This window comes from Scyliorhinus torazame, chromosome 4, assembly GCF_047496885.1.
Source record: "Scyliorhinus torazame isolate Kashiwa2021f chromosome 4, sScyTor2.1, whole genome shotgun sequence".
NCBI classification, from domain to species: Eukaryota; Metazoa; Chordata; class Chondrichthyes; order Carcharhiniformes; family Scyliorhinidae; genus Scyliorhinus; species Scyliorhinus torazame.
This window is the reverse complement of record NC_092710.1, coordinates 234,022,995-234,311,352: the sequence shown is the minus strand read 5'-3', so window position 1 is coordinate 234,311,352 and position 288,358 is coordinate 234,022,995. Positions and strand designations below refer to the sequence as shown.

General features: G+C 49.8%; 2 protein-coding genes across 4 annotated transcripts; one reads left to right on the top strand and one right to left on the bottom strand.

The window, feature by feature from the left end:
* Positions 1–138,359: 138,359 nt before the first annotated feature.
* ccdc25 (coiled-coil domain containing 25) lies at positions 138,360–163,208 on the bottom strand. The gene is made up of 9 exons (XM_072499475.1): positions 162,683–163,208; positions 155,606–155,653; positions 154,000–154,039; positions 153,733–153,784; positions 149,883–149,958; positions 146,877–146,980; positions 146,317–146,519; positions 142,188–142,233; positions 138,360–139,360 (listed from the first exon to the last, which is right to left on the bottom strand). The coding sequence occupies exons 1-9, from the start codon at positions 162,705–162,707 to the stop codon at positions 139,328–139,330; spliced, it is 627 nt and encodes a 208-aa protein (XP_072355576.1). The 5' UTR covers positions 162,708–163,208; the 3' UTR covers positions 138,360–139,327.
* A 122-nt stretch (positions 163,209–163,330) lies between these two features.
* On the top strand, positions 163,331–275,165 carry esco2 (establishment of sister chromatid cohesion N-acetyltransferase 2). 3 transcript variants are annotated; one of them, XM_072499474.1, is made up of 11 exons: positions 163,331–163,487; positions 167,850–167,907; positions 169,339–170,362; positions 191,537–191,612; positions 193,223–193,283; positions 218,324–218,465; positions 228,771–228,902; positions 236,946–237,035; positions 239,511–239,654; positions 259,219–259,403; positions 274,409–275,165. In XM_072499474.1, exons 2-11 carry the CDS (start codon positions 167,855–167,857, stop codon positions 274,539–274,541), a joined length of 2,040 nt encoding a protein of 679 aa, XP_072355575.1. In that variant the 5' UTR covers positions 163,331–163,487; positions 167,850–167,854; the 3' UTR covers positions 274,542–275,165. The 3 variants fall into 3 exon arrangements, with proteins under 3 accessions (XP_072355575.1, XP_072355572.1, XP_072355573.1); XM_072499471.1 differs by having other exon boundaries at positions 163,342–163,537; XM_072499472.1 differs by having other exon boundaries at positions 163,342–163,553.
* The last annotated feature ends 13,193 nt before the right edge of the window (positions 275,166–288,358 follow it).

The following is a 288,358-nucleotide window of genomic DNA, read 5'->3' as shown; positions in this document are numbered from 1 at the left end:
TCTGCCACTCCACTCTCCCCATCACTCTGCTCTCCCCATCATTCTGCCATTCCACTCTCCCCGTCACTCTGCCACTCCACTCTCCCCATCATTCTGCAACTCCACTCTCCCTGTCACTCTGCCACTCCACTCTCCCCATCATTCTGCCACTCCACTCTTCCCATCACTCTGCCACTCCACTCTCCCCATCACTCTGCTCTCCCCATCACTCTGCCATTCCACTCTCCCCATCACTCTGCCACTCCACTCTCCCCATCACTCTGCGCTCCCATCACTCTGCCACTCCGCGCTCCCCATCACTCTGCTCTCCCCATCACTCTGCCACTCCACTCTCCCCATCACTCTGCCACTCCACTCTCCCCATCACTCTGCTCTCCCCATCACTCTGCCACTCCGCTCTCCCCATCACTCTGCTCTCCCCATCACTCTGCCACTCCACTCTCCCCATAACTCTGCTCTCCACATCAGTCTGCCACTCCACTCTCCCCGTGACTCGGCTCTCCCCATCACTCTGCCACTACACTCTCCCCATCACTCTGCTCTCCCCATCACTCTGCCACTCCACTCTCCCCATCACTCTGTCACTCCACTCTCCCCATCACTCTGCTCTCCCCATCGCTCTGCCACTCCCCTCTCCCCATAACTCTGCTCTCCCCATCACTCTGTCACTCCACTCTCCCCGTCAGTCTGCTCTCCCCATCACTCTGCCACTCCACTCTCCCCATCACTCTGTCACTCCACTCTCCCCATCACTCTGCTCTCCCCATCGCTCTGCCACTCCCCTCTCCCCATCACTCTGCTCTCCCCATCACTCTGTCACTCCACTCTCCCCGTCAGTCCGCTCTCCCCATCACTCTGCCACTCCGCTCTCCCCAGCACTCTGCTCTCCCCATCACTCTGCCACTCCACTCTCCCCATCACTCTGCTCTACCCATCACTCTGCCACTCCACTCCCCCCATCACTCTGTCACTCCGCTCTCCCCATCACTCTGCTCTCCCCATCACTCTGCCACTCCACTCCCCCCATCACTCTGCTCTCCCCATCACTCTGCCACTCCACTCTCCCCATCACTCTGCTCTCCCCATCACTCTGTCACTCCACTCTCCCCGTCACTCCGCTCTCCCCATCACTCTACCACTCCACTCTCCCCATCACTCTGCTCTCCCAATCACTCTGCCACTCCACTCCCCCCATCACTCTGTCACTCCGCTCTCCCCATCACTCTGCTCTCCCCATCACTCTGCCACTCCCCTCTCCCCATCACTCTGCTCTCCCCATCACTCTGTCACTCCACTCTCCCCTTCACTCCGCTCTCCCCATCACTCTACCACTCCACTCTCCCCATTACTCTGCTCAGCCCATCACTCTGCTACTCCACTCTCCCCATCACTCTGCTCTCCCCATCACTCTGACACTCCACTCCCCCATCACTCTGCTCTCCCCATCACTCTGCCACTCCACTCTCCCCATCACTCTGCCACTCCACTCTCCCCATCACTCTGCTCTCCCCATCACTTTGCCACTCCACTCCCCCCATCACTCTGCTCTCCCCATCACTCTGCCACTCCACTCTCCCCATCACTCTGCTCTCCCCATCATTCTGCCACTCCACTATCCCCGTCACTCTGCCACTCCACTCTCCCCATCATTCTGCCACTCCACTCTTCCCATCACTCTGCCAGTCCACTCTCCCCATCACTCTGCTCTCCCCATCAATCACTCTGCCACTCCACTCTCCCCATCACTCTGCTCTCCCAATCACTCTGCCACTCCGCTCTCCCCATCACTCTGCTCTCCCCATCACTCTGCCACTCCACTCTCCCCATAACTCTGCTCTCCACATCAGTCTGCCACTCCACTCTCCCCGTGACTCGGCTCTCCCCATCACTCTGCCACTACACTCTCCCCATCACTCTGCTCTCCCCATCACTCTGCCACTCCACTCTCCCCATCACTCTGTCACTCCACTCTCCCCATCACTCTGCTCTCCCCATCGCTCTGCCACTCCCCTCTCCCCATAACTCTGCTCTCCCCATCACTCTGTCACTCCACTCTCCCCGTCAGTCCGCTCTCCCCATCACTCTGCCCCTCCGCTCTCCCCATCACTCTGCTCTCCCCATCACTCTGCCACTCCACTCTCCCCATCACTCTGCTCTCCCCATCACTCTGCCACTCCACTCCCCCCATCACTCTGCCACTCCACTCCCCCCATCACTCTGCTCTTCCCATCACTCTGCCACTCCACTCTCCCCATCACTCTGCTCTCCCCATCATTCTGCCATTCCACTCTCCCCGTCACTCTGCCACTCCACTCTCCCCATCATTCTGCAACTCCACTCTCCCCATCACTCTGCCACTCCACTCTCCCCATCACTCTGCTCTCCCCATCACTCTGCCACTCCACTCTCCCCATCACGCTGCCACTCCACTCTCCCCATCACTCTGCTCTCCCCATCACTCTGCCACTCCGCTCTCCCCATCACTCTGCTCTACCCATCACTCTGCCACTCCACTCTCCCCATCACTCTGCTCTCCCCATCACTCTGCCACTCCACTCTCCCCATCGCTCCGCTCTCCCCATCACTCTGCCACTTCACTGTCCCCATCACTCTGCCACTCCGCTCTCCCCATCAATCTGCTCTCCCCATCACTCTGCCACTCCAATCTCTCCATCACTCTGCTCTCCCCATCACTCTGCCACTCCACTCTCCCCATCACTCTGCTCTCCCCATCACTCTGCCACTCCACTCCCCCCATCACTCTGCTCTCCCCATCACTCTGCCACTCCACTCTCCCCATCACTCTGCCACTCCGCTCTCCCCATCAATCTGCTCTCCCCATCACTCTGCCACTCCACTCCCCCCATCACTCTGCTCTTCCCATCACTCTGCCACTCCACTCTCCCCATCACTCTGCTCTCCCATCATTCTGCCATTCCACTTTCCCCGTCACTCTGCCACGCCACTCTCCCCATCATTCTGCCACTCCACTCTCCCGATCACTCGGCCAATCCACTCTCCCCATCACTCTGCTCTCCCCATCACTCTGCCACTCCGCTCTCCCCATCACTCTGCTCTCCCCATCACTCTGCCACTCCACTCTCACCATCACTCTGCTCTCCCAATCACTCTGCCACTCCATTCTCCCCTTCGCTCCGCTCTCCCATCATTCTGCCACTCCACTCTCCCCATCACTCTGCTCTCCCCATCACTCTGCCACTCCGCTCTCCCCATCACTCTGCTCTCCCCATCACTCTGCCACTCCACTCTCACCATCACTCTGCTCTCCCAATCACTCTGCCACTCCACTCTCCCCATCGCTCCGCTCTCCCCATCATTCTGCCACTCCACTCTCCCCATCACTCTGCCACTCCGCTCTCCCCATCACTCTGCTCTCCCCATCACTCTGCCACTCCACTCTCCCCATCACTCTGCTCTCCCCATCACTCTGCCACTCCACTCTCCCCGTCACTCCGCTCTCCCGATCACTCTGCCACTCCACTCTCCCCGTCACTCTGCTCTCCCCATCATTCTGCCACTCCACTCTCCCCATCACTCTGCTCTCCCCATCACTCTGCCACTCCACTCTCCCCATCACTCTGCTCTCCCCATCACTCTGCCACTCCACTCTCCCCGTCACTCCGCTCTCCCGATCACTCTGCCACTCCACTCTCCCCGTCACTCTGCTCTCCCCATCATTCTGCCACTCCACTCTCCCCGTCACTCTGCCACTCCACTCTCCCCATCATTCTGCCACTCCACTCTCTCCATCACTCTGCCACACCACTCTCCCCATCACTCTGCTCTCCCCATCACTCTGCCACTCCACTCTCCCCATCACTCTGCCACTCCACTCTCCCCATCACTCTGCTCTCCCCATCACTCTGCCACTCCGCTCTCCCCATCACTCTGCTCTCCCCATCACTCTGCCACTCCACTCTCCCCGTCACTCTGCTCTCACCATCACTCTACAACTCCACTCTCCACATTACTCTGCTCAACCCATCACTCTGCCACTCCACTCTCCCCATCACTCTGCTCTCCCCATCACTCTGCCACTCCACTCTCCCCATAACTCTGCTCTCCCCATCACTCTGCCACTCCACTCTCCCGATCGCTCTGCCACTCCGCTCTCCCCATCACTCCCTGCCACTCCACTCTCCCCATCACTCTGTCACTCCACTCTCCCCATCACTCTGCTCTCCCCATCACTCTGTCACTCCACTCTCCCCGTCACTCTGCTGTCCCCATCGCTCTGCCACTCCCCTCTCCCCATCGCTCTGCTCTCCCCATCACTCTGTCACTCCACTCTCCCCGTCACTCCGCTCTCCCCATCACTCTGCCACTCCGCTCTCCCCATCACTCTGCTCTCCCCATCACTCTGCCACTCCACTCCCCCCATCACTTTGCTCTCCCAATCACTCTGCTCTCCCCATCACTCTGCCACTCCGCTCTCCCCATCACTCTGCTCTCTCCATCACTCTGTCACTCCACTCTCCCCATCACTCTGCTCTCCCCATCGCTCTGCCACTCCCCTCTCCCCATCACTCTGCTCTCCCCATCACTCTGTCACTCCAGTCTCCTCGTCACTCCGCTCTCCCCATCACTCTACCACTCCACTCTCCCCATTACTCTGCTCACCCCATCACTCTGCCACTCCACTCTCCCCATCACTCTGCTCTCCCCATCACTCTGCCACTCCACTCCCCCATCACTCTGCTCTCCCCATCACTCTGCCACTCCACTCTCCCCATCACTCTGCCACTCCACTCTCCCCATCACTCTGCTCTCCCCATCACTTTGCCACTCCACTCCCCCCATCACTCTGCTCTCCCCATCACTCTGCCACTCCACTCTGCCCATCACTCTGCTCTCCCCATCATTCTGCCACTCCACTCTCCCCGTCACTCTGCCACTCCACTCTCCCCATCATTCTGCCACTCCACTCTTCCCATCACTCTGCCACTCCACTCTCCCCATCACTCTGCTCTCCCCATCACTCTGCCATTCCACTCTCCCCATCACTCTGCCACTCCACTCTCCCCATCACTCTGCGCTCCCCATCACTCTGCCACTCCGCGCTCCCCATCACTCTGCTCTCCCCATCACTCTGCCACTCCACTCTCCCCATAACTCTGCTCTCCCCATCACTCTGCCACTCCACTCTCCCCATCACTCTGTCACTCCACTCTCCCCATCACTCTGCTCTCCCCATCGCTCTGCCACTCCCCTCTCCCCATCACTCTGCTCTCCCCATCACTCTGTCACTCCACTCTCCCCGTCAGTCCGCTCTCCCCATCACTCTGCCACTCCGCTCTCCCCATCACTCTGCTCTCCCCATCACTCTGCCACTCCACTCTCCCCATCACTCTGCTCTACCCATCACTCTGCCACTCCACTCCCCCCATCACTCTGTCACTCCGCTCTCCCCATCACTCTGCTCTCCCCATCACTCTGCCACTCCACTCCCCCCATCACTCTGCTCTCCCCATCACTCTGCCACTCCACTCTCCCCATCACTCTGCTCTCCCCATCACTCTGTCACTCCACTCTCCCCGTCACTCCGCTCTCCCCATCACTCTACCACTCCACTCTCCCCATCACTCTGCTCTCCCAATCACTCTGCCACTCCACTCCCCCCATCACTCTGTCACTCCGCTCTCCCCATCACTCTGCTCTCCCCATCACTCTGCCACTCCCCTCTCCCCATCACTCTGCTCTCCCCATCACTCTGTCACTCCACTCTCCCCTTCACTCCGCTCTCCCCATCACTCTACCACTCCACTCTCCCCATTACTCTGCTCACCCCATCACTCTGCTACTCCACTCTCCCCATCACTCTGCTCTCCCCATCACTCTGACACTCCACTCCCCCATCACTCTGCTCTCCCCATCACTCTGCCACTCCACTCTCCCCATCACTCTGCCACTCCACTCTCCCCATCACTCTGCTCTCCCCATCACTTTGCCACTTCACTCCCCCATCACTCTGCTCTCCCCATCACTCTGCCACTCCACTCTCCCCATCACTCTGCTCTCCCCATCATTCTGCCACTCCACTCTCCCCGTCACTCTGCCACTCCACTCTCCCCATCATTCTGCCACTCCACTCTTCCCATCACTCTGCCAGTCCACTCTCCCCATCACTCTGCTCTCCCCATCACTCTGCCACTCCACTCTCCCCATAACTCTGCTCTCCCCATCACTCTGCCACTCCACTCTCCCCGTGACTCGGCTCTCCCCATCACTCTGCCACTACACTCTCCCCATCACTCTGCTCTCCCCATCACTCTGCCACTCCACTCTCCCCATCACTCTGTCACTCCACTCTCCCCATCACTCTGCTCTCCCCATCGCTCTGCCACTCCCCTCTCCCCATAACTCTGCTCTCCCCATCACTCTGTCACTCCACTCTCCCCGTCAGTCCGCTCTCCCCATCACTCTGCCACTCCGCTCTCCCCATCACTCTGCTCTCCCCATCACTCTGCCAGTCCACTCTCCCGATCACTCTGCTCTCCCCATCACTCTGCCACTCCACTCCCCCCATCACTCTGCCACTCCACTCCCCCCATCACTCTGCTCTTCCCATCACTCTGCCACTCCACTCTCCCCATCACTCTGCTCTCCCCATCATTCTGCCATTCCACTCTCCCCGTCACTCTGCCACTCCACTCTCCCCATCATTCTGCAACTCCACTCTCCCTGTCACTCTGCCACTCCACTCTCCCCATCATTCTGCCACTCCACTCTTCCCATCACTCTGCCACTCCACTCTCCCCATCACTCTGCTCTCCCCATCACTCTGCCATTCCACTCTCCCCATCACTCTGCCACTCCACTCTCCCCATCACTCTGCGCTCCCATCACTCTGCCACTCCGCGCTCCCCATCACTCTGCTCTCCCCATCACTCTGCCACTCCACTCTCCCCATCACTCTGCCACTCCACTCTCCCCATCACTCTGCTCTCCCCATCACTCTGCCACTCCGCTCTCCCCATCACTCTGCTCTCCCCATCACTCTGCCACTCCACTCTCCCCATAACTCTGCTCTCCACATCAGTCTGCCACTCCACTCTCCCCGTGACTCGGCTCTCCCCATCACTCTGCCACTACACTCTCCCCATCACTCTGCTCTCCCCATCACTCTGCCACTCCACTCTCCCCATCACTCTGTCACTCCACTCTCCCCATCACTCTGCTCTCCCCATCGCTCTGCCACTCCCCTCTCCCCATAACTCTGCTCTCCCCATCACTCTGTCACTCCACTCTCCCCGTCAGTCTGCTCTCCCCATCACTCTGCCACTCCACTCTCCCCATCACTCTGTCACTCCACTCTCCCCATCACTCTGCTCTCCCCATCGCTCTGCCACTCCCCTCTCCCCATCACTCTGCTCTCCCCATCACTCTGTCACTCCACTCTCCCCGTCAGTCCGCTCTCCCCATCACTCTGCCACTCCGCTCTCCCCAGCACTCTGCTCTCCCCATCACTCTGCCACTCCACTCTCCCCATCACTCTGCTCTACCCATCACTCTGCCACTCCACTCCCCCCATCACTCTGTCACTCCGCTCTCCCCATCACTCTGCTCTCCCCATCACTCTGCCACTCCACTCCCCCCATCACTCTGCTCTCCCCATCACTCTGCCACTCCACTCTCCCCATCACTCTGCTCTCCCCATCACTCTGTCACTCCACTCTCCCCGTCACTCCGCTCTCCCCATCACTCTACCACTCCACTCTCCCCATCACTCTGCTCGCCCAATCACTCTGCCACTCCACTCCCCCCATCACTCTGTCACTCCGCTCTCCCCATCACTCTGCTCTCCCCATCACTCTGCCACTCCCCTCTCCCCATCACTCTGCTCTCCCCATCACTCTGTCACTCCACTCTCCCCTTCACTCCGCTCTCCCCATCACTCTACCACTCCACTCTCCCCATTACTCTGCTCACCCCATCACTCTGCTACTCCACTCTCCCCATCACTCTGCTCTCCCCATCACTCTGACACTCCACTCCCCCATCACTCTGCTCTCCCCATCACTCTGCCACTCCACTCTCCCCATCACTCTGCCACTCCACTCTCCCCATCACTCTGCTCTCCCCATCACTTTGCCACTCCACTCCCCCCAACACTCTGCTCTCCCCATCACTCTGCCACTCCACTCTCCCCATCACTCTGCTCTCCCCATCATTCTGCCACTCCACTATCCCCGTCACTCTGCCACTCCACTCTCCCCATCATTCTGCCACTCCACTCTTCCCATCACTCTGCCAGTCCACTCTCCCCATCACTCTGCTCTCCCCATCAATCACTCTGCCACTCCACTCTCCCCATCACTCTGCTCTCCCAATCACTCTGCCACTCCGCTCTCCCCATCACTCTGCTCTCCCCATCACTCTGCCACTCCACTCTCCCCATAACTCTGCTCTCCACATCAGTCTGCCACTCCACTCTCCCCGTGACTCGGCTCTCCCCATCACTCTGCCACTACACTCTCCCCATCACTCTGCTCTCCCCATCACTCTGCCACTCCACTCTCCCCATCACTCTGTCACTCCACTCTCCCCATCACTCTGCTCTCCCCATCGCTCTGCCACTCCCCTCTCCCCATAACTCTGCTCTCCCCATCACTCTGTCACTCCACTCTCCCCGTCAGTCCGCTCTCCCCATCACTCTGCCACTCCGCTCTCCCCATCACTCTGCTCTCCCCATCACTCTGCCACTCCACTCTCCCCATCACTCTGCTCTCCCCATCACTCTGCCACTCCACTCCCCCCATCACTCTGCCACTCCACTCCCCCCATCACTCTGCTCTTCCCATCACTCTGCCACTCCACTCTCCCCATCACTCTGCTCTCCCCATCATTCTGCCATTCCACTCTCCCCGTCACTCTGCCACTCCACTCTCCCCATCATTCTGCAACTCCACTCTCCCCATCACTCTGCCACTCCACTCTCCCCATCACTCTGCTCTCCCCATCACTCTGCCACTCCACTCTCCCCATCACGCTGCCACTCCACTCTCCCCATCACTCTGCTCTCCCCATCACTCTGCCACTCCGCTCTCCCCATCACTCTGCTCTACCCATCACTCTGCCACTCCACTCTCCCCATCACTCTGCTCTCCCCATCACTCTGCCACTCCACTCTCCCCATCGCTCCGCTCTCCCCATCACTCTGCCACTTCACTGTCCCCATCACTCTGCCACTCCGCTCTCCCCATCAATCTGCTCTCCGCATCACTCTGCCACTCCAATCTCTCCATCACTCTGCTCTCCCCATCACTCTGCCACTCCACTCTCCCCATCACTCTGCTCTCCCCATCACTCTGCCACTCCACTCCCCCCATCACTCTGCTCTCCCCATCACTCTGCCACTCCACTCTCCCCATCACTCTGCCACTCCGCTCTCCCCATCAATCTGCTCTCCCCATCACTCTGCCACTCCACTCCCCCCATCACTCTGCTCTTCCCATCACTCTGCCACTCCACTCTCCCCATCACTCTGCTCTCCCATCATTCTGCCATTCCACTTTCCCCGTCACTCTGCCACGCCACTCTCCCCATCATTCTGCCACTCCACTCTCCCGATCACTCGGCCAATCCACTCTCCCCATCACTCTGCTCTCCCCATCACTCTGCCACTCCGCTCTCCCCATCACTCTGCTCTCCCCATCACTCTGCCACTCCACTCTCACCATCACTCTGCTCTCCCAATCACTCTGCCACTCCATTCTCCCCTTCGCTCCGCTCTCCCATCATTCTGCCACTCCTCTCACCCCATCACGCTGCCACTCCACTCTCCCCATCACTCTGCTCTCCCCATCACTCTGCCACTCCGCTCTCCCCATCACTCTGCTCTCCCCATCACTCTGCCACTCCACTCTCACCATCACTCTGCTCTCCCAATCACTCTGCCACTCCACTCTCCCCATCGCTCCGCTCTCCCCATCATTCTTCCACTCCACTCTCCCCATCACTCTGCCACTCCGCTCTCCCCATCACTCTGCTCTCCCCATCACTCTGCCACTCCACTCTCCCCATCACTCTGCTCTCCCCATCACTCTGCCACTCCACTTTCCCCGTCACTCCGCTCTCCCGATCACTCTGCCACTCCACTCTCCCCGTCACTCTGCTCTCCCCATCATTCTGCCACTCCACTCTCCCCATCACTCTGCTCTCCCCATCACTCTGCCACTCCACTCTCCCCATCACTCTGCTCTCCCCATCACTCTGCCACTCCACTCTCCCCGTCACTCCGCTCTCCCGATCACTCTGCCACTCCACTCTCCCCGTCACTCTGCTCTCCCCATCATTCTGCCACTCCACTCTCCCCGTCACTCTGCCACTCCACTCTCCCCATCATTCTGCCACTCCACTCTCTCCATCACTCTGCCACACCACTCTCCCCATCACTCTGCTCTCCCCATCACTCTGCCACTCCACTCTCCCCATCACTCTGCCACTCCACTCTCCCCATCACTCTGCTCTCCCCATCACTCTGCCACTCCGCTCTCCCCATCACTCTGCTCTCCCCATCACTCTGCCACTCCACTCTCCCCGTCACTCTGCTCTCACCATCACTCTGTCACTCCACTCTCCCCATCACTCTGCTCTCCCCATCGCTCTGCCACTCCCCTCTCCCCATCACTCTGCTCTCCCCATCACTCTGTCACTCCACTCTCCCCGTCACTCCGCTCTCCCCATCACTCTACCACTCCACTCTCCACATTACTCTGCTCAACCCATCACTCTGCCACTCCACTCTCCCCATCACTCTGCTCTCCCCATCACTCTGCCACTCCATTCCCCCCATCACTCTGTTCTCCCCATCATTCTGCCACTCCACTCTCCCCATCACTCTGCCACTCCACTCTCCCCATCACTCTGCTCTCCCGATCCCTCTGCCACTCCACTCTCCCCATCACTCTGCTCTCCCCATCACTCTGCCACTCCACTCTCCCCATCACTCTGCTCTCCCCATCACTTTGCCACTCCACTCCCCCATCACTCTGCTCTCCCCATCACTCTGCCACTCCACTCTCCCCATCACTCTGTTCTCCCCATCATTCTGCCACTCCACTCTCCCCGTCACTCTGCCACTCCACTCTCCCCATCATTCTGCCACTCCACTCTTCCAATCACTCTGCCACTCCACTCTCCCCATCACTCTGCTCTCTCCATCACTCTGCCACTCCGCGCTCCCCATCACTCTGCTCTCCCCATCACTCTGCCACTCCACTCTCCCCATAACTCTGCTCTCCCCATCACTCTGCCACTCCACTCTCCCCATCACTCTGTCACTCCACTCTCCCCATCACTCTGCTCTCCCCATCGCTCTGCCACTCCCCTCTCCCCATCACTCTGCTCTCCCCATCACTCTGTCACTCCACTCTCCCCGTCAGTCCGCTCTCCCAATCACTCTGCCACTCCGCTCTCCCCATCACTCTGCTCTCCCCATCACTCTGCCACTCCACTCTCCCCATCACTCTGCTCTACCCATCACTCTGCTACTCCACTCCCACCATCACTCTGTCACTCCGCTCTCCCCATCACTCTGCTCTCCCCATCACTCTGCCACTCCACTCCCCCCATCACTCTGCTCTCCCCATCACTCTGCCACTCCACTCTCCCCATCACTCTGCTCTCCCCATCACTCTGTCACTCCACTCTCCCCGTCACTCCGCTCTCCCCATCACTCTGCCACTACACTCTCCCCATCACTCTGCTCTCCCCATCACTCTGCCACTCCACTCTCCCCATCACTCTGTCACTCCACTCTCCCCATCACTCTGCTCTCCCCATCGCTCTGCCACTCCCCTCTCCCCATAACTCTGCTCTCCCCATCACTCTGTCACTCCACTCTCCCCGTCAGTCCGCTCTCCCCATCACTCTGCCACTCCGCTCTCCCCATCACTCTGCTCTCCCCATCACTCTGCCACTCCACTCTCCCCATCACTCTGCTCTCCCCATCACTCTGCCACTCCACTCCCCCCATCACTCTGCCACTCCACTCCCCCCATCACTCTGCTCTTCCCATCACTCTGCCACTCCACTCTCCCCATCACTCTGCTCTCCCCATCATTCTGCCATTCCACTCTCCCCGTCACTCTGCCACTCCACTCTCCCCATCATTCTGCAACTCCACTCTCCCCATCACTCTGCCACTCCACTCTCCCCATCACTCTGCTCTCCCCATCACTCTGCCACTCCACTCTCCCCATCACGCTGCCACTCCACTCTCCCCATCAGTCTGCTCTCCCCATCACTCTGCCACTCCGCTCTCCCCATCACTCTGCTCTACCCATCACTCTGCCACTCCACTCTCCCCATCACTCTGCTCTCCCCATCACTCTGCCACTCCACTCTCCCCATCGCTCCGCTCTCCCCATCACTCTGCCACTTCACTGTCCCCATCACTCTGCCACTCCGCTCTCCCCATCAATCTGCTCTCCCCATCACTCTGCCACTCCAATCTCTCCATCACTCTGCTCTCCCCATCACTCTGCCACTCCACTCTCCCCATCACTCTGCTCTCCCCATCACTCTGCCACTCCACTCCCCCCATCACTCTGCTCTCCCCATCACTCTGCCACTCCACTCTCCCCATCACTCTGCCACTCCGCTCTCCCCATCAATCTGCTCTCCCCATCACTCTGCCACTCCACTCCCCCCATCACTCTGCTCTTCCCATCACTCTGCCACTCCACTCTCCCCATCACTCTGCTCTCCCATCATTCTGCCATTCCACTTTCCCCGTCACTCTGCCACGCCACTCTCCCCATCATTCTGCCACTCCACTCTCCCGATCACTCGGCCAATCCTCTCTCCCCATCACTCTGCTCTCCCCATCACTCTGCCACTCCGCTCTCCCCATCACTCTGCTCTCCCCATCACTCTGCCACTCCACTCTCACCATCACTCTGCTCTCCCAATCACTCTGCCACTCCATTCTCCCCTTCGCTCCGCTCTCCCATCATTCTGCCACTCCTCTCACCCCAGCACGCTGCCACTCCACTCTCCCCATCACTCTGCTCTCCCCACACTCTGCCACTCCGCTCTCCCCATCACTCTGCTCTCCCCATCACTCTGCCACTCCACTCTCACCATCACTCTGCTCTCCCAATCACTCTGCCACTCCACTCTCCCCATCGCTCCGCTCTCCCCATCATTCTGCCACTCCACTCTCCCCATCACTCTGCCACTCCGCTCTCCCCATCACTCTGCTCTCCCCATCACTCTGCCACTCCACTCTCCCCATCACTCTGCTCTCCCCATCACTCTGCCACTCCACTCTCCCCGTCACTCCGCTCTCCCGATCACTCTGCCACTCCACTCTCCCCGTCACTCTGCTCTCCCCATCATTCTGCCACTCCACTCTCCCCATCACTCTGCTCTCCCCATCACTCTGCCACTCCACTCTCCCCATCACTCTGCTCTCCCCATCACTCTGCCACTCCACTCTCCCCGTCACTCCGCTCTCCCGATCACTCTGCCACTCCACTCTCCCCGTCACTCTGCTCTCCCCATCATTCTGCCACTCCACTCTTCCCGTCACTCTGCCACTCCACTCTCCCCATCATTCTGCCACTCCACTCTCTCCATCACTCTGCCACACCACTCTCCCCATCACTCTGCTCTCCCCATCACTCTGCCACTCCACTCTCCCCATCACTCTGCCACTCCACTCTCCCCATCACTCTGCTCTCCCCATCACTCTGCCACTCCGCTCTCCCCATCACTCTGCTCTCCCCATCACTCTGCCACTCCACTCTCCCCGTCACTCTGCTCTCACCATCACTCTGTCACTCCACTCTCCCCATCACTCTGCTCTCCCCATCGCTCTGCCACTCCCCTCTCCCCATCACTCTGCTCTCCCCATCACTCTGTCACTCCACTCTCCCCGTCACTCCGCTCTCCCCATCACTCTACCACTCCACTCTCCACATTACTCTGCTCAACCCATCACTCTGCCACTCCACTCTCCCCATCACTCTGCTCTCCCCATCACTCTGCCACTCCATTCCCCCCATCACTCTGTTCTCCCCATCATTCTGCCACTCCACTCTCCCCATCACTCTGCCACTCCACTCTCCCCATCACTCTGCTCTCCCGATCCCTCTGCCACTCCACTCTCCCCATCACTCTGCTCTCCCCATCACTCTGCCACTCCACTCTCCCCATCACTCTGCTCTCCCCATCACTTTGCCACTCCACTCCCCCATCACTCTGCTCTCCCCATCACTCTGCCACTCCACTCTCCCCATCACTCTGTTCTCCCCATCATTCTGCCACTCCACTCTCCCCGTCACTCTGCCACTCCACTCTCCCCATCATTCTGCCACTCTGCTCTTCCCATCACTCTGCCACTCCACTCTCCCCATCACTCTGCTCTCCCCATCATTCTGCCATTCCACTCTCCCCGTCACTCTGCCACTCCACTCTCCCCATCATTCTGCAACTCCACTCTCCCCATCACTCTGCCACTCCACTCTCCCCATCACTCTGCTCTCCCCATCACTCTGCCACTCCACTCTCCCCATCACGCTGCCACTCCACTCTCCCCATCACTCTGCTCTCCCCATCACTCTGCCACTCCGCTCTCCCCATCACTCTGCTCTACCCATCACTCTGCCACTCCACTCTCCCCATCACTCTGCTCTCCCCATCACTCTGCCACTCCACTCTCCCCATCGCTCCGCTCTCCCCATCACTCTGCCACTTCACTGTCCCCATCACTCTGCCACTCCGCTCTCCCCATCAATCTGCTCTCCCCATCACTCTGCCACTCCAATCTCTCCATCACTCTGCTCTCCCCATCACTCTGCCACTCCACTCTCCCCATCACTCTGCTCTCCCCATCACTCTGCCACTCCACTCCCCCCATCACTCTGCTCTCCCCATCACTCTGCCACTCCACTCTCCCCATCACTCTGCCACTCCGCTCTCCCCATCAATCTGCTCTCCCCATCACTCTGCCACTCCACTCCCCCCATCACTCTGCTCTTCCCATCACTCTGCCACTCCACTCTCCCCATCACTCTGCTCTCCCATCATTCTGCCATTCCACTTTCCCCGTCACTCTGCCACGCCACTCTCCCCATCATTCTGCCACTCCACTCTCCCGATCACTCGGCCAATCCACTCTCCCCATCACTCTGCTCTCCCCATCACTCTGCCACTCCGCTCTCCCCATCACTCTGCTCTCCCCATCACTCTGCCACTCCACTCTCACCATCACTCTGCTCTCCCAATCACTCTGCCACTCCATTCTCCCCTTCGCTCCGCTCTCCCATCATTCTGCCACTCCTCTCACCCCAGCACGCTGCCACTCCACTCTCCCCATCACTCTGCTCTCCCCATCACTCTGCCACTCCGCTCTCCCCATCACTCTGCTCTCCCCATCACTCTGCCACTCCACTCTCACCATCACTCTGCTCTCCCAATCACTCTGCCACTCCACTCTCCCCATCGCTCCGCTCTCCCCATCATTCTGCCACTCCACTCTCCCCATCACTCTGCCACTCCGCTCTCCCCATCACTCTGCTCTCCCCATCACTCTGCCACTCCACTCTCCCCATCACTCTGCTCTCCCCATCACTCTGCCACTCCACTCTCCCCGTCACTCCGCTCTCCCGATCACTCTGCCACTCCACTCTCCCCGTCACTCTGCTCTCCCCATCATTCTGCCACTCCACTCTCCCCATCACTCTGCTCTCCCCATCACTCTGCCACTCCACTCTCCCCGTCACTCTGCTCTCACCATCACTCTGTCACTCCACTCTCCCCATCACTCTGCTCTCCCCATCGCTCTGCCACTCCCCTCTCCCCATCACTCTGCTCTCCCCATCACTCTGTCACTCCACTCTCCCCGTCACTCCGCTCTCCCCATCACTCTACCACTCCACTCTCCACATTACTCTGCTCAACCCATCACTCTGCCACTCCACTCTCCCCATCACTCTGCTCTCCCCATCACTCTGCCACTCCATTCCCCCCATCACTCTGTTCTCCCCATCATTCTGCCACTCCACTCTCCCCATCACTCTGCCACTCCACTCTCCCCATCACTCTGCTCTCCCGATCCCTCTGCCACTCCACTCTCCCCATCACTCTGCTCTCCCCATCACTCTGCCACTCCACTCTCCCCATCACTCTGCTCTCCCCATCACTTTGCCACTCCACTCCCCCATCACTCTGCTCTCCCCATCACTCTGCCACTCCACTCTCCCCATCACTCTGTTCTCCCCATCATTCTGCCACTCCACTCTCCCCGTCACTCTGCCACTCCACTCTCCCCATCATTCTGCCACTCTGCTCTTCCCATCACTCTGCCACTCCACTCTCCCCATCACTCTGCTCTCCCCATCATTCTGCCATTCCACTCTCCCCGTCACTCTGCCACTCCACTCTCCCCATCATTCTGCAACTCCACTCTCCCCATCACTCTGCCACTCCACTCTCCCCATCACTCTGCTCTCCCCATCACTCTGCCACTCCACTCTCCCCATCACGCTGCCACTCCACTCTCCCCATCACTCTGCTCTCCCCATCACTCTGCCACTCCGCTCTCCCCATCACTCTGCTCTACCCATCACTCTGCCACTCCACTCTCCCCATCACTCTGCTCTCCCCATCACTCTGCCACTCCACTCTCCCCATCGCTCCGCTCTCCCCATCACTCTGCCACTTCACTGTCCCCATCACTCTGCCACTCCGCTCTCCCCATCAATCTGCTCTCCCCATCACTCTGCCACTCCAATCTCTCCATCACTCTGCTCTCCCCATCACTCTGCCACTCCACTCTCCCCATCACTCTGCTCTCCCCATCACTCTGCCACTCCACTCCCCCCATCACTCTGCTCTCCCCATCACTCTGCCACTCCACTCTCCCCATCACTCTGCCACTCCGCTCTCCCCATCAATCTGCTCTCCCCATCACTCTGCCACTCCACTCCCCCCATCACTCTGCTCTTCCCATCACTCTGCCACTCCACTCTCCCCATCACTCTGCTCTCCCATCATTCTGCCATTCCACTTTCCCCGTCACTCTGCCACGCCACTCTCCCCATCATTCTGCCACTCCACTCTCCCGATCACTCGGCCAATCCACTCTCCCCATCACTCTGCTCTCCCCATCACTCTGCCACTCCGCTCTCCCCATCACTCTGCTCTCCCCATCACTCTGCCACTCCACTCTCACCATCACTCTGCTCTCCCAATCACTCTGCCACTCCATTCTCCCCTTCGCTCCGCTCTCCCATCATTCTGCCACTCCTCTCACCCCAGCACGCTGCCACTCCACTCTCCCCATCACTCTGCTCTCCCCATCACTCTGCCACTCCGCTCTCCCCATCACTCTGCTCTCCCCATCACTCTGCCACTCCACTCTCACCATCACTCTGCTCTCCCAATCACTCTGCCACTCCACTCTCCCCATCGCTCCGCTCTCCCCATCATTCTGCCACTCCACTCTCCCCATCACTCTGCCACTCCGCTCTCCCCATCACTCTGCTCTCCCCATCACTCTGCCACTCCACTCTCCCCATCACTCTGCTCTCCCCATCACTCTGCCACTCCACTCTCCCCGTCACTCCGCTCTCCCGATCACTCTGCCACTCCACTCTCCCCGTCACTCTGCTCTCCCCATCATTCTGCCACTCCACTCTCCCCATCACTCTGCTCTCCCCATCACTCTGCCACTCCACTCTCCCCATCACTCTGCTCTCCCCATCACTCTGCCACTCCACTCTCCCCGTCACTCCGCTCTCCCGATCACTCTGCCACTCCACTCTCCCCGTCACTCTGCTCTCCCCATCATTCTGCCACTCCACTCTCCCCGTCACTCTGCCACTCCACTCTCCCCATCATTCTGCCACTCCACTCTCTCCATCACTCTGCCACACCACTCTCCCCATCACTCTGCTCTCCCCATCACTCTGCCACTCCACTCTCCCCATCACTCTGCCACTCCACTCTCCCCATCACTCTGCTCTCCCCATCACTCTGCCACTCCGCTCTCCCCATCACTCTGCTCTCCCCATCACTCTGCCACTCCACTCTCCCCGTCACTCTGCTCTCACCATCACTCTGTCACTCCACTCTCCCCATCACTCTGCTCTCCCCATCGCTCTGCCACTCCCCTCTCCCCATCACTCTGCTCTCCCCATCACTCTGTCACTCCACTCTCCCCGTCACTCCGCTCTCCCCATCACTCTACCACTCCACTCTCCACATTACTCTGCTCAACCCATCACTCTGCCACTCCACTCTCCCCATCACTCTGCTCTCCCCATCACTCTGCCACTCCATTCCCCCCATCACTCTGTTCTCCCCATCATTCTGCCACTCCACTCTCCCCATCACTCTGCCACTCCACTCTCCCCATCACTCTGCTCTCCGGATCCCTCTGCCACTCCACTCTCCCCATCACTCTGCTCTCCCCATCACTCTGCCACTCCACTCTCCCCATCACTCTGCTCTCCCCATCACTTTGCCACTCCACTCCCCCATCACTCTGCTCTCCCCATCACTCTGCCACTCCACTCTCCCCATCACTCTGTTCTCCCCATCATTCTGCCACTCCACTCTCCCCGTCACTCTGCCACTCCACTCTCCCCATCATTCTGCCACTCCACTCTTCCAATCACTCTGCCACTCCAATCTCCCCATCACTCTGCTCTCTCCATCACTCTGCCACTCCGCGCTCCCCATCACTCTGCTCTCCCCATCACTCTGCCACTCCACTCTCCCCATAACTCTGCTCTCCCCATCACTCTGCCACTCCACTCTCCCCATCACTCTGTCACTCCACTCTCCCCATCACTCTGCTCTCCCCATCGCTCTGCCACTCCCCTCTCCCCATCACTCTGCTCTCCCCATCACTCTGTCACTCCACTCTCCCCGTCAGTCCGCTCTCCCCATCACTCTGCCACTCCGCTCTCCCCATCACTCTGCTCTCCCCATCACTCTGCCACTCCACTCTCCCCATCACTCTGCTCTACCCATCACTCTGCCACTCCACTCCCACCATCACTCTGTCACTCCGCTCTCCCCATCACTCTGCTCTCCCCATCACTCTGCCACTCCACTCCCCCCATCACTCTGCTCTCCCCATCACTCTGCCACTCCACTCTCCCCATCACTCTGCTCTCCCCATCACTCTGTCACTCCACTCTCCCCGTCACTCCGCTCTCCCCATCACTCTACCACTCCACTCTCCCCATCACTCTGCTCTCCCAATCACTCTGCCACTCCACTCCCCCCATCACTCTGTCACTCCGCTCTCCCCATCACTCTGCTCTCCCCATCACTCTGCCACTCCCCTCTCCTCTCCCCATCACTCTGTCACTCCACTCTCCCCTTCACTCCGCTCTCCCCATCACTCTACCACTCCACACTCCCCATTACTCTGCTCACCCCATCACTCTGCTACTCCACTCTCCCCATCACTCTGCTCTCCCCATCACTCTGACACTCCACTCCCCCATCACTCTGCTCTCCCCATCACTCTGCCACTCCACTCTCCACCACTCTGCCACTCCACTCTCCCCATCACTCTGCTCTCCCCATCACTTTGCCACTCCACTCCCCCCATCACTCTGCTCTCCCCATCACTCTGCCACTCCACTCTCCCCATCACTCTGCTCTCCCCATCATTCTGCCACTCCACTCTCCCCGTCACTCTGCCACTCCACTCTCCCCATCATTCTGCCACTCCACTCTTCCCATCACTCTGCCACTCCACTCTCCCCATCACTCTGCTCTCCCCATCACTCTGCCACTCCACTCTCCCCATCACTCTGCTCTCCCAATCACTCTGCCACTCCGCTCTCCCCATCACTCTGCTCTCCCCATCACTCTGCCACTCCACTCTCCCCGTAACTCTGCTCTCCCCATCACTCTGCCACACCACTCTCCCCATCACTCTGCTCTCCCCATCACTCTGCCACTCCACTCTCCCCATCACTCTGCCACTCCACTCTCCCCATCACTCTGCTCTCCCCATCACTCTGCCACTCCGCTCTCCCCATCACTCTGCTCTCCCCATCACTCTGCCACTCCACTCTCCCCGTCACTCTGCTCTCACCATCACTCTGTCACTCCACTCTCCCCATCACTCTGCTCTCCCCATCGCTCTGCCACTCCCCTCTCCCCATCACTCTGCTCTCCCCATCACTCTGTCACTCCACTCTCCCCGTCACTCCGCTCTCCCCATCACTCTACCACTCCACTCTCCACATTACTCTGCTCAACCCATCACTCTGCCACTCCACTCTCCCCATCACTCTGCTCTCCCCATCACTCTGCCACTCCATTCCCCCCATCACTCTGTTCTCCCCATCATTCTGCCACTCCACTCTCCCCATCACTCTGCCACTCCACTCTCCCCATCACTCTGCTCTCCCGATCCCTCTGCCACTCCACTCTCCCCATCACTCTGCTCTCCCCATCACTCTGCCACTCCACTCTCCCCATCACTCTGCTCTCCCCATCACTTTGCCACTCCACTCCCCCATCACTCTGCTCTCCCCATCACTCTGCCACTCCACTCTCCCCATCACTCTGTTCTCCCCATCATTCTGCCACTCCACTCTCCCCGTCACTCTGCCACTCCACTCTCCCCATCATTCTGCCACTCCACTCTTCCAATCACCCTGCCACTCCACTCTCCCCATCACTCTGCTCTCTCCATCACTCTGCCACTCCGCGCTCCCCATCACTCTGCTCTCCCCATCACTCTGCCACTCCACTCTCCCCATAACTCTGCTCTCCCCATCACTCTGCCACTCCACTCTCCCCATCACTCTGTCACTCCACTCTCCCCATCACTCTGCTCTCCCCATCGCTCTGCCACTCCCCTCTCCCCATCACTCTGCTCTCCCCATCACTCTGTCACTCCACTCTCCCCGTCAGTCCGCTCTCCCAATCACTCTGCCACTCCGCTCTCCCCATCACTCTGCTCTCCCCATCACTCTGCCACTCCACTCTCCCCATCACTCTGCTCTACCCATCACTCTGCTACTCCACTCCCACCATCACTCTGTCACTCCGCTCTCCCCATCACTCTGCTCTCCCCATCACTCTGCCACTCCACTCCCCCCATCACTCTGCTCTCCCCATCACTCTGCCACTCCACTCTCCCCATCACTCTGCTCTCCCCATCACTCTGTCACTCCACTCTCCCCGTCACTCCGCTCTCCCCATCACTCTGCCACTACACTCTCCCCATCACTCTGCTCTCCCCATCACTCTGCCACTCCACTCTCCCCATCACTCTGTCACTCCACTCTCCCCATCACTCTGCTCTCCCCATCGCTCTGCCACTCCCCTCTCCCCATAACTCTGCTCTCCCCATCACTCTGTCACTCCACTCTCCCCGTCAGTCCGCTCTCCCCATCACTCTGCCACTCCGCTCTCCCCATCACTCTGCTCTCCCCATCACTCTGCCACTCCACTCTCCCCATCACTCTGCTCTCCCCATCACTCTGCCACTCCACTCCCCCCATCACTCTGCCACTCCACTCCCCCCATCACTCTGCTCTTCCCATCACTCTGCCACTCCACTCTCCCCATCACTCTGCTCTCCCCATCATTCTGCCATTCCACTCTCCCCGTCACTCTGCCATTCCACTCTCCCCATCATTCTGCAACTCCACTCTCCCCATCAACTGCCACTCCACTCTCCCCATCACTCTGCTCTCCCCATCACTCTGCCACTCCACTCTCCCCATCACGCTGCCACTCCACTCTCCCCATCAGTCTGCTCTCCCCATCACTCTGCCACTCCGCTCTCCCCATCACTCTGCTCTACCCATCACTCTGCCACTCCACTCTCCCCATCACTCTGCTCTCCCCATCACTCTGCCACTCCACTCTCCCCATCGCTCCGCTCTCCCCATCACTCTGCCACTTCACTGTCCCCATCACTCTGCCACTCCGCTCTCCCCATCAATCTGCTCTCCCCATCACTCTGCCACTCCAATCTCTCCATCACTCTGCTCTCCCCATCACTCTGCCACTCCACTCTCCCCATCACTCTGCTCTCCCCATCACTCTGCCACTCCACTCCCCCCATCACTCTGCTCTCCCCATCACTCTGCCACTCCACTCTCCCCATCACTCTGCCACTCCGCTCTCCCCATCAATCTGCTCTCCCCATCACTCTGCCACTCCACTCCCCCCATCACTCTGCTCTTCCCATCACTCTGCCACTCCACTCTCCCCATCACTCTGCTCTCCCATCATTCTGCCATTCCACTTTCCCCGTCACTCTGCCACGCCACTCTCCCCATCATTCTGCCACTCCACTCTCCCGATCACTCGGCCAATCCTCTCTCCCCATCACTCTGCTCTCCCCATCACTCTGCCACTCCGCTCTCCCCATCACTCTGCTCTCCCCATCACTCTGCCACTCCACTCTCACCATCACTCTGCTCTCCCAATCACTCTGCCACTCCATTCTCCCCTTCGCTCCGCTCTCCCATCATTCTGCCACTCCTCTCACCCCAGCACGCTGCCACTCCACTCTCCCCATCACTCTGCTCTCCCCATCACTCTGCCACTCCGCTCTCCCCATCACTCTGCTCTCCCCATCACTCTGCCACTCCACTCTCACCATCACTCTGCTCTCCCAATCACTCTGCCACTCCACTCTCCCCATCGCTCCGCTCTCCCCATCATTCTGCCACTCCACTCTCCCCATCACTCTGCCACTCCGCTCTCCCCATCACTCTGCTCTCCCCATCACTCTGCCACTCCACTCTCCCCATCACTCTGCTCTCCCCATCACTCTGCCACTCCACTCTCCCCGTCACTCCGCTCTCCCGATCACTCTGCCACTCCACTCTCCCCGTCACTCTGCTCTCCCCATCATTCTGCCACTCCACTCTCCCCATCACTCTGCTCTCCCCATCACTCTGCCACTCCACTCTCCCCATCACTCTGCTCTCCCCATCACTCTGCCACTCCACTCTCCCCGTCACTCCGCTCTCCCGATCACTCTGCCACTCCACTCTCCCCGTCACTCTGCTCTCCCCATCATTCTGCCACTCCACTCTTCCCGTCACTCTGCCACTCCACTCTCCCCATCATTCTGCCACTCCACTCTCTCCATCACTCTGCCACACCACTCTCCCCATCACTCTGCTCTCCCCATCACTCTGCCACTCCACTCTCCCCATCACTCTGCCACTCCACTCTCCCCATCACTCTGCTCTCCCCATCACTCTGCCACTCCGCTCTCCCCATCACTCTGCTCTCCCCATCACTCTGCCACTCCACTCTCCCCGTCACTCTGCTCTCACCATCACTCTGTCACTCCACTCTCCCCATCACTCTGCTCTCCCCATCGCTCTGCCACTCCCCTCTCCCCATCACTCTGCTCTCCCCATCACTCTGTCACTCCACTCTCCCCGTCACTCCGCTCTCCCCATCACTCTACCACTCCACTCTCCACATTACTCTGCTCAACCCATCACTCTGCCACTCCACTCTCCCCATCACTCTGCTCTCCCCATCACTCTGCCACTCCATTCCCCCCATCACTCTGTTCTCCCCATCATTCTGCCACTCCACTCTCCCCATCACTCTGCCACTCCACTCTCCCCATCACTCTGCTCTCCCGATCCCTCTGCCACTCCACTCTCCCCATCACTCTGCTCTCCCCATCACTCTGCCACTCCACTCTCCCCATCACTCTGCTCTCCCCATCACTTTGCCACTCCACTCCCCCATCACTCTGCTCTCCCCATCACTCTGCCACTCCACTCTCCCCATCACTCTGTTCTCCCCATCATTCTGCCACTCCACTCTCCCCGTCACTCTGCCACTCCACTCTCCCCATCATTCTGCCACTCTGCTCTTCCCATCACTCTGCCACTCCACTCTCCCCATCACTCTGCTCTCCCCATCATTCTGCCATTCCACTCTCCCCGTCACTCTGCCACTCCACTCTCCCCATCATTCTGCAACTCCACTCTCCCCATCACTCTGCCACTCCACTCTCCCCATCACTCTGCTCTCCCCATCACTCTGCCACTCCACTCTCCCCATCACGCTGCCACTCCACTCTCCCCATCACTCTGCTCTCCCCATCACTCTGCCACTCCGCTCTCCCCATCACTCTGCTCTACCCATCACTCTGCCACTCCACTCTCCCCATCACTCTGCTCTCCCCATCACTCTGCCACTCCACTCTCCCCATCGCTCCGCTCTCCCCATCACTCTGCCACTTCACTGTCCCCATCACTCTGCCACTCCGCTCTCCCCATCAATCTGCTCTCCCCATCACTCTGCCACTCCAATCTCTCCATCACTCTGCTCTCCCCATCACTCTGCCACTCCACTCTCCCCATCACTCTGCTCTCCCCATCACTCTGCCACTCCACTCCCCCCATCACTCTGCTCTCCCCATCACTCTGCCACTCCACTCTCCCCATCACTCTGCCACTCCGCTCTCCCCATCAATCTGCTCTCCCCATCACTCTGCCACTCCACTCCCCCCATCACTCTGCTCTTCCCATCACTCTGCCACTCCACTCTCCCCATCACTCTGCTCTCCCATCATTCTGCCATTCCACTTTCCCCGTCACTCTGCCACGCCACTCTCCCCATCATTCTGCCACTCCACTCTCCCGATCACTCGGCCAATCCACTCTCCCCATCACTCTGCTCTCCCCATCACTCTGCCACTCCGCTCTCCCCATCACTCTGCTCTCCCCATCACTCTGCCACTCCACTCTCACCATCACTCTGCTCTCCCAATCACTCTGCCACTCCATTCTCCCCTTCGCTCCGCTCTCCCATCATTCTGCCACTCCTCTCACCCCAGCACGCTGCCACTCCACTCTCCCCATCACTCTGCTCTCCCCATCATTCTGCCATTCCACTCTCCCCGTCACTCTGCCACTCCACTCTCCCCATCATTCTGCAACTCCACTCTCCCCATCACTCTGCCACTCCACTCTCCCCATCACTCTGCTCTCCCCATCACTCTGCCACTCCACTCTCCCCATCACGCTGCCACTCCACTCTCCCCATCACTCTGCTCTCCCCATCACTCTGCCACTCCGCTCTCCCCATCACTCTGCTCTACCCATCACTCTGCCACTCCACTCTCCCCATCACTCTGCTCTCCCCATCACTCTGCCACTCCACTCTCCCCATCGCTCCGCTCTCCCCATCACTCTGCCACTTCACTGTCCCCATCACTCTGCCACTCCGCTCTCCCCATCAATCTGCTCTCCCCATCACTCTGCCACTCCAATCTCTCCATCACTCTGCTCTCCCCATCACTCTGCCACTCCACTCTCCCCATCACTCTGCTCTCCCCATCACTCTGCCACTCCACTCCCCCCATCACTCTGCTCTCCCCATCACTCTGCCACTCCACTCTCCCCATCACTCTGCCACTCCGCTCTCCCCATCAATCTGCTCTCCCCATCACTCTGCCACTCCACTCCCCCCATCACTCTGCTCTTCCCATCACTCTGCCACTCCACTCTCCCCATCACTCTGCTCTCCCATCATTCTGCCATTCCACTTTCCCCGTCACTCTGCCACGCCACTCTCCCCATCATTCTGCCACTCCACTCTCCCGATCACTCGGCCAATCCACTCTCCCCATCACTCTGCTCTCCCCATCACTCTGCCACTCCGCTCTCCCCATCACTCTGCTCTCCCCATCACTCTGCCACTCCACTCTCACCATCACTCTGCTCTCCCAATCACTCTGCCACTCCATTCTCCCCTTCGCTCCGCTCTCCCATCATTCTGCCACTCCTCTCACCCCAGCACGCTGCCACTCCACTCTCCCCATCACTCTGCTCTCCCCATCACTCTGCCACTCCGCTCTCCCCATCACTCTGCTCTCCCCATCACTCTGCCACTCCACTCTCACCATCACTCTGCTCTCCCAATCACTCTGCCACTCCACTCTCCCCATCGCTCCGCTCTCCCCATCATTCTGCCACTCCACTCTCCCCATCACTCTGCCACTCCGCTCTCCCCATCACTCTGCTCTCCCCATCACTCTGCCACTCCACTCTCCCCATCACTCTGCTCTCCCCATCACTCTGCCACTCCACTCTCCCCGTCACTCCGCTCTCCCGATCACTCTGCCACTCCACTCTCCCCGTCACTCTGCTCTCCCCATCATTCTGCCACTCCACTCTCCCCATCACTCTGCTCTCCCCATCACTCTGCCACTCCACTCTCCCCATCACTCTGCTCTCCCCATCACTCTGCCACTCCACTCTCCCCGTCACTCCGCTCTCCCGATCACTCTGCCACTCCACTCTCCCCGTCACTCTGCTCTCCCCATCATTCTGCCACTCCACTCTCCCCGTCACTCTGCCACTCCACTCTCCCCATCATTCTGCCACTCCACTCTCTCCATCACTCTGCCACACCACTCTCCCCATCACTCTGCTCTCCCCATCACTCTGCCACTCCACTCTCCCCATCACTCTGCCACTCCACTCTCCCCATCACTCTGCTCTCCCCATCACTCTGCCACTCCGCTCTCCCCATCACTCTGCTCTCCCCATCACTCTGCCACTCCACTCTCCCCGTCACTCTGCTCTCACCATCACTCTGTCACTCCACTCTCCCCATCACTCTGCTCTCCCCATCGCTCTGCCACTCCCCTCTCCCCATCACTCTGCTCTCCCCATCACTCTGTCACTCCACTCTCCCCGTCACTCCGCTCTCCCCATCACTCTACCACTCCACTCTCCACATTACTCTGCTCAACCCATCACTCTGCCACTCCACTCTCCCCATCACTCTGCTCTCCCCATCACTCTGCCACTCCATTCCCCCCATCACTCTGTTCTCCCCATCATTCTGCCACTCCACTCTCCCCATCACTCTGCCACTCCACTCTCCCCATCACTCTGCTCTCCGGATCCCTCTGCCACTCCACTCTCCCCATCACTCTGCTCTCCCCATCACTCTGCCACTCCACTCTCCCCATCACTCTGCTCTCCCCATCACTTTGCCACTCCACTCCCCCATCACTCTGCTCTCCCCATCACTCTGCCACTCCACTCTCCCCATCACTCTGTTCTCCCCATCATTCTGCCACTCCACTCTCCCCGTCACTCTGCCACTCCACTCTCCCCATCATTCTGCCACTCCACTCTTCCAATCACTCTGCCACTCCACTCTCCCCATCACTCTGCTCTCTCCATCACTCTGCCACTCCGCGCTCCCCATCACTCTGCTCTCCCCATCACTCTGCCACTCCACTCTCCCCATAACTCTGCTCTCCCCATCACTCTGCCACTCCACTCTCCCCATCACTCTGTCACTCCACTCTCCCCATCACTCTGCTCTCCCCATCGCTCTGCCACTCCCCTCTCCCCATCACTCTGCTCTCCCCATCACTCTGTCACTCCACTCTCCCCGTCAGTCCGCTCTCCCCATCACTCTGCCACTCCGCTCTCCCCATCACTCTGCTCTCCCCATCACTCTGCCACTCCACTCTCCCCATCACTCTGCTCTACCCATCACTCTGCCACTCCACTCCCACCATCACTCTGTCACTCCGCTCTCCCCATCACTCTGCTCTCCCCATCACTCTGCCACTCCACTCCCCCCATCACTCTGCTCTCCCCATCACTCTGCCACTCCACTCTCCCCATCACTCTGCTCTCCCCATCACTCTGTCACTCCACTCTCCCCGTCACTCCGCTCTCCCCATCACTCTACCACTCCACTCTCCCCATCACTCTGCTCTCCCAATCACTCTGCCACTCCACTCCCCCCATCACTCTGTCACTCCGCTCTCCCCATCACTCTGCTCTCCCCATCACTCTGCCACTCCCCTCTCCTCTCCCCATCACTCTGTCACTCCACTCTCCCCTTCACTCCGCTCTCCCCATCACTCTACCACTCCACACTCCCCATTACTCTGCTCACCCCATCACTCTGCTACTCCACTCTCCCCATCACTCTGCTCTCCCCATCACTCTGACACTCCACTCCCCCATCACTCTGCTCTCCCCATCACTCTGCCACTCCACTCTCCACCACTCTGCCACTCCACTCTCCCCATCACTCTGCTCTCCCCATCACTTTGCCACTCCACTCCCCCCATCACTCTGCTCTCCCCATCACTCTGCCACTCCACTCTCCCCATCACTCTGCTCTCCCCATCATTCTGCCACTCCACTCTCCCCGTCACTCTGCCACTCCACTCTCCCCATCATTCTGCCACTCCACTCTTCCCATCACTCTGCCACTCCACTCTCCCCATCACTCTGCTCTCCCCATCACTCTGCCACTCCACTCTCCCCATCACTCTGCTCTCCCAATCACTCTGCCACTCCGCTCTCCCCATCACTCTGCTCTCCCCATCACTCTGCCACTCCACTCTCCCCATAACTCTGCTCTCCCCATCACTCTGCCACTCCACTCTCCCCGTGACTCGGCTCTCCCCATCACTCTGCCACTACACTCTCCCCATCACTCTGCTCTCCCCATCACTCTGCCACTCCACTCTCCCCATCACTCTGTCACTCCACTCTCCCCATCACTCTGCTCTCCCCATCGCTCTGCCACTCCCCTCTCCCCATAACTCTGCTCTCCCCATCACTCTGTCACTCCACTCTCCCCGTCAGTCCGCTCTCCCCATCACTCTGCCACTCCGCTCTCCCCATCACTCTGCTCTCCCCATCACTCTGCTCTCCCCATCACTCTGCCACTCCACTCCCCCCATCACTCTGCCACTCCACTCCCCCCATCACTCTGCTCTTCCCATCACTCTGCCACTCCACTCTCCCCATCACTCTGCTCTCCCCATCATTCTGCCATTCCACTCTCCCCGTCACTCTGCCACTCCACTCTCCCCATCATTCTGCAACTCCACTCTCCCCATTACTCTGCCACTCCACTCTCCCCATCACTCTGCTCTCCCCATCACTCTGCCACTCCACTCTCCCCATCACGCTGCCACTCCACTCTCCCCATCACTCTGCTCTCCCCATCACTCTGCCACTCCGCTCTCCCCATCACTCTGCTCTACCCATCACTCTGCCACTCCGCTCTCCCCATCACTCTGCTCTCCCCATCACTCTGCCACTCCACTCTCCCCATCGCTCCGCTCTCCCCATCACTCTGCCACTTCACTGTCCCCATCACTCTGCCACTCCGCTCTCCCCATCACTCTGCTCTCCCCATCACTCTGCCACTCCACTCTCCCCATCACTTTGCTCTCCCATCATTCTGCCATTCCACTTTCCCCGTCACTCTGCCACGCCACTCTCCCCATCATTCTGCCACTCCACTCTCCCGATCACTCTGCCAATCCACTCTCCCCATCACTCTGCTCTCCCCATCACTCTGCCACTCCTCTCACCCCATCACGCTGCCACTCCACTCTCCCCATCACTCTGCTCTCCCCATCACTCTGCCACTCCGCTCTCCCCATCACTCTGCTCTCCCCATCACTCTGCCACTCCACTCTCACCATCACTCTGCTCTCCCAATCACTCTGCCACTCCACTCTCCCCATCGCTCCGCTCTCCCCATCATTCTGCCACTCCACTCTCGCCATCACTCTGCCACTCCGCTCTCCCCATCACTCTGCTCTCCCCATCACTCTGCCACTCCACTCTCCCCATCACTCTGCTCTCCCCATCACTCTGCCACTCCACTCTCCCCATCACTCTGCTCTCCCAATCACTCTGCCACTCCGCTCTCCCCATCACTCTGCTCTCCCCATCACTCTGCCACTCCACTCTCCCCATAACTCTGCTCTCCCCATCACTCTGCCACTCCACTCTCCCCGTGACTCGGCTCTCCCCATCACTCTGCCACTACACTCTCCCTATCACTCTGCTCTCCCCATCACTCTGCCACTCCACTCTCCCCATCACTCTGTCACTCCACTCTCCCCATCACTCTGCTCTCCCCATCGCTCTGCCACTCCCCTCTCCCCATAACTCTGCTCTCCCCATCACTCTGTCACTCCACTCTCCCCGTCAGTCCGCTCTCCCCATCACTCTGCCACTCCGCTCTCCCCATCACTCTGCTCTCCCCATCACTCTGCTCTCCCCATCACTCTGCCACTCCACTCCCCCCATCACTCTGCCACTCCACTCCCCCCATCACTCTGCTCTTCCCATCACTCTGCCACTCCACTCTCCCCATCACTCTGCTATCCCCATCATTCTGCCATTCCACTCTCCCCGTCACTCTGCCACTCCACTCTCCCCATCATTCTGCAACTCCACTCTCCCCATCACTTTGCCACTCCACTCTCCCCATCACTCTGCTCTCCCCATCACTCTGCCACTCCACTCTCCCCATCACGCTGCCACTCCACTCTCCCCATCACTCTGCTCTCCCCATCACTCTGCCACTCCGCTCTCCCCATCACTCTGCTCTACCCATCACTCTGCCACTCCGCTCTCCCCATCACTCTGCTCTCCCCATCACTCTGCCACTCCACTCTCCCCATCGCTCCGCTCTCCCCATCACTCTGCCACTTCACTGTCCCCATCACTCTGCCACTCCGCTCTCCCCATCACTCTGTTCTCCCCATCACTCTGCCACTCCTCTCTCCCCATCACTTTGCTCTCCCATCATTCTGCCATTCCACTTTCCCCGTCACTCTGCCACGCCACTCTCCCCATCATTCTGCCACTCCACTCTCCCGATCACTCTGCCAATCCACTCTCCCCATCACTCTGCTCTCCCCATCACTCTGCCACTCCTCTCACCCCATCACGCTGCCACTCCACTCTCCCCATCACTCTGCTCTCCCCATCACTCTGCCACTCCGCTCTCCCCATCACTCTGCTCTCCCCATCACTCTGCCACTCCACTCTCACCATCACTCTGCTCTCCCAATCACTCTGCCACTCCACTCTCCCCATCGCTCCGCTCTCCCCATCATTCTGCCACTCCACTCTCGCCATCACTCTGCCACTCCGCTCTCCCCATCACTCTGCTCTCCCCATCACTCTGCCACTCCACTCTCCCCATCACTCTGCTCTCCCCATCATTCTGCCACTCCACTCTCCCCATCACTCTGCTCTCCCCATCACTCTGCCACTCCACTCTCCCCGTCACTCCGCTCTCCCGATCACTCTGCCACTCCACTCTCTCCGTCACTCTGCTCTCCCCATCATTCTGCCACTCCACTCTCCCCGTCACTCTGCCACTCCACTCTCCCCATCATTCTGCCACTCCACTCTCTCCATCACTCTGCCACACCACTCTCCCCATCACTCTGCTCTCCCCATCACTCTGCCACTCCACTCTCCCCATCACTCTGCCACTCCACTCTCCCCATCACTCTGCTCTCCCCATCACTCTGCCACTCCGCTCTCCCCATCACTCTGCTCTCCCCATCACTCTGCCACTCCACTCTCCCCGTCACTCTGCTCTCCCCATCACTCTGTCACTGCACTCTCCCCATCACTCTGCTCTCCCCATCGCTCTGCCACTCCCCTCTCCCCATCACTCTGCTCTCCCCATCACTCTGTCACTCCACTCTCCCCGTCACTCCGCTCTCCCCATCACTCTACCACTCCACTCTCCACATTACTCTGCTCAACCCATCACTCTGCCACTCCACTCTCCCCATCACTCTGCTCTCCCCATCACTCTGCCACTCCATTCCCCCCATCACTCTGTTCTCCCCATCACTCTGCCACTCCACTCTCCCCATCACTCTGCCACTCCACTCTCCCCATCACTCTGCTCTCCAGATCCCTCTGCCACTCCACTCTCCCCATCACTCTGCTCTCCCCATCACTCGGCCACTCCACTCTCCCCATCACTCTGCTCTCCCCATCACTTTGCCACTCCACTCCCCCCATCACTCTGCTCTCCCCATCACTCTGCCACTCCACTCTCCCCATCACTCTGTTCTCCCCATCATTCTGCCACTCCACTCTCCCCGTCACTCTGCCACTCCACTCTCCCCATCATTCTGCCACTCCACTCTTCCAATCACTCTGCCACTCCACTCTCCCCATCACTCTGCTCTCTCCATCACTCTGCCACTCCACTCTCCCCATCACTCTGCCACTCCACTCTCCCCATCACTCTGCTCTCTCCATCACTCTGCCACTCCGCTCTCCCCATCACTCTGCTCTCCCCATCACTCTGCCACTCCACTCTCCCCATAACTCTGCTCTCCCCATCACTCTGCCACTCCACTCTCCCCGTCACTCCGCTCTCCCCATCACTCTGCCAATCCACTCTCCCCATCACTCTGCTCTCCCCATCACTCTGCCACTCCTCTCACCCCATCACGCTGCCACTCCACTCTCCCCATCACTCTGCTCTCCCCATCACTCTGCCACTCCGCTCTCCCCATCACTCTGCTCTCCCCATCACTCTGCCACTCCACTCTCACCATCACTCTGCTCTCCCAATCACTCTGCCACTCCACTCTCCCCATCGCTCCGCTCTCCCCATCATTCTGCCACTCCACTCTCGCCATCACTCTGCCACTCCGCTCTCCCCATCACTCTGCTCTCCCCATCACTCTGCCACTCCACTCTCCCCATCACTCTGCTCTCCCCATCATTCTGCCACTCCACTCTCCCCATCACTCTGCTCTCCCCATCACTCTGCCACTCCACTCTCCCCGTCACTCCGCTCTCCCGATCACTCTGCCACTCCACTCTCTCCGTCACTCTGCTCTCCCCATCATTCTGCCACTCCACTCTCCCCGTCACTCTGCCACTCCACTCTCCCCATCATTCTGCCACTCCACTCTCTCCATCACTCTGCCACACCACTCTCCCCATCACTCTGCTCTCCCCATCACTCTGCCACTCCACTCTCCCCATCACTCTGCCACTCCACTCTCCCCATCACTCTGCTCTCCCCATCACTCTGCCACTCCGCTCTCCCCATCACTCTGCTCTCCCCATCACTCTGCCACTCCACTCTCCCCGTCACTCTGCTCTCCCCATCACTCTGTCACTGCACTCTCCCCATCACTCTGCTCTCCCCATCGCTCTGCCACTCCCCTCTCCCCATCACTCTGCTCTCCCCATCACTCTGTCACTCCACTCTCCCCGTCACTCCGCTCTCCCCATCACTCTACCACTCCACTCTCCACATTACTCTGCTCAACCCATCACTCTGCCACTCCACTCTCCCCATCACTCTGCTCTCCCCATCACTCTGCCACTCCATTCCCCCCATCACTCTGTTCTCCCCATCACTCTGCCACTCCACTCTCCCCATCACTCTGCCACTCCACTCTCCCCATCACTCTGCTCTCCAGATCCCTCTGCCACTCCACTCTCCCCATCACTCTGCTCTCCCCATCACTCGGCCACTCCACTCTCCCCATCACTCTGCTCTCCCCATCACTTTGCCACTCCACTCCCCCCATCACTCTGCTCTCCCCATCACTCTGCCACTCCACTCTCCCCATCACTCTGTTCTCCCCATCATTCTGCCACTCCACTCTCCCCGTCACTCTGCCACTCCACTCTCCCCATCATTCTGCCACTCCACTCTTCCAATCACTCTGCCACTCCACTCTCCCCATCACTCTGCTCTCTCCATCACTCTGCCACTCCACTCTCCCCATCACTCTGCCACTCCACTCTCCCCATCACTCTGCTCTCTCCATCACTCTGCCACTCCGCTCTCCCCATCACTCTGCTCTCCCCATCACTCTGCCACTCCACTCTCCCCATCACTCTGCTCTCCCAATCACTCTGCCACTCCACTCTCCCCGTCACTCCGCTCTCCCCATCACTCTGCCACTCCACTCTCCCCATAACTCTGCTCTCCCCATCACTCTGCCACTCCACTCTCCCCGTGACTCGGCTCTCCCCATCACTCTGCCACTACACTCTCCCTATCACTCTGCTCTCCCCATCACTCTGCCACTCCACTCTCCCCATCACTCTGTCACTCCACTCTCCCCATCACTCTGCTCTCCCCATCGCTCTGCCACTCCCCTCTCCCCATAACTCTGCTCTCCCCATCACTCTGTCACTCCACTCTCCCCGTCAGTCCGCTCTCCCCATCACTCTGCCACTCCGCTCTCCCCATCACTCTGCTCTCCCCATCACTCTGCTCTCCCCATCACTCTGCCACTCCACTCCCCCCATCACTCTGCCACTCCACTCCCCCCATCACTCTGCTCTTCCAATCACTCTGCCACTCCACTCTCCCCATCACTCTGCTATCCCCATCATTCTGCCATTCCACTCTCCCCGTCACTCTGCCACTCCACTCTCCCCATCATTCTGCAACTCCACTCTCCCCATCACTCTGCCACTCCACTCTCCCCATCACTCTGCTCTCCCCATCACTCTGCCACTCCACTCTCCCCATCACGCTGCCACTCCACTCTCCCCATCACTCTGCTCTCCCCATCACTCTGCCACTCCGCTCTCCCCATCACTCTGCTCTACCCATCACTCTGCCACTCCGCTCTCCCCATCACTCTGCTCTCCCCATCACTCTGCCACTCCACTCTCCCCATCGCTCCGCTCTCCCCATCACTCTGCCACTTCACTGTCCCCATCACTCTGCCACTCCGCTCTCCCCATCACTCTGTTCTCCCCATCACTCTGCCACTCCTCTCTCCCCATCACTTTGCTCTCCCATCATTCTGCCATTCCACTTTCCCCGTCACTCTGCCACGCCACTCTCCCCATCATTCTGCCACTCCACTCTCCCGATCACTCTGCCAATCCACTCTCCCCATCACTCTGCTCTCCCCATCACTCTGCCACTCCTCTCACCCCATCACGCTGCCACTCCACTCTCCCCATCACTCTGCTCTCCCCATCACTCTGCCACTCCGCTCTCCCCATCACTCTGCTCTCCCCATCACTCTGCCACTCCACTCTCACCATCACTCTGCTCTCCCAATCACTCTGCCACTCCACTCTCCCCATCGCTCCGCTCTCCCCATCATTCTGCCACTCCACTCTCGCCATCACTCTGCCACTCCGCTCTCCCCATCACTCTGCTCTCCCCATCACTCTGCCACTCCACTCTCCCCATCACTCTGCTCTCCCCATCATTCTGCCACTCCACTCTCCCCATCACTCTGCTCTCCCCATCACTCTGCCACTCCACTCTCCCCGTCACTCCGCTCTCCCGATCACTCTGCCACTCCACTCTCTCCGTCACTCTGCTCTCCCCATCATTCTGCCACTCCACTCTCCCCGTCACTCTGCCACTCCACTCTCCCCATCATTCTGCCACTCCACTCTCTCCATCACTCTGCCACACCACTCTCCCCATCACTCTGCTCTCCCCATCACTCTGCCACTCCACTCTCCCCATCACTCTGCCACTCCACTCTCCCCATCACTCTGCTCTCCCCATCACTCTGCCACTCCGCTCTCCCCATCACTCTGCTCTCCCCATCACTCTGCCACTCCACTCTCCCCGTCACTCTGCTCTCCCCATCACTCTGTCACTGCACTCTCCCCATCACTCTGCTCTCCCCATCGCTCTGCCACTCCCCTCTCCCCATCACTCTGCTCTCCCCATCACTCTGTCACTCCACTCTCCCCGTCACTCCGCTCTCCCCATCACTCTACCACTCCACTCTCCACATTACTCTGCTCAACCCATCACTCTGCCACTCCACTCTCCCCATCACTCTGCTCTCCCCATCACTCTGCCACTCCATTCCCCCCATCACTCTGTTCTCCCCATCACTCTGCCACTCCACTCTCCCCATCACTCTGCCACTCCACTCTCCCCATCACTCTGCTCTCCAGATCCCTCTGCCACTCCACTCTCCCCATCACTCTGCTCTCCCCATCACTCGGCCACTCCACTCTCCCCATCACTCTGCTCTCCCCATCACTTTGCCACTCCACTCCCCCCATCACTCTGCTCTCCCCATCACTCTGCCACTCCACTCTCCCCATCACTCTGTTCTCCCCATCATTCTGCCACTCCACTCTCCCCGTCACTCTGCCACTCCACTCTCCCCATCATTCTGCCACTCCACTCTTCCAATCACTCTGCCACTCCACTCTCCCCATCACTCTGCTCTCTCCATCACTCTGCCACTCCACTCTCCCCATCACTCTGCCACTCCACTCTCCCCATCACTCTGCTCTCTCCATCACTCTGCCACTCCGCTCTCCCCATCACTCTGCTCTCCCCATCACTCTGCCACTCCACTCTCCCCATAACTCTGCTCTCCCCATCACTCTGCCACTCCACTCTCCCCGTCACTCCGCTCTCCCCATCACTCTGCCACTCCACTCTCCCCATCACTCTGCTCTCCCCATCACTCTGCCACTCCACTCTCCCCATCACTCTGTCACTCCACTCTCCCCATCACTCTGCTCTCCCCATCGCTCTGCCACTCCCCTCTCCCCATCACTCTGCTCTCCCCATCACTCTGTCATTCCACTCTCCCCGTCAGTCCGCTCTCCCCATCACTCTGCCACTCCGCTCTCCCCATCACTCTGCTCTCCCCATCACTCTGCCACTCCACTCTCCCCATCACTCAGCTCTCCCCATCAGTCTGCCACTCCACTCCCCCCATCAATCTGTCACTCCACTCTCCCCATCATTCTGCCACTCCACTCTCCCCATCACTCTGCCACTCCACTCTCCCCATCACTCTGCTCTCCCCATCACTCTGCCACTCCACTCTCCCCATCACTCTGTCACTCCACTCTCCCCATCACTCTGCTCTCCCCATCGCTCTGCCACTCCCCTCTCCCCATCACTCTGCTCTCCCCATCACTCTGCCACTCCACTCTCACCATCACTCTGCTCTCCCAATCACTCTGCCACTCCACTCTCCCCATCAATCCGCTCTCCCAATTATTCTGCCACTCCACTCTCCCCATCACTCTGCCACTCCGCTCTCCCCATCACACTGCTCTCCCCATCACTCTGCCACTCCACTCTCCCCATCACTCTGCTCTCCCCATCACTCTGCCACTCCACTCTCCCCGTCACTCCGCTCTCCCGATCACTCTGCCACTCCACTCTCCCCGTCACTCTGCTCTCCCCATCATTCTGCCACTCCACTCTCCCCGTCACTCTGCCACTCCACTCTCCCCATCATTCTGCCACTCCACTCTCTCCATCACTCTGCCACACCACTCTCCCCATCACTCTGCTCTCCCCATCACTCTGCCACTCCACTCTCCCCATCACTCTGCCACTCCACTCTCCCCATCACTCTGCACTCCCCATCACTCTGCCACTCCGCTCTCCCCATCACTCTGCTCTCCCCATCACTCTGCCACTCCACTCTCCCCGTCACTCTGCTCTCCCCATCACTCTGTCACTCCACTCTCCCCATCACTCTGCTCTCCCCATCGCTCTGCCACTCCCCTCTCCCCATCACTCTGCTCTCCCCATCACTCTGTCACTCCACTCTCCCCGTCACTCCGCTCTCCCCATCACTCTACCACTCCACTCTCCACATTACTCTGCTCAACCCATCACTCTGCCACTCCACTCTCCCCATCACTCTGCTCTCCCCATCACTCTGCCACTCCATTCCCCCCATCACTCTGTTCTCCCCATCACTCTGCCACTCCACTCTCCCCATCACTCTGCCTCTCCACTCTCCCCATCACTCTGCTCTCCCGATCCCTCTGCCACTCCACTCTCCCCATCACTCTGCTCTCCCCATCACTCGGCCACTCCACTCTCCCCATCGCTCCGCTCTCCCCATCACTCTGCCACTTCACTGTCCCCATCACTCTGCCACTCCGCTCTCCCCATCACTCTGTTCTCCCCATCACTCTGCCACTCCTCTCTCCCCATCACTTTGCTCTCCCATCATTCTGCCATTCCACTTTCCCCGTCACTCTGCCACGCCACTCTCCCCATCATTCTGCCACTCCACTCTCCCGATCACTCTGCCAATCCACTCTCCCCATCACTCTGCTCTCCCCATCACTCTGCCACTCCTCTCACCCCATCACGCTGCCACTCCACTCTCCCCATCACTCTGCTCTCCCCATCACTCTGCCACTCCGCTCTCCCCATCACTCTGCTCTCCCCATCACTCTGCCACTCCACTCTCACCATCACCCTGCTCTCCCAATCACTCTGCCACTCCACTCTCCCCATCGCTCCGCTCTCCCCATCATTCTGCCACTCCACTCTCGCCATCACTCTGCCACTCCGCTCTCCCCATCACTCTGCTCTCCCCATCACTCTGCCACTCCACTCTCCCCATCACTCTGCTCTCCCCATCATTCTGCCACTCCACTCTCCCCATCACTCTGCTCTCCCCATCACTCTGCCACTCCACTCTCCCCGTCACTCCGCTCTCCCGATCACTCTGCCACTCCACTCTCTCCGTCACTCTGCTCTCCCCATCATTCTGCCACTCCACTCTCCCCGTCACTCTGCCACTCCACTCTCCCCATCATTCTGCCACTCCACTCTCTCCATCACTCTGCCACACCACTCTCCCCATCACTCTGCTCTCCCCATCACTCTGCCACTCCACTCTCCCCATCACTCTGCCACTCCACTCTCCCCATCACTCTGCTCTCCCCATCACTCTGCCACTCCGCTCTCCCCATCACTCTGCTCTCCCCATCACTCTGCCACTCCACTCTCCCCGTCACTCTGCTCTCCCCATCACTCTGTCACTGCACTCTCCCCATCACTCTGCTCTCCCCATCGCTCTGCCACTCCCCTCTCCCCATCACTCTGCTCTCCCCATCACTCTGTCACTCCACTCTCCCCGTCACTCCGCTCTCCCCATCACTCTACCACTCCACTCTCCACATTACTCTGCTCAACCCATCACTCTGCCACTCCACTCTCCCCATCACTCTGCTCTCCCCATCACTCTGCCACTCCATTCCCCCCATCACTCTGTTCTCCCCATCACTCTGCCACTCCACTCTCCCCATCACTCTGCCACTCCACTCTCCCCATCACTCTGCTCTCCAGATCCCTCTGCCACTCCACTCTCCCCATCACTCTGCTCTCCCCATCACTCGGCCACTCCACTCTCCCCATCACTCTGCTCTCCCCATCACTTTGCCACTCCACTCCCCCCATCACTCTGCTCTCCCCATCACTCTGCCACTCCACTCTCCCCATCACTCTGTTCTCCCCATCATTCTGCCACTCCACTCTCCCCGTCACTCTGCCACTCCACTCTCCCCATCATTCTGCCACTCCACTCTTCCAATCACTCTGCCACTCCACTCTCCCCATCACTCTGCTCTCTCCATCACTCTGCCACTCCACTCTCCCCATCACTCTGCCACTCCACTCTCCCCATCACTCTGCTCTCTCCATCACTCTGCCACTCCGCTCTCCCCATCACTCTGCTCTCCCCATCACTCTGCCACTCCACTCTCCCCATAACTCTGCTCTCCCCATCACTCTGCCACTCCACTCTCCCCGTCACTCCGCTCTCCCCATCACTCTGCCACTCCACTCTCCCCATCACTCTGCTCTCCCCATCACTCTGCCACTCCACTCTCCCCATCACTCTGTCACTCCACTCTCCCCATCACTCTGCTCTCCCCATCGCTCTGCCACTCCCCTCTCCCCATCACTCTGCTCTCCCCATCACTCTGTCATTCCACTCTCCCCGTCAGTCCGCTCTCCCCATCACTCTGCCACTCCGCTCTCCCCATCACTCTGCTCTCCCCATCACTCTGCCACTCCACTCTCCCCATCACTCAGCTCTCCCCATCAGTCTGCCACTCCACTCCCCCCATCAATCTGTCACTCCACTCTCCCCATCATTCTGCCACTCCACTCTCCCCATCACTCTGCCACTCCACTCTCCCCATCACTCTGCTCTCCCCATCACTCTGCCACTCCACTCTCCCCATCACTCTGTCACTCCACTCTCCCCATCACTCTGCTCTCCCCATCGCTCTGCCACTCCCCTCTCCCCATCACTCTGCTCTCCCCATCACTCTGCCACTCCACTCTCACCATCACTCTGCTCTCCCAATCACTCTGCCACTCCACTCTCCCCATCAATCCGCTCTCCCAATTATTCTGCCACTCCACTCTCCCCATCACTCTGCCACTCCGCTCTCCCCATCACACTGCTCTCCCCATCACTCTGCCACTCCACTCTCCCCATCACTCTGCTCTCCCCATCACTCTGCCACTCCACTCTCCCCGTCACTCCGCTCTCCCGATCACTCTGCCACTCCACTCTCCCCGTCACTCTGCTCTCCCCATCATTCTGCCACTCCACTCTCCCCGTCACTCTGCCACTCCACTCTCCCCATCATTCTGCCACTCCACTCTCTCCATCACTCTGCCACACCACTCTCCCCATCACTCTGCTCTCCCCATCACTCTGCCACTCCACTCTCCCCATCACTCTGCCACTCCACTCTCCCCATCACTCTGCACTCCCCATCACTCTGCCACTCCGCTCTCCCCATCACTCTGCTCTCCCCATCACTCTGCCACTCCACTCTCCCCGTCACTCTGCTCTCCCCATCACTCTGTCACTCCACTCTCCCCATCACTCTGCTCTCCCCATCGCTCTGCCACTCCCCTCTCCCCATCACTCTGCTCTCCCCATCACTCTGTCACTCCACTCTCCCCGTCACTCCGCTCTCCCCATCACTCTACCACTCCACTCTCCACATTACTCTGCTCAACCCATCACTCTGCCACTCCACTCTCCCCATCACTCTGCTCTCCCCATCACTCTGCCACTCCATTCCCCCCATCACTCTGTTCTCCCCATCACTCTGCCACTCCACTCTCCCCATCACTCTGCCTCTCCACTCTCCCCATCACTCTGCTCTCCCGATCCCTCTGCCACTCCACTCTCCCCATCACTCTGCTCTCCCCATCACTCGGCCACTCCACTCTCCCCATCACTCTGCTCTCCCCATCACTTTGCCACTCCACTCCCTCCATCACTCTGCTCTCCCCATCACTCTGCCACTCCACTCTCCCCATCACTCTGTTCTCCCCATCATTCTGCCACTCCACTCTCCCCGTCACTCTGCCACTCCACTCTCCCCATCATTCTGCCACTCCACTCTTCCAATCACTCTGCCACTCCACTCTCCCCATCACTCTGCTCTCTCCATCACTCTGCCACTCCACTCTCCCCATCACTCTGCCACTCCACTCTCCCCATCACTCTGCTCTCCCCATCACTCTGCCACTCCGCTCTCCCCATCACTCTGCTCTCCCCATCACTCTGCCACTCCACTCTCCCCATAACTCTGCTCTCCCCATCACTCTGCCACTCCACTCTCCCCGTCACTCCGCTCTCCCCATCACTCTGCCACTCCACTCTCCCCATCACTCTGCTCTCCCCATCACTCTGCCACTCCACTCTCCCCATCACTCTGTCACTCCACTCTCCCCATCACTCTGCTCTCCCCATCGCTCTGCCACTCCCCTCTCCCCATCACTCTGCTCTCCCCATCACTCTGTCACTCCACTCTCCCCGTCAGTCCGCTCTCCCCATCACTCTGCCACTCCGCTCTCCCCATCACTCTGCTCTCCCCATCACTCTGCCACTCCACTCCCCCCATCACTCTGCTTTTCCCATCACTCTGCCACTCCACTCTCCCCATCACTCTGCTCTCCCCATCATTCTGCCATTCAACTCTCCCCGTCACACTGCCACTCCACTCTCCCCATCATTCTGCAACTCCACTCTCCCCATCACTCTGCCACTACACTCTCCCCATCACTCTGCTCTCCCCATCACTCTGCCACTCCACTCTCCCCATCACACTGCCACTCCACTCTCCCCATCACTCTGGTCTCCCCATCACTCTGCCACTCGGCTCTCCCCATCACTCTGCTCTACCCATCACTCTGCCACTCCACTCTCCCCATCACTCTGCTCTCCCCATCACGCTGCCACTCCACTCTCCTCATCGCTCCGCTCTCCCCATCACTCTGCCACTTCACTCTCCCCATCACTCTGCCACTCCGCTCTCCCCATCACTACGCTCTCCCCATCACTCTGCCACTCCACTCTCCCCATCACTCTGCTCTCCCCATCACTCTGCCACACCACTCTCCCCATCACTCTGCTCTCCCCATCACTCTGCCACTCCACTCCCCCCATCACTCTGCCACTCCGCTCTCCCCATCACTCTGCTCTCCCCATCACTCTGCCACTCCACTCCCCCATCACTCTGCTCTTCCCATCACTCTGCCACTCCACTCTCCCCATCACTTTGCTCTCCCCATCATTCTGCCATTCCACTCTCCCCATCACTCTGCCACTCCACTCTCCCCGTCACTCCGCTCTCCCCATCACTCTACCACTCCACTCTCCCCGTCACTCCGCTCTCCCCATCACTCTACCACTCCACTCTCCCCGTCACTCCGCTCTCCCCATCACTCTACCACTCCACTCTCCCCATTACTCTGCTCACCCCATCACTCTGCCACTCCACTCTCCCCATCACTCTGCTCTCCCCATCACTCTGCCACTCCACTCCCCCCATCACTCTGGTCTCCCCATCACTCTGCCACTCCACTCTCCCCATCACTCTGCTCTCCCCATCATTCTGCCACTCCACTCTCCCCGTCACTCTGCCACTCCGCTCTCCCCATCACTCTGCTCTCTCCATCACTCTGCCACTCCACTCTCCCCATCACTCTGCCACTCCACTCTCCCCATCACTCTGCTCTCCCCATCACTCTGCCACTCCGCTCTCCCCATCACTCTGCTCTCCCCTTCACTCTGCCACTCCACTCTCCCCATAACTCTGCTCTCCCCATCACTCTGCCACTCCACTCTCCCCGTCACTCCGCTCTCCCCATCACTCTGCCACTCCACTCTCCCCATCGCTCTGCTCTCCCCATCACGCTGCCACTCCACTCTCCCCATCACTCTGTCACTCCACTCTCCCCATCACTCTGCTCTCCCCATCGCTCTGCCACTCCCCTCTCCCCAGCACTCTGCTCTCCCCATCACTCTGTCACTCCACTCTCCCCGTCAGTCCGCTCTCCCCATCACTCTGCCACTCCGCTCTCCCCATCACTCTGCTCTCCCCATCACTCTGCCACTCCACTCTCCCCATCACTCTGCTCTCCCCATCACTCTTCCACTCCACTCCCCCATCACTCTGTCACTCCGCTCTACCCATCACTCTGCTCTCCCCATCACTCTGCCACTCCACTCCCCCCATCACTCTGCTCTTCCCATCACTCTGCCACTCCACTCTCCCCATCACTCTGCTCTCCCCATCACTCTGCCATTCCACTCTCCCCGTCACTCTGCCACTCCACTCTCCCCATCATTCTGCAACTCCACTCTCCCCATCACTCTGCCACTCCACTCTCCCCATCACTCTGCTCTCCCCATCACTCTGCCACTCCACTCTCCCCATCACACTGCCACTCCACTCTCCCCATCACTCTGCTCTCCCCATCACTCTGCCACTCCACTCTCCCCATCACTCTGCTCTACCCATCACTCTGCCACTCCGCTCTCCCCATCACTCTGCTCTCCCCATCACTCTGCCACTCCACTCTCCCCATCGCTCCGCTCTCCCTCTCACTCTGCCACTTCACTCTCCCCATCACTCTGCCACTCCGCTCTCCCCATCACTCTGCTCTCCCTATCACTCTGCCACTCCACTCTCCCCATCACTCTGCTCTCCCCATCACTCTGCCACTCCACTCTCCCCATCACTCTGCTCTCCCCATCACTCTGCCACTCCACTCTCCCCATCACTTGGCTCTCCCCATCATTCTGCCATTCCACTCTCCCCGTCACTCTGCCACTCCACTCTCCCCATCATTCTGCCACTCCACTCTCCCCATCACTCTGCCACTCCACTCTCCCCATCACTCTGCTCTCCCCATGACTCTGCCATCCACTCTCCCCATCACGCTGCCACTCCACTCTCCCCATCACTCTGCTCTCCCCATCACTCTGCCACTCCGCTCTCCCCATCACTCTGCTCTCCCCATCACTCTGCCACTCCACTCTCCCCATCACTCTGCTCTCCCCATCACTCTGCCACTCCACTCTCCCCATCGCCCCGCTCTCCCCATCATTCTGCCACTCCACTCTCCCCATCACTCTGCCACTCCGCTCTCCCCATCACTCTGCTCTCCCCATCACTCTGCCACTCCACTCTCCCCATCACTCTGCTCTCCCCATCACTCTGCCACTCCACTCTCCCCGTCACTCCGCTCTCCCCATCACTCTGCCACTCCACTCTCCCCGTCACTCTGCTCTTCCCATCATTCTGCCACTCCACTCTCCCCGTCACTCTGCCACTCCACTCTCCCCATTATTCTGCCACTCCACTCTCTCCATCACTCTGCCACTCCACTCTCCCCATCATTCTGCTCTCCCCATCACTCTGCCACTCCACTCTCCCCATCACTCTGCCACTCCACTCTCCCCATCACTCTGCTCTCCCCATCACTCTGCCACTCCGCTCTCCCCATCACTCTGCTCTCCCCATCACTCTGCCACTCCACTCTCCCCGTCACTCTGCTCTCCCCATCACTCTGCCACTCTGCTCTCCCCATCACTCTGCCACTCCACTCTCCCCATCACTCCGCTCTCCCCATCACTCTGCCACTCCACTCTCCCCGTCACTCTGCTCTCCCCATCACTCAGCCACTCCACTCTCCCCATCACTCTGTCACTCCACTCTCCCCATCACTCTGCTCTCCCCATCGCTCTGCCACTCCCCTCTCCCCATCATTCTGCTCTCCCCATCACTCTGTCACTATACTCTCCCCGTCAGTCCGCCCATCAGTCTGCCACTCCGCTCTCCCCATCACTTTGCTCTCACCATCATTCTGACATTCCACTCTCCCCGTCACTCTGCCACTCCACTCTCCCCATCATTCTGCCACTCCACTCTCCCCATCACTCTGCCACTCCACTCTCCCCATCACTCTGCTCTCCCCATCACTCTGCCACTCCACTCTCCCCATCACGCTGCCACTCCACTCTCCCCATCACTCTGCTCTCCCCATCACTCTGCCACTCCGCTCTCCCCATCACTCTGCTCTCCCCATCACTCTGCCACTCCACTCTCCCCATCACTCTGCTCTCCCCATCACTCTGCCACTCCACTCTCCCCATCGCCCCGCTCTCCCCATCATTCTGCCACTCTACTCTCCCCATCACTCTGCCACTCCGCTCTCCCCATCACTCTGCTCTCCCCATCACTCTGCCACTTCACTCTCCCCATCACTCTGCTCTCCCCATCACTCTGCCACTCCACTCTCCCCGTCACTCCGCTCTCCCCATAACTCTGCCACTCCACTCTCCCCGTCACGCTGCTCTCCCCATCATTCTGCCACTCCACTCTCCCCGTCACTCTGCCACTCCACTCTCCCCATCATTCTGCCACTCCACTCTCTCCATCACTCTGCCACTCCACTCTCCCCATCACTCTGCTCTCCCCATCACTCTGCCACTCCACTCTCCCCATCACTCTGCTCTCCCCATCACTCTGCCACTCCACTCTCCCCATCACTCTGTCACTCCACTCTCCCCATCACTCTGCTCTCCCCATCGCTCTGCCACTCCCCTCTCCCCAGCACTCTGCTCTCCCCATCACTCTGTCACTCCACTCTCCCCGTCAGTCCGCTCTCCCCATCACTCTGCCACTCCGCTCTCCCCATCACTCTGCTCTCCCCATCACTCTGCCACTCCACTCTCCCCATCACTCTGCTCTCCCCATCACTCTGCCACTCCACTCCCCCATCACTCTGTCACTCCGCTCTACCCATCACTCTGCTCTCCCCATCACTCTGCCACTCCACTCCCCCCATCACTCTGCTCTTCCCATCACTCTGCCACTCCACTCTCCCCATCACTCTGCTCTCCCCATCACTCTGCCATTCCACTCTCCCCGTCACTCTGCCACTCCACTCTCCCCATCATTCTGCAACTCCACTCTCCCCATCACTCTGCCACTCCACTCTCCCCATCACTCTGCTCTCCCCATCACTCTGCCACTCCACTCTCCCCATCACACTGCCACTCCACTCTCCCCATCACTCTGCTCTCCCCATCACTCTGCCACTCCACTCTCCCCATCACTCTGCTCTACCCATCACTCTGCCACTCCGCTCTCCCCATCACTCTGCTCTCCCCATCACTCTGCCACTCCACTCTCCCCATCGCTCCGCTCTCCCTCTCACTCTGCCACTTCACTCTCCCCATCACTCTGCCACTCCGCTCTCCCCATCACTCTGCTCTCCCCATCACTCTGCCACTCCACTCTCCCCATCACTCTGCTCTCCCCATCACTCTGCCACTCCACTCTCCCCATCACTCTGCTCTCCCCATCACTCTGCCACTCCACTCTCCCCATCACTTGGCTCTCCCCATCATTCTGCCATTCCACTCTCCCCGTCACTCTGCCACTCCACTCTCCCCATCATTCTGCCACTCCACTCTCCCCATCACTCTGCCACTCCACTCTCCCCATCACTCTGCTCTCCCCATCACTCTGCCATCCACTCTCCCCATCACGCTGCCACTCCACTCTCCCCATCACTCTGCTCTCCCCATCACTCTGCCACTCCGCTCTCCCCATCACTCTGCTCTCCCCATCACTCTGCCACTCCACTCTCCCCATCACTCTGCTCTCCCCATCACTCTGCCACTCCACTCTCCCCATCGCCCCGCTCTCCCCATCATTCTGCCACTCCACTCTCCCCATCACTCTGCCACTCCGCTCTCCCCATCACTCTGCTCTCCCCATCACTCTGCCACTCCACTCTCCCCATCACTCTGCTCTCCCCATCACTCTGCCACTCCACTCTCCCCGTCACTCCGCTCTCCCCATCACTCTGCCACTCCACTCTCCCCGTCACTCTGCTCTTCCCATCATTCTGCCACTCCACTCTCCCCGTCACTCTGCCACTCCACTCTCCCCATTATTCTGCCACTCCACTCTCTCCATCACTCTGCCACTCCACTCTCCCCATCATTCTGCTCTCCCCATCACTCTGCCACTCCACTCTCCCCATCACTCTGCCACTCCACTCTCCCCTTCACTCTGCTCTCCCCATCACTCTGCCACTCCGCTCTCCCCATCACTCTGCTCTCCCCATCACTCTGCCACTCCACTCTCCCCGTCACTCTGCTCTCCCCATCACTCTGCCACTCTGCTCTCCCCATCACTCTGCCACTCCACTCTCCCCATCACTCCGCTCTCCCCATCACTCTGCCACTCCACTCTCCCCGTCACTCTGCTCTCCCCATCACTCAGCCACTCCACTCTCCCCATCACTCTGTCACTCCACTCTCCCCATCACTCTGCTCTCCCCATCGCTCTGCCACTCCCCTCTCCCCATCATTCTGCTCTCCCCATCACTCTGTCACTATACTCTCCCCGTCAGTCCGCCCATCAGTCTGCCACTCCGCTCTCCCCATCACTTTGCTCTCACCATCATTCTGACATTCCACTCTCCCCGTCACTCTGCCACTCCACTCTCCCCATCATTCTGCCACTCCACTCTCCCCATCACTCTGCCACTCCACTCTCCCCATCACTCTGCTCTCCCCATCACTCTGCCACTCCACTCTCCCCATCACGCTGCCACTCCACTCTCCCCATCACTCTGCTCTCCCCATCACTCTGCCACTCCGCTCTCCCCATCACTCTGCTCTCCCCATCACTCTGCCACTCCACTCTCCCCATCACTCTGCTCTCCCCATCACTCTGCCACTCCACTCTCCCCATCGCCCCGCTCTCCCCATCATTCTGCCACTCTACTCTCCCCATCACTCTGCCACTCCGCTCTCCCCATCACTCTGCTCTCCCCATCACTCTGCCACTTCACTCTCCCCATCACTCTGCTCTCCCCATCACTCTGCCACTCCACTCTCCCCGTCACTCCGCTCTCCCCATAACTCTGCCACTCCACTCTCCCCGTCACGCTGCTCTCCCCATCATTCTGCCACTCCACTCTCCCCGTCACTCTGCCACTCCACTCTCCCCATCATTCTGCCACTCCACTCTCTCCATCACTCTGCCACTCCACTCTCCCCATCACTCTGCTCTCCCCATCACTCTGCCACTCCACTCTCCCCATCACTCTGCCACTCCACTCTCCCCATCACTCTGCTCTCCCCATCACTCTGCCACTCCGCTCTCCCCATCACTCTGCTCTCCCCATCACTCTGCCACTCCACTCTCCCCGTCACTATGCTCTCCCCATCACTCTGCCACTCTACTCTCCCTGTCACTCTGCTCTACCCATCACTCTACCACTCCACTCTCCCCGTCACTCCGCTCTCCCCATCACTCTACCACTCCACTCTCCCCGTCACTCCGCTCTCCCCATCACTCTACCACTCCACTCTCCCCATTACTCTGCTCACCCCATCACTCTGCCACTCCACTCTCCCCATCACTCTGCTCTCCCCATCACTCTGCCACTCCACTCCCCCATCACTCTGCTCTCCCCATCACTCTGCCACTCCACTCTCCCCATCACTCTGCCACTCCACTCTCCCCATCACTCTGCTCTCCCCATCACTTTTCCACTCCACTCCCCCCATCACTCTGCTCTCCCCATCACTCTGCCACTCCACTCTCCCCATCACTCTGCTCTCCCCATCATTCTGCCACTCCACTCTCCCCGTCACTCTGCCACTCCACTCTCCCCATCATTCTGCCACTCCACTCTTCCCATCACTCTGCCACTCACTCTCCCCATCACTCTGCTCTCTCCATTACTCTGCCACTCCACTCTCCCCATCACTCTGCCACTCCACTCTCCCCATCACTCTGCTCTCCCCATCACTCTGCCACTCCGTTCTCCCCATCACACTGCTCTCCCCATCACTCTGCCACTCCACTCTCCCCATAACTCTGCTCTCCCCATCACTCTGCCACTCCACTCTCCCCGTCACTCCGCTCTCCCCATCACTCTGCCACTCCACTCTCCCCATCACTCTGCTCTCCCCATCACTCTGCCACTCCACTCTCCCCATCACTCTGTCACTCCACTTTCCCCATCACTCTGCTCTCCCCATCGCTCTGCCACTCCCCTCTCCCCATCACTCTGCTCTCCCCATCACTCTGTCACTCCACTCTCCCCGTCAGGCCCCTCTCCCCATCACTCTGCCACTCCGCTCTCCCCATCACTCTGCTCTCCACATCACTCTGCCACTCCACTCTCCCCATCACTCTGCTCTCCCCATCACCCTGCCACTCCACTCCCCCCATCACTCTGTCACTCCGCTCTCCCCATCACTCTGCTCTCCCCATCACTCTGCCACTCCACTCCCCCCATCACTCTGCTCTTCCCATCACTCTGCCACTCCACTCTCCCCATCACTCTGCTCTCCCCATCATTCTGCCATTCCACTCTCCCCGTCACTCTGCCACTCCACTCTCCCCATCATTCTGCAACTCCACTCTCCCCATCATTCTGCCACTCCACTCTCCCCATCACTCTGCTCTCCCCATCACTCTGCCACTCCACTCTCCCCATCACACTGCCACTCCACTCTCCCCATCACTCTGCTCTCCCCATCACTCTGCCACTCCGCTCTCCCCATCACTCTGCTCTACCCATCACTCTGCCACTCCACTCTCCCCATCACTCTGCTCTCCCCATCACTCTGCCACTCCACTCTCCCCATCGCTCCGCTCTCCCCATCACTCTGCCACTTCACTCTCCCCATCACTCTGGCACTCCGCTCTCCCCATCACTCTGCTCTCCCCATCACTCTGCCACTCCACTCTCCCCATCACTCTGCTCTCCCCATCACTCTGCCACTCCACTCTCCCCATCACTCTGCTCTCCCCATCACTCTGCCACTCCACTCCCCTCATCACTCTGCCACTCCGCTCTGCCCATCACTCTGCTCTCCCCATCACTCTGCCACTCCACTCCCCCCATCACTCTGCTCTTCCCATCACTCTGCCACTCCACTCTCCCCATCACTTTGCTCTCCCCATCATTCTGCCATTCCACTCTCCCCGTCACTCTGCCACTCCACTCTCCCCATCATTCTGCCACTCCACTCTCCCCATCACTCTGCCACTCCACTCTCCCCATCACTCTGCTCTCCCCATCACTCTGCCACTCCACTCTCCCCATCACGCTGCCACTCCACTCTCCCCATCACTCTGCTCTCCCCATCACTCTGCCACTCCGCTCTCCCCATCACTCTGCTCTCCCCATCACTCTGCCACTCCACTCTCCCCATCACTCTGCTCTCCCCATCACTCTGCCACTCCACTCTCCCCATCGCCCCGCTCTCCCCATCATTCTGCCACTCCACTCTCCCCATCACTCTGCCACTCCGCTCTCCCCATCACTCTGCTCTCCCCATCACTCTGCCACTCCACTCTCCCCATCACTCTGCTCTCCCCATCACTCTGCCACTCCACTCTCCCCGTCACTCCGCTCTCCCCATCACTCTGCCACTCCACTCTCCCCGTCACTCTGCTCTCCCCATCATTCTGCCACTCCACTCTCCCCGTCACTCTGCCACTCCACTCTCCCCATCATTCTGCCACTCCACTCTCTCCATAACTCTGCCACTCCACTCTCCCCATCACTCTGCTCTCCCCATCACTCTGCCACTCCACTCTCCCCATCACTCTGCCACTCCACTCTCCCCGTCACTCCGCTCTCCCCATCACTCTGCCACTCCACTCTCCCCGTCACTCTGCTCTCCCCATCATTCTGCCACTCCACTCTCCCCGTCACTCTGCCACTCCACTCTCCCCATCATTCTGCCACTCCACTCTCTCCATAACTCTGCCACTCCACTCTCCCCATCACTCTGCTCTCCCCATCACTCTGCCACTCCACTCTCCCCATCACTCTGCCACTCCACTCTCCCCATCACTCTGCTCTCCCCATCACTCTGCCACTCCACTCTCCCCGTCACTCTGCTCTCCCCATCACTCTGCCACTCCACTCTCCCCATCACTCCGCTCTCCCCATCACTCTGCCACTCCACTCTCCCCGTCACTCTGCTCTCCCCATCACTCTGCCACTCCACTCTCCCCATCACTCTGTCACTCCACTCTCCCCATCACTCTGCTCTCCCCATCGCTCTGCCACTCCCCTCTCCCCATCATTCTGCTCTCCCCATCACTCTGTCACTCCACTCTCCCCGTCAGTCCGCCCATCACTCTGCCACTCCACTCTCCCCATCACTCTGCTCTCCCCATCACTCTGCCACTCCGCTCTCCCCATCACTCTGCTCTCCCCATCACTCTGCCACTCCACTCTCCCCGTCACTCTGCTCTCCCCATCACTCTGCCACTCCACTCTCCCATCACTCCGCTCTCCCCATCACTCTGCCACTCCACTCTCCCCGTCACTCTGCTCTCCATATCACTCTGCCACTCCACTCTCCCCATCACTCTGTCACTCCACTCTCCCCATCACTCTGCTCTCCCCATCGCTCTGCCACTCCCCTCTCCCCGTCAGTCCGCCCATCACTCTGCCACTCCGCTCTCCCCATCACTCTGCTCTCCCCATCACTCTGCCACTCCACTCTCCCCATCACTCTGCTCTCCCCATTACCCTGCCACTCCACTCCCCCATCACTCTGCTCTCCCCATCACTCAGCCACTCCACTCTCCCCATCACTCTGTCACTCCACTCTCCCCATCACTCTGCTCTCCCCATCGCTCTGCCACTCCCCTCTCCCCATCATTCTGCTCTCCCCATCACTCTGTCACTATACTCTCCCCGTCAGTCCGCCCATCAGTCTGCCACTCCGCTCTCCCCATCACTTTGCTCTCACCATGATTCTGACATTCCACTCTCCCCGTCACTCTGCCACTCCACTCTCCCCATCATTCTGCCACTCCACTCTCCCCATCACTCTGCCACTCCACTCTCCCCATCACTCTGCTCTCCCCATCACTCTGCCACTCCACTCTCCCCATCACGCTGCCACTCCACTCTCCCCATCACTCTGCTCTCCCCATCACTCTGCCACTCCGCTCTCCCCATCACTCTGCTCTCCCCATCACTCTGCCACTCCACTCTCCCCATCACTCTGCTCTCCCCATCACTCTGCCACTCCACTCTCCCCATCGCCCCGCTCTCCCCATCATTCTGCCACTCTACTCTCCCCATCACTCTGCCACTCCGCTCTCCCCATCACTCTGCTCTCCCCATCACTCTGCCACTTCACTCTCCCCATCACTCTGCTCTCCCCATCACTCTGCCACTCCACTCTCCCCGTCACTCCGCTCTCCCCATAACTCTGCCACTCCACTCTCCCCGTCACGCTGCTCTCCCCATCATTCTGCCACTCCACTCTCCCCGTCACTCTGCCACTCCACTCTCCCCATCATTCTGCCACTCCACTCTCTCCATCACTCTGCCACTCCACTCTCCCCATCACTCTGCTCTCCCCATCACTCTGCCACTCCACTCTCCCCATCACTCTGCCACTCCACTCTCCCCATCACTCTGCTCTCCCCATCACTCTGCCACTCCGCTCTCCCCATCACTCTGCTCTCCCCATCACTCTGCCACTCCACTCTCCCCGTCACTATGCTCTCCCCATCACTCTGCCACTCTACTCTCCCCGTCACTCTGCTCTACCCATCACTCTACCACTCCACTCTCCCCGTCACTCCGCTCTCCCCATCACTCTACCACTCCACTCTCCCCGTCACTCCGCTCTCCCCATCACTCTACCACTCCACTCTCCCCATTACTCTGCTCACCCCATCACTCTGCCACTCCACTCTCCCCATCACTCTGCTCTCCCCATCACTCTGCCACTCCACTCCCCCATCACTCTGCTCTCCCCATCACTCTGCCACTCCACTCTCCCCATCACTCTGCCACTCCACTCTCCCCATCACTCTGCTCTCCCCATCACTTTTCCACTCCACTCCCCCCATCACTCTGCTCTCCCCATCACTCTGCCACTCCACTCTCCCCAACACTCTGCTCTCCCCATCATTCTGCCACTCCACTCTCCCCGTCACTCTGCCACTCCACTCTCCCCATCATTCTGCCACTCCACTCTTCCCATCACTCTGCCACTCACTCTCCCCATCACTCTGCTCTCTCCATTACTCTGCCACTCCACTCTCCCCATCACTCTGCCACTCCACTCTCCCCATCACTCTGCTCTCCCCATCACTCTGCCACTCCGTTCTCCCCATCACACTGCTCTCCCCATCACTCTGCCACTCCACTCTCCCCATAACTCTGCTCTCCCCATCACTCTGCCACTCCACTCTCCCCGTCACTCCGCTCTCCCCATCACTCTGCCACTCCACTCTCCCCATCACTCTGCTCTCCCCATCACTCTGGCACTCCACTCTCCCCATCACTCTGTCACTCCCCTCTCCCCATCACTCTGCTCTCCCCATCACTCTGTCACTCCACTCTCCCCGTCAGGCCCCTCTCCCCATCACTCTGCCACTCCGCTCTCCCCATCACTCTGCTCTCCACATCACTCTGCCACTCCACTCTCCCCATCACTCTGCTCTCCCCATCACTCTGCCACTCCACTCCCCCCATCACTCTGTCACTCCGCTCTCCCCATCACTCTGCTCTCCCCATCACTCTGCCACTCCACTCCCCCCATCACTCTGCTCTTCCCATCACTCTGCCACTCCAATCTCCCCATCACTCTGCTCTCCCCATCATTCTGCCATTCCACTCTCCCCGTCACTCTGCCACTCCACTGTCTCCATCATTCTGCAACTCCACTCTCCCCATCATTCTGCCACTCCACTCTCCCCATCACTCTGCTCTCCCCATCACTCTGCCACTCCACTCTCCCCATCACACTGCCACTCCACTCTCCCCATCACTCTGCTCTCCCCATCACTCTGCCACTCCGCTCTCCCCATCACTCTGCTCTACCCATCACTCTGCCACTCCACTCTCCCCATCACTCTGCTCTCCCCATCACTCTGCCACTCCACTCTCCCCATCGCTCCGCTCTCCCCATCACTCTGCCACTTCACTCTCCCCATCACTCTGGCACTCCGCTCTCCCCATCACTCTGCTCTCCCCATCACTCTGCCACTCCACTCTCCCCATCACTCTGCTCTCCCCATCACTCTGCCACTCCACTCTCCCCATCACTCTGCTCTCCCCATCACTCTGCCACTCCACTCCCCTCATCACTCTGCCACTCCGCTCTGCCCATCACTCTGCTCTCCCCATCACTCTGCCACTCCACTCCCCCCATCACTCTGCTCTTCCCATCACTCTGCCACTCCACTCTCCCCATCACTTTGCTCTCCCCATCATTCTGCCATTCCACTCTCCCCGTCACTCTGCCACTCCACTCTCCCCATCATTCTGCCACTCCACTCTCCCCATCACTCTGCCACTCCACTCTCCCCATCACTCTGCTCTCCCCATCACTCTGCCACTCCACTCTCCCCATCACGCTGCCACTCCACTCTCCCCATCACTCTGCTCTCCCCATCACTCTGCCACTCCGCTCTCCCCATCACTCTGCTCTCCCCATCACTCTGCCACTCCACTCTCCCCATCACTCTGCTCTCCCCATCACTCTGCCACTCCACTCTCCCCATCGCCCCGCTCTCCCCATCATTCTGCCACTCCACTCTCCCCATCACTCTGCCACTCCGCTCTCCCCATCACTCTGCTCTCCCCATCACTCTGCCACTCCACTCTCCCCATCACTCTGCTCTCCCCATCACTCTGCCACTCCACTCTCCCCGTCACTCCGCTCTCCCCATCACTCTGCCACTCCACTCTCCCCGTCACTCTGCTCTCCCCATCATTCTGCCACTCCACTCTCCCCGTCACTCTGCCACTCCACTCTCCCCATCATTCTGCCACTCCACTCTCTCCATAACTCTGCCACTCCACTCTCCCCATCACTCTGCTCTCCCCATCACTCTGCCACTCCACTCTCCCCATCACTCTGCCACTCCACTCTCCCCGTCACTCCGCTCTCCCCATCACTCTGCCACTCCACTCTCCCCGTCACTCTGCTCTCCCCATCATTCTGCCACTCCACTCTCCCCGTCACTCTGCCACTCCACTCTCCCCATCATTCTGCCACTCCACTCTCTCCATAACTCTGCCACTCCACTCTCCCCATCACTCTGCTCTCCCCATCACTCTGCCACTCCACTCTCCCCATCACTCTGCCACTCCACTCTCCCCATCACTCTGCTCTCCCCATCACTCAGCCACTCCACTCTCCCCGTCACTCTGCTCTCCCCATCACTCTGCCACTCCACTCTCCCCATCACTCCGCTCTCCCCATCACTCTGCCACTCCACTCTCCCCGTCACTCTGCTCTCCCCATCACTCTGCCACTCCACTCTCCCCATCACTCTGTCACTCCACCCTCCCCATCACTCTGCTCTCCCCATCGCTCTGCCACTCCCCTCTCCCCATCATTCTGCTCTCCCCATCACTCTGTCACTCCACTCTCCCCGTCAGTCCGCCCATCACTCTGCCACTCCACTCTCCCCATCACTCTGCTCTCCCCATCACTCTGCCACTCCGCTCACCCCATCACTCTGCTCTCCCCATCACTCTGCCACTCCACTCTCCCCGTCACTCTGCTCTCCCCATCACTCTGCCACTCCACTCTCCCCATCACTCCGCTCTCCCCATCACTCTGCCACTCCACTCTCCCCGTCACTCTGCTCTCCCTATCACTCTGCCACTCCACTCTCCCCATCACTCTGTCACTCCACTCTCCCCATCACTCTGCTCTCCCCATCGCTCTGCCACTCCCCTCTCCCCGTCAGTCCGCCCATCACTCTGCCACTCCGCTCTCCCCATCACTCTGCTCTCCCCATCACTCTGCCACTCCACTCTCCCCATCACTCTGCTCTCCCCATTACCCTGCCACTCCACTCCCCCATCACTCTGCTCTTCCCATCACTCTGCCACTCCACTCTCCCCATCACTCTGCTCTCCCCATCATTCTGCCATTCCACTCTCCCCGTCACTCTGCCACTCCACTCTCCCCATCATTCTGCCACTCCACTCTCCCCATCAATCTGCCACTCCACTCTCCCCATCACTCTGCTCTCCACATCACTCTGCCACTCCACTCTCCCCATCACGCTGCCACTCCACTCTCCCCATCACTCTGCTCTCCCCATCACTCTGCCACTCCGCTCTCCCCATCACTCTGCTCTCCCCATCACTCTGCCACTCCACTCTCCCCATCACTCTGCTCTCCCCATCACTCTGCCACTCCACTCTCCCCATCGCTCCGCTCTCCCCATCACTCTGCCACTCCACTCTCCCCATCACTCTGCCACTCCGCTCCCCCCATCACTCTGCCACTCCGCTCTCCCCATCACTCTGCTCTCCCCATCACTCTGCCACTCCACTCTCCCCATCACTCTGCTCTCCCCATCACTCTGCCACTCCACTCTCCCCATCACTCTGCTCTCCCCATCACTCTGCCACTCCACTCCCCTCATCACTCTGCCACTCCGCTCTCCCCATCACTCTGCTCTCCCCATCACTCTGCCACTCCACTACCCCCATCACTCTGCTCTTCCCATCACTCTGCCACTCCACTCTCCCCATCACTTTGCTCTCCCCATCATTCTGCCATTCCACTCTCCCCGTCACTCTGCCACTCCACTCTCCCCATCATTCTGCCACTCCACTCTCCCCATCACTCTGCCACTCCACTCTCCCCATCACTCTGCTCTCCCCATCACTCTGTCACTCCACTCTCCCCATCACTCTGCTCTCCCCATCGCTCTGCCACTCCCCTCTCCCCGTCAGTCCGCCCATCACTCTGCCACTCCGCTCTCCCCATCACTCTGCTCTCCCCATCACTCTGCCACTCCACTCTCCCCATCACTCTGCTCTCCCCATTACCCTGCCACTCCACTCCCCCATCACTCTGCTCTTCCCATCACTCTGCCACTCCACTCTCCCCATCACTCTGCTCTCCCCATCATTCTGCCATTCCACTCTCCCCGTCACTCTGCCACTCCACTCTCCCCATCATTCTGCCACTCCACTCTCCCCATCAATCTGCCACTCCACTCTCCCCATCACTCTGCTCTCCACATCACTCTGCCACTCCACTCTCCCCATCACGCTGCCACTCCACTCTCCCCATCACTCTGCTCTCCCCATCACTCTGCCACTCCGCTCTCCCCATCACTCTGCTCTCCCCATCACTCTGCCACTCCACTCTCCCCATCACTCTGCTCTCCCCATCACTCTGCCACTCCACTCTCCCCATCGCTCCGCTCTCCCCATCACTCTGCCACTCCACTCCCCCATCACTCTGCTCTTCCCATCACTCTGCCACTCCACTCTCCCCATCACTCTGCTCTCCCCATCATTCTGCCATTCCACTCTCCCCGTCACTCTGCCACTCCACTCTCCCCATCATTCTGCCACTCCACTCTCCCCATCAATCTGCCACTCCACTCTCCCCATCACTCTGCTCTCCACATCACTCTGCCACTCCACTCTCCCCATCACGCTGCCACTCCACTCTCCCCATCACTCTGCTCTCCCCATCACTCTGCCACTCCGCTCTCCCCATCACTCTGCTCTCCCCATCACTCTGCCACTCCACTCTCCCCATCACTCTGCTCTCCCCATCACTCTGCCACTCCACTCTCCCCATCGCTCCGCTCTCCCCATCACTCTGCCACTCCACTCTCCCCATCACTCTGCCACTCCGCTCCCCCCATCACTCTGCCACTCCGCTCTCCCCATCACTCTGCTCTCCCCATCACTCTGCCACTCCACTCTCCCCATCACTCTGCTCTCCCCATCACTCTGCCACTCCACTCTCCCCATCACTCTGCTCTCCCCATCACTCTGCCACTCCACTCCCCTCATCACTCTGCCACTCCGCTCTCCCCATCACTCTGCTCTCCCCATCACTCTGCCACTCCACTACCCCCATCACTCTGCTCTTCCCATCACTCTGCCACTCCACTCTCCCCATCACTTTGCTCTCCCCATCATTCTGCCATTCCACTCTCCCCGTCACTCTGCCACTCCACTCTCCCCATCATTCTGCCACTCCACTCTCCCCATCACTCTGCCACTCCACTCTCCCCATCACTCTGCTCTCCCCATCACTCTGTCACTCCACTCTCCCCATCACTCTGCTCTCCCCATCGCTCTGCCACTCCCCTCTCCCCGTCAGTCCGCCCATCACTCTGCCACTCCGCTCTCCCCATCACTCTGCTCTCCCCATCACTCTGCCACTCCACTCTCCCCATCACTCTGCTCTCCCCATTACCCTGCCACTCCACTCCCCCATCACTCTGCTCTTCCCATCACTCTGCCACTCCACTCTCCCCATCACTCTGCTCTCCCCATCATTCTGCCATTCCACTCTCCCCGTCACTCTGCCACTCCACTCTCCCCATCATTCTGCCACTCCACTCTCCCCATCAATCTGCCACTCCACTCTCCCCATCACTCTGCTCTCCACATCACTCTGCCACTCCACTCTCCCCATCACGCTGCCACTCCACTCTCCCCATCACTCTGCTCTCCCCATCACTCTGCCACTCCGCTCTCCCCATCACTCTGCTCTCCCCATCACTCTGCCACTCCACTCTCCCCATCACTCTGCTCTCCCCATCACTCTGCCACTCCACTCTCCCCATCGCTCCGCTCTCCCCATCACTCTGCCACTCCACTCTCCCCATCACTCTGCCACTCCGCTCTCCCCATCACTCTGCCACTCCGCTCTCCCCATCACTCTGCTCTCCCCATCACTCTGCCACTCCACTCTCCCCATCACTCTGCTCTCCCCATCACTCTGCCACTCCACTCTCCCCATCACTCTGCTCTCCCCATCACTCTGCCACTCCACTCCCCTCATCACTCTGCCACTCCGCTCTCCCCATCACTCTGCTCTCCCCATCACTCTGCCACTCCACTACCCCCATCACTCTGCTCTTCCCATCACTCTGCCACTCCGCTCTCCCCATCACTCTGCTCTCCCCATCACTCTGCCACTCCACTCTCCCCATCACTCTGCTCTCCCCATCACTCTGCCACTCCACTCTCCCCATCACTCTGCTCTCCCCATCACTCTGCCACTCCACTCCCCTCATCACTCTGCCACTCCGCTCTCCCCATCACTCTGCTCTCCCCATCACTCTGCCACTCCACTACCCCCATCACTCTGCTCTTCCCATCACTCTGCCACTCCACTCTCCCCATCACTTTGCTCTCCCCATCATTCTGCCATTCCACTCTCCCCGTCACTCTGCCACTCCACTCTCCCCATCATTCTGCCACTCCACTCTCCCCATCACTCTGCCACTCCACTCTCCCCATCACTCTGCTCTCCCCATCACTCTGTCACTCCACTCTCCCCATCACTCTGCTCTCCCCATCGCTCTGCCACTCCCCTCTCCCCGTCAGTCCGCCCATCACTCTGCCACTCCGCTCTCCCCATCACTCTGCTCTCCCCATCACTCTGCCACTCCACTCTCCCCATCACTCTGCTCTCCCCATTACCCTGCCACTCCACTCCCCCATCACTCTGCTCTTCCCATCACTCTGCCACTCCACTCTCCCCATCACTCTGCTCTCCCCATCATTCTGCCATTCCACTCTCCCCGTCACTCTGCCACTCCACTCTCCCCATCATTCTGCCACTCCACTCTCCCCATCAATCTGCCACTCCACTCTCCCCATCACTCTGCTCTCCACATCACTCTGCCACTCCACTCTCCCCATCACGCTGCCACTCCACTCTCCCCATCACTCTGCTCTCCCCATCACTCTGCCACTCCGCTCTCCCCATCACTCTGCTCTCCCCATCACTCTGCCACTCCACTCTCCCCATCACTCTGCTCTCCCCATCACTCTGCCACTCCACTCTCCCCATCGCTCCGCTCTCCCCATCACTCTGCCACTCCACTCTCCCCATCACTCTGCCACTCCGCTCTCCCCATCACTCTGCCACTCCGCTCTCCCCATCACTCTGCTCTCCCCATCACTCTGCCACTCCACTCTCCCCATCACTCTGCTCTCCCCATCACTCTGCCACTCCACTCTCCCCATCACTCTGCTCTCCCCATCACTCTGCCACTCCACTCCCCTCATCACTCTGCCACTCCGCTCTCCCCATCACTCTGCTCTCCCCATCACTCTGCCACTCCACTACCCCCATCACTCTGCTCTTCCCATCACTCTGCCACTCCACTCTCCCCATCACTTTGCTCTCCCCATCATTCTGCCATTCCACTCTCCCCGTCACTCTGCCACTCCACTCTCCCCATCATTCTGCCACTCCACTCTCCCCATCACTCTGCCACTCCACTCTCCCCATCACTCTGCTCTCCCCATCACTCTGTCACTCCACTCTCCCCATCACTCTGCTCTCCCCATCGCTCTGCCACTCCCCTCTCCCCGTCAGTCCGCCCATCACTCTGCCACTCCGCTCTCCCCATCACTCTGCTCTCCCCATCACTCTGCCACTCCACTCTCCCCATCACTCTGCTCTCCCCATTACCCTGCCACTCCACTCCCCCATCACTCTGCTCTTCCCATCACTCTGCCACTCCACTCTCCCCATCACTCTGCTCTCCCCATCATTCTGCCATTCCACTCTCCCCGTCACTCTGCCACTCCACTCTCCCCATCATTCTGCCACTCCACTCTCCCCATCAATCTGCCACTCCACTCTCCCCATCACTCTGCTCTCCACATCACTCTGCCACTCCACTCTCCCCATCACGCTGCCACTCCACTCTCCCCATCACTCTGCTCTCCCCATCACTCTGCCACTCCGCTCTCCCCATCACTCTGCTCTCCCCATCACTCTGCCACTCCACTCTCCCCATCACTCTGCTCTCCCCATCACTCTGCCACTCCACTCTCCCCATCGCTCCGCTCTCCCCATCACTCTGCCACTCCACTCTCCCCATCACTCTGCCACTCCGCTCTCCCCATCACTCTGCCACTCCGCTCTCCCCATCACTCTGCTCTCCCCATCACTCTGCCACTCCACTCTCCCCATCACTCTGCTCTCCCCATCACTCTGCCACTCCACTCTCCCCATCACTCTGCTCTCCCCATCACTCTGCCACTCCACTCCCCTCATCACTCTGCCACTCCGCTCTCCCCATCACTCTGCTCTCCCCATCACTCTGCCACTCCACTACCCCCATCACTCTGCTCTTCCCATCACTCTGCCACTCCACTCTCCCCATCACTTTGCTCTCCCCATCATTCTGCCATTCCACTCTCCCCGTCACTCTGCCACTCCACTCTCCCCATCATTCTGCCACTCCACTCTCCCCATCACTCTGCCACTCCACTCTCCCCATCACTCTGCTCTCCCCATCACTCTGCCACTCCACTCTCCCCATCACGCTGCCACTCCACTCTCCCCATCACTCTGCTCTCCCCATCACTCTGCCACTCCGCTCTCCCCATCACTCTCCTCTCCCCATCACTCTGCCACTCCACTCTCCCCATCACTCTGCTCTCCCCATCACTCTGCCACTCCACTCTCCCCATCACCCCGCTCTCCCCATCATTCTGCCACTCCACTCTCCCCATCACTCTGCCACTCCGCTCTCCCCATCACTCTGCTCTCCCCATCACTCTGCCACTCCACTCTCCCCATCACTCTGCTCTCCCCATCACTCTGCCACTCCACTCTCCCCGTCACTCCGCTCTCCCCATCACTCTGCCACTCCACTCTCCCCGTCACTCTGCTCTCCCCATCATTCTGCCACTCCACTCTCCCCGTCACTCTGCCACTCCACTCTCCCCATCATTTTGCCACTCCACTCTCTCCATCACTCTGCCACTCCACTCTCCCCATCACTCTGCTCTCCCCATCACTCCGCCACTCCACTCTCCCCATCACTCTGCCACTCCACTCTCCCCATCACTCTGCTCTCCCCATCACTCTGCCACTCCGCTCTCCCCATCACTCTGCTCTCCCCATCACTCTGCCACTCCACTCTCCCCATCACTCTGCTCTCCCCATTACTCTGCCACTCCACTCCCCCATCACTCTGCTCTTCCCATCACTCTGCCACTCCACTCTCCCCATCACTCCGCTCTCCCCATCATTCTGCCATTCCACTCTCCCCGTCACTCTGCCACTCCACTCTCCCCATCACTCTGCTCTCCCCATCACTCTGCCACTCCGCTCTCCCCATCACTCTGCTCTCCCCATCACTCTGCCACTCCACTCTCCCCGTCACTCTGCTCTCCCCATCACTCTGCCACTCCACTCTCCCCATCACTCCGCTCTCCCCATCACTCTGCCACTCCACTCTCCCCGTCACTCTGCTCTCCCCATCACTCTGCCACTCCACTCTCCCCATCACTCTGTCACTCCACTCTCCCCATCACTCTGCTCTCCCCATCGCTCTGCCACTCCCCTCTCCCCATCACTCTGCTCTCCCCATCACTCTGTCACTCCACTCTCCCCGTCAGTCCGCCCATCACTCTGCCACTCCGCTCTCCCCATCACTCTGCTCTCCCCATCACTCTGCCACTCCACTCTCCCCATCACTCTGCTCTCCCCATTACCCTGCCACTCCACTCCCCCATCACTCTGCTCTTCCCATCACTCTGCCACTCCACTCTCCCCATCACTCAGCTCTCCCCATCATTCTGCCATTCCACTCTCCCCGTCACTCTGCCACTCCACTCTCCCCATCATTCTGCCACTCCACTCTCCCCATCACTCTGCCACTCCACTCTCCCCATCACTCTGCTCTCCACATCACTCTGCCACTCCACTCTCCCCATCACGCTGCCACTCCACTCTCCCCATCACTCTGCTCTCCCCATCACTCTGCCACTCCGCTCTCCCCATCACTCTGCTCTCCCCATCACTCTGGCACTCCACTCTCCTCATCACTCTGCTCTCCCCATCACTCTGCCACTCCACTCTCCCCATCGCTCCGCTCTCCCCATCACTCTGCCACTCCACTCTCCCCATCACTCTGCCACTCCGCTCTCCCCACCACTCCCTGCCACTCCGCTCTCCCCATCACTCTGCCACTCCACTCTCCCCATCGCTCCGCTCTCCCCATCACTCTGCCACTCCACTCTCCCCATCGCTCCACTCTCCCCATCATTCTGCCACTCCACTCTCCCCATCACTCTGCCACTCCACTCTCCCCATCACTCTGCTCTCCCCATCACTCTGCCACTCCGCTCTCCCCATCACTCTGCTCTCCCCATCACTCTGCCACTCCACCCTCCCCATCACTCTGCTCTCCCCATCACTCTGCCACTCCACTCTCCCCATCGCTCCGCTCTCCCCATCACTCTGCCACTCCACTCTCCCCATCACTCTGCCACTCCGCTCTCCCCATCACTCCCTGCCACTCCGCTCTCCCCATCACTCTGCCACTCCACTCTCCCCATCACTCTACCACTCCACTCTCCCCATTGCTCCGCTCTCCCCATGACTCTGCCACTCCACTCTCCCCATCGCTCCGCTCTCCCCATCATTCTGCCACTCCACTCTCCCCATCGCTCCACTCTCCCCATCATTCTGCCACTCCGCTCTCCCCATCACTCTGCTCTCCCCATCACTCTGCCACTCCACTCTCCCCGTCACTCTGCTCTCCCCATCACTCTGCCACTCCACTCTCCCCATCACTCCGCTCTCCCCATCACTCTGCCACTCCACTCTCCCCGTCACTCTGCTCTCCCCATCACTCTGCCACTCCACTCTCCCCATCACTCTGTCACTCCACTCTCCCCATCACTCTGCTCTCCCCATCGCTCTGCCACTCCCCTCTCCCCATCACTCTGCTCTCCCCATCACTCTGTCACTCCACTCTCCCCGTCAGTCCGCCCATCACTCTGCCACTCCGCTCTCCCCATCACTCTGCTCTCCCCATCACTCTGCCACTCCACTCTCCCCATCACTCTGCTCTCCCCATTACCCTGCCACTCCACTCCCCCATCACTCTGCTCTTCCCATCACTCTGCCACTCCACTCTCCCCATCACTCTGCTCTCCCCATCATTCTGCCATTCCACTCTCCCCGTCACTCTGCCACTCCACTCTCCCCATCATTCTGCCACTCCACTCTCCCCATCACTCTGCCACTCCACTCTCCCCATCACTCTGCTCTCCACATCACTCTGCCACTCCACTCTCCCCAACACGCTGCCACTCCACTCTCCCCATCACTCTGCTCTCCCCATCACTCTGCCACTCCGCTCTCCCCATCACTCTGCTCTCCCCATCACTCTGCCACTCCACTCTCCCCATCACTCTGCTCTCCCCATCACTCTGCCACTCCACTCTCCCCATCGCTCCGCTCTCCCCATCACTCTGCCACTCCACTCTCCCCATCACTCTGCCACTCCGCTCTCCCCACCACTCCCTGCCACTCCGCTCTCCCCATCACTCTGCCACTCCACTCTCCCCATCGCGCCGCTCTCCCCATCACTCTACCACTCCACTCTCCCCATCGCTCCGCTCTCCCCATCACTCTGCCACTCCACTCTCCCCATCGCTCCACTCTCCCCATCATTCTGCCACTCCACTCTCCCCATTGCTTCACTCTCCCCATCATTCTGCCACTCCACTCTCCCCATCACTCTGCCACTCCACTCTCCCCATCACTCTGCTCTCCCCATCACTCTGCCACTCCGCTCTCCCCATCACTCTGCTCTCCCCATCACTCTGCCACTCCACCCTCCCCATCACTCTGCTCTCCCCATCACTCTGCCACTCCACTCTCCCCATCGCTCCGCTCTCCCCATCACTCTGCCACTCCACTCTCCCCATCACTCTGCCACTTCGCTCTCCCCATCACTCCCTGCCACTCCGCTCTCCCCATCACTCTGCCACTCCACTCTCCCCATCGCTCCGCTCTCCCCATCACTCTGCCACTCCACTCTCCCCATCACTCTACCACTCCACTCTCCCCATTGCTCCGCTCTCCCCATGACTCTGCCACTCCACTCTCCCCATCGCTCCGCTCTCCCCATCATTCTGCCACTCCACTCTCCCCATCGCTCCACTCTCCCCATCATTCTGCCACTCCACTCTCCCCATCACTCTGCCACTCCACTCTCCCCATAGCTCCGCTCTTCCCATCACTCTGCCACTCCACTCTCCCCATCGCTCCGCTCTCCCCATCATTCTGCCACTCCACTCTCCCCATCACTCTGCCACTCCACTCTCCCCATCGCTCTGCTCTCCCCATCACTTTGCCACTCCACTCTCCCCACCACTCTCCCACTCCGCTCTCCCCATCACTCTGCCACTCCGCTCTCCCCATCACTCCCTGCCACTCCACACTCCCCATCACTCTGCCACTCCACTCTCCCCATCACTCTGCCACTCCGCTCTCCCCATCACTCTGCCACTCCACTCCCCCCGCCATTCTGCTCTGCCTGTCACTTCGCTCTCACTCTGATCTGGAATTCTGATGACTTTGATTTGTCTAATCAGAGGCTGAATTCTGGAGAAACCCGTCTCTGATTGGACAAATAGCTTTGTTGTCCCTTTCAAATGTTTCTAGCCAGTCACGGAATCCAGTCTGGGAAGCCCTGTGTTAATCTATTTCTTTTAATCCCTCACCCTGTCATTTCAGACTTTCATTTTTAAGAAACTGGCTTCAGCAATCACTTTACTTTTAAAATTTAAATATATGGAATAGAACAAATCTATTTTGAGACACATTCTTCCTTGTAACAGAGATTAGAAATGGTGCTGTTATATTGATTTGTTTTAATTCAAAATATAATTTAAATATTATATTAATTTTAATTATCATGTTGCTCCAATTATGCATCGATATTTCTTGGCAGACTTGTAATTTTGAGAGGAGGCCTTAATTCTTGTAATGATTTCCTGCTAATATGTTAATAGCCAAGATTTAATACTCTGCTAATGTGTTTTTGTAGGAAACTTAATGAAGCAATTCTGAATTTGGCATATTCAATAACAAAAAATCAGAGAAGGGATGGAACTGCGACAGTCAATTCAGACTTTAGTTTGTTTGCAGAAGAAGATAAAAGACAGAAAAATGGAGAAACTACTACAGATTCTGGTACATTATAAAACAATCGTGTATTAAATGGGAATACACTCTAGTTGCAGTCATGCTTAAGCAATGTCTTCACTTTTAGAATTAATTTATGCTTGGGTAGGTAGGACACAGTCTCCAGGTATGGTTGAGGACTAGGAATACTTGTACAGTGCTGATATAGAAGTGGCTTTAAAATACTTTTATACCTCATCACAATTTGCACACAGATAAGTGAAACACCGCAAATGTTGGAAATCTGAAATTAAAACAGAAAACTCTGGAAATACTCAGAACATCTGGCAGCATCTGTGGAGAGAGAAACAGGTTTAACTTTTCAGTTTGATGACCTTTCTTCTGAGACTTTTTTAAATTTCAATTTGTTCTTGCTTGCCATACTTTTGGCATATTATACTTCAGTTTATATATAAATGGCCACTTTTTCTATTCCAACCTTTAATGTATAGCACAAGCACTTTTATGCAGATTGATGCAGTAACGTTTTTGGCCTCAGGCTGGACTTTGTACATTTTAAACAGGCTCCTCCACTTCTTGGGTAACAATACCTTTCATTTTATTTCAATTATGAGGTTTATCAGGTTGTTATGTTATGAGATATGTAAGATAAAATGAAGGGAGTCATACAACCTGTCCTGAAGCCTGCTTGACTTGACAATGGTCCTGCAGCAGTTAAAGATCAAAGGGAGGAGTTGGTGTAAAGTGGTCAACCAGTTGGTTTCGAATCACTAGCTTTCGGAGCACTGCTCCTTCCTCAGGTGAATGAAGAGGTAGGTTCCAGAAACATATATAGACAAAGTCAAAGATGCAAGACAATACTTTGAATCCGAGCCTATGAGGATGGTGGGGTTAACTGGGGAATGGCTCTGCAGGAAAACCTTCCCGCTCGTGCAAACTTGGGACCGGTAATTTCTTGTTTCAGCTTTGAGGCCGCCACTGGGTGTTTCTGAGGCCTCCCCTCCCACCCCCTGCCCCTAGAACATAGAACATAGGACATTACAGCGCAGTACAGGCCCTTCGGCCCTCGATGTTGTGCTGACCTGTGAAACCACTCTAAAGCCCATCTACACTATTCGCTTATCATCCATATGTCTATCCAATGACCATTTGAATGCCCTTAGTGTTGGCGAGTCCACTACTGTTGCAGGCAGGGCATTTCACACCCTTACTACTCTCTGAGTAAAGAACCTACCTCTGACATCTGTCTTATATCTATCTCCCCTCAATTTAAAGCTATGTCCCCTCATGCTAGATATCACCATCCGAGGAAAATGGCTCTCACTGTCCACCCTATCCAATCCTCTGATCATCTTGTAGGCTTCAATTAAGTCACCTCTTAACCTTCTTCTCTCTAACGAAAACAGCCTCAAGTCCCTCAGCCATTCCTCATAAGATCTTCCCTCCTTACCAGGCAACATTCTGGTAAATCTCCTCTGCACCCTTTCCAATGCTTCCACATCCTTCATATAATGCGGCAAACAGAATTGCACGCAATACTCCAAATGCGGCCGCACCAGAGTTTTGTACAGCTGCAACATGACCTCATGGCTCCAAAACTCAATCCCTCTACCAATAAAAGCTAATGATAACACACCGTACGCCTTCTTAACAACCCTCTCAACCTGCTTGTCAACTTTCAGGGATCTATGTACATGGACACCGAGATCTCTCTGCTCAGCCACACTGCCAAGAATCTTACCATTAGCCCAGTACTCTGTCTTCCTGTTATTCCTTCCAAAATGAATCACCTCACACTTTTCTGCATTAAACTCCATTTGTCACCTCTCAGCCCAGCCCTGCAGCTTATCTATGTCCCTCTGTAACTTGTAACATCCTTCCGCATTGTCCACAACTCCACCGACTTTAGTGTCATCTGCAAATTTACTCAACCATCCTTCTACGCCTTCCTCCAGGTCATTTATAAAAATGACAAACAGCAGTGGCCCCAAAACAGATTCTTGTGGACTCCAGTCTGAACATTTCCCACCAACCACCACCCTTTGTCTTCTTCCAGCTAGCCAATTTCTGATCCAAACTGCTAAATCACCCTGAATCCATGCCTCCATATTTTCTGCAGTAGCCTACCGTGGGGAACCTTATCAAACGCTTTACTGAAATCCCTATACACCACATCAACTGCTTTACCCTCATCCACCTGTTTGGTCACCTTCTCAAAGAACTTCATAAGGTTTGTGAGGCACGACCTACCCTTCACAAAACCGTGTTGACTATCTCTAATCAAATTATTCCTTTCCAGATGATTATACATCCTATCTTTTATAAACCTTTCCAAGATTTTGCCCACAACAGAAGTAAGGCTCAATGGTCTATAGCTACCGGGGTTGTCTCTACTCCCCTTCTTGAACAAGGGGACAACATTTGCTATCCTCCAGTCTTCTGGCACTATTCCTGTAGACAAAGATGACTTTAAGATCAAAGCCAAAGTCTCAGCAATCTCCTCCCTAGCTTCCCAGAGAATCCTAGGATAAATCCCATCCGGCCCAGGGGCTTATCTATTTTCACACTTTCCAGAATTTCTAACACCTCCTCCTTATGAACCTCAAGCCCTTCTAGTCGTGTAGCCTGAATCTCAGAATTCTCCTCGACAACATTGTCTTTTTCCTGTGTGAATACTGATGAAAAATATTCATTTAGCACCTCTTGTATCTCCTCGGACTCCAAGCACAACTTCCCACTACTGTCCTTGACTGGCCCTACTCTTACCAGAGTCATTTGTTTATTCCTGACATATCTACAGTAAGCTTTAGGGTTATCCTAGATCCTACCTGCCAAAGACTTCTCATGTCCCCTCCTGGCTCTTCTCAGCTCTCTCTTTAGGTCCTTCCTAGCTAACTTGTAACTCTCGAGCGCCCTAACTGAACCTTCATGTCTCATCTTTACATAAGCCTCCTTCTTCCTCTTGACAAGTATTTTGACTGCTTTAGTAAATCACGGTTCCCTTGCTCGACCACTTCCTCCCTGCCTGACAGGTACATACTTATCAAGGACATGCAGTAGCTGTTCCTTGAACAAGCTCCACATTTCTATTGTGCCCATCCCCTGCAGTTTTCCTCTCCATCCGATGCATCCTAAGTCTTGCCTCAACGCATCATAATTGCCTTTCCCCCATATATAACTCTTGCCCTGCGGTATATACCTATCTCTTTCCATCACTAAAGTAAACGTAATCGAATTGTGGTCACTATCACCAAAGTGCTCACCTACCTCCAAATCTAACACCTGTCCTGGTTCATTACCCAGTACCAAATCCAATATGGCCTCGCCTCTCGTTGGCCTATCTACATTCTGTGTCAGGAAACCCTCCTGCACACATTGGACAAAAACGGACCCATCTAAAGTACTCGAACTATAGCCTTTCCAGTCAATATTTGGAAAGTTAAAGTCCCCCATAACAACTACCCTGTTGCTTTCGCTCCTATCCAGAATCATCTTTGCAATCCTCTCCTCTACATCTCTGGAACTTTTCGGAGGCCTATAGAAAATCCCTCACAGGGTGACCTCTACTTTCCTGTTTCTAACCTCAGCCCATACTACCTCAGCAGACAAGTCCTCATCAAACGTCCTTTCTGCCACCGTAATACTGTCCTTGACTAGCAATGCCACCCCTCCCCCTCTTTTACCACCTTCCCTGAGCTTACTGAAATATCTAAATCCTGGCACCTGCAACAACCATTCCTGTCCCTGCTCTATCCATGTCTCCGAAATGGCCACAACATCGAAGTCCCAGGTACCAACCCATGCCGCAAGTTCACCCACCTTATTCCGGATGCTCCTGGCATTGAAGAAGACACACTTTAAACCACCTTCCTGCCTGCCGGTACACTCCTGCAACTTTGAAACCTTATTCATGACCTCACTACTCTCAACCTCCTGCATACTGGAGCTACAATTCAGGTTTCCAAGCCCCTGCTGAACTAGTTTAAACCCTCCCGAAGAGCATTAGCAAATTTCCCCCCCAGGATATTGGTACCCCTCTGGTCTAGGTATAGACCATCCCGTTTGTAGAGGTCCCACCGACCCCAGAATGAGCCCCAATTATCCAGAAATCTGAAACCCTCCTTCCTGCACAATCCCTGTAGCCACGTGTTCAACTCCTCTCTCTCCCTATTCTTCATCTCGCTAGCACGTGGCAGGGGTAACAACCCAGAGATAATAACTCTGTTTGTCCGAGATCTAAGTTTCCACCCTAGCTCCCTGAATTCCTGCCTTACATCCTTATCCCTTTTCCTACCTATGTCATTGGTACCTATGTGGACCACGACTTGGGGCTGCTCCCCCTCCCCCTTAAGGATCCCGAAAACATGATCCAAGACATCACGCACCCTGGCATCTGGGAGGCAACACACCAACCGCGAGTCTCTCTCATTCCCACAGAATCCCCTATCTATCCCCCTAACTATGGAGTCTCAAATGACTAATGCTAGGAATAGTAAGGCGAAAAAGTCACTGATAGGAGTAGTCTATAGGCCACCAAATAGTAACATTATGATGGGGCAGGCAATAAACAAAGAAATAACGGATGCATGTATAAATGGTACAGCAGTTATCATGGGGGATTTTAATCTATATGTCGATTAGTTTAACCAGGTCAGTCAAGGCAGCCTTGAGGAGGAGTTTATAGAATGTATCCGCAATAGTTTCCTAGAACAGTATGTAATGGAACCTACGAGGGAACAAGCGGTCCTAGATCTGGTCCTGTGTAATGAGACAGGATTGATTCAGGATCTCATAGTCAGGGATCCTCTCGGAAGGAGCGATCACAATATGGTGGAATTTAAAATACAGATGGAGGGTGAGAAGGTAAAATCAAGCACTAGTGTTTTGTGCTTAAACAAAGGAGATTACAATGGGATGAGAGAAGAACTAGCAAAGGTAGACTGGGAGCAAAGACTTTATGGTGAAACAGTTGAGGAACAGTGGAGAACCTTCCAAGTGATTTTTCACAGTGCACAGCAAAGGTTTATCACAACAAAAAGGAAGGACGGTAGAAAGAGTGAAAATCGACCATGGATATCTAAGGAAATAAGGGAGAGTATCAAATTGAAGGAAAAAGCATACAAAGTGGCAAAGATCAGTGGGAGACTAGAGGACTGGGAAACCAAGTCCTCATCAAACGTCCTTTCTGCCACCGTAATACTATCCTTGACTAACAATGCCACCCCTCCCCCTCTTTTACCACCTTCCCTGAGCTTACTGAAATATCTAAACCCCGGCACCTGCAACAACTATTCCTAACGCTGCCTCCGCTTATCCGCCTCCTTCCTGCCTGAAGATGAGACAAACAAGCGTCTGTCCCTGGACATGAGCCACAACTCCACATTAAAGTGTTCAAATTTGGAGACAAAGGTAACAGTTTCTGAGTTCCCTGAGGGCTGAATTCTCCCATCAGGGACCTGGGGCTGGATTCTCTGTTATTGTGACTATGTCCCCACGCCGTCGTAAAACCTGTGGACTTTCACGCCAGAAAAACTGCCGTGAAAGGGACACATATTCCTAGCCCTGCAGGAGGCTTGCAGGGACCCGGCATGAAACTAGCAGCTTTTACTGCAGATAAGGGCCTCCGCATATCCGGGTCGGAGGCCGCCCATGCGCACGGCGATGGCCTCCAGCAGCCGTGCTGTGCTCCATGGCAGACTCAGGCCCCAGAGCTGGACCCTAAACATAGTGCCCCTGATTGGACGCGCACCTGACTGACCACCCGCCCAAAAATTGCCCGGCCGCATATAAGGCCCCCACCCTGCCCTCCAATCGGCCCGCCACCAACCACGGCAGCCACGGACTGAGTCCGCAGCAGCCACCATGCTAGTATCCCAACCGGCAGGACCATGTTAGATCCACGCCGTCGGGACTTCGGCCGGTCAGGGGCAGAGAATGGCGGGGCGGACCTCTGGCAGTGACCGCAAGTAGGTGCTATGTGGGCCCGGAGCATCGGGGAAGCGGCGGCGGTCCCGATTCCGTGCGGGGAAATGGATTCTCCGCCCCGGCGCTGGCTACAATTTTGCCGTCGGGGTGCGGAAAATTCAGCCCCAGGCCCGGGGGAAGGGGCTGGCCAGAAACCACCCAATTTCTTCCACCCCTGATATAATTAATTATGCATCCCGGGATCTTTAGCTCTTCCATGGCAGGGCAAGCATGATGGTACGAATTGTGCCATCATACCCGGGTGGCATATTGGTCCACCATTGAAGAGAGAAAATGGCGATCCAGAAACACTCTGAGGCTGGGAGATGAACCTTCTTGCAGACACTGAAGCTGCAAGATTCACCTGAAAGATGCTCCCACCACCCACTGCTGTGGTGTTCCAGGGACCAGACTCTTGGCGGCCTTGATCCTGAACTCCAAGGATAGCCCCAGGCCTTCTTCTGGTTGGTCCAGACATCACAAAATCTGCGCTGTAAATTCACATTGGCGTAAAATCAATTCTTGGACCTCCCGTTCAATTCTCCTGTCCGTTCCCACCCCCCCCCACCCCCGCCCACAATAAATCCTTGAGAGGGACATGGAAGAATTCCGCTCTTAGTCTTTCAATGTTCCAGAAAGGTGCTGAAAGTATCGGGTATTAAATGGTAGGGCAGAAACTGTCCATTTACTTCTAAGATAGAAGAGAGTTGGAGCTAAGAATAGCTAATGAGCATTTCTTGCTGGATGTAAGCTAATTCACATTGCTATGGTGAAGCGTGCAGATGAAGTCATTTTTGAGAGCAGGTTACAGGCTTCCCTATTAATCAATGACTATCACAGACAGTGGTGGCACAGTGGTTAGCATTGCTGCCTCACAGCACCAGGGACCCGGGTTCAAACCCGGCCTTGGGTGACTGTCTGTGTGAAGTTTACACGTTCTCCCCGTGACTGGTTTCCTCCCGTTGTCCAAAGATGTGTGGGTTAGGTGCATTGGCCATGCTAAATTACCCCTTAGAGTCCACGGATATGTAGGTTAGGTTACCATGATATGGCAGGGTGAAAAGGGGAGCGGACCTAGATAGGGTGCTCTTTCGGAGGGTTGGTGCAGACTTGATGGGCCAAATGGCCTCCTGTAGGTACTCTATGATAACTGTTTTGTGTGGTCAGCAGAGAGAAGAGATTTAAGGGACATCTTGACAAATATATGAATAGGATGGGAATAGAGGGATACGGACCCAGGAAGTGTAGAAGATTTTAGTTTAGTCGGGCAGCATGGTCGGCACGGGCTTGGAGGGCCGAAGGGCCTGTTCCTGTGCTGTATTTTTCTTTGGTTCTTTGTTCTTTATTCTTTGTACGTGGCTTTGAAAACTACCACAGTTAGATGTGGGAGGGAAATGACCTCTAGTCTTCACACCTGGTAGCAAATTTATGAAACTTTCCAAAACTAAGGGAAGCCCCTGGAGATGGTCACTCAAAGGTACCATCCAGCAAAATGGGAAAATACAACCTCATTGGAAGCTGATAGCAACTGTCGATTGTTAAAAGGGCTGTAATTCCATGGAGAGTATGATGGGTGATAAGTATTAAAATTAAAATTATTTTCTTTCGTTTAAATATAGGTTGCCCACAAAGAGAAGTTATTATTTGGACGATAGTGCTTTTTGGTCAGTTATTGCAGTAAAAATCACAAAGCATGAAATCTTGTGTCATCTTTTCCAGATATTAACTGGAAGTTCAAATTACTTTTTAAACATTATCAGTCTCTGTGGGATTTATTACAACTTTAAAATATTAAATATTATGATTTGTTCCGCTCTATTTCTAGGAGTTGTTCACCATGAATCTTTTCTATACTTTTTGAATAACAAAGCAACAAACACAATGGCTGGGATTCTCCAATCCCGCGGCTAAGTTCTGACACCGGCGTGAAAAGCGCCGCCAACCACTCCGGCGTCAATGGTCCCCGATAATGAGGAATGCTCCCCTTCCTAGACGGTTAGGTCGGCGCCGGAGTGGTCCCCGCAGCTCCAGCCGGCCGCTACAGCCGGCTTGATTCCACGCATGCGCATGGGTTCCCACCTCCGCGCCGACCCCCGGATAATATGGCGGAGCCGTACAGGGACCTGGCGCGGCGGAACATAGGCCCCCACGAAACCAGCCCACCCGCACATCGGTAGGCCCCGATCGTGGGCCAGGCACTGTGGAGGCCCCCCCGGGGTCGGATCTCCCCGCCCCCACCTCCAAGACGGCCCCCGCAGACACACCTTCCAGGTCCCGCCGTGTGGGACCTGAGTAACACACGCCAGCGGGACTTGGCCAAACACACGGCCTCTCGGCCCATCGGGGCCCGGAGAATCGCCGGGGATGCCACTTTCAACGGCCCCCGACCAGCGCGGCGACTATCCCGCGGGCGACCGAGAAGGGAAGGGGGTGAAGTGGACACACCAAGACAGACAATATCGCTATGGATATAAGAACCACACGTGCTGTAAATATTAAACGTAAAGTGTTATTGTGTAGAAATTGAAAATACCAATAAAAATATTTTTTTAAAAAGAAGGTTCTGACCACCAAAACTGACACTTTCATCAATGGTTTGTGACAGAGAAAACCATATGTTGTTGAGGGAAACGGCCAGAAGAACCAAGTTCCATTTTTATCAGAATGATATCGCCCTCTAGAGTACAATGCTGCACTTTGATGCAGTTTTCGTAATTAGAATCTGTGCCTACAAACAACCAAAAAAATGTTATCATAAGTTTTGTTCCACACTGACAGTGTCCCTTTAAATGAGTGTAATTGTTTTTGGCAGTTTCTGAAAGCTCTAGGCTTATTCTATGACCTGCAAATGACAACCTAAATTACATTCTGTTTGTTCATTTCAGAATCTTAAAGTGAACAGTGAGAGCTCAGAGAAAGATGAAAGCTGCAGGGTGCTGGATGACTGATTCAGGCTAATTTTGAACTATATTTAGCTACTGCCATTTCTAAACTTTGAATATTGATGAGCAAAGTGATATCAAACAGCAAGCTCCTTCCCACATATGTGCATTTTGGCATGAATTATTTCATGGGTGGGCCGTCATTATTTTTCAGCAGGGATAGGGGGCGAAATTCTCCGGAAACGGCGCGATGTCCGCCGACTGGCGCCCAAAACGGCGCAAATCAGACGGGCATCGCGCCGCCCCAAAGGTGCGGAATGCTCCGCATCTTTGGGGGCCGAGCCCCAACATTGAGGGGCAAGGCCGGCGCCGGACGAATTTCCGCCCCGCCAGCTGGCGGAAAAGGCCTTTGGTGCCCCACCAGCTGGCGCGGAAATGACATCTCCGGGCGGCGCATGCGCGGGAGCGTCAGCGGCCGCTGACAGTTTCCCACGCATGCGCAGTGGAGGGAGTCTCTTCCGCCTCCGCCATGGTGGAGACCGTGGCGGAGGCGGAAGGGAAAGAGTGCCCCCACGGCACAGGCCCGCCCGCGGATCGGTGGGCCCCGATTGTGGGCCAGGCCACCGTGGGGGCACCCCCCAGGGCCAGATCGCCCCGCGACCCCCCCAGGATCCCGGAGCCCGCCCGCGCTGCCTTGTCCCGCCGGTAAGGTAGGTGATTTAATTTACGCCGGCGGGACAGGCATTTTAGCGGCGGGACTTCGGCCCATCCGGGCCGGAGAATCGAGCGGGGGGGCCCGCCAACCGGCGCGGCGCAATTCCCGCCCCCGCCGAATATCCGCTGCCGGAGACTTCGGCAACCGGCGGGGGCGGGATTCACGCCAGCCCCCGGCGATTCTCCGACCCGGCGGGGGGTCGGAGAATTTCGCCCCTGATGTCCATTTGAAAATTCAGAACTTTGTGATTGTTCTACATTTAAACAGGTATATACCCGAATTAGAATTCTCCGAGGCTTCAGCCTTGGCTTAGTTGGTTGCATTCTCACCTCTTGAGTCACAAGGTTCTGGGTTAAGTCCTACTCCAGGACCTGAGTGTAAAAGTCAAGGTTTACACCCCACTGCTGTGCCAATGAGGAATGCTGCACAGTTGGATGTGCTGTCTTTTGGAATAGATGTTAAAACCAGGCCCCATCTACCTGCTTGGATGAATGTATGGCACCATGTTGAAGAAGTCTTGGGCTGTTGTCCCCAGCCCTGTCCTGGCCAATATTTACCGTTCAATCAACATTACAAAAATGAATTATCTGGTTATTACCACATTGCAGTTTGTGGGAGTTTAGGTTGTGCAAATTGGCTGCCATGTTTCTTACGTTGCAAAAGGAACTGTACTTAATACTTCACTGCCTGTAAAGTGTTTTGAGAAGCCTGGTGGTCATGAGAGCATTATATAATACAAGTCTTTCCTTTTCCTCTTTCCATGATAAGCCCCAGAACCTGATTGCATACTGGCTGACCAACTAACAGGCAGCCAGCCTGAAACATGTGCTGAGAATCTCTGAGTGCTGCCTGAGGGCAGGAAGGAGGCAAATGCTGAGAAAAGGGAGGGTATGGGCTCCCTGCAAAGCTGTGTCAAGGAGCTGCAGACCTGTTCAAAGTAAATTGTGATGGAATAACTATGCAAACACAAACCTTAGTTCCCAGACACCTTTTCAAATGTTATTTCAGCCCAGATATTTCGTCCCGCACTAGATCAAAGTTGCACCTAAATGCAAGTGCCGCCTGACCCGCCAACCGTAAAAGCAAATGGGCCACGTAAAATAGTGTTCAATGGATCCTTTAATGGGTTAAATTACCTGCTTGATTGTCAGCAGGCTCGCTTCTGATCAAAATTTTCCCGAGTGCATGATGCCGTCGCGATGCGCACCCGATTTCTTCTCACGCCCGCCTGCCTGGGAAATGTAAAACTCTGACCACTGTGTCTTTCTTTGTTCCACTGGTAAATTGTACCATAATTAATGGATCTTTCTCAGTCTGTTGTTTTCTCCATCCCACCCCCCTTTTAAATCCCTCACTTTTATTATTAGCCAGACATGCAACATTCCGCAGCTAAGAGTAACTGATCTGCTCTTGGTCCTCTGCTCGTCACACTTTAAATGAAGATCCATAGAATTGCGACAGTGCAGAAGAAGGCCATTTTGCCCAGCGAGTCTGCCCACCGAGAGGACCACACAGGCCCACTCCCCCACCCTATCCCCGTAATTCCACAATCCCACCTAACCTACACAGTGTTGGACACTAAGGGACAATTTAGCACAGTGAATCCACCTAACCTGCACATCTTTAGATTGTAAGAAGAAACCGGAGCAGATGGAGGAAACCCACGCAGACATAGGGATCATGTGCAAACTCCACTCAGTCACCCAAGGCTGGAATTGAACCCAGGACCCTGGTGCTGTGAGGCAATAGTGCTAACCACCGTGCCACCACACTTTAAGAAAGGATTCAGGGAGGGTCCCCACTTGTGTTTCTGTTCTTTGCAGAGTAGATTGCCTATTCAGCATATCATACCTGAGATTCGGAGATTGGAGATGCACATCATACGGATGAATTGCCGGCCATAGGTGTGGTCCTCCCAACATGGTGTTTTTCTACTAAATGAGGATGAAACACTTTCTGGGTTGACATACTACTGATGATAAGAGCTAGTCACAGTTGTTGCTCTGTCTTGAGCATCTACACCTTCCTTGGGGAGGGATTCTCTGATCCTGAGGCTAAGTGTTGATACCATTGTAAACGCCATCGCGTTTCTCGACGGCGTCAACATGGCCTCAGTAGCAGCGATTCTGACCCCTACAGGGGGCCAGCACAGCACTGGAACAACCCACGCCGCTCAAGCTGCTGATCCCAGCATCAGATGGGCACCGCGGGTCTGCGCATGCGCAGTTGGGACCGGCGCCAATGCGCACATGTGCAGTGGGACAGGCGTCAATGCGCGCATGTGCAGTGGGACTGGCGCCAATGCGCACATGTGCAGTGGGACCGGCACCAATGCACACATGTGCAGTGGGACCGGGGCCAATGCGCGCATGTGCAGTGGGAACAGCGCCAATGCGCACATGTGCAGTGGCTCCCTTCTCCGCGCTGGCCCCGACACAACATGGCGTAGGGCTACAGGGGCCGGCTCGGAACAAAAGAGGCCCCAAGCGCAAGGGGCCAGCCCGACAATCATTAGGCCCTGATCGCGGGCCAGGCCGCAGCGTTGGCCCCCCCCCCCCTGGGTTTGACCCTCCTCCCCCCACACCAGGCAGCCCCTGGATGCATGCATGCCGGGTAAGACCAGGTGTGAACGGCGCCAGCGGGACTCGGATTTTTTGCGTGGCCGCTCGGCCCAACCCTAGGCCGAGAATCACAGGGGGGGCGCTTGGCGACGCGCCGATTCTCCGATCTCCGGAGAATCGGCGTACCGGCACTGGGGCGGCGTCGCGCGATTTGTGCCCGTCCCGTCGATTCTCCGGCCCAGCCTGGGCTGAGAGAATCCCGCCCTTGTTTCCTCGATTCAGAGCTCAAACACGTGTGCAAGCACCCTGTTGTTGCCCCATCACATTCTATACACCATGTGTCACATTTTCTACCTTAGGTCTAACATCTTTAACATTCTAACAAGTCAAATATTCAGGAGTGGCACTGTGGCACAATGGTTAGCACTGACCCCTCACAGTGACAAGGACCCGGGTTCAATTCTGACCTTGGGTGACTGTCTTTGTGGTGTTTTTACATTCTCCCCGTGTCTGCGTGGGTTTCCTCCTGATGTGTTAAGTAAGTTGGTTCAGCGTTGACTGCAACTGGATGCAGCGAAACTAGAAACAGGCTTCTGACACAGGAGATGGTCCAACACTGTTTTATTGAACTTCCTGATTGTTGTACATAGTCTGCTGTGAGTTGACACTCTATCAATCTAACTGATAACCTCCTACTGGCTTGACCAGACTAACTCTCTACCTCATGGTGATAGTGCTCACTGGCTTGTGCACTCTTACTATCTCAGTAGCTGTGTCCTGTAGAGAGAGGGAGAGTCTTAATGCCCTGTGTGCTTTATAGTGGTGGTGTCCTGTCTGGTGATTGGTTGTTATGTGTTGTGTGTGTTCATTGGTTATCCTGTATGTCAATCACTGCCTGTCACCATCTCATTATAAACATGAGTGGATATTATGACACCTCCCACAGTCCAAAGATGTGCAGGTTAGGTGGATTGTCCATGCTAAATTGCCCCTTAGTGTCTAGGGATGTGCAACTTAGTTAGGATTAGTTAGGGTTAGGATTAGGGAATGGGCCTAGGTAGAATGCTCTTTCAGAGTGTTGGTGCAGACTCAATGGACCAAAGAACATCTTTTCTCGTGATTCTATTAAATCTTCATCTCCCCTTCCTCAGGATGAAATACCTCAAGACATTGCTGAGGAATAGGGGTGTGGGTAAGAAACTCTAGCATCGCCTGCTGAATGTGATAATGATCCCCTCCGGGGAGAGAACACCAGAGGTGATCGTCTCCCTAGATGCAGAAAAGGCCTTCGACAGAGTCGAATGGAAATACCTCATAGAGGTACTGGAGCGGTTCGGGCTTGGAAAAGGGTTCACCTCCTGGGTAAAACTCCTACACAACGCTCCCATGGCGAGCGTACGGACCAACAACACCAACTCCCGATACTTCCAGCTGCACAGGGGCACCAGACAAGGATGCCCACTGTCCCTGCTGCTGTTGCTCTAGCGATCAAACCATGAGCAATTGCTCTCAGAGCAGCAAAAAGCTGGAGGGGGATCCGAAGTGGTGGCAGAGAGCACAGAGTCTCACTCTATGCAGATGACCTGCTCCTCTACATTTCGGATCCACAGAGCAGCATGGACGGAATCATCGCGCTCCTGAAAGAGTTTGGTGCCTTCTCGGGCTACAAACTCAACATGAGCAAAAGTGAGATCTTCCCACAAGTAGGTGGGGCAGCCCTAACGGGACTGCCGTTTAAACAAGCCCGACACAAATTCCGCTACCTGGGGATCCAAGTAGTCCATGACTGGAAAGGGATCCACAAATGGAACCTCACCAGTCTGACAGAGGAAGTAAAAAAGGACCTGCAAAGATGGAACACACTCCCACTCTCCCACGCGGGGAGAGTCCAGACGATCAAAATGAACGTACTGCCCAGGTACCTCTTCCTATTCAGATCCATCCCGATCCACATCCCCAAGGACTTTTTCAAAGCACTGAACTAGTCATGGCGTTCGTATGGGGGGGGAGGGGTGGGGGGGGGGGGGTGGAATGCTAGGATCCCAAAGAAGGTCCTACAAAAACAAAATCCAGGGGGGGGGCTAGCCCTCCCAAACCTACAATTCTACCACTGGGCGGCGACGGCCAAGCGAATAAGGGGATGGATCAAGGATCCAGAAGCCGAGTGGGTGCGCGCGGAAGAGACCTCCTGCATGGGGACCTCCCTCCGGGCCCTCGCCATGGCAGCACTCCCATCCTCACCCAAAAAATACTCCAGCAGCCCGGTGGTAATAGCCACACTCCAATCCTGGAACCAATTACGGCAGCAATTTGGCCTGACCAAAATGTCAGACAAAGTTCCCATCTGCAATAACCATAGGTTCACGCCAGCGCTGACTGACGCCACCTTCAAAAGGTGGGGACAGGACAGAAGGACACTGACAGTCAGGGACCTATACACGGACGGCAGGATCGCAATACTGGGCGAACTGACAGCGAAATTCCAGCTCACCAGGGGGAACGAGCTAAGGTATCTACAACTCAAAAACTTCCTACGAAAGGTGACAGGGACATACCCACAACCGCCACGACAGCCATTACTGGAAGAGTTACTGGACGCAAGCACCCTAGATAAAGGAAACTTTAGCGACATGTATGACCGACTGGTAGAAAGGGCTGACACCGTACTGGACGCAACAAGAAAGAAATGGGAGGAGGACCTGGAGATTGAAATAGGGTGGGGACTCTGGAGCGAATCACTGCACAGGGTCAACACCACCTCCACGTGCGCAAAGCTCAGCCTGACGCAGCTATAAGTGGTACATAGAGTCCACTTAACAAGAACCCATATGAGTAGGCTCTTCTCGGAGGTGGAGGATAGATGTGAACGGTGCCAAGGAGGTCTTGCCCCAGACTTGCGGGGTACTGGACAGCCTTCTTCGAGGCAATGTCCAAAGTGGTGGGGATGAGGGTGGAGCCATGCCCGAAAGTGGCGGTCTTCGGCGTTTCAGACCAGCCAGATCTATTCCTGGGGAGGAGGGCGGACGCCCTTGCCTTTGCCTCCCTGATCGCCCGCCGTAGAATCCTGTTCGGGTGGCGGTCAGCAGCACCACCCAAAGCTGCAGACTGGCTGTCCGACCTCTCGGAATCTCTCCAAATGGAGAAAAACAAATTCGCCATCCGAGGGTCAGAGGACGGCTTCCACAGAACGTGGGAGCCATTCACCCAATTGGTCCGGGACCTGTTTGTGGCCAACAAACAAGCAGAAGAATAGCCAGGTAGCCAAGAATCAGGGGCGAGTAGCCAAAGCATGAGAGGGAGAGATAGACCGGGAGGAGGGAGGGGGGGAGAACAGCTAAATCTAAGAGGAAAGAAAGGCGACCACAGGAGGGGGGGAGGGGGCAGAAGGGGGGGAGGGGGGGAGAGGGAAGGGACATGGAACAAGATAGGAGAACTAGGGAGGTGGGGAGAGGCAGGGAAATGACAGAAGGAAGGAGGGCACGGGATACGATAACAAACTTGGCATCTCAGGAACAGAGAACAAGGAGAATACAGGTGAAAGACGGGAAGAACGGCTGTAGCGGAGGTGAGTGCGAGATGACAACAGCAGCGAGATTCGTCCGGGAGAAGCAAGTGACAACACCAACACCAAACCCATTCGAGTATTGCCCTCTGTAGTTGTTTCTCCAGCACCCAAATGTATATTTACCTCCCAGTCTCCCCCCCCCCCCGCCCCCCTCCCCCCAAAAAAAAACAGTTGCCGACTTATGTGTTGTAAATAATTTTGCCAGTTGTGCAGAGTTGCTGCTGTTGAGCTGGTGCACAATACCCTACCAGTTATTCTATTTTATTTTTTATTCTTACTTTTTATTGGTATGTTTGGGTGTGCCCTTCTCTTCTATATATATATATTTCTTATTCTGTGTAGCATGTTTCTGGAGCATACCTCTTCATTCACCTGAGGAAGGAGCAGCGCTCCGAAAGCTAGTGACATCGAAACAAACCTGTTGGACTTTAACCTGGTGTTGTAAGACTTCTTTCTTATTCTGTGTATACGTAGGGGCTGTTTAGCACAGGGCTAAATCGCTGGCTTTGAAAGCAGACCAAGGCAGGCCAGCAGCACGGTTCAATTCCCGTACCAGCCTCCCCAAATAGACACGTACCAGCCTCCCCGAACAGGCGCCAGAATGTGGCGACTAGGGGCTTTTCACAGTAACTTCATTTGAAGCCTGCTTGTGACAATAAGCGATTTTAATTTCACAACGGTAAATATACTTTGTTCAATAACCCAATAAAAAAACATTTATAAAAAACAAGAAACTCTAGCATCTGTAAACCTCGCCACATTAGCACCTATATTCCATTCACCATTCATCAGCCGATGCAATGAAATGGGAAGACAATAACCACTAGCCTCAGACCTTGCGGAACCATATCCTGAGATCAGCGATTGGGAGGGTGGAGGCCAATCTGGAATGTCTTTGGACATCAAGATGCATTTTGTACTCTGGACGGCAACATGTGTGACCACTGGTCCCATGACTCTTCTGCTAGGCTGGGGAACACCTAGTCTAGGAGTCTACTTACCTGGCCATCCTCTCCCCACTTTCCCTTATGTCATTGACTACGGAGCCTACTGAACACTGCTTTATCTGGCTGGAAGACAGCTGAGATATTTAACAGACCTTTTCTTAGAACTGTGAGTAAATTTTAGTTGACTTGAAGTATTCTATCCCATTGGTTACATGCCCACTTGGATATCTAAAGAAGAACATATTTTGGAACTGCATAAGCTAAACAAGGGTTGATTACCTGTTGGTTATTGTCATCTGGACCTCAGCAAAGCCAGCAGCATTAACAAAAATAATACCTTCTAGTTATTGGGAGGATACACAAAAATCGATGAATTATGCTTCATTGTTAGTCAGAAAGTGAGTCTGTCGGCTAACATGCAGCAATGGAGAGCAAATTGATTAATACTGTTAAAATCCTTAGTATTGCCAGCATTTTCTGTTTTCATTTCAGATTCAGAATTTAATTTGATTCAATTGGATGCAGTAGAAGGAAAAGTAAAACTGAACAGCGATAATGAAGAGGTGAGACATGTTAACAAAATTGCGCTGTTACATCAAACTAAACAGATGTACTAGGATGTTGCAAGGATCACTGCAGATGCAAATCCTGCTTCCTGTAAATGTTTACCAGATTTTAATGACACAATATCCTATTAATTGATGCTGCTAAATTTGTTACATTACTACTTTGTCACCTAGAGCTGAAAAGTTAATAATTTAACATTTATGATATTTATAAATAAAACAATGTTATTGTAAGATTAATTCTGAATAGAATTCTGTGTTGTTCCTGGTGGCTGAAAGCTTAGGCCTTCGATTTGCTCAAGGACACCTATGGCCAATTTATTCAATGGTTTTATGCAACATCTGTACTGAGGAAATATAGATGTGCATTCAGTGCACCTCTTCAAATTTCATTCATTTTTGGCCAAATACAATATCCTAAGAAAGTATGGTTGGAAATATTACTTAAACGGCTGCATCGCATATTCCAAAAACTTTAGATAACCAAAGTTCACTGGTACACTGCATACCAGAATCTGACATTGCTACAGAATTGTTTCTGAAGTAGCATTACTGCTATGAGCATTGTCACCAGCATATGATTGGGGCAGCACGGTAGCATTGTGGATAGCACAATTGCTTCACAGCTCCAGGGTCCCAAGTTCGATTCCGGCTTGGGTCACTGTCTGTGCGGAGTCTGCACATCCTCCCCGTGTGTGCGTGGGTTTCCTCCGGGTGCTCCGGTTTCCTCCCACAGTCCAAAGATGTGCAGGTTAGGTGGATTGGCCATGATAAATTGCCCTTATTGTCCAAAATTGCCCTTAGTGTTGGGTGGGGTTACTGGGTTATGGGGATAGGGTGGAGGTGTTGACCTTTGGTTGGGTGCTCTTTCCAAGAGCTGGTGCAGTCTCGATGGGCCGAAAGGCCTCCTTCTGCGCTGTAAATTCCATGTTATAATCTCACAAGATAGATCTTGGAATTAAAGTTAGAATACGTACCTGTAGATCTTTGTTGTAAAGTTTCAATTACGTGCTATATCAGAACATCTATGTGGTAGTCACCACTGTTGTATATAGTGCATGTATAAGATGTAATACACTAAGGCTCCTGTACTACAGGTACGGGGGTAGACCCCTGCCTGCTGGCTCCGCCCAGTAGGCGGAGTATAAATGTGTGTGCTCACCGAGCTGCAGCCATTTCAGCAGCAGCTGTAGGAAGCCACACATCTCTGCGTAATAAAGCCTCGATTACTCTCTACTCTCGTCTCGTCGTAATTGACAGTGCATCAATCTACAGCAGGCTTGTCAAAGACATGTGGCCCATGAGGCACTTTTAAGTGGCCTGCCACGTCCTCCAAGTGGAGGTAACAGTTCAACTTCACAAAATGTACGGAGCCTGCTCAACAAATCACAGGCTGGTTTCTCCCTTCATTGGCTGCTGTCAGGCTTGCCAATGACTGCCTATTAGGAGCCAAAGTAAAGTGAAATCAGCCTGTGATTGGACAAATAGAAGATCATCAGCTGCCAATCAGAAACAGAAAATATCTGTTTCTGATTGGAGTACAAAGGTAAGTTCAATGGGAGCAAGCGGATTGGAAGGTGACGCAGACCAGGGCTTGTGGGCTAGGCAAACTGGGGGTGGATGTGCGAGGGTGGTGTCCTGCTTGGCCCCGGACAGTGGCCTCAACCTCTACCTCAGGCTACCTCAGTGAGGCTACCTCATTGGTTGGTGGAGTAGGGGAGGGAAGCAAGTACCGGAGGGGGAGGAGGGGAAATGAGTGAGTACCTGGACTACGGTAGAAACCGGCTGCTAAAAGGTTGGCCGGGGGTTAGTTTTGGGAGAAAGGAAATGGCTGCTGGTGTGTGTCACTGCTGTGAGAGAGAGGGCGCATGTATGCGAGTATGTGTGTGAGAGAATATGCATGCATGTGTGTGCAGGAGAGAGTGCATAAGTACGAGAGATCCAAGTGCGTGTCCAAGAGTGCGTGTTCGAGAGAGGGTGTGTGTGCAAAAGAGAGAGGGTGTGTGCAAGATAGAGAGTGGAGTGAATTCTCCGTTTGGGAGACTATGGGTTGGATTCTCCGTTTCAGCGGCTGAGTGCCGGTGCCAGCGGAGCATGTGTGAAATCCTCACCGATTCCGGGATCGGTGAGGGTCCAGCACCGATGCTGGGTGAAACCCCCGCCTCCTGCGCCGAAAATGGCCGGAGAATGGCCGGGTCCCTGGCCACGCATGCGCACGGCTGATGAATGCAGCAGTCACACCCTACAACATGGTGAGGCTGGGCGCGGAACCGACCCGCCATCCGCGACCCCACAGCATACCCCTTGGCCATCCCCAACAGTCCTCCCAGCCCTCGCAGAAGCCCCCCCCCCTCTCCCCCCCCCCCTCCACCCCCACCCCTCCCCCCCCCCCAGCCAGCAGAACGAAACCCGGCCGAATGTGGTGGTGCTGGACACAGTCCGCAGTCGCCATGGCAGGTTCCGGCTGAGATCACATGTGTCCCGCGCTGTCGGGAACTTGGCATCGGGTGCGGAGCATCATGGGTGGGCTGGCCAGTGACACGGCAACGCCGGTGCAATGGCGCGCGTTGCGATGATGCCATTTTGGAGGGAGTGGAGCATGGCTGACCGCTGTCAAACCGGCGCCGGCCCTGATTTTGGCATCAGAGCCCATTCTGCGCCCAATCGCCGAATACGATTTCAGTGTCAGGGAACAGAGAATCCCGACGTCTGTTTTCCTGCCAGAGGAGAATTGCAACCAATTGACGTTTCCCCTGGGAGTGCAAATTGGGAAGCAATTCCATAGCCCTTGCCATGAAAATTCACGTTTGGCGATGAATACGGAGGATAGCTGAGGGAATCCCACTATCGGACTGCCATTTTGAGCTGGTGGCCCGATAGCAAAGTCCCACAGCTGGCCACACCGCAAATCAACCTTGAACCACCCCCCCCCCCCCCCCCCCCCCCCGTCCCGCAAATCTGCCCCCCCAGATTGCCTGGGTGCCCCCCATCCTGCAAGTACAGGAGTGATCCGACCCGCCCCAGGGAACACCTAACGAGGGAGACCCCCTCCTGGGACATCTGTAATAAAGAGACGAACCCCAGGGACCACTGTAATTGGGAAACCCTCCAGGGACACCTGCAATAGGGAGACCTCACACGGAGACACCCGGACTAAAGGTACCCCTTGACTAATGGGACCCCTCATAGCGACCTCCTGACTAAAGGGATCCAGCCCCCACATATCCCCACCCTCCATCAGAAAAGAGACTCTGCCTAGAAACACCAGACTTGGGCAGTGAAACAAATTACAGCTGGAAAACGTATCTGGTGTTCATTTCTCAAAGGAGAACAGCTGTTACCAGCATCTAGACCCCTCAGATCCATTAGCTGCAAACCATTCATAGCTTTCTAGTAGTAGGCTGTGATTGACAGCTTCAACGAATCAGCCTTGATTAATTTATCTCCCTTCATGGATCAATGACTCTAAGTGGTGAAAACCCAATGTTTACAAACATTGACCACATCAAAGAGAGGTAAGTACATTCCAATCACAAGATTGATTGGAATGCACTTAGTGCTTGGAGTGCACGTGTACAGGAGGGGTGAGCAGGTAGTGCATTGCTGGGGGGTGGGGGGTGGCCCTCAGATGGACTTTGGGTGCAACTCCCCGAAAGTGTTATCCCTTACCCCACCACGGGGCCAACCATGTCAGGACCACACTGGTGAATACCTGAAGTAATCCGTGCCCATGTGATTTCCAGCCCAGGGAACCGGACAATTACGGAGGGCCGGCGAATAGGGTGCCAGGCTCGCTAAATGAGTGCAAATGGGCCATTAATTTACATCCTCCTGCTGTAGTTTGGTCGTGAATGTAAAAGCTAAGGTTGGGCATAAGGCAGATTCACACTCCTCTCCACACACTCAGTGTCTTGCACTCACCCCACACACTCGCTCAGTGTCTCATACTCACCCTGCACACTCAGCAGGGGTGTCAGACCATCGCACGTGACGCTCGATTCTCCGTCCCATCTATATATACGCTTCAGGCATCACGGGACGTAGAATCCAGCCCAGTGTGTGCGAGAGATTGTGTACACTCATGAGAGTGTGTGTGCGAGAGAGTGTGTGGGCAAAAAAGAATGTGTGAGAGAGTGAAAGTGAGTTTTGAGTGTGCGCGAGAGAGTGAGTATGTGTGAGTGTGTGGGTGCGCGGGAGAGTGTATGTGTGCGAGAGAGAGAGAGTGAGTGTGTGTGAGAGAGAGTAATTGCAGGGGAGAGATAGAATGGGTGCGAGAGAGAGTTAGTGTGTGCGAGGGATTGTGTGACAAAGAGAATGTGTACAAGAGAGACAGTGTGCACGAGAAAGTGCATGTGTGCGCGCGTGACACAGTGTGTGCATGCGGGCAAGCTTGTGTGTGCAAGGGAGAGAGTGTGTATACATGTGCAAGAGAGAGAGAGAGAGATAATGTGCATTGAGGCACGATCAATTGAACAAAGACTAGAGTTGGATACAAATGAGGCTTTATTGCTCTAGGATGTGTGGCCTCCCATAGCAGCTGGCGAAATGGCTGCTGAATGGAGGACATGCATATTTATACTCTGCCTACTGGGCGGAGCCAGCAGGGACTACCGGCGAACCTGCAGTACAGGTCCTACATTACATCACCGAATACAGGTGCAATTGTGGTTTACCACATTCACCCCCTGTTAAAATTGAGTCCGGCGGGAGCGCCGGGGGAGGGGAGGGTGGCGCCGGGCCGGAGAGGTGTGTGTGTGTGGAACCTGCTGGTGCCAGTTCCCTGAGGGAGACAGTATCTTGGCGGCCGTCGGGGTACGCCACGTAGGCATACTGGGGTTTGGCATGGAGCAATTGCACCCTTTCCACCAACGGGTCCACCTTGTGGAGTCGGACGTGCCTACGGAGCAGGACTGGTCCTGGAGCTGCGAGCCAAGTCGGGAGCGACACCCCGGATGTGGACTTCCTGGGGAAGGCGAAAAGACGTTCATGGGGTGTGTTGTTAGTAGCGGTGCACAGCAGTGACCGAATGGAGTGGAGTGCATCAGGGACCTCCTGCCAGCGAGAGGCTGGGAGGTTCCTGGACCGTAGGGCCAGTTGGACGGCTCTCCATACCGTCCCGTTCCCCCTCTCTACCTGCCCGTTTCCCCGGGGGTTATAGCTGGTCGTCCTGCTGGAGGCGATACCCCTGCTGAGCAGGAACTGACGCAGCTCATCGCTCATGAGGAATGAGGATCCCATGTCACTGTGGGTATAGGCGGGGAAACCGAACAGAGCTAAGATAGTGTTTAGGGCTTTGATGACAGACGTCATGTTGGGGCATGCGATGGCGAAGGGGAACCTGGAGTACTCATCGACCACACTGAGAATATACGTGTCTCGGTCGGCGGAGGGGAGGTGCCCTTTGAGATCCAGGCTGAGGCGTTCAAAGGGGCGCACGGTCCGGCCGGTAGAAGTGCGGCTTGCACTCCGCACAGACCTGGCAGTCCCTGGTGATTGTCCGTACTTCCTCGACGGAGTAGGGCAGATTGCGGGCCTTTATGAAATGGTACAACCGTGTGACTCCCGGGTGACAAAGTCTGTCGTGCAGGGTCCGGAGTCGGTCTACTTGTGCGCTGGCACATGTACCTCAGGATAGGGCGTCTGGGGGCTCGTTGAGTTTGCCGGGGCGATACAAAATCTCGTAATTATAGGTGGAGAGCTCAATCCTCCAGCACAAGATTTTATCGTTTTTGATCTTGCCCCGCTGTGTGTCATTGAACATGAAGGCTACCGACCGTTGGTCAGTGAGGAGCCAGGTAATGCCTCCAATGCCGCACAGCTTCAATGATAGCTTGGGCCTCTTTTTCGACGGATGAGTGCCGAATTTCTGAGGCATGAAGGGTACGGGAAAAGAATGCCACAGGTCTGCCTGCCTGATTGAGGGTGGCGGCTAGGGCGACGTCCGATGCGTCGCTCTCTACTTGAAAGGGCAGTGTCTTGTCTACTGCGAGCATCCCGGCCTTGGCGATATCGGCTCTGATACGGGCGAAGGCCTGTTGTGCCTCGGCCATCAGGGGAAAATGGGTGGACTGAATGAGTGGGCGGGCCTTGTCCACATAGTTTGGGACCCACTGGGCGTAGTACGAGGCAGCGTTTGAGGGCCTTGGGGCAGCGGGGGAGGGGAAGCTCCATGAGGGGGCGCATGCGGTCGGGATCGGGCCCCCGAACTCCGTTCTGGACCACAGAGCCGAGTATGGTTAAGCGGGTCGTGCTAAACACGCACTTCTCCTTGTTGTAGGTGAGGTTGAGGAGAGTGGCAGTGTGGAGAAATTTGGCAAGGTAGGCATCATTGTCCTACTGGTCATGGCCGCAGATGGTGACATTGTCTCGGTATGGGAAGGTAGCCCGCAAACCGTACCGGACAACCATTCGGTCCATCTCGCTTTGGAAGACCGAGACCCCGTTAGTGACGCCGAGGGGAACCCTGAGGAAGTGATAGAGGCGACCGTCCGCCTCGAAAGCAGTGTATGGATAGTCTGATTTACGATGGGGAGCTGGTGGTAGGCGGATTTGAGATCTACAATTGAGAAGACCCGGTACTGTGCAATCTGATTGACCATATCAGATATGCGTGGGAGGTGATACGCGTTGAGCTGCGTGTACCGATTGATGGTCTGGCTGTAGTCCACGACCATTCTGTATTTCTCCCCAGTTTTAACGACTACTACTTGGGCTCTCCAGGGGCTGTTGCTGGCCTCGATAATGCCCTCCCGAAGCAGCCGCTGGACCTCGGACCTGATGAAGGTCCTGTCCTGGGTGCTGAACCGTCTGCTCCTGGTGGCAACGGGTTTGCAATCCGGGGTTAGATTGGCGAAGAGGGACGGCGGATTGACCTTTAGGGTCGCGAGGCCGCACACAGTGAGGAGTGGTTGGGGCCCGCCGAATTTGAGGGTTAGCCTCTGGAGGTTACACTGGAAGTCCAGGCCGAGTAGTAGGGCAGCGCTGAGGTTAGGGAGGATGTAGAGGCGGAAGCCGCTGAATTCTACGCCCTGGACCACGAGTGAGACCGTGCAGATCCCCCGGATCACGATGGAATGAGATGCGGAGGCCAGAGAAATTCTTTGGTTGGCGGGGTGTACCGCGAGGGAGCAGCGCCTTACCGTATCCAGGTGTATGAACCTTTTGGTGCTCCCGGAGTCCAGCAGGCAAGAGGTCACGTGGCCGTTGATTTTCACGTTGGTCGATGCGGTGGCCAGGTTGTGCGGACGAGACTGGTCGATCGTCACTGAGGCGAGTCGTGGTCAGTCGTCGCTGACGTTGGATAATGGGGAGCCTGGGGGCCCCAGGTCCTGGAATGCTGTCGGTGTCCATGTCCCGTGGGGGAGACAAGATGGCGGCGCCTGAAGATCCTGCGGGGGACAAAATGGCAGTGCCCATGGGCCGCACGTTGCTGGGGTTGGTCAAGATGGCGGCGCCCATGGGCCGCACGTGGACTGAGGGAGAGAAGATGGCGGCGCCCACTGGCCGCGCTTGGCCCCGGGAGGTGAAGATGGTGGCGCCCACTGGCCGCATGTGGCCCCGGGAGGTGAAGATGGCAGCGCCCACTGGCTGCACGTGGTCCGGGGAGGTGAAGATGGCGGCGCCCACTGACCGCGCGTGGCCCCGGGAGGTGAAGATGGTGGCGCCCACTGGCCGCATGTGGCCCCGGGAGGTGAAGATGGCAGCGCCCACTGGCTGCACGTGGTCCGGGGAGGTGAAGATGGCGGCGCCCACTGACCGCGCGTGGCCCCGGGAGGTGAAGATGGTGGCGCCCACTGGCCGCATGTGGCCCCGGGAGGTGAAGATATCGGCGCCCACTGGTTGCGCGTGGTCCGGGGAGGTGACGATGGCCGCGCCCACTGGCCGCGCGTGGTCTAGGGAGATGAAGATGGCGGCGCCCATTGTGTGCAGGCTAGGGAGGTGGGGGCGATAGCGACGACTGCGCGGGCCTGGCACACTGCGGCAAAGTGCCCCTTTTAGCCGCAAACCTTGCAAAGGGCAGCGCAGGCCGGGCAGCGTTGGTGAGGGTGCCTCTGCTGGCCGCAGAAGTAACATCGGGGACCCCGGGGTGCGTGGGCTGGCGTGTGGCGCAGGCGTACTGGCTGGGTAAGGCCCCCGCTGGGGCGGCCGTCTATAGGGTCCACGAGGGCTAGGAGGGGTTGGCCGCGTGGCTAGTGGGGTAGGCCTGAATGTTACGTGAGGCACCGTCATGGAGAGCGCTAGCTTCTTTGTTTCAGCTAGGCCGCGCGTGGCCCCTTCTAACAGTCTTTGGCGTAGGAGGTCCGACCCAATCCCCGTTACGAATGAGCCCCGCATAAGAAGGCTGGAATGTTCGGTGGCCGTAACAGCCTGACAGTCACAGTCCCGGACGAGTGGGATTAGGGCCCGCCAGAAGTCTTCTATGGACTCACCAGGGAGTTGAGAGTGAGTAGCGAGTACGTGCCTGGCGAAGAGCGTGTTTGTTTTCTGTGCATAGTTTTCTTTGAGAAGCGCCAGGGCGTCGGCGTAGTTCGGGGCGTCCTGGATCAGCGGAAACACGTTGGAGCTCAACCTTGATTACAGGATCTGTATCTTCTGAGCCTCCGGAACAGGGGTGGTCGCTGAGTTGATGTATGCCTCGAAGCAAGCTAGCCAGTGTAATGTCCTTTTTGGCATCGCTTGATTGCGGATCCAGATGCAGGCGATCTGGCTTGATACGGAGGTCCATCTTTTAGAAAATCTTAGAGCAATGAATTGAGGCACGATCAATTGAACAAAGACTAGAGTTGGATACAACTGAGGCTTTATTGCTCTAAGATGTGTGGCCTCCCACAGCAGCTGGCGAAATGGCTGCTGAATGGAGGACATGCATATTCATACACCGCCTACTGGGCGGAGCCAGCAGGCGGGGACTACTGGCGAACCTGTAGTACAGGTCCTACCTTACATCACCTAATACAGGTGCAACAGTGGTTTACCACATGCACGAATAAGAGAAAGAGAGAAGGTGCACGCGTGTGAGAGAGAACACGTCTGTGTATGAGAGAAGCAAAAGAATCTGATGGGTGCTTGGATCTGGTGGGCTAGGGTAGGTGTCTGAGATGAGAGAGGGCGGGGTGTTGTTTGGTGCTCAGAACTGTGGGCTGCCAAGACTTTTGTTGGTCTTAGATTTCTTCAACAAGAGATAGGTGAAGGCCATGTTAGGCTTTGGGTGGATAAGGTCACATCTGACCAGGAGAGATGTGCTTAGGAGTGGGTGTGCAGGGTGAGTATGCAACACTGAGTGAGTGTGTGGGGTGAGTGTAAGACACTGAGTGTGTGGAGAGGAGTGTGAATCTGCCTTATGCCCAACCTTATTTTTTACATTCACTCTTATCACACACTAGCACACACATATGCACCAACTCACACCATTGACCCTCTCTTACTCTGTGCATTTTTATTACTTCTTTTTTAATTTACCAATTTATTGCTACAACATTGCTGTAGTCTTGCAAAGCAATCATTTCTTTCCTCAATGACTCAACTTTTTTTTTGAAATTCAGTTTATTTTTGTGCCAAACCTTAACATTCTGAAATTTGCTCATCGACCCCTTGAGTGATAAAAATATACAAGTGTGCCTCCTATCCAGATCGAGCAAAAAAGTTTGGACCAGTCGGATCTACAGTGTTTAGGTGCAATCCTTTCCTCACTATCTTTTTATTAATTTGTGGGATGTGTGTTTTGCAGACTAGGCCAGCATTTGTTGCCTATCCGTGATTGCCCTTGAGAAGGTGGTGGGCAGCTGCCTTCTTTAATCGCTGTATGTGATGTACGTACACCCATAGTTCTATTAGGGAATGAGTTCCAAGATTGTGAAGGAATGGCGATATAATTCCAAGTCAAGATAGTGAGTGACTTGGAGGGCAACTGCCAAGTGGTGGTGTTCCTGTATCTGCTACCCTTGTCCTTTTAGATGGTAACAGACGGCGCGGCGGCACAATGGTTAGCAGTGCTGCCTCGTAGAACCCAGGGATACGGGTTCAATTCCGGCCTTGGGTGACTCTCTGTGTGGAGTTTGCACTTTCTCCTCGTGTCTGCGTGGGTTTCCTCCGGGTATTCCAGTTTCCTCCCACAGTCAAAAAGATGTGCAGGTTAGGTGGATTGGCCATGCTAAATTGTCCCTTAGTCATAGAATCATAGAATTTACAGTGCAGAAGGAGGCCATTCAGCCCATCGAGTCTGCACCGGCCCTTGGAAAGAGTACCCTACCCAAGCCCACACCTCCACCCTATCCCCGTAACCCAGTAACAGCACCCAACCTTTTTGAACACTCAGGGCAAGTTAGCATGGCCAATCTACCTAACCTGCTCATCTTTGGACTGTGGGAGGAAACCGGAGCACCCGGAGGAAATCAAGTGTCCAGGTCACTAGGTTAGGTGATAGGGCGGGGAAGTGGGTTTGGGTGGACTACTATCAGAGGATTGGTGCAGACTCAATGGGCCTCCTTCTGCACTGTAGAGATTCTATGTAATGGTTGTGGGTTTGGAAGGTGCTGCCTCAGGAGGCTTGGTGAGTTACTGCAGTGTATCTTGTAGCTGGTTCACACTGCTGCTACTGTACATGGCTGGTGGCGGGATTGAATGTTCATGAAAGGGTTCCAATCAAACGGGTTGCTTTGTCCTGAATGGTGTCAAGCTTCTTGAGTACAGTTGGAACTGCTCTCATCCATGCAAAAGTTTCTTCTGAATTACCTGAAGACAGAGAGCAACGGGAACCTTTTCCTTCCTGTTTGTTGCTCTATCATATTTTTTTGTCTGTAAGCAACGCAACTAAAATCTAATGGATAGATTTCAATAGAACGTGGTACACTGGTAGGGCGTGCCTCAAGGAAGAACTGATTAGTTCGAGATGAGGATCTAGAATTTTTTTAAGGGTTGACTACACAAGAAGCAGGACAAATCCAACCCAGCCAATTAACAAAGAACAAAGAACAAAGAAAAGTACAGCACGGGAACAGGCCCTTCGGCCCTCGAAGCCCGTGCCGACCATGCTGCCCGTCTAAACTAAAATCTTCTACACTTCCAGGATCCGGATCCCTCTATTCCCATCCTATTCATGTATTTGGCAAGATGCCCTTTAAACGTCACTATCGTCGCTGCTTCCACCACCCCCTCAGGCAACGAGTTCCAGGCACCCACTACCCTCTGTGTAAAAAACTTGCCTCGTACATCTCCTCTAAACCTTGCCCCTCGCACCTTAAACCTATGCCCACTAGTAATTGACCCCTCTACCCTGGGAAAAAGCCTCCGTCGTTCCAGTAAGAACAAACCAAGTTTATTCAACCACTCCTCATAGCTAATGCCCACCATACCAGGCAACATCCTGGTAAATCTCTTCTGCACCCTCTCTAAAGCCTCCACATCCTCTGGTAGTGTGGCGACCAGAATTGAACATTATACTCCAAGTGTGACCTAACTAAGGTTCTATACAGCTTCAACATGGCTTGCCAATTTTTATACTCAATGCCCCAGCCAATGAAGGCTGTATGCCTTCTTGACTACCTTCTCCACCTGTGTTGCCACTTTCAGTGACCTGTGGACCTGTACACCTAGATCTCTCTGACTGTCAATACTCTTGAGGGTTCTACCATTCACTGTATATTCCCTACCTGTATTAGACCTTCCAAAATGCATTACCTCACATTTGTCCAGATTAAACTCCATCTGCCATCTCTCCGCCCAAGTCTCCAAACGATCTAAATCCTGCTGTATCCACTGACAGTCCTCATTGCTATCCGCAATTCCACCAACCTTTGTGTCGTTCGCAAACTTACTAATCAGACCAGTTACATTTTCCTACAAATCATTTATATATACTACGTACAGCAAAGGTCCCAACACTGATCTCTGTGGAACACCACTAGTCACAGCCCTCCAATCAGAAAAGCACCCCTCCATTGCTACTCTCTGCCTTCTATGACCTAGCCAGTTCTGTATCCATCTTGCCAGCTCACCTCTGATACCATGTGACTTCACCTTTTGTACCAATCTGCCATGAGGGACCTTGTCAAAGGCCTTACTGAAGTCCATATAGACACCATCCACTGCCCTACCTGCATTAATCATCTTTGTGACCTCCTCAAAAAATTCTAGCAAGTTAGTGAGACACGACCTCCCCTTCACAAAACCGTGCTGCCTCTCGCTAATACATCCACTTGCTTCCAAGTGATAGACCCTATCAGTCTACTCTCTATCATCAGTAAAGTGATGGAAAGGGTCATCATAGTGCTATCAAGCAGCACTTGATAATAATAATCTTTATTGTCACAAGTAGGCTTACATTAACACTGCAATGAAGTTACTGTGAAAATCCCCTAGTCGCCACATTCTGGCGCCTGTTCAGGTACACTGAGGGAGAATTTAGAATGTCCAATTCACCTAACAGCACGTCTTTCAGGACTTGTGGGAGGAAATGGAATTGAACCTGGGACCTTGGCGTTGTAAAGCAACAATGCTAACCACTGTGCCGCCCAACCTGCTCACTGGTACTCAGTTTGGGTTCTGCCAGGGTCACTCAGCTCCTGACCTCATTACAGCCTTGGTTCAAACTTAGACAAAAGAGCTGAACTCCAGAGGTGAGATGAGAGTGACTGCCTTGACATCAAGGCAGCATTTGAAAGAGTAAGGCATCAAGGAGCCCGAGCTAAATTGGAGTCAATGGGAATCAGGGGGAAAACTCTTCACTGGTTGGAGTCATACCGGGCACAAAGGAAGATGGTTGCGGTTGTTGCAGGTCAGTCCCAGGACATCACTGCAGGAGTTCCTCAGGATAATGTACTAGGTCCAACCATCTTCAGCCAGTTCATCAATGACCTTCCTTCCATCATCAGGTCGGATGTGGGGATGTTTACTGATGATTGTACAATGTTTAGCATCATTCATGACTCCTCAGACACTGAAGCGTCCACATTAAAATGCAGCAGGACCTGGGGCAGGCAGTACGGTGGCACAGTGGTTAGTGCTGCTGCCTCACAGCACCAGAGACCCGGGTCCCATTCTGGCCTTGTGTGATTGTCTATGTGGAGTTTGCACGTTCTACCCGTGTCTGCGTGGGTTTCTTCCGGTTCCCCGGTTTCCTCTCACGGTCCAAAGATGTGCAGGTTAGGTGGATTGGCCAAGCTAAATTGCCCTTTAGTCTCCAGGGATATGCTTTACAGGGATAGGCCAGGGGTGCTCTTTCAGAGGGTCAGTGCAGACCCGATGGATGAACAGCCTCCTTCTGCACGGTAGGGATTCTATGATTCTGTGGACAATATCCAGGCTTGGGCTGGCAAGTGGCAAGTAACATTAGCGTCACACGAGTGCCAGGCAATAACCATCTCCAATAAGAGAGAATTAAACCATCGCCCCTTGACATTCAATGGCATCGCCATCACTGAATCCCCTACTATCAACATCCTGAGGGTTACCATTGATCATAAACTGAACTGTGGCTACAAGAACAGGTCAGAGGCTAGGACTCCTGCAGCGAGTAACTCGCCTCCTGACTCCCTAAAGCTTGTCACCACATACAAGTCACAAGTCAGGAGTGTAATGGAATACTCTTCACTTGCCTGGATGAGTGCACCTCCAACTGCACACAAGAAGCTCGACACCATCCAGGACAAAGCAGCCCATTTGATTGGCATCCCTTCCACAAACATTCACTTCCTCCACCACCAACGCACAGCAGCAGCCATGTGTACCATCTACAAGATGCACTGCAGGAACTCACCAAGGCTCCTTAGGCAGCACCTTCCAAACCCACGATCACTACGTTCTAGAAGGACAAGGGCAGCAGACACATGGGAACACCACCACCTGGAAGTTCCCCTCCAAGTCACTCAACACCCTGACTTGGAAATATATGGCCATTCCTTCACTGTCACTGGGTCAAAATCCTGGTACTCCCTCCCTAACAGCACATTGGATATATTTACACCACATGGGCTACAGCAGTTCAACAAGGCAGCTCACCACCACCTTCTCGAGCAATTAGGAATGGGCAACAAATGCTAGCCAGGCCCACATCCCATAAAAATTAATTTAAAAACTAATTGGGAGTCAGGATGATTTGACTTTTTTTTAGAATGTTGTGGATTATCTCATCTGCTGTGGTGCATTTTGTCACAGCTGTCAAAATGTGAGCATAGTTTCCAGAAATGTGAATTGACCTGAAGCCTCCTCAGTGAGATGAATACTGTGACGAATGTAGGAAAAGGTTATATATATTTATTGTATATTGTGTCTGTTGAAGTAATGTTATTAAAATAACTTGGGTTAAGGTATTGTAATAACCCACAGGCCGACAGGGATACCCTAATCGATCTCCCTGTGGAACCTGTGTAATACGAGCTTCCCCGCCAGTAGACGGCGGCCCACCCAGCTGGGGTTCGTTACCGGACTATGTAAAAGCTGGCTCGGGTAGGGACAGACAATCTGGTAGTCTCAACGGGGACTCGTTGTGTGTGCATGACGTGGTAGCAGCCACTTTCTATGTCTACAATAAACTCACATTTTATTCACCTACAAGGGCCTCCATCGTCGTCATACTGGCAACGAGGTAAAAACAGCAATTGCGATTCTGGACATCCCAGCCGCACCTGAATATTGCCACGCAGGAACGAGATTGGGGTAGTTTTGAAAATGCCGCTCTTTAGGAAATTAGAGGCCATTCATGCAGGCCTGGAGGATTGGGCCTAATATGCTGAACAAATTTGGTATTTTTTCTGAGCAAGTGGCATCACTCACTGGGGAGCATTGGCGGAAGGTAATCCTCCTGACCGCCTGCGGGTCCACAACCTTCGGCATAATCAAGAGCCCCACTTATCTAGTAGTCCCGGACTCAAAATCCTTTGATGAACTAGTCGGGTTAGTAGCAAATCATTACAATCCAAAAGCACCCACAATAATGCAACGGTATCTGTTTAGCATCGCTATGCAGACTCCAGAGGAGTTGGTAAACAGACTTTCCGACACACAACTCCAAAGGCTGGCAGAACGTTGTGAGTTCGGTCCATTCCTCTCTGAGATATTAAGGGGCCATTTAGTGTGCTGGATTAACAACGTGGCAACTCGGAGGGTGTTGATTGCAGAACCAACATTGGACCTGAAAAGAGCAATTAAGTTAGCCCTGTCACGTGAGAATGTGGAGAAGGGGTTTCAGGAGCGCCAGAGTTCTGCTGACTCCAGCGTCCATAGAGTTGGACAACCCCTATATAGGACTGCAGTGCCCTCTCAGTGCAGTGCTTGCATTTAAAAAAAAAATTTAGAATACCCAATTCATATTTTTCCAATTAAGGGGCAATTTAGTGTGGCCAATCCACCTAACTTGCACATCCTTTGGGTTGTGGGGCCGAAACCCACGCAAACACGGGGAGAATGTGCAAATTCCACACGGACAGTGACCCAGAGCCGGGATCGAACCTGGAACCTCGGCGCCGTGAGCCGGAGTGCTAACTCATTGCGCCACCGTGCTGCCCCCGGGCAGTGCTTGCATAACCAGATCGCCAACAAAGCAGCAACCAATTACACAAAGTCGTGTCCGGACTCAATGGTCAAGGGCCACCATAGACCAGCGTCACTGCTCCCCAGAGGATGACAGGGAGTAAACCAGCAGCATTACCATGCTTGCGGTTGCCGAATGTGCGGCAACCAAGGCCGCCAGAATTGACAAAAACACGCTTCCCTGAGCAGACGACAAGGTCGCCCGAGTCAGGGCCTTGCACGTTGCCCAGTCCGAGGAGGATGACCTGATGCAGCATCATGATCCCGATTCAGATTAGACTTCAAGTCACCAGTCACCCTCTAGTAATGGAGATTGACATGGGGGCTGCCGTCATCGGTCAACAAACCTTTTACCAACTTTGCACACTCATCCTGCCATTGGGATTGCCCGGCTGGTGACATATCCCGGTGCCGTTGAATATCAAAAGGACCACTGTGGCCCTGGTCACCCATGGGCAACAGGCAGTTAAGCTTCCACTAATAGTGGTACAAGGGCCGGGACCCAACCTGTCAGGCCGTGATTGGCTGTGAACACTTCGCCTGAACTGGTAACAAATATTCCAGATGGGTACCGGCAGACTGTATGAGGTCCTCAGGAAATATTGAGATTTTCCAAGAGGCCCTCAGAAAAATATACGAGGCCAAGGCAAGAATTTACATTGACCCAGAGGCCCAGCCAAATAAGTCAGAGCACAACTGGCCCCCTACGCCTTGCTCACAAAGGTGGAAACTAAATTACCACACTTGGAAAGTTTGGTCATCATATGCCTGGTTCAATTTGCAAAGTGGGCGGCACGAGTGGTGCTGAAAGCGGATAGGTCAGCTTGTCTCTGCGGCGATTATAAATTGACAGTGAGCAGGACTGATATCCCATGTCGCATGTAGAGGATCTGTACGCAAAGTCATTCATTCACAAAACGGAACATGAGCCATGCATATTTCCAATCAGAGCTAGACGCAACAACATGGAAGTATATGACCAACGATACCCAGAGAGTCCATACGATAATACTCGGCTCGCCTTCGGGGTCTCATCCAAATGTGTGATATTCCAAAGGGTAATGGAAGGTACCTTTCAGAGACTGCCCAAAGTAGTGGTATACCTGGACGATGTGCTCATTTTGGGGGGCACCGAGAAGGATCACTTGTACAACTTGGAAGAGATACTCAGGCGGTTCTCCCAAGCAGGCGTCCACCTGAAGAGAGGCAAGTGTGTGTTTCAGGCGAAGGTAGTCACGTACCTGGGATACTATGTGAACAAGGATGGATTGCACCCTGTAGAAGAAAGGTTCAGGCCATAAAGGAAGCCCCAAAACCAAAACAATATGACCAAACTGAGGTCATCTTTGGGGCTCGTGATCTATTACAGGAAATTTATCCTGAATCTAGCCACTCTGTTGGCACCCCTACACACGCTGCTGAAGAAGAACTAAAGATGGGCATGGGGAGTGCCACAAGAGTAAGCATTTGCAAGGGTACAGAAGCAGTTACTATCTTCCCAGCTATTGACACATGACAATCCTTCAAGGTCATTCATCCTCACATGCAATGCCTGACTATATGGCATTGGAACAGTATTGTCCCATCGGTGGGACGATGGCACGGAACACCAATGGCATATGCATCTGGCCAACACTAAGGGCATTCAAATGGTCATTGGATAGACATATGGACGATAAGGGAATAGTGTAGATGGGCTTTAGAGTGGTTTCACAGGTCGGCGCAACATTGAGGGCCGCTGTAATGTTCTATGTTCTATGTTCTATTTGGAACATCGCTATGACCTGATAGAGAAAGAAAGGTTGGCTGTGATAAACACGGTGAAAGATTTGCGGGCACCACTTCAATATCATCACTGACCATAAGCCCCTGCAAGGCCTCTTAAACAAGGGCAGGAGGATTCCTTCCATAGCCTCAGCCCAGAACCAGAATATGAGTTCCCCTGATACAAAGCTGGCAAGGTTCCTGTTCCATTATCGGACCGTGCCTCACATCACAACAGGGTTAGCACCGGCAGAGCTATTAATGGCCGAAGCCTCTGAACCTGCTTGAGCCTGGCATTTCTAAGTCTAGGCGGGAAAGTAGAGACAAAGCTGACCTCCAAAGTACCACAACCACCGGATGCCTGAGTGAGGCTTTAAACCATGAGATGCTGTGCATGTCCATAATTTTGGCGATGGTGCCCACTGGGTCCCTGGGTTGTGTTGGAGAGAATGGGGCCCATTTCATACAAGGTAAAAACCTGAGAAAATCATGTAAGGAAACATGTAGACCACCTCAAGGGCAGGGAACCCGCTGTGGAGAAAACCACGCCAGACACAACAGTGCCCACACCGCCCCTCGTACGGCCATGCAGTCAAGAAGCACAACCCACCGTGGGCCAGCATCCAGACCGAAAGGACGACGATGACCCAGCCTCGGACATGGACACAGAGGCACCAGCACTTATGGATGACGCCGCAACCGAAGCCAAGCCCCCAGCAGTGAACCTCTTTGATTCATCACAAAAAAGGCGACCGACGACTCGGTACACACCCCGACATCTACCGCTGGTCGAGGCACAGCCACGCGCAAAGTGGCAAAAAAGGCTCCTTCAGACGGCTACTGGAAGAGAACCTTCAGACTTGGGGGGGGGAGCGGGATGTAATAACCCTCATGAGGCCCACGGGGTACCCTAATCGATCTCCCCATGGGACTCATGGAATATGTGCTTCCCCACTAGTGGGTGAGGCCCGCACAGCTGGGGTCATTACCAGACTATGTAAAAGCCAGACAAGGATGGCATTCTGGTAGTTCTGATGGGGACTGATTGCGTGGATGCCACTGTAGCGACCATTTTCTATGCCGACAATAAACACGCGTTTATTCACCTACAAGGGCCTCCTGGGTCTTCAGACCCAGATTATATGCCTGCTAAAGCTATGATTAAGGGATTAACAGCTAGGCAGGCTGGGATGTCACTCATGGGAGGCTGGGTCTGTTTTTAGTTTCCTTTTTAGCCCTGCCCTGTGTATATTATTTTTAGTTTCATTTTTAGAGTTCTACTCTGTTTTCTGAGGAAAGGATGTATGTTTCTCAGACTGACTTCTGAAAGTTTCTCTTGTGAATAAATCTGTAAGCCACTGAGTGTTAACAGTATTAATAAGTGGCATTTGACCTGTGTGTGTGGATTTTGCTTAATTGAAAGTTTAAAAGTAGATTGGAAAATAAGCTCAAAGACCTTTCTTTATTTTTTTGTAAGAACTGTTTCACTGTTAATTGAAAAGCTGTTTTTTCCTTGGGTGTGGGTGGAGTTAATCCCATTATGTTAATAATAAGGTTTGTTTTATTATGAAAGATCTATAGTTGTTAGTGGAATCCCTCCTGGAGTGAAGTACCCTTTCCTCACATTTTACAAATCAAATAATTGTTGGGTCTCATCTGGTGTCCCAATATAAATTGGGGTCTGGTCCAGGTACTATAACAATGCTCTTAATAGAAATAATTATTTTAAACTTTGTAGTTATCAACCAGGCAAGCAAAGGCCTTAAGGAAGTGCTACATAATTGTAGTAATATTGAGTTAACACACTGATGGAGAAATGCACTCTACCCAGTTACCTCTTAACTCATTCTTTACTGATTCTGAAGTACATTTAGATTTATTTGTAAAATGGCAGATGTTAGCTTAATTTAGATAGTAATAATCAATCATACTACACATGCCAAGTTGTTTTATAATTTTTTTTGTATAAAATCAGGGCCTAATTAAATGACTTGGGTTGGGTGATTTTAGTTTAGTTTTGTTCAATTCAATCAGTGCAGGAGATTTTGTGGCACAGTGCTAGCATCTGGACCTTTTTTTTATTCGTTCTTGGGAAGTGCGCGTCACAGGCTGGGAGCATTTGTTGCCTACCGTAATTGCCCTTGAAGTGAGCGGCTTGCTAGGCCACTTCAGTGGGGGGTAGTTAAAAGCCAACCGCATCGCTGTGGGTCTGGAGTCACGTGTACGTCAGGCCGGGTAATGATGGCAGATTTCCTTCCCTAAAGCACATTAGTGAACCAAATGGGTTTTTACGACAATTGGCAATGCTTTCATGGTCTTCATTAGAATTAATTCCAGATTTTCGTTTTTTTAATTGAATTCAAATTTCACTATCTGCCATGGGGGGATTCAAATGTGCGACCCTAGAGCGTTACCCTGGGTCTCTGGATTACTAATCCAGTGACAATACCACTACGCCATCGCCTACCCCTCTGGGCCAGAAGTATCAAATGCAATGCCAGGACTTGTTTTTTTAAAAAATAATTTTTATTCAAGGTTTTCATAAAATATCAATAACAAAATGAGAAAGAAAAAAGAACCCAACAGGGTTAAGTACAAAACACAATCTAAAAAAGCAACCCCCCAAACCCCTCCCCCCCGTACCTAAATAATAAATTAACATCAACACCCCGACTTAAGACAACAGGTGTATACACCCCAGTGTAAATAACATAAACAAAAATAAAGTAAACCCCCCCCTCCCCACCCCCCGAGCTGCTGCTGCTATTGACCAATGTCTAGCGTTCTGCCAGAAAGTCTAAGAACGGTTGCCACCGCCTAAAGAACCCTTGTACCGACCCTCTCAAGGCGAATTTCACCCTTTCCAATTTAATGAACCCTGCCATATCGCTGATCCAGGATTCCACGCTTGGGGGCCTTGTATCTTTCCACTGAAGGAGAATCCTTCGCCGGGCTACCAGGGACGCAAAGGGCAGAATTCCGGCCTCTTTCGCCTCCTGCACTCCCGGCTCCTCTGCCACCCCAAATATTGCGAGCCCCCAGCCCGGTTTGACCCTGGATCCTACCACCCACGACACCGTCCTCGCTACGCCTTTCCAAAATTCCTACAGCGCTGGACATGCCCAGAACATATGGGTGATTTGCTGGGCTCCCTGAGCACCTAACACACCTGTCCTCACCCCCAAAGAACCTGCTCATCCTTGTCCCGGTCATGTGTGCCCTGTGCAGCACCTTAAACTGTATGAGGCTAAGCCTCGCGCATGAAGAGGAAGAGTTCACCCTCCCTAGGGCATCTGCCCACGTCCCCTCTTCGATATGCCAGGACTTGTTGACCACAGAAGGAGTGTTCATAACACAGTTCAACGGGCTGATAATCAGCTTGGGAATACCTCCCCAGTTTGGTGTGTGTGTGTGAAGATACGCTTCAAATTCAATCAGTTTCTATCATGGTTAAGGGCTTTCAATCCCAATTCAATTTCTTAATTGTCCGAGATAATTTTTGATCTAAGATATCTAAGATCTCACTTAATTTGCAAACTTGTTCAGAATTTACAAACTCATTTAGATCACAAACTGCTGGAATTTCCCATAAGTCAGATATTCAAACCTACGACCAATAATGTCAAGTTAATAACTTAACAACTTCATATGCCTATTGTCATAATTCTATCACATTTTTCATAGAATGACTTGACAAACGAGCTAAAACATCAACAAGCAAAGAATTTTCTTCGCTTAGAAGACAAGATGTCACTGGAGTCAATACAGCAATGCTACGTGCTGCTAAACCAGATGAACTTGCCTGAGCCTGTGATCGAGTCAGAGTATGTTTTCAGTTCTCTGTAAGAATTCAATACACATTAAAACTGCATAAAATGTGAAAAAGACTTTAAGATTTATAATTTTGTGTTTTTATAATAATAATCATTAATGTCACAAGTAGGCTTACATTAACACTGCAATGAAGTTACTATGAAAATCCCCTAGTCGCCACACTCCGGCGTCTGTTCGGGTACACAGACGGAGAATTCAGAATGTCCAAATTACCTAACAAGCACGTCTTTCGGGACTTGTGGGAGGAAACCGGAGAACCCGGAGGAATCCCACGCAGACACAGGAGAACGTGCAGGCTCCTCACAGCCAGTGACCCAAGGCGGGAATCGAACCTGGGACACTGGAACTGTGAAGCAACAGTGCTAACCACCGTGCTGCCGTGCCACCCACGGCTGGATTCGGCTGTCCCCAGCTGCGTGTTTCTCTGCGGCGCTCCATTCGCTAGTGACGGGATTCTCTGTTCCCACCACTTGTCAATGGGATTTCCCATTGCAGCCACTCCACGCCATCGGCTAACCCACAGGAGTGGTTGCGCTGCCAGTGGGAGTAGAGAATTCCAATGATCGGAATTCTCCGACCATTGTGTGTGCATCTGTGTATAGAATGCAGCCCTTTCAGTAAATTCCCAGAGTAAGTATGGCAGGAATAAGTTGTGCAGCAGAAGGGCTGTGCATTAAGTCAAGACCCATATATGCCTGCCAGGAACTCTTGAATCATATCACAACTCACCAAAGTTCCTCCCACATCACCTCCCAAATACATGATGTCTACCACGCGGAACAGCAAGAATAATCGGCCCTTGGGAACATCACCACTTCCTAGTTCCTCTCCAAGTCACACACCATCATAATTTGGAACTCTATCACCCCGTTCTTTCACTGTCGCTGGAACTCCCTCCCTAACTCCCTTAAGGCAACATGGTGGCAGTGGTTAGCACTGCTGCCTCACAGCTCCAGGGACCTGGGTTCAATTCCGGCCTCGGGTCACTGTCAGTGTGGAGTTGCACTTTCTCCTTGTGTCTGTTTGTGCTTCCTCCGGGTGCTCCAGTTTCCTCCCACAGTACAAAGATGTGCAGGTTATGTTGATTGGCCATGTTAAATTGCCCCTTAGTGTCCAAAAGGTTAGGTGAGGCTGTGGGGTTACAGGGATAGGGTGAATGCGTGGGCTAATGTAGGGTGCTCTGTCCAAGGGCCAGTGCAGACTCGATGGGCCGAATGGCCTCCTTCTGCACTGTAGCGATTCTATGATTCAGGGATTCTAAAGCATTGTGGGTATACCTACTTAGATTGCAGCAGTTCAAGAAGGTGGCTCATCACCACGTTTCAAGGGCAGTTAGGGAGGGGCAATACACGATGCCCACATCCCATGAGTGGACAAAAAGAATTCACGGGCAGATCATTCCAGGTCTAGATTTTTTTTTCCAATCACGGTCTGGGCCTCCAAAGATCAAGATAATTTCGTAATTATATTTTGGCATCCCCGACTGCTTTTTGGAAGTTAGGAAGTCAGCTTTCTCCTGGGCCTGCCCTCCTGTGCCATATTTTGCAATTTTCGGGCTGGTAGCTGCCTTAGAAAAGCTCCAGGGGTGCACAACCTCGCTATTGTCATGGTAATGGCATGCAGTCTTTGGTAACCCCATTGGGATTTTAGACCCATGATTATTAGTTTGTTCCTTCAGCTTTATCACAATAACATTTTGTATGTTGTGTATATGATATTTAATCATCACTTTGTCACCCGTATCACCTCAAACCAGTCAGAAACATTGAATTAAATTTGCAACTTAATTACAAATAACCAACAGAACCCGAAACAGCCTTTGGTGTTGTTTGAGGTAAACAAAAATGTTATCAATGGGCCTGATTTCAAATAGCTCCTATTGCACTACCAGTGTTTTGTCACGAGATGACACAATTTAGGCGGCACGCCACTCATCTGAAGTAGAAGAAGAATTTTTTTTATTTCTCCTCGTTAATGGAGCTATTGATGCCATCATAACAGAAATTTCTGAATAAAAGGATTAACATCTGAATGGAAATGCACCTAATTTCTTTCAGGACAAGTGAAGACAGCAACAGTGAGATTGAATCCGAGGTAATGTTTTATTCCAAGGCAAGGAAGAAAAAAATACAAAGACCCTCAAAAGCCGGGTCTGCTCTTCCTGCCCTCTCCATCCGTCAGATGGGCAAGCACAGGACTAAACAGGTAAGTGGTGTCATCTTTTATCGAGTTTGTCACCAAACGTTGCAGGAGATTCGGCTGTAATTAGAAAGGTAATTATCCAGGTTCATGGCACCGTGGCTGGCTCTGCTGCGCAGCTGGGCAGGAAGAACAATGGCAGGGCCATAGTAATAGGGGACTCAATCGTAAGGGGAATAGACAGGCTGTTCTGCGGACACAATCGAGACTCCAGGATGGTATGTTGCCTCCCTGGTGCAAGGTTCAAGGATGTCTCGGAGCAGCTGCAGGACATTCTGGGGGCGGAGGGTGAACAGCCAGCTGTCGTGGTGCACATAGGCACCAACGATATAGGTAAAAAACGGGACAAGGTCCTACAAGCTGAATTCAGGGAGTTAGAAGTTAAACTAAAAAGTAGGACCTCAAAGGTAGTAATCTCAGGATTGCTACCAGTGCCACGAGCTAGTCAGAGTAGGAATGGCAGGATAGATAGGATGAATGCGTGGCTCGAGAGATGGTGCAAGAGGGAGGGATTCAAATTCCTGGGGCATTGGAGGTGGGACCAGTACAAACCGGACGATCTGCACCTGGGCAGGACTGGAACTGATGTCGTAGGGGGGTGTTTGCTAGAGCTGTTGGGGAGGGTTTAAACTAATGTGGCAGGGGGATGGAAACCGATGCAAGAAGTTGTAAGGTAGCAAAACAGGGACAGAACCAAAAGGCAGTAAGGGGGAAAGTGCAAGGCAGAAAAGCCATAGTCAAAAATCAAAAAGGGCGACAGTACAAGGTACAGTGACTGAGGGGAGCTCAGGGAATAGGCCCAGTAATACTAAAAGGAATAAAACAGGAAGTAAAACATTAATGATAAGCGACGCGGCAGGTTGTTACATGAAGATATGAGTTCAATGACAAGGAAAATTAGGAAAAAAGTTAAGAGGAAATATAACTTAGGAGAGGTTACTGATCGAGGTGTTAAGATTCGAAACAGAGGTAAAAAAGCCAACATAAGTGTACTTTACCTGAATGCTCGTAGTATTCGGAATAAGGTAAATGAGTTGATGGCACAAATCATCGTGAATGACTATGATTTAGTGGCTATTACCGAAACATGGTTAAAGGATGGTCACTGGGAGTTAAATATCTCAAACTATTCGGAAGGACAGAGGGAGGGAGGTAAGGGAGGTGGTGCAGCTCTGTTTTTTAAGGATGACATCCGGGCAATAGTAAGGGATGAGATCGGTGCTATGGAGGATAAGGTTGAATCCATTTGGGTGGAAAACATAGAACATAGAACATTACAGCGCAGTACAGGCCCTTCAGCCCTCGATGTTGCGCCGACCTGTGAAACCACTCTAAAGCCCATCTACACTATTCCCTTATCGTCCATATGTCTATCCAATGACCATTTGAATGCCTTAAGTGTTGGCGAGTCCACTACTGTTGCAGGCAGGGCATTCCACGCCCTTACTACTCTCTGAGTAAAGAACCTACCTCTGCCAGCTTATCTATGTCCCTCTGTAACTTGTAACATCCTTCCGCACTGTCCACAACTCCACCGACTTTAGTGTCATCTGCAAATTTACTCACCCATCCTTCTACTCCCTCCTCCAGGTCATTTATAAAAATGACAAACAGCAGTGGCCCCAAAACTGATCCTTGTGGTACACCACTAGTAACTGGACTCCGGTCTGAACATTTACCATCAACCACCACCCTTTGGCTTCTTCCAGCTAGCCAATTTCTGATCAAAACTGCTAAATCACCCTGAATCCCATGCCTCCGTATTTTCTGCACTAGCCTACCGTGGGGAACCTTATCAGACACTTTACTGAAATCCAGACACACCACATCAACTGCTTTAACCTCATCCACCTGTTTGGTCACCTTCTCAAAGAACTCAATAAGGTTTGTAAGGCACGATCTACCCTTCACAAAACCGTGTTGACTATCTCTAATCAAATTATTCCTTTCCAGATGATTATACATCCTATCTCTTATAAACCTTTCCAAGATTTTGCCCACAACAGAAGTAAGGCTCACTGGTCTATAGTTACCGGGGTTGTCTCTACTCCCCTTCTTGAACAAGGGGACAACATTTGCTATCCTCCAGTCTTCTGGCACCATTCCTGTAGACAACGATGATTTAAAGATCGAAGCCAAAGGCTCAGTAATCTCCTCCCTAGCTTTCCAGAGAATCCTAGGATAAATTCCATCCGGCCCAGGGGACTTACCTACTTTCAGACTTTCCAGAATTGCTAACACCTCCTCCTTATGAACCTCAAGCCCTTCTAGTCTACTATCCCGAATCTCAGTATTCTCCTCGATAACATTGTCTTTTTCCTATCCTATCTCCTCGGACTCCAAGCACAACTTCCCACTACTGTCCTTGACTGGCCCTACTCTTACCCTAGTCATTCTTTTATTCCTGACATATCTATAGAAAGCTTGAGGGTTATCCTTGATCCTACTTGCCAAAAACTTCTCATGTCCCCTCCTGGCTCTTCTTAGCTCTCTCTTTAGGTCCTTCCTAGCTAACTTGTAACTCTCGAGCGCCCTAACTGAACCTTCATATCTCATCTTTACATAAGCCTCCTTCTTCCTCTTGACAAGTGTTTCGACTGCTTTAGTAAACCACGGTTCCCTTGCTCGACCACTTCCTCCCTGCCTGACAGGTACATACTTATCAAGGACACGCAGTAGCTGTTCCTTGAACAAGCTCCACATTTCCATTGTGCCCATCCCCTGCAGTTTTCCTCTGCATCGGATGCATCCTAAGTCTTGCCTCATCGCATCATAATTGCTTTTCCCCCAGATATAACTCTTGCGCTGTGGTATATACCTATCCCTTTCCATCACGAAAGTAAACTTAATCGAATTGTGGTCACTATCACCAAAGTGCTCACCTACCTCCAAATCTAACACCTGTCCTGGTTCATTACCCAGTACCAAATCCAATATGGCCTCGCCTCTCGTTGGCCTATCTACATACTGTGTCAGGAAACCCTCCTGCACACATTGGACAAAAACGGACCCATCTAAAGTACTCGAACTATAGCCTTTCCAGTCAATATTTGGAAAGTTAAAGTCCCCCATAACAACTACCCTGTTGCTTTCGCTCCTATCCAGAATCATCTTTGCAATCCTCTCCTCTACATCTCTGGAACTTTTCGGAGGCCTATAGAAAATCCCTCACAGGGTGACCTCTACTTTCCTGTTTCTAACCGCAGCCCATACTACCTCAGCAGACAAGTCCTCATCAAACGTCCTTTCTGCCACCGTAATACTGTCCTTGACTAGCAATGCCACCCCTCCCCCTCTTTTACCACCTTCCCTGAGCTTACTGAAATATCTAAATCCTGGCACCTGCAACAACCATTCCTGTCCCTGCTCTCTCCATGTCTCCGAAATGGCCACAACATCGAAGTCCCAGGGACCAACACATGCCGCAAGTTCACCCACCTTATTCCGGATGCTCCTGGCATTGAAGAAGACACACTTTAAACCACCTTCCTGCCTGCCGGTACACTCCTGCAACTTTGAAACCTTATTCATGACCTCACTACTCTCAACCTCCTGTATACTGGAGCTACAATTCAGGTTTCCAAGCCCCTGCTGAACTAGTTTAAACCCTCCCGAAGAGCATTAGCAAATTTTCCCCCCAGGATATTGGTACCCCTCTGGTCCAGGTATAGACCATCCCGTTTGTAGAGGTCCCACCGACCCCAGAATGAGCCCCAATTATCCAGAAATCTGAAACCCTCCTTCCTGCACAATCCCTGTAGCCACGTGTTCAACTCCTCTCTCTCCCTATTCTTCATCTCGCTAGCACGTGGCAGGGGTAACAACCCAGAGATAATAACTCTGTTTGTCCGAGATCTAGGTTTCCACCCTAGCTCCCTGAATTCCTGCCTTACATCCTTATCCCTTTTCCTACCTATGTCGTTGGTACCTATGTGGACCACGACTTCGGGCTGCTCCCCCTCCCCCTTAAGGATCCCGAAAACATGATCCGAGACATCACGCACCCTGGCATCTGGGAGGCAACACACCAACCGCGAGTCTCTCTGATTCCCACAGAATCCCCTATCTATCCCCCTAACTATGGAGTCTCAAATGACTAATGCTAGGAATAGTAAGGTGAAAAAGTCACTGATAGGAGTAGTCTATAGGCCACCAAATAGTAACATTATGATGGGGCAGGCAAAAATCAAAGAAATAACGGATGCATGTAGAAATGGTACAGCAGTAATCATGGGGGATTTTAATCTATATGTCGATTAGTTTAACCAGGTCAGTCAAGGCAGCCTTGAGGAGGAGTTTATAGTATGTATCCGCAATAGTTTCATGGAACAGTATGTAATGGAACCTACGAGGGAACAAGCAGTCCTAGATCTGGTCCTGTGTAATGAGACAGGATTGATTCATGATCTCATAGTTAGGGATCCTCTTGGAAGGAGCGATCACAATATGGTGGAATTTAAAATACAGATGGAGGGTGAGAAGGTAAAATCAAACACTAGTGTTTTGTGCTTAAACAAAGGAGATTACAATGGGATGAGAGAAGAACTAGCAAAGGTAGACTGGGAGCAAAGACTTTATGTTGAAACAGTTGAGGAACAATGGAGGACCTTCCAAGTGATTTTTCACAGTGCACAGCAAAGGTTTATACCAACAAAAAGGAAGGACGGTAGAAAGAGCGAAAATCGAGCATGGATATCTAAGGAAATAAGGGAGAGTATCAAATTGAAGGAAAAAGCATACAAAGTGGCAAAGATCAGTGGGAGACTAGAGGACTGGGAAATCTTTAGGGGACAACAGAAAGCTACTAAAAAAGCTATAAAGAAGAGTAAGATAGATTATGAGAGTAAACGTGCTCAGAATATAAAAACAGATAGTAAAAGTTTCTACAAATATATAAAACAAAAAAGAGTGGCTAAGGTAAATATTGGTCCTTTAGAGGATGAGAAGGGAGATTTAATAATGGGAGATGAGGAAATGGCTGAGGAACTGAACAGATTCTTTGCAGTGGAAAACACAAATAACATGCCAGTGACTGATAGAAATGAGGCTATGACAGGTGAGGACCTTGAGAGGATTGTTATCAGTAAGGAGGTAGTGATGGGCAAGCTAATGGGGCTAAAGGTAGACAAGTCTCCTGGCCCTGATGGAATGCATCCCAGAGTGCTAAAAGAGATGGCTAGGGAAATTGCAAATGCACTAGTGATAATTTACCAAAATTCACTAGACTCTGGGGTGGTCCCGGCGGATTGGAAATTAGCAAATGTGACACCACTGTTTAAAAAAGGAGGTAGGCAGAAAGCGGGTAATTATAGGCCAGTGAGCTTAACTTCGGTAGTAGGGAAGATGCTGGAATCTATCATCAAGGAAGAAATAGCGAGGCATCTGGATGGAAATTGTCCCATTGGGCAGACGCAGCATGGGTTCATAAAGGGCAGGTCGTGCCTAACTAATTTGGTGGCATTTTTTGAGGACATTACCAATGCGGTAGATAACGGGGAGCCAATGGATGTGGTATATCTGGATTTCCAGAAAGCCTTTGACAGCCACACAAAAGGTTGCTGCATAAGATAAAGATGCATGGCATTAAGGGTGAAGTAATAGCATGGATAGAGGATTAGTTAATTAATAGAAAGCAAAGAGTGGGGATTAATGGGTGTTTCTCTGGTTGGCAATCAGTAGCTAGTGGTGTCCCTCAGGGATCAGTGTTGGGCCCACAATTGTTCGCAATTTACATAGGTGATTTGGAGTTGGGGACCAAGGGCAATGTGTCCAAGTTTGCAGACGACACTAAGATGAGTGGTAAAGCAAAAAGTGCAGAGGATACTGGAAGTCTGCAGAGGGATTTGGATAGGTTAAGTGAATGGGCTAGGGTCTGGCAGATGGAATACAATGTTGACAAATGTGAGGTTATCCATTTTGGTAGGAATAACAGCAAAAGGGATTATTATTTAAATGATAAAATATTAAAGCATGCTTCTGTGCAGAGAGACCTGGGTGTGCTAGTGCATGAGTCACAAAAAGTTGGTTTACAGGTGCAACAGGTGATTAAGAAGGCAAATGGAATTTTGTCCTTCATTGCTAGAGGGATGGAATTTAAGACTAGGGAGGTTATGCTGCAATTGTATAAGGTGTTAGTGAGGCCACACCTGGAGTATTGTGTTCAGTTTTGGTATCCTTACTTGAGAAAGGACGTACTGGCACTGGAGGGTGTGCAGAGGAGATTCACTAGGTTAATCCCAGAGCTGAATGGGTTGGATTACGAGGAGAGGTTGAATAGGCTGGGACTGTACTCGTTGGAATTTAGAAGGATGAGGGGGGATCTTATAGAAACATATAAAATTATGAAGGGAATAGATAGGATAGATGTGGGCAGATTATTTCCACTGGCAGGTGAAAGCAGAACTAGGGGGCATAGCCTCAACATAAGGGGAAGCAGACTTAGGACTGGGTTTAAGAGGAACTTCTTCACCCAAAGGGTTGTGAATCTATGGAATTCCTTGCCCAATGAAGCAGTAGAGGCTCCTTCATTAAATGTTTTTAAGATAAAGATCGATAGTTTTTTGAAGAATTAAGGGTATGGTGTTCGGGCCGGAAAGTGGAGCTGAGTCCACAAAAGATCAGCCATGAACTCATTGAATGGTGGAGCAGGCTCGAGGGGCCAGATGGCCTACTCCTGCTCCTTGTTCTTATGTTCTTATGCAATTAGAATATCTGGTGAGATTCAAGGCAGTGAGTGGCAGTGTTGGCAAGTGGTGAGGTCTAAATGGGTTTTTCTCAAAAACTAATTTTGTCAAAGTGTGTTGAACAACTTCTGTGGTGTCTTTGTTGAGAGTATTTTCTGACAGTGGGGTTAGGACCCTCAATACCTCCTCTGGACATGGCAAGCATTGCTGCAATATGTTACATCCTCTGGGCAGGTGCCATAAATGCATCCCTGGTGGCATGGGCACTGCCATTTACAAGTAAATAAACAGACTTCCTGACCACACAAGCTTTATTGAGATCAGTGTTGGCAGGCACATTGTAGAACTCAGTCCAAGATGTGGCTGCCACAGGCTGTCAGGCCAATTTTTGCGATCCAATAAAATGAACTTTCAGACACCCTTGCCAAGTGAAATAAATGTGGAAAACTAAATGAAGATTTTACTGTAAAATAAACAATCCATTTGACAAGTTACAGGTGAATCAGGTGGTCCTGAAAAGCTATACACCATTTGTGAACCAATATGCAAATCGCAGCAATGGAGGGATCCCAATGTTTGCTCAGGAACGTTTGGTGGAAAGAACGGCAAAGGTAAGCTCAGAGCTGTCATTTGAATGAATGTCTCTCTGTACTGTTTCTACTAACATATGCTGCCTGTTTCGTAATGGCAATGTGATGCTGTAACTTTGTATTTCTGGTGGAAATGTGTGTTTTAATATAATCCAGGACAGTAGAGAGGGCCATTTGGTAGGAGCATATAAAATATGCCAATGAATTGCATTGTTTTCTCCTGATCCTGCGTCATAACTTTGTTCTAAAAAACAGTAGAATCCCTACAGCACAGAAAGATGCCATTTGGCCCATTGAGTCTGCACCAACACTTTTAAAGACCACCCTACCTAGGTCCTATCACCTGCCCTTTAACCTCACCCTAAGGGGCAATTTAGCATGTCCAATCCACCTAACCTACACATCTTTGGACTATGGGAGGAAAGGAAGCACCCGGAGGAAACCCACGCAGAAGGGAGAAAGTGCAAACTCCATACAGACATTCACCCAGGGTGGGAAACAAACCAGCGTCCTTGGTGCTGTGAAGCAACAGGGCTAACCACTGTGCCACCATGCTGCCCACCATTTTATGTGGCTTCAATAAACAAGGGTAAGTTAACTTACAAATTGGCTTCCGCTAACTATCCCTAGAAAATCCGGAGAAGCCAAGAGTTTCTTTGTACTGTCTGGTGGCTAATGCATGTTCAGATACACTTAAGAAGTCTTACAACACCAGGTTAATGTCCAACAGGTTTGTTTCGAATCACTAGCTTTCGGAGCGCAGCTCCTTCCTCAGGTAAAGATACACTTAGGCCTCATCATGGTATTCAATTGGAAATATCTCACCTAACAGTATCAGCTGAGTTTAAAGGTTGTGGTTTCCTCTTGATGATCTATCTCCAAATTTAATCTCCTCCTGTATCATGCGTCAGCCAATTTAATGAAGCAGGATGTGAACATTCCCAAGATGCGACTGGTTTGTTTGCTGTGATAGATGCCTGCTCACATTTTGATAGGGTAAATGTTTCAAAGGAACTCCTTTTACATTAAAGAAGGTATATTTATACAATGTAGGGATGCTGGAAATGGACGTTTATCTTATATTTACCATTGTCATTTACGACCTGCTCTGGTGTTACAAATCTTGTGAATAATTTGTCTAACTTCTCAATGGTTTGTTCTGTCGTTGTGGATTTGATAATCATGACCTCTGGCCACTTAGAGTGTGCATCCACAATCACTAGGAGAATGTGTCCCTCAACTTGTCCATCGTGTATATTCTCTGCCATGGCCGTGTCGGTCATTCCCACCAAAGTAATGGTTACAGTGGTGGAGTGTTTCTTAGTTTTGCATCACTTTCTCTTCGATGTGAGCATCTAATCCTGGCCACCAGAGTAACTGTGTGCCAATTCCTTCATCCTCACCACATCAGGATGTCCCTTATGCAATTGGTCAAGGTATTTGTTACATAAGCATGGAGGAATAATAACACAGATTCCCCATAATAGAACTCCATTCTGTACTGTCAACTCAAATCTTTGTGTCATGTAGGGCTCAAGGTCTGGATTTTTCCAATAAACACCTGACCGTTCCTTTTTGGACCATGCTCATCACCCTCTCTATCATTGGATCGGCTCTTGTATATCTCTGTACTTGAGATGAAGTCACAGGTACATTATCCACAAGTGAGAAATATAGGGGGCTGGATTCTCTGCCGTCAGGATGCTCCATTTTGCCGGCAGCCCGGGGGTTTCCTGACGGCGTGGAGCTGCCCCACAATGGGAAACCCCATTAACCAGCCGGCGTAACGGAGCATCCCGCCGGCCTGCTGAACCAGAAATGTGGCACGGCAGGGCGGAGAATCCAGCCCAGGGTGTTGATGAAATGTTCTTCAGGTTCTGTCAGGTTCAGGTTCTGTCGTACGAACAGGATATGGCACTCGACTCATCGAGCGACAGTTCCAACGCGCCACAGCGAAAAACCGCACCGACCTCCTCAGAAGACAAACATGGGACACAACCGACAGAATACCCTTCGTCGTCCAGTACTTCCCCGGAGCGGAGAAACTACGTCATCTTCTTCACAGCCTTCAACACGTCATTGATGACGATGAACATCTTGCCAAGGTCATCCCCACACCCCCACTACTTGCCTTCAAACAACCGCGCAACCTCAAACGAACCATTGTTTGCAGCAAACTACCCAGTCTTCAGAACAGTGACCACGACACCACACAACCCTGTCATGGCAATCTCTGCAACACGTGCCAGATCATCGACATGGATACCACTATTACACGTGAGAACACCACCCACCAGGTACGCGGTACATACTCGTGCGACTCGGCCAACGTTGTCTACCTCATACGCTGCAGGAAAGGATGTCCCGAAGCGTGGTACATTGGCGAGACCATGCAGACGCTGCGACAACGAATGAACGGACATCGCGCAACAATCACCAGGCAGGAATGTTCCCTTCCAGTCAGGGAACACTTCAGCAGTCAAGGGCATTCAGCCTCTGATCTCCGGGTAAGCGTTCTCCAAGGCGGCCTTCAGGACCCGCGACAACGCAGAATCGCCGAGCAGAAACTTATAGCCAAGTTCCGCATACATGAGTGCGGCCTCAACCGGGACCTGGGATTCATGTCGCATTACATTCATCCCCCACCATCTGGCCTGTGAAATCCTACCAACTGTCCTGGCTTGATACAATTCACACCTCTTTAACCTGGGGTTACCCCATCTCTGGATCTGTAAGGATTTAATCACCTGCTAATGGTCGCATTCCTAGCATTGTTTGGCATCTTTGAATTTGTCTATATATGTGTTTCTGGAGCAGACCTCTTCATTCACCTGAGGAAGGAGCAGCGCTCCGAAAGCTAGTGACATCGAAACAAACCTGTTGGACTTTAACCTGGTGTTGTAAGACTTCGTACTGTGCTCACCCCAGTCCAACGCCAGCATCTCCACTTCAGGTTCTTGCCTGATTTGTAACAGCAATCGTGATGAAGCATCAGCTTGTTGCTCTGACTTGCGATTTTGGATATCATACATGTGTGCTAATAGTATCTAGTTGCTAGCTGCTAAAGAAGAAATACCTTTATATAGCCCAAAGATTATCATCATGGGTTGATGATACGTTAAAAGAGTAAAATTACGACCATAAATGTAGTGGTAACCCGAAAATGATGCTCAACGCCTCTTTTTCTAGCAGAGCATAATTTGTTTGTGCAGTAGTAAATGTTAGTGAAGCAAATGCTATCGGTAACTCCTCTCCTGAAGGCATAATTTGCAAGTAAACTGCACCAATTCCATAGGGTGACACATCGCTAGCAAGTTGAAACTTCAGCTTGGGGTTGTAGTAAACCAACTTCTGTACGCATTCTGTAAGGCATCTTTTACCTCATTGTACGCACTTTCGCATTCTTCTGACCAGTGCCATAGCTGGGGTTTGGGACATAACAAGATGTGTAGAGGCTTCAATCGTGTTGCTAAGTTCTGCACGAATTTACCATAATAACTGATCAATTCTAAAAAGGATCTAAGTTGTATCACAGTTGTGATGTGGTGCTTCTAAGGTTGTTGTCATCTTCTTTGGCTCCTTGTGCAAGCCATCTTTATCAGTGACGTGACCCAGGTAATTTATGGATGACTTGAAAAAGTCACACTTTTCCTTTTTATCTCTGAGATCATGGTTCTGTAAATGCTTCAGAGTAGCTTCCAAATTTTTCAAGTGCTCCTGTTCACTTGAAGCGGTGATGAGAGTGTCATCTAAATAACGCACCACATTTAGCCCACTCAGAATTTGATCCATGGATCTCTGAGAAAGAGCAGGAGCAGATGTTATTCCAAAAGGAGGTCTTCTGGAATGAGGTAAGAAATGCCCTTCTTTAGGACTCATCTCCTGGTGTTGCTGGGTGAAACATGTTTTGTAGCAGCTTAAATGTTTTATGCCCTACCAAACTGAGAAACTTTGCGACCTTTAGGTCCTCCGGAGTTTGATTTGCTATGAGATATATTGGAGTCTTTCCTCATGTGTGTTCCAAGTCTCACAGTTTCCCACCATTCTGGATCCTGGCTCCTGGGGTCTATATTTCAACCTACTTTCTCCATTCAATTCATTTGGATGTGTGGTACAAGCAATTCCCTTATTCATGTGGATTAGAAACGTTTTTCTTTGCCTGACTGTGGTTCCTGACTTTTTCCCGAATAGTGGTCTGTAGTGTCAGAAGACTTCTGAATCCCTGTTCCCGCAGCCTGTTTAGCTTTACCAAGTGCGCTGTCCCTGTAGCCCAGACTCTACCCACTTCTATGGCAAGCAAGTTCTCAAACTGTAGTTCTTCTTGCTCATGGCTGCATTCCATTATTTTTCTAAAAGCTTTCGCATCAGCAGCTTGCTTCGCCCTATGCATGTGTGACTCAGGTCCTGTGATTCTGTCTTTGCCCTTGACGCCATCTCCACGGTTTTTGTCGATTATTTTTTCTTTCGGCAATTTTGTTTTCTTGCCTCAATCCTCGGTCGCCTGTTTTCTCTTTTGTTCCATCTCTGAGTTTGCCGCAAAGGGAAAGGTTATGGAGGTGCCCACACTCTGGGTTCTTTCAAACATGATGAGAGGATTTATTAAGAGGTGTTACTCATACAATCTAAGATGAAGAACTGCTGAAGCCTGAAAAGCACTCTGCTGATGTCAGTGCAGATTACATGACTCTTCACCAGTGTATGATTCAATGGTTAAATAAATCATCTAGACGTAAGTACAAGATGATACTCATAATACCTGGGCAAATTTACATTTGCTACCCTTTCTTTGCATTTATTTAGCATGGTCTTAAATAGTTGAAAAAGTTCCCCTCTCTTCAACAAGGCTGAACTCCCCTGGTGTCCACCACCAGCCTTATAAGTGGGGACTATCTGATAATCTCTTGGCTGTTCTAAGTATTTCTCCATGTATGCGTCACCAACCCCCCCCCCCCCCCCCCCCCCGCCCCACCCCCGGTCAGCCAGCAAGCCCAATTTGGACCGCATATATGTGTCGGCTGAAATAGGTAAATAATTGGGAGTTTTGTCTGAATTACCCAAAGACAGAAACTGGAACCTTTCCTTGAGATATTAATAAGATCAGATGGTCAGATCCATGGAGATCCATGCTCCGCAAAAGGAAAAGTCTCAATGAGCCAAATAGCCTTTACTTATTTTGTGCTTCCTTACATTCTTACTTAATGACTGAACAACTGATATTTTACAGCGAGTAAAAGAAATTGAAAATGCTGAGAAATTACAAGAAAAATCGATTTCTCATGTAAGTATCTCCTACATCTTTGTTGTTAAGTAATATATTTTCCATATCTTAGTATTTTACACTGGGTCAGGCTGTGCCCTTCAGTGATAATGGCAGTGGCTCATCATGTGCCAGGCTCAGTTTACTTCAGTTTAAGGTGGTGCATCGGGCGCATATAACGGCGGCAAGAATGAGTAAGTTTTTTGGGGTGGAGGACAGGTGCCCGAATGTGCAGGGAGTCCGGCGAACCATGCCCATATGTTTTGGGCATGCCCGGCGCTTAAAGAATTCTGGCAGGGGTTGGCGAGGGTGATGTCTAGGATTTTGGACACTCGGGTGAAGGCGAGTCCAACAATAGCGATATTTGGGGTGTCGGAGGATCCGGGAGTGCAGGAAGCGAAAGAGGACGAGGTACTGGCCTTTGCCTCCCTGGTAGCCCAGAGACGGATCTTGCTAATGCGGAGGGACTCAAAACCCCTGGGTGTGGAGACCTGGGTTAGCGATATGGCGGGGTTCCTCAGCCTGGAGCGAATAAAGTTCGCCTTGAGAGGGTCCTTGATGGGGTTCTCCTGGCGGTGGCAACCTTTCCTTGACTTTCTAGGGGAGCAGTAAGTGTCAGCAGCAGTAGCATCCTGGGGGGGAGGGGAGGGGGGGTTCAGGTGGGGGTACTGTTGATATAATGTCAGTTGGGCATGGAGACAAAACCCACCTTGTTCTGTTTAAAAAAAAAGGGGAAAACTTTTCTGTTGTATAAGTAGTTTCACTGTAAGCTTTGGGATATGTTGATTGTTATTTTCTATTATCTGTATTTCTGTTTTTGTTATGTAAAAACGCTCTTTGGAAAAACTTTAATAACTTTTGTACTAGTCAAAAAGAGTGAACTTTATGACACCTATATTCCCAAAGCAATTTTTAAACTCCAGTTTTATCTACGTTCTGGTTCGCAAATGCCAGCCAACAATTCCCATCCATGAGGGAGGATGTGGGACATGTTCACAGGACCATGTCAATGTCACGCTGCAAGATATGTGAGCATGTTCTGGATTCAACCTCAGATTGGCAATTTTATTCATAGGATCTCCATCTTTGTTCTGTAGATCTTGCATGGATAAGATAAGGAAAATTTCTGGATATACTGTGATCAAACGTAAATTAGGAGGAGCTAGATTAAATTCAATTGAGTTATCATCCTAGGTGGCCCAGCAATCTTTTGTGTTTGCTGTGTTAGATCCCTCACTATTCAACTGACACTGTTAACTAATAGTGAGGTTAGTCTGTTACTTACTGTGTAAAGTAAAATATTTGAAGGCAAACAACTCGCATGGAATAAAACCAAAAATATCAAAAGCTAACCAGATTATTTTCATGAGATTTTTCTTTTAAAGAACAATCTAAGGACAATCAACAGAGAACAAATTGTATGTTTTTTCTTTCAGTTACCGAGAAAAGAGGAAGATGTTAGGAATCACAATCTTTTGTTTTGTACTGATGACCAGAGTAATAAAGGATTGAATAGATGTGCAACAGGAATTAAGAGGGAAGCAGTATTTTCACAATGCAAGAGCAACTACACAAACGTTGGTAAGGAAAGTAGAAAATGTACTTTGAATCCTTCTAGATAGTCAAAATGCACTGTAGCTGTGGTATAAAGTAGTGTTTTTCAAACTTGTTTTCCCGGGATCCCCTTTTGACAACTAGCTGACCTGCGGGACCATCGCCGGCCAACCTTCACGACACATGCCACATTCGCTTACCTTTAGTGCGAAAGGGGAGCTCGCTTGGTCCTCATGATTTCACTCCAATCAGATTGACAGGAGAGGGCAATGTGCATATCAGGTGCAGACTTCAACCAGTTCCTTTGTGCCATCTTCATCTTTGTGAGAAGGGAAAATCCAACCTCGCACATGAAGGTCGTTGTGAAGGGAAATAGCAACAAAATGCTTGTTTTACTGAGCACTGGATACTCCTGGGAGATGCTACTCCAGAATGCTGACAACCTCATGGGCTTTTGTTTTTAATGTGCTGTCACAGGTCAGATACAGCAATATAGTCTTTTCATTTGGAGTCAGCGCTAAGTTAATGACTGACTCTAGGGTCTCAACCTCAAAAGGAATTTTTTCACCCACTACTTCTCTTTCAAAGTCTGAAACTTCCCTGCATTCAAAAACATTGGCTTTGCATCCTTATTTGCATTAATACAATTGACAAAACAATCACTCAAGAAATTATCTTTATATTGCTTTATTCCTGAATTACGTTTCTTCTTTGTAGGCTGTTAGCCAGAGGCCCCAGAGCTCTGTACAGAGCTAACACTAGCACTGCTCTGTCCTGCCCTGGATTCTCCTCTCTCCAACAGATCTCTCCAGCAGGTTCAGTTGTGAGATCCTGTTCTGTATGTACACTGCTTAATTGTGTCTCTGGCCATCTCTTTCCTGTAACAAAATGCTCCATCTTCACAGTCCTCTTGCTTTGCTTGCCAGCAGCTAGAAAATGGAAGAAGCCCTCCTCTGCGGTTTGGCACCAAAGCATGTACATATAGGGTGCTTGATGTAAAGTATATGTGACGGGCACGTGACCTCCTCACTGCTGCCTTTTGTGGCAGGAAGACTGCCCACAGCCTCATTTTCTTCTCATTTAAAAGGTGGTTGTGGCTGCCATTCTCAATAAAAATGCCAGGAGTGGCCGTTGGGTACTTCTCCCCCAATTGAGACCACCATGGGAACACGACCCTCCCAACACCTGCCTGCAACCCACCCACAGGAAAAGATTTGCACTTTGAAAAACCCTCGTAAAGAGCATACCAGAGTGGTCCCATGAGGGATAGGTAGTAGCAACACAGTCCATCTGAATGGAGCATTTCATGGAAATGTGGGCAGACTCATCCTTCTCAACACTGGGACAGTTAGAACCTCAGCATATAGTAACAGTTGGTGTTTGATAACTGAGGGTTACAAACAGCTAACTGCAAACAGTGGCACACAAAAGGTGGCTATTGAGATGAGAGTGGTGCTGGATATATTTTTCCACCTTTTATCTAGAGGGTTATGTCCCTGCAGACACGGTCCGTTTTTGATTTCCAGATAAAGTGAAAGGTTACTCGGATGACCACTATGAAACTGGGCTATTGGGGAAGAGACCATTGTCCAACTCCATCTGGATTTTGCCATTGCAATAAAGATCTGGAAAGAGATGCAGTGGTTTTTAATCAAGGTTCACCCGAGCAGGACTCTGTGTTCTATGGACTGTTCCCAGGGATGTACATGAACATAGACATCAAATGCAGCTGGAAGACCATCAACTTCATAAAAGATGCTCTTTGGGCTGCTCGAAGCTTGCTGGTCTTTCAGTGAAAAGGGGCCTTGTGCTGGTGTTGCAGACTGGATATTCCAAGGTCGAGGGCTACATACTGAGGGACACAGTAAAGTTTTGGGCAACGTCGCAAAGGCAAAATGGAGAAATGCCATTGTCTAAAGCCTTTCTGCCATAGTACATAGGGGATGGAAATTGGGTAAAACCCCTTGGACTGCATGTTTGACATTTGTTTGGCCTAATATGTATGTCCGTACATAATGAATATTGTAAAGTTTAACCTCAGTCGTAAATGTTGTGAGTACTGGAAGAACCTTACGTAATGTCAATTTTGAATTGTCATGCAATGACTTGAATACATTTTATGAATAAAGTATATTTTGGGGGGAAAAAGCAGTTCAGAGAAGTACGACTGGGTTGCCTTATGAAGAAAGATTGAGCAGGTTGGGCCTATAGTCACTGGAGTTTAGAAGAATGAGAGGTTAGATAATGAAAACCAATAAAGATTCGGAGAGGGCTGACCAGGTAGATGCTCAGAGGATGTTTTCTATCATGGTATAATCTAGAACTAGGCTGCACGGTTTAAAAATAAATAGTCTCCCACTAAAGACTGAGGTGAGGGGAAATTAATTATTCTCTGAGAGTCATTAGTCTTTGGAATTCTATTCCCCTGGGAGTAGTGGAGGCTGGGTCATTTAATATATTCAATGCTGAATTATACATATTTTTGATTGACAAGGGAGTCAAGAATTTTGGGGGCCAGGCAAGTGTAATGAAGGTTGTAATCAGATCAGCCCTGCCAAAAGGCAGTGCAGGTTCGAGGAGCCAAATGGCCTATTCCTGCTCCTATTTCTTATGCTCTTATACACCACCTTATGCGTAGATTTTCCCCAAAATTACGATGGAATTGATCAAAACCATTCTGATATCACAGTGAATTTCTTAGGCCATTTGCAATGCCCTGTCTCTACCCGAGCTAAAATAGTACTTTAAAAAACAACTCTCACCCCCTGTACTTATTAAAATCACTTTTGAATTTCCTGATTAGAAGACATCTGTCTTCTCAAAGATGCCACTGGGAAGTAAAGGAGTAGATGACCAAACAGTGATTTGATTTCTCCAAGATTGGCATTGAAAATAGGGAGCCATTTACTTAGTCATGTAAAAAGAAGCACTTTTCTCTAGCAATTTTCAATTGTTATGATCATTTTATGGTTCTCGTTTAGTTTACCTCAAGCCTGTTGAAAAGTTCCTTGCATTTAGTCATACAAAGAATTAAAACTCTACAATCTCCACAAGGTCTCCAGAAAGTCAGAATTTGATTTGAACTGGAATCCAAACTGTGCATCAGCAAAAAACAATAACAGTAAAAAAAACAATAGACTATTTGCTTTCCATGTTATGTTGAAGGAAGTTAACTCATCCATTGCTCGAAGCAACAAAACAAATTATAGCAAAGCTGCGGAAACTGGAGTAATGCTAGCTCAATAAATAAATAACCATGATCATATGTTTATGTAATTTATTACTTTGAAATTAGTCTGAAAGATATGTACAGCTTATTGTTCCATCAGGTTTCAGGAGTTATTTTGATACAAACTTGCCAGACTAATTGCAATTATTTCAAAAAGTGTATTTTCCAAATAGGAATTTCACAATAAGATTCAAATAGAAATACCAAATAAAACAAATGATAGGAAAAACAGTTTTGTTAGATGAAATCTCTGAAGCACAAGTCCAAGCTGGTTCTGTGTCACTCAAATATCAATGACTTCCACTTTTCACTGCAATATTCCAGTGGACATTTAGAAACGTACGCCCAGTTATCATTAGTCAAATTGTAGACCTGCCTAGCTCTGGAAAAAATATTGTTATTTCTGTGTTCTACAAATGGTCTAAAGTACTTTGTTTTGAAAGGACTGGTCCAATAAAAATAATTTTTTGAAATTGCAGTAAGTGTTCGAACACCACCACCAGCTCCACTCTCTCATGCCCCCCTCCCCCCCACTGATGGCTCAAGTCAGGATTCCACCTTTGAAGCAGGTTAAGGTTGCACCACACCAAAATTGCACACCAATTGTACAATAGTAGAAAATCTAAGACATTAGCTATAACATATTTATAGATTACTAGGTGTCTACCAAAGTTAAAGACAGTGTAATATAAAAAGTTCTCTGTTAAGTATGTGGGACAAATGTTAAGTATTTCCATCCATAACAATTTACCCTGCCTTCATTATCTTTGGCCACAATATACATTGTGAACTTTGGCTTATGTTTCTGCAAGGTACAGCACTATATGTTGTGGCTAATCAATGAATATAGCAATTGTTTCAATGGCCAAACTTTCCATTTGAGGTTTCTGAGCCACAGATGGTTCCAGGCTCGTCTCTCAAGGAAACGTTTGGAGATGGAGCTGATTCCATGTTTCTTTCCATAGATGACTCAGCCTGGCCGAGGTTCTGGTGCTGTCAATGAGCTCTGTCCAAGCCATATTACAATGAAATATTATGCCCAGGAACTTCTCTCTGTTGGCCCTGATTAGTTTTGACAACAGCTCAATTCTCACATCCCGTTTCTTGTACTTGCTTCTTTTGGAGAATGGCTGAAATGTAACTTTCAGGGGGCTAATTAGAGCCTAGTACGGGGAAATTGGTTCCTCTGGCTCTTTCCAATGGCTCTTTTCTGAGGCTTTTCCAGAACTCATGGGGATATCAATGGTGATGCCCTCAGAAAACTCTGATTAAACCCCTGCCCTTTTTTCAAGTATTCATATTTCATTGGCATAAATGACGAAGAGAGGGCTGAGTACCAAGCCATGGACAAACCCTGGCAGAAATTGCTGTTCACCACTCTGGCACCACTCTTGTGCACTGCTAGGAGATTCCACTCACTGAGAATGTCAGGGTGGATTATGGCAATCCAAACTTCATAATTTCAGGCAATGATGTATTTGTTTATGGTACCAGTTAAAAATTAAAGAATGTATATTGTTTCACAGGTGCCTTTGCAGAGGGCTTAATTCATGATAACAAAAGTTCAAAATGTGATTCATCGCTGGCAAGCAATGAAAGGTAAGAAAAGAGAACACAATGATTGAAAGTGCAGGGTTCAGATTAAAATGCAGCAAACTCTAGTTATGAGGATAGTGTCATTTTATTTTAACATTTCCCTTCACCTGTGATCAATAACTGATCAGTTCCTTCTTTGAGCTGCTTTTTAATTGTCTGATAATGAATACAGTATAAACTCCCTGAATGGAATCCTGTGAAATATTTCAGTGGGCTATTACAGCACAGGGCAACCTATGAAAATAAGAAAATTAATGTTTGATTTGAAAAAGTCCAGTGTTACACCCTTTGAAACGTGATGGGGAATAATAATCTTGAGACTGCAGATTGTGAATTCAGACTTGCAGCAATTGTTTAGATTTTTAGAATTTCAAATAGGACGATGTATTATTTAATATGTTTGTTTACATTTTAATATTGATGGTACATTATGTCGTGTGAATACACTGACATAACGCGCTTCCCAATCATGATTCCCAACACAGCGTTTTTCCAATCAAATTATTGGAATCGAGCTGGGATTAGCTCAGTTGTTTTTTTCTTTTGGTTGGGCTTCGTACTTACTGCAGATAGACATGAGATGAAAGAAAATTTAACATAAATAACTGTTTTTAATTAATATATTATATATATATTTTATATCTCGGCAGTAATGCTTTGGCATATATTGAGGCACTATGAAAGCAGTGTAGAGATAAATAGAAACGGGTGATGGTGAAGGAGTGGAATGTCACTGGACTAGTAATCCAGAAACCATTGTCCTGGGAAAACAGGTTCAGATTCTTACGGCTGGTGAAAATTAAATTAAATTACTTAATTGAAATCTAATCTTAGTAAAGGTGCCATGAAAACTATTGGTCATCATAAAGCCCTGTCTGTTCACTAATGCCCATTAGGGAAGGAAATCTGACCGACATGTGACTACTGACCCACAGCAATGTGGTTGAATCTTAATTGTCCTCTGAAATAGCCTAGCAAGTCCATGGACAATTAGAGATGGCCAACAACAATTGTTGGTCGTGCCAGCAACACCCACGTCTGAAAAATAATTTTAAAAACTGTCAATACTGGAAGTCTGAAATAAAACCAGAAATTAATGGAAATAGAGCAGATCCATTAATATTGACAGGCCTGCTGGGTATTTTCAACACTACTTTATTTTGGAGTAGGATCAGCATTTAATCAGGCTCTCATTCACTACATGATGAATTCATGATTTAGCTATTTATTTAGAGTGGAAGCCAAGTAATAGAACATAGAACATTACAGCGCAGTACAGGCCCTTCGGCCCTCGATGTTGCGCCGACCTGTGAAAACACTCTAAAGCCCATCTACACTATTCCCTTATCGTCCATATGTCTATCCAATGACCATTTGAATGTCCTTAGTGTTGGCGAGTCCACTACTGTTGCAGGCAGGGCATTCCACGCCCTTACTACTCTCTGAGTAAAGAACCTACCCCTGACATCTGTCTTATATCTATCTCCCCTCAATTTAAAGGTATGTCCCCTTGTGCTAGACATCACCATCCGAGGAAAAAGGCTCTCACTGTCCACCCTATCCTATCCTCTGATCATCTTGTATGCCACAATTAAGTCACCTCTTAACCTTCTTCTCTCTAACGAAAACTGCCTCAAGTCCCTCAGCCTTTCCTCATAAGATCTTCCCTCCATACCAGGCAACAGTCTGGTAAATCTCCTCTGCACCCTTTCCAATGCTTCCACATCCTTCCTATAATGCGGCGACCAGAATTGCACGCATTACTCCAAATGCGTCCGCACCAGAGTTTTGTACAGCTGCAACATGACCTCATGGCTCCGAAACTCAATCCCTCTACCAATAAAAGCTAACACACCGTACGCCTTCTTAACAACCCTCTCAACCTGGGTGGCAACTTTCAGAGATCTATGTACATGGACACCGAGATCTCTCTGCTCATCCACACTGCCAAGAATCTTACCATTCGCCCAGTACTCCGTCTTCCTGTTATTCCTTCCAAAATGAATCACCTCACACTTTTCTGCATTAAACTCCATTTGTCACCTCTCAGCCCAGCGCTGCAGCTTATCTATGTCCCTCTGTAACTTGTAACATCCTTCCGCATTGTCCACAACTCCACCGACTTTAGTGTCATCTGCAAATTTACTCACCCATCCTTCTACGCCCTCCTCCAAGTCATTTATAAAAATGACAAACAGCAGTGGCCCCAAAACAGATCCTTTTAGTACACCACTAGTAACTGGACTCCAGTCTGAACATTTCCCATCAACCACCACCCTTTGTCTTCTTCCAGCTAGCCAATTTCTGATCCAAACTGCTAAATCACCCTGAATCCCATGCCTCCGTATTTTCTGCAGTAGCCTACCATGGTGAACCTTATCAAACGCTTTACTGAAATCCATATACACCACATCAACTACTTTATCCTCATCCACCTGTTTGGTCACCTTCTGAAAGAACTCTATAAGGTTTGTGAGGCACGACCTACCCTTCACAAAACCGTGTTGACTATCTCTAATCAAATTATTCCTTTCCAGATGATTATACATCCTATCTCTTATGAACTTATCCAAGATTTTTCCCACAACAGGAGTAAGGCTCACTGGTCTATAGTTACCAGGGTGATCTCTACTCCCCTTCTTGAACAAGGGGACATTTGCTATCCTCCAGTCTTCTGGCACTATTCCTGTAGACAAAGATGACTTAAAGACCAAGGCCAAAGGCTCAGCAATCTCCTCCCTAGCTTCCCAGAGAATCTTAGGATAAATCCAATCCGGCCCAGGTGACTTATCTATTTTCACACTTTCCAGAATTGTTAACACCTCCTCCTTATGAACCTCAAGCCCTTCTAGTCTAGTAGCCTGAATCTCAGTATTCTCGACAGCATTGTCTTTTTCCTGTGTGAATACTGATGAAAAATATTCATTTAGCACCTCTCCTATCTTCTCGGACTCCAAGCACAACTTCCCACTACTGTCCTTGACTGGCCCCACTCTTACCTGAGTCAATCTTTTATTCCTGACATATCTATAGAAAGCTTGAGGGTTATCCTTGATCCTACCTGCCAAAGACTTCTCATGTCGCCTCCTGGCTCTTCTTAGCTCTCTCTTTAGGTCCTTCCTAGCAAACTTGTAACTCTTGAATGCCCTAACTGAACCTTCATGTCTCATTTTTACATAAGTCTCCTTCATCCTCTTGACAAGTGTTTCGACTGCTTTAGTAAACCACGGTTCCCTCACTCGACCACTTCCTCCCTGCCCGACAGGTACATACTTATCAAGGACACGCAGTAGCTGTTCCTTGAACAAGCTCCACATTTCCATTGTGCCCATCCCCTGCAGTTTTCCTCTCCATCCGATGTATCCTAAGTCTTGCCTCATCGCATCATAATTGCCTTTCCCCCAGATATAACCCTTGCCCTGCTGTATATACCTATCCCTTTCCATCACTAAAGTAAACGTAATCGAATTGTGGTCACTATCACCAAAGTGCTCACCTACCACCAAATCTAACACCTGTCCTGGTTCATTACCCAGTACCAAATCCAATATGGTCTCGCCTCTCGTTGGCCTATCTACATACTATGTCAGGAAACCCTCCTGCACACATTGGACAAAAACGGACCCATCTAATGTACTCGAAGTATAGCGTTTCCAGTCAATATTTGGAAAGTTAAAATCCCCCATAACAACTACCCTGTTGCTTTCGCTCCTATCCAGAATCATCTTTGCAATCATCTCCTCTACATCTCTGGAACTTTTCAGAGGCCTATAGAAAACCCCTCACAGGGTGACCTCTCCTTGCCGGTTGCTAACCTCAGCCCATACTACCTCAGTAGACGAGTCCTCATCAAACGTCCTTTCTGCCACCGTAATACTGTCCTTGACTAACAATGCCACCCCTCCCCCTCTTTTACCACCTTCCCTGAGCTTACTGAAATATCTAAATCCCGGCACCTGCAACAACCATTCCTGTCCCTGCTCTATCCATGTCTCCAAAATGGCCACAACATCGAAGTCCCAGGTACCAACCCATGCTGCAGGTTGACCCACCGTTTTCCGGATGCTCCTGGCATTGAAGTAGACACACTTTAAACCACCTTCCTGCCTGTCGGTACACTCCTGCAACTTTGAAACCCTACTCATGACCTCACTACTCTCAACCTCCTGTATACTGAAGCTACGCTTCAGGTTCCCAAGCCCCTGCTGAACTAGTTTAAACCCTCCCGAAGAACATTAGCAAATATCCCCCCCAGAATATTGGTACCCCTCTGGTCCAGGTGTAGACCATCCCGTTTGTAGAGGTCCCACCGACCCCAGAATCAGCCCCAATTATCCAGAAATCTGAAACCCTCCCTCCTGCCCCATCCCTGTAACCACATGTTCAACTCCTCTCTCTCCCTATTCCTCGTCTCGCTATCACGTGGCACGGGTAACAACCCAGAGATAATAACTCTTTGTCCTAGATCTAAGTTTCCACCCTAGCTCCCTGAATTCCTGCCTTACATCCCCATCCCTTTTCCTATCTATGTCGTTGGTACCTATGTGGACCACGACTTGGGGCTGTTCCCCCTCCCCCTTAAGGATCCCGAAAACACGATCCGAGACATCACGCACCCTGGCACCTGGGAGGCAACACACCAACCGTGAGTCTCTCTCGTTCCCACAGAATCTCCTATCTATCCCTCTAACTATGGAGTCTCCAATGACTAATGCTCTACTCCTCTCCCCCCTTCCCTTCTGAGCAACAGGGACAGACTCTGTGCCAGAGACCTATACCCCATGGCTTAACCGTGGTAAGTCCCCCCCCCCCCCCCCCCAACAGTATCCAAAGCGGTATACTTGTTACTAAGGGGAACGGCCACAGGGGATCCCTGTACTGACTGCTTCCTCCCAGCCCCTTTCACCATCACCCATCTATCTTTATTCTTCGGAGTAACTACATCCCTGAAGCTTCTATCTATGACCAACTCTGCCTCCCGAATGATCTGAAGTTCATCCAACTCCAGCTCCAGTTCCCTAACGCGGTTTCGGAGGAGCTGGAGATGGGTGCACTTCCCACAGATTAAATCAGCAGGGACACTGACGGCGCCCCTCACCTCAAACATTCTGCAGGAGGAACATTGTACTACCTTACCTGTCATCCCCTCTAGATTAAAAAAAAAAGGAAAAAGAGCTTACCTGTTATTCACTCCCCTTCTCAGCAAGCACTCACTCAGCAACCTCTGCGCCCCGCACGATAACACCCGAGGGAAAATAAAATGAAAACTACTTACCAGTCACCAGCCAATCCCTTACCTGCAGGCTGTGACATCACGGTTCAACTTTCCACTTCTACCTGCCGTCGAGCCTTCCTCTTGATCCTTACAGCGGTTGTTTTTTTTGGTTAGAGGAGGGGGGTAGGGAGGGAAACACTGAAGAAGTGTTTCGGGTTTAAGTGTCACTTGACAACAGCTCCTCCACAAACCGCCTCCAAGTTAGGGTGAGCACACGGACGTATGCAAATTTCCCCTGCAACGGGCAATCAGCTGCTCCGCTCTACTGCCCTCTGCTGGATGGCCCAATATTTCCCACAGAAAAGAGCAATTTATCATCCAGATAGAGAGCTTTGTGCGGCAGGAAATACCAATTATTTATCCATACAAACAGGACTATGCTTCTTTGTTTTAAATAGGTGCTGATTTCCGAGTTGTTTGTGGCATAATAAATCATGTTTTATTTCTAAAGAGGGCACAAAATTAATATATCAAAACTCTAAAACCACCAGCTGCAAAACAGGGTGTATAACTGGAAAGAAGGTCATGTTTTCTTAGTCACTTGTCATGTGAGGTTACCTTTAAGACATGGATGTTTAAGCAATGTATGTTTAAGAAAACAGTGATATCATAGAGTGGGTGGAGCTCAGCTCAGGTCAGCCATTTTGCAGTTTAGTTTTTGGCTTTGCAGTTTGGAAAGTGGCTGGCTGGTTTTGTGGAGAGCAGCTAAAAAGTACCTGGCTGGTTTTGCTGAGAGCAGTTTAAAAGTAGAAAGCCACTTTGAGACACCAGCTTGAGAAGTTCTGGTTTGCTATGATCTGCTTGAAGGGAGAAAGCCAGGTTTGAGAAAGCAGCGTGGGTGTGTCTGTGGGTTTCCAGAGAGCTGCATGAAGAAAGCAAGGTGCTGGAGCTGAAGTCACCCAAGCTAATATATCTCTGCCATTCTACAGAAAATATATATATATATATATCCTTTAACCTGATGTGATACTGTTTAAAGGTGTTAAGTCTCTTGGAAGTTTGAAGGAACATTTTAAGGAGTTATTTACTGTTGCAATATTTTTGGAGTTATCTTAAAAAATCCTTGTTTCAATTATCTTCCATTAATAAAATAAATTGATTTTGATTACTCCTATTTTGTAAAGACAGCAATTTTTAAAAAAGTGCCATGCACATTGAATTTCATCCAAGCTGCTGCAGTGGTCATTTTATAAAGAGTGAAGGATCTACACAGATCCAGAGGGCTGGGGAAAAAGGAGGAGTGAAAGACCTGGATGGTGTTCAGTATTACATTTGTATGCATAGAAAAATAGAACTTTAGATAAGTCCCCCCACCCAAAAAAATCCATGCTGCCTTTATTGTTGCAGTGCTCAGAAACTAGGTCTTTGGTGCCAGGCATCACCATCTCGACAAAGACCCAAGATTCAAGAATCTTCCTTGGTAGACATCCACAAAGAAGAACAATCCCACAAGTCTCTATTGTAGACTAATATAGTCAAAGAGGTAAATATATTATTGTGCAGCCAATTACATGTTACAGTCATGCAATGAGTTTAGATGTCCTTGATAGAATGTTTTTTTTTTTTTAAATTTAAAGTACCCAATTATTTCCCCCCCCCCCCCAATTAAGGGGCAATTTAGCATGGCCAATTCGCCTGCCCTGCACATCTTTGGGTTGTGGGGCGAGGCCCAAGCAGACACAGGGAGAATGTGCAGACTCCACACAGACAGTGACCTGGGGCCAGGATCGAACCCAGGTCCTCAGCACCATGAGGCAGCAGTGTGCCACCGTGCCGCCCATAGATAGAAGATTTTAAGTCTTTGTAATGCATTTGATTTACTTCTCCATTTGCAATTAATTTTATTATAACTTTCCAGATGGTTGATGTAAAGTGCTCTGAAAACATCAGGGGCACTCAGGAAAAGATCCTCTGCACACACCTCAACATGTCTACCTTCAATAGCAACAAAGCTTCGTGATCTCTGCAAATGCGTTTGACGAATGCCAGCAAATATCACATTTGTCGTAATTAATTATGATGGACTTTAAAAAATCTAAAGTACCAGTGATGGCTTTGTTAAATACGTAGAACATTATAATGCTGAGTTAATTAATTTGCACTCATTATCATATTCACAAGATAGGATCAGATAATGAAGATCCTTTAACCTATTTGATCTCATTTCAGAATACCAATCATGCCGTTTTCCAATTACACCATCTAGTTACTTGCTAAATGAATCCGGTGTCCTGTCTTTAATTGCATTTCCTGGCAACGTGGTCCAGCTATTTATCACCCTAGAAAAAGAAACACCTTTTGACATCGGGGCGTCATTCTCCGACACCCCCCGCCGGGTTGGAGAATCGCCGGGGGCTGCCGTGAATCCCGCCACCCGCCGGTTGCCAAAGTCTCCGGCACCGGATATTCGGCGGGGGCGGGAATCGGGCCGCGCCGGTTGGCGAGCCCCCCCCGCTCGATTCTCCGGCCCGGATGGGCCGAAGTCCCGCCGATAAATTGCCTGTCCCACCGGCGTGGATTAAACCACCTTTTGAACGGCGGGACAAGGAGCTGTGGGCGGGCTCCGGGGGGGGGGGGGGGGGCCATCTGGCCCCGGGGGGTGCCCCCACGGTGGCCTGGCCCGCGATCGGGGCCCACCGATCCGCGGGCGGGCCTTTGCCGTGGGGGCACTCTTTCCCTTCCGCCTCCGCCACGGTCTCCACCATGGCGGAGGAGACTCCCTCCACTGCGCATGCGTGGGAAACTGTCAGCGGCCGCTGACGCTCCCGCGCATGCGCCGCCCGGGGATGTCATTTCCGCGCTAGCTGGCGGGGCAACAAAGGCCGTTTCCGCCAGCTGGCGGGGCGGAAATTCCTCTGGCGTCGGCCTAGCCCCTTAATGTTGGGGCTCGGCCCCCAAAGATGCGGAGCATTCCGCACCTTTGGGGCGGCGCGATGCCCGTCTGATTGGCGCCGTTTTGGGCGCCAGTCGGCGGACATCGCGCCGTTTCGGGAGAATTTCGCCCCTGCTCTACATTTTTGGTCTCTGGCTTGGTGCCTAAAGCATTGTTTCAGATTCTCATTCTCCAATTGATTAGGTGGCCTATATAACTGTACAAGATCATCTTTAAGACGTGTTGTGAAAAGCCAGTTGGTTTAAGTTGTTCTTCATAGGTCATGTTGCTGACAGTCGAGGGTGTTCTTACGGACACTGGAGACAAGTTCCTGGATCTGCTGTGTCCTTGGACGCCAGTTTCTATTATAGATTATTACAAATTTAACATGGAGCGAATGGGCAAACCACAAAAAAATTTAAACTACAACTTATACAGCACCATTAATGTAATCATCTTACGACACTTCACAATGAGATTGCCATCTTCATGGTCAGAGAAAGAAAACTTAAAATTTTGCAACTTAGAATGTTAGAACACCCAAGATAACCTCAGGAGTGACTGTTTGGAAAGAAGAACTGCAATTGCACTATGTGGTGAACTATCAAGACTCCAAATTGATATTGGCAACTTGTTCAATCACCTAGCACCAAGCCATTGCAAGACTCAAAGTCCAACGGTAAGGAGATCAAGCCTTAAAGCAGCCTGACTGAAGAGAGGAATTGCAAGTGAAATTCACACAAACCTGGACAATGACAAATCCAACTTCATTCCATAACAGTGGGATCAAATAAAATCGGATGAACGAAGAGTCCTGTATCCAGGCCATTGGGTTTGAGCATCATCGTCACCAGGACCGATTTGGTGGAAACGATGCAGAAAGATTCTTTTTCCAATTAAGGGGCAATTTAGCATGGCCAATCCACCTACCCTGCACATCTTTGGGTTGTGGGGGTGAACCCATGCAGACACGGAGAGAATGTGCAAACTCCACATGGATAGTGACCCAGAGCCGGGATCGAACCTGGGACCTCAGCGTCGAGAAGCAAGGTATTTATTTAGTCTTATCTACAGCAAGGAAACTCCTGACACATTCTCCTGAAGTGTCTACTTCCTGTGAGTGACAGAACCTGGGTATTCCTTGTACCCTGTACAAGGGTTCCCTGTACAAGGAACGCCCAGCTTCTGTCGCGACACAACGGACTTCCTACAGAAACTCAGCACCTGTGGACCAGTAACATTCCTCGTCGCAATGGACGACTCGGCACTCTACACCAGCGCCCCCCATGACGACGGCCTTGCTGCAACAGCCTCAGTACTCAACACCAGACTCACGGAACAGCCATGGGGACCAAATTCACACCTCAATATGCCAACATCTTCATGCACAAGTTTGAACAAGACCTCCTCACCGCACAGGACCTTCAACCAACGTTACACACCAGATACATCGATGACATTTTTTTCCTTTGGACCCACGGCGAAGAATCACTGAAACAACAACAACACGATGACATCAATCAATTCCATTCCACCATCAGACTCACCATGGACTACTCTCCAAAATAGGTTGTATTCTTGGACACTCGTCTCTATCAAGGACTGTCACCTCAGCACTTCGCTTTACTGCAAGCCCATGGATAACCTCACAATGCTCCACTTCTCCAGCTTCCACCCTAAACACATTAAAAGTAGCCATCCCCACTGGACTAGCCCTCCGTATACACAGGATCTGCTCAGACAAGGAGCGTAACAGACATCTATACGCTGAAAGATGCCCTCGTAGGAACGGGATATGGCGCTCAACTCATCAATCGACAGCTCCATTCGCCGTCCAGTACTTCCCCGGAGCGGAGAAACTACGACATCTTCTTCGCAGCCTTCAACAAGTCATCGAAGAAGATGAACATCTTGCCAAGGTCAGCCCCACACCCCCACTACTTGCCTTCAAACAACCGCGCAACCTCAAACAAACCATTGTTTGCAGCAAACTACCCAGCCTTCAGAACAGTGACCACGACACCACACAGCCCTGCCATGGCAATCTCTGCGCAACGTGCCAGATCATCGACATGGGTACCACCATTACATGTGAGAACACCACCCACCAGGTACACGGTACATACTCGTGCGACTCAGCCAACATGGTCTACCTCATACACTGCAGGAAAGGATGTCCCAAAGCGTGGTACATTGGCAAGACCATGCAGACGCTGCAACAATGGATGAACGGACATAGTGCGACAATCGCCAGGCAGGAATGTTCCCTTCCAGTCGGGGAACATTTCAGCAGTCAAGGGCATTCAACCTCGGATCTCCGGGTAAGCGTTCTCCAAGGCGGCCTTCAGGACACGCGACATCGCAAAATCGACGAGCAGAAACGTATAGCCAAGTTCCTCACACGAGTACAGCCTCAACCGGGATCTTGGATGCATGTCGCATTACATTCATCCCCCATCATCTGGCCTGGGCTTGCAAAATCCTACCAACTGGCTATAGACAACCTCTTTAACCTGGGGTTACCCCTATCTCTGGATCTGTAAAGACTTAATTACCTGCAAATGCTCGCATTCAAAGCATTGTCTTTGATCTTTGACTTTGTCTATATAATATATATATATATATATATATATGTATGTTTCTGGAACATACCTCTTCATTCACCTGAGTTAGGAGCAGTGCTCTGAAAGCTAGTGATTTGAAACAAACCTGTTGAACTTTAACCTGGTGTTGTAAGACTTCTTACTGTGCTCACCCCAGTCCAATGCCAGCATCTCCACATCACCATTAATAAACCCACACCTCAAGAAATCATCTTTATACTGCTTTGTTCCTGATTTCAGCTTCTTCTTAATTCACCAGAGGCCCTGGAGCTCACACCAGCACTGCTAACAGCTACAAAATGGACCAATGGACCATGCCCAGAGCATGTGGCGTTAGTGTATGGGGCATGTGACTTGCTCTCTGCCACACTTCTGGAGAGAAGACGGCATCAATTTTAAAAAAAATTTTATAAAAAGAATCTGCTCCCGGGTTAGCACGGACATCAGGAGGTGGCGGTCTGCCTCGCTGGGCTCCAGCCCTATGCAGTGCAGAGGGGACACACATGCATGAGACAGCCGGCATTCTGAAAGCCGGTCGCGGCCACCATTATTAAAAGCAGATTGCGGCCATTGGGCACTATAATAATAATCTTTATTGTCACAAGTAGGCTTAAATTAACACTGCAATGAAGTTACCGTGAAAAGCCCCTAGTCATCACATTCCGAAGCCTGTTCGGGTAGATGGAAGGAGAATTTAGAATGTCCAAATTACCTAACAGCCAGTCTTTCGGGATGTGGGAGGAAACCCACGCAGACATGGAGAGAACATAAAGACTCTGCACAGTGACCTAAGCCGGGAATCGAACCTGGGACCCTGGCGCTGAAGCAACAATGCTAACCACTGTGCTACCATGCAGCCCACCCGTGACCAGGGACACTGCAACCCTCCCCACACCACCCGTGACCCCGAGTTTGAAAATGACTGATCTAGACAGATCTGGTAATGGATGGCTAACCTACTTGGGTGTCAGAATTGTGCAAGCGTTTGAACTAATCAGGGCCATACGCTGGAAAGAATCAGAATGCAAGTCAAGAATTTATTGGGACAAGAGCATCAAAAGGTGAAGAATGGCCGAGCAGCTAAACAGCTGAATAAGTATTGTGGCTAAACAGCATTTAGAAATTTCAGTTTCAAAGAACATGAAGAGAGGAGTGGGGTTGGAAGGAGGGATCAAAGGTGGTGAGGAATATGAGGAAGTGATTGAAAATGGCAATCTGCCATCAGGATCAAAAAAATGCAAGCTTGAGGAGTGCCCAGAAATATGGGCAGGAGAAGGGTTATAGGGAGGGACAGGTTTAGGGAGACAGAAATCGTGAAAAATCAGATCAGAGTGGGCAAGGTTAATTGCGATAGAGAGAGAATTCACTCAGTGACATTTAAAAATATAACTGCAAATACTGATGTAAAGCTTTACTGGTGAAGAAAATCCTGGTTTTGAATCAGTCCACAAGTGGAAATATCTTTCTTCAGGTCTTTAAGAAACAGGCTGATTGTACAAATATATAATAGTTTAATAGACCGCTTTTGCCATTAGCCAATGCCTACCACATGGTTTTGATTTCTGATAGATATTTTAAAATCTTGCACATTGACCATCCATAGGCCGGTACCCCATTAGTTCCCCCAAAGCACTGCAATCATTTCATAGGTGTTTAAAACACAGGAGACAGCCATTCGACCCATCGTATCCTCCATGCACTAATCCCATTTTCCAGCACTTGGCCCATTGCCCTAGAGGTTATGGCAGCACAAGTGAATATCGAAGTACTTCTTAAATGTTACAAGTTTCTGACTCAACCACTCTTTCAGGCAGTGAATTTCATACCCCCACCACCCTCTGGGTGAAAAGAAGTTTCTCAATTTCTCTCTTAGCCCCCTGGTTTCAATGTTCAGCTATAGATATATGAAATGAAAGCCGCCATAGTCTCCAGAGGACTATATGCTGGTCTCACCTTTGAGAGAGAGAGGCCATACCTCAGGTGAGGGACAAGGTTGAGAATGGTAACCTCAACTCGTACAGGAATTGAGCCCACTGTTGCCGTCACTCTGCATCACAAACCAGCGCCCAGCTAATAGTTAACCGACCTCCCCATGAATCACCAAATCAAGGCTCACTGAATAATTGAAAATGAATTCAAACAATCTTACTGATGCTCAAAATCCAGAACTTTTTCCCCCAGACTGGAGTCGGGCTTCCTAATAATTTACTCAACCAGTCCATGAAAAATGGTGGGTTTTTAAAATCAGCATTTGGGAATGCAAATTGTGGAGGAAAGCCCAAAAAAACCACACCCAATTAAAATCAGAAAATAATTCATACATGGCCAAATGTATTGTTTATTCTTCTCATCATTCTGGATAAGTTTCAACAGCTCAAAAACAAAATTTACAGTATGTCTTAGCATGTGGTTACACCAGAATGTACATCAGAACACCTCTTACTGTCTGTGTAGGCCTTCTTTCCAAGATCCAAGTCACATATCTAGTTTGGAGGGGTTGGGGATGAGAAGAAACACAGCAAATGTATTTCATAAAACCGGAAATCCTAGCTCAATAACACACGTTTAGGGGTAGCACCCACATAAAATCAGAGTCATAACCACAATCCAAAGAAAAGGAATTAGCAAATGACAATTTTGTATGAAAACATGTGGATCAGGTCAATCAGCATCTCTAAAGCAAATATGGGTCAACATTTCACCTACAGGACTAATCCATACTTTAGATTCAAGTATTCTTATTTCATTATTTTCTAATTATATACATTAGGGTGCATTCATACTGTAGTTTTACACAAATGCCACGTGGTTTCAATACAAAGTGTAACAGTATAATTCAGAGTTGCCAATTTGACTTTTAAACACAAAGTAAGAGATGAGAGACTTCACACGCAAGTAATCTCACTGCTTAAACTTTGCCTGTTGCAACATAAATTAAACCAACTCTTGTGAACAATATACAAGTATTCTACATATTTTTGGATGAGATTTTATTTTAATTGACTCCCTTAATGTTTTAAGTATTTTTAAAATTCCAGTGATAATGGTCATTCTCTCAAACAAGCACTCATGGGAAGCTAAAGTCAAAATTGCATTTTCAAGTTCAAAAAAAGCAAATAGGAGAAAAATTTACAAATGTCATTTTCCACTTGGTTGATCGCAGGGGAAGGCAGAAATCTTGTAACTCAAAAGGTACTGATCCAACTGATCCAGCACTCAGCAGAAGTAATTTTGGCAGGCTTGCACCCCCATTTCAAAATGTCAATGGCTTAATATCCAGTGGACTTTACATGAAATCATCAGAGTCATAACCACAATCCTAAACAAAGACAAAAAAAAAGGAATTAGACAAATGATAACTTTCTTCAAACATCAAAAAAAAAGCCTGCTGGATGGCAGTTCCACAGTCAAATGGTAGAAATGGAGGAGAAGGTACGGAGGAATCATACAGGAAAGAGATCAAGAAACACGACTCACATTTTGTTTTGGGTTGCATAGTGGAACACAATGGCAATTGGCCCTTCCAAACTAGTGTACAAGAGAACACAGCGAAAAAAATCTACGGTCTGGAATTAAGAAATGCAGTACCACATCAACATTGCACAAGTTTTAGGACTGCAGCATTGTAATGGGGGGTTGAGAGAGGCTTATAGGAGGCAGCCTGCATAATTTTCATTCCTCAATAAGTACTCATCCCACTAGATATAACTTTTGGTCACCAGTCATGGTTTAATGGTAGACCCACTTCTCTAAGTTAGAAGGTTATAGGGAGTTGGTTAGCTTATTTGGACAGCCGTTAGGATGTGGATTCAGGGTAAACCATTTCGGACAGAGATGAGGAGACATTTCTTCACCCAAAAAGAGTGGTGAGCCTGTGGAATTCATTACCACAGGAAGTAGTTGATGCTAAAACTGAATATATTCAAGAGGCAGGAAATAGCACTTGGGGAGAATGGGATCAAAGGCTATGGTGAGAAAGCAGGATTAGGCTATTGAATTGAATGATCAGCCATGATCGCGATGAATGGCGGAGTAGGCTCGAAGGACCAAAAGGCCTCCTTCCTGCTCCTATCTTCTATGCATCTATGTATGTATCTCAAAGAGGAGAGCAGCCAGCCTATGGTCTTCAGGGACTATGGCGACTTTCATTTCATACGTTTGAGTCATAAGCACAAAATCTAGGCTGACACTAGTGTCCAATGTTAAAAGTGCTATCTTTTGGATGAAACGCTAAACTGATTCTGCCCCCTCAGACTGATGCAAAGGTCACACGATACTATTTTAAAGAACAGCAGGAGAGTTTGCTCTGGTGCCGTGGTCTATATTTATCCAACATCACTCAAATAAATTACCCGACCATTGTCATAGAATCCCTACAGTGCAGGAGGCAAGTCAGCCCATTGAGTCTGCACTGACCCTCCGAAACATTACTCTCAGCCCACTCTCACCCTATCCCCCTTACCTCCACCTAACCCTTGGACACACTAAGGGCAATTTAGCATGGCCAATCCACCTAACCTGCATATCTTTGGACTGTGGGGGGAAACCCACATGAACACAGGGAGAATGTTTGTACAGTCATCAGAGATCAGAATGAAACCCAGGTCCCTGGCACTGAGGGGCACAGTGCTAACCACTGTGCCACCTCCATTTTGCTTTTTGTGGGATGTTGCTGTATACAAACTTCTGTCACATTACTTACATTTAAATGGGACAACACTTTCAAATATTTAAGTGGCTGTAAATCATTTTGGATTTCAAAATAGATAGGAAATAGATCAAAGTAATAGATCAAAGCCATCTTCAGAATAAAAAACACCATTTGGACCTTGTGGTTAATTCTGTAAATTGGTGATGCAGGCAGTGCCAATTTATTTACTCTAAATAAACATGTCCTAATGGTTCAGTGAGCAAATATATCACTTGGCTGGCTACTTAATGTTTCAGACTTCATCTCTTCTCACTGCTGAGATAGCAGATCTCAGTCAATATACAATAGAGTTGCTACAAATGGCCTCAAGTGACCAATAAGAAATATGGGTTTGTATATATTTTTAATTGCACTATGAATTTTAGGGACTGCACTTTTTAAATGTTTGCATGGGATTTTGGAAAGCAAAGTGTTTTCCCTATTCATTGCATGATATCCTTTATTTAAGTCTAACTTAAATCAATGCAAACAGCTCTTCAAATATCCAGCTTCGTGCAACAAGTTGAGAGAAAGGGCAAGTTACAACATTTCAGCATGATTAAATTTAAATGAGAAAGGTTTAGAAATGATGGAGCCTCTTTGGAATGTACAACTAAAAATTTTTAAAAATGATTTTTGATTGCATTGCTAAATTCTTGTTGCAACAGTTATTAAAGGTGTGAAAGAACGACAATTTAGACTCAATTATCTGCATGCCTTGCAGTTGAGGATATCGCTATTGAATAACAATGGTCTATTAACGTGACTGCGAAAGGTGTATTTACTATACGGATTGTGTCATAAAGTGTGCAAAGTAACCTCTGTCTTGGATGCTTGGTGACATGTGACTCAAATTATTGCCCAACTGTCAAGTATTGCTTTATTAATTAATAAAGCCTCTTAATTTGTTATACCAAAATTACTGTCTGCCAATTTTTTAAAATCTTGTCAAGAGCCTGAATAAAGGTTCAAGTAAAGAAGCTTAAACCATGAATGGGCATAGGAAGTCAGTTTTACTCCGGTACTATTCAGTAATCCTGCTGGATAATATATATGGGTTATGCGTCGGATGAGGGCAAGACATTGTGTAATAGTTCACCAATACTAACAATCTGGGTTTAAATGAAAAATAAACCATTTGGGAAGAGGTATCAGATGTTTAGGACTACAAAACTGTAACAGTATTACAGGAGACTACAGAATGTAGAATGAAGTTTTAGAAGCATAGAATGAGAGTAAAAGATAGAATTAGAGGGTATGCTGGGCACAGCTTGCAAGAAGTCGCCTCGCTCCGGCGCCATCTTGGGGTTGACAAATATTCCTTCAAAAAAGGACAGGAAAAGATTGGAGAAACATATATGAAACCATGTATTCTGACCAAATTAAACAGCAAGCAATAGAGGTAGAGGATTTTTGGACCATGGCACTGCAGTCAATTGCAATTATATTTCCTTACCTGATTGCTGCTCATGTTTTCAGACTTCATAAGTGTAGAATAACACCTAAGAAGTTAATACAAACAGGTTAAACATAACTAACTTTGTTGTAGTGCTTAGGGTGTCTTCTAGCATTACAAAAGTTTGCCTTTTTCCCAGTCCAACACCCTTAACCTTTGGGGATGTGGTTAGTTTCACAACTTTTTTGTAACTCAGTTATTTGTTCCATTTCATGTTCCAGAATTTAATCAAAAAAAAAAATCATTATCTTGTTGGACCATGGATATAATGACCTAGAAATTATTTCCAACTGTGACCACATACAGAGACTTTTATTCCAGCTACCCATTATTATTGCCCTGGCATTTTTGAGTGATCTATAAAATCGATCCTCTCAACCAACCATTTATTATGAATTAATTTGTATTGCAGACCAACTATTTAATTTCTTGTTCCTTATTATATACACGTGGAGATTTTTTTTTCCCCCAAAAAAATATACTTTATTCATAAAATCTATCAAACATTACAAAACATTTCGAATTGTCTTGACTGTATATTTCCATCAGAGTTACACATTCCCTTGACTTTCTTCCATTCAATTTTGATAACATTACACACATATCACTCTTTACGTTACAATTCCTTCTTAAATATTTACATTGTCATGTTTCTTTTATACATTGGAGTGTTAATGGCCCAGACAGAGGTGGGTTTACACTGTTACCCGCCCATCGGTGTACATTTGCTGGTAAGACCTTACAAAGTGGTCTTTCCCCATTGCGCCTTGGTGGCAGCTGCCCCAAGCTCGAGTGCGTCCCTCAGCACGTAGTCCTGGACCTTGGAATGTGCCAGTCTGCAACACTCTGTCGAGGACAATTCTTTGCACTGGAAGATCAGCAAGTTTCGGGCAGACCAACGAGCGTCTTTCACCGAGTTGATGACCTTCCAGCAGCAGTTGATGTTTGTCTCGGTGTGTGTCCCTGGAAACAGTCTGTAGAGCACAGAGTCCTGTGTCACAGAGCTGCTCGGGATGAACCTTGACAAGTACCACTGCATCTCTCTCCAGACCTTCTTTGCAAAGGCACATTCCACAAGGAGGAGGGTGACAAGTCTCATTTCCCCCACAGCCACTCCGAGGGCAGCGTGCAACGGTGCTGAGCCTTCGGGTGTACATGAAGAATATGACAGAGAAGACCCTTCTCACCACCAGCCAAGCTAGGTCTTGGTGCTTGTTTGAAAGTTCTGGTGATGAGGCATTCTGCCAGATGACTCGGAGTCTGCTCAGGGAACCATCCAAGGTCCTCTACAGTCTCCTTTTCCCCCCGGAGGACATTACGTGCTGACCACTGCTTCATTGCCTTGTGGTCAAAGGTGTTTTCCTTCAAAAATGTTTCCACGAGGGACAGGTGGTACGGCCCAACTACTTGGAGCGTTCCGCGGCAATGAGGCCAGGCCCATCTTTCGTAACACCGGGGACAGGTAGAACCTCAGTATGTAGTGACACTTGGTGTTTGCAAACCGGGGGTCCACGCACAGCTTGATGCAGCTGCACACAAAGGTGGCCAACAGGATGAGGGAGGCGTTGGGTACGTTTCTCCCTCCCTTTTCCAGAGGTTTGTACGTAGTGTCCCTTCGGACACGGTCCATTTTGGATCTCCAGATAAATTTGAAGATGGCCAGGGTGACTGCTGTGGCGTAGGGTCGGGTAATGGGCCAGACCTGCGCTACGTACAGTAACACCGAGAGTACCTCGCACCTGATGACCAGGGTTTTGCCCGCAATGGAGAAGGAGTGTTGCTCCCACCAGCCCAGTTTCTGTCTTACCTTGGCTATGCGCTCCTCCCATTTTTGGTGCATGCCCCAGCCACTCCGAATCATAGCCCCAGCACCTTCAGGTAATCTGACCTGACAGTGAAGGGGACAAACGACCGGTCGGCCCAGTTCCTAAAGAACATGGCCTCGCTCTTGCTGCGGTTTACCTTGGCTCCCGAGGCCAGTTCAAACTGGTCGCAGGCATTCAAGAGCCTGCGTACTGATGCAGGATCCGAGCAGGAGACGGCGACATCGTCCATGTACAGGGAGGCCTTGACTTGCACGCCTCCACTGCGTGGGATCGTCATTCCTCTTATACCAGGATCCTTCCTGATGGACTTGGCAAAAGGTTCTATGCGGCACACAAACAGGGCAAAGGAGAGAGGGCAGCCATGCCTGACTCCAGATTTGATCTGGAACTTTTCTGATTCCTACCCATTGATCGAGACTGCGCTACAGATGTTTGTGTAGAGCAGTTTGATCCAATTGTGAATTCCCTCTCCAAACCCCATTTTGGAGAGCACATCCATCATGTAGGTGTGCGATGTTCTGTCAAAAGCCTTCTCCTGGTCAAGGCTGAGGAGGCAGGTGTCCACCCTCCTGTCCTGCACGTAGGCGATCTATACATGATGTGGAGATGCCGTATACACTTAATTACCTGCAAATGCTTGCATTCAAAGTATTGTCTTGCATCTTTGACTATATACATGTTTCTGGAACCCACCTCTTCATTCACCTGAGGAAGGAGCAGTGCTCCAAAAGCTAGTGATTTGAAACAAACCCGTTGGACTTTAACCTGGTGTTAGAAGACTTCTTACTTATTATATACATTATACATATATATATATATATATATATAAAATTATACATTGTATCCTTCCACAGTCATTACTGCAATTTTTGTTCTCAATGATGGATGCATTCATTTACATAATCAGAATGTCCTGCACTTAACTCCAATGCCTCTATCTGATATTTTATTCCTGTGTCCGAAGCCTTCCTCATTCTTTTCCTTTCTCCATCTTATTTCCCTCTACATTATAGCAGCAACAGCATTGGTTACTCTCTCAGTAAGGAAATGTTCGGAATTATTTTCCCGGGAGAAACCATAATACCATCTTGCATCTTGATTCCAGACAAAATGCACAGTACAAGTTGCTCCATACTTGAATGTGATAGATTGACTCTTAGCAATCACAACAACTTACATTTATATAGGGCCTTTATTGTAGCAAACATCCCAAGGCGTTTCACAGAATTATAAAGCATAATTTGACACCAAGCCATGCAATGAGATTAGGGTAGATGGCCAATATCTTGGCTAAAGGAGGTTTAAGGAGCATCTTGAAGAGGAGAAAAGTGGAAACGCAAGGAGGTCTAGCGAGGAAATTAGAGAGCTTAGAGGCAGCTGAAAGCGAGGCTACAAGTGGAGAAGATATCTCGAAGGGCTGTGGATGGAGGAGATTACGAAGGTAGGAAGTGGTGAGACCATGGAGTGATTTGAAAGGAAGATTTTAAAAAGGTGTTGCTTAGCTGGGAGCCAATGTAGGCCAGTGAAAGTGATTATAGATTAACAAGAATGGATGTCAATAAGAACACAGGCAAAGTTTATAGACACCCCTCAAGTTAAGAGGGTAGAAAATTAGAGGCTCACTAGGGCTTTGGAAAGTGTTTCAGCAGATGAGCGGAGTTTGGGGCAAAATCAGACCTTATGAAAGTGGAAATAAACTATCTTAACAATAGGTTGTCAGATGTTCATCTTGGTGTCAAATATAATGCCAAGGTTGCAACAGCTCAGTTCAGCCACAGCCAGTTATCAGGGAGTTTGTTAGGGAACCAAAGACAATATGCTTCCCGATATTTAACTCATCCAGTACTGAATGTCAGATAATTTGGAGACAGTGGAAGAGTTGAAAGAGGCGATGAGGAGGGAGATCTGGATGTCAGTGTTCATGAAAAAGCTAATGCTGTGTTTGAAGAAAGTCGCTAAGGGATGCATGCAGATAGGAAATGTTGTGGGGCAGGTGCCAAGGATTGAGAGAAGATCAGAGGTAGAGGAAACAGTGCAGAAGCAGGAAGAGAAGCCACTGTAGGTGAATTTCCAGCTACAATTAGATAGATAAAAATGGAACCAGACAAGAGCACAGTTCCACCCAGCTGGACAATAGCTCTAATGGCAGAGAGGCATTGGAGGAAGAAAGTGTTCACAGGGAAATAAACTTTTGTTTCTTCCAAGAGACTTTGAGCAGGAAAGGCATTGAGCAAACATTTAAAAAATATAATTAGGAGAAATTAGAGAAACCATGTGCTCTCTCCTATCATGCCCATACAAACCTAAGATCTTCAGTTTCTTTTCTCTTCTTCATCTCCTCCTTTTCCTTTCGCTTCATCTCTTGAATCTGCACTTTTCTCTCATTCTGTTCTTCTCTGTTCCTGGATTCCTTTTCTGCTGCTAAATCTGGGAATCGCTCGTCTTTGGTTTTCTCCAACCGGTTTAAAATTTCATTTATTTTCTTTTCTACTGTAATTATCTTCACCTAATGATAACAAATAAATTGTGCAAATGAGGAATAAAACTCCGCTGTAAGATAGCACAAAGTTGTTGTATATAATTACCATTCATGGGCCATGCAGTTATTCGGTAAGTGAACCTTCAGCAAAGTGACAAAATGCTCTTTTTAACTATTTTATTTCATACTCATTTTACTTTAACTATTCAATGCAGCAACTTCTTTGATAATTCTTAGTTTCCAAGATCTGAGTTTGTAACAGAACCTTTAAAAGGAAAAGCCACATTTTTTTGTTTAACGGTTGTCTGAACACCCTCCACTCACAGTTCAGTAGTAAACCAAACCATGTTAGCTCCCATTGGTTCAGCAGTGTGTTGTACTTACCTCTTTTTGTCGGTGGAATCCTATTTGTCCCACATCCATGTCACCAGTCTTCTTCAGATTAGACCACGAAGTATACACAACATTTATGTTGTTCATTTTACATCCTAATAAAAACAGAAAATATGATCACTACAGATATATGTACTTGGGATACTTAAAGAGTACCCAATTCGTTTTTTCCAATTAAGGGGCAATTTTTAGCATGACCAATCCACCTACTCAGCACATCTTGGGTTGTGGAGGGGAGACCCACGCCAACACAGAGAGAATGCGCAAACTTCACACGAACCCGGATCCTCAGCGCCATAAGGCAGCAGTGCTAACCACTGCACTGCCCCCCGCACTTAGGATATATAACAGTACTCTATCATTAATATTTTGAACAAGAGATCATCCATGGTTCGATGAGTTCAGGAGTTCATAACAACCAAAAACTAATCTCAAGCCAATGAGAGAGGAAATAAACCAATAAGGGAGGAAATAAACAATCAAGAAGTGTTAAGGAAAGTGGAAAATGATCCTTAATAGATTTTATTGCAGAAGATGTTCTGACAAGTATGTAGTCTTAATCACAGGTAAATTATGCGACAGGTTGTTCAGTCCAGTCTGTTTTGATGTTTATCCTTCACACATGCAACAATTCTATACCAAAGTGCATGCACTATTTCTATGTCCCTTCGTCTACTTTGACATGTCGATCGGTATTTCTTTCAACTGAAGATTCCCGGTTTACAACGGTAATGCAACTGGTGTATATGGACGTCTAAAAAGGCATTTGATAGAAGTTCCACATTATACATTGGTTAATGAGATTTAAGGCATTGATGATCAGGGCAGCACGGTAGCATAGTGGTTAGCACTATGTCCTCACAGCACCAGGGTTCCAGGTTCGATTCCCGGCTTGGGTCACTGTGCGAGTCTTCGCGTTCTCCCAGTGTCTGTGTGGGTTTCCTCCGGGTGCTCAGGTTTCCTCCCGCAAGTCCCGAAAGACATGCTGTTAGGTAATTTGGACATTCTGAATTCTCCCTCGGTGTACCCGAACAGGCGCCAGAATGTGGCGACTAGGGGCATTTCACAGTAACTTCATTGCAGTCGTAATGTAAACCTACTTGTGACAGTATAGATTATGTGGATACAAAAGGGCACAATTTCATAGCTTGCAGATGATGACAGAAAACTTTGAAATGCAATGTACAGTAAGACTTCAGGAGGAAACAAGATTGGCCAAATGGACAGTGTTATGCATTTAGTTCATAGTGTCCCTGGCTGTTAAGCTAGCGGTTGGTGGATTGTAACATTTTAAAGTACAGGATCTCCTAATGCTCGTCACATGTTTCTGCTTAGTAACAAGAATCAGTGAACAACTCTTCCTGAGGCAGTCAGTTTCTGAAGTCAGTCTTCAAGTGTCATAGATGGGGATAGGACCAGGTCCTAGTTAAGTGACAAACTAGAGAAAGGGGTGCAGCCACAGACTTTCAGGAAAGAGGGCCATTGGGGGAAGGTACCCCTTTGGATCAGTGTTCTGCTTGACATGGCCATAGATCTGGAAGTGCGCATTTGAACTAGTGTTTGAGCGTACTTGGGTATGCAGGGAGAAGGAATCTCGGAAGTTTAGTTGGAAACTATGCAAGGTGGGTTGTTGTTAAATCAATTTGAGTGGGAGCGACATTTGGAGGGAATTCCAAGGAGATGTGTTTGAATGTGAAGCTGGGAATCCCTTGATGAGACAGAGTTTCGACAAGATTGTTTGATTTGTGTTTACTGACATCTGGGTGAGTTCTGAGAAATCCACAAACACTTGGCTGTCTGTATTTCACATTTACTCTGCAGTGTGGTGTGTCCGACCAGTTTGTCTGTTAATTCACACAAACCTCATTAGAGTACAAGGTGCATATCATGCAACATGCAAATTGTTTTCATCTTTTCTGAACTTGTAAAGTTTATTTTTGTTTGTTCAAAACCAGGGTTTTATTCCAAAAGCAGGCGTCTTGAAACTCAATCTTTATCTACATTAAATAAAGCAATATTGGTTCCCCCCCCCCATATCCCAGGGTCTGGCCAAGAAACGTAATAGCAAAGACATGGCAAATGACATCTAATGCAGAGCATAATGAACTGATGCATTTTGGAAGGAAGAACAAGTAGAGTCAATGGCGATGAAATAGAGCAGCGAGACCTGGGAGTTCACACACACAAATCATTGAAGATGGCAGGGCAGTATAAAAAGGTTGTTCAACAAAGCTTATGGAGTCTTGGGCTTTATAAGTAGCCACATGCACATAAAAGCAAGGAAGTTATGCTAATCCTTCTTAAATTACAAAGTCAATTCTGGGAACCACACTTTAGAAGTCAAGGCCTTGTTGACCGCACAAAGGAGACGCATTAGAATGAAGGATGTCCTTTCTGTAGAAAGACTAGAGCTAGAGTGGCTCCCATCAAAACTGAGAATGTTAAGGGGAGATGTAATAGAGGTATTGATACGGTCAATAAGAGAAATTGCTCACCCGGGCAAGTGGAGCAAATATTGCTCACCTTGGCAAGTGGAGCAAGACAGAAGAGGCAGAAGATAGTTAGCAAAAGAACAGGATGGCCAAATTAGAGCCCTTCCAATCTCGAATGCACTATCTGGACTGAAATATGGTGCTGATTCAATAGTAACTTTCAAAAGGGAACTGGATGTATACTGTATTTGAAGAGGAACAAAAATATAGGGCTATGGAGAGTAGAATTCATTGGAAGCTCCTTAAAATGGCCACCTTCTGTGGTGCATGCCGCATTTTACCAATGCTGCTAACGGATTCCAGAGCCTCATAACCCGCTACGTAAAAATGTGCCTAAAATCTGACATCATTGCTTTTTTGTTCTCGAGCCCACAATCATTGGCATCAGTCAATTTCTATCTATGTATTCCGTCCTATCCTTCATAAATTTTAAATATTTCAAGCAGATCCCCCTATAACCAACCCCCCCCACCCACCCCCCCCCCTCCCGAAAACAATGCATTACCTTGAATGCTGTTAGCTTTTACTAGCTGAGCACAGTCTACAAGTACTTCCTTGGGAATGTCATCAATTGCCTCCCCCTAGGATCCAAAAATGAAATAGATCAACATGCTTTGTTTTATATACCTCAACATGTTTTCTGTGTCAAGTAAAACACAAATTTGAAGCATCTCTTTTATACATTGTTAATGAGAAAGTGCAAGAGATCATTTAATCTCAGCAATGGATTCAATCTTTTGAAGAAAATTAGAAATACATGTTGATTGAAAGCACAATGCATTTACTTATTTACAGCATTTGTTTTACCAATGCATAGATCTTTATAACATACAATCAATATCCCAATCTTATTCTCCCAATTCTGGCCCATATATGGTTCCATTTATTTGCTGCTCTTCAATATCTTATACGAACATACAAATTAGGAGGGGTAGGCCCTCGAGTCTGCTCCGCCATTCAATGGGATGGCTCGTCTAATTTTACCCTGAACTTCACATTCTGGTCTATCCCGATAACCTTTCGTCCCTTGCTTATCAGGCGTCTATATACTTCTGCCTTAAAATATATCCAAGAGCCTGTCTCAACCACCTTTTGAGGAAGAGAATTCCAAAGTTTCACAGAAAAATAAAATTTCTCACTGTTTTTAATGAATGACCCCAAAACAATAGTTGCCCTAGCTCTAGATTCTCCAACAAAAGTAAAATCCTTTCCACATTCACCCTGCCAAATCTCCTCAGGATCTTATGTTTCAATCATATACTCTCTTTGCTGCAGTGAATGCAAGCCTAGTCAGTCCAGCCTTTTTGAATAAGACAACCTGCAGATTTGATATTAATCTAGGTGAACCTACCCTGAACTGATTCCAATTTATTTACATATTTCTTCAAATTAGGAAACCAATACTGTATGTACATGTTTCAGATGTGGTCTCACCAGTGCCCAGTGTAACTGAAGCACAATCTCCCTACTTTTGTATTCAATTCTCCTTGCAATAAACAAAATTCCGTTAGCTTTGCCAATTACTTTCTGCACCTGGATACTAGGTTCATGGACTAGACATTCAGATCACTTTACATCTCTATTTAGATAATTGTGTTTTTTTAAAAATCGTCCTGCTAAAATGGACAACCTCACATTTTCCCACATTATACTCCATTTGGCAGACCTTTGAATACTTACTTAACCCATGTCCGTTTGAAGCCTCCTTATGTCATCTTTACAACTTTCCTACCTATCTTTGTCTCTTTAGCACATTTAGCCACCATATTATTGGTCCCTTCATCCAAATAATTTATATGAATTGTAAAGAGTTCAAGCACCAACACAGATTCCCGTGGCACAGCCTGCAACCCAGAAAAAGATCCATTTTGCCTACAGCATTTCCTGTTAGCTAGCCAACTTTCTCTCCGCGTCAATAAGTTACTCCCGACAGCATATTTTCTTTTTTTCACATTAACCTATGATGCAGCAGCTTATCAAATGCCTGATGAAAATCTGAGTACAGTACGTCCACTGGTTATCCACAGCACAATTCCTTCAAGAAATGCCAATAAATTAGTTCGACATGATTTCCCCTTCACAAAACTACGTTCACTCTGCCCGATTATCTTGAATTTAAATTTAATCGAAGTGCCCAGTCATGTCTTTAATAATAGCTTCTAATGTTTCCCCTGTAACAGATGTTAAGCTAACTAACCTAGTTTCCAGCTTTGTCTCCCCACCTTGTTACATGAGCTATTTTCCAACCTGATGAAAATTTAATAGAATTCATAGAATCTGGTGAATTTTGGAAAATTTAAATCAACCCCATCAACCATCTCACTAGCCACTTAAGACACAACGATGAAATCCATCAGGTAGTTTCCCTGGTGAGAGTTCCTCCCTCCATTCCAATACCTGACTTAAATGACCATTTGGATAAAATGGCTGAGAGTGTAGAAAGTGTGTAAACGGATATTAATAAATGACCATTTGGATAAAATGGCTGAGCGAGTAGAAAGTGTGTAAACTGATATTAATATGTAGAACAGTCCGTGCAATGGAGTCTGATTTTACCTTCCCACAAAGGCCACAAATATGCCCTTGCTAATCAGGAGCAGGAATTCCAGTTGACTTTTCTTTCACAATACCAAATATTGCTCTCCCAACACCCAAAGCTGTGGTTCGGGTGAACAACTTCAGTACGGAGCAGAAATCAAGCTTCCTGGTTGTGCCTCTCAGTAACCCCCCCAACCCCCAAGATTAAGTTTTAAAATACATAGAACAGAATACACAATTTAGGCCCAAAGAATCATGGCATCAAATAACAAAGAACAGTACAAAAACAGGCCCTTTATTCCTCCAAGCCGGACTGATCATGATGCCTGTCTAAACTAAATCTTCTGCACTTCCAGGGTCCGTATCTCTCTGCTCCCATCCTATTCACGAAGTCGTCAAATGCCTCTCACTGCTATCTTACCTCCTTCCGCCACCTCCCCCGGCCCCGCATTCCAGACATTCACCACACTCTGTATCAACTATTAGTTACCCACACATGACAAACATGCAAGTGATTACACCATCTTATTTGTGGGACGTGCATGGATTACCATAAATCTAGCCAGGAAATTTGAAAAATATCACCACGTTAAACATGCACTAGCTGTTCATTTAAAAATGATTCAAATGAGTGGGTGGAGGCGGCTTTGTGCAGGGGCACCAGTTTGGCAGCCCTAGTAACGGCTCCCCTACCGCTTGCGCCGGCCAGGTACTCCACCAGCCCGGTAGTGGGGGCGGCCCTGCTGATTTGGGACCAGTGGAGAAAGCATGCAGGGGAGGTGGGTGCATCGGTCTGGGCTCCAATTTGTGATAACCATCGATTTGCCCCCCGGGAATATGGATGGAGGGTTTCGAACATGGCAGCGGGCGGGGGTTAGGAGGGTGTGCGATATGTTCCTGGAGGGGAACTTTGCGAGTTTGAGGGAGTTGGAGGAGAAAGCTGGGCTGGAAAGGGGAAATGACTTTAGGTACTTACAGGTGCGGGACTTTGTACACAGACAGGTCTCATCCTTCCCACGCCTCCCGCCAACAGGGATCCAGGACAGAATAGTCTCTGGAGGAGGAGGAGAGGGTAGAGTCTTGGATATTTACAAGGTGCTCATGAAGGAGGGGAACAGTCCCAGATCGAGGAACTGAAACTCAAATGGGAGGAGAAGCTCAGCAGGGAGATGGAGGACGGGGTATGGGCGGAAGCCCTGAGTAGGGTAAACTCAACCGCAACATGTGCCAGGCTCAGCCTGATTCAGTTTAAGGTCGTTCATCAGGCCCACGGTGGCTCAGACGAGCAAATTCTTTGGGGTGCTAGATGTGCGCTAGACAAGTGCACTAGATGCGCGCGAGGACCAGCGAACCACGTTCACATGTTTTGGGCATGCCCTAAGCTTAGGGGATACTGGGAGGGATTTGCGGGGGTCATGTCCAGTGTGCTGAAAACAAGGGTGGTGATGAGTCCAGGGGTGGCAATTTTCGGGGTTTCGGAAGACCCGGGAGTCCAGGAGGAGAAGGAGGCCTTTGTTCTGGCCTTTGCTTCCCTGATAGCCCAGCGGCGAATACGGCTGGCATGGAGGGACTCAAAACCCCCGAAGACCAAACGATGGCTTTCTGACATGTCAAGCTTTCTGGGTATGGAAAAAAAATCAAGTTCGCCTTGAGGGGATCTGTATTGGGGTTCGCCCAAAGGTGGCAACCATTCATCGACTTCGCAGGAGAGTGAACGTCAGCAAGGGGGGGGGGGGGGGGGGCAAAAAATACCTCAATAAAATTGTTTGTTAAAAAACAATGATTCAAATGGAAAAGGAATCCAGTTCTGATCATACCTTGTATAGTCGGAGATACACATGAGCTGAAGACAATTTATCCACGTGAAACCTAATAATAACAATTCCAAATATACAAATGGTAAACAAAACAAATAAATGTATTATGCAGATTCAGAACTGCTTTTTTATCTGCACATTATTAATTGCAACACAAAGGATCATTAGCAGTACCAAAATATTGTATTGAAAAGAATATTTAAATGTGTGTAATTTGGATAAAAATGCAGAGGAATAACAGAACTATATTTATTAACTGTGACATACCAAACATCTTCTGGCCACCCGTACTTTATTAGGTCTTCATCTATGTTTTTAAAAAAAGAATAATAAGCTGCACAAAAGCTGAAACATTTAAAAACTCTGCCAGTTTGTTAGCCATCTAAATGATTTTATTTGAACTATTTGATTATGTTTAAAGATTGCACGGAGTTGCTAATAGCCATTAAAATGTGAAGGGTGCCAAGGAGGTCCAGCCAACCATACCCACAAGTTCTGGTCTTGCTCAGACTCGTCGGTTACTGGACAACCTTTTCCCAGGCAATGTCCAAGGTTGTGGGGGTGAGGGTGGAGCCATGTCCACTAGTGGTGGTCTTTGGGAAATTGGAGCAGCCAGAGCTCTTTTCGGGGGGGAGGGGCGAACGCATTGGCCTTTGCCTCCCTCGAACCCGAAGACTCCTGCTCGGCTGGCGATCAGCAGCACCACCCAATGCTGGAGACTGGCTGTCTAACTTGGCAGAGTTTCTCAAATTGGAAAAAATAAAATACACCATTTGGGAATCAGAGTATGGCTTCCACAACACGTTGGGGGGGGGGGGGGGGGGGGGGGGCACGTACGCGCAGAGAAGACACCTAGGAAAACACAAGGCAAGCAGAGCAGGGGAGTCAGAAGGGAGAAAGGGCGAGGGCACACATGGGCGACCACAGCAGCAACACCGAAGCATGCCTGGCCGACGCCAAACGTGCCCCCTGATATGTTCTAGTACGAAGAGGAAGCAGGGACACAAGTAAAACAGAGCTTAGGGGGAGGTGGGCTCAAGGACAGGGATCCTCCTAAACCTGTACTCAGGTTCTTTTTCTTGAATGTATAAATGTTTGTTTGTCCTTCATTATTTCCTTTCTGAATACCCATTTTGTAGATTCCTCGTTCTTTTTTTAGTACGATATGTACCCGTGGCAAATATTACTGTAAATAATTAAAACCCAACAAAAATATTAAAATTCATCTATCCAAGTCATCCATCGCCCGCCCCGTTGGTCATGAAGCAATGAAGAAATCCCTGTTTATAATGCTAGGTAAAAGAAAAATAGAAAAGTGACTTCTGCAAACAGCAGTTGAAATTGTAATGGAAATAATCTGTCCCTGAAGAATTCCCATGTCCCCAGTTTTGGCTGGTACAGTGCAACTGATCACTATTTTATCAAAGTCAAAAATAACACACTGGCCAAATGTCAAATTAACTCCATCAACCAAGCACATTTGTTCTTTACGTCAATTATACAGATTTTATTGACTCAAGATACAATATCATTGGAGCAAGTGGAACAGTTTGCTGATATCAAAGGAAGGCATGGCAAATGATGAGGAATAATACAGGTGATTGTAAGCAGACGTAGGCAGGCCAGCGGAGGGCAAATCTCAAAAACAAAAATTACATAAAATCCCAAGTCAGTTATTGTAGGTCTTTCTGACTTAGCAGTTATAACCAATGTGCTTCTCAAAGATACATGCCTAACCAAGCTACTCGTCCCCAATTGCCTTCTCTGGCAAGCTATTCAAAAACTTGATCAGCCCCTCAGGTGATGAAATATTCTTACATTCTGACTGTAATTCCGTTATTGTTATCTTGTACCAAAGAAAGTAAGCACTTACTTTCATATTTATCCTTTCCCATGTATATTGTATACGGTGAAGAAACCACTGCAATAAAATAGAAATCAAAAAAAAAAAAAATCAAAAAGTATCAAAGCAATCTACACAAAAATATCAGATTCAAACATATAATCAAGAGTTCAAAGTTCTAATGATCTCTTATCACATTAATTATACATATTTATATCTGGAGATTACTTAATCCAGTTTTGTTTTCCTTTACACCCTGAGTATTTGTCTGATAGATGGGTGGGGGGGGGGGGGGGGGGGGGGGGGGGGGGTGGGGGAGGGTGGGGGGGGGGGGGGGCATAGACATAGAATTTACAGTGCAGGAGGCCACTCGGCCCATTGAGTCCACAACGACCATTGGAAAGAGCACCCACACCTCCACCCTATCCTCGTAATCCCACCCAACCTTTTTGGACAATAAGGGCAGTTTAGCATGGCCAATCCACCCAAGCCGCACATCTTTGGAATGTGGGAGGAAACCGGAGCACCCGGAGGAAACCTACGCAGACACGGGGAGATCGTGCAGACTCCGCACAGACAATGACCCAAGCCAAGAATCGAACCTGGGACTCGGTGAAATTGGCTCAGGGCACAGGAGAAAACTCCCCTTCTAGTGCCATGATACCTTTTACACTCTCCGAAGGGGCAGACATAGTTTAGCACTTCATCCGAATTGCAGAACTCCATTAATATTGCACTGGAGTATCAACCTAGTTTTTGGATGTGCGCGCAAGTTAGGACATGGGTAGCATAGTTTTGGATGACCGAGTTTATGGAGGGTAGAATGCAGGGGGCTGACCAAGAGCAAGGTTAACAGAAGTATGGATGGGAGTTTCAGCAGAGGAGCTGACACAGGAATGGAGTTGGGTAATGTTGAAGGAGGTGAAAATAGGTACTTTTAGTGACAGCATGATGTGTAGATGAAGCTCATCTTGGGCTTAGATAAAAACAAAAAGACACGAACAGTTGTTGCTTGCACTTGTTGGGAGAGGCGGCAGGAGGAAGGGACATAGGAGTGGGGATTAAGAAAAGATCTACAGCTCAGAAAAGACGAGATGGGGCATTGTTGCATTCCCCGGAAATAGTCAGCAGTTTTGAAAAAGCGTTTAGAACCTGGTAGAGTTTTAAGTCATTCAGCCACATCTGGCAGTGGATGGCTAAACCAGCTGTATACCATATTCGTTCAAATCTGCATCCCTTGAATGTAAATGAGCAGAGGGGACCAGGGTCAGAGAGCATCGGTTTTAGTGGGGACAAGGATATTAAGGGTAAAGGCACTGGTACAGTTGAGTAAATCAATAGCCGTAGAAATGTTTTGCCGAACTGGCAATTGTTGGAATTTTTAATCTGTAGTTCTAAATTCATTTGCAAGAACAGATACAGGAGGTGGTAGGGTAGGAACATAGAAGGGGGAATGTGGGTGGTGTGTAATGAAAGAAAGTGATCTGATATGCCTTACCTGCAATCAAAACTATGGGAGTACCGAGATCATGTGAGATGGATAGGGAGTTTACATGGAAAGGGAGATTTGAGCACGAGGGCAGTGAACTCAGGAGAGAGAACACGATGAGTTGAGCCAAAGGCTGAAATCACAAGAGGATAAGACTTTGGTACAACGCACTAAGAAATATCTTCATTTCTACTTGGCTGATTAAACATTACCAGGCTACTCAAGGTGTGATTCCAACATTGGATTGAGGCCCCAATGATCTAGATGCCCCAATGATCTACACACATCAATTCTTTGTCTGCCTCTATCAAACCAGATAGAGAGCATATACCTAGCTGTGCAGAATTCCCCTCAGAATTATAACCAGAATTATTTGATCACCAAATGTTGAGACTTCACACTCAATTTATTCTGATGAGTCCTAAAACTGAAGCCGAATTAAAATTCATCACAGCAATAGTCTTATATATCAGAGTTAATTTGTACCCCTTTGCTTAGAAGCAGCACAAAAATGCTGGTTTTACCACCCATCAGAAAACAAAACAACTTTGACTTCAAGGGAAGTAGGCCTCAGAGAAGAGCATAATCCCAACGTGTGGAAGGCAGCTGTGCTGACTCTGGCAACAGTGAGAAGTTGTTCACTAGTAAATCATACCATGCAACACTGCATATTTTTAGGTTGCAGTCTTAACCTTATTGCATCAAACACTATTTGCAGTTTACTGCCACTTTAACTTGCAACATCCCACTCCCCACCCCCAAACCAATCACCACCCCTCCTCCATCTCAGACACGTGCTCTTTTATTCCAACTGGACATGTAGTAGAAGACTCACACAAGTATTTCATTCCCAACACCAGATCTTATTCCTCCAAACAGCTTCCGAATGCTTTCTGAAACCTAACTTTATCTTTCATATAATGGCATACAAGTTGCATTAACAGTCAGCTGCCTTAAAAGGGAAACTGATCCAAGAACCAAGAAGAACCATTTTAATTCATCAAGGATCATGATGCAAATCATCAGCCTTAGACCGACTGCCATCGTAAAAATCATAGGGTTGAATTGAAATAAAACAACCAGAAAAAGGGAATAGATGGGCATCAAGCTTGCTCTATTTAATAAGATTATGGTCAATCATCTGTATCAGCTTCACTCACCATCTCCATATCTCTCAATAACCTCAGTATCCAAAAAGCTTTGCTATGACTTAAACTTATTACTTTGTCAAGGAAATACTGAACAAAGCTGTGCTACAATTGTACAGTGCTTTGGCGAGAACACATTTGGAATAGTGTAAGCATTTTGATCTCCATGTTTAAGGAAGGATATACCTGCATTGGAGATGGTATTGTGACGGTTCACCAAAATGGTCCCTGGAATAAGAGGGTTGCCCTATAATGAGAAGCTGAGTAAATTGGGCCTATTTCTCTAGGGTTTAGAAGAATGAGAGGCGTTCCCTTTGAAGCAAAATATTCAGAAGGGGTTTCATAGGGCAGCCAGGCTGGGGAATCGGAAGATACAGGGCCATAGTCTCCAAATAATGAGCCGGGGGATGATCATTTAGGACTAAGATGAGGAGAAATTACTTCACTCCAAGGGTGTGAATCTTTGGAATTCTCTCTATGGGTGCTCCATTGTTGAACACATTTAAGGCTGGGATAGACAGACTTTTAATGCAGAATGAGGCCATCGAGTCCGCCCCGTCCCTGACAGCACCCCGACTCGGCCCAATCCTCCAACCTATCCCTAGTTTAGCAATTTAGCATAGCCAATTCACCTAACCCACTCCCCCGCCATATCTCCGTAACCCCAGCTAACCTGCAAATCTTTGAACACCAGAACACCCGGAGGAAACCCATGTCGACAAGGGGAGGAAGTGCAAACTCCACACAGTTACCAAAAGCTGGAATTGAACCAGAGTCCCTGGCACTGTGAGGCAGCAGTGCTTAACCACTGTGTCACCAGTCAGCCAGTGAGAAAGTGGAGCACAAGATCAGACAACATTATACGGAATGGTGAAACAGGCTCGACAGGCCATGTGGTCTACTCCTGCTCCTATTATTTGTATTCTTGGGACAGGAATGCACTCGGGTATAGAACAAGAACTTCATCCTCTCGGTCTTAAATCTCTGGATGTACTTTAGACTCTTCAGCCAGGCAAAATACCCATCTGTCAAGCCTCCTAAGAATGAATTAAAGAAATGGCACATAAATATATTTATAAAGGGGTGGTATGGTGGCCTCAAGTAAGAGGTCGGTTAGATTTTCCTTCATTGAGATACTTTTTTGATGGGATATGATTAAAATCAAAGTACATGAATGCTTGAGCAAGAGCACTAGAATAATCTTGGAACGGATAGTTCCAGAATTCAGGTTGTTACTATGGGGCGAAAGAGAAAATGCTGGAAAATCTCAGCAGGTCTGGCAGCATCTGTAATGACCCAAAGGGGTCATTTCATTTCATTCATTCAAGAGCCATTGGACTCGAAACGTTAGCTCTTTTCTCTCCCTACAGATGCTGCCAGACCTGCTGAGATTTTCCAGCATTTGCTCTTTTGTTTCAGATTCCAGCATGGGCAGTAATTTGCTTTTATCCAGTGTTACTATAGGGGACTATGATGACAGAGCTTAGTTGGTAGTAGACTCAGACAGCTGAAAGCACTTATCAGCTGTGACTACAGCCGGTTTGCAGTTGTCCCACATGCATTACAGGAGATACGGCCATCTGAAGCATTACTGACATATAGTTATCTTTGATCAGCTGACATTAGTTTCAGCATGCAGGTACTGGAGGCCCATGGGGTGATGGCTCAGCATACCATCTGACAGTGATCCTTTTATCATTTTAGCAGAGGGATCTGGGCTACAAGATCACACTTTGTTAGTGCAACTTGCGAACATTTCACTAAAACATAAATAAGTAATTAAAAAAATTACAAAGATTAAGAATTCATCAAATCTTTACCAGTTTACTCTCGATTCTATGGCCACAAGTCACCTGCGATGCTCATTTTGCACGAACATTGTTATTCCAACAGCACACACATGTTCTTCATGTATCTTTAGTAATTACGATCAATCTATGTTTATCTGCATCCATTGTTGAGCTAATCCTGAGAATACTATAAATACCCTTACTTTTGAGAAAATAAGTAGTGCTGGAAAAACTCGTAGGATTGGCAGCAAAGGGTGGCACGGTAGCACAATGGTTAGCACTATTGCTTCACAGCGCCAGGGTCCCAGGTTCGATTCCCAGCTTGGCTCACTGTCTGTGCGGAGTCTGCATGTTCTCCCTATGTCTGCGTGGGTTTCCTCTAGGTACTCTGGTTTCCTCCCACAAGTCCCGAAAGACGTGCTCTTAGCTAATTTGGTCATTCTGAATTCTCCGTGTACCCTAACAGGTGCCGGAATTGTGGCGACGAGAGGCTTTTCACAGTAACTTCATTGCAATGTTAATGTTAGCCAATTTGTGACAATAACAAAGATTAACTTTTAAAATCTGTAGAGTCATCGTCGTATAGGACTCAAAACAGTAACTGTTTCAGATCTTCAGTATCCACAGTATTTTGCTTTTTTTTTCTGTTAAATGTGTATCTAATATTTAAGTTGAAGCAGTGTGATTCAACCAGTGTGTTGATGTTAGCACCACAAAAGCACAAGTGCTCACACTTTCCCTAAACCCGTTTCAACTCCCTGACTTAATCATATATTAGTTTGCTCTACTTTTCTTGATGAATTTGCACATATAAAGTAACATAAACAATAGGAAAAATGATATGAAAGTGCACAGCAAAAGCTTGATCACTATATGCAAGAGCTTGCAGTTGTGTTTATCATTTTGAAATCTGTTGCAAATAGCTCAGTAATCCGGGTATAGCTGGTTATTCAGAGGTTGAATAGAGATAGAAATTACAAGGCACAACCCCTGAGAGCAAACTGAGTTTAGTTTACCACTTTTGGATATTTCCAAATGGCACGGTGGCACAGTGCTTCACAATGCCAGAGACCAGGGCTCAATTCCCACTGTCTGCGTGGGTTTCCTCCCACAGTCCAAAAATGTCCAGAGTAAGAAGTCTTACAACACCAGGTTAAAGTCCAACAGGTTTGTTTCGAATCACTACTAGCTTTTGGAGCACAGCTCCTTCCCCAGGAGCTCCGAAAGCTCGTGATTCAAAATAAACCCATTGGACTTTAACCTGGTGTTGCAAGACTTCTTACTGCGCTCACCCCAGTCGAATGCCAACATTTCCACATCATGGCAACATTTCGGGTTGGGTGCAGGGTCAAGGAAATGCCGATTCGGGGGAACCACAGATTTGAGCCAGGGAAGTGGGATGGAAATTTTCGGTAATGGGAATAGAAGGGGATTAAGACGCTAAAAGATTTGTTTCTTAGGGGTCGGTTTGCAGGGCTGAAGGAGCTGGAAGCAAAGTATGGGCTGCAGCAGGGAGAAATTTTTAGATATATGCATGTTCGAGATTTTGCCAGAAAGGAGATAGAGCTTCCCGGTGGAGCCGGCCTCCACATTGCTGGAGGAGGTGCTGACGACAGGGGGATTGGAGAAGGGGGTAGTGTCAGCAGTTTACAGAGCTATTTTGGAAGAGGAGAAGGCACCACTGGAAGAGATCAAAGCAAAGTGGGAGGAAGAGTTGGGAGCGGATATGAAGGAGGGGTTCTGGTGTGAGGTGCAGAGAGTGAATACCTCCACCTCATGCGCGAGGTTGGGGCTGATACAGCTGAAGGTGGTATACAGAGCACACCTCACGAGGGCGAGGATGAGCCGATTCTTTGAATGAGTAGATGATGTGTGGGAACGTGGGGGGGGGGGGGGGGGGGCGCTAATCACGTTCATATGTTTTGGTCCTGTCCAAAGCCAGAGGATTACTGGAAGGAGGTTTTTTAGGGTAATTTCTAAAGTGGTACACGTGAAACTGGACCCGGGTGACCATATTTGGGGTGTTGGACCAGCCAGGGTTGGAAATGGGTGCAGAGGCAGATGTTGTAGCCTTCGCCTCGTTGATCGCCCGAAGGCAGATCCTGATGGGATGGAGAGCAACCTCTCCACCCTGTGCCCTGGCATGGCAGGGGACTTGTTGGAATTCTTGACTCTTGAGAAGATTAAGTTTGAACTGAGGGGTAGGGTGGAGCAATTGTACAATTCATGGGCATTATTCATTATGGACTTTCAAGAACTGGTTAACATCAAACATTAGTTGGGGAGGGGGGTGGAGGACGGTGTGTGTTGATGGTGACTATGGGTGATTCCTGATTTTGTCATTTGTTTATGTGAACATGCGGCTAATGTTTGGGGTTTGGTGGGAGAATGGGATCGTTGTTATTGATTATGGGGATTGACATATTTGTTACTGACTATTGTTTGTTGTTGGTGGGTGTAAATTTGGGAGAAAATGCGAAAAAGGAGAATAAAAAATATACTTTTAAAAAAGGTCCAATTCCAATTATAACGAGAGAAGCTGTTGAAAGGCAGGTTAGGCCGTGCTCGATGCCGAGTCCTCCCCCGCCGGATTGGGGAGAATATAAATGTTCTGAACCGCTTCCAAAACACTTGACACAACAAGATGATGATTTCAGTGGGTACAGGCCGCTATACTTACCATTGCTGGTGAAGTAGTAAACCATCGTGGAGCAGCAGCTGGAGGAGGCTCAGGCTCCGGGTGACCGGGAAGTCAATGGCGGAGCCGGCGCGGCTGCGGCCACGTGATCACTGCAGGCGGCTTTGGGAGTCCGGCTACGATTTATTTTACACGCAATCCAAGAGGAAGGAAATAAAACAATGCAGCAAAGCCCAACCCCGATCAGTCCGGTGTCTTGCAATTATCAATATGCATCGATGCCGTGGTGCTTATAATTTTTTTTTTTGGGGGGGGCGGTTAACAACGAAGCGAGTTGAAGAAATGCACAGCAGATCGACAGTTAACCTTTCATCTGCGTACTTCCAGGAGTTTAACTTCCTCAATACCTCACCCTCCGCCCAATATTAATTCAAACCTTTCCAGCTGCAATTAAAAACTAACGATGTGAGGAGTCCGGTCATATAGTGCCCTGAGAATTGATTCCGTTCCAATACTGCCATTGGAGATTTCTAATGTGACCCTCCCTCCCGGTTCCCTTTCAGCGTCGGTTTGGTTTGGACTTGGCAAGAGGGCGGGGACTTCACGATAGTCCAATCCGAATGGGAGACTTCGCCAGATTGACAGGCTGCATATCCAATGGTGAAGGATCACGTGGGGGGGAACTGCGTTCGGGGTCAATCAGCGCGGCTGGGGGAAGGGCCCAGGCGGAGCGCGCGCGGGTTTTGGAAGCCGCAAGCGCGGGACGGCAGCGGTTTGAATCTGATTTTTAGTCAGTGGCGGCCGATAACCGACTGAGGGTCGCAGCCGCCTCTCCTGAGTGGAGAAGGTGAGGATCGAGCTGAACAACCCTGGGATGATACCGTCTGTGCCGGACAAGTGAGTGGGTGGGCAGGTTAGTTCGTTGGTCGGTAAGAGCCCGCTCGACGGAGAAGAGCCTCCTCTCTGTAACAACAACAACAAGCTGCATTCATATATTTGGGAGGGATGTTTCAAACGAAAATTCGGCCTTGACTTTATGTTGCTTCCCAAATCCTCGTTGATCATTCGCATAACTCATTGGAATCTCCGATCAGGATTCCAACCATGCCACATCATTGACTAAAGTCAAAGATTATATTTAGGGGCAAGGTTTATTCATAGAATTTACAGTGCAGAAGGAGGCCACTCGGCCCATCGAGCCTGCAACGGCCCTTGGAAAGAGCACCCGACCCAAGCCCACACCTCCACCATAACCCAGTAACCCCATCTAACATTTTTGGACACTTAAGGGCAATTTAGCATAGCCAATCCACCTAACCTGCACATCTTTGGACTGTGGGAGGAAACTGGAATACCTGGAGGAAACCCACGCACACTGGGAGGATGTGCACATACGGTGACCCAAGCTGGGACCCCAGAGCTGTGAAGCAACTGTGCTACCATGCAGCCCATGATAGCTGAATGTTTCCTGATTTTTTTTAAAACCCCAAATTATATAATGAACATAGAACATACAGTGCAGAAGGAGGCCATTCGGCCCATTGAGTCTGCACCGACCCACTTAAGCCCTCACTTCCACCCTATCCCCGTAACCCAATAATCCCTCCTAACCTTTTTGGTCACTAAGGGCAATTTATCATGGCCAATCCACCTAACCTGCACGTCTTTGGACTGTGGGAGGAAACCGGAGCACCCGGAGGAAACCCATGCTGACACGGGGAGAACTGTGACCCAGGGGGAAATCGAACCTGGGACCCTGGTGCTGTGAAGCCACGGTGCTATTCACTTGTGCTACCGTGCTGCCCCTTTGGGAGTGTTGGCCTTTGTGATGGCTTTGCTAATTTATAAGGTGGTTGGTCACACCATCCTTCTACAGGGTCCTTCTTTTGTTCAGCTCTGTCCAATTAACCTTGCTTGGTTACATTATTATCGTCAAAACCTCCAACAATGGCTTCTCTTCTCCCCCTACAGGGCTTCTCTTCTCACCTTACAGCCAGGTTCAGTCGGCAGTTAGGAAGGCGAATGCAATGTTAGCATTCATGTCAAGAGGGCTAGAATACAAGGCCAGGCTGTACAAGGCTCTGGTCAGACTCCATTTGGAGTATTGTAACAGTTTTGCGCCCCGTATCTAAGGAAAGATGTGCTGGCCTTGGAAAGGGTCTAGAGCAGTGTTTTTCAAACTTTTTCTGGGGACTCATTGTTACCAACCGGCCAACCTTCGGGAACCAACCCAGCCAACCTGCGTGACCCACCATTTACTCTTACCTTGTTTGTTGCTGACAAAAATGGAGGAAATGGTTTTGGGACCCTTTGGCCCCCCGAACTTGAGGAAAAAAAATACTGCGACCATATAAAAACATATGCGGCCGCACTGCGCATACTTGCCCGATCATCGGTGCGCATGTGCACCGATGATCGAGCATGCATGCGCAGTGCGGCCGACTTTGTTTTATCTAGTCCTGGCCATTTTGAAGGCCGCCCGCAGCCGGCATTATTAAAAGCTGGCTGTTGCGTGCAGATTTGCGCAATCAGGAGCGCAGCAACGGACGGCTCCGCCATCCTCCCGATACCCGCCCACGATCCACCCGTAGGTCGCTCCCCCGAGTTTGACAATGCCTGGTCTAGAGATGATGCACATAAATGACCCCTGGAATGAACAGCTTGTCATATGAGGAACGATTGAGGTCTCTGGGTCTGTACTCGTTGGAATTTAGAAGGATGAGGAGAGATCTTCTTGAAACTTACAGGATACTGCGAGGTCTTGATAGAGTGGACGTGGAGAGGATGTGCCACTTGTAGGAAAAACTAGAACCAGAGGATACAATCTCCGACTAAAGGGACCATCCTTTAAAGCAGAGATGAGAAGGAATTTCTTCAGCCAGGGGGGATGAATCTGGTATTCTTTGCCACAGAAGGCTGTGGAGGCCAAATCACTGAGTGTCTTTAAGACCGAGATAGATAGGTTCTTGATTAATCAGGGGTTATGGGGAGAAGGCAGGAGAATGGGAATGAGAAAAATATCAGCCATGATCGAATGGCGGAGCAGACTCGATGGGCCGAGTGGCCTAATTCTGCTCCTATGTCTTATCGTCTTATGGTCTTAGCTCTGCACCCAGGTCCTGATATATTCAAAGTTCACTGCCCTCCCAGGTGCAGCGCCTAGTCTGCCTGGCCACCTCGTGATCCGCTCCTTGTCCTGGAAATGGTGCAAACACACCACCATCGCCCTCGGCGACTCGTTCCCCTGGGGCTTCCCCATTCGCGCCCTATCCGCTCGATCTACCTCCAGAGGGCTAGTTTAGCACAGGGCTAAATCACTGGCTTTGAAAACAGACCAAGGCAGGCCAGGAGAACAGTTCAATTCCCGTACCAGCCTCCCCGAACAGGCGCTGGAATGTGGCGACTAGGGGCTTTTCACAGTAACTTCTTTGAAGCCTACTTGTGACAATAAGCGATTTTCATTTCATTTCAGAGGCCGTGCGAATACTCCCTCTGCCAGCAGCTTCTCCAGCATCCTTGCCACACGCGTGCCAGTAACGGCTGCCTCACTTCCCTCCGGCAGGCCCACAATCCTAATATTCTGCCTGCGTGACAGGTTCTCCAAGTCTTTGACTTTGTCCTGGAGCCGCCTCTGCTGATCCCGCATTAGCCCCATCTCCGCTGCCATTGAGGAGAATGCTCCTCATGTTACTCCTCCATCCTCTGGATCGCCTGACCCTGGGCTTCCAGCCTCGTCTCCTCGCGGTCGATCACCGCCTTAATCAAATCCGCCCCCCGGGCCTGGTCCTCCAGACCCTCCTTGCTTTGGTAGGTGAACGCCCCCTTCAGGAAGCCCACCAGCTGCTTTGTTGACCACTGAGCCGGCATGGCTCCCTGACCGTCTGCCTTCTCCACATGCGTCTTAGACACCACACCAAATTTTGCAGTCTGTTCCCCTCTTTTGTGACCGCTTCTGGCCCTCGGCTCCATACACCAGTGGGTCACTCTCTTCCACTAACTCTCCTGCACCTTTTTGCCTCCTCACATCCACCTGTTGACCGGGGAAAGTGTCCGAAAAAAACTCCACCGGCGGGTGCAACCAAATGTGCAACCACTTACGCCATGGGCGCCCCCAGAAGTACCAAATTGATTTTTAATTCAGGATTGTGTGGCTTGGCGAGGAACTTGCTTAGGTGGATTGGCCCTTAGTATCCAAAAGGTTAGGCGGGGTACTGGGTAACGGGGATGGGGTGGCTTAAGTAGGGTGCACATTCCAAGGGCTGATGCAGACTCGATGGTCCGAATACCCTCCTACACTGTAAATTCTATGATTCTAAGTCTTGTTAAGTTGCGGCAGTGCCTCTTGCGAATGGTACACACAGCTGCCATTGTGGGGTGGTGGTGGATGAGGTGCCAATCATGCGGGCTGCTTTGTTCTGGGTGGTGTCAAGCTTCTTGAGTGTTGCTGGACTTGCACTCATCCAGGCAAGTGGAGAGTATTCCATCATACTTGTGTCTTGTAGATGATGGACAGGCCTTGAAGAGTCTGGGTGTGTTACTTTCACTTCAAAGAATTCCCAGCTTCTGGCCTGCTCTTGCAGCCGCAGTCTTTATATGGCTGGTCCAGTTCAGTATCTGGACAATGGTAATCCTCCAGGATGTTGATGGTGGGGGAGTCAGCGATGGCAATACCATTGAATAGCAAGGGAAACGTTAGCACCATGCTGCTGTTCCCAGTAGCCAAATTGATCCTGCTGTAACACATGCCTTGGAATGGAAAGATAATTTTAAGATCGTTAACTTAACCTCAGCATTTTCTTTCATATGGACCATAGATGTCCCAAGTAGCCAGTCAAGATTGATTAATTTATGCAACAAAAAAAACCTGGTGAAAACCTTTAATAAATCTGCCAAATATTAGGTAGGATGTAGTACACAATGAATTTAAGGTGTTTAGTGGCAGTAAATCATGTTGGAATAAGTGATGTGTACTCCCTTTTGTTTAATAATAATAATCGCTTATTGTCACAAGTAGGCTTCAATGAAGTTACTGAGAAAAGCCCCTAGTCGCCACATTCCGGCGCCTGTTCGAGAAGGCCGGTACGGGAATTGAACCTGCGCTGTTCTGCATTACAAGTCAGCTATTTAGCCCACTGTGCTAAACCAGCCCCTATGTAGCATATTTATGTAGCATATTTAGTTTCTGTTCAATTTCTTTTCTGTCTTGGAGGAAAAATGTCGGCGATTACTCGAAGGAAGAGGAAGCATAGCTCTCCAAAAGATGATTGGTAAGTTGTGACATTTTATTGTTTATATAATTGAATATAGGTTAACTCATTCCTAAAACTATGTTCGTTGGATTCTCCTTTCCTGAATCGAAGTGTTGACACCGGGGCAGAATTCGTGGACTTTCATGACCGCAACACTGGTGGCCAAACCCAGACTGGAGGGGCTAGCACCATGTGGGCACAGTCGATTCCAATGAAAAACTGCCGAATTCACTGGGTTGGTGATTGACACTTGGGAGGCTAAGCTGCAACCACATAGACATATTATAATGCCCACACACACTCACCCCAGCCAACAAGATGGCACTGGTTGTGCTGGAGCACATCCATACAGCTGATGGGTTGGCTGGGCAGAGGGCACCTGGGGGTGAACACCTATACGACCCGTGACCCTAAGTTCTCAGTGGGCTGTCATCGACATGCGCAGCTACTTGGCTGCATTTCCGGCTGTGGCAATGGTGTTCCATGCCCGTCCACCCTGACCACACAGCCCACCTCCTGACCATCCCTCGCTACTACCCCAGCCCTGGCAGACCCCCCCCCCCCCCCCCCACCCGGCCAGCGGCACAACTGTCAGCAAACTATGGTGATATTGGACACCTTCCTTGCTCTCTCAGCAGCCACAACACCGGTTTCATGATTTCTAAAAATGCAAGTGAACGCCGCTGTCGGGAACTCGGCCCATCGGAGACGGAGAATTGCAGAGGCCCCGGAGAATACCGGCCAAGCCCGCTAATAATATGCAAACGGTGTTTACTGTGCGTGCGTTCTGGACCGCATTGACGCTGCTGTCGAGGTGACGGAGAATTGCGATTTTCCATCAAATCGGCACCTGCCACGCATTTGCCGTCAAGAACCTATTCTCCACCCAATTGCGTGTCCCAACTTCAGCGTCAGTATCCCGTCCCTTGTTTTAGAGGTATCTCTGCTCCATTCTGAATGAAAATATTTATTACCTTTCCCAGGTAGCCATAGTCTATTAATACAAGGCATTCAAAACCGAGACTATCAAATTCCTTAAACTGTTATTCTAATTTAATGGGAACCTGGTGTTTTAATTCTGTGAAGTGTTCCAAATACATTTTCTGAGAGACTAGAGATTCATGGGTTGAGTTTTTAAAAAGACAAGGTTGTTAGAAAAAGAAGCTAGTTGCTTTTATCCATATGTTAAGTGGACTAAAACATTTCAATTATACACAGTTTATAATGCTGAATTGTAATTGGTCCAGGATATATGCGATGGAAATGTGAAGGTCTTTTCAATTGATTCTTGTTCCATTGTCACAGCTCTGATTTATTACTGTGCCAAGTTGGTGCTAGGAATTATGTATGTGCATAAATCACTGAATTCGCACTGAAGTAAAGTTCAAGTGTAAAATATTGATTTTTCTATGATTTAACTGTCACTAAGTAATGTTTTATTTTCAACAGTCCGGATTTTACCCCTATCAACGTAGCAATATCTGAAACATTAACAAAGAAAACAATCTTTGATTTTGTTAATTTTTCCGGTTCAAGAATATCATCCCCTGAATTAACAACTTCAACAATGTTAAGGCAGTCGCAACGTATTTTTAATTTTGATAAAGAAAATCTTGACAACTGTGCTTCACCACAAAAGTTGTTGGTTAATCAATGTCGAGATGATTCACAGGAGAAAGTCTCTGGGCTGTCTCTCGACAGAAAGGGCAATCTGCACAGGGCTGCAAGTTCTTTCTATGGGAAGCGGGAACAGCTGTATCTCACCCCTCTTGAGAGAAAATTGTTTTTTGAAAACAAGCTTTCCAAATGCGCCAATGTGGATGAACAACATGATGTGAAAAGTGCAAAGTCTCAAATGAAGAAACAAACTGAAGCAAAAGTAAAGCTACTGGTCAGTTCCAGTTCTAAAGCTCCATTAAAGTCAAAAGAAACCCGAATGAAACAAAAAGTCAGAAATAATGGCACTACAGGAATGACCCATCAGAACAAAAGTGCATATTATGGATCTGTAACCAAGACACTTCTTTTCACTTCAAAGGTGAATGGCCTAAAGGTGCAGCAAAAACCTCGAATCCAATTAGGTGCAGCTTTCTTTTCCACAGGCAGAAAATCCCAGTTGTTGCTGAACCAGAAATTGCCAGACCCCAGTGCCAAATCATTTCCATCAAATCGCAGCTTCCAACATTATCACAGTAAAAGCAACATGAACGATGTCAAGAAAGCTATTAAAGAAGCTCTTCAGGTAGTTAATGACAGTGAAATGACTAATGAGATTAGAGAGAGCACTTATAATATGAGAGCGGAACCAAAAGTGGAAAGAAAAGTTGCAAAATATGCACACCTGCCTGCAAAACTGGTTGAACGTTTGCTTACGAGAGAGATGAAAATAGTACTTCAGCGAATTGAAGTGGCACAACATCCAGTATCGATAACCAAGGAGAAGGCACTGCAAAAGGAAGAACTGACAACAAAAGTAAGATAAAGGATTTTATTAACTTTTTACCTACTCTCCTCCCATCAATATTTAATTAAATGCACTGTTTGGGTTATTTAATGAATGCCCCAGCATAATTAGTGACGACTTAATTTTTTTGTAACGCTCTTATTTGAAGATGTAAATCCAAATGTGTTGAAACTTGTTTTCATGGGCTGTGCTGTGCAGCGTCGAAGCCTGGGAAGTCGAATCACAGAATGGTTGCAACACACATTCGCCCATTGTATCCATGCTGGCTCTGCAAGAGTATTTCAGCTCGTCTCATTGTCCTCCCCTTTCCCTGTAGCCCTGCAATTTCTTTTCTCTTCAGTTATTTATCCAATTTCTTTTGAAACCCACATTGGTAGCACTGCTGCCTCCGCGCCAGAGATCCAGATTCAATTCCGACTTTGGGTGACTGGAGTTTGCACTTTCTCCCCATGTCTCTGTGGGTTTCCTCCGGGTGCTCCGATTTTCCCCCCACAGTCCAAAGATGTGCAGGTTAGATGGGGTTATGGGATAGGGCAGGGGAGTGGGTCGAGGTAGGGTGCTCTTTCGGAGGGTTGGTGCAGACTCAATTTGCCGAATGGCCTCCTTCTGCACTGTTAAAATTCTAAATCTGCCTCCACCACAGTTGTTTCTTCCAGATGCTAACCACTCACAGTATAAAAATATTTTTTCTCGTGTCTCCTTTGGTTCTTTTGCCAATCGTCTTAAATCTGTCCTCTGGTTCTCGATTATTCTGCCAGTGAAAATTATTTCCACCTTCCTTTTGTCAGTATCCTTGGATACCCTGGTGATTTATCAACTTTAACTGGCCGCCTTTCCGATACCTATTTTTAATCAATTTTAGCCCTTCTAGTATCTCAGCCGCCTACTTTTTCCACTGACGTTGGAGGCATCTTCATCCTTGGTAGCACCGTACTGTTTATGTCTCTAGTGCAATCTGTCTCTCCCAATTATTTGTGAAACTATTTTATCCTTTCTAATGTTCCATCCAGTTTCTATTCCCTCTGTCCAACCCATCCGACCTGTATAGCTCCCACGTCTCCCAGAACCAGCCCCAATTTCCTGGGAATCTAAAACCCTCCCTCTTCTGCCATCTCTCCTGCCATGCAATCATCCGCGCATTCCTATTTCTGTGCTCACCACTGGGAGTCATTCCTCTTTCTACCAGTATCATTGGCACTGATGTTGATCCCCAAATTTCTTTCTCTGTCAGTCTGGCCTCAATAAAAGTTGAGATGGATTTGCACGTAAAAAGAAGTTATTTATTTAGCTTGCAAGCTTGATTCATTTCATAGAAATATAAGAGACATCCAGTTTCCTATATCCCAGAAAGCGAATGAACAAAGAAACAAAGGGATCTCTGCAAATCAATTCAAATGGTATCAAGTTTCACATACTCGACGGACATAGGTCAGCCTATGTCCCTCCTGACCTGTTCGATCTATTCTGATTGGCTCACTTCCAATCCTTTTCTCTGGCCCCTATCAATGCAGCATCACTCTGATAGACACACCTCTTCCTGCTTTTTCCATGCGGTCTCAAACCCCTTTGTCCCTAACTGCCAGAATCAAAGTGGCTTATTTCTACATTACATTAACTAGTATCTCTAAAGTAACTATTTTATATCACATTCGTCATTCCCTCCTTTTATCATTCCATGATAACCGAACTATCCAATCCATAGCTACGGTTCCTCATCTAAAAAGATCTGTCGCTGCATTTCCAATTCCTGTCTTACCCTCATGGATTTTAACAGTTAAATTTTTTTTTCCGGTGATTGGGGCGGTGATCTGATCTAGTGCACCCCCCATTCTACCCATCACACATTTAAGGATGGCCAGGCCCACAAAGATGCAGCCGATAGCTACCACTAGATACATGGCCATATTTATCAACCAGTCCTTCCATCCTCCAAATCCCCAGTTACCCCAAGAGTCAGGATCCTGCATCCCGTCCAAGTGATCCCGTATGCGATCCATAAATTTAGTAATGTTAGCGGTCAAGTCCTGAACACCCATGATACACTTGCCCTGTACTATGGCGCATACCCCACCCTCACGGGCCAGAGCATACCGGTTCTGCATTGCAAACAACCGTAGCTGAGACAACTCCTTGGTTATTGCCCCGAGGGCTCCCAAGGTTTACTACCCGGGTTTTCCTCAGTTTGGCCTTTAACTAACTTAAGTGAATCTCCCGGTAACCTACGTTCTAGCTGTACTTCCCTTCTCATACGCCCCGTCCTCTCTCTAGTCCCTTTCACTTCCTCATAGCCTCTTCCTACGCTCTTCTGACAGCCTGATTTTACCTTTATTGTACCACTCTTAACACATCCAAAATCAAATTTACATGTATTCCAAAAACAAGGCAATGTCCATATAATGTTCCCTTCCCATCGCCGGGACCGGTGCAGCTGCTTCATGACTCCTGCATTCTCCTTAACTTTGATGACCTTCCATGAGTCGATACCATGTCCTCGTATATGGGGGCAGCGAAGAACTTCACCTTTGCATAGGTGATGTATCCTTGTAGATTGGTTGGGGCTACACAGATACATAATATTCCCCTTTTCCATGTCCATCGCCAATAACACGCCAAGCGAAGTGAGGCCAAATATCAGACAGACGATGCGTAGCCACTCCATCATGCTCCACACCTGTAAAATAGCACTGGAGAAGGGAGGCAGGTTAGTATCCGACCTTTTACAGTAGTGGAGATGGACTCAATTTACAGTGATGTAGGTGGAACCAAGCACTTCGCCCCTCCACTTTAACTGCTGTGGGGGTGGTAAGGAGAACTTGGAAGGGCCCGTCCCATCGCGGCTCCGACCCCTTCCTAGTCCAATTTTTGACCATGACATAACTACCGGGCTGGACTGAAAGTGAGCTAGGTACTGGGGCAATGGCTGGTGAGCCGCGCGGACTTGGCCATGGAGTTCCTTGAGCACTTGCGTAAGGGCTAGAACATAGGCGGTCATTTCTTCTGTCATCTGATGAAACTGAACCCGTCTGGGAACCTGCAGGCTCCAAGGAGTTCTAAGAGGCCTGCCATAAAGAATCTCGGCGGGAGAGAGCCGGGCTGGTCCCGCAGGTGTAACCCGCAGCTGGAAGAGGGCAACGGGGAGCAACTTAAGCCATGTCAGTCCCGTGTCTGCTCTTAATTTAGCCAATTTAGTTTTGAGGGTCTGATTGTGTCTCTCAACCAACCCGGCCGCCTGCGGTCTGTAATCACTGTGACTGCTGGCGTATGCCCAACTGGGAGCAAAACTCCTTGTTAATTTGTCCAATAAAATGAGGCCCATTATCAGAACTTAACTGAGCTGGTATACCGTACCGGGGAATGATTTCCCTCATCAAGACTTTAACCACAGTAGCAGCTTTACTATAGATAGTCGGATACGCCTCGACCCATCTGCTGAACACATCCACAATGACCAAAACATATTTGTAACATTGACACCTTTCCAACTCAATGTAATCCATTTGGAGCGTCTCAAAGGGACCACTGGGCAACGGGGTTTGCCCCTTCCCACAAGGGATACCTTTTCCGGTGTTATATTGCTGACAAATCAAACACCGATTACTGATACTTTGGGCCAACCCCTGCATTTTAGGGTGCCACCAAGTGTCCAGCAACAAATCACTAGTCCCTCGAGCCCCACAATGAGTTGCAAAGTGTACACATTCAATGACCCATAAAGCCAGCACATCAGACATACAAGTCTGATGTGCAGGCGTGGTCCATAAAGAGGAAACAGAATCATATGTACAACCTAACCGTTTCCACATTTGTTTATCACTCTCAGGAGCGTCCTCCTGTAACCTTATGACGTCTTGGATGGTTGGCATTGACTTGTCAGAAGCAGACATATTCATAGTAGATCGTTTAGTCTGACTTAACATTTTAGGCACCATCACTTGCTGAATTTGTGCGGCTGTGCGCGCTGCACGATCTGCTCGTTCATTACCAACGTCAACTGGGGTTGTACCATTCGTGTGGGCAGCGCATTTAATAACGGAAATCTGCGCGGGCATAAGGAGGGCCTGCAGTAGGTCATTAACTAAACCCCGGTGGGATATTTGACCACACATAATCATGTCAGGTTGTTCTGACGAAATGTCACTCAAATCGTCCCTTATTGTGGTAGTTTCCTGAATCAAGGCTAAACAGTCGTGGCCAGGTGCGTCTTCATGGACAGGGGGACCACTAAGAAAACAGGCTGGATTGATAGTGGTACAGTATTTAAATGTCAGACGTGGATTGTTCAAAAGGTATATCTCATACCTATTCTGACGAGCTGCGGTAAGGTGCTGACCATTCGCCCCATATCCCTGGCATGGTACTGGTCATTGACCTGACGTGTAATATGAGGGCTTACCGAAGCTGACTGTGGCCATAAATGTGGTGATATTGTAACAAAATCGGCTGTACCTTCTTTTCCCGTGACTGTGGCTGTAACCTTGACTGGCCATTCGGTCTCAAGTAATGGCCGGTATTTGTCCTCCAACTCCCTGTTTCGTCCAGTTCTGTCATAGGCCAGGGTAACGTGATGCAGTGACTGTTCAACGTCTAACGTCCACCACTGGGGGGTGATAGAAATATAGCACTGTTGTCTCATCCTCCTCTTCGCTGATCCACCCACCCAAAGTCACTATATTGGGGCTCCTGCTGGTAAACTACCATTTCTGCCGCTTGTTGGGGTCTCAGATCATCCTTTTTCATTACATACTCAGTCTTAACCTTTGTAACTGAGCCTCCTTCTTGGCCTACACCCTCCTTCCAGTAAAATCTGACTGCCCTTGCCATCTGGGAAGGGTCGTTCTCTGTCCAATTCATGTTATTACATTTCACAGCAGTAACCACAGAAGGTGGTAGGCAATGCATTAACATAGCACAGTATTGAGGGGAATTCTGACCATTTTGATACAGCAAATCGCCTGACTGCCCCCGGTGGATTTCATTAAAATGCTCCAGAAATTCCTCTGGCTCTTCAATCTTCCTAGGTTTTAGGTCTAAGATAACAGAAAGATTTATGGGCCTTTGAAATGTGCTATTCAACGCATTCAAGATCTGTGTCCTTCTTTTCTCTATTTGCTCTCTTTTTTTTAAAACTTAAAAATGTTTGAAAATTCAAATTGAATTACTGCAACTTGCAAGCTTAGCTCTGATCTCAACTCAGAACTAAATTTACAATTTGCTTAACACAAACTTGTATAACATTTACAACTTAATTATTTCTTTATCTTAACAATTTTTCTTTTAACAAGTTTTTTTTTTTTCTTTTACATACACATAAGTATTAGCAAAATCAACTATCATCTCCAGATTGACACTTTTTAAAATGGTGTCCATGATCTTCTTTAAGTTTCTATTAATCTCCAGATAAAATGAGATAAACCTTATTTCAAGTAAGTAAAACTTAAGATTCTGGCAATTTCAATCAATTGCTTTCGAAAATAATAACTTTTATCAAAGAGGTGGAGAAACCCACTGGTTTCCTTTAATTAATTCAAAACGTAACTTTGCTGGTGTTCACTGACTCAAAGGAAAGGTATCCGATTACACTACGGCTGCTGCTGTTATCTCAAAGCCTGAGTGAGAAGCACTGTCTGTTTTCAACTCCGCCTGCTGCTGTTAACCCTTTGAGAGACTTCTGCTTCAACCAATATGCAGCATTCCTCACAATCTCAACTAGACCTCGGAACTTTACAGTCCAAGGAGACAATTTTAGCTTAATCAACTATATATTTAAAACACTCACACATAGAGTTGAACCATCTTCAGATTTAAAAACAGTTATACTGGACTGAACCTTCATCTATTGAAGTCCCATCAGCCCCTGAACCCATATAATAGACTGAACCTTCATTAATGAAGTCACATCAGCCTCTGAACCCATATAATAGACTGAACCTTCATTAATGAAGTCACAGCAGCCTCTGAACCCTTATAATAGACTGAACCTTCATTACTAAAGTCCCATCAGCCCAAAACCCTAACCCAAGCCGAAACAACAATATGAAATCCCATCAATTAAAGTGCTAATCCCCAGACTGACCTGTGATTTCGTCGAGGCGGTCTTTCTGTGCCAACCGCGAGTGACCAGACTAATCAGACGATAAGAAGAGGGGAACAATCAATGCGCGGTTGTTTTCCAGTTCTACATTGAGGGCCCTTTGTTCCCCATCCTCCTGTTCATAATCAGTCTAATTCTGATTTCGCAGTTGGATCAGGATCGCCCTGAGAAATCCCGGGTTTCGGCACCAAATGTTGATCCCCAAATTTCTTTCTCTGTCAGTCTGGCCTCAATAAAAGTTGAGATGGATTCGCACGTAAAAAGAAGTTATTTATTTAGCTTGCAAGCTTGATTCATTTCATAGAAATATAAGAGACATCCAGTTTCCTATATCCCAGAAAGCGAATGAACAAAGAAACAAAGGGATCTCTGCAAATCAATTCAAATGGTATCAAGTTTCACATACTTGACGGACATAGGTCAGCCTATGTCCCTCCTGACCTGTTCGATCTATTCTGATTGGCTCACTTCCAATCCCTTTCTCTGGCCCCTATCAATGCAGCATCCCTCTCATAGACACACCTCTTCCTGCTTTTTCCATGCGGTCTCAAACCCCTTTGTCCCTAACTGCCAGAATCAAAGTGGCTTATTTCTACATTACATTAACTAGTATCTCTAAAGTAACTATTTTATATCACATTCGTCACTGACACAGACCATGACCTCTGGTTGTCATCCCCTCCTTCAGCATGTTCAGTAGCAACACTGTGTCCTGGAATTACGCCTGCAGCTGTAGAATCACCTGTCTGTTAGACTGACTATAGAATCCTCTAACACTACTGCTTTCCTAATCTGAGTGTTGCTGATGATAAAGATGTGCTGTTGAATCTTTTGATCTTGCACTCATCAGGACAGGCAAGAATGCCAAATGTTCCTATTAATTTTCATTTAACTCTGGTTTTGGATCAGAATTTGGGCTTCTAATGTCAGATTCACGTCAGTGGCAACAAGTGGTAAGAATGGGCCCTTTCAAATATCCAGACTTGGAACACTTGAAATGAAATGAAAATTGCTTATTGTCACAAGTAGGCTTCAAATGAAGTTACTGTGAAAAGCCCTTAGTCACCACATTCCGGCGCCTGTTCGGGGAGTTCGAACAAGTTTGTGAATTAAATGTAATGAACCCATATAAGAGGGTTTCCTTGGTTTTGGGATAGGAAACAAGTGTTATAGTAGGGATATTATAACACTCGAAAGGCTGAAGAGGAGATTTACCAGGATGATTTGCCTGGGTTGGAGAGTTTTAGTTATAAAGAGAGATTGGATGGATTTAAGATTGTTTTCCTTGGAGCAGAGGGAACTGATAGGGGACATGATTGAGCTGTATAAAATTATGGGGTATAGATAGAGAAGACAGGAAAACAATTTTCCCCTTCGTGGAGTGATCAATGACCAGGGAGCATAGATTTAAGGTAAGGGGCAAGAGGTTCAGAGGGGATGTGAGGAAAAACATTTTTACCCAGAGGGTCATGAGAGTTTGGAACTCACTGCCTGAAAGGTTGGTGGAGACAGATCCTGATAACATTTAAGAAGTATTTAGATGTGCTCTTGTGATCCCAGGGCATACAAGGCTCTTGGCCAAGTGCTAGAAAATGAGTTTAGAATAGTTAGGTGGTTATTTCTGACCCGCGCAAAAGTGATGTGCCAAAGGGCCTTTCCTGTGCTGTATGACTGTATGTGAGCTGCAGTTTGAACACACCACATGCAACTGAACTAATTTTTCAGAACTATACTATGTTTCGCCTGTATAAATTGGATTTCATTGTGTAAGTGATGATTCAGCTGAAGCTTTACTATTCATTAGATAATGTTTATAGAAATTCAACTTGATGTACAGCTTCAAGGGATTTTTTTGTGAGAGATAAGAGTGAGCACATGTGTGTGAGGGGTGAGTGCGTGTGTGAGAGGGGGGTGAGCACACATGCGTGCAGGAGAGGGGGGTAAGCATGCAGGCGTGCAGGAGAGGGGGGGTGAGCACGCAGGCGAGGGGGTTAGCGTGCATGCGTGCAGAAGAGGGGGGGGTTAGTGCATGTGCAAGGGGGTGGGGTGGAGTGTGCAAGGCGTGACGGAGGGAGGAAAAGCTTGTATGCCCAAAGGGGGAATGTGGCAGGAGAGGGATGTGTCGGAAATGGTGCACGGGAGGTCCCTGAGTGTGTGAGCATGTATTAGTGGGGGGGGGTTGCACGCCTGAGAAGGGGACTCGACTGCCGTATATGGGGGAGAATAAATTAGGGGATGTAATTTATCGAACTCGTGCTATTCCAGGCATTTGCTTTGCTATTTGGTTGGGAGTGTATGAAGGCTTACCATATGCGGTAAGTTCTGCACACTCTATAGGCTTCAATCTCATGCAAATAATTTATTTCTGCCTTCATTGGACAATTCTGCTGTTTAAGTCTGGCACACGAGAGGAGACAAAACCTTACCTAATTGGTATATTGATGATATTTTTGTTCCCTTCGACATTCTCGGAAATATGATCTGTCCCGCACTTCGTTCACTATATACAAATCAGAGATATTGCATGCAAAAAAAAATCACTGTTTCCTTTATTAACCTCCTAAATCACTGATACTATATTAAAACAAAATCCTTTTGTTCATTTCAAAATTATATATTCTAATCTTTTCCTGACAATGCCCTTCATTTTCTACCTTGAAAACACTTTGGGAGCAAGATTTTGATTCAGATTTATCAGAAGATAACTGGAAGTCTATTCTATCTCATGTACACTCATCTATATGTGTAAGACATGGGTTGCAACAATATAATATCTGACATCATACCCATCTATCCAAAGTTAATGATCCAACCTGTGATAAAGGCCACACTGCCCCAATCTCTTTAATTCATATGTACTGTTTGTGTCCTAAATTGGCTTGGTTTTGGACAAAATCTTTTACATCACTCATATTTTTAATAATAACAAATTAATAATATTGAACCATCCTCTATTACAGCGCTGTTTGGAATGGAGCCAAATGACATCCCTCTTACAAAATTTCAGGCTGATGTGCTCACTTTTTCAATATAATTGGCCAGACGCATTACTATATTAAATTGAAAAGGTTACCCTGCCCTCTTACTATTTGGATATATGATCGTGTGCAGAATCTCAAACTTGAGAAAATAAAATATGCTATATGAGGCTCCACTGTTGGATTTTATGTAGTTTGGCAACCTTCCTAGATTTTTTTGAAGAACTATAGCTTTCAACTTTCATATAACTGACCCTAAAATCGGTGCCGATCCCTCACCGATTCTGTGACCAGTGAGGGGCTAGCAGCCACGCCAAGTAAAACTGGCTCCCACAATTAAAAATGGCTGGGCCCGTGGCCTTTATCTGCAGCGGTCGCGCCGTAAAACATGGTGCCGGCTGCGCGCGGACCTGACCTGCCAGATAGTGCCCCATTGGCCACCCCCCACCAGTCCCCCCAGCCCTCGCGGAGGCCCCTCCCCCCCCCCCCCTTCCTGGCCAGCAGCACGGCTCCCGCCCGACTGGCGGTGCTGGACACAGTCCACAGTCGCCACTCCGGTTTCTCGACCGCTGAGAACACTGGTCAACTGCGCGGTCGGGAACTCGGCACATCGGGGGGTGGCCTCCAGGTGACGTGCTAACGCCGTCCCAACGGAGGGGGCGGAGGATACGAAACCTGCGGTAAACGGGCGCTGCCCCCAATTTCGGTGTCAGCAGAGATTTTCTGCCCATTCGCCAATTATGAAATCGCCGTTGAAACGGTGAATCCCACCCCATATCTGTCCATTGATTGTTTATTTTCTTCCTTTTTGACCCATCTTTTCTTTTCTCCTCCAAATGTAAATTTATCAAACTGTTGCTGTACTGTAAGGTATTTTCTGTACTAAAATTCATTATCATTGTTAACACTTAATAAGCAGAAAAGGATTTTTGAAAAAGAGAAGACTGCCTCCGATTGCACACATGCTAAACTAGCTGGGTCCGAATGAAGCCTTTTTAAAACTGAGATGAGGACAATATTTTTGTTCTGTGTGAAATTTTCTTCTCCAGAAAGTAGTGGAAGTTGGATCAATGAATTTATTCAGTGCAGTTAGTCACGGTCTGGTTAGGCAAGGGAGTTGAAGGTTATGGGAGAAAACAGGAAAGTGAAATTGAGACCACAGTCACAGGACCATAAGTAATAGGAACAGGCCCCTCTAGCTCCGCAATTCAATAGGATCATGGCTGATCTGACATTCCTCACGTCCACTTTCCTGCCCTTTCCCTGTAACCCTTGATTCCCTTACAGACCAATAATCTATCTCTTTCGGGCATAAATATAAGGACTCTGCCCCCACAGCTCTCTGTGGCAAGGAATTCCAAAGACTCACAACCCTTTGAGAAAATAAATTCCTACATATTAGTCCTAAATTGGTGCTTAGTCCTAATTGAGACTAAGCCTCTCCCATGGGTTCTCTCCAATGAGGATAAACATCCTCTCAGCATTTACCCCGTCAAGCCCCTTAAGAATCCTATATGGTTCAATGAGATCACCTCTCATTATTCTAAATTCATAAGACAATCCCTCCATACTGGGAATCATACTAGTGAACCTTCTCTGAACCACTCCAATAAAATATCTTTCCTTAAGTGAGGGGACAAAAACTGTTCAAATGCACTCCAGATGAGGTCTCACCAGTACGTTATACATTGGCAGCAAGATTTCCCTACTCTTGTGCTCCAACCCCCTTGAAATAAGGGGCCAACATTCCATTAGCCTTCCTGATTACTTGCTGCACCTGTGTGCTAGCTTTGTGTTTTGTGCACAAGTACCCCCAAGTTCCTTTGTGTTGCAGCTTTCTGCTTTCTCCAGATCAACCATTATCTTATTGAATAGTGGAGCAGGGCCCACTCCTGCTTGTATGTTCCTATGACCTGTGGTTCATAAACCCCTCTGAGTAGTCGTGAACCGTAGTATGGATTCAGGAAAGTGTAGAAAAGTAAGGTCAAACGGTCTTATCTAAGCCCCCAACTACAGCCCATTTTCCGTTACACGCTGCATTTCTATGCCCAAGCACCCAATATACACTCTGTGCAGGACCAATGAACCCAATAGTAATAATAGGCTACCAGGGCAGGTCAAAGGCTAGGACTCCTATGGCGAGTAGCTCACCTCCTGGCCCCCCAAAAGCCTGTCCACTATCTACCAGGTACAAGTCAGGTGTGTATTGGAATACTCTTCACTTGCCTAGATGAGTGCAGCTCCAACAACACTCGAGAAGCTTGACACCATCCAGGACAAAGCCCATTTGATTGCTCCTCCTTCCACAAACATTCAAAACCCTCCTCCACCAACGAACAGTGGCAGCCATGTGTACCATCTACAAGATTCACTGCAGTAACTCACAAAGCTTCCTTCGACAGCACCTACCAAACCCACAACCACTACCATCTAGAAGGACAAGAGCAGCAGATACCTGGGAACCTCACCACTGAAGGCACCCCGTCAAGTCCTTCACCACCCTGACTTGGAAATATATCGCCTTTCCTTCACTGTCGCTGGGCCAAAATCCTGGAACTCCCTCTCTAACAGCACAGTGGGTGTACCTACACCTGAAGAACTGCAACGGTTCAAGAAGACAACTCATCACCACCCTCTGAAGGGCAACTAGGGGTGGGCAATATATGCTGGCCTAACCAGTGACCCCCACATCCCATAAATTAATTTAAAGAAAGCATCTGTGAAACTGCTTAAAAGAACACCCATTCATAATTTTCTGGGAAACCTGCTAGAAAAATGTTAATGAACCAGACCTTTAATTATCAATAACAAAAACTATAAGCACTTAACACCTCATTATCTTGTACTAATAGATATTGAGCCATTGACAAAAGAGATCACAGAAACATAACTTTTTATACCATCATACAACTGTCAGTCGAGCAAAATGTTCCCTTCCCTGCATTTTTGCCAATAAAGTAAATCCTTCCATGAGAGTCTTGTTATGGGCCAGGGTTTAGAAAATTCCAAAGTATATCATGGAGTTCACCTGACCCACGACTTTTAATAGATTTTGGTTATGGGGAGCACAAGGGTCCACTGTCCAGGTGTTATGCAGCAGGGACCTTATTTTTAAAACAAAACAATGTTTATTCTATGAACCCAGTTAATATTTTATAAACACAGTAAACATCTTATCAATTACCAACCCATGTAATCTCACAGATACAAAACTATAGGTAACCCTTAATACCTTTCCTAGCAACATCCATAAGTTAAACCCTTTTTTAACAAAGACATTCTTTAGCTTGTAGAGAGAGAGATCATTACACATCTACTTGGTTTGAATACAGCTCTTCAACTCTGAAAACGAAACCAAAAACAGAGCCACAAAGCAGCTTTTCCTTTCAAAACGAAAGTAAAAGACAGCCCAGCTCCACCCACACGCTGACATCATTGCAGCTATTTGATAAACACCCATTTCTTAAAGGTACATCCACCTGACAGTCTGGACCCGTGCAGTTACCACTAATCTGTTTTCGAGCTTTACTGCCCCTGCTTTTCCAAATCAAAAATTGTTTCTGACTGGGCGCTTCCTATTGAGTCAGGAAATTTCCCAACTTCAACTACCCCGCCTCGATAGTGAAAATCTGGCCCTAAACAGTTTGGTGCTGATATAAAGGGGTTTGCCCTGTTGTATTTGGTTTGTGTATTAGACCCCACCACCCCCACCCCAGAAATTTTAGGGCCTACAAGAAGTAATTTTACTTCCTTGAGATGTATTTCCTCTAGAACATTAGCAAACAGTAACCTGCTTAAAACAAATATTTCAAACATTTATAATTTAGGCACCATTTGTGTGGATTTTTTAAAACTTTACCTTCAAAGGTGCAATGAAAATGTTGTTTAAACACCGAGGCTGCCACCAAAAAGACAATTTGTTTCAACTGCTGGACCTTCAGCTGCTGTTACGGGCAGATTATGGCAGATTGGTAGCATCACTGGGCTAATAATCCAGAGGCCATGATTAATGCTCTGGAGACATTAGTTCAGATCCCACCAAGACAGCTGGTGGAACAAGTTCAATGAATAAATCTGGAATTGAAAGCTAGCCTCAGTAACAGTGACGATGAAACTCCGTAATTGTTCTACAACTATCTGCTTCACTAGGGAAAGAAACCTAGCCTGGTCTGTGTGGGTGACCAATGGGGATGGGCAACAAATGTTGGCCTAGCCAGCATAACCCATTTCCCAGAAAAGAATATGACCAGGCAGCACAGTGGCTAGCACTGCTGCATCACCACGCCAGGGACCCCGTTTCAATTCCGACCTAGGGTGACAGTCTGTGTGGAGTTTGCACTTTCTCCTGTGTCTGTTGGTTTCCTCTGGGTGCTCAGGTTTCCTCCCACAGTCCAAAGATGTGCAGGTTAGTGGATTGGCATTGCTAAATTGCACCTTGCTGTCCAAAAGGCTAGGTGGGGTGATGGGTATAGGACGGGGGTGTGGGCCTAGGTAGGATGCTCTTTTGGCGGGTCGGTGCAGACTTGATGGAGTGAATGGCCTCCTGCACTGCAGTGATTCTATGATTAGAGCATTTGCTATATGCTTCAGAAGTAGTGGACACACCGATATCCAATGATTCATCTTTAAAGGCTCCAGATTTGAGTAATGAGACTATCTTTGCCAATTTTCATGTGATAGAAACAATTTTAGTTGAGTGTCCCATCCCTAGAATAGAATGTGGGATTCAGACACTTGACAGGAAAGGCTGCAAACCTAAATAGAATGCATGGGAAGAAAGAGGAAACCGAAAAAGTTATTCAAACTTATTTCAACTAAGTGTTTTAGTTTCACAGGATTTGTTAGGAATGAATATTCTGATATCAGAGTCCCTTGCTGATAATTAGTGTTTGCATTAATAGTAAATAATCCAGTCGAGAGAGCCCAGTAAAGCTGATTGATTAAAGGTATGCCTTTGGGTTTGGATGCCAGGTTGTTTTTGTCTTTCCCAGTAATGCACTGTAGGATGTCGTTCTGTGTTTTAAAAAGTGCTATATAAATTCAGTTATTATCAAAACAATGCATTTAAATAACATAAAAGCAAATTACTGTGGATGCTGGAATTTGAAACAAAAACAGAAAATACTGGACAATCTCAGCAGGCCTGATTGCACCTATGGAGAGAGAGGAGAGCTAATGTTTCGAATCTGACTGACTTTGACAAAGTCATCCAGACTCAAAATTGTAGCTCCCTTCTCTCTCCACAGATGCTGTCAGACCTGCTGAGTTTGTCCAGTATTTTCTGCTTTGTTGCATTTAAATAACACTTGCAAGAGATGTGAACAATAGTGAATGAACTGCACAAACTGAAATGTAAATTTTACTGGTTGATTTTTATATTTATTTGCTTTGGCGGTGTTGATAGTAATGGGGCAAGCAATGTTGTTGATCCAAATTAATCTGACTTTAGAAGGTGTTCTCTCAAAAGAAAACTGTTACAGTTACACCACATTCTAGTTGTATATTGTCTTGCCATGTTGTTTTCTACCTTTGTTGTCAGCACCAAAGCTAAAAAAAGAACTGATTATCAGGAGCTTATACTAATTTATGAAAATGTGATGCTGCTTATTTTTGGATACAAAATATCATATTTGAAAAGAAATGGTACTTCATTCTGATATAATATGCTATGACTGCCGTCATGCGTGGATAACAAAAGATCTAATTGTACTGTTTCGAAGAGCTTTGGACGATTAATTTCTCAACCAGCATCATTGAAACAGATTGTCTTTTCATTATCGCTCCAATTGGGGAACCATACGGTGCGCATACTGACTCCTTGTTAAGTCCTTGTATTGCCACCAGACGTTCCTAAGAGTAACATTAGACTGTCTCTGTCATAGCTTAACATCCCTTCATCTGTACCGAGTTGTCCTAGTCAGAGTGTAATAGCCAAACAAGCTGCTTGTTTAATTTTTGAACGGCTGATATGTTCTGAATTCCTGTCAAGATAGTGGCATGAATAATGAAGTTATGATGTTGAATAATTTTTCTTGACCTTGGAATATGACCGATGAATAATGAAAAATACAGCAGGTAAGGTAAAAACTAAAGTCAATATAAGACATAGGAGCAGAATTAGGCCATTCGGCCCATCAAGTCTTCTCCGCCTCAAACCTGGCTGACATGTTTCTCATCCCCATTCTCCTGCCATCTCCCCATAACTCCTGATCCCCTTATTAATCAAGAACCTATCCATCACTATCTTCCTCAGGCATTCACCTGAGGAAGGAGCAGTGCTCCAAAAGCTAGTGTTTGAAACAAACCTGTTGGACTTTAACCTGGTGTTGTCCTTGGCTCCTTATATAATAGCTTTCCCCAGTCCACAAATCTGGCTCCAATTCCAAAGCACTATAGAACTGCCATCAAGTACCCCCATTCTACCCGGTCAAACGCTTTTTTGGCGTCCAATGCCTCAACCACCTCTGTTTCCTTCCCCTCCGCCTGTTGGACTTTAACCTGGTGTTGTAAGACTTCTTACTATCTTAAAGACACTCCGTGATTTGGCCTCCACAGCCTTCTGCGGCAAAGAGGTCCACAGATTCACCACCCTCTGACTGAAGAAATTCCTCCTCATCTCGATTTTGAAGGATTGTCCCTTCAATCTGAGGCTGTGCCCTCGGGTTCTAGTTTTTCCTCCTAGTGGAAACATCCTCTCCACGTCCACTCTATCCATCTCGGCATCTCCGTATTCTGTGATATTCAATAAGATCCCCCCTCATTCTTCTAAACTCCCAACAAGTACAGACCCAGAGTCCTCGAGCGTTCCTCATACGACAAGCTCTTCATTCCAGGGATCATTCTTGTGAACCTCCTCTGGACCCTTTCCAAGGACAGCACATCCTTCCTTCGATACATACTCCAAAACTACTCTCAATACTCCAAATGGGGTCTGACCAGAGCCTTATACAGCCTCAGAGGTACATCCCTGGTCTTGTATTTTAGCCCTCTCGACGTAAATGCTAACATTGCATTTGCCTTCCTAACTGCTGACTGAACCTGCATGTTAACCGTCAGAGAATCTTTAACTAGGACTCCCAAGTCCCTTTGTGCTTCTGATGAGCTTTTTCCCATTCAGAAAATAGTCAATGCCTCCATTCTTCCTCCCAAAGTACATAACCTCTAACCTTTCCACATTGTACTCCATCTGTCACTTCTTTGCCCATTCTCCTAACCTGTCCATGTCCTTCTACAGCCCCCCTGTGTTCTCTATACTACCTGTTCCTCTGCATATCTTTGTATCATCTGCAAACTTAGTAACAGTGCCCTCAGTTCTTTCTTCCAGATCATTAATGTATATTGTGGAATGTTATGGTCCGAGCACCGACCCCTGAGGCACACACTAATCACCGGTGGCCATCCTGAAAAGGACCCCTTTATCTCCACTTTCTGCCTTCTGCCAGTCAGCCAATCGTCTATCCATGCCGTGGGCTCTTAACTTATTTAATAGTCTCCTATACTGCACCTTGTCAAAGCCTTCTGGAAATCTAAATAGGTCATGTCCATTGGTTCATCATTGTCCAACTTCCTTGTTACATCTTCAAAGAACACTTCTCAGATTTGTCTTGACATGACCTTGACAAAGCTGTGCTGGCTCAGTTCTATTTTATCATGCACTTTCAAGTACTCCGCAATCTCATCTTTAATAATGGATTCTAAAATCATACCAATGACTGAAGTCAGACTAACTGGCCTATAATTCCCTGTCTTCTGCTCTCTCCCTTCTTAAACAGCGGTGTTACATTAGCCACTTTCCAGTCCTCTGGGACCCTTCCTGCCTCCAGTGATTCCTAAAAGATCACCACCAATGCCTGCATAATCTCCTCAGCTATCTCTTTTAGAACCCTGGGGTGTAGTCCATCCGATCCAGGTGATTTATCCACATTCAGACCTTTCAGTTTTCCCAGAACCTTCTCCTTAGTGATGGCCACTACATTTAGCTCTGCCCCATGACTCTCCTGAAGTTCTGGTATCCCATTAGAGTCTTCCACTGAGAAGACTGATGCAAAGTAACTATTCAATTCCTCTTCCGTTTTTTTTGTTTCCTATTACTACTTCTCCAGCCTCATTTTCCACTGGTCCAGTGTCTATTCTTGCCCTCTCTTACCTTTTATATATTGAAAAAAACTCTTCCTATCTTCTTTTATATTACTAGCTAACATACTCCTATTTCATCTTCCCTCCCCTTATTGCTTTTTTAGTTGTCCTCTGCTCGTTTTAAAGGCTTCCCAATCCTCTGGCTTCCCACTAATCCTCGCCACATTTTATGCTTTTTATTTTGCTTAATGCTGTCCTTGACTTCCCTCCTCAGCCATGGATGCCTCGTCCCTCCCTTAGCATGTTTCCTCCTCCTTGGGATGAATTTCTGTTGTACATCCTGAATAATCCCCCAAACCCCTGACATTGCTGTTCCATCATCTTCCCTCCTAGGCTCCCCTTCCGATCAACTCTGGCCAGCTCCTCCCTCAAGTCTTTGTAGCTATCTTTATTTAATTGTAAAATCATTACACTGATTCCAGCTTCTTCCTCAAACTGCAGGGTAAAATTCTATCATATTGAAATGAAATGAAAATCGCTTATTGTCACAAGTAGGCTTCAAATGAAGTTACTGTGAAAAGCCCCTAGTCGCCATATTCCGGCGCCTGTTCGGGGAGGCTGTTGCGGGAATTGAACCGTGCTGCTGGCCTGCCTTGGTCTGCTTTCAAAGCCAGTGGTTGTGGTCACTGCTCCCTAAGGGCTCCTTCACCTTAAGTTTCCTAATCAGGTCTGCCTCAATTACACATCACCAAATCCAAAATTGCTTGTTCCTAGAGGGCTCTACCACAAGCTGCTCCAAAAAAACATCTCTTAGACATTCCACAAATTTGTTTTCTTGGGCTCCGCTACCAACCTCATTTTCCTAGTCTACCTGCATATTGAAGTCCCCCATGATTGTAATATTGCCTTTTTTACATGCCTTTTCTATCTCTTGATTTATTTTCTGCCCCAGATCCTGACGACTGCTAGGGGGCCTGTACATAACACACATAAGTGACATTTTTCTTTTGCAATTCCTCAACTCTACCCACACAGATTCTGACCCGATATCACTTCTTGCTATTGATTTAATTTCTTACTGACAATGCAACCCCACCCCCTCTGGTCATAGATTGCTTTCTCCTTTGACGGCAAGAGCTGACTGGTGGTGGTCTAACCTGAGAATCACCACACCTCGGGTGAGGGGATAGGTTGGGAAGGTGGGGCCTTCATGAATAACCTCAGCCGGTACAGGAATGAAACATACAACAGAAATTCTATGCATTCCATAGATCATTACTTGCTTTGAAGTTTTATCTATAATTGACAATTGAGTATTGACTGTTCATTGTTACAGTGGTTTGACCACTTTCATGATTCAGAGTCTGAAAAGGAAAAACAAGAAATTTTGAATGTTGAGGTAAACTGTAGTATAATGTTGAAATTAAACTGAGATTGCTGAGAAATCTGTCTCTTTGAAAGGATTGTGTGAAATTAATGCATACCACAGACTACTTTGTACTAAATTCACAAATTCGAATTGCAATCTGGAAAGGTTGGGGAATACTGAGTCTTGGCAGCACCTGTGTCATAGAGGTTTACAGCATGAAAACAGGCCTTTCGGCCCAACTTGTCCATGCCGTCCAGTTTTTAAGCACTAAAATAATCCCAATTAACTGCATTTGGCCCATATCCCTCTATACACCGCTTTCCCATATAACTGTCGAAATGCTTTTTAAAAGACAAATTTGTACCCGCCTCTACTATTGCCTCTGGCAGCTCGTTCCAGACACTATCCACCATCTGCGTGAAAAAACTACCGTCTGGGTGTTTTGTATCACTTCCCTCTTAATGTAAACCTATGCCCTCTAGTTTTAGACTCCCCTACCTTTGGGAAAAGATGTTGACTATCTACCTTATGTATGCCCTTCGTTATTTTATAGACCTCTATAAGATCATCCTTAAACCTCCTACGCTCCAGGGAAAAAAGTTCCAGTCTATCCAACCTCTCCCATGGGGGCAGAAACAGTTAACGTTTCAGGTTTATGACTTTTCATCAGAGCTGAAAAAAGGATTTCAAGAATTTTCTGTTTTTAATTTCAGATTTCCAGCATTTGCAATAGTTTGCTTTGGTCTCTCTCAGTTGAATCAGTTGAATGGCTGTTTTGCTGCTTGCGCGTTCTCCCCATGTCTGCGTGAGTTTACTCCAGGTGCTCCGGTTTCCTCCCACAAGTCCCGGAAGACGCGCTGTTAGGTAATTTGGATGTTCTGAATTCTCACTCCGCATACCCGAACAGGCGCCGGGGTGTGGCGACTGGGGGATTTTCACAGTAGCCATTGCAGTGTTAATGTAAGCCTACTTGTGACACTAATAAAGATTATTATTCATAGAATCATAGGCTTTACAGTGCAGAAGAAGGCCATTTGGCCCATCGAGTCTTCACCGGCCCTTGGAAAGAGTGCCCTACTTAAGCCCACGACTCCACCCTATCCCAGTAACCCCACCTAACCTTTTTGGACATTATGGGCAATTTATCATGGCCAATCCATGCAATAACCTGCACATCTTTGGACTGTGGGAGGAAACCGGAGTACCCGGAGGAAACCCACGCAGACACTGGGAGAACGTGCAGCCTCCGCACAGACAGTGACCCAAGCCGGGAATCAAACCTGGGACCCTGGAGCTGTGAGCCAACTGTGCTAACCACTGTGCCACCATGCTGCCCATTGTGCTACCATGCTGCCCACGTTATTAAATAGTAATTCTGCTTGTCTGATATCCAGTACTAGGTGAGCAGAAATATCCTTCGGTAAAATATTGGGTCTGTGAAAGACATTGTCTTTAGTCCTTGTTACAAGCTCTTGCTTAACCATGGGCTTCGTACCTTCTTGGCAATTATCTGAGGCTGAAGCAGACTGCATCCTTGGCATCATGCTTGAGCCCTACGACGAACTTATGGTCTTACATCCATGCCACCATTAACACTGTCGGTTCGTTCTCTCTCTCTCTCTCTCTACTACCCCCCCGGCTTATCTGCTGCAGAAGCGCTCATCCACACTTTAATTATCTTTAGACTTGACAATTTAAACGCCGTTGCACATCTTGAGTGTTGCCTCAGAGAGACATAATAGTCATAAAGCACAGAAAAGGCCCATCGGCAAGTCCTTCCAACATGCCTACGGCAAGCAGTAATAATAATAATCTTTATTATTGTCACAAGTAGGCTTCCATTAATATTGTCATGAAGTTACTGTGAAAAGCTCCTAGTCGCCACACTCCAGTGCCTGTTTGGGTACAACAAGGGAAAATTCAGAATGTCCAATTCACCTAGCAGCATGTCTTTCATGACTTGTGGGAGGAAACCAGAGCACCCGGAGGAAACCCATGCAGACACGGGAAGAACGTGCAGACTCCACACAGACAGTGACCAAACCGGGAATCGAACCTGGGACCTTGGCGTTGTGAAGCAACAGTGCTTGCTAACCACTGTGTTACCGTGCCGCCCTAGAGCTGATGGGTCTCCTGGTCAGTCAGAACCTGTAGAGGGCAATTGCAAAACTACTGCAGTTTCTTGCCAAATATAACTATGGACTAACAGATGGACGTTTACGGTTGCCACCGCCCTCTTGTGCATGGTATCTGAAGAGAGAGGGAAATGCCTTTGGACATTTTTATTATGTTAAAGATACTCTTATAAATAAAAGTGAAGGAGAAGGTGCAGTGATTTTGTTTGATAGATGTAAAAAAAATATTGTTGGAGCAGCAGATGAATATTTATTGTGCACCTGGCCTATGTTTATATCTGACTTTAGAATGCTTGATACCATCACTGGTATCATTATTGATATTAAATCCCTTTTAGTATTCCTCAGTAATACTTGAGTGAAGAAAATTGTTTTTTATATTCTCTAGATATCCTGATTTCTTTCATAGATACTGCACTTGATGATGCTCAAATAACATCTATTTTGAAACTTCTAAACATGAGAGTTTAAGTTAATTTACTTTAAAAAGAAAATTATTGCTTTATCATATTTCATTTTGCCTTTCATCTTAAGAGCTTTAATACTCGAGAAACTGGTTTGGCATTTGAAGATGGAAGCACCCCTGAAGGAAATAATGACAAAAATGAAGGTAACCGAGTCAGTCATGACTAGGGCTCAATACGGAATGAGAACTTGTCGTGGTCCATTTTATACTAATTTTGGATTGGAGCATACTGATGCCCACTTTTTAAAAAGTCTTATCTATTCCTCATTTAGATCTATTGATATCTTCCTGTAAAATAGACATGTATGGTTACTTGAGTGAAAATGTGTCTGTACTCCGCTGTGATGCCCGGAACTGCCCAATTTCTTAAATAATGTCCATTTAAGAAAGATGACAAAGAATAACATATGAATCAGTGCCTTTAAGGGAGGTGATAATAAAATAGATCGGTGGAACAGATCAGATTGTATCTCAAATTGCCAGTTGGTATTCAAGGTACAGCTGTAAATGGTAGACAAAGAGTCATCAGACTCGAAATGTTAGCTCTTTTATCTCCCTACAGATGCTGCCAGTCCTGCTGAGATTTTCCATCATTTTCTCTTTCGTTTCAGATTCCAGCATCTGCAGTAATTTGCTTTTATTTTAGATTTTCAATCAAAATTGGCATAGTAAGATGGTATGCTTTCATTAGCCTGTTGAAAACTGACAGCAACTTCAGGATTTAGTGTAGGGAAAGATTAAGATGGAAATCCAGAATGTTCCAGTCTGTCTCTCACTGTTTTACCACAGGCTGAGCTGCAGACTCCCATTCCCCATCATCTCCCTCACAAAAACCTTGAGCCAGCAGTCAAGGTGATGACAACTTCCCCTGTTCCACTATCGTAGGAACACCATAAAATGTTGCATCTTGTTCAGTCGGGTGTAACTGGATTAATAGCGGCTTACTTCCGGGTGCTCCAGTTTCCTCCACCTGAAAGGCGCGCTGTTAGATAATTTGGATATTCTGAATTCTCCCTCTGTGCCCCGAACAGGCGCCGGAATGTGACGGCTAGGGGCTTTTCACAGTAACTTCATTGCAGTGTTAATGTAAGCCTACTTGTGACAATAAAGATTATTATTATTATTATTAAATGAGTAGTAACTTTGTAGAGCAACAGACCTGGCCCCAAAAAATAATTTTATATTTTTGCAGTGTATTTAAATATCTCCATTGTGATTTTTTTTCATGATATTTTAACTTCAGTATATATGACCATAATTAGGAGCTGACCCTTTAACCGCACTGTCATTCAATCAGATTTAACCCAACTGCTACCTTACGCTATTTATTCTCCAATATATGTCCTAATCTTTCTTTCACTCTGTTAAATATTAAAAAAAGTGATTTAGTACTTTCCATTCCTGGCTAGCGATCTGTGAGAATTAATTAACGTGATTAGCTGATTGATCGACATGATGATGCAATGGCACTCTGTGCTGGGAGTATTCATTAAGGAATGTTACAATGCTCTTCTTGGCAAGAGAGATAAAGTTCTCACCACAGAGATCATGAGATCACTCATTGCCACTTTGAACTCAACAGCGAGTACCCTTGTTTTGTTGCTGATTGTAAAGTCCAGGTTGTAAATATACAGACAAATGTTTAGTATTTGTAGTAATTATAATTAAAATAAAGTGTTGAGATTTGTGATAGGGCCACTTTCCTTAGTTAAGAATTCTTTTATAAATGTAATGAGCATGTTTGTCTCTTTCAGGCTCATCTGCAGCCGGTGCTATCTATCCCATCTTTAATACTCCTTGCACAAGCAGTAAAAGGTACAAACTTATGAATGTGTGTCTGGTATTAAGTTTTCATCGTATGCATAAGGTTTATGGTATGAAATACATAATTCCTGTCTACTGTTTTTGGAAAGCATTCGTTTTCAGCAGGTTACTAAAGTTTCAGGAACTGGAGACAAATATATGAGTGACTAAAACCTAGTATCCTATTGTGCAATTAGGCAATGTTCTTTCTAGGTTAAATCAATGTAAATAGTGTGAGGTAATGACTATCTATTTGCCTTAGAGAAGCAAAGGCACCTGGGGGTATCCACAACCTGCATCACTACTTTTAGTGACCTGTGTTACAAGGCCTAAAAAGCAAACATTAACTATCTTAAAATTCAAAGTACTAGGAAGTCTGAAGCTTTCTTCTTAAAATGGACTGATGTGCAGACTACTAACGCAATACCGAATATAAAATGGTCATTATACAGTTTGCATGGAATTTTTTCATTCCTTAAACATTGTCTGATGTAGCAGGTGTTGAATTCATTTTCAGGATAGAAGCCTTTTTTCTTTGTGGTGTCTATTCAAAGGCAGTATCAAGATTTGTCTAAATACTTCCGGTGGCGGACATGGAGAAGTAGGTCACATTTGATCGCTCCCGTTTGTGACTGAATTTTTGGACCTTTTCTCCCATTTGTCCCCCAATTTTATTGGATAAATCGGTGGAGAGTAAGACGGTGAGGAGAAATCCCCCACTACTGTATTTAGAATTAGACTGGAAGTGGCCGTGTAAGAAGACAAAGTTCAACAAGAAAGACGCGGGTAGAGCCGGCCACGCGGGAAAACATGGCAGAGAGGCGGCATAGTGGTCGACGGAACAGCTGGTGAGGTTTTTTGACGAATGTTTTGCCAAGCTTAAGAAAGACATGTTGGACCTGATTAAGGCATCGATTGATCAGGTGGTGCAGGGTCAAGAAACCTATGGGCGTACGATTCAGGAGGTGGGGAAAAAGGTGTCCGAGCATGAGGAATATATAACCGTGCTGGAGGCCAAGGTGGAGATGATGAATGACCGCCAGCAAAGAATACAGGAGAAGCTGGAGGACTTGGAGAAAAGGTCCAGGAGGTCCTGAGGGCAGTGAAGGATTGGACGTAAGGGCTTATGTGGCAAGCATATTGGAAAAGGTGATGGGGGCTGGGGCGTTTCCACAGCCCCTGGAAGTGGATAGAGCGCAGAGAGCCCTTGCGAAGAAGCCCCGAGCGAATGAGCCGCCGAGGGTGATGGTGGTACGAATGCACTGGTTCCTGGACCAGAAACATATTCTACGATGGGCCAAGAAAGAACGGAGCAGCAGGTGGAAGAATTGTGAGTTGTGCATATATCAAGACCTGGGCGTGGATTTGGCCAAGAGGCGAGCCGGATTTAATCGGGCAAAATCGGCCGCCTTTAAGAAGGGGGTGAAGTTCGGGGTGCTGTCTTTGGGTCACGTTTGAGGACCGGGAATTTTACTTTGAAACACCAGACGATGCATTGGCTTTCATCAAGGACAAAAGACTAGATGTGAACTAAAGACACTGAAACTTGGGGGAGAGCATTGCAGTGGCGATTTGGTGAAAATCATCTTTACGCTGTTTTGAATAAGTAGTGTTATGTATAATTAGGGGCTGTTTCTGTTTCTAAAGTTAACTTTGTTTTATTGGGAGCTAGGTGGAAGGGATTTTTTCCACTGTTTGTTTACTGGGAAATGTGATGTTTTGAATACGTGTCCCCAAGCGGGGGAGAGGAGGGAGAACAATGGGGAGATAGTATGTTTGGCGCCATGGGCAGGAGCTATCAGGTCAGCTAGGTCAGCTGACTCACGAAAGCACAGTGGGAGGCGAGCAGGTGATAAGCTTGATATGGGGGGTTGGGTTTCTGCTGCTGTTACTAGACGGGAGGGGGGAGAGCTGCTTTGCTGACTGGGGAGGAACTGTTACTAGGGGACAAATGGGAGGTCGAGGACGGCAGATGCCTGAGGGTGGGCTCGAGGAGGCGGGGGACGCAAGCTGGAGGCTGGCCTAAAAAGAGTGACAGCTAGTCGGCGGGAAGTCCCCCAACCAGGCTGATTACTTCGAACGTTAGAGGGCTAAATGGGACAGTCAAGAGGGCTCGTGTGTTCACGCATCTGAGGGGACTGAAGGCGTACATGGCAATGTTACAAGAGACACACCTAAAGGTTACAGATCAGACTAGATTGAGGAAGGGGTGGGTTGGTCAGGTATTCCACTCCGGGACGGATTCTAAGACCAGGGGGGTGGCGATCCTGATTAACGAACGGATGACATTTGAGGCAGGGAGAATTGTGTCAGACATGGGGGGCAGGTACACAATGGTGAATGGGAAGCTGGAGGGGATGCGGGTGGTATTCCTGAATGTATAGGGCGGGGTTCTCCAATCCCGCGGCAGTGTCCACTCCATTGTAAGCGCCGTCGCATTTTACAACGGTGTGAACGGGCAGCTCCCACGACTAATTCTGGCCCCTCCAGGGCGCCAGTATGGCGCTGGAGCAGTTCCCGCCGCCCCAGCTGCAGATCCCGGCGCGAACTCTGCACCGCGAGATCCGCGCATGCACAGTTGCGCCGGCGCCAACGAGGTCATGCGCAGTGGCCTCCTTCAACACGCCGGCCCCGACGCAACATGGCGCAGAAGTACAGGGGCCGGCGCGTAGGAAAGGAGGCCCCCAGCCACCGAGGCCGGTCCGCCGATTGGTGGGCTCCAATCACGGGCCAGGCCACATCGGAGGCCTCTCCTCCTTTTCTCTCCTCCCCCCCCCCCCCCCCCCTCAGGCTGTTACCCAACCCTTACACGCCGAGGTCCCGCCGGCCCAGAGCAGGTTAGAACGGTGCCGGCGGGACTCTGCTCTTTTCTTACGGCCGCCGGGCCGGAGAATCGGTGGGCCGTCGCGTAAAGCGGCCCGCGACCGGCGCCACGCCGTTGCCAATGGTGCCGATTCTCTGCTCTGCGGAGAATCGCGTGGCACGATTCCCACAGCCCGCCGGTGATCCCGCCCATATGCTGCAAACTGGCATGGTGTGGAATTTATGAGGCGGGTGTTAGGTAAGATCCCAGACCTAGGGTCACATAACTTGATCATGGGAGGAGATTTCAACACAGTCATTGATCCAGAATTGGACCAGTCAAAATCCAGGACAGGAAGGGTGTCAGCCGTGGCAATGAGCTGAGAGGGATAGGTTTGTTGGGGAGATACTTCAGGTGGACAGGAGATATTTGGAAGCCCTGGACGTGGAGCTACTGAGGGAGCGGCGGAGGTTAGAGGTGGAGTTGGGGCTGTTGTCTGCAGGGAAAGCAGTGGAACAACTGAGGAAGGCAAGGGGAACGGTCTATGAGTATGGGGAAAAGGCAAGCAGAATGTTAGCGCACCAGCTCAGAAAAAGGGAGGCGGCCAGGGAAATAGGGTGAGTTTAAAAAAAAAAAATAAGAGGTGGGACCACGGTCCTGGACCCAGTGGGAGTGAATGAGGCGTTTACAGTAAATTATACGACTGAACCCCTGGCTGGTTTGGAGGGGATGAGGCAGTTCTTGGGTCATTTGAGGTTCCCGAGGGTGGAAGAGGAACTGGTGGAAGGGCTGGGAGCCCCAATTGCATTTAAGGAAATAATGGAGGGGTTGGAGGGCATGCAGTCAGGCAAGGCCCCGGGACCGGATGGCTTCCCAGCAGAATTCTATAAGAAGTTTTCGGAGATATTGAGCCCACTGCTGGTGAGGGAATTTAATGAAGCGAGAGAAGGGTGTCCTCCCCCCAACAATGTCGCAGGCCTTGATCTCAGTGATTCTGAAACGGGAGAAGGATCCAGAGCAATGCGGTTCATACAGGCCAATCTCCCTCCTGAATGTGGACGCCAAATTGTTGGCTAAGATATTGATCACAAGGATAGAAGATTGTGCTCCGGGGTGATAGGGGGAGACCAGATGGGATTTGTGAAAGGCAGGCAACTCACGGTCAATGTTAGAAGGCTCTTAAATGTTATTATGATGCCCTCAGAGGGAAGGGAGATGGAGGTGGTGGTCGAGATGGATGCAGAGAAGGCTTTTGATCGAGTGGAGTGGAATTACCTGTGGGAGGTGCTGGGAAGGTTTGGGTTCGGTGAGGGCTTCATTGACTGGGTACAGTTGCTCTATCAGGCACCAGTAGCAAGTGTGCGCATGACCCGGTTGAGGTTGGGTTATTTTAAACTACACCGAGGGACAAGACAAAGGTGCCCCCTCCCCGCTACTGTTTGCTCTGGCCATAGAGCCACTGGCCATGGCGTTAAGAGCTTCTAGGAACTGGAAAGGGCTGGTTCGGTGGGGGGGGGGGGGGGGGGGGGGGGGGGGGGAGGACGGACACCGGGTCTCGCTTTACGTGGATGACTTGCTCCTGTTTATCTCACATCCGTTAGCGGGATGGGGGAAATTATGCGGATCTTGGAGGAATTTGTCAAGTTTGTCAAGTTTTCGTGCTGTAAATTGAACATGGGGCAAAGTGATATGTTCGCGATCCAGGCGAGAGGGCAGGAGAAGAGACCGGAAGAGCTGCTGTTTAAAATGGTAGGAAGGAGCTTTTGATATCTGGGATGGCTCGGGAATGGAAGACGCTGCACAAGTTATACCTGTCTTGCTCGTAGAACAAATGAAAGAGGACTTTAAGAGTTGGGACATGCTCCTGCTATCACTGGCGGGGAGGGTACAGACCGTGAAAATTACGGTCCTCCCCAGACTCCTGTTTGTCTTTCAGTGCCTCCCCATCTTCATCCCGAGGGACTTTTTTAAACGAGTGAATAAGGTGATTTTGGGCTTTGAGTAGGTTTGCAAAACCCCGCGAGTGAAGAACATATTGTTGGAGCGTAGTCGAGGGGGGGTGGGGGTTTGGTGCTGCCGAACTTTTGTAAGTAATACTGGGCGGCCAATATAGCCATGATTAGGAAGGGGGGGGTGTCGGTGCGGGAGCAAGTGGAGGCGGCATCCTGTAAAAACACAAGTTTGGGGGCACTGATAACGGCACCTCTTCTGCTCTCTCCTGCCCGATACTCCGGTCATAGTGGCAGCCCTGAGAATTTGGGGGCAGTGGAGGAAATATAAGAGAGTGGAGGGAGCATTGGTTTGGACCCCGATCTTCAATAACCATCGGTTTGTACCAGGCAGACTGGATGGTGGGTGCTGGAGATGGCAGAGAGCAGGAATTGGGAGGGTGGAAGATCTATTTATAGACAGGAGCTTCCCCAGCTTGAAAGCTTTTCGAGGATAAATTTGAATTGCCAGCAAGGAATGGGTTTAGATATCTGCAGGTATGAGATTTTTTGAGAAGGCAGGTTCCGACCTTCCCGCTCCTGCCACCACGGGGGATACAGGACAGGGTAGTTTCCAGAACATGGGTGGGAGAGGGCAAGGTATCAGATATCTACCAAGAACTTATGGAGTCTGAGGAAACTCCGATAAAGGACCTGAAGGGCAAATGGGGGGGACGAGCTGGGGGGAGAGCTAGAGGCGGTCTGTGGGCGGATGCCTTGAGCAGGGTTAACACATCCTCATCATGTGCCAGGGTTAGCCTGATACAGTTTAAGGTAGTCCACCGGGCGCACTTGACGGTGGCCTGGATGAGCAAGTTTTTTGGGGTAGAGGACAAGTGTGTGAGGTGCGCGGGAAGTCCGGCAAATCATGTCCACATGTTTTGGGCATGCCTTGAGCTTAGAGGGTTTTGGCAGGGGTTCGTTAAGGCTATGTCCACGGTACTTAAAACACAGGTGGTGCCGAGTCCAGGGGTGGCAATTTTTGGAGTGTTGGAAGAGCCGGAAGTTCAGGGGGCAAAAGAGGCTGACGTCTTGGCCTTTGCCTCCCTGGTAGCCCGGAGACGGATCCTACTAATGTGGAGGGACTCGAAGCCCCTGAAATTGGAGACCTGGATTAGTGACGGTCTCAGTCTCGAGAAAATAAAGTTCGCCCTAAGAGGGTCAATGTTAGGGTTCGCCCGGAGATAATTAAAATGGCAGAAGAAGCAGAAATCCAGGGGGGGTGGGGGAGGGCTAGACTATTGCTTTATTGGTGAGGGTGTGAAGGATGTGATGAGGATGGAAATGTTTATTGTACCATGTTTATGTTACTGTTATTGCTATTATTAAAAACTACAAATACCCTAATAAAAATATTTTTAAAAAAAAAAAGATTTGTCTAAATTACTGCTGCAGTATTACCAAGCTTAAGTTTCAATTGTATATATATTTATGGGGCGGCATATGGCGCAGTGGTTAGCACTGGGACGACGGTGCTGAGGACCCAGGTTCGAATCCCGGCCCTGGGTCACTATCCATGTGGAGTTTGCACATTCTCCCTGTGTCTGTGCGGGTTTCATCCCCACAACCCAAAGATGTGCTGGTTAAGTGGATTGGCCACGCTAAATTGCACCTTAATTGGGAAAAAAAAATAATTGGGTACTCTAAATTTATTTTTTAAAAGTATATATATTTATTCCCATGCACTAAAATTATGAATTGTTTATGTTCTATTTCTCAATGTTGATTAATAACTATTATCAATTAAGCTGATAATGATGAACCATAATTGTCAAGACTGAAATCCAGCCAAAGGAAGTATTGCTGATAAAATTGTATCTACAGCTTAACAGCTAATTTACTGGATGACCGCTTTGCAGAACACCTCCGGTCCGTCCGCAAGCAGGACCCAGACCTTCCTGGTGCTTGCCAGTTCAATTCACCATCTTGCTCTCACGTCCACATGTCTGTCCTTGACCTACTGAAATGTTCCAGTGAAGCCCAGCGCAAACTGGAGGAACAGCATCTCATCTTTCGGTTAAGCACGTTAGAATCATAGAATTTACAGTGCAGAAGGAAGCCATTCAGCCCATCGAGTCTGCACCGGCCCTTGGAAAGAACACCCTACTTAAGCGTACGCTTCCATCCTATCCCTGTGACCCAGTAACCCCACCTAACCTTTTGGGCAATAAGGGGCAGTTTAGCATGGCCAATCCACCTAACCTGCACATCTTTGGACTGTGGATGAAAACCGGAGCACTGGAGGAAAACCATGCAGGTACTGGGAGAAAGTGCCAACTCCACACAGTCACCCGAGGCTGCAATTGAACCTGGAACCCTGGGGCTGTGAGGCAGTATTGTTAACGTTAGAGCCTTCCGGACTTAACATTGAGCTCAACAACTTCAGACTGTGAACTCTCTCCTCCACCTTCTCCCTGTTTTTAGTTCTAACAATTTATTTTTATTTTCATTTTTCCATTGACCTGTTTTTTACTCATGATGTGGAGATGCCGGCATTGGACTGGGGTGAGCACAGTAAGAAGTCTTACAACACCAGGTTAAAGTACAACAGGTGTGTTTCAAATCACAATGTGATTGTAAGACTTCTTACTGGTTTTTGCTCACCATTGTTTCTTTCTCTTCTCTTTCCCCCCCACTCCACTTAGGCCAACTGTTCCTAGTTCCCCTTTAGCATACTGCTCAACTTTGTTCTACCATTCACATTTTAATCTCTAAGTGCCACTATCAGCACCCTTCTTAGCTTTAATCACCTCCATTTACATTCTTTTTGTCTTCTGTCCTTGACACCTTTGTCAATCTCCGCCTATCGCTAGCCCCTATCCAGCCCCCCCCCCCACTACAGTATAAATCTTGCCCCCTTCTCCCTCCTCAGATGCTGCCAGACCTGCTGAGATTGTCCAGTATTTTCTGTTTTTGTTTCAGATTCCAGCATCTACGATAATTTGCTTTTATCAGCTAATTTACTGTTTTTCCACATTATTGTATGTATTTCTATACTTCTTGTGTGCTTGCCTCTTATATTTGTTTACTTCATTTTATGTAATGGGTAATATTTCAGAACCAAAGTTAGTTATTCTTGCCCTCCGTGCAACTGAAGTTTACAAGTGTAGGAACCATTAGCTTAATTTTTGAATGAAAATAGTAGTCCGTGATTTGCAGCAAAGAAATCTGATTGGAGAATCTTCTAACTAAAACTGGTAGAAGGGAACTGTGCAGCAGGAGGAGGACGGTCAGCCCTTCAAAGCCTGTTTTACCATTTAGTAAGATCATGGCTGATCTGGATCTCCGCTCCACTGTCCTGTCTGCTTCCCAGAACCCTAGACTCCCTGGTTTATCAAAAATCTATTTAACTCAGCCGTGAATAAATTAAATGATCCGGCCTCCACTGTTTTCCGGAGGAGAGAGTTCCACACCAATGACCCTCTGAGAGGGGAGCTCTTATTCTTAACTGTGCCCGTTCTAGTCTCCCGCACAGGAGGAAGCATTCTGCAGTTTTCACCCTGTCAAGTCCCCTCAGGATCTTGTATGTTTCATTAAGCTCTCATTCTCATTCTTGGCCCAGTTTGTTCAACCTTCACAGGATAAGCCCTTCAACCCAGGAATGATTGGAGCAAACCTTCTCTGAACTGCTATCATAATTATATATTTTTTTTCAAATAAGGAGACTAAAAATTGTTACAGTATTTCAGTTGTGGTCTCCCCAGGACTCTGCACAGCTACAGTAAAACGCCCTTGCTTTCATATTCCGTTCCACTTGCAATAGATACCAACATTCTATTTGCCTTCCTAATCACTTGCTGTATCTGCATACTATTTGTGATTTATATACCAAGACCTGCCTATGAGTAGATGACGCTGTTTTGGCCAGACCTTCGACATGGCGTGTCTCACCACCCAAATTGCAGATCTTTGCCTGGTGTCCTTCCTGCTTGCAGACGATTACTTTGCAGTTGACTACCATGTGTCCAGATTTGCTTCTGGTGTGACCAGCTCTGGGCTGCCCATGTAGAACAATTTGCCTCAATTACTCCAGTAGCAAAGCTGGAAGGAGGATAGCTCCCTTCACATCCACTTCGAGTCCCTCCTCAATAACAGGATCCATCTCTGGGCTACAATGGAGGCAAAGGCCAGGACGCCGGCCACTTTCACTCCCTGAACTCCCGGGCCTTACGACACTCCAAGGATCGCCACCTCTGGACTCTGCACCACCCATATTCCTAGCACCTTGGACGTTGCCCTGGCAAACCCTGCCAGAACCCCTGGCATGCCCATAACATATGGACATGGTTTGCTGGGTGTGGTAGTCGGCATTAGGGGTATTACGGTACCTAAGTTGAGGCTGTAAGATCATTGGTGTGGGAGGTACCTGAGACAGGATCATTGGTGAAGCCTGCCTGCTGGTTCCGCCTAGTAAGGCGGAGTATAAGAGTCTGTGTCTCCCTAGCAGCTGCATTCTGTACCTGCGCTGCTGGGGGAAACATCTAGTCCAATAAAGCCTTCAATTGTCATCCAATCTCGCTTCTGGAGTCATTGATTGAGGATCAATTTATTGGACTAGATTTTAAAGAATGGAGCGCCGAATCAAGCCGGAGTATCTGTAACTCAGCCCCCACGTGGCAAACTCAGCGGCAACCTTCAAACACTTGCTGGCGTGCTTCAACGGGTACCACAGGACGGCCACGACTGCACCCACGGAGGACCAGAAGATGCAAGTTCTCCACTGGATGGTGAGCCCAGAGATCTACACTCTCATCGAGGATGCGGACGATTGCGAGGCCGCGGTGGCCCTGTTGAAAGGACACTGCATTCGCCCAGTAAACCAGGTTTACGCCCGACATCCGCTAGCGACAAGGCGACAAATCCCGGGGGAATTGCTGGGTGAATTCTACCGCGCGCTACTGGTACTAGGTAGGAACTGTGACTGCCTGCAAGTTTCAGCCAGCGACCACACAACTTTTAATCCGGGATGCATTCGTTGCAGGTATGCTGTCCTTCCAAATCCGTCAGCGGCTGCTGGAGAAAGAGACACTAGGCCTCAAGGAGGCACGGGCCCTTGCTAGCTCCCTGGATGTGGCCTCCCGAAGCGCCCCCATGTACGTCCCCAACCGCACGGCAGTCCCTTGGGCAGCGTGGAACCCACCTGCGGCCGACCCCGATGCATCCCCCATCTCCCCACAAGCTTGTTCCGCGCGGCCACCAGGCACCCTGAGGGGCGACGCTGTTATTTTTGCGGTCAAGCCAAGCACCCCTGGCAGCGCTGTCCGGCCCGCTCCTCCACCTGCAAAGGTTGTGGCAAAAAGGGCCATTTCGTGGGTGTATGCCAGGCCCGGGCGGTCTCTGGGGGCAAACCAGGGCCGCCACCGCAACCCTCTCCACGGGTAGTGTGGGCCGCGGGAGCCGCCATCTTCTTTTTCTCGAGCCACGTGCGGGCCCCGGGCGGCGCCATCTTGTTCCCCAGAAACCACGTGCGATGCGTGGGCGCTGCCATCTTGCCCACCCCCAGCCTTGTGCGACCCGTGGGCGCTGCCATCTTGGCTGTAGTCTCAGGACCCCAATTCAGATGACCACACACCGCCCGAGGAAAATCTTCAACTTTTACCACGACTCGCCTCAGTGACCCTGGACCAGTCTCCGCCCCGAACGCCCTCGACTGCGACGACGACCGTGCTCATCAACGGGCGCAAAACATCCTGCCAGATCGACTCCGGAGCACAGAGAGCTTCATACACCCCAACACGGTAAGGCGCTGTTCCCTACCCATACACCCAGTTAACCAAAGAATCTCCCTGGCCTCCAGGTCTCACTCTGTAGAGATCAAGGGATTCTGTGTAACAAACCTCACGGTCCAGGGAAGAGAATTAAAACATTTCCGACTCTGCATCCTTCCTCACCTCTGCGCTGCCACGCTCCTGGGATCGGACTTCCAATGCAACCTCCAGAGCTTAACCTTTAAATTCGGCAGCCCCATACCCCCCTCACTATCTGCAGCCTCGCGACCCTCAAGGTCGACCCTCCTTCCCTTTTTGCGAACCTCACCCCGGATTGCAAACCCGTCACCACCAGACGGTACAGTGCCCAGGACCGGACCTTCATTAGGTCGGAAGTCCAGCGGCTACTGAAGGAAGAAGGTATTACCGAGGCTAGCAACAGCCCCTGAAGAGCTCAAGTAGTGGTTGTAAAGACTGGGGAGAAGCACAGGATGGTCATCGATTATAGTCAGACCATCAACAGGTATACGCAGCTCGACGCGTACCCTCGCCCCCGCATATCTGATTTGGTCAATCAGATTGCACAATACAAAGTATTTTCCACGGTGGACCTCAAATCCGCCTACCACCAGCTCCCCATCCGCCCGGGCGACCGCAAGTACACTGCATTCGAAGCAGATGGGCGGCTCTACCACTTCTTAAGGGTTCCCTTCGGTGTCACAACTGGAGTCTCGGTCTTCCAACGGTAGATGGACCGAATGGTTGACCACGTTTCCGTACCTCGACAACGTCACCATCTGCGGCCACGACCAGCAGAATCACGACATTAACCTCCGCAAATTCTTCCATGCCACAAAAACCCTTAACTTAACCTACAACAAGGACAAATGCGTGTTCAGCACTGACTGTCTAGCCATCCTCAGCTACGTAGTGCATGATAGTCATAGGCCCAGATCCCAAACGCATGCGCCCCCTCATGCAGTTTCCCCTCCCCCTCTGCTCCAAGGCCCTGAAATGCTGCCTGGAATTTTTTCCATATTACGCCCAGTGCGTCCCCAATTGTGCGGACAAGGCCCGCCCACTAATCCAATCCTCGGTTTTTTCCCTGTCGGCAGAGGCCCTCCAGGCCTTCAGCCGCATAAAGGCGGACATCGCAACGGCCACGATGCACGCAATCAATGAATCCCTTCCCTTCCAAGTCGAGAGCGACGCGTCCGACGTAGCTCTGGCGGCCACCCTCCGCCAAGCGGGCAGGCCCGTGGCCGCCTTCTCATGCACCCTCCATGCTTCAGAAATCCGTCATTCCTCCGTTGAAAAGGAGGCCCAGGCCATAGTAGAAGCTGTGCGGCACTGGAGGCATTACCTGGCCGGCAGAAAATTCACGCTCCTCACTGACCAACGGTCGGTAGCTTTCGTGTTCGATAATGCACAGTAGGGCAAGATAAAGAACGATAAGATCTTATGGTGGAGGATCGAGCTCTCCACCTACAACTATGAGATCTTGTATCGTCCCGGGATGCTAAACAAGCCTCCTGATGCCCTATCCTGCGGCACATGTGCCAACGCACAAGTGGACCGACTCTGGGCCCTCCATGAGGACCTCTGCCACCCGGGGGTCACTCGCTTCTTCCATTTTATCAAGACCCGCAACCTGCCCTACTCCCTCGAGGAGGTCAGGAACCCCACCAGGAACTGCCAAATCTGCGTGGGGTGCAAGCCGCACTTCCACAGGCCAGAGAAAGCGCACCTGGAAGGCTTCCCATCCCTTTAAACGCCTCAGTATGGACTTAAAAGGGGCCCTCCCCTCCACCGACCCCAACACGTACTTCCAGAACATGATTGACGAGTACTCCCGGTTCCCATTCGCCATCCCCTGCCCCGCCATGACCGCAGTCCTCCACAGTATCTTTACCCTGTTCGGTTTCTCCGCCTACATACACAGCTCCTTCATGAGCGACGAACTGCGTCAATTCCTGCTCAGCAGGGGCATCGCCTCGAGCAGGATGACCAGTTATAACCCCCGGGGAAACGGACAGGTAGAGAGGGAGAATGGAACTGTCTGGAAGACCGTCCTACTGGCCCTACGGTCTATGAATCTCCCAGTCTCCCACTGGCAGGAGGTCCTTCCCGATGCACTCCACTCCATCCGATCACTGCTGTGTACCACGACAAACGAAACACCTCATGAATGTCTCCTTGCCTTCCCTAGGAAGTCCTCCTCCGGGACCTTGCTCCCAACCTGGCTGGCAGCTTCTGGACCCATTCTGCTCCGCAAACCTGTGCGGGCGCACAAGTCGGACCCATTGGTTAGAGAGGGTCTACGCTATCCCTCAGTACGCCTACGTGGCGTAACCCGACGGTCGGCAGGAGACGGTCTTCCTGCGGAACCAGGCGTCTGCTGGATCCCCACCCACCCCCCACCCCACCAACCCCACCCTCTCTCCCACTGGCGCACCCCACGGCTGCCCCCTTCCCAGGTGGATCGGTTCTTCCACTGGACCCACCCAGGGATGATTAAGCTACCGAAGAAGCCGAAGTCACGCTCCCAGAGTCACGGATGCCCGAGCCGGCGCCTGCATCACCGCCGAAACTGCGACGATCACAGATTAACGATCACATCGACTAATTGCTTCATTCTGATATGTACATGTAAAATAAATACTGTAAATAGTTGTGACATGTAATAAGGCAAAACATTGTACCACCAACGGGTACCACCATAACCTCTACCTCTACCACTCTATGATGCGAGACCACCCCTCCCCCCGCCGGACTCTCTTTTTAAACAGGGGGTGAATGTGGTAGTCTGTATTAGGGGTATTACGGTACCTAGGTTGAGGCTGTAAGATCATTGGTGTGGGAGGTACCTGAGACAGGAAGTTCATTGGTGAAGCCTGCCTTTTGGTTCCGCCCAGTAAGGCGGAGTATAAGAGTCTGTGTCTCCCTAGCAGCTGCATTCTGTACCTGCGCTGCTGGGGGAGACATCTAGTCCAATAAAGCCTTCAATTGTCATCCAATCTCGCTTCAGGAGTCATTGATCGAGCATCACTGGGCTCCTCGCACATCTGTCTTCTACCCCGAAAAACGTGTTCATCCTCGCCGCCGTCATGTGTGCCCGGTGAGCCACTTTAAACTGTATTAGACTGCGCCTGGTACATGCTGAGGAGGAATTGACCCTACTTGGGGCTTCCGGCTCTTAACTGCTCCTCCCACTTGCCTTTAAGCTCCTCCACTGGGGTTTCCTCCGCCTCCAACAGCTCCTGGTAGATATCGAACACTTTCCCCTCCCCCACCCAGGTACCGGTCTTGTAACCCCCGTGGTGGCAGCAGCGGGAAGGCCACCACCTGCTTCCTCAGGAAGGTTTGCACTTGTAAATACCTAAAGCCATTTCCTGGCGGCAATTTAAACTTGTCCTCCAGCGCCTGCAGGCTGGGAAAGCTCCCATCTATAAACAGGTCACCCATCCTTCTAATACCCGCCCTCTGCCAGCTCTGGAACCCGCCGTCCATCGTACCCGGCAGGAACCTGTGGTTATTGCATAACGGGAACATCCACTTTCAATGTTACCTTGATCTGCCACTTGTTGATCCAAATCTTGCACTGGTCATTGACCTCCCTGCAGTTCCCAACCAACTCAATGTATCTGGCAAGGAACATGAGCACATCTATGAGGGTGGCATGGAGATCATACAGATGATTTGTCACTATGATGTTGTTATGATGGAAAGTAAATAGAGATTTTGCAGGTGGGATCAACGGCACTGCACATTTTTGTTTTCCTTGAAAGCCTACAGATGTTTCAAGCATTTTGCTACGTTTTTGAATGTAACACTGAAATATCCTTTGCTGGGAAAATCTTGTAGGCAGAAGTAGTCCATGGCTGGAAATCAACACTAGTTAAATAAGATTCCGTTCCTGAAGACGGTGCGGCCCACCCACGTGCCTCCTTTCGTTATCTTGCCGCCTGCCCTGACTGTGTTATACGTACCGTGGCTTGCAGCTCGGATGTTGATTCTGGCCATAGCCAAATCTTGAGTCTTCACTGTATCGTTAGGCTTTAGTAAACATGAAGATCCATCAATCAGTGGGGAGCTTATTTGTTGTTGCTAACAATTAAATCTACCCAAGAACAAAAGGAAGCTAAAAGACTTAGAATTTTGATCAAATAGATACCACACTTGATCTTAACTGAGAAGTGAGAATAGGGGCAGGGTGATGGTGGTAAGCATAAGACCAAACTGATCCTGCGGACATAGACGCAGGATCGGACAGTCCAGCCCCATGTCTGAGGTACAACTGAACAGTGCAGTGGGGAGGAGGGTGGCACAGGAGATAACTATTTGAAGAAGAGCCATTCATAGAACATGGAACATACAGTGCAGAAGGAAGCCATTCGACCCATTGAGTCTGCACCGACCCACTTAAGCCCTGACTTCCAACCTATCCCTGTCACCCAATAACCCCGCCTATCCTTTTTTGGTTAGGCGGGCAATTTATCATGGCCAATCCACCTAACCTGTGAGAAAACATAAATTTCTTTACCCGTCAGTCTGGCCTCAATAAAAGTCTAGATGGATTTGCAGGTACAGCATTAGTTATTTTATTTGACTTGCAAGCCTGACTCAGTTCACAACGGTACAAAACACATCTTGCTTTCTGTACCTCCGGAATCGAGTGAGTCTGTAGAACAAAGAAGTCTCTACTGATACACACAAATGGCATCAAGTTTCACATACATGATTCCCATAGGTCATCCTATACCCCTCCTGACCTGGCCTTACATCCTAATTGGCTCACTTCCAATCCCTTCCTCTGGCCCCCTATTACCCAGCATCCTTTTCCCCTCCGTAGCTGGACACATCTCCTCCTTGCTTTGCCATGCGTTCTGAAATCCTTTGTCTGTGAACTCACCAGGATGAGACTGGCCTATCTCTACATTACAGTAACTAATACCTCTAAAACAATTATTTTATATCACATTCGTCATTCCCTCCTTTTATCATTCCATGATAACCGAACTATTCAATCCATAGCTACGGTCCCTCATCTAAAAAAATCCGTCGCTGCATTTCCAATTCCTGGCGTAGCCCCCCTTCATCCGCTGCACCCTCATGGATTTTGACAGCCAAGATTTTAGGGGCGTTGATCTGTTCCGTTGATCTGTTCCAGTGCACCCCGCATTCTACCCATCACAGATTTAAGGATGACTAGGCCCACAAAGATGCAGCCGATAGACACCACTAAATACATGGCCATATTTATCAACTAGTCCTTCCAACCTCCAAATCCCCAGTTACCCCAAGAGCCAGGATCCTGCATTCCGTCCAGGTGATCCATAAATTTAGTGATGTTAGCGGTCAAGTCTTGAACTCCCATGATACACTTGCCCTGTACTATGGCGCATACCCCACCCTCACGGGCCAGAAGATAGTCAAGAGCATACCGGTTCTGCATTGCAAACAACCGCAGCTGAGACAATTCCTTGGTTATTGCCCCAAGGGCTCACAAGGTTTCATTTCCCAAGATGGTAAGGCCACAAATAAAATAATTCCTATCGCTGACAGCCAAGGAAACCCCACACCTCCCAGTGTCAAGACGCTCCGAATCCCCCATCCGGCTGAGTGGCCCCGGTTGGGTGCGAGAACCTGAGGTTTTTTCCAGTTCTCGCAGAATTCAGCTGAGACTGCCCGGCGGGTTAACTGAGTATGCAGCATCCACGCCGAGGGGCAGGGGACTGTGGTAGAGACTAGAGTCCCAATAGCAATTTGGCGGGGAAATGGGGGTGACAAAACATTGGTCGCTGTGCCATTAAATAAAAAGTAGTATCCTTGCTCCGTGTGCAGGCTAGCATCACAATCAGTATATAGGTTGCGTAGGGATCCTCCAGTAGCCCAGTTTATCCAGCTTCGAAACGCCCATTCGGGCCGCCTAGTAATGTGGAAAGCCCTAGTCCCAACAGTGATATGAGAGACATTCGCCCAGCCACAAAGGAGCTGGAGGCCGGCGTTCAATGGAACGTAGGTGGTGTTGTAACAAACGCATTGGCCAGACGCCTGGGTGATATGACACCTGTCCGTACAGGTGGGGAACAGACATGTTATATTCGTTTCCACCTCTACCAGCAAACAGCCGTATCCTTCACTTCTGAAACAATTCTCGTACGACCGGGAATCCCTATTGGGAGTGAAGTGGCTAGGTATGTACGCCCTCCACCGTTGCAGCCTATCATACTGTGAGTGGGAACTATCCCGAGGAAGGGGAAGGCAAATAGCCGGTGGTGCTGAACCCGGATCGTAAGGAAGAGTGGCTTGCTCGGGCGGTGGCTCGGAACGCTGACAATGAACCACCGTTTGGGGAGTGCTCCAAAGCGGTGAAACAGAAAATAACCTAGACCCCGCTGCAGGGTTCGGGTAGCAGACAACCCGTCCGTGGCCATACAAGCGGTGGTAAATCAGGTAGAAGAGATTCATACTACCCGGGTTTTCCTCAGTTTGGCCTTTAACTAAATTAAGTGTATCTCCTGATAACCTACATTCTAGCTGTACTTCCCTTCTCACACGCCCCGTCCTCTCTCTAGTCCCCCTCTCTCTCTCTCACAACCTCTTCCTACCCTCTCCTGACAGTCTGATGTTACCTTTATCACACCAATCTTAACACATCCAAAATCAAATTTACATGTACTCCAAAAACAAGGTAATGTCCATATATTGTTCCCTTCCCATCGCCGGGACCGGTGCAATTGCTTCATGAGTCCTGCATTGTCCGTGAATTTGATGACCTTCCATGAGTCGATACCATGTCCTCGTATACGGGGGCAGCGAAGAACGTCACCTCTGCATAAATGAAATGTCCTTGTAGTTTGGTTGGGGTTACAAATGTAGATAATACTTCCCTTTTCCATGTCCGTCGCCAATAACACTCCAAGCGAGGTGAGGCCGTAGATCACACAGGCGGTGCGTAGCCACCCCATCATATTCCACACCTGTAAAATAGCACTGGAGAAGGGAGGCAGGTTAGTAACCGACCTTTTTACAGTAGTGGAGGTGGACCCAATTTACAGTGATGGAGATGGACCCAAGCACTCCGCCCCTCCACTTTAACTGCTGTGGGGGTGGTAAGGAGAACTTGGAAGGGCCCGTCCCATCGCGGCTCCGACCCCTTCCTAGTCCAACTTTTGACCATGACATAACTACCGGGCTGGACTGAAAGTGAGCTAGGTACTGGGGGCGATGGCTGGTGAGCCGCGCGGACCTGGCCATGGAGCTCCTGGAGCACCTGAGTGAGGGCTAGAACATAGGTGGTCATCTCTTCAGTCATATGGTGAAACTGAACCAGTCTGGAAGCATGCAGGCCCCAGGGAGTTCTAAGAGGCCTGCCATAAAGAATCTCGGCTGGAGAGAGCCGGGCCGGTCCTGCAGGTGTAACCCGCAGCTGGAAGAGTGCAACGGGGAGCAACTTAAGCCATGTCAGTCCCGTGTCTGCTCTTAATTTAGCCAATTTAGTTTTGAGGGTCTGATTGTGTCTCTCAACCAACCCGGCCGCCTGCGGTCTGTAAGCACAGTGTAACTGCTGCCGTATGCCCAACTGGGAGCAAAACTCCTTGTTAATTTGTCCAATAAAATGAAGCCCATTATCAGAACTTAACTGAGCTGGTATACCGTACCGGGGAATGATTTCCCTCATCAAAACTTTAACCACAGTAGCAGCTTTATTATCGGTAGTCGGATACGCCTCGACCCATCTGCTGAACACATCCACAATGACCAAAACATATTTATAACATTGACACCTTTCCAACTCAATGTAATCCATTTGTAGCGTCTCAAAGGGACCACTGGGCAACGGGGTTTGCCCCATCCCACAAGGGATACCTTTTCCGGTGTTATATTGCTGACAAATCAAACACCGATTACTGATACTCTGGGCCAACCCCTGCATTTTAGGGTGCCATCAAGTGTCCAGCAACAAATCACTAGTCCCCCGAGCCCCACAATGAGTTGCAAAGTGTACACATTCGATGACCCATAAAGCCAGTACATCAGACATACAAGTCTGATGTGCTGGCGTCCATAAAGAGGAAACAGAATCATATGTACAACCTAACCGTTTCCACATTTGTTTATCATTCTCAGGAGCGTCCTCCTGTAACCTTATGACGTCTTGGATGGTTGGCATTGGCTTGTCGGAAGCAGACATATTTATAGTAGATCATTTAGTCTGACTTAACATTTTAGGCACCATCACTTGCTGAATTTGCACGGCTGTCCGCGCTGCACAATCTGCTTGTTCATTACCAACGTCAACTGGGGTCTTACCATTTGTGTGGGCAGCGCATTTAATGACGGAAATCTGCGCGGGCATAAGGAGGGCCTGCAGTAAGACATTAACTAAACCCCGGTAGGATATTTCCGTGCCTGCCGAGGTAAGGAATCCCCCATTCTTCCAGAGTTGTCCGAAGTCATGAACTACCCCGAAAGCGTATCGGGAGTCAGTGTAAATATTTACCCGCCGATCTACCCCAAGTATACATGCACGGGTGAGGGCAAAAAGTTTGGCTTGTTGGGCTGAATAAGGGGTCTGGAAAGCTGCCGCTTCTAGAATCAGACCATCCTGTTCTACGATTGCATAACCGGACAATCTCCGGCCAGTGGGGCTTACTAATGCACTGCCATCAACATACATAATCATGTCAGGTTGTTCTAACGGAATATCACTCAGATCGTCCCTTATTGTGGTAGTTTCCTGAATCAAGGCTAAACAGTCGTGACCAGGTGCGTCCTCATGGACAGGGGGACCGCTAAGAAAACAGGCTGGATTGATAGTGGTACAGTATTTAAATGTCAGACGTGGATTGTTCAAAAGGTATATCTCATACCTATTCTGACGAGCTGCGGTAAGATGTTGAGTTTGCAGTTGCCCCAATAGTGCGATTACCGAGTGGGAGCTATATACCGTAATATCCTGTTGGAGAGTGAGAGCATGTAACGGCTGTGCGATGGCATTGATTGAACGTATATCCTGTACTAATCAGTACTGGTCTGGCTTGGCTGGTTTAGGCACAGCAAGTATGGGGGTGTTACATTCTGATTGGCAAGGACCAAAATACCCTGTTGCAACAGCTCTCGGATTAATTTGTCTATAGACGGGGCTGCAGTCGAGTGTTAATCGTTTCAGGGACCTCAAAATATTTTATGGCAGTGCCGTCTGGCATGACTTGAAGTGCGTACTCTGTTGGATCTGAATGATCCACTGCCCTCCTTACCATAGGTCCCAGATCCCTGGCATGGTACTGGTCGTGGACCTGACGTGTAATATGAGGGCTTACTGAAGCTGACTGTGGCCATAAATGTGGTGGTATTGTAACAAAATCGGCTGTACCTTCTTTTCCCGTGACTGTGGCTGTAACTTTGACTGGCCATTCGGTCCCAATTAATGGCCGGTATTTGTCCCCCAACTCCCTGTTTTGTCCAGTTCTGTCATCGGCCAGGGTAACGTGATGCAGTGAATGTTCAATGTCTAACGTCCACCACTGGGGGGTGATAGAAATATAGCACTGTTGTCTCATCCTCCATGATTGAACCGTTATCCCTTCGTCTCCGCACTCTAGCTGTAGCTGGAAGATACACAGTAAATCTCGGGCCAACAAGTTACAGTCCAATCCAATAGTCGCTACAAACTGATGATCTGCAGACTTATTCTCGTAAATGACTGTCACAGGTTCAGAAATAGGATACTCACACACCTGTCCTTGGAACCCCGACAAATGCTGGGTGTGGTCGGATAGTGGTAGGCGAAGTTCTGATTGCACAGAAGACATGGCTGCTCCAGTGTCGATTACAAATGAGTGATGTTGATCTCCTATCTGCAGAGAGATAATAGGTTCCCTGTCCGATTGGAGAGTCCTTATGACTAAATTAGCTAGTCAATCCTGTGTTGGGAAAGGGTTTGCCTGGGAGAAGTCCGTGTATCTCGTCTGTTCTCCCCATGGTGGGTACCCCCTCCTTTGGGTCTGGTAGTCTCCTTCTGCTGCCTGTCTTTTAAAGGGGCATTCCTGTTGCCACTGATCTGCACGGCCGCAATTAAAACATGAATTGTTCCCTCTATATCTGCCCCGTCCTCTTCTCCCAGTAGACCAATGGCCCCTCAGAGGGGGCGGCGGTTGTCAAGCTTTTGGCTGCATACAGTGGGCCATAAAAAGGAGCTGAGGGTCCCTTTGGGTGGGTTTGATATCCTCCCCCTCGCTGATCCACCCACCCAAAGTCACAATATTGGGGTTCCAGCTGGTAAGCTACCGTTTCTGCCGCTTGTTGGGGTCTCAGATCATCCTTTTTCATTACATACTCAGTCTTAACCTTTGTAACTGAGCCTCCTTCCTGGCCTACACCCTCCTTCCAATAAAATCTGACTGCCCTTGCCATCTGGGAAGGGTCGTTCTCTGTCCAATTCATGTTATTACATTTCACAGCAGTAGCCACGGAAGGTGGTAGGCAATGCATTGACATAGCACAATATTGAGGGGAATTCTGACCATTTTGATATGGCAAGTCGCCTGACTGCCCACGGTAGATTTCATTAAAACGTTCCAGAAATTCCTCTGGCTCTTCAATCTTTTTAGGTCTGAGGTCTAAGATAGCAGAAATATTTATGGGCTTTTGAAATGTGCTATTCAACGCATTCAGGATTTGTGTCCGTCTATCGTTGTCCAACGCATGGGCTTGCTGAAGTGCGGCGTGGCTAGCATAATTCAAGTGATTAAGGTGATTGCGGTACTCTGCTGGGGTTAAAACCTGCTGGACTAGGGCCCAGAGGTCCCTAGAATCAGCTTGATAAATTGAGATGGTAGTTCTCAGGGAATCCACGAAAGCAGCAGGAGATTTTTTTCTATCTGAGAATGTAGCCATAATAGCCATCATCTCACTGGGTGTCCATGGGAAATAAATGTCTACCGTGGGCTGGGCCCCGGCGGTCACTGCGTCAAGGTTTGGTATCTTCCTAATCGGCAACTGTCTCCGAGTCTCACCAGGGGGCACTCTAGCTATTTCCTCTGGTTCTTCCAAGACTTCGACGTCCCTCCCTGTCACTAGAGGGAGCTCTTTCTCTTCAGAACCATCCCTTTCCTCCCCCTTTGTTCTCAAAGTTTGCGGTTTCCCCTTTGTCTGAAGGGACTTAGGTGGTATGAACATAGAACATAGAACAGTACAGCACAGTACAGGCCCTTCAGCCCACAATGTTGTGCCGACCATTTATCCTAATCTACGATCAACTTAACCTACACCCCTTCAATTTACTGCTGTCCATGTGCCAGTCTAAGAGTCGCTTAAATGTCCCTAATGACTTTGACTCCACCACCTCTGCTAGCAGTGCATTCCACACACCCACCACTCTCTGTGTAAAGAACCTACCTCTGACATCTCCCCTATACCTTCCTCCAATCACCTTAAAATTATGTCCCCTCGTGACAGCCATTTCCACACTGGGGAAAAGTCTCTGGCTATCCACTCTATCCAGGCCTCTCATCTCCTTGTACACCTCTATCAAGTCACCTCTCTGCCTTCTTCACTCCAGTGAGAAAAGCCCCAGCTCCATGAAATGAAATGAAAATCGCTCATTGTCACAAGTAGGCTCCAATGAAGCCACTGTGAAAAGCCCCTAGTCGCCACATTCCGGCGCCTGTTCGGGGAGGCTGGTACGGGAATTGAACCCGTGCTGCTGGCCTGCCTTGGTCTGCTTTAAAAGCCAGCGATTTAGCCCAGTGTGCTAAACCTTTCTTCATAAGACTTGCCCTCCAAAACATCCACTTTCATTCCATGATCAAACACAAGGAAACTTTGGGAATGAGTGCATGTCAATTTCTTTGAAGTGGAAGGGGAAAACGTACTTTTGTTTTAGTCGATAGCAATGGGCAAATGTTGAATCCATGCCCAATATCACAAGTGCCCAAACTATTGAAGTTTTGAGAAATTAATTTGCAATTTATGGGTTGCTAGAGGTACTGGTTTCAGATAATAGTCCGCATGCTTGATTGTTTCTGGTTAGGATCAGGCCCTCCTCTCGCTGTCCGAGATCGGGTCCTAGAGCTAACTGGGCTTGTGGAACAGAGCTCCTCTTCCCTCTTAGATCGTGAAGATGGTAAATTAGGACCCACGCTATCAACCAAAAGGGCTGGAGTGACTGGCATGATTGGAATCTGGGGAGCAGTGACTGGATATAAATTATTATACTCTGGTGGTTCTGGAATTAGTGCAGACAATGCTACAGGTGCAGTCGGAACCTTTGCTGACATAATCAAATCATCCAATTCGTCATTTTCTGTCAATTCAAGGCCAGCCATTGAACTACGTAGCCCATTGTTTGTTTGTTTTTTCTTCACTAATTGGAATCCCCATTTTAAGGGCATTTTCTTGCCAACTTAATAACATGATCTTATCCCTCTCATGTTGACAATATTGTCTCCATAATCTAATTAACTCTTTAGCTTTCATACTTTGGCTATTTTTTTTAAAAAAAAATTTAAATTTTTTATATATATATATATATATATTTTTTTTTTTGTGCTTATTTATAACCAATGGCAATTTTTGCTCCTTGGCAAAATTATGAAAAAGGTTCTAACCGTGTTCTTTTAAAACTTAAAATATTTGAAAATTCAAATTGAATTACTGCAACTTGCAAGCTTAGCTCTGATCTCAACTCAGAACTAAATTTACGATTTGCTTAACACAAACTTGTATAACATTTACAACTTAATTCATTCTTTATCTTAACAATTTTTCTTTTAACAAGTTTTTCTTACATTCTCAAAAATGTTGGCTGCTATCAATGAGGGAGCAGTTAGCTGCGGTGATGTATACCGGAGCAAAGTCAACTGTCATCTCCAGATTTACACTTTTTAAAATGGTGTCAGTGAGTTTCTTTCAGTTTCTATTAATTCACAAATAAAATGAGATAAACATTATTTCAAGTAAGTAAAACTTAAGATTCTGGCAATTTCAATCAATTGCTTTCGAAAATAATAACTTTTATCAAAGAGGTGGAGAAACCCACTGGTTTCCTTTAATTAATTCAAAACGTAACTTTGCTGGAGTTCACTGACTCAAAGGAAAGGTATCCGATTACACCACGGGCTGCTGCTGTTATCTCAAGGCCTGTGTGAGAAGCACTGTCTGTAGTCTTTAACTTTGGCTGCTGCTGTTAACCCTTTGAGAGACTTCTGCTTTAACTAACATGCAGCATCCAGTTCTATGGATGTTCTTTGTTTTGAAATTTATCCAAGCAATTCCCCATAATCTCAACTAGTCCTCAGAACTGCGTTTTTCGCCACTACAGTCCAAGGGTACAATTTTAGCTTAATCAACTATAGATTTGAAACACTCATACATGGAATTGAATCATCTGTTTTAGATGTTGCGTCAACCCAAAACCTAACCCAAGCCGAATCAGAACTCACGCATGGAATTGAACCATCTTTGTTTAGATGTTGCATCAACCCATAACCTAACCCAAGCCGAAACAGAACTCACACATGGAATTGAACCATCTTTGTTTAGACGTTGCATCAACCCATAACCTAACCCAAGCCGAATCAACATTATGAAATCCCATCAATTAAATTTCTAATCCCCAGACTGACCTTTGATTTCGTCGAGACGATCTTTCCGTACCAACTGCGAGTGACCAGACTAATCAGACGATAAGAAGAGGGGGAAAAAGCATTGCGCGGTCATTTTCCAGCTATACATTGTGGGCCCCTTCTTCCCACTCTCCCTGTTCATAATCAGTCTAATTCTGAATTCGCGGTTGGTCAGAACCATCTTGAGAAATCCCGGGTTTCGGGCACCAAATGACAAAACATAAATTCCTTTACCCGTCAGTCTGGTCTCAATAAAAGTCGAGATGGATTTGCAGGTACAGCATTAGTTATTTTATTTGACTTGCAAGCCTGACTCAGTTCACAGCGGTACAAAACACATCTTGCTTTCTGTACTTCCGGAATCGAGTGAGTCTGTAGAACAAAGAAGTCTCTACTGATACACACACATGGCATCAAGTTTCACATACACGATTCCCATAGGTCATCCTATACCCCTCCTGACCTGGCCATACATCCTAATTGGCTCACTTCCAATCCCTTCCTCTGGCCCCCTATTACCCAGCATCCATTTCCCCTCCGTAGCTGGACACACCTCCTCCTTGCTTTGCCATGCGTTCTGAAATCCTTTGTCTGTGAACTCACCAGGATGAGACTGGCCTATCTCTACATTACAGTAACTAATATCTCTAAAACAATTATTTTATATCACATTCGTCACCTGCACGTCTTTGGACTGTGCGAGGAAACCGGAGGAAACCCTAGCAGACACTGGGAGAACGTGCAGACTCCGCACAGGTGGTGACCCAGCAGGGAATCTAACCTAGGACCCTGGCGCTGTGAAGCCACTTGTGCTACCGTGCTGGCCCCTACTTTACCCTGTGCTAATTATCTAGTTGCATCATGAAGGTAAGAACTATTTCTGTAAGATAAGTGTCTCACGTAATTTATTTTCCTTGTTTAGACATGAGCTGTCGAAAGGCGAGACTACTTTTGTTGGATCCAGTGACCCTTTTACTGCTGTCCCTGGGATGCCCTGCCTTGCACCTTTACAGAAGAACAAAAGAAAAGATTTTGACAAAATATTCAGTGACCAGCTTATAATAGTAAGCCTTAGCATTATGTAAAGAGTGCCTGCAAGTGATTTTTATTTTTAAATGAGCGAAAATGACATAATTCAAGATAGATTAATTTTCTAACAAAGCCAAAGTGAAAATTCTTTTATCTTCAGATCTAAACCAATTTTCAGAAAATCTGCCATCATATTTCATACTTTTAATTGGATGACCTGGTATAGTTAAAATAGATTTTAGCTAACATTATATTACACACAGGTTGATGTAGAGCAGAATAACTTTGAAAGAGCTGGTGAATTAAATAATGGCCCAAATTTGTGGGCTCCCAGAATTCCCATGGAACAATTTCTTTGGGACTGTCGAGGGGTCATGTAATGCTTCATGGGATCTGAGTCCATTTTCCGACTCCCTGGACATGGGAAGATCTGAGCCTTTGCCTTTAAAGTTACTGCTTACAGACCTCAAGGTTTTTCACTGGAATTCAAGGTTAAGAGGAAACCTTTCATTATTAAAAATAGGAAACCATTAATGATGATTTGCACTGGTGAATGGGTGGCCAGATGGCATAAACTCAGGATTATCATTAGAAGATGAAGGAGTAACTTAATTTTTATAATTGGTTAGAAGTAGAAACCGACTTCCGGTTGCGGCGATGCTCAGCTAAGCCGCACGTTTCGGCGGCTCCAGCTCTGACGGACTTTCGGGCTCTTTTTGAGAGCCCCAATGGGAAATTTTCACGACCAAACCCGGTGTGGGGTGAAGCAACAGGGAGTCCCGTTCTCTCCCCCCCCCCCCCCCCCACCCCAGTGTGAAAGAAAAAGATCGGCGGCGGTGGCCAGATCACGGAGGATCCTCAAGGGCAGCGGCAGAGGAAAGAAAGAAACAAGATGGCATCGGAGGGAGCCCAGGCGACATGGGGACCGGACCAGGATGAATTTCTAAGACGGTGTGTGGAGGTGTTAAAAAAGGAGGTGCTGGCCCCGATGTTACAGGCAATCGAGGGGCTTAAAGAGACACAAAAGGCCCAGGAGATAGAGCTCCGTGTGGTGGAGCAGAAGGTAACATAACGAGGACGAGATCCTGGGCCTAGCGGTCAAAATGCAGACGCACGAGGCGCTTCATGAGAAGTGCATCGAAAGAATTGAAGTCCTGGCAAATAGATCAAGGAGAAGGAACCTCCGGATCCTGGGTCTCCCCGAGGGAGCGGAAGGAGCTGACGGCGGGGCTTATGCGAGCACGATGCTACGTTCATTAATGGGAGCTGAGGCCCCCTCGGGCCCCTTGGAAGTAGAAGGGGCCCACCGGGTCCCTGCGAGGAGACCAAATCTGGAGAACCACCTAGGGCGATGGTCGTGCGATTCCACCGCTTCAATGACACAGAGGTTGTTTTGAGCTGGGCCAAGAAGGTACGAAGTAGCAGATGGGAGAATGGGGTGATACGAGTGTATCAGGACTGGAGCGCGGAGGTGGCGAGAAGGAGGGCGAGTTTCAATCGAGCCAAGGAGGTGCTGCATAAGAAGAAAGTAAAGTTCGGGATGTTGCAGCCGGCGCGACGAGGGTCACGTACCAGGATAGACATTACTATTTTGAAACGTCGGAAGCAGCATGGACCTTCATCCAAAAAGAGAAACTGGACCAGAACTGAGGGACTGATTTTGGAGGCGAAACGACAATGTGGATGTATAGAGGTGTAAATTGGGGAAAGGGAGGCTCACTGTATCGGGACGGTCTTTGACGGGGGGGGGGACACTGAGAAATGTGGGCGCCGGTGGGGGGGAAAAAGAGACACAGGCGGGGGATGGGGAATGGGAACGGGGCTGTAGGGGGAGCTGCGCCATAGGGGGCGGGATGGTTCTAGAAAACGCGGGGATTTTTTCCCGCGCCAGAGAGATGATGGCGGGAAGATAGGCGCAAGGAGGATGGGAGTTCCACATGGGGGGCGGGGGGTGGTCAAGGAGAGAGCTGGAGAAGCCGGGATCAGTTGAAGTCAGCTGACTTTCGGAAGCAATATTGGGGGAGTAACCATGCTAGATGGGGATCTAGCGGTGGGGGGGGGGGAACAACTGGGTTGCTGCTGCTGAGATCGAAAGGGAGTCGGTAAGAGAAAAGGTGGTCGGGGCGGGAATGCGCCGCCTGGGGGACGGGTGGGTGCGCGGGACCGGGACGTGGGACTGGCCCAGAGAGGGTGATGGCTAGTCGACAGGGGAGGGGGGTGGGCAGCCCCCCAGTCCGGCTGATCTCGTGGAACCTGGAGGTAGGAAACCTGGTAATGGGTGGGGACTTCGACACCGTGTTAGACCCAGGGTTAGATAGATCTAGATCCAGGACAGGAAGAAGGCCGGCAGCGTCCAAGGTGCTTGGGGGGTTTATGGACCAAATGGGGGGAGTGGATCCGTGGAGATTTGCTAGGCTGCTGGCCAAAGAGTTCTCCTTTTTCTCCCATGTTCATAAGGTGTACTCCCGGATATACTTCTTCGTTTTGGGAAGGTCACTGATTTCGAGGGTGGAAGGAACGGAGTACTCGGCCATAGCTGTTTCAGACCATGCCCCACATTGGGTGGATCTGGAACTAGGAGAGGAGAGGGAACAGCGCCCACTCTGGCGACTGGATGTGGGATTATTGGCGGATGAGGGAGTCTGCGGAAGGGTGCGGGGATGTATCGAAAGGTACCTGGTGGCCAATGATGATGGGGAGGTCCGAGTGGGGGTAGTATGGGAAGCGCTGCAGGCGGTGGTCATGGCAGAGTTGATCTCCATCAGGGCTCACAAGGGGAAAACAGAGGCCAAAGAGAGGGAAAGATTACTGGGGGAGATTTTGAGTGTGGATAAAAGATATGCGGAGGCCCTGGATGAAGGACTATATAGGGAGAGACGAAGACTCCAGATGGAGTTTGACCTGCTGACCACAGGGAAGGCAGAGGCACAGTGGAAGAAGGCACAGGGGATGAGATATGAATATGGGGAAAAGGCGAGTCGCCTGTTGGCCCACCAGCTTCGTAAGAGGACAGCGGCGAGGGAAATAGGGGAAGTTAGGGATGAAACGGGAACTACGGTGTGGAGAGCAGGGAAGGTAAATGAGGTGTTTAAGACCTTTTACGAGAGGTTATATAGGTTCCAACCCCCGGAGGGAAAAGAGGGGATGCAGCAGTTTCTGGACCAACTAAGGTTCCCGAGGGTGGAGGAGCAGGAGGTGGCAGGCCTGGGGGCGCCAATTGGGGTGGACGAGGTGACCAAAGGGCTGGGGAACATGTAGGCAGGGAAGGCCCGGGACCTGACGGGTTCCCGGTGGAATTTTACAGGAAATACGTGGACTTGTTGGCCCCGCTACTGGTAAGAACCTTTAACGAGGCCAGAGAAGGGGGGACTCTACCCCCGACAATGTCGGAGGAGACAATATCATTAATCCTGAAGCGAGATAAAGATCCACTGCAATGCGGGTCTTATAGGCCTATCTCGCTCCTGAATGTGGACGCCAAGTTGCTGGCAAAAGTGCTAGCATCGAGGATTGTGTCCCGGGGGTGGTGCACGAAGATCAGACAGGGTTCGTAAAGGGGAGACAACTGAATGTCAACGTGCGACGGCTATTGGGGGTGATAATGATGCCCCCAGCAGAGGGGGAGGCAGAGATAGTGGCGGCAATGGATGCAGAGAAGGCATTTGATAGGGTAGAGTAGGTATTTATGGGAGGTGCTGAGGAGGTTTGGGTTCGGGGAGGGGTTTGTCAGCTGTGTCAAACTCCTCTATGGGGCCCCAATGGCAAGTGTAGTCACAAATAGGCAAAGATCGGAGTATTTTCGGCTACGTAGGGGAACAAGACAGGGGTGCCCTCTGTCCCCATTACTGTTCGCGCTGGCAATTGAACCACTGGCCATAGTGCTGAGAGACTCCAGGAAATGGAGAGGGGTGGTTAGAGGGGGAGAGGAACACCGAGTGTCACTCTACGCAGATGACCTACTGCTGTATGTGGCGGATCCAGTGGGGGGGAATGACAGAGGTTATGCAGATATTGAGGGAGTTTGGAGATTTCTCGGGATATAGGCTTAACATGGGAAAGAGTGAGCTTTTCGTAATACACCCTGGGGACCAGAGTAGAGGGATAGATGGCCTGCCGCTAAGGAGAGTGGAAAGAAACTTCCGATACCTGGGGATTCAGATAGCCAGTAGCTGGGGAACCTTACACAAACTCAATCTGACTCGGCTGGTGGAGAAAATGGAAGAGGATTTCAAAAGGTGGGATGTGCTGTCACTGGCGGGCAGAGTGCAGGCGATTAAGATGATGGTCCTCCCGAGGTTCCTATTTGTGTTTCAATGTCTCCCCATATTGATCACTAAGGCCTTTTTCAAGAAAATAGATAGGAGCATCATGAGCTTCGTGTGGGCAGGGAAGGCCCCGAGGGTAAGGAGGGGGACTGGCGTTGCCGAATTTGGGCGACTATTACTGGGCCGCCAATGTGGCGATGATCCATAAGTGGATGATAGAGGGAGAGGGGGCGACGTGGAAAAGGCTGGAGATGGCGTCCTGTAAAGGAACGAGCTTAAAAGCGCTGGTGACAGCGCCACTACCGCTCTCCCCGAAAAGGTTTACCACGAACCCAGTGGTGGCGGCAACATTAAGTATCTGGGGGCAATGGAGGCGACAGAAGGGTGTGTTGGGAGCCTCGGTGTGGTCCTCGATCAGGAACAACCATAGGTTTGCCCCAGGGACGTTGGACGGAGGGTTCCAGAGCTGGCACCGGGCAGGAATTAGGAGAGTGGGAGACTGATTTATAGATGGGGCGTTTGCGAGCTTGGGAGCGCTAGAGGAAAAGTATGAGCTGCCTCTAGGGAATATCTTTAGGTATATGCAGGTGAGGGCGTTCACGAGACAACAGGTGAGGGAATTTCCGCTGCTCCCGACACAGGGGATCCAGGATAGAGTGCTTTCGGGGGGGTGGGTCGGGGAGGGCAAAGTGTCCGAAATATACCGGGAGAAGAGGGGGAGGAGCTGGTAGAAGAGCTGAAAGGAAAATGGGAAGAAGAGCTCTGGGAGGAGATTGAGCAGGGTTTGTGGGCTGATGCCCTAAGTAGGGTAAATTCCTTTTCCTCGTGTGCCAGGCTTGGCCTGATCCAATTTAAGGTGCTACATAGAGCACATATAACGGGAGCGAGGTTGAGCAGGTTCTTCGGAGTGGAGGACCGGTGCGGGGGAAGCCCGGCGAACCACACACTTGTTTTGGTCGTGTCCAGCACTGGATGAGTATTGGAGGGGAGTGGCAGGAGTGATCTCGAAGGTGGTGAAGGTCCGGGTCAAGCCAGGCTGGGGGTTAGCTATATTTGGGGTAGCGGCTGAGCCGGGAGTGCAGGAGGTGAAAGAGGCCGATATTGTGGCCTTTGCGTCCCTGGTAGCCCGGCGAAGGATTTTACTCATGTGGAAGGAAGCGAAACCCCCCGGCGTGGAGGCCTGGATAAACGTTATGGCAGGGTTCATAAAACTGGAGCGGATGAAGTTTGCGCTGAGGATCGGCTCAGGGGTTCTCCAGGCGGTGGCAACCGTTCCTCGACTATCTAGCGGAACGTTAGGGGGAAAATAGATAGCCAGCAGCCCAGAGGGGGAGAGGGGGGTGAATTGTTTTTGTTCTAAATGGGGTGGAGGGGCTGGGGGGGAGCACTATTTTGTTAGTTCACTATTTTATTTAAACAATGTTATCTATTAGTTATCATGTTACCGTTTTTGTTGATTTGTAAGGAGGAAAAATTGTGTTTGAAAACTTTAATAAAATATATATTTTTAAAAAAGAAGTAGAAACCCAAGCAGCTATTGTAACAGATCCATAAACCATGTTAAGAAAAAGTGAATGGGTGGGATTCTTTGTTAGCTGATGCCAAAATCGGGAAGGGCAATTGGGTGGAGAATCGGCCCTGACGCCAAATCGCAATGCTCCAGCACCTCAACAGTGGCGTCAATGCGTCCCGGAACGCATGCACAGTCGACACCGTTTGCATATCATTAGTGGGACCAACCCGATATTCCCCAAGGGTCTCCGCCAAATGGGCTGAATTCCCGATGGTATGGTTCACTTGTGCTTTTAAAAATTGTGAAACCGGCATGGCGGCTGCTGAGGGAAAGAGAGGGGGTACGGGAAGTGTCCCAACATCGCCATAGTTTGCTGACAGTCATGCGGGAGAGGGGTTGGCCAGGAGGTGGGTCGGGGTGGACGCGCACAGAAAACCATTGCTGCAGCTGGCAAGGCAGCCATGCAGCTGCACACACTGCTATCAGCCCACTTTGAACAGAGTGTCACAGGTCATATAGTTGTCCCCTCAGGCCACACCTCTAGATGCCCTCTGGTCCGGCTGACCCATCAGATGGATGGACGGCGCCCCAGCACAACCAGTGCCACTTTGTTGTCTGGGATGAGTGTGTGTGGGGATTGTAATGTGTCTAAGCGGCTGCAGCTTGTCAGCCCCCCCCGCCCCGAGTGTCAATCACAGACCCGACGAGCCCCGCACCGTTTTTCATTGGAATCGATTGTGTTCCACGCGGCACCGGTGCTAGTCCCTCAATAGAAGCGGAAACGGTCCAGGTGTGGCTCCAGTTTTTGTGTTGTGAAAATCCACTAATTCTGCAATGATGTCAACACTTAGTCTCAGAAATGGAGAATCCCACCCAATGTGTTTGAAAAGTTGGCAATCTGAGATATTATAGAGGGGCAAAAATCAGTATTAGAATAGATAGCACCTGCTAATTAGTAAGTAGGAACTGGTGCATAGGACCAAATGGCCTCTTCCATGTTGTAATTCCCCAAAGTGTAAAATAAACAAACCCCATTTCTCATGGAACCCTTCATCTGCCCCTCTCAGCAAATTTCACCTTCCCCAAGTATAGGAACTCCATTACATACCCCAGCCACCCAGAGGCACATCGGGGGAGAAGCTGACCACCCCAACAGAACCCACCGGTGGTTGATCAAGGCCAAGGCGAAGACATCCGCCCCGCACCCATCTGTAACCTCGGCTAGTTTGACACCCCGAATATGGCTTCCAGGGATCAGGCTACAAATGTCACCTGTCGGACCCCTGGTGCTGAAAAACAACCCCCAAAGTTTCTCCAACTTCGGGCAGGACCAGAACATATGAACATGATTAACTAGGCCTCTTCCGCAACGCTTGCAGCTGTCCTCTACCCCATCAAACAGCCGGCTCATCCTCACCTTCGCTAAGTGCGCCTAGTGCACCACTTTTAATTGAATCAATCCCAGCCTCGCGCACCAGGGTGAGGCGTTAACCCTCTGCAGCACCTCGCACCATAGCCCCCTCCTCCAATACCGTCCCCAGCTCCTCCTCCCACCTGTCTGTAATCCCTTCCATGGACACTTTATCTTCCTCCATGATCCTCTCGTAAATGGCAGAAACGACCGTAACCTCCAGCCCCATCATCGACAGCACCTCCTCCAGGAACGAAGAGGAGTGCCGCTAGAAAGCTCAGACGTTCCACACCTGCATGTATCTAAAGCCCTCCTCACACTGGAGCCCAGACTCATCCTCTTCTCTACCCCCCCGCCCCTCAAAAATAAATCCTTCATCTCCTTCACCCCTCTACTTGCATCCATTCTCCCCGGCTCAAACCCATTGTTCCCTCCAATTGGCTTCACTCTCAAGCCTGCCCTCAACTTAAAATTGCCTCCAAATCATCAGCGTGGCTACCACACAGGACTATGCAAATACTGCCCTGGGGTGAACTGTAGCGGTGTTGATTCCAGCACAGGAACCCGCCTCCATCTGCACCCATAAGCCCTCTTGTCTCCCTACTCCAGCCCTGCACTTTCTTCGTATTCTCCACCCAGTAGTGGTATAGCAATATTGGAAGGGCTAGCCTCGCCCCCCCCCCCAAAAGAGGGAAGAGGGAATTGAGGTGTTTCCTGGATGGGTTTGAGTTTCCCAAGGTGGGGGAGGGGCAGGTGCAGGGCCTGGAGGCCCCAAATGGGCAGTGGGAGGTGATGGATGGCATCGGGGCGATGCAGGCGGGGAAGGCCTCGGGTCCGGATGAGTTCCCAGTGGAGTTTTATAAGACGTTTGGGGTGGGTTCGGACATGGGTTTGTGGATTGTTCCCGGTTGCTGTACAAGGCGCCAGTGGTGATTGTGTGGACAAACCGAGTGAGCTCATGGTACTTTGGGTTAAATTGTGGCATAAGACGTGGATGCCCGTGCTCACCATTGCTTTTCGCTTTGGCGATTGGGCCACTGGCAATGGCGCTTAGGGCTTCGAGGGACTGAGTTGGTTGGGCGGGGGGGGGGGGGTCGAGCATAGAGTTTTGTGGTACGCAGATCATAGAATTTACCCATTAACTGTCCTGAAAATCGACTTAGAATCATAGAATTTGCAGTGCAGAAGGAAGCCATTCGGCCCATTGAGTATGCACCATCCCTTGGAAAGAGCACCCTACTTAAGCCCACGCCTCTACTCTATCCCAGTAACCCCACCTAACCTTTTAGACCTTATGGGGCAATTTAGCATGGCCAATCCACTTTGCCTGCACAGCTTTGGACTGTGGGAGGAAACCGGAGCAGACTCTAAATCGGAGCAGGGCCAATGTAGACTTGATGGGCCGAATGGTTTCCTGCACTGCAAATTCTATGATTCGAAGTTGTTTTTCAGGAAAGTTAATGGGTTGATCTTGGGGTTTGTGTGGGCGGGGAAAGCCCCGCTGGTGCGGCAGGCTTTTCTTGAGCAGTGGGGGAGTTGCTGGCATTGCCGAATTTGATAAATTATTATTGGGCTGCAAACATTGCGATGGTGAGGAAATCAGCCGTTGAGGTGTGGTCGGTTTGAGGACAGATGGAGGTGGCATCATGTTGGAGAACGAGCTTGAGGGCTTTGTTGTTGGCGCCATTGCCATTCTCGCCGACCAGGTATTCCGTTAGTCCAGATGTGGTGTCGGCTTTGAGGATGTGGGGGCAGTGTAGGCAGCACTTGGGGTTAGAGGGTATGTCGTTGTGGGCATCTATTTAAGATAACCATAGGTTTGTGTCGGCGAGACTGAATATGAGGATTCGGGGGTGGCGGCAGGTGGGGATTGAGTACTTCAGGGACTTGTTTATAGGTGGCAAATTTGCAGCGTTGGAGGAATTGTTTGTGTTGCCTAAGGGGACAGGGTTTAGGTACCTGCAGGTTCAGGATTTTGTGAGGAGAGAGGTGCCGTCTTTTCCAGGGTTGCCGCCTCCTGTGCTGCAAGATAAGCTTCTGTCAGAGGATGAAATGGAGGAGAGAAATGTGTCTGATATTTACAAGAAACAGATGGAATGGGAGGGCGCCCTCGTGGAGCATGTTAAAGGCAAATGGGTTGATGGGAGGATTAAGTTGGGAGAGGAAGGGGCAGCACGGTGGCGCAGTGGTTAGCGCTGCTGCCTCACGGTGCCGAGGTCGCAGGTTCGATCCCTGCTCTGGTCACTGTCCGTGTGGAGTTTGCACATTCTCCCCGTGTTTGCGTGGGTTTCGCCCCCACAACCCAAATATGTGTGGGGTAGGTGGATTGGCCACGCTAAATTGCCCCTTAGTTGCAAAATGATGAATTGGGTACTCTAAATATTTTTTAAAGATTTGGGAGAGGAGGTGGGAGCCGGGACATGGGCTGAGGCTTTGCGGAGGGTGAATGCGTCCTTGTCATGTGCAAGGTTAAACCTCATCCAGTTTAAAGTGGTGCATATGATGGTGGCGAGGATGAGCATGTTTTTTTGAGGGGGTGGAGGTGTCTGTGATACGTCTGCATGTTTTTGGCATGTCCAGGGTGAAGGGTGTACTGGCAGGAGTTCTCCGATATGTCCAAGGTTCTGGGGGTGAAGGTGTCCCCGAGTCAAAGGTCTCGATATTTGGTGTGTCAGAAGACCCGGCAGTGCAGGAGGGTGAGGGACTGATGTATTGGCGTTTGCCTCCTTGATAGCCCGGAGACGGATTTTGTTATGTTGGAGGGACTTTGAGCCGCCGACGGCAGGGGTGTGAGTGAGCGACCTGGCAGAATTCCTGTGGTTAGAGAAGATCAAATTTGCTCTGCTGGAAGTGAAGGGTTCACTTGGAGGTGGAAACCGTTCATCGATTTCTTCAAGGAGGAATGAGGGGGTGGATGGCTTTTGGGGCGGGGGGGGGCGGTTAAAGGGGAAGGCAGGACATGGCTGAGCGTCGGTGTCAGGGGGCTGGAGTTTGTTAGGTTGGTGTTCTTCTGATGCTCTTTGGTCGTTGTTTTGATATTTTGTACATTTATATTTTGTTGAAAAGCCTTGAATAAAAGAGTAATGCTGATGACCACTTGTAGTATTTACCTTGGTAATTTATTGGTATTCTTTTCATTGCCATATTTCAGGATGCAGGTCAAAAACATTTTGGAGCTGTGATGTGCAAGTCCTGTGGAATGATTTATACAGCAGCCAGTCCTGAGGATGAAGCACAACATATTCAGCATCACCAAAGGTTTCTAGAAGGACTCCGTTACGTGGTATGAAAGGTTTTATTAAATATTATCTTTTTTGATATGCATCTTTGTCCAAAAAAAGGTTTTGAATTTCTCTAACATGTATCCGAAATGTAACATTCTACGAGTTGATCTCCCATGGTTTTAGCATTTTAACATTTTACAAAATAAAAACATTACACCCCCAGATACAATAATCCCTGTACCAACCACCCCCACCCCAAACAGTTGACAGTAACTATCTCTCCGAAATGCAAAATAAACAGACCCCATATCTTGTGGACCTCCTCATTTGCCCCCACTTAGAGCAAATTTCACCTTCTCAAGATGAAAGCACTCATTGGATTCTCAGCTACGCCGAGGCACAGGGTGGAGCAGTTGACCTCCACCACAACAGAACCTGTCTGTGAGCGATCAACAAAGCAAAGGCTAAAATAGCTGCCCCCGCCGCTCCCGTCTGCAACTCAGGCAGGTCTGACACCCCGAGTATGGCCCGCAGAGGGTCCAGCTCCAAATCCACATGATGCTGAAAAACGACCCCCAAAATTTCTCCAACTTCGGGCAGGACCAGCACATGATTAGCCGGGACCCTCCCACACCGCTAGCAAGTATCCTCTACCCCCATAAACAGCCGGTTCATCCTAGACTTCAAATCCGCCCTGTGCACTACCTTCAACTGTATCAACCGCAGCCTCACGCCGAGGTTGAGGAATTCACCCTCCGCAGCACCTCACCACAGTCCTTCCTCCAGCACCATCCCCAACTTTTCCCGCTTGGCCTTAAACCCCTCCATAGACACCTTATGCTCCTCCAAAATACTCAAAAATCGCAGAGAGGACCCCACCCTCCGAACCTATTACCGACAGCACCTCCTCCAACAAGGAGGCAGGCACTGTCAGAACCTTTCTAGCAAAGTCAAGCACCTGCATATACCAAAAGCTCTCCTCATGCAGAAACTCAAACATCTCCCTCAACTCTTCCAAGCTTGCGAACTGCCCCTTTAAAAACATCCTTCACCTCCTTCACCCCTCTCTTCCCATCCCTGAAACCGATCATCCACCTTCTCCAGCTCAAATCCATCATTCCCCTGAATCGGCACCAGACTCGGCCCCGCTCCCAACCTAAAGTGTTGCCGAAATTGCCTCCAAATCTTCAATGTGGCAACCTCCACAGGAATTTCCGAATACTTCCCTGGGGCAACAGGAAGTGGTGCCCACAACCTCACCCCCCCCCCCCCCCCCCCCTACACGAACCCGCCTCCAATCTCACTCATAAAACCTCCACCTCTCTACTCCAGCCCCGTACTTCTCCACATTTGCTGTCCAGTAATAATACAAGTTCGGAAGGCCCAAACCTCCAACCCCAATTGCCGACCCCTCTGAAGTAAGGAACTTATCCTGACCACCTTCCCTGCCCAAATGAATGACAAAACCAATCTGCCCACCCCCTTAAAAACGACTTCGGGAAAAAGACCGTCGCACTGAAATAAGAATGGAAACTATGGCAAAATGTTCATCTTAACTGACTGCACCTGACCTGCCAGCGACAGGGGAAGACTGTCCCACCTCAATAATTCCCCTTTCACCCTCCAAACCAGACTCCTAAAGTTCAGCTTACAAAGCTGCTCCCAATCCGGGGCCATCTGCACCCCCAAATATCCAAAATGGGTTGATACCACCTGAAGCGGCAACCCCACCGCTGGCGAAGACACCACAAAATACTCGCTTTTCCCCAAATTCAACTTGTATCCTGAAAACGCCCCAAATCTCTTAAGCAGACCCATGGTGTCTCCCACCAGAGCTTTGTTCCGAAATATATAACAGCAGATCATCTGCATACAGAGAATCCCTGTGCTCTGCCACCCCCCAATCCCGTTCTAAAAATCCAAGCACCTCCGTGCAATGGCGAAGGGATCTATCGGCAGTACAAACAGAAGGGCATCCTTGCCTCGTTCCTCAATGCAGCAGATAGAACATGCAGTGCAGAAGTAGGCCATTCGGCCCATCGAGTCTGCACTGACCCTCTTAACCCCTCACTTCCACCGTAACCCAATAACCCCTCCTAACCTTTTTGGTCACTAAGGGCAATTTAACATGGCCAATCCACATGTCTTTGGACTGTGGGAGGAAACCGGAGCACCCGGAGGAAACCCACGCGGACACGGTGAGAACGTGCAGACTCCGCACAGACAGTGACCCAGCGGGGAATCAAACCTGGGACCCTGGCGTTGTGAAGCCACAGTGCTATCCGTTTGTGCTACCCATAGGGAGGAGAATATTATTACAGCAGCACCAGCTTCTGTTAAAGAGAAGAAAGATTTACACTGGGCTGGATTTACCGCACAACCCACCACATGTTTTGCCTCAGTGGGAAAGGGCCCGCCATTGGGGGTTTCCCGTTGGCACTGGGAAACCCGCAGCTGGGATGCGTTGGCGGTAGAACCTGAAGATAACACTGGCACGAACGGCCAGAACGTTCTGACCATTGTGTAACACTTTTCATACCTACTGTATGTCTCAAAGCACTTTACAGCCATTGATGTACTTTTGAAGTCTAGTCACTATTGTAAGATAAAAAACATGGCAACCAATTTATGAACAGCAGTCTTCTACAAACAGCAATATGATGACCAGATAATCTGTTTTTCTGAAATTTATTGAGGGATAAGTATTGGCTAGGACATGGGGCATAACTCCCTTGTTCTTCTTTGAAATGGTGCCATTGGATATTTTATATCCATCCAAACAGGCAGGTGGGATCTTGATTTAATGTCTCATTGGAAAGGCAACAGCTCTGACAATATAGCACTTTCTGATAATAATTGCTTATTGTCACAAGTAGGCTTCAATGAAGTGAAAAGCCCCTAGTCACCACATTCCGGCACCTGTTCGGGGAGGCTGGTACGGGAATTGAACCCACTCTGCTGCCTTGTTCTGCATTGCAAGCCAGCTATTTAGCCCACTGTGCTAAACTTGCCCCTCAGACAGTGACCTAGCCGGGAACCGAACCTGGTACCGTAGCGCTGTGAGGCCACAGTGATAACCACTGTGCTACCGTGCTGCTGCTTAATACTACATTGGAATGGAAGCCTTGATTTTTGTATTCAAGCCTGGGAGAGATGCTTGAACCCAAACATTGACTCAAAAGGCACAAGTGCTGCCAACTGAGTTACGTAAATATCGAACCATATAATTAAAAGGATTGATGCAACATTTGCACAGATGTAGAATTTTAAATATATCATTAGTTAACCAGCTGGCATATAAAGGCATTAAGTAAATTGGAAGATATGGTCATTCTTATATGTCTCTGAAATTACTACAGAAAATGCTGGAAATACTCAGCAGATTTGACCGCATCTGTGGTGAGAGAAACCGTGCTAACATTTCAGTTGTGTCACTCTTCCCTCTCTTTCTCTCTCTTTCCCTATCTACTTTCTCTTTCCATCCCTTCACCCCCACCTTTTCAGATGAAAACTGGTGAACAGTATAACAATGATGCAAACAAAAGCTGTCACAATTGCTTGCTTTTGTGGGGAAAAGTGAGATCAATATTTGTTTCCTTCCTATTCCCCAGCTCCCCCTCATGATTCTGTGCTCCAATGCATTCCCTTCTCCTGGTTTAGGACCCCTGTGCCTTCCCCTTTCCCTTTAATACTTAACAAAGAACAAAGAAATGTACAGCACAGGAACAGGCCCTTAGGCCTCCAAGCCTGTTCCGACAATGCTGCCCATCTAACCTAAAACCTTCCATACTTCCGGGGTCCATTTCCCTCTATTCCCATCCTATTCATGTATTTGTCAAGATGCCCCTTAAACGTCACTATCGTCCCTGCTTCTACCACCACCTCAAGCAGCGAGTACCATCTGTGTAAAAAAAAAAAAAAACTTCCCTTGCATATCTCCTTTAAACTTTTCCCTTTGCATCGTTAACCTATGTCCCTAGTAATTGACTCTTCCACCCTGGGGAAAAGCCTCTGACTATCCAAAGCCATATATTCAACCAAGTGCCAGAGCACCGAGGCGCATTTCTTTGTCAGAAGTGCCATCTTTTGAAATGAGATATTGAACGAAGGTGGCTCTTAGAGGTGAATGCAAAAGCCCCATGGCACTATTCTGCAGGAGAGTCGTCACTGTTGGTCAAAATGTATCCCTCAATCCATGTCACTAAAACAAAATCTGTACACTATCGCATTGCTGTTTGTGTACTTGGTACTCCCCATTTGGCTGCCATATTTCCTACGTGAAGAAAGATACTGTCTCTCTATTTTTGAGTCCGTCTTTTCCTACTCTTTCATGTAACATCATGCTTTCATCTTCAGCTGCTACCTCTTTCACCCTAGGGGTAGACTGTTTATAGAATGTATGATTTAATTCCACCAATATTACAGTTTGATTTCAACAAGCAGGTCCTTGTTACCACCACAGCTGATGTTATTAATGAACGAGCAGACCCCTGAGCAAAGTTTGTCCCACTGATCAAAAACCTATTTTTTATTGTGAAAACAGAGGAAGAACTACTAACCTCAAAAACATAAGAATACCAGTAACATTCCAATTAGAATGTTTTTTAAAAAAAATTAAATTACTTTTTTAAAAACTTAAGCACGCAAGATAAAAATTAAAACAGTTTTACAGAACAACCCCCCCCAAAACATACTTGGCCAATTGAACAACCCTGTATAGATTTTAACCATAAAAATCAGTAGATGTTACCCAAGTCAAGGAATTGTCACTTAATAAATGTACATCTCAGATACTTACACCCTGATGTGGAATCTCAAAATGGGGTTTAGAAATAAACAAATTTTCTTAAAAAAGATTCTCCTGGTTATTGCTGAGTGGCTGACACCAATTCAAGACGTTCACAGCCGCTTAGCAGTTCAGACACACGAACCATTCTTCAGGGCTTTCTCCCGCAGCCACTCAACTCTGTTTAACATCCCTATCCATAAATATTATTTTCCTCTTTCATCTTCGATTCCATTGTCTTTAAACACCTTTGAACTCAATTCCCCAAATATAAAAATCTTTAATATTTTTGATTTTGCCTCTTTTTGTATCGATAAAATTTAAAATACCTTCCACTGTTTACTCTTGCAATGCAAATTTTAGATCCAACCTATTTGCTTGTAACTCAAATTCACCATGACCTCTCATTACAAAAGCCCAAACTTAACACCTTCAACCTTCCATCACTTAGACCTCACAGACAACATGTCTCTCGTAACCTTTCCCTTGTTAATTAAACAAACATACTTTCCTTGAACTGCACAAAACATAAATCAATAATGCATAAACATCGCTAGAGATCACAGGTATGAAGGAGAGTGAGGTTTGGGAGAAATCTTACACTCTGCCTGCAAGTTGTTTATAGTTGTAGTTTACCAGTTATAGAGGTGTCCCACAGAATTGAATGTAATTGGAATTTTTAAAAGCGGCAGGAAGGAGAGAAAAATACTTGAGGGCATATCAAGTTGGTAACGAGTTGGGGAAAGATGTACATGAAATTGTGGCATGCCATAAATTTTACTCTATGCTGTTACTTCAGACTTTATGCAGCTGATATGATTCCATCATTGATCTCCATTTGGAAATGCAGGGTTGGGGCTGCAAACACATGCTAAAGACACAATGGTTCCAGGCTTGTGGTGGAAAGTATAACCATCCTGCATAGCTCAATAGAGTCAGACCAGGTAAAAGAGAATAATATTGACATATCTCAATTCACAAGGTTTCCATGGCCATCCAGATGTGAAAATCAACTCAAAAGAGGCACAGTCCTTCTTTACCACATTTGCAGGAGTGATGTTCCTTTGGGAAGATTTCCCAATGTGGCTGGTTTAGTGACAGCAATTCAGAGATTTGGCAGCTGTTAGATTTTATAGTATGGTGGGCCTAGTTTCAGCTGAAAAGTAACATTTTAAAGAAATGATTTGATCACTTGAGTTTTGCTTAACTGGTAAGTGACGGAGTTATACCTTTTATTTACATGATCTTACTGCTGAACATGTTGCTTAATAAGTTTTTTACATGACATTTTAAAGCATTCATATCCATGATTGTCATAAAACTAATCCATCTTTCATCCACTCCATGGTTAATTAAAGTTAAAAATAGTATCAAACTTAAAGAAAAAAACATATAATCGTGAAAAGACAGGTGGCAGGTCAGTAGATTAGACAGAATATAAAAAACAGCAAAGAATGACTAAAAGATTAATAAGAGGGAAAATTAGAGTGGAAGAGAAAGCACTCCAGAAATATAAAACAGATAATATAGGTTTCTATAGATACTTTAAAAAGAAGAGTTAACAAAATGAGAATTGGTCCAATAAAGTGAGTTAATAACTGAAAATAAGGAAAAGGCAAATGAATTGAATAGGTATGTTGCATTGGTTTTCACTGTAGAGGATGCAAATAACATCCTAGAAAAAACTATAAATCAGGAATTGGGAGAGAGGAACTCAAAAATTACAATCAATCGGAAAGGGGTACTTAGAAAATTGTTGAAGGTGTTGTTGGACAAGTACCCAGCTCCTGGTGGATTTCATCCTATGAATGCATTAATTCTAATTTTCCAAAATTCACTAGATTTGGGGACGGTTCCATTAGATTGGAAAATAGCCAATGTAACTCCTTTGTTCAAAAAGGGAGGACAACAGAAAACCAGAAACTATAGGCCAGTCGACTGATCTGTCATGGGAAAAAGATTAGAAACTACTTTTAAAGATGTTATAACATGGTGCTTCGCTAAATTCAAGGTAATCAGGCATAGTGAACATGGTTTTGTGACAGGGCAATCCTGTTTAACCAATTTATTGGGGTTCTTTGATGACAGGTACTTTGGACAAAGGAGAACTAGTGGATGCTATTGTACTTAGATTTTCAGAAGGCATTTGTTAAGGTGCCACATCAAAGGTTATTACGGAAAATAAAAGCTCATGTTATAGGGGTAACATACTGGCACGGATAGAAGATTTACTGGCTAACGAAGCAGAAAGTAGGCATAATGGGTCTTCAGGTTGGCAAAATGTAATGAGAGGTGTGCCAGAGAGATCAGTGCTTGGGCTGCAACCTTTTACAATTTAGATAAATGACTTGGATACAGGGATTGAAGGGATTGTTGCCAAATTTGCTAATGACACAAAAATAGGTCGGAAAGTAAGTTGTAAAGAGGACATAAGGAGGCTATAAGAAGATTTCTATAGGTTAAGTAAGTGGACTAAGATCTGGAAAATGGAAAATTATGTGGGAACATGAGGTTGTCCATTTTGGTAGGAGGAATAACAAAGAGAAATATGTAAATTGTGAGAGATTATAGAGCTCTGATGCGCAGAGGGATCTGGGTATCCTTGTGCATGAATGGCAAAAGATTATTATATGGGTACATCACGTAATTAGCAAAGCTAACAGAATGTTGTAATTTATTGCAAGGCAATTGAATACAAAAGTAGAGAGGTTATTTTCAAATTATGCAGGGCATTTTTGAGATCACATCTGAAATACTATGTGCAATATTAGCCTCCTTATTTAAGGAAAAACGTAAATGCATTGGAAGCAGTTCAGAGAAGGTTTACTAGATTAACATCTGGAATGGGTGGATTATAGGTGTTATTTTATGAGGAAAGGCCAGACAGGCTAGGCTTGTATCTGACTGTGGCAGGATAAACAAACATGAATTCTGATCTGCAGGGAAAGGTGAGGAAAATGTCAGCAGAATGAAGGGAGGACCGTATCTTGCCACTTAACTATAACAGTCAAAAGGGCAGCACGGTGGCGCAGTGGGTAGCACTGCAGCCTCATGGTGCCGAGGTCCCAGGTTTGATCCCGGCTCTGGGTCACTGTCCGTGTGGAGTTTGCATGTTCTCCCCGTGTTTGCGTGGGTTTTGCTCCCACAACCCAAAGATGTGCAGGGTAGGTGGTTTGGCCGTGCTAAATTGCCCCTTAATTGGAAAAATGAATTGGGTACTCTAAATTCATTTTTAAAAACTATAACATTCATTATTTTGAACTATTGATACTTGAAACTGCAGTTTAAAAAAAAATATTTCTATTCAACACAACAGGGATGGAAGAAGGAGCGTGTGGTGGCAGAGTACCTGGATGGAAAGATTATATTGATTCTGCCAGATGACCCTAAATATGCACTTAAAAAGGTATAAAGAAAAATGAAATGACATGATATTGATGGACTTTCTCCTAAAGCCTGTAGTATACTGGTGATTGATTAAATGTAAAGCTTAGGCATACTTTTCAACAGAATTGCTTAATGCCACTAGGGATAGAATTAAACTGCAATCTATTCCTTTTTATTTCAAAGTAATTTGTTTCAAATTTGCTGATAATTACATTTTATAAGCACGGACTTCCTGCTTTAATGAATAATTTAATTCAGATTTTTGGGTAGTTCAATAATCTATCTGACATTTCAGTGACCACTTGTTCTAGAACCCATCCCTCAGCCAGGGTTAAAGGAGAAAAAACTGCACGCAATTATACTGAGGTTTGCAGCATGACAACAGGCCCTTCGGCCCAACCTGTCCTTGCTGCCCAGTTTTTACCACTAAACTAATCCCAATTGCCTGCATTTTGCCCATATCCCTCTGTATCCAGCTTTCCCATATAATTGTCTGAATGCTTTTTAAAAAATAAAGTTGTACCCGTCTCTACTACTGCCTCTGGCAGCTCGTTCCAGACACTCACCACCCTCTGTGAAAAATTGCCCCTCTGGACCCTTTTGTATCTCTTCCCTCTCACCTTAAACCTATGCCCTCTAGTTTTAGACTCCACTACCTTTGGAAAAAGATGTTGACTATCTACCTTATCTATGCCATTCATTATTTTATAGACTTCTATAAGTTCACCCCTAAGCCTCCTATGCTCCAGGGAAAAAAGTTCCAGTCTATCCAGCCTCTCCCTATAACTCACCATCAAGTCCTGGTAGCAACCTAGTAAATATTTTCTGCACTCTTTCTAGTTTAAGAATATCCTTTTTATAATGGGGTGACCAGAACTGTACACAGTATTCCAAGTGTTGCCTTACTAATGTCTTGTACAACTTCAGCAAGACATCCCAAATTCTCCAGGTGTGGTGCCACCAAGGCTCTGTACGGCTGCAGAAAGAGATCCTTGCTCCTGTACAAAATCTTCTTGCAATGAAGTCCAACAGACCCATTTACTTTCTGCTGTTTGCTGCACCTGCATGCTTGCTTTCAGCGATTGATGTACAAGGACACCCAGGTCCCAAAATAAGTAGCTGGATATATGGTTTCCTTAAAAAATAATATCTAGAACATAGAACGATACAGCGCAGTACAGGCCCTTCGGCCCACGATGTTGCACCGAAACAAAAGCCATCTAACCTACACTATGCCCTTATCATCCATATGTTTGTCCAATAAACTTTTAAATGCCCTCAATGTTGGCGAATTCACTACTGTTGCAGGTAGGGCATTCCACGGCCTCACTACTCTTTGCGTAAAGAACCTACCTCTGACCTCTGTCCTATATCTATTACCCCTCAGTTTAAAGCTATGTCCCCTCGTGCCAGCCATTTACATCCGCGGGAGAAGGCTCTCACTGTCCACCCTATCTAACCCCCTGATCATTTTGTATGCCTCTATTAAGTCTCCTCTTAACCTTCTCTCCAACGAAAACAACCATCAGCCTTTCCTCATAAGATTTTCCCTCCATACCAGGCAACATCCTGGTAAATCTCCTCTGCACCTGCTCCAAAGCCTCCACGTCCTTCCTATAATGCGGTGACCAGAACTGTACGCAATACTCCAAATACGGCCGAACCAGAGTTTTGTACAGCTGCAACATGACCTCCTGACTCCGGAACTCAATCCCTCTACCAATAAAGGCCAACACTCCATAGGCCTTCTTCACAACCCTATCAACCTGGGTGGCAACTTTCAGGGATCTATGTACATGGACACCTAGATCCCTCTGTTCATCCACACTTCCAAGAACTTTACCATTAGCCAAATATTCCGCATACCTGTTATTCCTTCCAAAGTGAATCACCTCACACTTAAACTCCATTAAACTCCATTTGCCACCTCTCAGCCCAGCTCTGCAGCTTATCTATATCCCTCTGTAACCTGCTACATCCTTCCACACTGTCGACAACACCACCGACTTTAGTGTCGTCTGCAAATTTACTCACCCACCCTTCTGCGCCTTCCTCTAGGTCATTGATAAAAATGACAAACAGCAACGACCCCAGAACAGATCCTTGTGGTACGCCACTTGTAACTGAACTCCATTCTGAACATTTCCCATCAACCACCACCCTCTGTCTTCTTTCAGCTAGCCAATTTCTGATCCACATCTCTAAATCACCCTCAATCCCCAGCCTCCGTATTTTCTGTACATTTGGCATGAGAGGGGACAGGAGAAAAATATGTTTTGAGGGGGTAGTTGTATATTCAAGGGAACAAACGTTACTGCTCTGCAGAATGATCATGGAACTGTTGGTGATTTAAACGAGTTTGGGACAGGGAAGCATAATATCAAACCAAATATGTTGATTGATCACTGGGCTGACTGGATAAGATCACATTTGCTTCCTTCGAATTTAAGAGAACAAAGATGGAGATGTGAACATTGTTTTTTTTTTAAATTAGGTGGAAGAAGTACGAGAGTTGGTCGATAATGAGCTGGGGTTTCAGCAAGCCACATTAAGCTGCCCAGGACAAAGCAAAACTTACATGTTTGTCTCTAATGAGAAGAGGATTGTTGGCTGTCTTATCGCAGAACACATTAGACAGGTAAAGCTTGTATTCACATCTGTACATAGAATTTACAGTGCAGAAGGAGGCTATTCAGTCCATCGAGTCTGCACCAGCTCTTGGAAAGAGTACCCTACTTCAGCCCATGCCTCCATCCTATCCCCATAACCCCACCTAACCTATTTTGGACACTAAGGGCAATTTAGTGGCCAATCCACCTAACTGCACATCTTTGGACTGTGGGAGGAAATCAGAGCACCCAGAGGAAACCCATGCAGACACTGGGAGAATGTGACCCGAGCTGGTAATCGAACCTGGGACCTTGGAGCTGTGAAGCAACTGTGCTACCGTGCTGCCCAATATGTACAACTGAGATGTACATGTACATCAAAATGACTGTTGGTGAGACTAGGCCACGGAATCAAATCTATTATTTGCATTTTCATCAAGTGTGTTGAAGTTAAACCAATATCTAGAAAAGGTTACATTAAAGAAAAATTGCTTGTCTTATCTAAACTACTTGCTTAAACCTACAGCAAACCCACACTGATGTAACAATGTAACTTAATCTCCCACACTTTTTCTGCTAAAATGTGTAATAAATGCTGTTCTTGCCAGCAACACCCACAACCCACGTACAAATATATAAAAAATAATAAATTTAAGCTTTTGCTTTTACTTCTGTTCCCCTGTGCTCCCAAACTTCATAGCCACAGTGCAATCACTTCCACAGTTCAATCACCCCTCATATAAGTGCAGTTAGAGCCCAGATATCCTCAAAGTCTTCCCAGACTCCAAATTGTGCACTCAGCTTTCAGTCGCACTCCTCATGCCTGGTCACAGACCATGCATTTTTTAACCACCCTCTTCCAGTTTATCTCAACCCCTAGCAACATCATCCTTCCTGCAGTCCGCTTCTTTTCAACTGTATAAACCAGACCATCCATTTCTAACAGAACCTTCTCTCCCAACAACTTATATTCGGACATTGCGCTGACCCAACTTTTTTTTATTCATTCAGGGGATGTGGCAAGGCCAGTGTTATTGCCCACCCCTAATTACCCTTGACAAGGTGGTGGTGAGCTGCCTTCTTGAGTTCCAAGGTTTTGACTGATGGAACAGCAGTATAATTCCAAGCCAGGATGGTGTGGCTTGGAGAGGAACTTCCAGGTGGGTATATCTCCATGGGTCTGCTGGCCTGATCCTTCCAGATGGTAGCTGTTGTGGATTTATAAGCTGCTAACTAAGAAGTTTTGGTGAGTTGCTATAGTGCAACTTGTAGATGGTGCGCACTTCTGCCACTGTGGAAGGAGTGGATACTTGTGAATGGGGTGCCAATCGAGTAGGCTACTCTGGTGACAAGTTTCTTGAGTGTTTTGGAGCTGCACTCAACACGGCAAGTGGAGAGTATTCCATCACACTCCTGACTTGTGCAATGTAGATAATGGACAGGCTTTGAGGAATCAGAAAGTGAGTTATTTGCTGATTATTCCAAGCTTCTGACTTCTTTTAGCCACAGCATTTATATGGCTAGTCCAGTTCACCTTCTGGTCGATTGTAGCCCCCATGATACTGATAATGGGGATTCAGCGATGGCAATGCCATTAACTATCAAGGGGCGATGGTCAGAAGAACAAAGAAAAGTACAGCACAGGAGCAGGACCTTCGGCCCTCCAAGCTTGCGCCGATCATGCTGCCCGTCCAAACTCAAATCTTCTACACTTCCGGGGTCGGTATCCCTCTATTTCCATCCTATTCATGTATTTGTCAAGATGCCCCTTAAATGTCACTATCGTCACTGCTTCCACCACCTCCTCCAGCAGCGAGTTTCAGACACTCACTACCCTCTGTGTAAACCCCGCCCCCCCCCACAAAACAAAACAACCTCGTACATCTCCTCTAAACGTTGCCCCTCGCACCTTAAACCTATGCCCCCTAGTAATTGACCCCTCAACCCAGGGAAAAAGTCTCTGACTATCCACTCTTTCATGCCCCTCATAATTTTGTAGACCTCTATCAGGTCGGCCCTCAACCTCCGTCGTTCCAGTGAGAACAAACCACGTTTATTCAACCTCTCCTCATAGCTAATGCCCTCCATACCAGGCAACACCCTGATGAATCTCTTCTGCACCCTTCTAAAGCCTCCACATCCTTCTAGTAGTGTGGCGACCAGAATTGAACACTATACTCCAAGTGTGCCCTAACTAAGGTTCTATCCAGCTGCAACATGACTTGCCAATTCTTATACTCAATGCCCCGGCCAATGAAGGCAAGCATGCCGTATGCCTTCTTGACTACCTTCTCCACCTGTGTTGCCCCTTTCAGTGATCTGTGGACCTGTATACCAAGATCTATCTGACTGTCAATACTCTTGAGGGTTCTACCATTCAATGTATATTCCTTACCTGTATTAGACCTTCCAAAACGCCCTTTAATGCAAATGCTCCTCACATTTGTCCGGATTAAACTCCTTCTGCCATCTCGCCGCCCAAGTCACCAAACAATCTAAATCCTGCTGTATCCTCTGACAGTCCTCACCGTTATCCACAATTCCACCAACCTTTGTGTCGTCCGCAAACTTACGAATCAGACCAGTTACATTTTCCTCCAAATCATTTATATATGCTAAGAACAGCAAAGGTCCTAGCATTGATCCCTGCGGAACACCACAAGTCACAGCCTCCAATCAGAAAAGCACCCTTCCATTGCTACTCTCTGCCTTCTATGACCTAGCCAGTTCTGTAACCATCTTGCCAGCTCATCTCTGATCCCATGTAACATCACCTTTTGTACCAGTCTGCCATGAGCGACCTTGCCAAAGGCCTTACTGAAGTCCATATGGACAACATCCATTGCCCGACCTGCATTAATCATCTTTGTGACCTCCTCGAAAAACTCGTATCAAGTTAGTGAGACATGACCTCCCCTTCACAAAACCGTGCTGCCTCTTGCTAACACGACCACTTGCTTCCAAATGGGAGTAGATCCTGTCTCGAAGAATTCTCTCCAGTAATTTCCCTACCACTGACGTAAGGCTCACTGGCCTGTAGTTCCCTGGATTATCCTTGCTACCCTTCTTAAACAGAGGAACAACATTGGCTATTCTTCAGTCCTTTGGGACATCACCTGAAGACAGTGAGGATCCAAAGATTTCTGTCAAGGCCTCAGCAATTTCCTCTCTAGCCTCCTTCAGTATTCTGGTGTAGATCCCATCAGGCCCAGGGGACTTATCCATCTTAATATTTTTCAAGACACCGAACACCTCGTCTTTTTGGATCTCAATGTGACCCAGGCTATCTGCACACCCTTCTCCAGACTCAACATCCACCAATTCCTTCTCTCTGATGAATACTGGTGCAATGTATTCATTTAGTACCTTGCCCATTTCCTTTGGCTCCACACATCGTTTCCCTCCCCTATCCTTCAGTGGGCCAATCCTTTCCCTGGCTACCCTCTTGCTTTTTATGTACGTGTAAAAAGCTTTGGGATTTTCCTTAACCCTATTTGCCCATGACTTTGCGTGACCCCTTTTAGCCCTCCTGACTCCTTGCTTAAGTTCCTTCCTATTTTCCTTATATTCCACACAGGCTTCGTCTGTTCCCAGCCTGCTAACCCTGACAAATGCCTCCTTTTTTCTTTGACGAGGCCTACAATATTTCTCGTTATCCAAGATTCCCGAAATTTGCCATATTTATCCTTCTTCTTCACAGGAACATGCCGGTCCTGAATTCCTTTCAGCTGACATTTGAAAGCCTCCCACATGTTAGATGTTGATTCACCCACAAACATCCACCCCCAATTTATGTTCTTCAGTTCCCGCCTAATGTTGTTATAATTAGCCTTCCCCCAATTTAGCACATTCACCCTTGGACCACTCTTATCCTTGTCCACCAGCACTTTAAAACTTACTTAATTGTGGTCACTGTTCCCGAAATGCTCCCCTACTGCAACTGCTACCACTTGGCCGGGCTCATTCCCCAATACCAGGTCCAGTACAGCCCCTTCCCTAGTTAGACTATTTACATATTGTTTTAAGAAGCCCTCCTGGATGCTCTTACAATCTCTGCCCCATCCAGGCCCCTAGCACTAAGTGAGTCCCAGTCAATATTGGGGAAGTTGAAGTCTCCAATAAAATGAAGTGAAATGAAAATCGCTTATTGTCACAAGTAGGCTTCAAATGAAGTTACTGTGAAAAGCCCCTAGTCGCCACATTCCGGCGCCTGTTCGGGGAGGCTGGTACGGGAATTGAACCGTGCTGCTGGCCTGCTTTCAAAGCCAGCGATTTATCCCTCTGCCAAACCAGCTCCTGTGTACACCAACAATGCTGTTGCTCTTCCTCAGAGCCATACTGGCCCTATTTCCTAGTGTTCTCTCAATTTTTTTCACCTTCTGACCTATTGCTCTGGTACCCACCCTCCTGCCATACTAGATTAAACCCTCCCGTATGGCACTAGCAAACCTCGCGGCCAGATTCTCTCTGCCTGGCAGGTGTGTGGCACTAATATTTCTTATTAGCTTAAGCCTCTATATTGTCCGAGACTTGCAGCAATTGGGCGTGGACTGTTTCAGTATGTCGCGACTGGTGCTGAACATTGTGCAATCATCAGCGAAAGTCCCCACTTCATAGAATCATAGAATTTACAGTGCAGAAGGAGGCCATTTGGCCCATTGAGTTCGCACCGGCCCTTGGAAAGACCACCCCACCCTAGCCCTTCTGGGATCCTGGAGCTGTGAAGTAACTGTGCTAACCACTGTGCTACCATGCTGCCCACTTCGGACCTTCTGATGGAAGGAAGACAATTGATGAAGCAGCTGAAAGATGGGTTTCGGCCCTTTTGTCTATGTTTGAACCAAGGCTGTAATGAAGCCAGGAGCTGAGTGATCGGGGTGGAACCTGAGCTGAATGCCAGTGAGTAGGTTATTTCTAAGCAAATGCTGTTTGATCGCAATGCTGAAGACCCCTTTCCTGATGTTCGAGAGTAGACGGACGGGGTGGTAATTGTGTCCAGGTTAGATTTGACCTGCTTTTGTGGACAAGACATCCTTGAGCAATTTTGAAATTTGCCTGGTAGATGCCAGTGTTGTAGCTGTATTAGAACAGCTTGGCGAGGGGCAAGGCAAGTCCTGGAGTACAGGTTTTCAGTTCTATTGCCGTAACATTGTCAGATCCCATAGGGACGGAACAGTGGCACAGTGGTTAGCACTGCTGCCTCACAGCGCCAAGGACCCAGGTTAAATTCTGGTTCAACACAGTGGGCTAAACAGCTGGCTTGTAATGCAGAACAAGGCCAGCAGTGAGGGATCAATTCCTGTACCAGCCTCCCCGAACAGGTGCCGGAATGTGGCGACTAGGGGCTTTTAACGGTAACTTCATTGAAGCCTACTAATGACAATAAGTTATTATTATTATTATTATTCCAGCCTTAGGTCGCTGTCTGTGTGGAATTTGTACGTTTTCCTCTGGCTGCTCCGGTTTCCTCCCACAGTCCAAAGATGTACGGGGTAGGTGGATTGGCCATATTAGATTGCCCCTTAGTGTCCAGGGATGTGTAGGTTAGGTTATGGGGTTGCAGGGATAGGGAGGGTGGACATGGGTGGAGTGGTCATTTAAAGGGTCAGTGCAGACCGATGGGCTGAATGACCTCCTTCTGCACTGTAGGGATTCTATGATTTTTTTTGCAGTACCTAGTGCCTTCATCTGTTTCTTGATATCCCACAGAGTGAATCAAATTGGTTGAAGCCTGTGATGGTGACGATGCCAAGATGGATCATACACTAGGAACTTTCGGCTGAAGATTGATTTGATTTGATATATTGTCACATGTGCCGAAGTACAGTGAAAAGTATTTTTCTGCGGCCGAGGAACGTACACAGTACATACATAGTAGACACAAGAATAATCAACAGGGAACATTGACAAATGGTACATCGCCATTACAGTGATTGGTTACAGTGTGGAACAAGGGGCCAAACAAAGCAAATACATGAGCAAGAGCAGCATAGGGCGCTGTGAATAGTGTTCTTACAGGGAACAGATCAGTCCAAGGGGGAGTCGTTGAGGAGTCTTGTAGCTGTGGGGAAGAAGCTGTTCCTATGTCTGGATGTGTGAGTCTTCAGACTTCTCTGTACCTTCTGCCTGATGGAAAGGTCTGGAAGACGGCAATGCCTAGGTGGGTGGGGTCTCTGATAATGCTGTCTGCCTTCCTGAGGCAGCGAGAGGTGTATACCAAATCAATGTGGAGGCGGCAAGTTTGTGTGATGCGTTGGGCTGAGTTCACCACAGTCAGCAGATTGTTGCAAATGCTTCTCTGCCTTGTCTTTTGAAACAATCCAATTGAGTATCTGTTATCTCTCATCTTACTGAGTCCTGTGGAACTATTAGCTGGTAGGATATTGAATACAGGAACAGGAGCTTCGTAGGACACATGCAGGAGGGTGAAGATTAAGTTCAGTGGGTGGAAGGGAAGTTGGAGTATTTTCCGCTGGGGAGAAGGACGGCTGACCATGTGTGATCTTATAATCTTTATTATTGTCACAAGTAGACTTACATTAACACTGCAATTAAGTAGCTGTGAAAAGCCCCTAGCCGCCACACTCCGGCACCTGTTCAGGTACACAGCGGGAGAATTCCGAATGTCCAGTTCACCTAACAGCACATCTTTCTGGACTTGTGGGAGGAACCGGACCACCTGGAGGAAGCCCACACAGACACGGGGAGAATATGCAGACTCCGCACAGACTGTGACCCAAGCGGGAATTGAACCCAGGATCCTGGCACTGTGAAGCAATAGTGCTAACCACTATGCTACCGTGCCGCCCTTGGTGTGCTAGTTAGCTAATTACCTCTGCACCACTGAAGAACTTTGCGAATCTCATGGCACATAGGAAGTCATCTCTCCCACACTTACTAGTCAAAGGACCGGGCGCTATGTACTCGGATGGATCAATGAATAATCACAGCATATTCTCCTCCAGGCCATCCAGGAAACCTTGGAGATATTGTTTTCCCAGGATGGCAGCAGGTGGCCCTTCGGTATCAACGGTCGTAGTGGAGGTTAGTGCCCTTGGGGCCCACAGGAGAATTGCCCTGCTATGCAGGAAGAGGGTGAATGATCTGTGGTTCACCAGGGTAACCGGCACCATCTGCTCACTGCAAACTGATAAGGGCATCAGGCAGTCCAAGTGTGAGTGCACAGGGATGTCAGATAGGAGTTTGGTTGTAAGCATTCAGCTGCAGATGAGACCTATTCACTGAATGGGTGCCAACCATTTCATGTTCTCAATCTTTTTTTAAAAATTAAGAGTACCCAATTTTTTTTCCCAATTAAGGGACAATTTAGCGTGGCCAATCCACCTAGACTACACATCTTTGGGTTGTGGGGGTGAAACCCACGCAGACACGGGGAGAATGTGCAAACTCCACACGGACAGTGACCCAGGGCTGGGATTCGAACCTGGTTCCTCAGTGCCGTAGGCTGCAGTGCTAACCACTGCCACATGCTAACCACTGCCACGTGCACCCTATGTTCTCAATCTTACATCTGCTGCAGGCTGTCCTGTTTATTGGTCATTTACTGGGGAGGCAACAGCAGCAACCCATAGTGCAAGTGGAAAGCCTCTATGGAAACGTGGAACTTCTTTAAGGAACAGATACTACATGTCCTTGATATGTATGTCCCTGTCAGGCAGGGTTGACAAGAGAGGTTGAATGTCTTGTTAAGAGGAAGAAGGAGACTTATGTAAGGCTGAGGAAACGAGGTTCAGACAGGGTGTTGGAGGGATACAAGATAGCCAGGAGGGAACTGAAGAAAGGGATTAGGAGAGCTAAGAGAGGGCATGAAAAATCTTTGGAGGATCAAGGAAAACCCCAAGGCCTTTTACACACATGTGAGAAATATGAGAATGACTAGAGCGAGGGTAGGTCCGATCAAGGACAGTAGCGGGAGATTGTGTATTGAGTCTGAAAAGATAGGGACTTCCGATTGCGACTATGAAGAGCTAAGTCGCACATACGTCAGCTCCCGCTTGGAACGGACTTTTGGGCTCTTTTCAGGGCCCCCAACGGCATTTGTTCGACATTTCCCGGTGTGGGAAGAAGATTGCAATCTTCCCCCGACAGTGTATGGCTTGGACCAGGAGCGGGGCGACTAAAAAAGTGGTGGTGAACCCAAAGAAAGTGCGAGGGAAGAGCAAGATGGCGGCGGGCGGGGACCAGGTAGCGTGGGCGCAGGAGCAGCAGGAGGCTATCCAGCACTGCTTCAGGGAGATCAAAGCGGACCTGCTGGAGCCGATGAAGGCTTCTATCGACAAGCTGCTGGAGACCCAGACGGCCCAGGGGGTGGCGATCCGCGAGGTCCAACATAAGATCTCCGGGGACGAGATCTTAGGCCTTGCGGTAAAGGTGGAGGCGCACGAGGTGCTCCACAAGAAATGGCAAGAACGGTTCGAGGAGATGGAGAATCGGTCGAGGCGGAAGAATCTGCGGATTCTGGGTCTCCCGGAGGGGCTGGAGGGGTCGACCGTGGGGGCCTATGTGGTCACCATGTTAAACTCATTGATGGGAGTGGGGTACTTCCAGGGGCCCCTGGAGCTGGAAGGGGCCCATAGAGTGCTGGCGAGGAGGCCCAAGGCTAACGAGCCGCCGCGGGCGGTGCTGGTGCGGTTTCATCGGTTCGCTGATCGGGAGTGCGTGCTCAGGTGGGCCAAGAAAGAGAGGAGCAGCAGGTGGAGTAACGCGGAGGTTCGAATATACCAGGACTGGAGTGCGGAGGTGGCGAAGAAGAGGGCCGGGTACAACCGGGCGAAGGCAGTGCTGCACTGGAAGGGAGTGAAGTTTGGCATGCTGCAGCCGGCGCGACTGTGGGTCACCTGCAAGGACCGGCACCATTATTTTGAGTCTCTGGAGGAGGCGTGGGCCTTTGTTCAGGCCGAGAAGCTGGACACAAACTGAGGGTCGGGATGGGTGGTCGGGGATTGTTGTTGGTGTGTTACATCTTGAGGGGAGGGTTCTTTGCTCTTGTTTCTTTTTGGTTCGGTGTGGGTGGTTAGGGTGGGTTGAGCACTGTTTTGGTTGGGTCTGTCGGGTGGGCTCTTGAAAGGGGGGTAAGTAAATGGAGTAGGGGTGGATGGCCGGTAGGGGGGATGGGGCCCCGCGGGGGAGGGTGAGGCCCGAGTCGGGTGGTGAGGGGACTGGGCCTGTAAAAGGAGCTGCATCAGAGGTGGCGGGGCTGGGCAGGTGGAAAACACGGGCTTTTTCCCGTGCTGGAGGGGGCGCGGCCAGGGCAGGGAAGCGAGGGTTGTTTCTCGCGCTTTGGATGGAAGGGGGAGGTGGAGAGCCTGCTGATGGGTAATGGAGGAGGATGGTATGTCCCACAATGGGAGGAGTCGAAGGAGAGGTGGGAGTGGCCGGGGTCAGCAGGAGTCAGCTGACTTGCGGGAGTGCAATGGGGGGGCAAAGCAGCTAGGAGGGGTCCTAGCTGGGGCAGCGGAACCGGGTTGCTGCTGGTATGGTCAAGGGGGAGCTGGAGCGAGTAGAGGGGGTTGGGACGGGGGTCTGCCACCATGGGGAACGGGCCGGGCATGGTGTGCGGGCGCGTGGATGGCCGAGGAGGGGTTATGGCTAGTCGGCGGGGGAGGGGGGGCGGGTAGCCCCCTGATCCGGCTGATAACCTGGAATGTAAGGGGACTGAACGGGCCGGTCAAGCGGGCCCGGATGTTCGCGCACCTGAAGGGGCTGAGGGCGGATGTGGTCGTGCTCCAGAAGACGCACCTGAAGGTGGCAGACCAGGTAAGATTGAGGAAGGGGTGGGTAGGTCAGGTGTTTCATTCGGGGCTGGGTGCCAAAAATCGGGGGGGTGGCGACCTTGGTGGGAAAGAGGGTGTCGTTCGAGGCGTCGAGCATTGTGACAGACAATGGCGGCAGGTACGTAATGGTAAGTGGTAAGCTGCAAGGGGAGAGGGTGGTGCTGGTCAACGTGTATGCCCCGAACTGGGACGATGCGGGTTTTATGCGACACATGTTGGGTCGGATCCCGGACTTGGAAGTGGGGGGCCTGATAATTGGGGGGGGGACTTTAACACGGTTTTGGATCCGGCACTGGATCGCTCCAGGTCTAGGACGGGTAGGAAGCCGGCGGCAGCTAAAGTGCTGAGGGGGTTTATGGACCAGATGGGAGGGGTGGACCCTTGGAGATTTGCAAGGCCGGGGGCTAGGGAATTCTCATTCTTCTCGCATGTTCATAGGGCTTATTCCTGGATCGACTTTTTTTATTATGAGTAGGGCGCTGATTGCGAGAGTAGAGGATACCGAATACTCGGCGATAGCCATTTCGGATCAAGCCCCGCATTGGGTAGACCTAGAGCTGGGGGAGGAGAGGGACCAGCATAGAGAGATACCTGGAGGCCAACTATAACGGGGAGCTCCGAGTGGGGATGGTATGGGAGGCGCTGAAGGCGGTGGTTAGGGGAGAGCTGATCTCCATTAGGGCCCACAAGGAGAGGAGAGAGCAAAGGGAGAGGCTGGTGGGGGAGATGATGAGGGTAGACAGGAGGTATGCGGAGGTGCCTGAGGAAGGACTGTTGAGGGAGAAGCGTAGCCTCCAGTCCGAATTCGACCTGTTGACCACCAGGAAGGCGGAGGCGCAGTGGAGGAAGGCCCAGGGGCGATTTATGAGTATGGGGAAAAGGCAAGTCAGATGCTGGCGCATCAGCTTCGGAAGCGGGACGCAGCTAGGCAGATCGGGGGAGTTAAGGATAGGGGAGGGAGTGTGTTGCGGAGTGGGGTTGGTATCAATGGGGTCTTCAGTGACTTTTATGAGGAACTGTATCGGTCCGCGCCCCCACTGGAGGAGGGAGGGGTGGGCTGCTTTCTGGACCAATTGAGGTTTCCGAAGGTGGAGGAGGGACTGGGGGCCCCGATTGGTCTGGAGGAGCTGGCCAAAGGGATAGGGAGCATGCAGGTGAGGAAGGCACCGGGGCCGGATGGTTTCCCGGTCGAATTCTACAAGAAATATGAGGACCTGTTGGGGCCGTTGCTAGTTGGTACATTCAATGAGGCAAGGGAGGGGGGGGGGCTTTGCCCCCGACGATGTCCCGGGCACTGATCTCCTTGATCCTGAAGCGGGACAAGGATCCCCTGCAGTGTGGGTCTTACAGGCCAATTACATTGTTAAACGTAGATGCCAAGGTGCTGGCGAAGGTCTTAGCCATGGGAATTGAGGATTGTGTGCCGCAGGTGATCCAAGAAGACCAGACGGGGTTCGTGAAGGGGAGGCAGTTGAACGCGAATGTGCGGAGGCTCCTGAACGTTGTTGTGATGCCGGCGAGGGAGGGGGAGACGGAGATAGTGGTGGCGATGGACGCTGAGAAGGCCTTTGGTAGGGTAGAGTGGGGGTACTTGTGGGAGGTGCTGAAGAGGTTCGGGTTTGGGGAGGGGTTTGTCAGGTGGGTTAGACTGTTGTACGAGGTCCCGATGGCGAGTGTGGCCACGAACAAGAGGAGGTCTGAGTACTTTTGGTTGCATCGAGGGACGAGGCGGGGTCCCCCCCCCCCTGCTCTTCGCACTGGCGATTGAACCCCTGGCTATGGCACTGAGGGAGTCGAGGAACTGGAGGGGGTTGGTGCGGGGTGGGGAGGAGCACAGGGTGTTGCTCTATGCGGACGACTTGCTGCTATATGTGGCGGACCCGGTGGGGGGGGAATGCCAGAGGTAATGAGGATCCTCGGAGTTCGGGGATTTCTCAGGGTACAAGCTCAACATGGGGAAGGGCGAGTTTGTGGTTCACCCAGGGGACCAGGAGAGGGGGATTGGCGAGCTCCCACTAAAATGGGCGGAGAGGAGCTTCAGGTATTTGGGGGTCCAGGTGGCCAGGAGCTGGGGGGCCCTGCATAGGCTTAACTTTACAAGGCTGGTGTAGCAAACGGAGGAGGCGTTCAAGAGGTGGGACACGTTGCCGCTGTCCCTGGCGGGTAGGGCGCAGTCAGTTAAGGTGACGGTGCTCCCAAGGTTTATGTTCCTGTTCCAGTGCCTCCCCATTTTTATCCCGAAGGCCTTCTTTAGGCTGGTCAACAGGAGCATATTGGGGTTTGTGTGGGCGCGAGGGACTCCGAGGGTGAGAAGGGTGTTCCTGGAGCGGAGTAGCGATGGGGGTGGGGGGCTGGCACTGCCCAACCTCTGTGGGTACTACTGGGCCTCTAATGCGGCGATGGTGCGCAAGTGGGTGATGGAAGGGGAGGGGGCTGCATGGAAGAGGCTGGAGACGGCGTCTTGTGAGGGTACGAGTCTGGAGGCGTTGGCAACGGCGCCGCTGCCGCTCCCTCCAATGTGGTATACCACGAGCCCGGTAGTGGCGGCTACCCTCAATCTGGGGGCAGTGGAGGCGGCACAGGGTGGAAGTTGGGGCCTCGGTGTGGACCCCAATATGGGGGAACCACCGGTTTGTCCCATGGAGAATAGATGGAGGGTTTTCGGGGTGGCACAGGGCAGGGATACGAAGGTTGGGGGACCTATTTGTGGACGGGAAGTTTGCGAGCCTGGGTGCTGGAGGAGAAGTACGGGCTCCCCCCGGGGAACACCTTACAGGTAAGGGCGTTTGCCAGGCGGCAGGTGGTGGAATTCCCACGGCTGCTGCCACACAGTGCAGGACATGGTGCTCTCGGGGTGGTGGGTGGGAGTGAGGAAGATCTCGGAAAGTTACCAGGTGATGCAGGAGGAGGAGGAGGCCTCGGTGGTGGAGGTGAAAGGTAAGTGGGAGGAGGAGTTGGGAGAGGAGATTGAGGAAGGGACGTGGGAAGATGCCGTAGGGAGGGTGAACTCTTTCTCATCGTGCGCGAGGCTCAGCCTCATACAGTTTAAGGTGCTGCACAGGGCACACATGACTGGGACAAGGATGAGCCGGTTTTTTGGGGTTGAGGACAGGTGTGTTAGGTGCTCAGGGAGCCCAGCAAATCACACCCATATGTTCTGGGCGTGCCCAGCGCTGGAGGAATTTTGGAAGGGCGTAGCGAGGATGGTGTCTAGGGTGGTGGGATCCAGGGTCAAACCGGGCTGGGGGCTTGCAATATTTGGGGTGGCAGAGGAGCCGGGAGTGCAGGAGGCGAAAGAGGCTGGTATTCTGGCCTTTACGTCCCTGGTAGCTGGACGAAGGATTCTTCAGTGGAAGGATGTGAGGCCCCCAAGCGTGGAATCCTGGATCAATGATATGGCGGGGTTTATTAAGTTGGAGAAGGTGAAATTCGCCTTGAGAGGATCGGTACAAGGGTACTTTAGGCGGTGGCAACCGTTCTTAGACTTCCTGGCAGAACGGTAGACATTGGTCAATGGCAGCAGCAACTGGGGGGCGGGGGGGGGGGGGACTTCATTTTTGTTTTTGTTATTTACACTGGAGGGCCTGAGGGGGTGTATATACCTGTTGTGTTAAGTCGGGGTGTTAATGTTAATTTATTATTTATGTACAGGGGGGAGGGGGGTATGGAAGCTTGCTTTTCTAGACTGTGTTTTGTACTTAACCCTGTTGGGTTCCTTTTTCGTTTTGTTATTGATATTTTATGAAAACCTTAATAAAAATTTTTTTTTTTTTAATTAAAAAATATTTCCCCCTGCTCCAGTCCACACTTCGCTCCCAGCTCCTTCAATCCCACAAAACGACCCCCAAGAAACAAATCTTTTAGTGTCCTAATTCCTTTCTCCTCCCATCTCCGAAAATTTCCATCCCACATCCCTGGCTCAAATCTAAGGTTCCCTTGAATCGGCATTTCCCTTGACTCTGCCCCCAACCCGAATTGCTGTCGAAACGGTCTCCAAATTCTCAACTAAGCTATTACTACCGGACTCCCCGTGTATCTCCCCGGGGCCGTCGGGATGGCGCTGTCGCTAGCACTTCAATCCTAACCCCCGACCCAAACTCCCTCCATTCTGATCCATTGGGAGTCAACCCGTCTGACCCAGGTCCGCACCTTCTCCACATTCGCCCCCCAGTAATAATCTATCCGGTTCGCAAGACCCAAACCCCCTGCCTACCTTCCTCTCTGTAATAGCACCTTTTTAATTCTGGCCACCGTCCCATCCCATATAAACGAGGCAATCAGCCCTTCAATCTCTCTTTTTTAAAAAAAAAAATGCCTTTGGCAGGAAAATCGGCAGGCATTGAAACATAAACCGGAATCGCGGCAGCACATTCATTTTAACTGCCTGTACCCGACCCGCCAGTGACCGAGGGAGACCGTCCCACCTTGCCAGATCAGCTTTCACCCTCCCACCAAACTATAAAATGTACCTACGGAGCCCCCCCAATCTCGAGCAACCTGCGCCCCCAGGTATCTAAAGTGAGTCCCTGCCTTATGGAATGGCAGCCCCCCCACCCCCGGCCGAGACACCACAAAATATTCACTCTTGTCTAGATTTCATTTGTACCCCGAGAAAGACCCAAACACCCGAAGCAGCTCCAGTATTCCCCCTATAGGACATCCCTGCCTAGTCCCACCCTGTGTGAGAACCTCTCTGGCTGCATCAAGGGCATCTTGAAACCCATCGTACAAGGTACGCCCAGCTTCTGTCGCGACACGACGGACTTCCTACAGAAATTCAGCACCCATGGACCAGTTGAACCAGGAACATGCCTCGTCTCAATGGATGTCTCGGCACTCTACACCAGCACCCCCCATGACGACGGCATTGCTGCAAAGCCTCAGTACATAACACCGACAACTGCCAATCTCCAGAGGCAATTCTGCAATCATCCGCTTCATTTTGGATCACAACGTCTTCACCTTCGACCACAAGTTCTTCATCCAGATGCATGGAACAGCCATGGGGACCAAATTCTCACCTCAAAATGCCAACGCCTTCATGCACAAGTTTGAACAAGACCTCCTCACCCGTACAGGACCTTCAACCGATGTTATACACCAGATACATCGATGACATTTTTTTTTCCTTTGGACCCATGGCGAAGAATCACTGAAACAACTACACGATGACATCAATAAGTTGCATCCCACCATCAGACACAATGGACTACTTTCCAAATCAGTTGCATTCTTGGACACACTCGTCTCCATCATGGACGGTCACCTCAGCACTTCGCTTTACCCCAAGCCCACGGATAACCTCACGATGCTCCACTTCTCCAGCTTCCACCCTAAACACATTAAAGAAGTCATCCCTTATGGACAAGCCCTTCACATACGCAGCACGTATGGTGGGAGGGGCAGCACGGTAGCATTGTGGATAGCACAATTGCTTCACAGCTCCAGGGTCCCAGGTTCGATTCCGGCTTGGGTCACGAAGTCTGCACATTCTCCCCGTGTGTGCGTGGGTTTCCTCCGGGTTCTCCGGTTTCCTCCCACAGTCCAAAGATGTGCAGGTTAGGTGGATTGGCCATGTTAAATTGCCCTTAGTGTCCAAAATTGCCCTTAGTGTTGGGTGGGGTTACTGGGTTATGGGGATAGGGTGGAGGTGTTGACCTTGGGTATGGTGCTCCTTCCAAGAGCCGGTGCAGACTCAATGGGCCGAATGGCCTCCTTTTGCAGTGTAAATTCTATGATACACAGGATCTGCTCAGACGAGGAGGAGCGTAACAGACATCTACAGATGCTGAAAGACGCCCTCGTACGAACAGGATATGGCACTCAACTCAACGATCGACAGTTCCAACGCGCCACAGCAAAAAAACGCACCGACCTCCTCAGAAGACAAACACGGGACACAACCGACAGAATACCTTCGTCGTCCAGTACTTCCCCGGAGCGGAGAAACTACAACATTTTCTTTGCAGCCTTCAACACGTCATTGATGAAGATTAATATCTTGCCAAGGTCATTCCTACACCCCCACTACTTGCCTTCAAACAACTGCGCAACCTCAAACAAACCATTGTTTGCAGCAAACTACCCAGCCTTCAGAACAGCTACCACGACACCACACAATCCTGCTTTGGCAATCTCTGCAAGACGTGCCAGATCATCGATGTGGGTACCACCATTACACGTGAGAACACCACCCACCAGGTTCGCGGTACATACTTGTGCGACTCGGCCAACGTTATCTACCTCATGCGCTGCAGGAAAGGATGTCCCCAAGCGTGGTACATTGGCGAGACCATGCAGATGTTGCGACAACGGATGAACGGACATCGCACGACAATCGACAGGCAGGAATGTTCCGTCCCAGTCAGGGAACACTTCAGCAATCAAGGGCATTCAGCCTCGGATCTCCGGGTAATCATTCTCCAAGGCGGCCTTCAGGATGTGCAACAACTCAAAATCGCCGAGCAGAAACATATGGCCAAATTCCGCACACATAGAGTACGGCCTCAACTGGAACCTTGGAGTCATGTCGCATTACATTCATCCCCCACCATCTGGCCTGGTCTTGCGAAATCCTGCCAACTGTCCTGGCTTGAGACAATTCACACCTCTTTAACCTGGGGTTACCCCTATCTCTGTCACTTTTCTTTGTTCTCTGGATCTGTAAAGACTTAATTACCTGCAAATGCTTGCATTCAAAGCACTATCTTGCATCTTTGGCTTTGTCTATATATATATATATATTTTTTTCTGGAACCAACCTCTTCATTCACCTGAGAAAGGAGCAGTGCTCCGAAAGTTAGTGTTTGAAACAAACCTGTTGGACTTTAACCTGGTGTACGACTTCTTACTGTGCTCACCCCAGTCCAACGCCGGCATCTGCACATCATAGTCCCACGGTGGAGAGGAAAATATTCTGAGCTGATGTTATTTGTGCGGACACTGGCCCTTGGCTCCTTATATAATAGCTTTCCCCAGTCCACAAATCTGGCTCCAATTCCAAAGCACTCTAGAACTGCCATCAAGCACCCCCATTCTACCCGGTCAAACTCTTTTTTGGCGACCAATGCCACAACCACCTCTGTTTCCTTCCCCTCCGCCGGTACCGTAACCACGGTCAATTATCTACTGATGTTCGAAAAGAGCTGCCTCCCTCTCAAACCCCATCTGATCTTCATCTATCACCTTCGGGGGGCACTCCTCTAGCCTACCTGCCAGCACCTTCGCCAATATCTTTGTGTCCACGTTTAAAAGTGATACCGGCCTATACGACCCACACTCCGTCGGATCCTTATCTTTCTTGAGTAACAGGGAAATCAATGCCTGCCCCAAAGTTTGTGGTAACACCCCCTTCCCTATCGCCTCCTCAAACATCCCCACCATCAACGGTACCAGCTTATTTTTGAATTTTTAAAGAATATTCCATCGGAAACCCATCCGGCCCTGCCACCTTCCCCGACTGCATGAAAAATGAAATGAAAATCGCTTATTGTCACGAGTAGGCTTCAATTAAGTTACTGTGAAAAGCCCCTAGTCGCCACATTCCGGCGCCTGTTCGGGGAGGCTGGTACGGGAATTGAACCGTGCTGCTGGCCTGCCTTGGTCTGCTTTAAAAGCCAGCGATTTAGCCCAGTGTGCTAAATTGGACAGGTCCTCCCAATCGCATCTTTTATCTCTTGCTCCACTATCGCTTTTTCTAATGTCGCCCTGTCCCCCTCCCCTAACCTCTGATACTCCAGACCATCTAGAATTTCCTGCCTCCCCCAGGTGGCTCTGACCTATACAACGTCTCATAGAATTCCTTAAAGACCTTGTTAATCTGATCTGGAGCTACCACCAACTTCCCTGCCCTATCCCTCACCTGAACAATTTCCCTTGCCGTAGCCTCCCTACGGAGCTGGCCCACCAACATAAGCCCCACCTTCTCTTCATGCTCGTAAACTGCCCCCTTGCTCGCCTCAATTGGCGTACCGCCTTCCTGGTCGATAGTCGGTCAAAGTTGGCCTGGAGTTCCTTCCTCTTTTCCAACTGCGCTGGGTCCCTATCTTCTGCATACCTCCTGTCTACTTCCAGCATCTCATCTATTACCCTCTGACGTTCCAATCTTTCCTTTTTGTCTAGCTTAGCCTTGAACGAGATCACCTCACCCCTGCCTTTAAAGCCTCCCAGACAACCGCCTTCCATACCTCCCCTGTGCAGTTAAAATCTACATATTCCTCGATTACTTTTTCAAATTTGTCACAGAACCCTCGGTCCCCCAACAGTCCCACATCTAACTTCCACCCTGGTCTCTGTACCATCCACTTCTCCAGTACCATATCTATCCAATGCGGAGCATGATCTGATATTGCAATTATTGAGTACTCTGACCTTTTAACCCCAGCCAGCAGCACCTTCCCCACCATGAAAAAGTCAATCCGCGAGTACACCTTATGGACCGCTGAGAAAAACAAGTACTCCCGCTCCCTCGGGTGCCGAAACCTCCCAAGGGTCCACCTCTCCCATTTTCACCATTAGCCCAGCCAGCGCGGCCGTGACCTGTCCAATTTTGGCTCCTGCACCGTTCCAGTTCTCGTTCACTCTCTCTCCCCCTCTCTTTCTCCTCCCCCCCCCCCCCCCCAAACACACACACACACACACACACACACAATCAGTTTGTGTGTGTCCAAGTCGGGGAAGGCCCCACACACCTTCACGAATCTCACATACACTTACCAGCGCCACTAGCCTCCCCACCAGCTCCCCTGTCATAATGACCTGCATTTTTAATGAGCATGCATGACATGCTAAGGCATTTAAAAGGGCTTCCCAACATTATTTGTCGGGAAGTTCAACCGATCTTTAACTTGCCTTTAAAGTTCTGAGAACAGCATTCCTTATTATTATAATAATAATTGCTTATTGTCACAAGTAGGCTTCAATGAAGTTACTGCGAAAAGTCCCTAGTCGCCACATTCCGGCACCTGTTCGGGAGGTCGGTACGGGAATTGAACCTGCGCTGCTGGCATTGTTCTGCTTCACAAGCCAGCTGTTTAGACCACTGCACTAAACCAGCCCCGAAGTGAAAGCCAATCTGAGCCTAGAAGGTTCTACTGCAAACACCGTAGGTCAGGATACATAGATATTTGAGTCTTGGATAAATTGCTGGCTCGAGATTTCCCTTCCTTGCGTTTTCTCTCTGCCTTTGATATTTTGCTTGCTTTCAAAGGAGGCTGCACTTATTTTTTATTTGGGTGTGCCAGATGCACCGATCTTGGGCAGACTTCTCCCAGCACTCAAGTACATCAGTGCATTATCTAGGACTATGGTCATGGGGTTCGATAAGGAGTGTAACAATTATAGAGTGGAAGCTAGAGTGAGAGTATGGCACACATCGCAATTAAAGCAGAAGTAGCATGGAATTGTTTTCTGCCCCTAGATGAGAACAGCTTTTTAAAAAGTGAAGTGGCAAGTCCTTGTGTCCTCTGCCCTGATTGGCCATCAATACTGTCCATTAATTTATGTACCTGATCATCCAAATTAACACAAGTGATTACCAACACATTATATGTCAGTTGATAGATGGATAGATACATTTACTTTTCTTTTTTTTAAAAAAAAAAAATCATTTGTGTTTTCATGAGTTTGCTCCTGTTGCTGCATTTTGAAATGAGATTTAATTTTTGATATGCTTTCCAGAATTAAGCGGTGAATATTCTTTGAGCACAGGAAGTCTAGTGGTAAATTTCTATACTTGTTCATAAGGATTCACTGATTTTGAGTCCATTTGCTCTTCAATTTTCCTATGGTTTCTCCAAAGGCCTTTCGGGTGTTATCTGAGCCTACCAATCAGCAAAAATTTGAGAATCAAGAACTATTTGAATATCATCGTGCCTGGAGATGCACTACAATGCCAGAAGAGGCTATCTGTGGCATTAGCAGAATTTGGGTCTTCAGTTTGATGCGGAGAAAAGAAATTGCCAGCAGAATGGTTGACATTGTCCGGTAAGTAGTCAGTGTGCTTATAGTATTGGGGATTCAAACCAGATTAGGCCATGTAACTGAAATGTTTTATTTTTGTATGTTCAGAAATTATTATAACCCTGCAAATGTCACCAATCTGCTTTAGAATGGCTATGCAAAGAACACTACTGATATCCAAATTTTCAAACGTACCACCAACAAGGAACTTTACCTGCTTATGATTTTCCAATGGGGCTGGTGATTGTGTAGTCCCTCGTTGCCAGCTCATTTTTGAAAAATTAACCTCATACTGTCAAACTATGAACACGATAGACACCTCAAATAAATTGAAGGGAAATTATGTTTTCTTTCTAAATTTAAAGTACGCCAATTCTTTTTCCAATTAAGGGGTAATTTAGCATGGCCAATCCACCTACTCTGCGCATCTTTGGGTTGTGGGGGTGAGACCCATGCAGAAACTGGGAGAATGAGCAAGTTCCACACGGACAGTGGCCTGGAGTTGGGATCGAACCCGGGTCCTCAGTGCCGTGAGGCAGTAGTGCTAACCACTGCGCCGCCTTGTCACCCCCCCCCAAAGGCAAATTATGTTGATTATCTAACTGAGCATCAGTTATTGTGGAATTTGCATTCACATTTGTGTTTTAATTCTGTGAAGTTGGCATCTGTCGAGTGAGTTGATCATCTGAAGACTGTAGAAAATAGGAGGCAATTCAGCCCTTTGAGCCTGCTCCTCCATTCATTATGATCATGTCTGATCATCCAACTCAATAGCCTGATCCCTCCTTATTCCCCCCCCCCCCCCCCCCCCCCCCCCAACGTATCCTTTGATCCCCTTCACTCTAAGTGCTATATCTAACTACTGCTTGAAAACATCAATGTTTTGGCCTCAACTACTATCTGTGGTAGTGAATTCCACAGGCTGACCACTCTCTGGGTGAAGAAATTTTTCCTCATCTCTGTCCTAAATGGTCTACTCCGTATCCTCAGTCTGTGACCCCTGGTTCTGGGCACCCCCACCATCGGGAACATCCTTCTTCCATCTACCTTGTCTAGTCCTGTTAGAATTTTGTAGGTTTCTATGAGATTTCCCCCTCATTCTTCTGAACTCCAACAAATACAATCCTAACCAATTCAATCTCTCCTCATGACAGTCCTGCCGTCTCATCTTTGTCATGAATCCCAAGATCGCTGTACTTGATTCAAAAATACTACAGTCTTTTCTCATTAAGCCACTATGCGAGACTTTATAAACCTCATTGCCCAAAGATATGCTCCCCAGCAAAGCACTGAATGTGCTTAACCGAAGGAACAAGGCACGAATGATGTTGCTGTCTATTTATGATGCCAGATCCTGACTTTTCTAATTGCTGCTGAAAAATGGTAGGTAAAGGCACTAGGCCTTGGCCTTAAGCTCTGTAATTCTGCACTCCCCCAAGCCCTTCTGTGCCCCCTTCCTACTTTAAGTCACTCCTTAAGCCTACCTCTGACTATGTTTTTATTGTAAGAAATCTTACAACACCAGGTTAAAGTCCAACAGGTTTGTTTCGAATCACTAGCTTTCGGAGCACTGCTCCTTCCTCGGGTGAATGAAGAGGTGGCTTCCAGAAAATATATATAGACAAAGTCAAAGATGCAATACGATACTTTGAATGCGAGTCTTTGCAGGTAATTAAGTCTACAGGTCCAGGCAAAGCAATTGGAGAGAGGGATAATCGCAGGTTAAAGAGGTGCGAATTGTCTCAAGCCAGGACAGTTGGTAGGATTTTGTACGCCCAGGCCAGATAGTGGGGGGGTGAATGTAATGCGACATGAATCCAAGGTCCCGGTTGAGGCCATTCTCATATGTGCGGAACGTGGCTATAAGTTTCTGCTTGGCGATTCTGCGTTGTAGCGCATCCTGAAGGCTGCCTTGGAGAATGCCTTGTGTTGTAAGACTTCTTACTGTGCTCACCCCAGTCCAACACCGGCATCTCCAAATTATGCTTTTATTCACCTGTCTTGATGTCAAATTTTCCCTGCTAACAGTCCAGTGAAGTGTTGTGGGAAGTTTTACTATATTAAAGATATCAGATAAATCAACATCGTTGGACCAGCCGGTTACCTCCGCATCAGGTGCGTTGGAACCATTTCAAGGAACAACCTCTCCAGAGCCACTTCAATCCAAAATGGAGCCCATTGGCGACCAGCAACAAACCACCTTACTTAATCCTCTCACTGGGGAACCAGGTGGGAATAATTGGTACATTAAAGTGTACCAGATGTGAATAGATTTTAATTGGTAATTTTTCTTGTTCCCCTGTACAAGTTACAGTATAAAAGTGGTGATGATCAAGACTGCTGCGAACCTTTCCTAATATTAGACATTTGAATTATGAAGAAACAGTCTGCCAGGTGTTGATGCAGCATTTTAAAAATCAGCTGGATTCCCCAGTCTACTTTGTTGATGGGCTGGATTAAATTTTTTGCAGAATCACATTCCCCAAACACATTCTGCCAATTTTAGTTGCAGAAATAAATTGCCAGTAACTCAGCACACATAGATAATGCATTTTCACAGTAATTAATTAATAACTGCTGACAATTGGGTGATCTATATTGTATTACCTTACTGGTTCAGTATTCCAGAAGCCTGGACAAATAATTCAAAGAGTCCAGCTCCAACCATGCCATTTTAAGAATTGGAACTCAGTTTTTAAAAATCATGGGGGGAAAATTACCATGAAGCTGTTCGATTGTTGTAAAGGCCAATAATATTGTTTAGGGAAGAAAACTTCACATCCTTTGCTAATTTAAGCCTTTATGTGACTCCAATCCCACATCTAAGTGGTTGACTTTTAAATGACCTCTAAATTGGCTCGCAAAGCCACTCAGTTATATCAAAACATTACACCGCACCACCTTCTCAGGGTAGCTAGTGATGCCCACGTATAAGATATACAACCACTTCATACCAGTGTTAATGCTGGAGTGTCAATTAGCTCGGTTGGCTGGTTTGTGATGCAGAGTGATGCCAACTGCACGTGTTAAATTCCCATACCGGCTGAGGATATTCATGAAGGCCCTTCAGGTTAAATTGCTACGAGTCAGCTCGCAAAGGGGAGAGAAGCCCAAGGTCCTCTGGGACTGTGGCAACGTTTACATTTACTGGTATTAATGCTCCACTCGAGCTTCTTCCCGTATCTTCTATATCTACCTATTGTCATCGGCCTCTCTTCCCTTTTGATATACTAATCTCGCCTCCCTTTAAATGTTCCTGTGCTATTCATCTTAACTAATGTAACCAGTTAAAATGGCTAACTCCCGACTTAGAATGGCCAACCCCGATTTAAAATGGCGAACGGAAAAGGCTGATGGGAAAATCAGCCAACAGGACTCAAACAAGCAGCTGCAGGTAAAACTGTGTATTCGCCTCTGGGGAGGCCAGACAGAATCGATACCTGCAGCCATCAGCATAACAACACACCAGCCATCTGAATATTAATTAGCAATCCCCGGGAACAATGTGCAACAAATCAGACACAAAGCCAAGCCAGACTTTTCGGCGCCAACAGGAGACTACACAAAGAGAGGTGAACGACCGCCCCAAAACCACCCATCGATCAAGGAATCGCTCCAGCATTGAAGAATATCGAACCAAGTGATTGGGACAAAGTCCAATCACTTGGAACCAGGTACAGGGTCCGCCCCGAAAGGCGGGCCCCTGGGGACTATAAGAATAGAGTCCAAGTTCAAATCGACCCTTCTTCATCCTTCCGCACCCTTCGAGACCCTTCTGCTGACCTTCTGCAACAACCGCTCAAATCGTAAGTCTTACTTCAACGCTCGCTACGAGATAGGCGCTCCTAGCTATCGACCTGTACCAGTTTTGAATCCTGCAGGCTCAGAACCCATACGAAAGGCCATTCGTTTCCCTGACCTGGTGGGCCATTCCCAAAGTTAAGTATTGGCCTGTTAGTTGTAGGAAGTAGCTTAGAAGTAGATTTTATACCTAAGTATTGATTACTGTATATAATAAATGTGCGTTGATTTAACTCTTACTAAGCGGTGTGTTGGATTATTGATCATTACTCGGACTTGAACCACGTGGATGTATCAGAAAGATACCTGGCGACTCGAGAGCAAAGGTGATAGAACAAGAGCAATTAAACTAAGACTAAAGTTAGCAACATTCGGCGACTCCGCCGAGACCCGATCTAGAAGTGGAAAACCACTCCGGGAGAACCCAAGAATTTGAATTAGAAACCCAATTGGAAATAGAAAACCACAAGTGTTCAAGCAGTTCTGATCAGTAGTCATAATTCGGAAGTGTGTGTATGCCTGCGTAACTAACAGGGCTATAAGGTAAAACTGATAGATTTTTGTTGCGTCAAAACTGTCGGAAGTTTGTATTTTTGGAAAGTAGTGAAAGCCGTACCCGTACTTACAACACCGCCTTAGCCCCCTGTTCCAAATTTAGAAGAAGCAGTCGGATAGGAAAGCAGGCAATGCAGCGCCTCATGAACCCTGAGGAATCTGCGGTCGCAGCGACCAGCAGCAGTAGAGTGGGACAGTGTCCCATTTGGGAGGAGGAAATCAGGAAATATCTCAAAGGGAAAGGATGGCCCTTTGGAATGATTTCTGTGATAATGAGGAATCAGGTCCCAGGAGTATAGGACATACTTGGTGGGAGAACCTGAGCGAGATCCACAAAAAGAGCTTGGGAAAAGCTCGCAAGCCGATGGCAATCGTGTCCTGTTTGGCACAATTGCGAGGCACAGAGGAGGTCATTAAGATGCTCCGGAAAGAAGTTGAGGGCATACATCGGATGAGTAAGGTCGATGTAAGCGAAGTAGAAAGAATATGGAATTGAGGAGGAAATTGGCAGCAAAAGATGGAGAGGTGGATGACGCCAAATGGGCTCACCAGTCTTGTCTGGCGCATTTAAGCAGTTTCCAGTCGCAATATGAAAAGGCCTATCAGGACACGCAATGTGCAGTCCTGGTAAGAGAAGAAACAGAAAAACAGGTAGAGGCATTACAGAAACAGTGTAGTGATCTCAAGGCAGCATTAAGAGCACTCCATGCTGCCACCACAGAACAAAGACAACGCACCTTAGATCACGCAAAGTGCCGGAAGCAGATTGCAGAGCTGCAATCGCTGCTTTCTGTTCAAAAAGGTTTTCAGGAAACCTTTGGGGAAAAGTTAGATCAGGAAGACGGCTCTGATTGGGAAGAGTTAAACGAAACCGCGCAGAGATATGTTCAGGGAACATGTGCGCAGGGAAAGCCCCAAAAGAGAAAAGCACCCCAACCCCCCACACAGCAGATAGTTCAAGCTCAATTGAACCCTGTAACCACCCACCGCACAGCCACATCGGACGATGCGGAATATCTATATTCCACCCCCTTAACAGTGACCCAATTACGGGGCGCGTGCGAGAAGATCACACCGTTCCTCCCCGCCTCAGACCCCCACCATTTCTTTGCCACAGTTAGACATCAGGCGAACATGTACGGCCTGGACGAGAGAGAGCATGTAAAGCTCATGGTTTTAAGTTTAGATCCGTCGGTAGCAGCAGCCCTTCCCGACCCACAGAATGTAGGAGGTGGCACCCTTGCAGAAATGCATACCGCGATCCTGGATGCGATCGGGTATAACCGGGCCTGAATAAATGTGGCAGAAGAAATCTGAGCACACCACAGCGTTCGCTGGACGCCTGTGGATTCACTTCGCAGCAGTCTTTGGAGACGTAGACCGTGCCCATTTGTCCCCAGACAATATGGCCAAATGGACCCGCATCCTTATCTCCCATGCCACAGATACAGGACAGAAAGCCTGTACGAGTTATGATCCCTCCGAGGAGGCCCATAACGAGAAGTGGATAGTGAAAAGATTGTCCCGCGTTTGGGAGCAATCGGTTCAGAGCAAACCCACTGTTAAAAATAGCGAGGAAAAGTAGGCCGCCGCAGATATGCAGGCAGTGAAAACAACACACAAGAACCCCGCATGGGTAAATGAGGGAAAGAACAGCCCCCCACCCAAGTCACAGGAGTGTTACAACTGCGGACAGTTGGGACATTTTGCAAAAGAGGGCAATGCCCCTAAAAAGCCACAGAGAGCCCAGCAGACGGGCACTCTGATTAAGAAAAAGACAGAGCCCGTTCATAGCGTTAGCGCCCGCTCGGATCAGACGGCCTTGACCGGAACGGACTGACGGTGTACGGGCTCCCCCAGTTGGGTCTGCGACACCCTTTGGGATAGGTCAGGACGACCAGTAGTTGCAGCGAAAATTCAGGGACAGCCCATCGAATTTCTCTGGGACACAGGAGGGTTCCGCACCACCATAAATTCCTCCACTCTATTTCAAATGGACACGTGGCCCACTACAGCCAATATCACCCTCAGCGGCTTTACAGGCCACTCACAGCAGGGACACATCACAGCCCCTGTACCCATTCAAATCTGAACCATCACCACCAAACACCCCGTGGTTTTAGTTGACTTGCTCCACACAGCAGAACACATTCTGGGAATTGATTTCATCAATTCCCACAACTTATCATTCGATCCAGTCAACCAGTGTGTCTGGAAGATGGCGAAATCCGCAAGAGCCCCCGCAATGCTCAACATAGGTGAATATATGAATAAAATTAGTGCCGTAGGTGAATTTTGGTTCAACCCGACCACGCTTAGTACGGACAAGCAGGTTAGGGCAGTTCTGCAAAAGAACAGGGCAGCATTCGCGACCCACAAGCACGACTGTGGACGGATGACTGGCTCCGTACAAATAACAGGACCTGACCCTAGACCCCAGAAACAGTACGGATTTCCCCTAGAGGCAGAGGGAGAAATCTTAAAAGTAATAGAGAGCTTATTAGAGCAGGGCATACTTAGATCAGTAGCTTCCACAAATAATGCCCCGATTTGGCCAGTGAGAAAGCCCAATGGATCATGGCGACTGACCATTGATTATCGGGAATTCAACAAAGTCACCCCCACCGTAGCAACAAGTCCCAAGACCATGCTCAAGCAGGGACTCAATTCCCGCTACTTCACGGTTTTGGACATCAGTAATGGATTCTGGTCCATTCCATTGGCAAAGGTGTGCCAGTACAAATTTGCCTTCACCTTTAAAGCACAGCCGTACACGTGGACATGCCTGCCACAAGGATTCCACAACTCCCCCTCCATTTTCCACTGACAGCTGGCAAATGGTTTAGCAAAATTCTCTCGCCCCGAATGTCTGGTACAGTATGTAGACGACCTACTACTGCAGACAGACACCAAGGAAGAGCACATTGAGCTTCTGTCCGAACTCCTGGAACTATTACATTCAATTGGTTGTAAAGTCAACCCCAAAAAGGCCCAAATTTTGGAAGAAAAAGTGATATATTTGGGAACAATTATCACGCACGGTAAACGTGAGATAGAGTACAAAAGAATTGACATGATTGCTAAATTGCCCCTTCCCCAGAACGTTTCAGCCCTCCGGTCGTTTTTAGGACTGGTTGGCTACTGCCGAAACCACATTGACGGTTTCGCCAGCAAGGCAGCGCCCCTCTCCGACCTCCTAAAGAAGGGAGCCCCCTGCGAATGGCTTCCGCATCGTACGGATGCTGTGGACTCTTTAAAACAGGCACTCATGGCCGCCCCCGCACAAGTTCCAGACCTGCTTTCCCCTTACGCCACAGAGGTAGCGACCACAGACCTCACCCTTTCAGCCGTGCTCCTCCAGGAACAGCACGACCAGTTAAGGCTCGTAGCTTACGCCTCCCGACTTTTAGATGCTGTGGAGCAGGGATTTTCAGCCTTTGAGAGGCACCTGCTCGCAGTTTTCTGGGCAGTCCAGCACTTTTCATATATTACCGGACTGAACCCCATCACAATTCTGACCGAACACACCCCCACCCAACTTTTACTGGACGGACGACTCTAGGACGGTACAGTAAGCCAAATGAGAGCAGCCAGATGGACCCTTCTCTTGCAGGGACGGGACATCACTGTGAAAAGGACAAAGACACACACCTACTTAGCCGACAATTTACAGTACCCCGGAACCCCCCATGAATGTGAGATTATCGCTCCACACCACAACACAGGCCCCTTTATTGCTAAAACACCCCCCAGAAAGATAGGTAATTCAACTCAGAGCCCCCCGCACACGGACACGTGTGAGCCCATAAAGATTTATGTGGATGGATCTTCCACAGTCTTGGATGGGAAGCGCATAACAGGTTGCAGTATATATGTCGAGGGCGTGCAGGGACGCGCCCTCGAGGAAATATCGTTGAAACTACCCAGACACTTAGGCGCGCAGGCAGCAGAGCTTGCGGCCATTGCATATATAGCTGAGCACCCAGATTCCTTCCTCAGCCCAGCAGACATATACTTGGACAGCCTCTATGTCTGTAACAGCCTTACGGAATTTCTGCCCCTGTGGGAAGCAAGCGGATTTGTTTCCGCAGACGGAAAACCCCTCCCCTCAGCCCCATTGCTCCGTCATATTTTAGAAAAAGCCCAGAACAGGACTTATGGGATCATCAAAGTCCGCAGCCACCATCGCTCCTCCCCCCCACTGGAAATGTAAAAGCCGACGCACTGGCTAAAACTGGTTCCAGACATGGGTATTTTTGGACACCCCCCGAAAGCGCGCCAGTGAGTGCAGTTCAGGTCTCACAGACAAAGATCGAGGATCTAGTGGAGGCCCAGAAGCAGGACACCAATCTCAAGGAGATTGTAAAGGGAAACAATCCAGCTCCCTATGAGAGATTTAGGAATACACTGACCACACATGACGGTGTGGTGTTAAAGGACACCCTTTATGTGGTTCCTGAACAGGACAGGAACCAATTGATTTGCTTGTTCCATGACAGTCATGGACATCAGGGAATCGACCCCACTACAGCCCATCTCAAGCAGCTTTGTTGGTGGCCGAAGTTAAAGGAAGATGTAAACCATTACATGGAAAATTGTCTTATCTGTGCGCAGAATAACCCGGACAGATATGCCAAAAAGGCCCAACTCGGCCACACCGACCCGTTAATGGCCCCTGGACTAACCTCCAGATCGACTTTATAGGTCCATTGCCCCCTTGCAGAAATGGCTATAAATATGTACTTGTGGTCATAGACACATTTACAAAATGGGTGGAAGCATTCCCAGCCCGCACAAACACTGCAAAAACCACAGCCAAGATTCTGACCCACCACACCTTTACAAGATGGGGACTCCCCCGCAGCATTGAATCCGACCAAGGTTCCCATTTTACGGGACGTGTCATGCAGAACGTCCTCACGATATTTGGCATCACCCAAAAATTCCACATAGCATACCACCCACAGTCGAGTGGTATCGTGGAGCGCATGAATCCGACCCTAAAAACCACCCTTAGAAAAATGTTCCAGCAGAACAACACCACTTGGGACTCGGTCCTCCCTTTTGCACTGATGTTTTTGCGTAACACTATTTCTACCTCCACAGGTTACACCCCACACACCCTCCTGACCGGACGCCCCATGCAAGGCACAGAATATTTGTTCAGTTTGGACCTGACCAGCCCCGAAGTGACGGCCCTCACACACGAGAAAGCCGTGGAACAATTAGTTGCAAATGTTAAAACGGCTCAGCTAGCAGCCGCAGTAAAATTGGGCACAAGAAAGAAACAGAGCAAGGCTTATTTTGATAAGACAATGCATGCGACTGAGTATAGTATCGGACAGAAAGTGATGCTTTCTGTATATAACCCCAGCACATTCCTGTCACCAAAATACTCGGGTCCGTATTCCATTGCGGATAAAGTAAGCCCTTCCGTTTATAAAATAAAGTACCCCAATGGTAAGACTGCGTGGTTTCATATAAACCAGCTGAAGGCTTATGGAACACAGTCGAACCACGCACACCACGTCATGCTTGACGCAGCACACCACGCCCCGCCCACAGCCAACGTAACCCTACCAACCCCCACCACGTCCAGCCCAGCCACGGACTCTATCCCGACTCTACTCCCGAAATAGACACTCCGCCCCGGAACGCCCACAGACTGCAGCAGCAGAGACAGCGACTGTGACTCGGACGATAGCCACAGCACACCTCCCTACTATCCCCATGCACCAGTCCCCACACCCAGCGACTCCGACTTCGATCCAAGTGATCCCTTCCTGATCACTTTCCTGAGCAAACCCCACCACCGAACCACACTGGCGACCCCGATTTTGTCCCCACACAACTAGACACCAATTATTGGCACCGTGACAACTCGTACAGATTCGTCCGCAACGACGAAAGCAACCCCACCTCACACCATGCAGCCCTTTCAGCCCTAATCCACTCCAGAGTTTGGGACCCGGGAGAAGAGGACGACCTTGGGTCTGACTCCCAAACCACCAACCCCTTTGCGACCCTGTTCGCAGCCGAGAACTGAGGTGTCCAGATGATGGTTCAAAGGAACCGCTTGGGAGAAGTGTTGTCCTTTCTGATGGAACCTGCAGAATGTTTTATGTTGTTTGTACGTTTGTTAAATGTTGTATGTCCGACAGGAGAATTTTTCTCACTGCCGCACGCCTATTCGGCCGAAACCTCTGAGGACTTGCCTTCAGAGGCTAACCATTGCCAGGCGACAATTCACCTGAAACCTCTGAGATCTTGCCCACAGAGACCCACCGTTGCCAGACACTAGTTCAGAGGAACTAGCTTGTCGGCAGACACTTGTTCGGGTACCAGACGCCCGATTGTAACTGCCCTTCTGGTTCGAAGGATAGAACCACTACGGCAGCCCCACCACGATGACTACATTTTTGCCCGTTCTTGTCGGTTGCTCAGGCAGTGGAGAAACGGCTTGAGACCCGCCCTGCCTGGGAACCCCCCTGCTGGTCAACTACGCTTGGATAGGAGAGATACTGCATTGGTAGCTGTCCTACCCGGGGACTCCATCCAAATCTTACCCGTCGCGGCCCATACGCACCTCATTTTGGCATTTTTCAGTTCAAAAAGTTTTGTTTGTTTAGGTAACCTTTAGTTTGCCGGCCATCTGCTATTTACATCCTGGAACATTGGGATGCTAAATCAGCACTGGTTCATTATTGGGAAGTGTGCTGTGTCCTAAAATTTGTTTTTTGAAGAAAAAAAAAGGGGGGGAGTCACACATGGTGACCAATTATAAAGGGAATAATTGGCACAAAAGGACAGACACACTAGCGTACCAGCTATTAAACAAAGATAGTTACAGACACTATGCTTGTTTCTACAGAAGCTCCAGGACCGGAGAAAACAAAGAAAGAAAAGGAAAGAGAACAGCCATGAGCACTTCCTTCATATGGATCAACATAATGTTATTGGACATTTGGTTGCGCGTGACCGCGAACCCCATGTCTTCAAGATCCCCAGCCGTTAATGTTTCACTATCCCGCAGTACCCAGAGCCCAGTCACCAGCGACACTACATCATCTTGGTGTGCCAGGTTCATAACCTGGTACTCCCTGTCCTATGTGATCGAAACACTACTCGCGTTGGCGATACTCTGCTGCATCGTGCAGACTGCGTCTACGGAAATGGAGAAGGAGAGCCTACCGCGCTCGAACCCCAGTATATAGGATCAGATTCCCTATGTTCGGTTACGACCAGACCCCCGACCCCCGCCATCTATAATAAAGTACATTCACTTGCGTTAATTGTTATTGTAAATAAAGAACTGTAAAGGACTTTTTCATGAGCAACTCGTATGATCCTGAGCTTGACTGCCAAGCCAGGAAAGACTGTATGAAATGCTATGATTTTGTTGTATGACTGAGGAAGGTAGGATAATGGAATGTTTAAGCGAGTGTAGTATATTAAGAATAAGTTAGAGGTTCCCAGTTCATTGTTTTGTAATGCATGTCCCTATTTGACATAGCGCCGTTAGAATTGTTTGTTAAAATTGTTTGTGCATAGCTATGGTCAGTGCAGAGGCCATGAAGTGCCCCCCCCCCCCACCCCCCCAGGTCAGGGAATGGAAAGCAACATAATGATGTGATCCTTCACGCTTCGCGTTAGGATCACAAGGAGGGAATGTAGCCAGTTAAAATGGCTAACTCCCGACTTAGAATGGCCAACCCCGATTTTAAAATGGCGAACGGAAAAGGCTGATGGGAAAATCAGCCAACAGGACTCAAACAAGCAGCTGCAGGTAGAACTGTGTATTCGCCTCTGGGGAGGCCAGACAGAATCGATACCTTCAGCCATCAGCATAACAACACACCAGCCATCTGAATATTAATTAGCAATCCCCGGGAACAATGTGCAACAAATTAGACACACAAAGCCAAGCCAGACTTTTCGGCGCCAACAGGAGCCTACACAAAGAGAGGCGAACGACCACCCCAAAACCGCCCATCGATCAAGGAATCGCTCCAGCATTGAAGAATATCGAACCAAGTGATTGGGATGAAGTCCAATCGATTGGGACGAAGTCCAATCACTTGGAACCAGGTACAGGGTCCGCCCCGAAAGGCGGGAAGCTCCTGGGGACTATACGAATAGAGTCCAAGTTCAAATCGACCCTTCTTCATCCTTCCGCACCCTTCGAGACCCTTCTGCTGACCTTCTGCAACAACTGCTCAAATTGTAAGTCTTACTTCAACGCTCGCTACGAGATAGGCGCTCCTAGCTATCGACCTGTACCAGTCAGAAAGATACCTGGCAACTCAAGAGCAAAGGTGATAGAACATGAGCTATTAAACTAAGGCTAAAGTTAGCAACACTAATCCCTGCGGAAGAGAGTTCCACTTGGTAAAGATGTTTCTTATGTAACCATCTTATAGCAATAGGCTCTAGTTTTACTCTTCACTACGAGTGAAAATATTCTTCTCTATTTGATCAAAACCATCCATAATTTTGACTTCTGTTAAATCGATTTTCAGCCTTGTTTCAAAAGAAGAGAAACCCAGTTTCAAAAGAAGAGAAATCCTTTGCTGAGAACCAACCAGAGAATTAATTTTCTTTTTTCCTTAAAGCAGTATTTTTCAAACGTTTTTTCCGGCGACCCATTTTATAGAATGACTGACTCTCGCGACCCACGTCACATTCACAATAGATTCTCCATAGTTAGTTTTTTTTAAAAGTCTCACATTGTTGGCACTCCTGTGTTATTAAATGTAAAAGTTGTAAATTGCGCTGCTGTTTCACTTTAAGAACAGTTCTATCCTTACACCTTAAAGGATGTAACTCAGGATTATTTGATTATTTTATATCATCGTATCCATTGTTCGCATTTGGAGAATTGTGTGCAAGCGCTGGAAAGGTGAACAGGCTCAGTATTACACAGTTCTAACGACGTCCTGTTTACTCGTTCAAAACGTAACAAGACGTCGGATAGGAAATTGGACAACTTCCACTTCAGGAACAGGAGCCCTAAACTGCTAAACTAAAAGCACAGTCAGACAGATAATAGAATTTACAATGCAGAGAGAGGCCATTCAGCCCATCGAGTCTGCACCGGTCCTTGGGAAGAGCACCTGACTTAAGAGCACGCCTGCATCATATCCCTGTAACCCACTCACCCCACCAACCTTTTTGGACACTAAGGGCAATTTAGTATGGCCAATCCACCTAACCTGTACATCTTTGGACTATGGGAGGAAACCGGAGCACCCGGAAGAAACCCACGCAGACACGGGAAGGACGTGCAGACTCCGCACAGACGGTGACCCAGCCGGGAATCAAGCCTGGGGCCCTGGAGCTGTGAAGCAACTGTGCTGGCATGCTGCCCCTAACAGTGACAGAATGTCACTGGACGCCTGTCAGTACCGTTTCCCACGTAAATATGTAACAGACTGAAAACATGCGGGCGGAAAAACCAATGCTGGGCACAACTCAGCTGACCAAATGTGCAGACACATTCCATTCCATATGCCTGCAACATTTTACCAGCTCCTGTATACATGTGTAGTTTAGTCGGCAAGTTCTCCCCATGTCTGTGTGGGTTTCCTCCCATAAGTCCCGAAAGGCGTGCTGTTAGGTGAATTGAACATTCTGAATTCTCCCTCCGTGTACCCGAACATAAAACATACAGTGCAGAAGGAGGCCATTCGGCCCATCGAGCCTGCACCGACGCACTTAAGCCCTCACTTCCACCCTATCCCCGTAACCCAATAACCTCTCCTAACCTTTGGACACTAAGGGCAATTTAGCATAGCCAATCCACCGAACCATGGAACAGGTGCCGGAATGAGGCGACTAGGGCTTTTCTCAGTAACTTCATTACAGTGTTAATGTAAGCCTACTTGTAACACTAATGAAGAGCATTATTATTATTATTATTATTAATGCCACCCTTGGCAGACAATTGGAAGTCCTGATAAAGCTAGAAGCAAAAGTCCTTGCAGTACTGGAACCAATTCAGCTGATGGAGTCTATGTAGTCATGTAGGCACACAGCAGGGATGGATGCTTGGGATGAGTACCTGGGGAATGGGGGGGGATGGATGGTGGTGGGGGTGTGGATGATGAAAAAAAAAGTTTTCTTAAAGCACTAGAGACTATTCCGAAGTGGAAGGAGTGGACATCGGATCTTGTAGGGGTGGAGGAGGCTGTACGTCCGGGTTAACTGAGAGAATGATGAAGGACGCACAGGGTTTGTTAGTGACACACTGAACTCCAGAAAATATACAGATCCCAATGCTGAACACAGTGGCAGGAAATGCCACCCAAAGAGAATTTTACAGTTCACTAGCTGCAAACTGCCCCAACTATACTGTGGCTAGAGGGGCAAGAAAGTCCATGGCATCGGCTTCTACATCAGCCTCGTGGTCATACATTGTACTGTAGTGCAAATTTACCTAGAGAGAAAACGGGGAAAATAGGCAGGTGATCTTTGGGGATCATTTTTGGTGACCCTAGTTGCGACCTATTCTACACCATTCCACGACCCATCTGCGTGTCACGACCCCCACTTTGAAAATTACTATCTTAAAGCAACATTGCGGGTAATGATTTTTTTTATATTCGCTTAATCCTGTTTATAAAATGTACTTTGATTTTGCATACTTAAATTCAACATACTTCCATTTCTTTCAGAAACACATTCATGTATGGAACCTGTCTGAGCAAGAATGAAATTGCCTTCTCTGATCCAACACCATCTGGCAAGCTTTTTGCAACCAAATACTGCCAAACCCCAAATTTCCTTGTGTATAATTTCATTGGTTAACTGCAAAACTGAAATTTGACTTTCAGTAACCATTTACCATCTGATTAATTTAGCCTCTGCATTTTATATTGTAGGTAACGTTATAATATAGTCTAAATCGCTGATTATTTAATTCTAGGAACATATATTGGTCTTTTGAAATACTTTGCACTGTTTGCTGTGTTCTCTTAGATTATATTGATTATGTTTTTGAGTTTTTGCAATGTTAAGGGTTACTAAATGTTAATTATGTCATGTTAAAGTGGATTTGTGGAAACTTTCTAAGATGTTAAATGGAAAGGATTGATCGGGAAATGTACATACAGGCCTTGTTTGTTTTTGTTATTCACCTTTCTTTCCATTAAAGTAACTGCTTATAGTACAGACTGCTCGAATGCAAGTTTCACAATATAAAACTTAGTTTTGAAAAGACTGAAACATTTGTTGCAGTTGATAAATTTCTGAAGATTGACCATATCTCATTGTGCATATTTTAGGAGCTTTTGGCCCTTCAGAACATGTAATTCTTCAACACAATTCTCACAGTAACATTTGTATTAGTAAAAATTACTTGTTAGGTTTTCTACTTGTTTGATCCAAAAATTAACATTTTTGTCTTACCACAATAAAGTCTTTAATGAAGTATTCACTGTCATTTTTATTTCACTATTACTATTTCGTTGTTTTGTGTTACAAGATGTGCGACTTTATTTTTGAAAAGAGAATTTTTCAAATGACTAGAGATTACGCAATTTGAAATGAGACAGAACCAACTACTTAAAATTGCACGGCCAGAGACCCGTTGAATTGTCACTATCTAAGGAAAATGCAAAGTTCTGGATTTTGAAAATATGGCTGCCATATACCCACTCATAGCCCCCTGGCACAACACAATGGGAAAAGTATAACAGGCCAGGCTGCAGCCACCGCAGAGAGGTTGCAAGAAAGATTCAGCAGAGGTTGAAAATTGTTCTATCTTTGTCTCGCTCCTTCTGCTCTCTGGTGCTCTCCCTTGCTTTCTGACACCCTCTGGCTCTCTCGCTTGCCCTCTGCCGCGCTCTCGCTTGCCCTCTGCCGCGCTCTCGCTTGCTCTCTGCCGCGCTCTCGCTTGCTCTCTGCCGCGCTCTCGCTTGCCCTCTGCCGCGCTCTCGCTTGCCCTCTGCCGCGCTCTCACTCTTGCTCTCTGCCGCGCTCTCTCGCTCTTGCTCTCTGCCGCGCTCTTGCTCTCTGCCGCGCTCTTGCTCTCTGCCGCGCTCTCTCGCTCTTGCTCTCTGCCTCGCTCTTGCTCGCTGCCGCGCTCTCTTGCTCGCTCTTGCTCGCTGCCGCGCTCTCTTGCTCGCTGCCGCGCTCTCTCGCTCTTGCTCTCTGCCGCACTCTCTCGCTCTTGCTCTCTGCCGCGCTCTCTCGCTCTTGCTCTCTGCCACGCTCTCTCGCTCTTGGTCTCTGCTGCGCACTCTCGCTCTTGCACTCTGCCGCGCTCTCTTGCTCATGCTCTCTGCCGCGCTCTCTTGCTCATGCTCTCTGCCGCGCTCTCTCGCTCCTGCTCTCTGCCGCGCTCTCTTGCTCCTGCTCTCTGCCGCGCTCTCTTGCTCTCTGCCGCGCTCTCTCGCTCTTGCTCTCTGCCGCGCTCTCTCGCTCTTGCTCTCTGCCGCGCTCTCTCGCTCTTGCTCTCTGCCGCGCTCTCTCGCTCTTGCTCTCTGCCGCGCTCTCTCGCTCTTGCTCTCTGCCGCGCTCTCTCGCTCTTGCTCTCTGCCGCGCTCTCTCGCTCTTGCTCTCTGCCGCGCTCTCTCGCTCTTGCTCTCTGCCGCGCTCTCTCGCTCTTGCTCTCTGCCGCGCTCTCTCGCTCTTGCTCTCTGCCGCGCTCTCTCGCTCTTGCTCTCTGCCGCGCTCTCTCGCTCTTGCTCTCTGCCGCGCTCTCTCGCTCTTGCTCTCTGCCGCGCTCTCCATAATTATTCACGCACACTAACGAATGAATTGGAGTGGGAATTGTTAATTGTTCCTTCAAAATCAACTTTAAAACTGCAAAAGGTTTTTGTGGATCCGTAATAAAAGGTCCACATTTGATGCCAATACTTTCATAAATATCGTGAGATAACTGGCAACAAGTTAAGAGCACTGTTCTTCGAAGAATTATTGGAATTCCACACTAAGCAAGAAAAACAGGTGGTGTAACATCTAGAGGTGGAAATTGAGGGCACTGAAACAGATAAATTAGCACCAGAAAAATTAATATTGAAGCAGTGGAAATTAAAAATGGAATTTGAGGAAAGGGAAAAGCAGAAGAGCGAATGGGAAAAGAGAGAGGCAGGGACAGGAGGAGAGAGAACTTCAGGAAACAGGAAAGGAAGTTTAAATTAAAGCAACTCTAGCTGAGAAGGATCCTACTGTGACCATTGAAGATACCTCTAGCTCGGACCCAAGGGGTTTGATGAAGCAGTGGACAACTTTACCTCTTTCAAAAGGGTAGCATAGTGGTTAAAGTGGCCAGCCCAACACTGGTCCATGCTGTTGACTTGCAAACTGGGGAAAGCTGCTAATGCTTACTCCCTCTTGCCTGAGGAAAAATGTAGCTGGCGATGAGACAGAAAAAAAAAACTCTTTTCAATTTATACTAGTTGGTGCTGGAGGTATACTGTCAGAAATTCAAACCCTCCGGAAAGGGCCTGACCAGTAAGTGCCCAGGTGTTGGTAAAGGATATTGAAGGAGGATAGATGCCCAGCCCCTTTTACCCGGCGTGCAACCTTTTGTCAGGACTAATGACTGTGGGAATTGTTCCCAGTTTTCTTGTGGGTGGGGTCAATCCGGCAGAATTAAAAGTGATAGCATCCCTAATCAAAGAACTCTGAGAAGCTGATTGAGGTCAGGGAGACAGGACAGCTGCAGGAGAAAGTACATTGTATTTTCCCTGACTGTGGTAACCCAGTCTGGTCAAATTTTCTTTGTCAGAGGCTGAAGTAGCACTCCAGATTACCTGACTGATGGGATATCTGAGACCTTTCCTGGCAGTTTGGAAGATGACAAACAGGCAATGAGTAGGGTTTTCTTGCAGCTCAACAAGCCAACCTATTGTTGGGACAATTGGTTCTGATTATCCAAACGGAGACTATCCCTGAATGCTGCTGTATTAAAAAGGAGGGGCTAATCAGGAATGGAGACCCCCCTCATAGACCTGCAAACGAGGAGTGGATAGTGGTCCACCAGGTAGCAGTGATGTTGAGCTGTGGTGAAATATAATGGCTAGCACTCAAAATCCCAATTTACTGGGTATATTTATACTTGAATAACCTTCAGCCAATGTTTTCTGGTCACACCTCCAAAATGTTTTGCAAAACCTGACACACCTGCCAGGTTGTGGGAAAACTCCAACATGAAATACAATCTGCACTTATCTTTCCTGTGCTGGCTTTTGGGGAACTATTCAGCTGGTGGATTGTGTGGGGCTCCTGCTTAAAATTAAAGGGGCTACCAGTGTATCATTATTGTCATGGATGTAACCTAATCCCCAGAGGCTATTCCCATGAGAACCATATCTTGGGGGGGGGGGTTAACACAATGTGGACTGCCCACTGAAATCCAGTCAATCCAGGAAGTTGAGGGTAACCTGGGCATGACCCAGTTGAAGTCCTCAGTGTATTGCACGCAGTCACAGGGACTACTAGAACGGTACCACTATAAAACAATGATCAGGGCATACGCCATACCTACCCCCAGGACTGGGATAAAGGACTAGGTTTTCTTCTATTTTAATAATAACTAGCAGGGACGTGTCCAATGAGGTTTTCCACCATTTGAATTTGTTTTCAAACACAAAGTGAGAGGTCCTCTGAAACTAATCAAGGAGAGGTTTTTAGAATAGGAGGGAATCTCCATATTAAGACTATGTAACCATGTTCAGCAGGTGGTTCATGGGAGCCTAAAAAGCTCAAGAGTGTGTAAACATCCCCTGAACAGGCAAACAAACATGCCAGGGCCTGAACCTTTTAGCCAGGAGACTATGTGCTAGTACTTCTACCAAAACTGGGTGAATCTTTAAAAACCCAGTTCAGTGGCCCCTAAGTAATGAAGAAGATTCAGGGGTATTGATTACTGGAGGGTGACGGGATGGGATAGAACATACAATCACAAGTGTGCAACAGCAGATGAGGGTGGAGATTGCAAGAATGGTTTAAACTAAAGAGTTTATGCCCTATATCTGAATGCACACAGCATTGGTAAAAAGGATGAATTGTTAGCACAGATAGAGATAAATATGTATGATCTGATAAGCAATACAGAGACATGATTGTAAAGTGATCAAGGCACAGATCTAAATGCTGAAGAATATTTAACATATCAGAATAAGAGGAGGCTGGAACAATTGGCAGGGTTGCTCTGTTGATTAAGAATAGCATTAGTTCAGTTCGGCGAGATGACAATAGCTTGAAAGATCAGGGTATCAAGTCACGTTGAGAAGAAATAGTACATGTAAGTGCTCACTTGTAGTAGTTTATAGGTCCCCTAACAGTAGTTACACAGTAGGACAGCATGCAGGAAGTAATAAATGAGGCATAATTATCATAGAGCCAATCAAGTAGCAGGTTATCCTAGACCTGGTAATGTGCAATGAGACAGGATAATCATGGTAAAGGAGCCACAAAGCGAAATGAAAATCACTTATTGTCACAAGTAGGCTTCAAATGAAGTTACTGTGAAAAGCCCCTATCGCCACATTCCAGCGCCTGTTCGGGGAGGCTGGTACGGGGATTGAACCATGCTGCCGGCCTGCATTGGTCTGGATTAAAAGCCAGCCCTTTAGCCCTGTGCTAAACCAGCCGTGCTACTGGCCTGCCTTGGTCTGCTTTAAAAGCCAATTCTTTAGCCCTGTGCTAAACCAGCCCCAGTAACAGCGATCACATGATAGAATTTCATGTTCAGTTTGAAAGCGAGAAGTGTGATTCCACGACTCGCATTTTAATGAAGGTAACTATCAAGAGTATGAAGGCAGAGCTGGCTAAGGTGAACTGGGAAACAAGGTTAAAGGGTAGGGAGTAGAGATACCGTGGCAAACATTTGAGAAGATATTGACTAACTCCCAGCACAGATTTACCCCAGTGAGAAAGGCTCTGAGAAGGATGCACCATGCGTGGCTAAATAAGGAAGTCAAGGATAGGACTAAATTGAAATAAACACTGTACAAATCTGCGAAGATTTGGGGTAGGTCAAAGAATTGGATAAACTTTAAGAGCCAGCAAAAAATGACTAAAAGCATAACAAAGAGGCAGAGTATGTGAGAAAGCTAGCTAGTAATATAAAACAGGTAGTTAGAGTTCCTACAAGTATTTGAATAGGTGTGATGAACGGTTACTGCCTTATCATCATGTAAGGTGATGTCCCCTTTAAGACCGGGCTTGGAACCCTGGGGACTCTGCCTCTGGCTCTGCTCATCTGTGAGCCATATATAAAGGGCTGTGTAGCAGTCAGCAATTGTCTCAGCTCTAACATAGTTCTTAGTCTAATAAAGCCTTCTTTACAGTTTAATCTCTAAACTTCGTTATTGAGGGTACCTCAATTTATTAGACTAAACTAGATTCAGGATGGACGCAGGCCTAAAACCAGAGAAGCTCAATCTGGAAGCACAAACACCGGAGGCGAAGAAAATTTTTAAATACTGGCTGCGGTGCTTTGAGGCCTACCTGGACTCCACAGAGACTCCCACCCTGGGGCCACGCAAGCTGCGTCTACTCCACGCCCGGGTGAGGCACAGAATCTCCGCCACGCTCGAAAAGGTGACGACTTATGATGATGCGGTCGAGTTACTCCGCAAGCGGTTTGTCAAACCCATCAATGAGGTGCACGCCCGGCATCTGCTCTCTACCTGCCGGCAGCGCTCGGGGAATCGCTAGACGAGTTTGTTGAGAAACTCACCGCGCTTGCCAGGGACTGTGACCATCAGGATGTGCCAGGGGAAGTCCATATGAACCTGCACATCAGAGACGCTTTCGTGTCCGGCATCCGCTCAACCTACATCCGGCAGCGGCTGCTCGAAAACGGGGCAAATGACCTCCAGGACACGCTAACGCTCGCCTCCTCGCTGGAGGTGGCCCGACATAACTTGGGTACGTACCCCGCGGACTCTGCGAGCCCCCCCGGACTTCCTCCGACTCAGCCGTATTACAGGCCTGCGCCACTCGGCGATCCGCTCACCATGGGGGCACACCGTGCTACTTCTGCGGACAGGGCCAGCACCCACGCCCACGCTGCCCAGCCCGCTCCGCGATCTGCAGCGACTGCGGGAAGAAAGGGCATTTTGCAAGGGTCTGCCTGGCCAGAAAAACAAAGAACAGCCGGCCCGAAAATCAGGCTCTCAGGCCCGCAGGCCTCGCAATGCTGCTGCTCACCGACCCGACACGCCCCCTTCTGACGCGTCATCAGCCTCGTGCGAATCATGGGAGCGGCCATCTTGTCGGCGGCCAACTTCTCGACCCAACACGTGCGACCGACGGTGGCGGCCATTTTACGAGTCCGACTCGGCTGAGGACTCCGACTACCTGCAAGTGGGTGCGATCACCCTCGACCAAACTCGGCCGAAACACCTGCAGAACTCCATTATGCAGGTCCAGGTCAACGGGCGCGACACTGCATGCCTCTTCGACTCCGGGAGCACGGAGAGCTTTATCCACCGTGAAACAGTAAGGCGCTGCTCCCTACGCACCCATCTAGCATCTGGGTCCCACTTGGTGCAAATCAAGGGGTACTGTATTGCGGATCTCTCGATCCAGGGCACCAAATACACCCGTTTCAAATTTTATATCCTCCCTCACCTCTGTGCCCCCCTGCTGCTCGGACTGGATTTCCAGTGCAGCCACCGAAGCCTGACACTGAAGTTCGGCGGACCCTTGCCCCCGCTCACGGTGTGCTGCCTTGCGACACTGAAAGTCACACCCCCCTCGCTATTCGCGAACCTCACTCCCGACTGTAAGCCCGTCGTCACCAGGAGTCGGCGCTACTGTGCCCAAGATATGGCTTTTATCAAGTCAGAGGTCCAGTGTTTACTGGGAGAGGGGGTCATCGAGGCTAGCAACAGCCCTTGGAGAGCGCAAGTGGTGGTAGTCCGGTCCGGGGAGAAGAAGCGGATGGTCATGGATTATAGCCAGACCATAAACCGATTCACGCAGCTTGATGCGTACCCACTTCCTCGCATCACGGAAATGGTAAATCGGATCGCCCAATACCGAGTCTTTTCCACGGTCGACCTCAAATCCGCCTACCACCAGCTCCCCATCCGACCAAAAGACCGCCCCTATACTGCCTTTGAAGCAGCCGGCCGGCTCTTCCACTTCCTCAGGGTCCCCTTCGGTGTCACAAATGTCTCCGTCTTTCAAAGGGCGATGGACCAAATGGTGGACAGTACAGTTTGCGGGCTACATACCCGTACTTGGACAATGTCACCATCTGCGGCCATGACCAGCAGGACCATGGCGCTAACCTCAAAAAGTTCCTCCAGACCGCCCGAGCCCTTAACTTGACCTATAACGAGGACAAATGCTTTTTCCACACCACCCGGCTGGCCATCCTCGGCTATGTCGTGGAAGATGGGGTCCTAGATCCCGACCCTGACCGCATGCGCCCCCTTAAGGAACTCCCTCTCCCCCGCAGCCTCAAGGCCCTCAAACGGTGCTTGGGGCTTTTCTCCTATTACGCCCAGTGGGTCCCCAAGTATGCGGACAAAGCCCGCCCACTCCTAAAGACCACCATTTTTCCCCTCTCGGCTGAGGCTCAATTGGCCTTCAACCGCATCAAGGCCGACATCATCAAGGCCGCTATGCACACAGTGGATGAAACCATCCCTTTCCAGGTAGAAAGCGATGCATCAGACATCGCCCTGGCTGCTACCCTCAATCAGGCAGGCAGACCAGTAGCGTTCTTCTTCCGAACCCTCACCACCTCCGAGCTTCGACACTCTGCAGTCGAGAAGGAGGCACAAGCCATTGTGGAGGCTGTGCGGCGCTGGAGACACTACCTCGCCGCTAGGAGGTTTACCCTCGTCACCGGCCAACGGTCAGTCGCCTATATGTTCGATAACACGCAACGGGGCAAAATAAAAAACGATAAAATTTTGAGGAGGAGGATCGAACTCCCCACCTACTCGTATGATATCAAGTATCGTCCAGGGGGAGACTTCCGGTGACGGCGAGCGGGAGGCAGCCGCACATTGGAGGGCTCCCATTCGGGAACGGCATTTTCACGGAGTAACGCCCGGTCCTAGGGCCAGCGACGGCATTAAAAGTCGGGGGATAGCGCAAGGAGAAGAAGGATGTCGAAAATCACCAAACAAACGGCCGGGAAAAAAGCGGCTGAAAGTCCGTTAGAGAGGGGAAAGGTCACCGCAGGGTCAACAAAGAAAATGGAGGCTGGAGCACCAGGGGAGGCCGCAGTGCTTACGGCTGAAGAACTAACTAAGGTGATGGCTGCGGAATTCCAAAAGCAGTTGGCGCAGATTGAGAAATGTATGGAGATGGTGAGGAAGGAGATGAGGGAGGTTTTGAATGTGCTGGTGGAGGAGGCGGTTTCCCCGGTGAAGACAGCAGTGGCGAGCGCAGTGGCGGAGGTGCGAGAGCAAGGGGAGGCGCTGAAGGAAGTGGAGGAGACGGTATTGCAGCACGGTGATCAGCTTGCCTTGATTGGGAGGGAGATGCGGAAGGTGATGGACACGAACAGGAATCTGGGAGGAGGAATGGAGGATCTGGAGGACGGATCCAGGCGACAGAATTTGAGGGTTGTAGGGCTGCCCGGGGGAGTTGAGGGACTGACGCCGTCTGAGTATTTTGCCGCGATGCTGGCAGAACTACTGGGGGAGGGGGAGGACCCCTCCCCATGTGGGCTGTGTCGGGCTCATCGGTCGTGGAGGCCTGTACCAAAGGCGAGTGAGCCGCCAAGGGCAGTGATTCTGTGCTCCCATAGGATCAGTGTGAAGGAGAGGGTCCTGAGCTGGGCCAAACAGAAGCGGGTGGTGCAGTGGGCTGGAGCTGGTATACGTGTATACCAGGATTTTATGGTGGAGCTGGCAAGGAGGCGGGCTGCCTTCAACCGGGTGAAGAGGGCACTGTACATTGACAAGGTGCAGTGCGGCATTGTATATCCAGTGAAGCTGAGGGTGACTTACAAGCTATGGGACTTTTATTTTGGAACGGCGGAAGCAGCGGAGGAGTTTGCGAAGGCAGAAGGACTGCAGCAGAACTGACAAATTGAGGAATGGCCATGTGCCGATGTAACCTCATGACTGTATTTTCTTCTTTTTTTTTTGTATCACTGCGCGCGGGTGTAGAGGCTAAAGGAGCCAATGTTGCATATATTTGGACAAGGGAAGGGACGGGACTTTCACTCGAAAGGAGGGCTCTTTGGGGTGTAGGTGGATATGCGGGGTTTGTGTGCTAAAAGGGGATCTTTGGGCTTTCCTAGGGCCGGGCAAGGGGGAAAGGGACCCGGGCGGGGGCCTCCACGCTGGCCGGTTTAAGCCGGCCAGTGAACGGGAGTGAGGTGGGGGGAGGGGCTGCGGCCATCGGAGCCTGACAGAACAGGGTCCGAGTGGTCTAGCCGGGGTGGAAAGTTGGGGGGAGGGAACCGAGGTTGGGGGAGGGAACCGAGGTTGGGAGGAGGAGTTTTACAAGAGGCATTGGACGGGAGGAGCTGGAGACTTGGGGGAGGGGGGGGGTACAACTTTGGGGTATCATGTATGGTTCTCTCTTAGAGGCTGGATGGCGTTGGTTGGGGGGTTGGGTGGGTGGAGAGCCGTGTAGATTAAGGGTGACTACGGGTAATCCCTGATTCCTTTTTGTCATTTGTTTATGTAAACAGGCGGGTTGAGGTTTGGGGGTTGGTGGGCGGATGGGATCGTTGTTATTATGGGGATTAACATATCTTGTTGATTATTGTTTATTGTTGATGGGTGTAAATGTGGGAGAAAACGTGAAAAAGGAGGAGAATTTTTAAAAAAAAATGTTTTTTAAAGTATCGTCCAGGGGAGCTCAACGAGCCCCCAGATGCCCTGTCCCGCGACACATGCGCCAACGCATAGGAGTACCGCCTGCAAGCCATCCACAATGACCTCTGCCACCCGGGGAATACCCGGCTCGTCCATTTTATCAAGTCCCGCAACCTACCTTACTCAACCAAGGAGGTCAAGGCCATGGTCAGGGCCTGCCAAGTCTGTGCGGAGTGCAAACCGCACTTCTATCGGCCAGACAAGGTTCGGCTCGTGAAGGCCTCGGGTCCCTTTGAGCGACTGAGCGTGGACTTCAAGGGGCCCCTCCCATCCACCAATCGTTATGCCTATTTCCTCACCATGATGGATGAGTTCTCCCGTTTCCCATTCGCCATTCCCTGCCCCGACATGACCTCAGCCACTGTGATTAAGGCACTGCACGGCATCTTCACCCTGTTCGGTTTCCCCGCTTGTATCCACAGCGACCGGGGTACATCGTTCATGAGCGATGAACTGCGTCAGTATCTGCTCAGCAAAGGCATCGCCTCGAGCAGAACGACCAGTTATAACCCGCGGGGAAACGGGCAGGTGGAGAGGGAGAACGCGACAGTGTGGAAGGCTGTCCTTCTGGCCCTGCGGTCGAGAAGTCTCCCAACCACCCGCTGGCAGGAGGTCCTACCCGATGCCCTACACTCCATTAGGTCACTCCTCTGCACGGCCACGAATGAGACCCTTCACAATCGATTGTCTTCCCCAGAAAGTCTACCTCCGGGGTCTCGCTTCCACCTTGGCTGATGGCTCCGGGACCTGTTCTCCGGAGGCACGCGAGGAGACATAAAACGGACCCCCTGGTCGAAAGGGTCCGGCTGCTCCACGCCAACCCCAGTTACGCGTACGTCGAGTACCCCGACGGCAGGCAAGATACGGTTTCCCTCCGGATTCTGGCACCCGCTGGATCCCCCACCACAGACGCCCCTTCCCGCACCGCTCCCCTGCAGGACCCGGCGCCCCCTACAACACACCCCCTTTCGGCCCTACCCCCCGTTGGTGAGCACCTACCGTGCGCCCCTGCAGGACCCGGCGCCCTTTACACACCCCGCCGGTACCGCTACCCCCGGCCCTGCCTAGTCCCCGTGCCCCGACCCAGACCGAAGCTCCGACCGCTGTGCTCCCGGATGTGCCCTCAACCGGGACGTCTGTGCCCGCCGCACCCCCGCCCGAATTGAGGAGGTCGCTGAGGACGATCCGGCCACAGAGATGGATGGACCTGTGATGGCACTTCACCCCCGCCGGACTTTTTAAACAGGGGGTGAATGTGATGAACGGTTACTGCCTTATCATCATGTAAGGTGATGTCCCCTTTAAGACTGGGCTTGGAACCCTGGGGACTTTCCCTCTGGCTCCGCCCATCTGTGAGTCATATATAAATGGATGCCTCATGGGCTGTGTAGCAGTCAGCACTTGTCTCAGCTCTAACATAGTTCTTAGTCTAATAAAGCCTTCTTTACAGTTTAATCTCTAAGCTTCGTTATTGAGGGTACCTCAATAGGGAAAGAGTAACTAAAGCTACTGTTCGTCTGGAAAGTCAGGTCGGGAATTGTAACGACACCCTGGGTAAGTGCGTGGTCAATTTCAGCCCTACTTGATCCAGGGGGGCAACACAGGAGAAATTAAAGTTACCTAAATACCCAATGTGTTAGAGACCAGGGTGGAAGTTAGATGCGGGACTGTTGGGGGACCGAGGGTTCTGTGACAAAATTGAAAAAGTAATCGAAGAATATGTATGTTTTAACTGCACGGGTGAGGTGTCAAAGGCAGGTGTCTGGGAGGCTTTAAAGGCGGTGGTGAGGTGATCTCGTTCAAGGCTAGGCTAGACAAAGAGGAGAGGTTGGAACGTCAGAGGGTAACAGATGAGATGCTGGAGGTAGACAGGAGGTATGCAGGAGATAGGGACCCAGCACAGTTGGAAAAGAGGAAAGAACTCCAGCCGAGCTTTGACCAACTATCTACCAGTAAAGCGGTAAGCCAATTGAGGTGAGCAAGGGGGGCAGTTTACGAGCATGGAGAGTATGTTGGCAGGTCAGCTCCATAGAGAGGCTGCGGCAAGGGAAATTGTCCAGGTGCGGGACAGGACAGGGAAGTTTGTGGTAGCTCCAGATCAGATTAACAAGGTCTTTAAGGAATTCTATGAGAGGTTGTACAGGTCAGAGCCACCTGGGGGAGGCCGGGAGATGCAGGAATTTCTAGATGGGCTGGAGTACCGCAGGCTAGGTGAGGGGGACAGGGCTACATTGGAGGGGGCGATAATGAAGCAGGAGATAAAAGATGCAATTGGGAGGATGCAGTCGGGGAAGGTGGCCGGGCCGGATGGGTTTCCGGTGGAATATTATAAAAAATTCAAAAATAAGCTGGTAGCGCTGATGGTAGGGATGTTTGAGGAGGCGATAGGGAAGGGGGTGTTACCACAAACCTTGGGGCAGGCATCGATTTCCCTGTTACTTAAGAAAGATAAGGATCCGACGGAGTGTAGGTCGTAAAGGCCCATACCACTTTTAAACGTGGACGCAAAGATATTGGCGAAGGTACTGGCGGGTAGGCTAGAGGAGTGCCGAAGGTGATAGGTGAAGATCAGATGGGGTTTGTGAGAGCGAGGCAGCTCTTTTCGAACATTACGAGGGTATTGAACGTGGTTATGGTACCGGCGGAAGGGAAGGAAACAGGTGGTTGTGGCATTGGTCGCCGAGAAAGCGTTTAACCATGTAACATCAGCTCAGAATACTTTCCTCTGCACCGTGGGACTAGGCAGGGATGTCCTATGACTCCCCTGCTGTTTGCACTCACGCTTGAGCCGTTGGCAATCGCATTAAGAAGTTCGGAGATATGGAAAGGCATAGTGCGGGGGGAATATAGAGCATAGGGTGTCCTTATATGCCGATGACTTGTTATTATACGTGTCGGAACCAAGTGTGTCAATAGGGGGAATACTGGAGCTGCTTCGGGTGTTTGGGTCTTTCTCGGGGTACAAATGAAATCCAGACAAGAGTGAATATTTTGCGGTGTCTCGGCCAGGGGTGGGGGGTGCTGCCTTTCTGTAGGACAGGGATTCTCTTTAGATACCTGGGGGTGCAGGTTGCTCGAGATTGGGCGGGGAGGGGGGTGGGCTCCGTAGGTACAACATTTCTAGTTTGATGGTGTTGCTCTTTCTAGCTTTAGTCTATTTGCTCTGTTTAGGTCACCTTTGCTCATGAGTCTCCAGGTATCTTTATGATACCGCCACGTGGTTCAAGTTCAGGTTATGATTAATAACACAGCACACCGCTTAGTAAGGATTAAAACAACGGTCATTTATTATATACAACAAGCAATATTAATACCCTAATACTACTATTTATATAATAAACCTATCACTACTGGCCAATACTTAACTTAGGAAGAGCCCACCAGGTCAGGGAAACGAATGGCTTGTCCAATCAAATCTGGCCCGCGGGATTCAAAAGGCTGCTACAGGTCAGTGGCTAGGTGTCTACCGGATAGCGATCGTTGGATTCAAACTTACACTTGCCGGTGGCTGGTCTTGCGAAGGTCTCGAGCAGGTGAAGATGAGAGAGAGAGAGAGATCTGAACTTGGACCTTCACTTTTATAGGCCCTTGACCCTGAGTCCCAAGTGATTGGATTCTGTTCCCAATCTCTGGGGTTGATGTGTCCAATGGTGAGGCGATTCCTCGATCGGGGGGTGGTCGCTCACCTGTCTTTGTTTCGGCCACTGCAGGCGCCGACAGGTCTGGCCCGGTATTCAATTGCTAATGTGTTGCAATTGTTCCCGGGGATAACCGATTTAACTGTGGATGTCTGAATAGATTAGGTGTAAACAGTCC

Coding starts and splice junctions, on each gene's coding strand:
- ccdc25 (XM_072499475.1), bottom strand. CDS start 162,707: ATGGTTTACTACTTCACCAGCAATG. Junction 146,981..149,882: donor AAAAGCTAACAGCATTCAAG/GTAATGCATTGT, acceptor TGTTTTTATTAG/GATGTAAAATGAACAACATA. Junction 146,520..146,876: donor GATTCCACCGACAAAAAGAG/GTAAGTACAACA, acceptor TGTTATCATTAG/GTGAAGATAATTACAGTAGA.
- esco2 (XM_072499474.1), top strand. CDS start 167,855: ATGTCGGCGATTACTCGAAGGAAGAGGAAGCATAGCTCTCCAAAAGAT. Junction 167,908..169,338: donor AGCTCTCCAAAAGATGATTG/GTAAGTTGTGAC, acceptor TATTTTCAACAG/TCCGGATTTTACCCCTATCA. Junction 259,404..274,408: donor AGAATGGTTGACATTGTCCG/GTAAGTAGTCAG, acceptor CATTTCTTTCAG/AAACACATTCATGTATGGAA.